Source organism: Daucus carota, chromosome 2 (assembly GCF_001625215.2).
Source record: "Daucus carota subsp. sativus chromosome 2, DH1 v3.0, whole genome shotgun sequence".
Classification (NCBI taxonomy): Eukaryota; Viridiplantae; Streptophyta; class Magnoliopsida; order Apiales; family Apiaceae; genus Daucus; species Daucus carota.
In genome coordinates, this window is record NC_030382.2 from 57,633,418 (window position 1) to 57,913,480 (window position 280,063).

General features: G+C 33.7%; 41 protein-coding genes and 2 long non-coding RNA genes across 81 annotated transcripts; 20 read left to right on the forward strand and 23 right to left on the reverse strand.

The window, feature by feature from the left end:
• Nucleotides 1-1,224: 1,224 nt before the first annotated feature.
• Nucleotides 1,225-1,814, reverse strand: LOC108206889 (14 kDa proline-rich protein DC2.15). Its single transcript, XM_017377317.2, has one exon. The coding sequence runs from the start codon at nt 1,735-1,737 to the stop codon at nt 1,321-1,323; it is 417 nt and encodes a 138-aa protein (XP_017232806.1). The 5' UTR covers nt 1,738-1,814; the 3' UTR covers nt 1,225-1,320.
• An 807-nt stretch (nt 1,815-2,621) lies between these two features.
• On the reverse strand, nt 2,622-3,394 carry LOC108208003 (lipid transfer protein EARLI 1-like). The gene has a single exon (XM_017378467.2). The coding sequence runs from the start codon at nt 3,337-3,339 to the stop codon at nt 2,785-2,787; it is 555 nt and encodes a 184-aa protein (XP_017233956.1). The 5' UTR covers nt 3,340-3,394; the 3' UTR covers nt 2,622-2,784.
• A 1,985-nt stretch (nt 3,395-5,379) lies between these two features.
• Nucleotides 5,380-7,636, reverse strand: LOC108207877 (uncharacterized). The gene is made up of 2 exons (XM_017378306.2): nt 6,837-7,636; nt 5,380-6,721 (listed from the first exon to the last, which is right to left on the reverse strand). The coding sequence occupies exons 1-2, from the start codon at nt 7,613-7,615 to the stop codon at nt 5,992-5,994; spliced, it is 1,509 nt and encodes a 502-aa protein (XP_017233795.2). The 5' UTR covers nt 7,616-7,636; the 3' UTR covers nt 5,380-5,991.
• Nucleotides 7,637-9,806: 2,170 nt separating this feature from the next.
• On the reverse strand, nt 9,807-13,886 carry LOC108205891 (uncharacterized). 2 transcript variants are annotated; one of them, XM_017376012.2, is made up of 3 exons: nt 13,499-13,886; nt 11,397-11,755; nt 9,807-11,084 (listed from the first exon to the last, which is right to left on the reverse strand). In XM_017376012.2, exons 1-3 carry the CDS (start codon nt 13,514-13,516, stop codon nt 9,977-9,979), a joined length of 1,485 nt encoding a protein of 494 aa, XP_017231501.1. In that variant the 5' UTR covers nt 13,517-13,886; the 3' UTR covers nt 9,807-9,976. The 2 variants fall into 2 exon arrangements, with proteins under 2 accessions (XP_017231501.1, XP_017231500.1); XM_017376011.2 differs by lacking the exon at nt 13,499-13,886 and having other exon boundaries at nt 9,808-11,084; nt 11,397-12,454.
• Nucleotides 13,887-14,026: 140 nt separating this feature from the next.
• On the reverse strand, nt 14,027-17,131 carry LOC108205893 (autophagy-related protein 8f). Of its 2 annotated transcripts, none has more exons than XM_017376013.2 (6): nt 16,984-17,131; nt 16,691-16,768; nt 16,533-16,588; nt 15,406-15,458; nt 14,356-14,474; nt 14,027-14,243 (listed from the first exon to the last, which is right to left on the reverse strand). In XM_017376013.2, exons 2-6 carry the CDS (start codon nt 16,725-16,727, stop codon nt 14,134-14,136), a joined length of 375 nt encoding a protein of 124 aa, XP_017231502.1. In that variant the 5' UTR covers nt 16,728-16,768; nt 16,984-17,131; the 3' UTR covers nt 14,027-14,133. The 2 variants fall into 2 exon arrangements, with proteins under 2 accessions (XP_017231502.1, XP_063944500.1); XM_064088430.1 differs by lacking the exon at nt 16,984-17,131 and adding an exon at nt 16,911-16,934.
• A 4,781-nt stretch (nt 17,132-21,912) lies between these two features.
• LOC108208072 (uncharacterized) lies at nt 21,913-22,422 on the reverse strand. Its single transcript, XM_017378550.2, has one exon. The coding sequence runs from the start codon at nt 22,284-22,286 to the stop codon at nt 22,110-22,112; it is 177 nt and encodes a 58-aa protein (XP_017234039.1). The 5' UTR covers nt 22,287-22,422; the 3' UTR covers nt 21,913-22,109.
• Nucleotides 22,423-25,195: 2,773 nt separating this feature from the next.
• On the forward strand, nt 25,196-29,526 carry LOC108209916 (scarecrow-like protein 6). 3 transcript variants are annotated; one of them, XM_064088431.1, is made up of 3 exons: nt 25,196-25,601; nt 25,737-25,812; nt 25,894-29,526. In XM_064088431.1, exon 3 carries the CDS (start codon nt 26,014-26,016, stop codon nt 27,733-27,735), a length of 1,722 nt encoding a protein of 573 aa, XP_063944501.1. In that variant the 5' UTR covers nt 25,196-25,601; nt 25,737-25,812; nt 25,894-26,013; the 3' UTR covers nt 27,736-29,526. The 3 variants fall into 3 exon arrangements, with proteins under 3 accessions (XP_063944501.1, XP_017236616.1, XP_017236617.1); XM_017381127.2 differs by having other exon boundaries at nt 25,916-29,526; XM_017381128.2 differs by having other exon boundaries at nt 25,196-25,812.
• Nucleotides 29,527-32,871: 3,345 nt separating this feature from the next.
• LOC108207912 (uncharacterized) lies at nt 32,872-38,505 on the reverse strand. 3 transcript variants are annotated; one of them, XR_010289322.1, is made up of 10 exons: nt 38,186-38,505; nt 38,089-38,111; nt 37,880-38,000; nt 37,692-37,761; nt 37,273-37,374; nt 36,338-36,503; nt 34,846-35,266; nt 33,815-33,891; nt 33,424-33,708; nt 32,872-33,075 (listed from the first exon to the last, which is right to left on the reverse strand). It is a non-coding gene; the product is annotated as an uncharacterized LOC108207912 (long non-coding RNA). The 3 variants fall into 3 exon arrangements; XR_001804239.2 differs by having other exon boundaries at nt 34,846-34,916; nt 35,153-36,503; XR_001804233.2 differs by having other exon boundaries at nt 34,846-36,503.
• Nucleotides 38,506-38,819: 314 nt separating this feature from the next.
• LOC108205978 (uncharacterized) lies at nt 38,820-44,920 on the forward strand. Of its 6 annotated transcripts, none has more exons than XM_017376119.2 (14): nt 38,822-39,183; nt 39,289-39,340; nt 39,417-39,492; nt 40,110-40,208; nt 41,906-42,003; nt 42,109-42,174; nt 42,279-42,421; nt 42,513-42,612; nt 42,731-42,792; nt 43,583-43,687; nt 43,949-44,024; nt 44,142-44,254; nt 44,432-44,491; nt 44,578-44,920. In XM_017376119.2, the coding sequence occupies exons 1-14, from the start codon at nt 38,906-38,908 to the stop codon at nt 44,681-44,683; spliced, it is 1,434 nt and encodes a 477-aa protein (XP_017231608.1). In that variant the 5' UTR covers nt 38,822-38,905; the 3' UTR covers nt 44,684-44,920. The 6 variants fall into 6 exon arrangements, 5 of the variants coding, with proteins under 5 accessions (XP_063944502.1, XP_063944504.1, XP_017231608.1 ...); XM_017376120.2 differs by having other exon boundaries at nt 39,453-39,492; XM_064088432.1 differs by lacking the exon at nt 40,110-40,208 and having other exon boundaries at nt 38,821-39,183.
• Nucleotides 44,921-45,616: 696 nt separating this feature from the next.
• Nucleotides 45,617-47,755, forward strand: LOC108206183 (uncharacterized). Its single transcript, XM_017376401.2, has 2 exons — nt 45,617-46,447; nt 47,415-47,755. Exons 1-2 carry the CDS (start codon nt 45,750-45,752, stop codon nt 47,419-47,421), a joined length of 705 nt encoding a protein of 234 aa, XP_017231890.1. The 5' UTR covers nt 45,617-45,749; the 3' UTR covers nt 47,422-47,755.
• Nucleotides 47,756-47,898: 143 nt separating this feature from the next.
• Nucleotides 47,899-48,984, forward strand: LOC108206184 (uncharacterized). Its single transcript, XM_017376402.2, has 3 exons — nt 47,899-48,285; nt 48,369-48,450; nt 48,699-48,984. The coding sequence occupies exons 1-3, from the start codon at nt 48,229-48,231 to the stop codon at nt 48,872-48,874; spliced, it is 315 nt and encodes a 104-aa protein (XP_017231891.1). The 5' UTR covers nt 47,899-48,228; the 3' UTR covers nt 48,875-48,984.
• Nucleotides 48,985-49,652: 668 nt separating this feature from the next.
• Nucleotides 49,653-54,910, forward strand: LOC108206226 (protein arginine N-methyltransferase 7). Its single transcript, XM_017376454.2, has 14 exons — nt 49,653-49,995; nt 50,449-50,683; nt 51,424-51,549; nt 51,667-51,831; nt 51,912-52,030; nt 52,127-52,224; nt 52,612-52,889; nt 53,027-53,260; nt 53,363-53,436; nt 53,519-53,612; nt 53,692-53,841; nt 53,961-54,035; nt 54,133-54,229; nt 54,564-54,910. Exons 1-14 carry the CDS (start codon nt 49,682-49,684, stop codon nt 54,716-54,718), a joined length of 2,214 nt encoding a protein of 737 aa, XP_017231943.1. The 5' UTR covers nt 49,653-49,681; the 3' UTR covers nt 54,719-54,910.
• A 6,804-nt stretch (nt 54,911-61,714) lies between these two features.
• On the reverse strand, nt 61,715-64,631 carry LOC108209594 (peroxisome biogenesis protein 19-1). The gene is made up of 5 exons (XM_017380581.2): nt 64,424-64,631; nt 64,261-64,309; nt 63,829-64,114; nt 62,350-62,666; nt 61,715-61,877 (listed from the first exon to the last, which is right to left on the reverse strand). Exons 1-5 carry the CDS (start codon nt 64,461-64,463, stop codon nt 61,832-61,834), a joined length of 738 nt encoding a protein of 245 aa, XP_017236070.1. The 5' UTR covers nt 64,464-64,631; the 3' UTR covers nt 61,715-61,831.
• Nucleotides 64,632-64,909: 278 nt separating this feature from the next.
• LOC108209596 (CDPK-related protein kinase) lies at nt 64,910-70,758 on the forward strand. Of its 7 annotated transcripts, none has more exons than XM_064088436.1 (10): nt 64,910-65,310; nt 65,825-65,881; nt 66,169-66,248; nt 66,998-67,111; nt 67,259-67,337; nt 67,432-68,332; nt 68,445-68,846; nt 69,211-69,403; nt 69,952-70,048; nt 70,138-70,758. In XM_064088436.1, the coding sequence occupies exons 2-6, from the start codon at nt 65,860-65,862 to the stop codon at nt 67,473-67,475; spliced, it is 339 nt and encodes a 112-aa protein (XP_063944506.1). In that variant the 5' UTR covers nt 64,910-65,310; nt 65,825-65,859; the 3' UTR covers nt 67,476-68,332; nt 68,445-68,846; nt 69,211-69,403; nt 69,952-70,048; nt 70,138-70,758. The 7 variants fall into 7 exon arrangements, 2 of the variants coding, with proteins under 2 accessions (XP_063944506.1, XP_063944505.1); XM_064088435.1 differs by having other exon boundaries at nt 64,912-65,310; nt 67,432-67,603; XR_010289325.1 differs by lacking the exon at nt 66,169-66,248 and having other exon boundaries at nt 64,924-65,310; nt 67,432-67,603; nt 68,445-68,578; nt 68,704-68,846.
• A 905-nt stretch (nt 70,759-71,663) lies between these two features.
• Nucleotides 71,664-77,945, forward strand: LOC108209988 (asparagine--tRNA ligase, chloroplastic/mitochondrial). Its single transcript, XM_017381214.2, has 15 exons — nt 71,664-72,189; nt 72,292-72,360; nt 72,887-72,997; nt 73,308-73,412; nt 73,819-73,956; nt 74,145-74,225; nt 74,962-75,039; nt 75,146-75,214; nt 75,325-75,399; nt 75,503-75,586; nt 75,726-75,812; nt 76,043-76,138; nt 76,234-76,308; nt 76,784-76,910; nt 77,605-77,945. Exons 1-15 carry the CDS (start codon nt 71,773-71,775, stop codon nt 77,718-77,720), a joined length of 1,728 nt encoding a protein of 575 aa, XP_017236703.1. The 5' UTR covers nt 71,664-71,772; the 3' UTR covers nt 77,721-77,945.
• Nucleotides 77,946-79,551: 1,606 nt separating this feature from the next.
• On the reverse strand, nt 79,552-80,196 carry LOC108207878 (zinc finger protein ZAT9). Its single transcript, XM_017378307.1, has one exon. It carries the CDS (start codon nt 80,194-80,196, stop codon nt 79,552-79,554), a length of 645 nt encoding a protein of 214 aa, XP_017233796.1.
• Nucleotides 80,197-83,069: 2,873 nt separating this feature from the next.
• On the reverse strand, nt 83,070-84,993 carry LOC108205686 (zinc finger protein ZAT1). The gene has a single exon (XM_017375703.2). The coding sequence runs from the start codon at nt 84,457-84,459 to the stop codon at nt 83,179-83,181; it is 1,281 nt and encodes a 426-aa protein (XP_017231192.1). The 5' UTR covers nt 84,460-84,993; the 3' UTR covers nt 83,070-83,178.
• Nucleotides 84,994-85,134: 141 nt separating this feature from the next.
• On the reverse strand, nt 85,135-89,272 carry LOC108205687 (large ribosomal subunit protein uL16c-like). 2 transcript variants are annotated; one of them, XM_017375704.2, is made up of 4 exons: nt 89,107-89,272; nt 88,878-88,984; nt 87,748-88,223; nt 85,135-85,467 (listed from the first exon to the last, which is right to left on the reverse strand). In XM_017375704.2, exons 1-3 carry the CDS (start codon nt 89,208-89,210, stop codon nt 87,796-87,798), a joined length of 639 nt encoding a protein of 212 aa, XP_017231193.1. In that variant the 5' UTR covers nt 89,211-89,272; the 3' UTR covers nt 85,135-85,467; nt 87,748-87,795. The 2 variants fall into 2 exon arrangements, with proteins under 2 accessions (XP_017231193.1, XP_063944507.1); XM_064088437.1 differs by having other exon boundaries at nt 85,241-85,445; nt 89,107-89,271.
• A 1,797-nt stretch (nt 89,273-91,069) lies between these two features.
• Nucleotides 91,070-94,956, reverse strand: LOC108205764 (uncharacterized). Of its 3 annotated transcripts, none has more exons than XM_017375824.2 (8): nt 94,839-94,956; nt 94,067-94,300; nt 93,208-93,238; nt 92,961-92,979; nt 92,748-92,845; nt 91,916-92,014; nt 91,518-91,690; nt 91,070-91,358 (listed from the first exon to the last, which is right to left on the reverse strand). In XM_017375824.2, the coding sequence occupies exons 2-8, from the start codon at nt 94,229-94,231 to the stop codon at nt 91,272-91,274; spliced, it is 672 nt and encodes a 223-aa protein (XP_017231313.1). In that variant the 5' UTR covers nt 94,232-94,300; nt 94,839-94,956; the 3' UTR covers nt 91,070-91,271. The 3 variants fall into 3 exon arrangements, with proteins under 3 accessions (XP_017231313.1, XP_063944509.1, XP_063944508.1); XM_064088439.1 differs by having other exon boundaries at nt 94,067-94,291; nt 94,839-94,925; XM_064088438.1 differs by lacking the exon at nt 94,839-94,956 and having other exon boundaries at nt 94,067-94,799.
• A 5,788-nt stretch (nt 94,957-100,744) lies between these two features.
• On the reverse strand, nt 100,745-113,305 carry LOC108208756 (uncharacterized). 5 transcript variants are annotated; one of them, XM_017379279.2, is made up of 18 exons: nt 113,010-113,305; nt 110,373-112,144; nt 110,013-110,186; nt 109,757-109,939; nt 109,470-109,583; nt 108,770-109,026; nt 108,175-108,641; nt 107,561-107,613; nt 107,365-107,466; nt 104,831-106,408; nt 104,562-104,758; nt 104,289-104,397; nt 103,730-103,910; nt 102,558-102,625; nt 102,349-102,458; nt 101,421-102,254; nt 101,199-101,294; nt 100,745-101,080 (listed from the first exon to the last, which is right to left on the reverse strand). In XM_017379279.2, exons 2-17 carry the CDS (start codon nt 112,132-112,134, stop codon nt 101,202-101,204), a joined length of 6,282 nt encoding a protein of 2,093 aa, XP_017234768.1. In that variant the 5' UTR covers nt 112,135-112,144; nt 113,010-113,305; the 3' UTR covers nt 100,745-101,080; nt 101,199-101,201. The 5 variants fall into 5 exon arrangements, with proteins under 5 accessions (XP_017234768.1, XP_063944510.1, XP_017234770.1 ...); XM_064088440.1 differs by having other exon boundaries at nt 110,019-110,186; nt 112,983-113,305; XM_017379281.2 differs by having other exon boundaries at nt 109,470-109,562; nt 112,983-113,305.
• Nucleotides 113,306-115,129: 1,824 nt separating this feature from the next.
• On the reverse strand, nt 115,130-118,967 carry LOC108206429 (uncharacterized). 2 transcript variants are annotated; one of them, XM_017376734.2, is made up of 11 exons: nt 118,714-118,967; nt 118,019-118,088; nt 117,703-117,813; nt 117,508-117,624; nt 117,056-117,412; nt 116,588-116,910; nt 116,357-116,456; nt 116,212-116,271; nt 115,967-116,053; nt 115,687-115,827; nt 115,130-115,569 (listed from the first exon to the last, which is right to left on the reverse strand). In XM_017376734.2, exons 1-11 carry the CDS (start codon nt 118,818-118,820, stop codon nt 115,240-115,242), a joined length of 1,803 nt encoding a protein of 600 aa, XP_017232223.1. In that variant the 5' UTR covers nt 118,821-118,967; the 3' UTR covers nt 115,130-115,239. The 2 variants fall into 2 exon arrangements, with proteins under 2 accessions (XP_017232223.1, XP_017232222.1); XM_017376733.2 differs by having other exon boundaries at nt 118,013-118,088.
• A 5,934-nt stretch (nt 118,968-124,901) lies between these two features.
• LOC108206639 (probable aquaporin TIP2-2) lies at nt 124,902-126,160 on the forward strand. Its single transcript, XM_017377008.2, has 3 exons — nt 124,902-125,132; nt 125,285-125,535; nt 125,624-126,160. The coding sequence occupies exons 1-3, from the start codon at nt 125,006-125,008 to the stop codon at nt 125,996-125,998; spliced, it is 753 nt and encodes a 250-aa protein (XP_017232497.1). The 5' UTR covers nt 124,902-125,005; the 3' UTR covers nt 125,999-126,160.
• A 195-nt stretch (nt 126,161-126,355) lies between these two features.
• On the reverse strand, nt 126,356-130,232 carry LOC108205722 (formyltetrahydrofolate deformylase 1, mitochondrial). 2 transcript variants are annotated; one of them, XM_017375760.2, is made up of 8 exons: nt 129,912-130,232; nt 129,233-129,345; nt 128,703-128,853; nt 128,547-128,620; nt 128,316-128,475; nt 128,024-128,122; nt 127,851-127,937; nt 126,356-126,640 (listed from the first exon to the last, which is right to left on the reverse strand). In XM_017375760.2, exons 1-8 carry the CDS (start codon nt 130,089-130,091, stop codon nt 126,494-126,496), a joined length of 1,011 nt encoding a protein of 336 aa, XP_017231249.1. In that variant the 5' UTR covers nt 130,092-130,232; the 3' UTR covers nt 126,356-126,493. The 2 variants fall into 2 exon arrangements, with proteins under 2 accessions (XP_017231249.1, XP_017231251.1); XM_017375762.2 differs by lacking the exon at nt 129,233-129,345 and having other exon boundaries at nt 129,912-130,213.
• Nucleotides 130,233-134,309: 4,077 nt separating this feature from the next.
• On the forward strand, nt 134,310-135,414 carry LOC108208167 (uncharacterized). 2 transcript variants are annotated; one of them, XM_064088442.1, is made up of 3 exons: nt 134,310-134,462; nt 134,623-134,775; nt 134,887-135,414. In XM_064088442.1, exons 1-2 carry the CDS (start codon nt 134,457-134,459, stop codon nt 134,773-134,775), a joined length of 159 nt encoding a protein of 52 aa, XP_063944512.1. In that variant the 5' UTR covers nt 134,310-134,456; the 3' UTR covers nt 134,887-135,414. The 2 variants fall into 2 exon arrangements, with proteins under 2 accessions (XP_063944512.1, XP_063944511.1); XM_064088441.1 differs by having other exon boundaries at nt 134,623-134,771.
• A 1,089-nt stretch (nt 135,415-136,503) lies between these two features.
• LOC108208110 (uncharacterized) lies at nt 136,504-137,133 on the forward strand. Its single transcript, XM_017378595.2, has one exon. It carries the CDS (start codon nt 136,628-136,630, stop codon nt 136,997-136,999), a length of 372 nt encoding a protein of 123 aa, XP_017234084.1. The 5' UTR covers nt 136,504-136,627; the 3' UTR covers nt 137,000-137,133.
• Nucleotides 137,134-139,860: 2,727 nt separating this feature from the next.
• LOC108210282 (3-isopropylmalate dehydratase small subunit 1) lies at nt 139,861-142,381 on the reverse strand. Of its 2 annotated transcripts, none has more exons than XM_017381598.2 (2): nt 141,537-142,381; nt 139,861-140,113 (listed from the first exon to the last, which is right to left on the reverse strand). In XM_017381598.2, the coding sequence occupies exon 1, from the start codon at nt 142,302-142,304 to the stop codon at nt 141,540-141,542; it is 765 nt and encodes a 254-aa protein (XP_017237087.1). In that variant the 5' UTR covers nt 142,305-142,381; the 3' UTR covers nt 139,861-140,113; nt 141,537-141,539. The 2 variants fall into 2 exon arrangements, with proteins under 2 accessions (XP_017237087.1, XP_017237088.1); XM_017381599.2 differs by having other exon boundaries at nt 141,504-142,354.
• A 1,009-nt stretch (nt 142,382-143,390) lies between these two features.
• LOC108209296 (E3 ubiquitin ligase PQT3-like) lies at nt 143,391-150,305 on the reverse strand. Of its 3 annotated transcripts, none has more exons than XM_017380124.2 (15): nt 149,435-150,305; nt 148,767-148,887; nt 148,476-148,557; nt 148,207-148,364; nt 148,044-148,120; nt 147,501-147,569; nt 147,226-147,382; nt 146,982-147,130; nt 146,520-146,684; nt 146,134-146,445; nt 145,826-145,867; nt 145,421-145,667; nt 145,136-145,267; nt 144,859-144,937; nt 143,391-144,248 (listed from the first exon to the last, which is right to left on the reverse strand). In XM_017380124.2, exons 1-15 carry the CDS (start codon nt 149,598-149,600, stop codon nt 143,577-143,579), a joined length of 2,628 nt encoding a protein of 875 aa, XP_017235613.1. In that variant the 5' UTR covers nt 149,601-150,305; the 3' UTR covers nt 143,391-143,576. The 3 variants fall into 3 exon arrangements, with proteins under 3 accessions (XP_017235613.1, XP_017235614.1, XP_017235615.1); XM_017380125.2 differs by having other exon boundaries at nt 145,421-145,664; nt 149,435-150,301; XM_017380126.2 differs by having other exon boundaries at nt 144,859-144,934; nt 149,435-150,301.
• Nucleotides 150,306-150,870: 565 nt separating this feature from the next.
• On the reverse strand, nt 150,871-157,254 carry LOC108206156 (hypothetical protein). 2 transcript variants are annotated; one of them, XM_017376364.2, is made up of 13 exons: nt 156,539-157,254; nt 155,515-155,626; nt 155,240-155,321; nt 154,993-155,135; nt 154,822-154,898; nt 154,095-154,163; nt 153,868-153,952; nt 153,625-153,773; nt 153,116-153,280; nt 152,741-152,974; nt 152,252-152,513; nt 151,957-152,047; nt 150,871-151,605 (listed from the first exon to the last, which is right to left on the reverse strand). In XM_017376364.2, the coding sequence occupies exons 1-13, from the start codon at nt 156,711-156,713 to the stop codon at nt 150,991-150,993; spliced, it is 2,259 nt and encodes a 752-aa protein (XP_017231853.1). In that variant the 5' UTR covers nt 156,714-157,254; the 3' UTR covers nt 150,871-150,990. The 2 variants fall into 2 exon arrangements, with proteins under 2 accessions (XP_017231853.1, XP_017231852.1); XM_017376363.2 differs by having other exon boundaries at nt 152,741-153,046.
• Nucleotides 157,255-158,391: 1,137 nt separating this feature from the next.
• Nucleotides 158,392-163,257, reverse strand: LOC108206407 (uncharacterized). The gene is made up of 10 exons (XM_017376696.2): nt 163,068-163,257; nt 161,578-161,637; nt 161,429-161,468; nt 160,228-160,406; nt 160,073-160,111; nt 159,755-159,841; nt 159,609-159,669; nt 159,122-159,246; nt 158,773-158,864; nt 158,392-158,684 (listed from the first exon to the last, which is right to left on the reverse strand). The coding sequence occupies exons 1-10, from the start codon at nt 163,113-163,115 to the stop codon at nt 158,570-158,572; spliced, it is 846 nt and encodes a 281-aa protein (XP_017232185.1). The 5' UTR covers nt 163,116-163,257; the 3' UTR covers nt 158,392-158,569.
• Nucleotides 163,258-166,448: 3,191 nt separating this feature from the next.
• LOC108209141 (splicing factor-like protein 1) lies at nt 166,449-170,348 on the reverse strand. Its single transcript, XM_017379901.2, has 2 exons — nt 167,859-170,348; nt 166,449-166,875 (listed from the first exon to the last, which is right to left on the reverse strand). The coding sequence occupies exon 1, from the start codon at nt 170,286-170,288 to the stop codon at nt 167,889-167,891; it is 2,400 nt and encodes a 799-aa protein (XP_017235390.1). The 5' UTR covers nt 170,289-170,348; the 3' UTR covers nt 166,449-166,875; nt 167,859-167,888.
• A 1,358-nt stretch (nt 170,349-171,706) lies between these two features.
• On the reverse strand, nt 171,707-178,249 carry LOC108209920 (peroxisomal acyl-coenzyme A oxidase 1). The gene is made up of 14 exons (XM_017381135.2): nt 177,704-178,249; nt 176,800-176,908; nt 176,635-176,696; nt 176,307-176,516; nt 176,102-176,189; nt 175,854-176,016; nt 175,387-175,585; nt 174,891-175,088; nt 174,340-174,471; nt 173,473-173,593; nt 173,091-173,201; nt 172,676-172,745; nt 172,294-172,477; nt 171,707-172,211 (listed from the first exon to the last, which is right to left on the reverse strand). Exons 1-14 carry the CDS (start codon nt 177,839-177,841, stop codon nt 172,002-172,004), a joined length of 1,995 nt encoding a protein of 664 aa, XP_017236624.1. The 5' UTR covers nt 177,842-178,249; the 3' UTR covers nt 171,707-172,001.
• Nucleotides 178,250-181,506: 3,257 nt separating this feature from the next.
• On the reverse strand, nt 181,507-184,175 carry LOC108206346 (O-fucosyltransferase 30). The gene is made up of 2 exons (XM_017376609.2): nt 183,715-184,175; nt 181,507-182,957 (listed from the first exon to the last, which is right to left on the reverse strand). The coding sequence occupies exons 1-2, from the start codon at nt 184,143-184,145 to the stop codon at nt 181,910-181,912; spliced, it is 1,479 nt and encodes a 492-aa protein (XP_017232098.1). The 5' UTR covers nt 184,146-184,175; the 3' UTR covers nt 181,507-181,909.
• Nucleotides 184,176-190,265: 6,090 nt separating this feature from the next.
• On the forward strand, nt 190,266-193,353 carry LOC108208730 (uncharacterized). The gene is made up of 3 exons (XM_017379254.2): nt 190,266-190,474; nt 190,551-191,966; nt 192,081-193,353. Exons 2-3 carry the CDS (start codon nt 191,146-191,148, stop codon nt 193,189-193,191), a joined length of 1,932 nt encoding a protein of 643 aa, XP_017234743.1. The 5' UTR covers nt 190,266-190,474; nt 190,551-191,145; the 3' UTR covers nt 193,192-193,353.
• Nucleotides 193,354-197,032: 3,679 nt separating this feature from the next.
• Nucleotides 197,033-202,356, forward strand: LOC108210177 (uncharacterized). Of its 2 annotated transcripts, XM_017381455.2 has the most exons (3): nt 197,033-198,542; nt 200,122-200,962; nt 201,084-202,356. In XM_017381455.2, exons 2-3 carry the CDS (start codon nt 200,211-200,213, stop codon nt 202,297-202,299), a joined length of 1,968 nt encoding a protein of 655 aa, XP_017236944.1. In that variant the 5' UTR covers nt 197,033-198,542; nt 200,122-200,210; the 3' UTR covers nt 202,300-202,356. The 2 variants fall into 2 exon arrangements, with proteins under 2 accessions (XP_017236944.1, XP_063944514.1); XM_064088444.1 differs by having other exon boundaries at nt 197,033-200,962.
• Nucleotides 202,357-206,781: 4,425 nt separating this feature from the next.
• On the forward strand, nt 206,782-212,634 carry LOC108208678 (uncharacterized). Of its 3 annotated transcripts, none has more exons than XM_064086368.1 (8): nt 206,782-207,177; nt 209,299-209,418; nt 209,513-209,737; nt 209,833-209,915; nt 210,016-210,096; nt 210,415-210,562; nt 211,877-211,940; nt 212,312-212,634. In XM_064086368.1, the coding sequence occupies exons 1-5, from the start codon at nt 207,043-207,045 to the stop codon at nt 210,032-210,034; spliced, it is 582 nt and encodes a 193-aa protein (XP_063942438.1). In that variant the 5' UTR covers nt 206,782-207,042; the 3' UTR covers nt 210,035-210,096; nt 210,415-210,562; nt 211,877-211,940; nt 212,312-212,634. The 3 variants fall into 3 exon arrangements, with proteins under 3 accessions (XP_063942438.1, XP_063942437.1, XP_063942439.1); XM_064086367.1 differs by having other exon boundaries at nt 206,794-207,177; nt 209,996-210,096; XM_064086369.1 differs by having other exon boundaries at nt 206,795-207,177; nt 209,304-209,418; nt 209,996-210,096.
• A 681-nt stretch (nt 212,635-213,315) lies between these two features.
• On the forward strand, nt 213,316-217,452 carry LOC135150223 (uncharacterized). 2 transcript variants are annotated; one of them, XR_010288505.1, is made up of 4 exons: nt 213,316-213,401; nt 213,488-213,542; nt 216,639-217,108; nt 217,432-217,452. It is a non-coding gene; the product is annotated as an uncharacterized LOC135150223 (long non-coding RNA). The 2 variants fall into 2 exon arrangements; XR_010288504.1 differs by lacking the exon at nt 217,432-217,452 and having other exon boundaries at nt 216,639-217,425.
• Nucleotides 217,453-220,023: 2,571 nt separating this feature from the next.
• On the forward strand, nt 220,024-222,330 carry LOC108206716 (uncharacterized). The gene is made up of 2 exons (XM_017377105.2): nt 220,024-220,984; nt 221,100-222,330. The coding sequence occupies exons 1-2, from the start codon at nt 220,257-220,259 to the stop codon at nt 222,211-222,213; spliced, it is 1,842 nt and encodes a 613-aa protein (XP_017232594.1). The 5' UTR covers nt 220,024-220,256; the 3' UTR covers nt 222,214-222,330.
• Nucleotides 222,331-230,434: 8,104 nt separating this feature from the next.
• Nucleotides 230,435-239,000, forward strand: LOC108209918 (uncharacterized). 4 transcript variants are annotated; one of them, XM_064088446.1, is made up of 3 exons: nt 230,435-231,147; nt 231,313-233,350; nt 237,621-238,936. In XM_064088446.1, exons 2-3 carry the CDS (start codon nt 232,614-232,616, stop codon nt 238,741-238,743), a joined length of 1,860 nt encoding a protein of 619 aa, XP_063944516.1. In that variant the 5' UTR covers nt 230,435-231,147; nt 231,313-232,613; the 3' UTR covers nt 238,744-238,936. The 4 variants fall into 4 exon arrangements, with proteins under 4 accessions (XP_063944516.1, XP_063944515.1, XP_017236619.1 ...); XM_064088445.1 differs by having other exon boundaries at nt 230,437-231,147; nt 231,331-233,350; XM_017381130.2 differs by lacking the exon at nt 237,621-238,936 and adding an exon at nt 233,442-234,665 and having other exon boundaries at nt 230,728-231,147; nt 231,331-233,350.
• Nucleotides 239,001-243,683: 4,683 nt separating this feature from the next.
• On the forward strand, nt 243,684-246,211 carry LOC108207880 (uncharacterized). Its single transcript, XM_017378308.2, has 2 exons — nt 243,684-244,816; nt 244,923-246,211. The coding sequence occupies exons 1-2, from the start codon at nt 244,755-244,757 to the stop codon at nt 246,034-246,036; spliced, it is 1,176 nt and encodes a 391-aa protein (XP_017233797.2). The 5' UTR covers nt 243,684-244,754; the 3' UTR covers nt 246,037-246,211.
• Nucleotides 246,212-249,879: 3,668 nt separating this feature from the next.
• Nucleotides 249,880-252,149, forward strand: LOC108206816 (uncharacterized). The gene is made up of 2 exons (XM_017377233.2): nt 249,880-250,755; nt 250,870-252,149. Exons 1-2 carry the CDS (start codon nt 250,010-250,012, stop codon nt 251,981-251,983), a joined length of 1,860 nt encoding a protein of 619 aa, XP_017232722.1. The 5' UTR covers nt 249,880-250,009; the 3' UTR covers nt 251,984-252,149.
• A 5,149-nt stretch (nt 252,150-257,298) lies between these two features.
• Nucleotides 257,299-258,658, forward strand: LOC108208223 (protein VACUOLELESS GAMETOPHYTES-like). The gene is made up of 2 exons (XM_017378733.2): nt 257,299-258,260; nt 258,364-258,658. Exons 1-2 carry the CDS (start codon nt 257,521-257,523, stop codon nt 258,443-258,445), a joined length of 822 nt encoding a protein of 273 aa, XP_017234222.1. The 5' UTR covers nt 257,299-257,520; the 3' UTR covers nt 258,446-258,658.
• A 6,996-nt stretch (nt 258,659-265,654) lies between these two features.
• On the forward strand, nt 265,655-267,810 carry LOC108207946 (uncharacterized). The gene is made up of 2 exons (XM_017378396.2): nt 265,655-266,557; nt 266,672-267,810. Exons 1-2 carry the CDS (start codon nt 265,782-265,784, stop codon nt 267,777-267,779), a joined length of 1,884 nt encoding a protein of 627 aa, XP_017233885.1. The 5' UTR covers nt 265,655-265,781; the 3' UTR covers nt 267,780-267,810.
• Nucleotides 267,811-275,741: 7,931 nt separating this feature from the next.
• Nucleotides 275,742-276,285, reverse strand: LOC108207882 (uncharacterized). The gene is made up of 2 exons (XM_017378310.1): nt 275,899-276,285; nt 275,742-275,816 (listed from the first exon to the last, which is right to left on the reverse strand). Exons 1-2 carry the CDS (start codon nt 276,283-276,285, stop codon nt 275,742-275,744), a joined length of 462 nt encoding a protein of 153 aa, XP_017233799.1.
• Between the last annotated feature and the right edge of the window lie 3,778 nt (nt 276,286-280,063).

Genomic DNA, 280,063 nt, shown 5'->3' on the forward strand with positions numbered 1-280,063 from the left:
AGATAAATATTCGTATTCGCTATTCGCTTAATTATTCGGAAATTAAATTATATATATATATATATATATATATATATATATATTATTTTATATTATATAGAAAAATATTATATTTTTATTTAATAAGATTATGTACTGGTAAGGGGAGCTCTTCTAGTTATAGCCACAGACCGACAAATCAGAAACAAAATGTCACACCTTTTGGTTTATCCACGTTTGTTCAATCAGTAATTTGAATTTTATATTATTTGAGTTGGATGACTGTAGTCTGTATTATTAGTACTTTTTATAGTTTGCTTGAATTGGTGAAGTATGGGAGTTTATAACTTCTGTCACGTGTCAGCAGTTTAGTTATTTTTTTTATTTTTTTTAAATGAGTGCCTTAAACGAATATGAATAGTTCGTGAACTTAACCGAATACGAATACGAATACAAATAACTATTCGGATAATAAACGAATACAAATCCGAATATGTATATTTAAACCGAATACAAATACAAAAATTATAGTATTCGTTTCGAATTCGTTTCGTTAACACCCCTATACACGTACAATTGTATATTACTAAGTACAACACGCTACAAGGCAATGTGCAATTGCGACTGAAAATTAGCTAATTTCGATCACAAATTAGACAAATGTACCTCATCAGATGTTGCTTTTAGAGCCGTTAACTTCCAAACTTTTGTATGTTAACCAGATCGAAGTATATATACCTTTTGTAATATTTTAATTGGTGATAATATCATCTGCCGATCTGCGCTATAAGGTGGCAGCTCACTATACTAATTGGCCGTATCTAGCTAGGTTCGGGGATAGAGATCTTGAATGTCAGGAATTATGCATGCGCATATACTGTGATCATGACAACTATGAGCTCACTTGGACTTCAAATTTTTCACTGCCTTCATATTACGATATAACACTCTGAAGTTTTTGGATATTTAGATCAGATTGTATAAGATGTTAGGTGATGAATCATGAATGTTATAGAAATAAATGTGCATTAATCTTAATATCCGAGCAGTTTAGAACACTAATTATCACTTCTGGACCTAGGTTATCAATATAACATATTAAAACAAGGTACTCAATTATATTCGAAAACCAAGAGAAAGATCACATCATAGCAATTCATAAGGTTGATACACAATCATTTGGCACAGAATTAAGATCACTTAATTATCACTTCTGGACCTAGGTTTATCAATCTAACATATATATTAAAAAAAGGTACTTAAATAATTATATTTGAAAACCAAGAAAAAGATCACATTATAGCAATTCATAAGGTTGATACACAATCATTTGGCACAGAATTAAGGGCACTGGAAGCCAGTGGGAACTTTCTTGCCGCAATAGTTGAGGATCAAGCTCAGATCAACAGGAACGTTTAGGTTAATACCCAAGACATTAGCTTTGATCGCGGTGCAAAGACAAACAGCAGCCTGAAGATCAACAAGCCCTTCGAGGAGACTACAGCATGGCTTCTTCGGTGCAGCTCCTACCACGAGACCCACCAAGCCACCTAGAACATTAGCACAAGCACCCAACTTTAGGGTGTCTCTGGGACAAGTTGCCTCAGGCACGGACGGCGGGCATTTTGGTTTGGGTGCAGGTGGTGGTGGGCATTTTGGCTTCGGTGGTGGTGGGCAATAAGTAGAACTCACCAAACTGAACAAGAGAAGGTTTAGAGCCAAAACAAAAGCTGTTGATGCTAAAGTCTTGGAAGCCATCTTGATCAGCACAAAAGGCAGAGGGAGTGTTTTGGTATGGTTTTACATTCAAATATACGAAGCTATTTATAGAGAGTTGGACTGAAATTATCATATATTTTTTTGAGAATTAGGCGATAATTTTTGCCCGGTGATGTGATCCAAGATCAAGCTGGCGGATCGATCAACTTGTAAGATTATTAGAGATGAGGATTTGGAGTTTTGTGATGAGGACTTATTAGTTGTCATTTCTTTCATAACTAAAGCATACGATGACATGTTCTTTCATTATCCGAACTACAACTATTGCTTCGTACAGTTTCATCATAATTAAACAGCACTTTCTCTTAGATGAACATGGTAGGGATGTGTCATGTGTCTAAGATTTCCAGGTTCCAAAGAATATACGCATTCCCCTTTTAACGAGAACAGTAGTCATATATACAAATTTATCGAAGACTCAGTACGTAAATTGTATAGGGGAGATGATTGGCACGCATTTTAATTTTTTATAAATATAATATTATCATTTATCTTAAACATTTTTTTCTCTTGAATAAAAATATAATATTTAAATTTTTATTTAGAAACAAAAAATTTTAAGAATAAGTTGTAGACTATATTTCATAGAAATATTTTGAGGTAGTAAAATCCAAATATCCCATTCATGATGTCGTCTGAAAATAGCAATTTTTTATTATTATTTATTACCTTCACTCTAGTTTCGAACTTTTTAATTTTTCGCATCGTTTTTATCAATATTATTAAAAGTATCTTATTTCTTATTCGAAAAGTCTCGCTGGTCAGTATGAAAAGTCAGTACATATAGATCGGAGATGGCATGGACATTAATAATTCGATATTTCGATGCATAAGAACGTATAAATGTCTCGTGCATGCATGGGAAGACTAATAACTCTTTATTCGTGTATATATTTAAACTGAATGGAAAAGAAGGCGAGGTGCCTATTATATGACACTACAAATATAGGTGCATGCACGTACTACAAAATAAGACAAGAAGAGAGAGACACGTCAATGACATTCGAATGCGTATGACAGTGAAAACTACTCGCATTTGAAGCCAGTGGGAACCTTCTTGTCACAGTAGTTGAGGAGCAAGCTCAAATCAACGGGAACGTTGAGGTTAAGACCCAGCACATTTGCTTTAATGGCTGTGCAGAGACAGACAGCAGCGTCGATATCTGCGAGACCATTGAGGAGGCTGCAGCATGGCTCCTTTGATGGGGTTCCGACAACGAGGCCAGTCAAGCCTCCGAGCACATTTGCGCAAGCACCCAATTTTAGAGCATCTCTGGGGCAAGTTGCTGATGAAGGAGGTGTTGACACCGTAGGTGGCGTTGCGACTACAGGAGGTGTTACCGGGGTAGGCGGTGTTGGTGGAGATTTTGGCTTGGGTGAAGGGGGAGTTTTTGGCTTAGGTGTCGTGGGAGTTTTGGGTGTTGGTGAAGAATGAGGTGGGGATTTAGGGTTGTGATGAACAGGTGGTAGTTTTGGTTTTGGTGAAGGTGGAGGAGGGCAATAAGTGGAAGTGACCAGGGAGAATAGGAGATTCAGGGATAAAAGAAGAATGGTACTTGATGCTATAACCTTAGAGGCCATCTTAACTAGAAGAAATTAGAACTTAAGGTTTAGCTGGTTTGTAATGAAAATTATGGGTAACAGTGGTTGCTATTTATAGCTGTGAAATTTCGGTTTGAAATCGATTCAGACAAGTATAATGTGAATAGATTGAGTTTAGAGCGAGAATTATCGTATATTTGGGCGTTCCAACTTGGAGGATGAGACAATAAGAATTGAACTTTGAGCAAGAAACTAAAATAGATGTGTGCCTTGGAACTTTACGGAAATGTCTTTGCACGATTGGGAATATGAGAGAAGAGATGGACTCGTTTTCGGCCCGTTTGTATTCGTAAGTATAATATTTTAGAGAATTTTATATATATCCACATTTTTAATTATTTTTTTTCAAAAAAATTGAAGTCGTACATGATATCGTAAAGTTTTTCATGTGTTAAGAGTTGTAATTAAATTTTAACAGCTGCAATTAGATTGTATATGATATTACAATTTATATCCAATTTTTTAAGGGAAAAAATTATAATATGAATACTTTAAAAATATGCTATCTTCAAATACAACAGAAATATATAATAGTACTCCCTCCGTTTCAATTTACATGTCTTCTTTCAAGAAATTTTTTTGTTTTAAATTACTTATCCGTTTTAAATTACTTATCCGCTTCAATTTTCAATGCAAAATCATATTTCCAAGGTCGATTCTACTCCACATATCCCTTATTTATATTTCCTAGATCAATCTTACTCCACGTATTTTGATTATTTAATGTAATTAATTTGTGAACAACCACATTTCTTAAACTATATGATTTTTTTAAAGTGAACATCTAATTTGAAACGGAGGAAGTAATATTTTAACTCGACGAAAAATCTCCCTAAAAGTGCGCTGTTTGTCAAACGTTTGTTTTTGCATTCAAACTTTAGTAAAGCGACAGGACCACGCAAACTGGCACAAACTGATTGGTACGAACTACGAAGACGAGTACAACCTCCGCTTAAACGAAGGCTTCAGTACTTGAAAGTTGCAACTTACAAGAGCCCCGTTCTACTGGGCATTGACTCTTGATAATAAGATTAACATAAATCGCTATGTCGACCAATTAGATATTTCATTAAAATTATACAGATTTTCAAATTTGTGGAAAAAAAAAATTAATTATCATGTAACATGATACAATAATATTAGTTAAGTCATACATCACTATACTACAGCTGCTGAACTCCAGCGGACTTTTTTCATATATCCAAAATGTTTTCTTCTGGTTGGCAAGTTAGACCTGGCTTCCCCAAGATCTTCATCCCAAGATTATATGTAGTTACGTATATCAGTTATAAACTATTTACAATATTACTAGCTCTTAATTATAAGCCACAATATTTCACTAGTAAAATTTATGAATCAGGAAGAATGAAGAAGATGAAGTTAGAAGCAATCTGATTTAGCAACAGCGCATATCAGGTTATAAAAATGAACTAAAACGAATTAAGACATATTAATTTAAATTAATCAACTTGTGAAGTACACATAGTTATATAAAACAACAATTACAAAACATAGATTAAGAAATGTAACATGTCACAGCTCAGTCAATGTATCTTCTTTTCTGCAATGCTGAGTTGAATAACTCCCAGTAAGTTGAGGAGAGCAATCATGCTGATCCTGTGATCCTATACTGCAGCTCGGGGACGCAGTCGCAGCAGAGAAGAAGCCCGCAACCACTACATTCTAGAAAGCAAGTAAAGTCGGAGCTAGTCTCACATATGGCACACATGTACATGGGAGGAAACCTAGTCATTGGAGACCCCTTAAAAATTAATACAAGAGTGTGTGGTTGATCCCTTATAGTAACTTCAATGCTTCCTCCAAACTTGATGTTTTCGTACCAATGTATGCACTCACTATGAAAAGAGTGATCACATTCCCCACAATGATACAACCACCGCTGATTGTTAACTTGGTCTTCACAGATTTCACAGTACAATACCCCCTCGTAGAAGAATAGAGGGTGCCTCAAGCTTAAGGGGTGGAGATCATATCTGTGTTTCATCATAGTAGGATAAAATAAAGGGAAAATTAATTCTAAAGTCCCTGAACTATAAACACTTTTTTTTCTAGGTCCCTGAACTATAAATGTCAATTCATAAGTAATTCAACTCTTGATTTTTTCTTATCTGGGTCCTTCTGTTAGATCTGATTTGACGCCGTTAGTTCTTCTCAAGTTCATAAGAATCAAAGGTAAATTTGAAGGTGATTCCGGTATCCAAATTTGAAGCTTGAGTAATCAAATTGCTCGTTTTTCAATCCCCTATCCATCTATACCATCAAAATTTAGTTTGGTAATGTTCGAATTTTGAGTTGAATATTAGTTTTCATTTTAATAGCTTTTTTCGAATTATAATGATGTAGATTGATAGATCGTGTGATTATGAGCATGTTCATATAATTTTCGTGATTTTTAGTGTTCAAATTAGCTTCGTCGGAAAATTCAAGCTCACCGGATTTGAGCTTTTCCGACCAAGTTCGCCGGAAAAACTAACGGCGTCAAATCAGATCTAACGGAAGGACCCAGGTAGGAAAAAATCAAGAGTTGAATTACTTATGAATTGACATTTATAGTTCAGGGACCTAGAAAAAAAAGTGCTTATAGTTCAGGGACTTTAGAATTAATTTTCCCTAAAATAAACAAAGTATATGTATCTGGAAGCTACTGCAAATCTCGCATTCATACACCACTCCGCCATAGATAGTATACTTGGTTAAACTACAAATAGGTGTGGTCCAACTGGGGATCGGACGTTGAACAAGGGAGTGGTGCTTGTGAGATTTATGTTTGATCCTGGCAGGCAAGAATGCACATCGGATATCAATGTTGATATCACAAGGCTCACAGTGATAGTAGAATCCATTGGTTCTGAACCAACAAACTTCACATTTGACGAGATTATAGAAACATTCTGTTTTCTTAAGTAAGAGGAAATGTTGCGGGTGAAATGAGGATGTGCCTGCAGGCAGCTCTAGTGGCATCTGGGTGGCGCAGAAGGAGTGAAGAAAGAAACCACATTGGATGCAAGCATAATAAGACGGATAGGTTGCAGTTATGGGTTGGATGCACCCATCGCATATCAACACTCTTTCATCATCACCGTTGTCGCTGTTAGCATTCTCACGAATACTAAAGTACTGGAGCTTTTCTAACGGATGGTTTTTGTGGCTCCAGTGTTCTTCAATTATATCCGGCTCATAAGGCAATGTTGATGGAGCGCAGATAGTGTTGTCACCTTCTCCTGCAACCACTTGGAACCTGCTTCCACACTGGGATAGAATCAGATCAAAGAGTGATTCCTTGTTAGGTAGAGGAAATTCTACCAAATCAGATTCATTATAAGGGTCTTGAATATTATCCCTGAAAACAACAAACAGAGATTAAATTAGTTAAGAGATGACAATGGCTAAGACATTAGCCCGGGAAAGATTAGAAAACAAATGATAACAAACGGCAATTGATTTAGAATACTCACGACGTTGATCCTGAATCTGAGCGTGTAACACATTTCATATGAACCAAAAATGTGCATTTGTGGCAATAATAGAGCCAGCTGTTTTTCTGAACCACTCCTTCACAGATGGCACAGAATCGCTTAAAATAGCGATGCATGTCAGGAATGGAATAGATAAGATGCAGAGAGTGGTGGTGATTAGGAGAAGTTTGAATAATTAATGGTGCCAATGCACATTCCTTGTGAATCCAAAATTCACAGGTGGTGCATACATACGAAGAGTCTTTAGCCTCTTCGTAACAAGCATCACAGGAAAACAAGACTTTCCTGTGCATCAATTGTAGAGTGTCCTCGTGCCCTTCATGACAAAGCACTCTCTCTTCAAAAGCACAATCTACACATAAAACAAACTCACAAAGCTCACAATAATAAACAAAATTCCCCTGACCTAAACAAACATCGCACAGCCATCTAGAGAGTGGTGGTCGGAGAGTAAGAGGGTGTTGGTTGTGATTTTCGTGATTGATCCGTTGGGGGAATTCTGCACAACTCTTGTGTAGGTATAAACCTTGACACTCGATATCGTGACTAGTACATGTATATGTAGGAGAGCCTATTACTGTTTTGTTACAGACATAGCATTTAGCATCCACCCCAAGAAGATCATCTTTTTTGAGTAGTAGTGGATGCTTGGGATGGCTAAAGCGCTGTAGTGAATTCATCTTTATCTCAGACGAAGGAAGTAGAGAATTAGAAATGGGAGATAAGATTTGAGATTTGAGAAGTGGATGGGACTTCATTTATTCAGCAGGGGAGGGGGTCATCCCCATTCCCCTGTTTGTTTGAAGATTACCATTACCGGATTATTATCTTATTTATTATTAATGAAAATTGTTATCATCTTATTTATTATATATATATAAATTATATAATTTTGTTTTTTGTTTTTTTGAAACTAATGATATAATTTTGTTAATTCATATCTCAAATATTGTTTTAGTTCATTTCTCGTGATTATATCTTGGATTAGAATTTCTTAAATTTAATTATATAAAGTGACTTAATCATCATGCACTTTTTAAATCATAATCTCTCTTGTGGCCTATTGACTATAAAAAGAATAAATTAAAGAGTGTTTGTTGTATGTATTTTTCTCCAAATTTTAGAAAAGTATCTAGCTAGATTAATACAATCACAAATGATTAATAATATTTTATTTTCATTTGTTATAAATGTGGCTCATATTGATTTTCTAAGATGGAAATTAGATCTTGTCAATATTATAGAAAAAGGATAATAGAAATTAACAAATATCATCATTATTTGATAAAAAAACAAATATCATCATTATACAATATAAAAATAAATAAAATTAGATATCTAAATTCAAAATAAATTTGACCATTTTTTGAAATTCGACCAAAAATTCAGCCACTGTTTATTAATTTACTACTTATTAATTTACGAATATTCTAGGTATAAAAATATTGCCTCAACTTTATTAGCTTTACTCTGATGTATTCTTCGTTAACTAGGTTAAGCATATGCTCTATATTTTAACGTGTTTCTTCCCTTTATTTCACTAATCTTATTATAGATTTATAGTAGCTTTGTTCCCTTATCTTTTTCTCTCTTTATTCGCTCTTTAGTACAGCAATTCAGTGATTGGTATTTGCTTTAGCTCTTAATTCTCAATTAGTACTTCTCATTTAAGACCCCGTTTTGACCAGCTTTAACAAAAATGATTCAATTCAATGATGAGGATAGAAGAGAATAATAATTATCTTATTATTAATCTCAGATCTCAGCTTACTTTCTTATAAAATATTTATATTATTTTCTATATCAAATATTTATTTCTCTCAAATTTTAATAATATTTAATTTTATAATATTTAAAAATAATATATGTAAAAAGTAATTATATTCGTCATTAATTCCTTTAAAAGAATGAGAAGATGTATAATAATTTATGTGTAGAAGGATATGTCTCCATTAACTAAAATATAACCATCAATCTATTTCCTTTATACAATATCAAATATGAAATAAAGTATAACTAGTAATAGGAATGATGTCAAACAATTTCTTCAATACCAAACAGAACAAGAACAGGGCTCTTGCAACAAATTGTGGCAATTTTCATTTGCTCAAATAATTAATTACAGTGATCAATTTTATTAGATCTCAAACTTAATAATGAACGTGTTCTATAAAACCTGGATATTGATAACAATAATTAATTGCTATAGCACGTTGGTGAGTAATGTTTTTATTTTTGTATCTGAAGTCCAGTACATGTTAGTTGAAGATAAGGTTAAAATATATTTTATTATTGAGAATTGTGTATTTCTGTAAAATTATATATTTATATTTTATCAGTAAAGAAGTGACTTGATTTTATAAATAAGAATTATGCAACTACTAAATATCGAAAAATATTAAAACAATATGAAATTTTTTCGGAGGACTAATAAGAGGTGTCGCCAAAGTTTTGGTCCCTTATTTTTTAGCACTTATTTTGAGAATTTTTTCCAAATTTACATACTAATTTATATAATTACTTATATTGAGAGTGTTTAACAAAACTTACTAAAAAAAATTAAAAAGTAGACATATTTACATTTTTTTATAAACAAGTAACTTGTTTTTGAAAAAATAAGATAAGAAATATAAAGCAAAAGAATTTTTGGACTAATTAGTAATTACTAAATATTTTAATAAATTTTACTGGTACGAATGTGCCAGGTTAAAACACCTTATCTATGTAAGACCTCAAAATTTGTCTTCAAATTTTTTTTCCTATATGACGCGAGAGACTGTGACGGATTTTAGTTGGGTGGTTTATGTGCATACAGAATCCCATTATTTATTAGTGTGAGGCACATTGTCACATGAATTTGAGAACAAATTTTGGATATATAGCATTTTCCTTCTTTAATCAGGCCTATTTTTTAAAAAATTTAACGTACTTGCATTAAGAAGAATCATAGGTAAGGTAAGATCAATAAGAAAATGCCCTTGCTAACATTTAGGGCTGATTTAAGTAACCTTGATGAGTGCAACTGAATAAAATAAGTTTTAACAAAACGAACTATGAGTAGAGATTAAAACAGGAACAGCAATGCTGAGCTGAATTTCGGCAAATAATTCCATGATACTTTACTGCAGCTTGCTGATACACTTACGGCAGACGAGGAGTCCACAGCCCTCACATTCGAGAAAAAAACTAGACTCGTAGCTAGTCCGACAAATGCCACAGATGTACATGGGAGACTCGTTTCTTTCCGACATCTTTACAACATATACAAGTGTATGTGGTTGGTTGTTAAGAGTGAGTTTCATTGTCCTTCCAAGTTTGACATTGTCGGCCAAGCGGAGGCATTTATAATGAAAAGACTGATCACAATTACCACAATGATAGAGCAACCCCTGATTGTGAACTTGTTCTTCACAGACATCACAACGGATTACCCCTTCGTAGAAGAATGGAGGGTATCTCAAGGTTATTGGATGATCATCATATCTGTGTTTTATCGTACTTGCATAAAATAGACAAAGTATATGAATTTGGAAGTTGGTGCAAGTTTCGCATGCATATCCCACTCCGCCATCGATACGAATTCTACTTGAACTGCATGAAGCATGGTCGCGGTGATTCTGAACAAGGGAGTGGCACGGACGCTGAACAAGGGAGTGGTGCTTGTGAGATTTATGCTTGATCCTGGCAGGCAAGAATGCACAACGGATATCAATTTTGATATCACAAGGTTCACAGTGATAATAGAATCCATTCGTTTTGTACCAACAAACGCCACATTTAACATGATTATAGAATTTATCTGTTTTTCGAAGTTGAAGAGAATGTTGGGGGTGGAATGAGGATCCTCCTACAGGCAACTCCAGCGGTATCTTGGTGGCGCAGAAAGAGTGGAGAAAGAAATCACACTGGATACAAGCGTAATAAGTTGGATGGGATTCGGTTATTGGTTGTATGCACCCATCGCATATCAACACTTCATCATAATTTTTGTTGCTATTTTCATTCTCACTAGTACTGAACTGCAGTTTTTCTAAGGGATGATCTTTGTGGCTCCAGTGTTCCTCAATTATCTGTGGATCATTTGTTGATTTTGATATCTCGATAGCGTTGTCAACTTGGAACTTTCCACACTGGGTAAGAATAAGATCAAGTACCGATTCCTCACTAGGTAAAGGAAATTCTACCAAATCACATTCATGACCGTCGCCTTGCTCTTCAAAATCAGATCTGTAAACATGCAACAATTTGAAATTATTTAGGGAATAAATTATTTGAGTTATGAGTTATGACTTATGACATTAGTTCAGCCCTGAGGACCAGCGTTACAAAAATCGGAAATCATACGTAATCGGTTGAGATACTGACTTAGGATTAATCGGAAATCAATGATTAATCTGAATGATAAATCAGAGTGATAATCGGGGACTAATCAGTTAAATTGGGAATTTTTAGAACACTGTTCACAAGTGAGAAGACATGATAACTTACTTCACAGAAAAAAAGTGATGACAACCGAAAATATTAAGTCAGAGCACTTACGACGTAGATACCGAGTCCGTGGAAGCAGAACATGTCATATGCACAAAAAATGTGCATTTGTGGCAATAATAGAGCCAGCTGTTCTTCCGAACAAGTTCCCCGCATATGTAGCAGAAATGCTGGAAATAACGATGCATGTCAGGAATGGAGTAGATAAGATTCAGAGAGTGGTGATGATAAGAAGGATCTGGAATCATCGAGGCCGCAAAAGCACATCGCTTGTGGATCCAGAATTCACAGGTGGTGCAGACATAGGAAGAGTCTTTCGCATCCCCAAAACAAGCGTCACAATTAAACGAAGCTTCCTTGTGCATCAATTGCAGTGTGTGCGCAGGGTGGCCTTCATGATTAAGCACTCTCTGTTCAAAAGGACAGAAAACACACACGCCATATTCACAATGCTTACAGCCATAAGCGTAATTCATATAACGAGAACAAAGCTCACAATAGTTACGTCCAGGGGCTGGCAGGAGAGCAAGAGGGTGTTTGTTGTGCTTATTAAAATTAATTTGTTGTGGTAAATTAGCACAACTTGCGCACAAATCAAAATCACAAGTAGCACATGTATAGGTACAATTTCGATATTGCCAACAAACATCACAAATGTTACTATCAAGGTGTAATAAGAGAAACAGGGGGTGTTTGTTGTGTGTGTGGTGGTGATGAATTTCTGTGGGTAATTTTGCACAACTCTCGTGTAGATAGAAACTTCGACAGTCGATATCATTACTATTACAAGTATATAAAAGAGAGCCTATGACTGATTTTTCACAGACATAGCATTTAGCATCCACCTGAAGAAGATCATCCTCCTTCACTACTAGTGGATGCTGGGGGTGGCTGAAGTGGTTTGCAAGTGTTGAACTCATTGTATTAGGCACTAGAGAGAAATAGAAAATGAGAGTGTACTGATTCAGGTGTGAAAAGTAGTGAATGAGAGTTCATTTACACCTGGCTGGTATTTCCCTCCTTATATAGCTGGCTGGCGAATAATATAATTTTTTCTAAAATATTTTATAGCAAACAAATTAGAGGTCTGCAATAAGAACTCTAAGGTCTGCAATAAGATAAGATCTTTATACAGTATTCTTCCCATGTATGCAGCCTGTTTGGCTGAGTTTATATCTAAATATCTGTTTAAATAATTTTGACTTATTAATAATTTGTGAGTTATTGAAAATATATTAATGAAAATAAAAGTATATATGTAATTTATTTTTTATGAGTAATTTTATCAAAAAAAAAGTTTTAAAAAATTAGTTCACTAAAAAATATCTCAAACTAGCTTCCGATTTTAAGTCCGTTTTTGATTTATTCCAAACTTTAAACCGACTTCTGACTTATTACATAGATAGACATTTTTCAAATTAAAATCGAAAATGACTCGAAATCCAGATTTTAAGCTCACACAAACACGCTAGCTTTAGCTATACTCCTTTTCCTTTTTGCTTTATTTGCTTTAACTAAACTACCTAAAAATTTATTATATATAAGTGGACCGTATGGTAAAATTTTAATATGTGAACTTTAATTAAAAGGGAATTTAAAAATAATTAGTTTAATTGTTTTTATTTAATATATGATGTGGGTCAGATTTCTTAACTTGAGTATTAAGTTTTCTGCTTAATTCTCTCGTGACTTCCTCGACACCCCGTTTTAAGTTAAAGAAAGATTAATCAATCAGATAAAGAAAAGAACCAAACTTTACTAAATTACAGAATACTAAATTTTCTGCCATTCTATATTAGAAATGTCTTTTTCCCGAGTAGTTCTTAATGAAAGTTAAGTGCTTTAACACTTTGTTTTGTGTTCAAGTCTCGTACTAGTATTATTTTCTGATAAAAAATATCAATAGGAGTATAAAAGACTTAAAAAACTTCAAGAAATGGGTCCCTACCTATGAGCACATAGGTACATGATTAAATGATTTATGAACTTGCGAAAATTCTTTATAAAGAGTGTACAAACTTTTAGTTGTATAAATTATAGTAACGAACTCCACATTGGCTGAAATAATAGATCTCATTTCTTTTCAAAGCGAACTTCATATCACAGAGAATAAAGATATCACAAGCAATCATGTGCAGCATTTTAATTTTTACCTTTGTTTTTGTTTCCATTCAGAGGGTTTCCCCAGAGACCTTCATCTCAGAAATTGCACAGGCTGAAGCCTCTAGGATTTTTTCCTTGAAACCGTGTGGGATTTCTACTGCTGATTGTTAAATCAGTGTTCTTTGCATCTATCAACTTGCTTGAATTTAATTCACTTGCCTTGCCAATGACACATGTTCAGTAAATAGTCATTATAAGTCTAAATATTTCAAAAAAAAAGGAAGAAATTTTGATCTTGCAACTTAACTTCCATAGTCACTAAAAACCAGATCTGCTACGATTACATGCTATGTCACAATATACAGCTAAATCCAAATTTGATCCCAACCAGCTTATACTTTTGGCAGAGATAAGTGATATTCGAATTTCTACAGCTGGTAATTATAAATTTCTAGAGCTGGTAATTATAAAATATGTGTCCGCTCTAATTGCTAGTTATAAAGCATATTCTTCAGCAAGAAAGATCTGGTTAAAAATTTGTGCCAATTGTAAATTTCTCCAACTGTGGCACAAAAATCTGATAGGAACATAAAAAATAAAAAAGCGTAAAATATAAGTTCGAGTTCAGGAAATATTTATGTTAATGAAATTATATACAATTGAAAGCAATGAAACTGCAGGACAGTCAAGGGGTAATATTAGTTATGGAACCAAATGTGTTCTCTCCACTATATGTGACATAGAGGAAACCATCTTCATCCTTCTTCTCGTCATATATAGCCGACAGAATAGCCCCTGCAAACACAAAAATATAGCAAGACTGTATTAGAAACAAGATGCATACAATCTTAACGGTAAAAATGCATATGACGGTCATTTTAAGAAATGAGGGGAATCCAGCAATTGCCTGTTGGTGGCAGCACATTATCCACAAAAATGAAGATTGCTTTTTCCGCACTTAGTTTGATCCTTTTGCGAATAACATAAACAAATTGTCCCACGGTCAAGTCCGATGGGACAAGATACCTATAATTTATTACCAAAATAAAAGATTGAGCATCAGCAAAAATATGGACTAAAGTTATCAATGACTAGCAGAGAAAATGTTAAAGCATATTTGTACAAATGAACAATCAGTTATGACAGAAACATAATTTACAGCTGTAATCCCTGTTAATCTTATTGACTTATTGTATGAAATTGATAGTCAACCAGATAATATGCAAAGCCCTTAAAAGGACTGCCGGTAAAATGAATAACAATTGGTACTCATTTGACATATGGCAAGCCACAAAGAAGGGGGCAGCCTCAGCCAATCATCATTTAACCGCACACTCCCTAATTTTGTACAATGTCAAAAGTAAATAGATCACTTCTTTTTAAATGGTGTAGTGCTGTCATGCCAACTCTTGATTGAGTTTAATAGCATCAGTCTTACGATATACTAGAAAAAATTGACTAATATTTTTTTTTTAGTGCCAAAACCTGAGTTCTGTATGTCTGCGATTACTACCACGAATAGTATGTTTCTCTTGATAGTAACCTGAGTTAAGTCTTCACTAAACCTGAACTACTTCCCCTTTAATAATAAATAATATACCTCCAATCAGGGAAAGACTCTTTTAACTATTCCAACTCCCCTTCTACAAAAACAATGGTTGACTCTTCATCTTAACCATAATTATAATATGAGGACCTATTATGGAAGTAAAAACATATGATACACATATCTTGCAAAATTAAATTGTTTAAAAAATAAAATGAATTATACAAGTACACTAAAAGCTTAGGAAAAAATCAAAGAGAGCAAGATTGGTAAAACATGTCAACAAGAAATTATAATAAAGACTGAATTGCTGATATGTTATGTCTCGAACCTATAACAAAAGTGGTACCTGTCATAGAAAAATTAACTACCAGGAAGTCTGAGCTAGTCAATGGGTTAAGAAAAACTTACTTCTTCTTATCAATGTTGGGAATATCACTTTTCTCCCCCTTCTCCACAATGACCTTCAATACACAAGATCAGGATATAATGGAAGTTAGATTCAGTTCTATATCCAGCAGTTGTAGACAGAACAAAAGTTTCAAGGAATTAATAATCCTGTGATGGAATTATACAATACAAGCCACAGGAATCTCTGTCTAGATTAGAAGGTTCGCAGAAGTAACAAAAAATATGTTAAAAAAAGGTCTCCTCTTTTTTTATCCGAAAATGACAAATTAAGTACAGCTAATTTTATTGTATTCCAAATGAACATCAACAAAGCACGAGGTTTAAATTAGAAACTATAGTTTTGCAGTCCTAAACATGTAACTGGACTTAACTAAGTGCCTTCAATTATTAAATAGATAAGAGTAACATTTCCTTTGAATGTGCTACTGAAAACACTACAGGTCTCGAGCCACTTTAAACTCAAATGTTTTCCGTATTTATGACCACCCCCACAAAAAGGATGAGCCTCTAGAATGAATGGTCCCACATTCTACCTTCCTCTTTATACAAAACCAAACCAGACCTAGTGTGTCCCACTCATAAAGAAGAAGATGAGATGTACACAAGCCTTACCACTTCCAAAGAGTAGTGACGCTATTTTCAAAGAGAAATACTACCTTCTTCTCTGCTATATGTTATTCAATGTTTACAGTGCTCATTCTTGTGGATAACTAGTCCAATAACAATTTACTCATAGTTTTCATTCTTGTGGATAACTAATTCTAATAAGAGCTATGGTTTATAAAAGAGGGATAGGACAACAAAACGAAATACAGACAATGCCAGTTACGACAAAATACATACTATGTAAGTCAAGACAAGGAAAACGATATCACTGGAACAAATTGCAATAAGAGGCCAAAAAAAACAATTCATTATCATCACTTCCGACCGTGTTAAGTTAGGTGGTACAAGTATTATCATTCCTTTTTCCCTTCATGTTTCTGACATAAAAAACTAAAAAACACATGAAACTAAACCACTTAGTCAAACAGTCCTTTCATAATCTATACCAATCACATTCATACACTTTGCTAACCAATTCACGCAACTACACAATGTCAAGGGTTCAAGAATTCGACTCTCACCGGAATCCTATCTGGGTATTTCTCCCTGATCCTTGCAGCCTCTGCGCTCCGCTTCTCTGAAACGCGATAAAATGTTTATAACATCATACCATCACATATAATAACAATCCAATTACCCATCATAAAACAAACAAAATTGATTGAAATCAAGATCATACCAAGACTATGTTCTTGCTTAAACGAACTCTTAGCCATTGAATCACTAATTATGATCCCAAATCACTGATCTTTGACTCCTACAAATCAATCACCAAAAACTATCAACAAACACAAAAAAAACACTTTCAAACAAGATTTTCAAAGTTACGACTAAAAAAACGATCGTTTTTCAATCAATCAAAAACCCATATCAAATTCACAATTCTGCAGAAGACCCACCAAGAATCTTGAATTAAAGAAAACTTGATCAAAAAGATTGCTTTAATCGAGAGATAGAAAAGAAAGAACTAACCTTTTGAGATGAAGTAGATAGATGGCTTTTGATTATGCTTACAATCTTCAACTTTATATATGAGCAGTGCATAACAAGTCTAAAGAGTCTTGCATAACCTAATCATTATCTTTCTTTTATTTTATTTTAATATTATATTCACCTAAAATAATAAATTATTGACCGTTTGAGTGTTTTTCTACGCCGCTTGGATGCCGTATACAAAAATTACAAGGAACATGGTTTCCTTTCGTTTTCCTACTCACGTATTTTATTCGATACTTAGTTGAGAGCTGCCTATAAAAATTATATTAATAATTTAATATTAATATTTGTAGAATGTAATAATTTAATGGCTGTCTACAAAAAATATATTAATGATTTAAAATTAATATTTTTAGGATAAAATAAATTTTATATTATAAAAATCTTGATGTGATACCAATACTAATATATAAAATTGTAAAATTGGACTATAATTCATGGTGAAAAAATGAAAATAAATTTCTACACGTAATTAACAATTTAAAGCACAACGAAACTTAATTTTATTTGTGTTTTGTTTTTTTTTAATCATGTTCTTACATTGTCACCTTCCTTCAATTTTTTTTGGATTGATTGTACACAAAAACATTTAACTTAAATCCGTGAGATAGCGGTCTACAACTTCCCTTGCTTATAACAACCTTTAGTTTTTAATAATGTATAAACAGCCTTCGCTTAAAAATTGCTTGAACGGAGCAAACAGATAATGCACTAACAATATTTTCCTCTATACAAAGTAAATAATATAAAAATTAAGAACAACAAACATATCCGATTAAAATATTATAAAAGAATAACTAACAAACATACATCACTAATAGTTACTCCCTCTGTCCCTCTCATTTCTTTACAGTTACTATTTTGGGATGTCCCTCTCATTTCTTTACGTTACCATAAATAGTAAGTTTTTTCAATCATTACACCCACTATCTTCCTCCACTATCTCATATTTAACAATAAAAACTACTATTACACCCACTACTTTCCTCCACTATCTCAAATCTACTATTAAATATTGATGGGTCCCACCACTTTACCCACTTTTCATCTAACTTTACTCATTTTTCATACATTGTCTTGGTCTTCGTGTCCCCCTCCAATGTAAACAATTGAGGGGGACGGAGGGAGTAATTTATTGATATCACCCATCAATATCATGTCAAGACTATATTCTTCTCCCGTGTTACATAGTGGTCTATAACTAACTTTGTTTGCAACAACCTTTATTTTTTTAATACTGTATAAACAGCCTTCACTTATCATTGTAGAAAAACGACACCACCAAATTAGAAATTTAGCAAGAGAACTATCACAAGAAAGAGGTAGGGCTGTGATATTGAGAGAGAGGAGGTTGTGTTTAGATGATCCAAAATCTCACAACCTATAAGGGTATTTATAGATGCAGAGAGACTTGTGTGCTACTCTTTCTCATTATTAAATAATCCGAAACAAAATCAGATTAAAACTTTCAAATTACTACATTCCATAAATAATTTGAAACAAAATCAGATTCTGAAACTTGCTTCTAATATATCCGAAACTAAAAAAGGTAGTTCTAATTTATGATATTTTTCATCCAAAAATTCCAGAAAATTAGCAAAATAGAACGGAGCGATGTGAGAGGCGCCACCTACCAGAGAGAGGTAGGGCTGTTTATTGAGAGAGAGGAGGTTGTGTTTAGATGATCCAAAATCCCACAACCTATAAGGGTATTTATAGGTGCATAGAGACTTGTGTGCTACTCTTTCCCATAATTAAATAATCTGAAACAAAATCAGATTAAAACTTCAAGTTACTATATTTCATAAATAATTTGAAACAAAATCAGATTCTGAAACTTGCTTCTAATATATCCGAAACTAAAAAAGGTAGTTCTAATTTTTGATATTAAAACTTTCAAGTTACTATATTTCATAAATAATTTGAAACAAAATCAGATTCTGAAACTTGCTTTTAATATATCCAAAACTAAAAAAGGTAGTTCTAATTTTTGATATTTTTCATCCAAAAATTCCAGAAAATTAGCAAGATAGAACGGAGCAATATGAGAGGCGCCACCTATACGCCCCTCGCTTTTCCTTTATATAAGTATACATCCAAAAATTCCAGAAAATTAGCAAGATAGAACAGAGCGATATGAGAGGCGCCACCTATACGCCCCTCGCTTCTCCTTTATATAAGTATATTGATTGTTAAGTTAATTATAGTTTATTAGCTATATTTTGTGGCATTGTTTTTTTAATAATTTATCATTCGTATTTAATATATGAAACTTTAGTTTAATTTTATATTTATGCTAAATTTAGATACTTATGAATATTCTCATTGAAATAAATAATTAAAATAACCATGTCTGTAAATTTATATTTCCAAATAAATAGAACATAAAATTCTTATTATTAGTCAAACACTGTATGACATTGATCAACTGTTAAATTGATTTTAACAGCATACCTATGGATACATAACTTATCTAATTAGGTTTCAGATAATAACTAAAAAATTAGCTTGTCTTAAATTGAATCTAAAATTCAATTTTTATTTTTAAATATATAATTTAGTATGAATCAAATAAATAAGGCCACATCATACTACACAGTGGTACTACGCTAACAAAGTATTATTGATGTATTTTGATGATGACACCATTCGATTGATAATATCCTAATTTTTTGGTAAAAATTTATCAGGTCAAATTTAATAATTCCATTTTTTGGTTGAGGTTTCAAGGAATATGAACATAGAAAATTTACGAAAATATTCATGTTTTTAACATATTGATTTATGAGGTTGCATATTTGATTTGATCATAATTTATCATTCGTATTTAATATATGAAACTTTAGTTTAATTTTATATTTATGCTAAATTTAGATACTTATGAATATTCTCATTGAAATAAATAATTAAAATAACCATGTCTGTAAATTTATATTTCCAAATAAATAGAACATAAAATTCTTATTATTAGTCAAACACTGTATGACATTGATCAACTGTTAAATTGATTTTAACAGCATACCTATGGATACGTAACTTATCTAATTAGGTTTCAGATAATAACTAAAAAATTAGCTTGTCTTAAATTGAATCTAAAATTCAATTTTTATTTTTAAATATATAATTTAGTATGAATCAAATAAATAAGGCCACATCATACACAGTGGTACTACGCTAACAAAGTATTATTGATGTATTTTGATGATTACACCATTCGATTGATAATTTCCTAATTCTTTGGTAAAAATTTATCAGGTCAAATTTAATAATTCCATTTTTTGGTTGAGGTTTCAAGGAATATGAACATAGAAAATTTACGAAAATATTCATGTTTTTAACATATTGATTTATGAGGTTGCATATTTGATTTGATCATGTTCCAGAAATCGACTTAAACATATTTTTGAAAAAGAGTCTATAAACATAAAATAAACAAGCATTCAAGTTCTATTATGTTGATATCTTATTCGAATAAAAGTCATAATTTATATTCCTCTGTACCATTTTAACCTCTGTGCCATTTTAAACCTGACTTTTTAAAATTATAACACGTATATAAAATTATAAAAAAATAATATCTATATTCAATAAAAAAAATTCAATTCTTATATCAAATAAAAGTTTAGATTCTAAATTTTTATTTGATATAAATTTTATAAAGAATAATTATACTTTTTAACACCTTTACGTGTAAAAAGTCAAAAGCAGTTAAAATAATATTCTATATATTTTTAAATTAGATCTTAATTTCTTTAAAGAACTGCGTGTCCCCAATTCCAAAGACAATTTGAAATTCCCAAAACTTGAGAAAAAGTTGGGTGCCACCCCAATTGGAAAATTGGGTTATGCGGTAATTTTTGACAACCTCGTTATAAATTTATAATTCTGCGATTATATCCTGTTTAAATTATATCCTATTCAAACAAAGCAAAGAAATAATGTAATTCAGGAAATACATGTGATGTAAAAGAGTAGTATTTCAACTTTCGAGAGGGGAAAACAAAACCCAGATCCTAAAGCTATTAAGCACGCACGTGTAATGTTTGCAAAGTACTTGGAACCCAGATCAGTAGATCACTCCAGAATGATCTAAAATCCAGGGTCTTGTACTCTCCAGAATATATCATGATTCATCAATACATCATCCCTTGTCCATGATACATGCATCTAACGTATGAGGTTTACACTAGTACTCGGAAGACCAAACCAAAAATTCTGTGTAACCCACTTTGGAAGAATGATGGCAGATGCTAAATACATGATCAGATTCTGCATATACTTGTACACTTTACTCAAAAATTAGGTTTAATACACATATATGCTATATGCCTATATGTATGAACTACAAAAGTACAAATCTTACATACAGAACAATAGTTCTTTCGTGATTTCAACACTGTAGTTACTAACCAAAACCCTCCTCAAAGCAACTCCATAAACAACATTCTGTCTCAAGTATTAAGATTTAATTTCACAGACTGGTGGACACATTGACAAAGCCACCATGAACTTCAGGAATAAATTAATGCAATCTTCACATCTAAACGCAGAATGACTATCAAAAACTGAAATTTAAACCACATACCTGTTTTATTGAGACAAAAGATTAGTACATGAACGTTTGGCTAATTAACTTTCAAATTTGCAAGTCAAGATTCATTCCAAAATCAGCTTATTTATCCATAAAATAGCAGTAAACAGAACATCCAACAACCCAGAGGCTCCTTGGACATATATTGAATCCACAGCGCCACACCCATATTAAGGTTTTAAATCTAGTGCATTGCAAAGCCGACAAATAAATCACAGTCAACCACGTATCCGCAAAATAAATCAACAATTAGTACCAAACACTGAACTTAATCCACCCTACTAAACTTTAAACAAAAGTATCACTACAAAGAATTAGCCAGAAATCGAAAAGTGATCAAATATCAAATCATTCAATTCTTCAACAATCAAGATTCAACTAAAACTAACCCATATCTCATCATCAACCTCTTTCATCATATATCATATAATATATAAAATTTCACAAAAAGATCTAAACTTTATAAAAACTACCCCATAAAATTTGAAACCCACCGAGACCCATTACCACACTACAAATCCTCATCCTCTTTCTTCTTCGGTTTTCGATAATTCTCCTCATAGTGCTTCGCGATCACGAGCCCTGTTTTGTAAAGCTTATGAATGTTCGGCACGTCGTAGTTTTGGGCCACGTAGACTCCGCAAACTGTGCCTAGCATGAAGTGGAAGGTGCTTCTGATTATACCCATTTGACGAATTGAAGAGACTTGTGATGAATAGATACAAAATCACGAATTTTGTGTGTGTAATTTTAGGGTTTTGGAGATGTTGATTTGGGATTGTATTTGTAATTGAAGTTTCCCCTTCCCCAAGACGCGTATCAGAGGAGGGAATGTAAGTTTATTTGTTTGGGCCATAAGGTTGGTCTTTGTGGGATGGGCCTTAGTTGGGCTTGGCTCTGTCTGGTTGTTTAAAATCCGTTTTATAATCTATCTGTCCAGTTTTGGGCTTAGTAAAATCCAAAGGAGATGAAAATGTCTGAGCTGTGATTAGCAGAATTTTCTTTTACACATTGGTTATGCGTAATGAGTATATATGTTATTTCAAAATGATAGTATATGATCTGATTCTTAAATTATTTTTGCCGAAATATCCATGATGGTCATTACTATAAATTTTACATAATTATAGGGGTATTCTCAAAAAATTCAAAAATATATACAATTTTAATTGATTTAGGGGTTTTATAAAAAAACACCATCCTAAATCCCCTCAGATGCATAGTTGTAAAAATTGAAAATTGGGATTGATCGGTAGAGATGCTGATGATCAATCAAACATAAAATCAAATAGATTGTATTATTATATTAATATTTAATATATTAGTTTAATTTATTATATAGCATATATTAAAATAATTTATAATGATTTTTTTTAGAATAATAATTTATAATGATTAATCATATTATAAAAGTAGAATTAAAAAATATCTTATTAAAAAATAATCAGAGATTATCGATCGGGAACGTTTAGAAACATCAATATGCGTTTTTTCCTGACCAAAAGATTGAACATAAAAAAATCCCGCTAAAATCATTGTCAACCAATCACTAGTGAACCGACTCTATGAACCACTTTTTCACTTTACTTGCATTTGCATAAGAAACACCCGTTTTTAAGTGCGGGAATTGACGTTTGATAGAAAATTTTCACCTTGATGTTAAGCTTTCTCTGTAGTAGATAGGCTTGTCAAATTTCCTATACAAGTTTGGACACCACCACCATCTATGGTGCCTAAAATTACATGGGTGACCCCTGTATCTGGTATTGTCCCTATAGCTACTACTTTCCAGGTACACTTTTTATTGATAATAAGGATTTATTATGAAAAAAGAAATATATCCAGATATATCTTAATTAAGTATATATTTTCATTATTCAGAAAATTACCACGCACCTCCTTGTTCATCAAAAAATGTGTTTTTCCATGTTTTCTACTTTACCCATTGAAAAAGAAATCTTGATTCTTAAACCCTAGGAAACCAGTAATACATACATGATACATCGGGCCGTTTGGGTTAGCTTAGAATAAGTGACTTATTGCTTAAATTAAAAAAGTGGAGTAGAAGTGAGAAGTAAATAAGTTAATAAAATGTTTGGAAAAAAAATAGAAACTGTGAGAGAGAAGATAACATTCTCAACTTATTAAAAATGCTTATACTTAATTACACAAACGGGTCAAGAGAAGTAGAAGCCATAAGCAGCTTCTACTTCTGTCAACCAAACAGCGCCAGTATTCTCAGTTTTTTAAAAATGTTTCTACCTTTTTACACAAACGGGTCAAAAAAGAAACTAGAAGAAGCTTATTCTTGCCAAAAAAAATCAAAAAGATAAAATAAAACAATTTAAAAATGATATTATATCAATTTCTAAAATTAATTTATTTTAAATTCGAGAATGACTTTAAACCTCGCAGTAGAACTAGAGCCCGTTTGTCTGAACTTAGAATTTATGGCTTAACGTGAATTATTTGATAAGTTGGCAGTTTAAAATGTTGCTTTGGTTAATTTTGACTTATTAACGGCTTATGAGTTAATAAGAATATAATAATAAAAATAAAAGTGTTTTATGAGTAACTTATGACTTGGATAATTTTTATAAAAAAATACTCGAAAAAATTAAGTCATTAAAAAAAGTATTTCAAACTAGTTTCTGGTTTTAAGTCAGTTTAAAGCTTATTTCTCACTTTTAAGTCGGATTCTGACTTGTTTCAGGTTGGAAACGATTCAAGTGTCGGCTTCGAGCTGGGACAAACAGGATCCTAGTTACTGTATGTTAAAGGTTAAAGGGACCTGAGTCCTCAACGAAATCCTCTTGATTAAGTTATGTTAATCATGTGTTAAAACACTTTTAATCAAAAACATTGAGTACTACCTTATCTCTAAACGGATCTTGTATGATAAAGAAGCAAAAAAGTTGAGAAAAACACAAACTTGTTAATTGTTACTTCCCATACCATAAAGGGGGAGACAACATCCAACCACATAGTGACCGCTGCTGCATTACTTTAACCTCTACTTAGTTATCACCAGTGAAAAGTGAAGCACAAGTTTGAACCAGAGAAATATTGACAATTTGTCAAGGCAGCTCTTTGCGTATTTTTGACCATTTTTTTTTTCATAAGCTTAGAAATATTTATAAGTCATGTAATCCGTGAACTTGTAAAAACAAATTAAGACAAAAAATTCCAATAAAAAGTTTATTTGGAAATAACTATATCAACTTGTTAAGGATCAAATCCTACAAAATATATAATACCCATGATTATTTTAATGTTTTTTTTCGATATATTGAAGTTATGAATTATTTTATCAAAAATATGATATAATTATATGTCCAATTTCATTTGTTTTCAACCAACTCATATACTCTATTTTTGAAAATAAATATAGAAACAATATTTTTATAAAATCCCCTGTCCCTGTATTAGATGATACTACTGTACAACTATTTTTTTATACAAGATCAAGAAAGTAGAAACCCTAAAGATTTGTGGCATGTGGGGTACCCACCACCTTTTGTATTGCCAAAGAAATTAAATTAAAAATCATTTCAATTGGTACAGAAATGAATTATAAAAAAAGATTAAAGTTATAAAGTATGTTTGTGTGTTAGAAAGAGAGAAGAGGGCCAGCTTTGTTTTTCTTCTACATGAAACACAGAAGCCTACAACAGTACTAGGTTTTCAAAGCAGACAAGGGTAAGAAAAACAAGTCAAGAAGTTTAATTAGAAGAATCTGTAGTTGGTTCTGTACAAGAGAGGAAGAAAAGAGAAGGGCTTTTTGGTCACTTTCTTGAGGGCATAGAGGAGCTTTCATGGTGAAAAATGGAAGTTGAAAGAGGTAGAAAAGATTGGAAAGAAGGGCAGCAGATTCATTATTCACACTACATGGGGTTCTTGAGAGATTCATATTCTTGGGCCTAATTTTTTTCCTTAAATCCATTTTTTTTTAGCCTTTTAAGCAATCCATACCCTTCAAATCTCGAATAGCATTTTTTAGCAGGCAAGTTGGTAGATTTTGTATGTATATGTGTATGTTATTTCTTGTGTTTTCTTGATATTTTTGTTTGTGGGTTTTTGTTTATTTGTTGTAGAGATGAGATTTTTACTGTTTGTTTGTGATTTATTGCTGATTTAGATGAGAGGAATAGGATATAATTGTCAAGTAGTTGATAATGAAGGTCTAAGCTTTGAAGCAAAGTTCAAGAAAGAGGGTAATTTTATTCACATTCAAGAATTTATCTTTGGTTTACTCAGCCAGCTTGGTGTTAATGTCTTAGAATACTATGAATCAGAAATGGCCAATTTCTGTACCAGAAAATGAGCAAGGAGGTGGCAAGAAAGACGAGTGGGCGGCAGAGCTGCAGCCCATTTCCGGAGCTGCAAGTCCTCAAAGATTTGGACTGGGAATTGGAATGGAAGATTGGGAAAGTTGGCTTTCGGATTCGGCATCACAAGACCAGCTCAGGTGGATTTCTGGTGATGTTGAGGAGACTCCTTTGAGCTTGAAGCAGCTTTTGCAATCTGGGAACAATAACGGGAACGAAGATTCATCTGGCATGGAGCCTTGGGGCAATGGTGTTACTAGTTTCAATTCCAATTCGGGTATTTCTAATTCTAGTTTTGCTTCAGCACTGGCTCCGAATTCTAGGGTTTTGAATAGCAACCGTAATCCCCCAAACCCAAATTTGTCCTTGCCTCAGAATCATCAGTTTGTAAACCAGAGTGTAACTAATCTGGACATGTCCTCTACATTATTACTAGCTAATAGCAATTTTAGTCAGAAAGAACAACATCAATTTGAGCCTCAACTGAAAAGGCACAATCTTGGCCTGACAAGCTGCAGCACTGGTGTCACTAAAATTCCATTTGTTGATGAGGTTTTATCCACGAAACAACAAACCCAGATAGGTTTTGCCAACCAGCTGAATTTACTACCTACTCACCAGCTTTTGCAGAAGCCATTTGTTCCTCCAAATCAAGATTTGACAGGTGGCGTTCGCGAGCAAATTTCAGCTGCAAGCCACCTCCATCAGCAGCAGCAACAGGTAATATATGACCAGCTCTATAAGGCTACAGAGTTAATATTGTCTGGGACTTTCTCACACGCGCAAGCGATATTGGCGCGGCTCAATCACCAGCTTTCACTCAACATAAAGCCTTTTCAGAGGGCTGCTTTCTATTTTAAGGAGGCATTGCAAATGTCCCTCCTTATGATTTCAAATCCGGTATCCCCTATTCCATCAAGGACTCCAACACCAGTTGATGGTATGTTTAAGATAGGTGCCTATAAAGTGCTTTCAGAAGTTTCACCATTGATTCAGTTCATGAATTTCACATCAAATCAGGCCCTCCTTGAAGCAGTGGGGAATGCAGATAGCATTCATATTATAGATTTTGATATTGGGTTTGGTGCACAATGGTCTTCTTTCTTGCAGGAGCTTCCTAGGAGGGACAGTGGTCCTCCGTCATTAAAAATTACTGCTTTTGCCTCTCCCACAACCCACCATCCCATTGAGCTTGGGCTAATGCACGAAAATCTGACGCAGTTTGCTACTAAAATTGGTGTTTCGTTTGAACTTGAGGTGGTGAATTTTGACTCATTTGACCCAAATTCTTATTCAGTTTCATCCGACAATGAAGCAGTAGCTGTGAATTTCCCTATCTGGTCCTCTTCAAGCCACCTACCTGCCCTTCCCTCTCTCGTGTCCTTTATAAAGCAGCTATCTCCAAAAATCATGGTCTCAATGGACCGTGGATGCGAAAGAATTGATCTGCCTTGCCCACAGCACCTCCTCCATACCTTCCAATACTATGAGATTCTCTTTGACTCGTTGGATGCTGCGAATGTAACTACTGATACAGTTACCAAAATTGAAAAGTTTCTTTTTCAGCCCAAAATTGAAAGTATGGTGTTGGGTCGTCTTCATTTTCCTGAACATACGCTCCCATGGAAATCTCTTTTTGCTTCCATGGGTTTTTCACCAGTGGCATTTAGTAACTTTGCTGAAACCCAGGCCGAGTACTTGGTGAAGAGAACCCAAGTTCGGGGATTTCATGTAGAGAAGCGCCAGGCATCACTTGTCTTATGCTGGCAGCACCGTGAACTCATGTCAGCTTCAGCTTGGAGGTGCTGAAGAACCACAAACTGTTACCACAGCGAACCCAAGTTCTTGTTGTTGCCTTTCCGCAGAGCAGAGGTTATAACTGACTCCACTCATTGGTACTACCTTAATAAATTTTAAACCTTGATTGTGGTATCTCATTTCAACTTAAGTTTGTATATTTACTTCCTTCCGGGTCTAATCTGGCTTATTGTGTAGTTAGTCCTGACTTGGGCAGACTATATTATTGTAGAGCAGAAACTAATATTGCAGCATTTAGTAGTCAGTATTTCATTTGGACAAATGGTGCTTTGTATGAGATATATGTCTCTGGTAAGAATATTTTCAGTTGTTCGATTATAAATTTTAACTGAAATGTAGGTGAGAATTGTATTGCGGATAAAAACTAGCACGATTTATCACTTCTCTCCCTTCTCTTTGATATTCTGCTTAGTTCTTTTAAGTGCAAGTTTTGTTTATCACATTGATTTTGCTTGTCTGTGTTATTATGATTGTATCTGCTAAATTTTAGGGTATTTTCTGACTGTAAGAGAATAAAGAAACTAAACATAGCCTTCTACCAGTCACCAAATTATCTTGTGAACGACTCTCACACTGTTGCATACTCTGTCTCTTAGAATTTGGCTACATATATGATCAGATTGTTCTTAAAAGTAAAGTGTTTATTTAATTAAGAGTTTCTAGTTGCCAATAGCGAAACCAACTTTACCGTGGCAAAGATCTTACAGAAGAGAATAGTGTTGGATTCTTGAATGCATAAGAGATTGTCCTGTGTCTTTTCAGATCAGGGATGCAACATTATATTGGAGATACTTTTTGCTGTCTTTTTCGAAGTAATTACATATCTTAGTAATCTTTTTGATCCAGTCAATTCATCCAAGTAAAGACTCTGATCAGTCAAGGATTCTTTTACCTTCTGACATGCTAGTATTTAGAATTAGCCTTGCAGATACTTAACTATTGGTTTAATATATTACAGGCTTACAGCTACTTCTGACATATAGATTACAACTTCTTGCTAGTTCTAAGTCTGATGATTGTCGACAACATAGTTTTGTTGAGTTTAAGTTGTGTCGGTTGGTTGATAACTTCTCCACCGGCATTTACATGATTACATTAATCATGTCAAATCCACATTGTTATTACTTTGTTATAAACATAGTTTATTTCTTCAATCAGGGAGAGTTCTATAATTTATATGTGATATATATAGATGCATTGAATTCGTAACATTCATTCCATATAGAGTTTCTTACTTTCTTGTACATCTACTAATCAGACCACATGGGGTTTATATTTAATTGAGTATTTTACATCTTCAATACTAGTAAATTACTCTATGGAAAGTCTTGCTTATTTGTTTCTCCCCCGGCTTCTTTATTGGTTATTATATTGAAATGTGCAGTGGAGCTTTCCTTGTCGACAACCTTGATAATGTTTGAGAATGATAGGCCACTTGCATCTCATTTTTAAGTTAGATTAGGGTGTACAATTATTGTGATTGCTAACGTAGATCCCTGTCAATTTTAAGGTATTCAATTTAGTAAGGCTCAAGACATGTTGATTTATAATTTGGTATTGAGCCTCTTTCCGTACTATGTTCCATACCATGTGTCATGTGACGAGCGGCCATGAGATTTGTGAGCCTTGGTGAAGAGCAGTTTTCGGGCCCTAAGTTGTATGTATTTAAAGAATTCGTTGTTGACAATTTTAGGATCGTTAAATGACAATATGGTAAGCGCAAGTCTTGTTCGTCTGTAATCAGGGTCACTCTTGCAATTTGACAGTCTCTTCTTAGTCGTATTTCTACCTATTTTCGAGATGGCAACACCTAAGGGCTAAGAGACGTGAACGTTCGACAACCTGACATGAAATCGATGCAGGATAACTTGCTAGGCGAATAAATCTTTTTTTGTTTTTCAAGGTCGATGGGAGACCATTATAGATTCGTATTTTCGTCCCTACCTTTATACTTTCTAGCACTATTTCGTGCATGAACGTTATTGGGATGAAATATGATCGCTGTACTTGGGGAATTCGAAATTGATGGTTCAATGGTGATCTTTAGAGAAAGAGAGAAAGAAAAGGGGCCTCTTTTAACACTACTACTAAAAGCTAAAAGGTGTATTCACTTTATAAATCTGGCTCTTTCTTTCCATGTTCAGAAAACCAATTCCCGGTACTTGTTAATGTTATGATATTAAATCCAAAAGTCACTTTGATATGTCCTATAAAGCTAGCAACCCATGAAGTACTAGTATAAAGTTTTCGGCTTTTGCCAAAAAGAATTCTCGTTCAACTAACTTGGGTTCTTTAAATTTTAATGCTAGTAAACTTCTTTAGTGTTAAGAGTAGATTTGCTGGGCAATAGTAAGATGTAACAATGAGTTCAGAGCAGACTAGTGAGTTTTGAGTTGGGATCCGTTCTTAACTGCGGGGATTTATGATTTATATTGATTTAATATAATAAGAATTTGACTTAAGTTATCTGTTTGGATAATTTTATATTATAGATGAGTTATGAGTTATTAAAATGATAAAAATTTAATGAATTATTTATTTTAGTGTTGAAATTGATTTTTATTTAAAAATTATAAAACAAAATAAGTTGATCAGAAATTTATTTTTTTGAGTCAGTTTCTGACATATTTCAATATTTCAATCAATTTTTAATTTATTACATACATAAAAAAATATACATTAAAATTAAAAATATAAATTTGATTGATGGTGCTTGGGCCGGCCCCCCACCCGTCACTTGTTCAAGAAATGATTTGCATCTCTCCACACAAAAGACACGCACACAAACATTTATGGATATAGATACTTGTTCCACTACCTTCTCCACCATCCACTCTTCTCGCTAGTCCCGTCCATTATTTTTTGCACTTTCTTATCATCCCCTAGTGAGCGTAGAAACAACGCTTTCCCCTATTATTTCATCACAAATATACAAAAGTTATCAAAATTTCCATGTGCACCATCCTTGCATCTTTTAGCTTTTAGGGGTATTTGAACTAAAGTTGAGAATGAAAATACCAAATAACTAATTCAAAGTTCAAACATTTGTTATGAGATTAATATTTCGATCCCCGTTAATCGGGTTCATTAACCATAAACTAAACATCCTCTTATATTGTTTACAACTGGAAATATAAGTTCAAGTCGATTACACAACTGCAATGACATGTTAAGATTGGATTTTTAAAAATTCCAAAAATTTTCAATTTCAATTCGGTTACATGGTCATACTTAGGCAGTCAGGCTGGATTTTATTTGAAATTATGTAAAAAATTCGAATTTTGCTTAAAATGTGTTCTGTTACACTTCGGGCCATATTATTTGTGCGGATATCTTTGTCAATAAGAGGGGAAACTTGGCTCCACAAAACCAGCAATTGGACGACTTTCCAAATCAAGGTCTTCCTTGCTTTTTTCGAAACTTTATCTCCAACATCGATAGAACTTAGAAGTTTCATGTAGCACTCGCATAGAGTAGGCCAACCAAGCAATGCTGCTTTTTGTCAAACTTGTCTCTTTCTCTGTTGATCACGATGATTAACAAAAGGAGTCGTCGATTTTTAGCAGCCTGATTAAAATCATTTCCAATTTTAAGCGGAAGTCAGAAATTTATTTAAAATTAAAAATAAATTAAAAACTGATTTAAATTTCATAATCAATTTTCTTAATTTTAAGATTTTTTTAATAAAAAATTATAACACTCAAATAAATAATTTATCAATTTTTTTTATAATTTAAATTTTAATAAATCATAAATTAATAATAATATAAAATTATTTACATCGATGATTTAACATGCACACTTGTCATATTAAAAATAATTATAAGTTAAACAAAAGTAAAAAGATTAATATAATATTTCAATGATGAATATATTGAGACTTACTAGCTTTATGCCCGTGCTTCGCACACAGATACTAAAACTTTGGTCAATAGAACTCAGAGGCTACTATCATCCTTGCAAATTAATCTCGAAGTCTTGGCATGCTCATTTCAGCTGGCTCGTGTTATGAATATACCTACTTTCCTTCTTATTGGACCAAGTGATCAAATCCCATAAAAGCTATGAAGAAGATTTGAAGGTACTCTGAATCTCATGTGTAATAACCTGACAAAGAATGACTAAACCATAGATATAAAATATGATGAGAAAATCGAGTTTTTTATAAGATTTTATATTAACATAACTTATACATAAACTTACCTGACCAAAAAAAAGTTATACATAAATTTCATCCAAATCATGATAAGTTCTTATAAACTTACAGCCCGAAATGAGATTCACTCAAAGTTAAGAGACAAATTTTCCTAGCATGATAAGTTCTTACAAATTTTCCTCTTATGATAATTTTTTAATTTTTTATTTTGTCAGGAACACTGTTATGATAATTGGAACATCCAATAATAGTTAAGTCATGGTTTTAAAAGATAACACAATATCAATGGCCGTAAATTGACATTCCCCATTGAAGTTTCCCTCACTAAATATGACATTGATTAAACTCACAGCGTGGGGACAAAATAATTCATTGGCTGACGGAGAGATGGTAGCTTGCCAAAGTGTATAAGTTTTTATTCCTCTTAAATTTTACAAAAATATAAGTCAAACAGCTATTTGCTTCTTTTAGCCAAGGTGTCAACAGTTTTAACAGAGGACAATCTGAATGATGTGTCCCGTTGCCGCAATCCCTGGAATGATTCTTTGCAGAATTGTCTATCGTATGTATAGCATCAAGTCTCCAGACAAAATTTAACGACAATATAAAACATTAAAAAAAGAACTATAAGTGCTGATACCTTTCTGGAAAATGTTTAGAACATTTATCCTTGACCATATACACAGTAAGTATGTGGAATCCTTTTCACACGGGCCATGCCTTGACCATATACACAGTAAGTATGTGGAATCCTTTTCACACGGGCCATGCATCATATAGCTGCACACAGCTGAATAGGCAACAGGATCCGCATTGCTATCAGGAATTTCTGCAAAAACTAATTTATCTATACTTTCCATGCTTTTTCAATATTAAAAATGATGCACAATTCTTTGTCATTCTAAACATCTTATTTCTTAAAGCAATAAAAAGTAAAAGTATTATATAACTTTGAACTTTGTAAGCCCCGCTACTAACATTTATATTAAATTGTTATACTCTGAAAATTGATTTCATACAACCATGCAACAAAATTTGTACAAAAATTTAAATAAAAAACCAGTGTATATTCCTAATTAGAGGCCTGACATATTTTCCATCCAACTTTATTGTATATCAGCAACACTCTTTGGTTCACATTAGTCGGTCGCACGCTTGCAAGAGGTGTAGCATCCCTAGAATCCACAAAGCCAACAATTTAGGCAATTTTATTAGCCAAATATATCACAACAGAAACATAATATGCCTCTAAAACATCTAATAGATCCTCAACTTGGACTCTTAGAAAGAAGGCAGAATAAATGAATTGAGAGATGGAATAAAAGTTGGTCAATCTCCTTAGCAAAATTTGATTACATTGAGCCAAATCTATTAAAAATGTGCATAATCAAGTGACATGGAAGCACATAAACACGAAATCAATATATAAGTCAAGCAACTTCCTCATCTAACAATATATGATCTTACAATATGAATTCCTTGCATGATTAAAACATAGAACATGATCAAGTCAGCTTCCTCACCTTCATTGACATGCCGTCCTGATTGTCAGCTTCCTCACCTTCATTGACATGCCGTCCTGATTCTGATTTTCTCTGGTCATAGGAGTGTACTTAGATTGAGTTATATGTTGGTAATCATGATCACTTAGGTAGGATTCATTAAGTCTCTCGAACACTGTTAGACCAAGAAAGCACGGATTTGAGTCCTTGGTGTCCAGATGATCAATTTAGGTGGAATCCTTAGCCCCATACAGATATATCAATGGACTATCTGAACTGCTGCATACATTACCCTCCTCATCAAGTCTACACATTAATTTTGACAGATGACAACATTTAAAAATATATGTATGTGATCTATAAAATCTAAATCTAAGAAAGGAAGACAGATTTAGAAATTTACAGGCATTACCTCTGTGTTATTATAGCAAACAAATTCAATGAAGCCAATTCCTTACAACCTTGCTTGAGTTGGGCAATACTTCATGTCTGAAATGTGGAAAGAAAAGCTTTAATTTCTCATTCCAGAAAACCGATTTTTACATGGTTCCAAAATCATCCCGGTCTATCCCGGGAAGAACATGGTCAGCTCTGAACTGAAAACAGAAGAGTAAAAAATTTACAGAATATTATTGGCAGACTTCAGAATTAAATACAAAATTATATACAAAATCAAACTGTTTTGAGGCATTTATCTAGGTTCTATAATAAGTAGAATGCAAGATATTGAATCTTAGTACAACTTTTGAAACTTTAAGTAGCTAGTCAGAAATTTAGCTTTCCTGCTGCAACTAATTCTTTACTTAAATTAGTTATGTTAGCTTTTCTATTAATTATGATAGACTAATTCAGGGCAACTCAACACTTCACCAGTGCAGCTTTATTTGTGTTATCAACTCAGGTCTGTTTCTGGTTCTTATTGAGCATCTACATAGCAAGTTAGAAACATCATACTTTTTATTAAAAAAAATTGTGATAAATGCTTTGTAGTTGTACCACTATTTGTCGGTGAGCAACATTCTTCTATGGGATTCATAAACTTTTTATTCTGGATTCCAATTTATATTGTGCATTTAGAATCGATTTTTAAGTGCATCTCTTAGTTATAACTGGCATCGTGATAATGACAATTTAAATTGTTATATCTTCATCTCCTTATTCGCCATCTCTTCCGTATGTTGCAGGCTTACGATCTATCCCAGCACAGGCAACAACTGTTAGTTGGGTAAGATAATAATTGCTTAATGACTACAGGATAAACTTTTCAAGCACTATTATGTAGCAACTTCTCCGACTTGCTAATAAACAGATCTTGAAACAATATATTGCCATGCTTTATATATTCTGTCTTGTTGCAAAATATCAACTGGTATGCTAAATTGCTAGAAATTGAAGCTGTGAAAATATTATGTATATAAATTAAGATGTGGAAAATGGCATTACCTGATGCACGGCCAACACTTCCAGGCTTATTGTACTGAAGATCAGATGGTGTACTAACCGGGAGCTTTGTCCTGGCAGTAAGTATATAACATAATTTGATCCTATAATAACTAACAGCTGTTATAGACAGATGATTAAAGTCATCAACTGTTTTGGCAGAAAAAAGTGTCCATGGTTCACAATTTTGTTTGCTTATAACTGTCATTAATATATGGGAGATGTTCACATGCTAAATTAATAAATCTGGAAAGGATCATTGTTATAAACTAAGCATGGATATAAACTAAGCATTAGAAAATGGCATTACCTGATGCATGATGTTGACTCACAACTTTACAGTGAATAACCTGCTTCATGGTTGTTGAAGTTCCTGAAAAAATTAAATCTTTGCCACCTAGCACAGTTCCCCTGCAGCAACTTCCTGTCTCAAACAACAACCGGTTCAATTAGATTGAATCATAGTTCTAAGCCTAAAAATGAAGTTCATAACCTGATCCTTCCATTTCTGATCTTCCAAAATCCTGAAACTGTTTTCTATGCAACATTCAAACATATTTGATTTCGATAAAATAAGACTTGGATAAGATGTATTAAAGTTGCCATATTTTGATCTAAATGGAGCATTTAACGAATATTCTACAGATGGTCATGACACAAAATTAAATAACAGATTAATATGGTTCATCCATTGTGCTTGCTTCACTAATACCAAAATACTTTAACATAAATACTCATGAGCATGAGAAAGTTTAAAACCATGGACTTACTTAGTTGTGTCAAATAACTACTAACAAAATACAACAATTATTATACCCATATTAATTTGTCCAACCAATAATCAAAGATTTTAAGCTAAAAAATATATCCATAAGCACCATACATAAGGTGAATTTTTGTTATTCATATTGCTTATCAAGCCGCATGGCCTCCGACTTCTCCCGTTAAAGTTTTTTAAATGACATATTAGCAATAATTTTTCTCATCCAATAGAATTCGCACCTGTGTCCACAACCTGCTCCCAACCTGTCCACATATAAGGAGTACCAAATTTTACCAATATGTATTATAACTGTGTGAGAATCCTCCTGTATTTCTTTCTTTTGCTCGAATATAGCCAAGACTGCATTTTAACACTAAATTTAACAATGCCTTCTATCCATTTAACAACTCTTTACCAATCATAATCATAATTCCAAGACCAAGCCCTCCAAATCTAGTATATATACTTGTGTTTCTACAAATTTAAAAGGTTTTTACTATACCCAACACACAACAAAACTACTTCTTAATACTCCCAAGTCCCAAACCCATTTAGCAATATAGAAGTATATATAAGCAGTTGGATTAGTTCAGTCTTTTAAGCAAAAAGGAGCACTACTATCAGTGTCATATTAAATCATGCTTATATTGTAAAATGTACATGTTGCTTTGTCTCTGAAATGTCATAATCAATCTCTGAAATTTCATACATAAATAAGCATATGCGGATTACCTGATCCTCAGCATCCACAAACTTCTGTCACTATACGAAGCAGGTCTTTAGTGTATATAGTCCTCATATGTATCATTGATCCTTTCTTCTACACATACAACACTGGATAACAACAAATGCTCTGACCACGATGAGAAAGTATGTGAATAGATCTTGAAAACCCTTCCTACAAATTGAACAATGTATATCATTCAAACAAAGACAAACTACATTATTTTTCTGAAATAAATTTCAAAACAGAGGAATAATGCCTTGAATTTGGAGCTATTATTTTTTTACTATGGTTACATATAGTTAAAAACTATTTGTAACTTTCTATAATAAAGGTTTATTATGTTTTGTGTGTATTGATTATGAGGCTCTTAATTTGTTTGATTAACTATCTCATCTCTATTTTATTGTTAATTTCGTATTTTCTTATTGCATGCATACTCTCCTTTATTAGCATTGTACAATTCTAGTCGAATAAGGTAGTCCTGGCACACTTTGATCATAATTTTGTTCACTTGGATACATGCTGTTATTCTAGGTCATAGACTTGTGATTTAAAATAAGCCTATGTAACATGTTTTTGTATGTAGTTCTGAATGGTATTGTACATATGTGTTCATCTTGATTTCTTGTAATTGGTTTTTATATAGATTTATATATACTCAGCTTTTTCTTGTATTTTAGTGATCAGAGAGTGTCAAAAGATTTTTATACCAAAGCATTAAGCTAAAAATATAAGTCTAATTTGCAAAGAAACACATACTGTACAAAAGAGGAAAACTCTAAGATACCAGTCACATGAAAATTATTCAAAAGTCAAAGACCCCAGATTCTAAAAATACATAAAATTTTCAAAAAAAAAAACAGGGATAATAAAGAATAGGGACAATGAACATAAATTTTAGGAGCATAAAATTATAGCTACATATGTTGTAGCTATATACCTTAGTGAGCTCATACAGGTTCATAGCTTTCAGCTCAAAATCCTCGACTGATGTGATATTTTCAGGTTGCCCATAAACAATTGCGGACAAAGTGAAAACCAGCTGCAAAACCAGAGAAGTAGTTTCTCATGTTAATAACACAGAAAGATAACTAAAAGCTGATTTGTGCTGACAATAAAGTTACTACTTGTTACCATTTCACTTATACATTCTCCAGCATTGATTACACTTATATAGTAGACTGCTAATGGTTTATAATTTTTAATCATGAGGTATAACATTCTACAATGAAGCCATTGCTGCAATCCAGCAAAACAAAATGCCTGGTATTTGTTCTATCAAAAAAAAGGGATGCAAACAAACAGGGTCAGATTGATTTTTGTATACCACATAAGCAAGTATTACACATAAAGGCTAACCTGAACCAGTGGTTGGTGTACGACGGACTGCATTACCCCGGTTCGCGGAAGGCAGAAGATTTAGGATAGTCTGAGCATCACAGAAATCAGATGACATGTGAAAAATATGAATATCATCTAAAGCAAAACAACAAACACCTGATCTCCTAAAAGAGGATTTTGGGTTTTGAATAAGAAACAGAACGTACCTCTGCCAGTGGAAGGAGTAGAGATGATATTGGGGTTTGAATTTTCGTTGTTGCTTATTCCAGAGTCATGAATGGTAGACACGGAATGCACAGGGAACACTCTTTCAACAGGTGCAAGTTTCTGCATAAATCAAAATGTTTAGTGACAAATGGTAAATAAGGACAACATCATAACAGCACCTGATTCGTGGAAGACGGCGAGTGAGGACCTTGGGCGGTATCCGCGCAGACGCTGCAAATAATGTACGCATCAGTACATGAAACAAAAGAGACTGGGAAAAGCGACAGTGGAGCCATGATATTCACCTGATGCATCCATCTCTCGGGCCAGTCGAGAACGCAGTTTGGAGAAGAACGAATGGATTGTGGTGGGCAACGCAAATCACGGTTCTTACAGTTTCAGAAGAGGCAAGATAAATTTGAATTTTCATTAACCGCTGACAATAAGATGATAACCGGTCCATAACTGAAGCGCAAGAAGCCACTGTATCTAACGGGTAATATCCATGCTAAATGGATCAACCCAAATAAGTGGAAAAAGACAATATTAGACATGAATAATGGGTAGTTATGTTAGCAGGAATTTAGATTATATTGATAATGAATTATCCGAGAAAAAGGTACTATTATCTGATATTTTGCAAAAAGAATTACATCGAACATTTCGCTCCCCTCACTAAAAGAATATAAATTATCTCAGAAAAAGATACTATTATCTGACATTTTGCAAAAAGAATTACATCGAACATTTCGCTACCGTCATTAAAAGAATATAAATAAACATAGACATATATATGATTCAGTTTCCTGTTTACAACATTAACGTTGGCCCAAATTTATATGGGCTTCACGAATCTTTGTCCAAAACGCAAATTATTAGGGCCAATTATCATGGAGACACATATTTTAAGGCCCAGACATATAAAACCCCCTCTCGCTGTTCTTTCTTTTTCTTCACCAAAGGTCCAAAACACTCAAAAAAATAAAAAAATAACCCAGAGCTCAAAGCTCAAGAAAATCAAGAAAATGGGTACAAGATCAAATTTTTACAAGAACCCATCTTATGCATACAACAAAGATCTTAATCTCAACTCTGCCCTTCAAAATCTGCAAGCTTATAATCTTGCTACTGGTAATCTTCCTCCTCCAACCACTCAAGAATTTGCCGAAATTCCCGGCGAAAATTTCGTCGCCGGCCGGAGAAAACGCCGCCGTGAACATTGGAAGCCGCCGGAGCAAAATACCCATTTGCAGGATTATGATGATCAGCCCATGTCTCACCAGGATTACATTAAAAAGAGAAGGTTAATTTCTAATAAATACATTTGCCCCAAATTTTTATTTTTATAAGAAAAACAAAAATTGATTTATTTGTTTAAGTGAACTTGATTTGTGTTCGTAATGTGCAGGAGGGAACTTAAATTTTGTCAAGTACTTGAGGAATTACCAGCAAGTGTGTTGGTAATTGTGATAATGATTGATTAGTATCATTCGATTTGGTGTCTTATTTACTGTTATTAATTTATGTCTGTTTTAGTGTTGTGGTGATGATGATGGCTTGATTGTGATACAGGGAACTTCGAATACGGGTGTGCCTTTAGTTGAGTATGAAAGTAAGTTCTTATATGACTTGTCATTAGTTAAGTTAAACAATACTAGGATGACATTTGAAATATTTAGTATGTTTTCCATAATATGAAATTCTAGCGGTACAGTTGGTTTAAATTCTGTGCATAATTATATTTATACTGAAATATTGTGTTTATTTGTTAATTTTGTATTTTTGAGATTACCAGAGTAGTATCGTCAATGTATGACCACTTACCACGAAGCTAATTATTAGTGAACTTATTTTAGCATTTCCCTTTTCATAATGCTAACCTCAGTGATAATCAGATTGAGTTTTAAGTGTAGCTAACAAATTCTCCTGTTGTTTTTATTGCTTGAACATTAGAATTTTATGTTAACTGAGAATGATCATTGATTGTTTCTATGATTTTATAAGTACTATGAAATAGAAACCGTGAAGGCAGAAATGACTTTAAAAGTTCCTTCTGACGGTTACTAGTTAGTAGCTTCTGTGCATCTCCCTCCCCCTTTCAAATCCATTGAGTTACTATGAATTAATGCTGCATTATTTCATATATTGAAGTGGGGGGCATATTGCAGTTTTGTACATAAATATAAAAAGAATATTTCAGAACCTATGATTGTGTCTACGAAATTTCAGGTGATGGAACTACTTCCTCAGGACATGAGGATAATGAAATTAGCGCTTCAAGTTTGGTCAAAAATCCTTGCGAGGAAAAGCAGAACCAACCTGACTCTGGTTCGTTTGCCATACTGGTATCTTTTGTTGTCATGTTTCACTATGTGTCCAATGGAATGTGGTCATTTAAGCCAATGCAGAGTTATGCAGTTTGAAAGTGTAGTTAAAGTTATAGTGGGTGTTTGGGTGGGGCTTTTAAGCTCCGCTTCTGGTGTTTTAAGTTAGAAGCACTTATTTAGTTATAGCATACCTGGAGAAAATACTATGCGGTCTAAGTAATTACTCATTAGAGATAAACTTTATTGCACTGAAATATGAAGATATAAAGAACAGAACATAATTAAGATAAGAGTAAATTGCAGTTTGTTGGCCTGATTTTTTTTTTTTTTTGCAGTTTAATGACTTTAATTTTGGTATTAATGGCTGAATTATTAAATTATTAAATTATTAAACAATTAAAGGACTTCCATCAAATTTGGCTAAGTCCGTTATTTATGATAAGGGTATATATTTCTTTGCAAATATAAATAAAACGAAAAATATAGCAATAAAAGATTTAATATAGAAATCACCATTATTTTGAAGTAGCTGTACAGCAGCATATGCAACTCTTCGTTATTAATTGAATACTATCATTATTCTGTAAAAAAATGAACTCATAATCTCAGGAGTCTGGCAATCTCTCATATAGGAGGAAGAAGAAACAACTTACAACATCCATCAATTTAGTGTCTTTGATCTTCTTCTAAGTGCTTGTAATGCAACACCCAATTAACAGCACATTTAAAGCCACATATAACGTTAGAATTATGGCATCATCAAAGATGAGGGGTGACTCTGATTGATCTTGAAGAGGTGTGTGGTCTGGACACCGGAGTAGGTTTGATAAGAATTAAATAACTTAAAGAGGAGGATAATGTAGGATGAAGAGTATGGTAGAACGTCTCAGATGAGCGAGGGGTAGTTCACGATACCGCTGTTTGGTAAAACATTGCCGACTTTTTGTTTATGTGACCTGCAGAGATTTACAAAAAGAACTTGTATATACAATGTGTAAACATATAGTAAAAGGCACTTGTAGGCTTATCATAATTAGCGGAGTTTTGTGATTTCAACAGTCCTCTAATGTTAAAAAAATTGAAAGAACTCAACCATTCAAATATCAGAATGAGCCATTAACTGCAAATATAGTAGTACATGCCAACAAACTGCAACTACTCTTTAAGATAAAGTCATGCTATTGCTTTGTACTCTAATAATGGATTAAGGTCCGTCTATCTACCACTCAACCAAAATTAAATTTTGTAACTAGGATATCTACATATTAATTCTAAAGATCTCATATGTAACAAGATTGTTAGGTCTAGTCATTTTATTAACCATGCCAAAGCATACGAGGGATGCGACTTTTGTCTTATTCACTTATGCCCTCTGTTTAGTCAAAGAACTAAATTGATAAATCTTAATCTTGGAAAGACTTGTGTAGCTACAGTATTACTAGTTATAGAGACTTGTGACCATTTTCTAAATGCTGTCCGCATTCTATAGCACTTTCACATTTTGCTCTTTTATACATAACTGTTACATCGGAAGACTGACCCAAGCATGGACACAAGTCATGAAACCATACTTATGGATAGACTTTTAGGATGGGAATATAAATGATGTTATGCATATCTTTGTTCTTCAATATAGTGGCAAAATGAACCTGTATATTAGTATCGATATAATACTAATACTTAATGACATCGATGCAGCTGATAGAGTGAAAAATAGAAGTGAGCAGCGTTTTCCTGTTCCAGGAGAGCCTGCTTGTATTCTATGTGGAAAGTATGGAGAATATATCTGCGACGAGGTAGGATTGAGTTTTAAAATTTTGTGTATTAACCCCTCCCCCCCTGTTTCGGTTAGTTTTCTTGCAGAAGGATTTTTGCATTATCACAATGTATTTTTTTAACAGACCAATGATGACGTCTGCAGCATAGATTGCAAGGCTGAGCTTTTAGAGAACATAAAACGTGAAAAGGTGTAACCTTGCTACTGATGTTTGTTGCTTTAATCAATATAGCGACATTTCATATTTTATTTGTTGACCAGATAAAATTAGCATCCTGCGAAATTTGTTTGCAGGTGCTCTCAAGAAACCTTACTGCAGAAAAATCTTCACCTGGGCTTAACTGTCCAACCAAATTATATGAATTTGGAGGGGATACCTGGAATCATAAAAACCACAGATGGTCTGCAAAGAAATCAAGCCTATGCACTTATAGATGGTATACCATAGTGCAAGCTTTCTCATTCATCATCCTTCCTATACTTGGAAAGGTTATGATTGCATAATAATTGCTTTCCTTTTATATTTAGTTGGAAATGTCAGCGGCCTGGACATCTAGCTGATGACTGTTTGGCTGTCGCGTCTATTTTCCAAGCAGCTTCTTCAGGTGAAACATGTTCGCAGCCACAGGTACTGCTGCTTCTTTTTCTTTTTAATTATGTCTTGTAGTGAGATGGCACTGACTACTAATATACCCTTGGCTCTTGATAAAATTCTCTGAGGTTCTTGATTATATTCATTCTTCCAGGTGACATTGTTTCAGAAGAAGTCAGGTTTCATACCCAGAGATCTGTCCGAATTGTACAAAAGGTTCTCAAAGTCTAACTTGTCGCTTCTTTAAGTGCCATGTTATGCATTTTATTTCACTTGTTTCTGTGAATGAATTTGCAGCATATTTAATCGCCCATTCTTGTTCCCGAAACCTGTAGTTGCAATTGCAATTTGACAAACTAGTTTTTTGTAATAGTTGTATGATGGCATTTAGGCTTTCCTTTTAATTCGTTATTCTGAGTATGGTGAATGAATATGTGACGCAAATAGACGAAATGGTCTACCCAACACATTACTCCCTCCGTCCCAAAATAGTTGTCACATTTCTATTTTTGTTGGTCAAATTGACTAAGTTTTGACCAATTATTATAAGTCAATCACTCATTATTTTAAAAAACTGAAAATTACATCTTAAAGTAGATTAAAAGTTATTTCCGGTGACATTTTTTTTTATTTTATCAATTGATAAAATATTAATAAATTTCAGTCAAACTTTAGTCAATTTGACCGGCACAAAACCAAATGTAACAACTATTTTGGGACGGAGGGAGTACTATTTAACAAATGTTTATGTTCTGCCAAAGTGAACTTTTCATACTCCTAGTGTTTTGTCCTAGGAATCTGTTGATATTGTAATCTGTGTGTAGTAATGAGTAACATTCTCAATGAATGCTGCCGTTGTGAGTCTAATAGTTAAAACAACTATAGCCTTGTTTATAGAGCAGAATTGTGTGATGCATTTGTCAGAGATCAATTTACTTGTCGTGATGAATGTTATCTTCCATATGAAGTCGTAGTCCTTATCTTTAAAAAACTCTTTTAACGACAGATGTCACCAGTACAGCAGAAATGAGGATGCTGCAAGGTGCAATTCATGCAATAATTCGTCAGATTTGGCTACATGTCTCGAGTGTAATATTACCTGTTGCGATAGGTAAGAATGGAAGACTACATTTAACTTTTGATAGCTTAAATGCATCTTTACAATAGGAATCTTATTGTATATATGTAGTGTCCTTTTCTTGATCCGGCTCTTTTTGTTGATCATTCTTCTGGGCTTGGCTTATTCAACATGTATAGGTCTTACTTCGTCGGAAGCTGCTTACTGTTTTTAATAGCACAGGCCTGTCAAACTGGGAATGTTAGATATCTCAGAATTGAGCTAGGACTGAATCTGAATCTATGGTTTTTCCAGTGTAGGTCATTTGAGTGAGCACATCAAGATGCATCCCTCCCATAAACAATATTACTCCCATAAGCTGAAACATCTGGTGAGATTTTAAAGTGTAATGTTGATGAATGTCTCCTGTGTGTGCGTGTGTCTCTGCGCACACCCATATAATAATCTTGTATTTACTGCTTTGTATTCCTTTTTGTATGTGGCCCAGGTGAAGTGCTGTAAATCAAATTGTAAGGTTACTGATATCAAAGATCTTCTAGCTTGTCATTACTGCTTTAATAAAGCATTTGACAAGTTCTACGATATGTATACTGCAACCTGGTAAGTGGTCTATATTGAATGTTTTGAGTTCAATTTCTGACTTTACCTCTTCAATTAGAAAGATGCATCATAACTTAAACTTTCAGTTGCATTATGCTCTTCCATTAATTTCTTTTTATATCTGAGGCTCTCGTGCCTTTTCTTGTTTGATGCACTGAATACAGTATCTTGATGTAGGAAAGCTGCTGGTCTTTCTATAATACGTGGGTCAATATGTTGCGAGGATCACTTTGAGTGGTAAGTATTCATCCTTTACCCCCGATCAATTATGTTTTCAGGTAATATTACAAAATAACAAAAGTTTCCCTTTGTTGATGCTGCAGGCACAGAATCAATTGTCTGAATGCAGATGTAGAGGGCAGTGCATACATTTACAAAAAGGATGTCCATAGCAGCAAACGGAGTCCACTGAGTGACTTCATCTTCTAAACAACTCAAACAGTCAAGACGATAGTTTGCAGAAATCATACATTAATCTTTTTTTACAGATTATACATTACTGTATAAAAAGATATTTGATTTTATCAAATTTGAATTGTAAATTACAAATCTAGTGATTTTATGTAATTTTCTCAGACAGATTATAATGTAGGTCATTGGCATGTTAAATATGTAGATATCTCTTTTTTCCCTTCTTAATAATAGAAAATGGAACTTATACATGAACTTTTTTTTTATATAAATTAGCAGAGTCTAAAATCTTGAAATTTACTAATTTTTTTTCGGTCATGCAAGTAAAACAGTGTATTATATGATTTTCAAATTAATAATTTATATAAATCTATATATGATTTTTTAATTCGAGTCCTGTGAAAATCTGGGACCGGAATAATCGATTTTACTTATCGGGTGAAGATTGAAAATTTATTGGAGATATTTTTGTGAACCAGAAATTTTTAGCTAAATTCAAATAAATAAAATAATTTTTAAGAAATAGCGGAGATGTATATGAGGACCAGTGTTACAGAAATCGGGAATCGGATCTAATCGGTTGAGCTACCGATTCAAGGATTAATCGGAAATCGGAGATTAATCAGAAGGATTAATCGGAGTTAAAATCGGATTTATTTTAATATTAAAATATTATTTAATATTTAGTTATTATTATATTAGCTATTTAGTAACTCATATATTTACTATATTTATAAACTCTATAATAATTCATATTTAAGGTAATATAGTATTTTAATTTTAATAATTTATCACATATGCTTCGATTATGAAATATATATAAGGATTAATCGGATTTCAGATTAATCGAGGATTTATCGATTAAATCGGGGATTTTTAGAACGACCGAGATGTTTGAATAATAAATAGTAGTACTAGTATAACACACTGATCTGACAATAAATAATCGCGTTTTAAATTTCTGGAACAAAACGAAGACGCGCTTTGAATTTACAGCGTAACCTCGTTACCTCAATTCACAAAATCTATCTGGCTTTTGTGCCCTAACCCTAGAAATTGGGGTAAATCTTAAATCAACACAGCCATGGGAGGGCACGGTGGATTAAACATCCTCCCACAGAAACGATGGAACGTTTACAACTTCGATAACCGAGAAAAGGTTCGTAAAGACGAAGAAGCCGCCGCGAAAGAAGAGCAGCTCAAACGCGAACAATCTCGCAAGCGCGATACCGAGTTGCGCCTCGAGCAGCTGCGTCAAGCTCGCGGTGTCGCCTCGTCGTCGAAAACCGAGTCGAAGAACGAGTTAAATATCGAGTCTCCGGAAAAATCGGAGACGGAGAAACCGAAGAATGAGCATATTAATTTGTTTGAAGGTATTAAGATATTTGATCCGATTGATGCGGGGATCAAGAGTTTTGATGATGATAAGAGAGGGAGGTTTAAGCAATTGAAGCGCGAGGCGAAGAAGATGAGGAAAGAGGCGGAGGAGAGAGTGGTGGACCCGGAGGATGCCAAGTATAAGTTAGGGTATGGACTTGTGGGGAAAGGGGTGGAATTGCCGTGGTATATGTCGAAAAAGGCGAGAATCGAGAGGAGTGATGAGGAGGGGAAGGAGAAGGGGGAGGGGAGTAAGAAGAGTGGCGGTGGGAAGAAGACGATTGAGGAGCTGAGGGAGGAGAGGTTGGAGAGGGAGAGGAGAGAGAGGGAGAGAGTTAAGGCGCTTTTGTCGGGGAAAGGACCGAGAGATGGACCAGATTATAAGGATCGGTATTATACCAAGAGGTAATGCGGTTGAATTGGCTATTCTTTTCGTCGTGGTCTAGTGTTTGATTATATCAACTAGTGTAGTTGTGATGTTTTAGCTATTTTGTATATTGTAGTAGTAGTTGATTGATCTCCTATGTCTTCGCGAGAAAAGTTGTGATGATGTTATATATTATGGATATGTACAAGCGTTTCTGATAGATCTATTGATTAGTTGTGTTGGCATATTACTATACTATGTCTAGCAATGCGATGAATAGACATGGGCTTCTGGCATGTGATAGAATGTAGTATAAAATCAGTTGTAGATTTACATAATCAGAATATAGTGATATTAAGCTGTAGCTTCACATAATTTTTGTTATAGTTATAACTCTCTGAAATTTTGTGAAATTAGTTTGGTACAAACTTTAGGAATTAGACGCTTGCTGGATTGATGGATGGATTTTTTAGTTGGCATTAAACTTTTAGTTGACATTTAATGAAAAGATCAACAGAGATGCTCTATAGAACACTGCAACATTCTGTTAGGCGAGTGGGGGAATATAGTTTAAGTTTGATATTAGACCTCTAGCAATATGAAGTTCAGATATTAGTATGATATAGCAGGGGGGAGGGCCGGAAGGGGGAGAAAAGACAAGACAGGGTAGGCACATTCTCACCCTGGAACTTCATTCTCTCTATTTCCTATTTACGTTTTCAAAAAAAAAATAAAAATTGGAAACATTCTCAAAGATATAGAAAGGCTATCTCATTTTGGTTGGGATAATATAGTATATTAGTATGTAACTACAGTATTTTTCTTTCATATGTTTAGTTGCATCACGACTTACATAAATTGTTTGAACTTTGAAGTGTGTTGATGCAAATATCTGTGCCTATTCTGGTAATAAATATAACTACTAGCTTAGCCATTTGTTTACTTTACCCTCTGTCTCATGTCTTTCTATTCATAATACTTTGCTTTTTTACTTTGTTTCTACAGGCGGTAAATGGTGCAAGCAACTGAAACCTGGTTCTGCATCAAGGCATGCTCGGCGTCTCACATCGTATATACAGGGTCTGGACTATTGTCATGGTTTTCATTCTGTTTCTGTTGTTAATGATGTACGTGGGACACCGGCTACTCAGTCCTCAGATGAAGGAAATAAACTATCAAGTCTCAGAGCTTTGCTAGTAAGGTGAATGATGAGATTAGCAAAAGGGTACGACGCTTTTAGTGATAATTAGAAGAACTGTTGAAAAACCTTTCTTTTAGAGGTTAATTTGTTGAAGTGTGTAATATGTTAATATCACAATTTAATGTCATTTGCCTAAATTTTTGTACATTTTTTTAATAAATTCAGAACTGGAGTCCCACTGGGAGACGCATTGACATTTTTATATAAATAAATAAAATAACTTATCTACGGTGCTAGTCTATAAGCCCAGAATAGGGTGAACTTAGTAAACAATTCTTGAGAACATGAAGCCCACAAGTCTATCAAGATGTAAAAAAGTGAAAAGGTACTAGTAATGGAACAGAGCGGCTGTAACATGCCAAAAATCTGCCAAGCCATACGGCCTCAATTCATCTCCAGTATACACAAATGATGATGCTACTAATAATTAGTTAGAAATAATGAGCTAAAGTTCAATTTTGGATATTATTTTATGGAATTCTAGGTCTATGATCTGTGTTCAACTACTGGATGGTCTATACTTGTGTGCATAAAGCCATTTCATTAACAATAAGAGCCAGACAAAGAAACAAGCTAACCTCTTTCCAGTTTGTCTTCATCTAAGAACACAAAGCCATCATGGAGAAAATCAGCAAGCAATCTCTGCTGCATGTTGCGAGTCTTTCGCTTCCTTCAGTAAGTTTCTGTAATAAGTTCTTTTCATTTGTAGTAAGCTAATAGTGTGTACCTGCTGCTGTTTCATGTGGATGCAATTGCAGTTTCAGGTGATTGTCATAACTGGAAGCTTCGGGTGTGGTTACTGTCGACAGAGAGTTTCTCAGATCATTTCGAAGATTAATGGTAATAGTATCTTCGATTCACATTTTCATTCTTTGTTCACTGGTCAGCCTCCCAAAGGCCAAATCACTTGTTTAAAACAGTATAGAGGCTGCTTCTGATTTGTGATTCATCTTGCATTTTTCCGGATCATCTTAATAATTATGAAAAATTTGAACTCTTAAAAAAATTGATCTCAAACCGTATGCAGTCTCAACTGTTTAAACAATAATTTTGGTTTTTTTTTTCATGAATCTCTAATATGTTTCCAGGACTGAAAGAGTACACCGTTGATGTCCAGAATAAACAAGTGATTGCGAGAGGAGATGTCAAACTCTACACTGCAAATCATCGTTATCTTATGATGAAGAAGAAGAAAATTAAATTTAAGATGAAGAAGAAGCATTTGATCATTAACTTTTTCAGAACTGCTTGGATATGTAATTAGTTTACATTTTAATAGTTTGGTTAACATCAGTAGTTACAGCATAAAATTTCTTCAACAAATATAAATATCGCCGTCCATTCCACGTCGTAGATACATCGATAGATGCGTGACTGAGCATGTGTTTAATTATAAAAAATAAAAAATATTTAACTGAAAAGCTTTTAAGATTCGAATTAAAAAAATATATACTAGATTTACGGTGTATTTAACTAGAATTTTAGTTAATTATTTATTATTTATTAATTTATGAATTTAATAAATTACATATGATTTTGATTTTATAGATAAAATGTCGCAGCATTGATATATATTTTTTAAAATTTAACGCACACTCTTTCAAAATCTCATGAATTTTGGTGGAATTTCAAATTTTTTTTGCATAATTATATTATTAGAAGAATGAAATAGCTTTTTTATAATTATCCAAAAAATTAAAGGGCTGATTTTTTTTTTAAAATACAAGTATATTAGATTTTGGATATATTTAAATAATATTTAGCATTATCTTAAAAACTCAGGTGGTATTAAATTAAAATTTTAAATTATAATACTAAGTAAAAAATTAGTTTTATAAAATAATGTTGTTCAATATATCTTATATTTCTAGAAATTCGTTCATAATTTCCTATATTTTATATCAAATTCGCTAGATTTCATCATTAATATTAATTATAACTATGTAAATTTCATAAATTATTATAAATACATCTAAAAGAGGATTATTTGTTTTTTTTGAAGCAAAAAGAGGATTATTTGTTAAAAGTAATTAAGGTCCATTTTTTTCTAAAAGACAAGCTTGATGAACCAATGAGCCGTTACTTCCTCCGCAACATTCTCGTCTTCTCGAACACAACTACTTCGAACACCCACTTCGTAACTCGAACCATGAGCTCAATTCCAACACCCTCCCATCGCCAATTTCAACTCCGAGTTGACCCACTCACTGGCAACTCGGAATGGGTTGTAATTGAAGAACAAGAATCACAAGTAGACATGTTTACTGAACCCCTTTTGGCCACAACCTCGTACCTGGATATGCTTAATGATTCTCCGAGGAACAGGGCTTATTGTGATGCCATTAACAAGACTGTTACTAAGCCTTGTCATGTTCTTGATATTGGGTACTTTTTCTTTTTAATATTTAGACACACCCGCACACCCGTCTTTGTGTTCGACAAGGTTCGAACCGACATTCTGTAAAGACAGCTGTACCATTAGATCAAAAGACTGTTGGTTTTAATTTTTTTTCTTTATCGTAATTATTGTGATTCTTTGATATTAAGTTGCAGATTTTTTTTTTTTTTGAAGTTCTGGTTGTCTAAAATGTTTGTTTATATGTGCAAGTGAAGTTAGATGTGTGTGACTTGCATTACGTATCGAATCAAATCATAAGTTGTTGTTAAGTTTATGTAATGTACATGAATGCTGTTGTTTTTTTGAAGTACAGAACTTCAGATAGGCATCCTGCATTTAGTAAGTTAATGCGAATCAAATTGAATTTGTGGACCTTTAGTATGTGATTATATTTGTTTTCAATTTTTTTGATTTCTTAATATGTATTCTTGGAAATGTAGAGCTGGGACTGGATTACTGTCTATGATGGCTGCACGAGCAATGTCTTCCAGCAATGACGCTACATGCTCTACTTCAAAGGGCATGGTGACGGCATGTGAATCTTACCTTCCTATGGTGAAATTGATGAGGAAGGTTTTGCGTGCAAATGGTATGGAGAGAAAAGTTCGTATTATTAACAAGAGGTCAGATGAAGTAGAAGTTGGTGTTGATATTGCTTCGCGGGCAGATGTTCTTGTGAGTTTTCTAATACATAATATGATAAGAATTACATGGCGATGCATATCGGAGAAACTTAAAATGTAGATTGGTTGTACTAGATTTATCAATAAAGTGAAGTTGGATGACTCTGAGAGAGAGTAACAAAGGTTTGGGTATCTTGGTAAATTTCATATTCTTGGAATTAAAGTTGCATTTCTATCTGTCTTTACTGAATAAGGGGATTATTCATAAGTACAGCGCTTCCTGATCTTCATGAAAAAAAAGGTTATGTTTTTGTTTTCCTTTATTATAGTAGCAGATGAACTCTTCATATTCTTGTGTATTTCTTTCCCCTTTCTACTGACATAGTTTATAAGGAGAATTCATGTGGAGTTCTGCTACAAACCGGAGGAATAATAATACAGATTTCTTCACTGTGATTTCTTTAAACCCCAAAAATTAATACCATAGGCATATTATTACAAGTTATATGCTTATATCATGGATCATTCTGAGCTTGTGCATTCAAAGGTTATTTTATATTATTTGAATACATCGCTCTTCTCATTGGCTTGGTGATTTGTAGCTAGAGACTTTTGTGATTAAACCTCAGAGGATGTAGTTGATGCCTTGATGAGTGTTCACGTCTTACCATTTACCTTAAAAAGAACCCTGCACCTCATAATGTTTGATCCCATATAGTGTCTTGGTTTGTGTCAAGTCAACTTGCTTCGAGTTTCTTTCTTGTTGTAATTAAAACATCATTTTAAGTTCAGGTTAGTGAAATACTGGACTCGGAGTTTCTAGGTGAAGGACTAATTCCAACTTTGCAACATGCCCATGACAAGCTATTGGTGGATAATCCAGAGACAGTGCCTTACCATGCAACTACCTATGGTCAGGTGTTTGTTATTACCTAATCTACTTTTAGTTCTTTCTGAAATATCTTTCGAAACATCTTTGTCTCAAATAATTTTTCACATTTTCAGTTTTGCATTTTATTGTATTTTTCCTCTCAGCTTGTTGAGTGTAAACATTTTTGGAGGCTACATGATCTAGTCAACACCGAAGCAAATGTGTCAGATGGCATACATCTTGTCCCAACAGGGTTTGAGAAAAGTTTATACGTCAAACCGCACCAGTTAGCCATGCATTGTGATGCCCTGAAGGAAGAAATGGAATTGGTATTACAATTTTTTGTTTTTGAAAATAGTATTTTAAAAAGTTTCTTTAGTTTTCTTCTAAGATATGTGTACTCTTTCAGCTGTCAGAACCCTTCAAAATATTTGAATTTGACTTTTCAAAAAGGCCAGACAGTTATGGGGAGGCTGAGCTACATGTAAAGGCAACTAAGGATGGTACAATTCACGCTGTTGTCTCATGGTAACAATATTTAGACAAGAATGTTGATTATGACTTTTCTATCGTTATCACTTTCTTGTGGGATTTTTATGCCTGTTTCTTTTATCACCTATACAGGTGGGTTCTTCAGCTTGATCGTGAAGGATCCATATTCTATTCTACTGCTCCAAAATGGATAAGTTGTCCGTCCGACATGAATGGGTCATTAGTCCCTGGTATGTAGAGGCATCTCAAAGATTAGTTCCTGTATTACCATCTTTTTAGAGTGTTTTGGCAGGATTTCAAAAGATAATTATTTGGAAGGCCTGGCAACCCTCAGTTTAATACAATTCAATATGATGCTATAATTATGTAGTAGCATGAAAATTTATGATTTTAAATTTCCCTGTTCGTCACTGGATAGGAAATTTTTTAAAACTGTAAATATCAGCTACTATATGCGTAAAAACTTGGTCTAGTTGCAACTTGTAGTTGCAAGTGCTCTTGGCCTCTTGCTGGATCATAACTTCACCAGCAACTAAAAAAGACAGATATTTGTTATTTTTATCATTATATGTCGATGTTACTATCAGAGTTGAAATATATGTTTATATGTTTTGTAGGTGCCAGGGAATGGTGTGACCACTGGAAACAATGTGTGTGGTTCACTCCAGAAAAAGGTTTGCGTGTATGCACGGATGAAGCAGTTCAGTTGCGTGCAATTCATACAGATACTAGCATCTCATATGATTTTGGGACTCAAAGCTGTCTGAAAGAGGTTGGGTATCAACAGTGTGCTGCTAGAATTCAAAAAAGTCAGATCGCTTTACCACCAGAAAGGATGGCTATCTATGGAGACAACAGCTGGAGATGTTCCTTTATAAAAGTCTTAAGTAATGCTGTAAGTTCTCTCACCTCCCAAAAAAATAAAAAAAAAGTCCTCAATTGGCGTACATATTCAGGGGTTCAAATGAACAATATGGTGAACAGAGTTTTTAATGTTCTGTTGATTTCTAATTTACATTTTCTTTTGTGCAGTTGCGAAAAAAGATTTCTTCTATATGTGTTGTTGCAGACGATAGCATTTTCTTAACTGTTGCCATCGCCCATCTCTCGGATACATCAAACGTGCTCTCATTCCTTCCTGGGTTACGGGAGCAGGGTGCTCGATACTTGGAAGATGTTTCAGTTGCAAATGGTTACTCGATGGATCGAGTAGCTGTCTTGAACAAACAATCGCAACTAACTCTGCATGATACTCATGAAAGATTGGTACAACACTGTTTTTCATGCTTTTGATCATGTAGGTGTTTCAAGTAGTAGTTATTTTCATCTATCTTACAGAAGTTATTTGTTACTGGTTTTAAACTGCAGGTTGACTTGTTTATAGGAGAACCATTTTACTACGGAGGTGATAACATGCTTCCATGGCATAATTTACGATTTTGGTATGTACTATATGTAAATGTAGGTTACTAACTTGCAATAAATCATGTTGTTTATAAATTTAATATATTCATATGCATTTAGGAGTGAACGAACCAAGTTTAATTCCATCCTCTCTGAAGATGTGCTAATAATGCCTTGTAAAGGAATTTTAAGAGCTTGTGCTATGTCACTACCGGTTAGTTCATATTATCTACTTTATTTGCATGTTGTTTTTGATTCTTTAATACTTATGATGGTAATAGTTAGTGATTTAGGATCTTTGGAGAAGTCGTCGGAGCCTGAAAGAGATAGTAGGTTTTGATCATTCAGTTGTAAATGCAACATTAGGTGCATGTGGTGATTTACCTGCTTCAGAAGAAAGTCCCTTTCTGCCCTTTACTATTTGGCAGTGTGGAGATGTTAAGGTATATTTTAAGTTACTGACAAAGGGGCAATTTAATTTTATGGGTAAGAAATAAAGTATTACCTTCTTGAAGTAAATCTTGTTTCTGTACTGAGGCATTTCTACGGAATCCTTTTTTAGAGGCTTAGTGAAGTTTTTACTGTCATGGAGTTCGACTTTATGAAGCCGATACATCCATGCTCTGGGACAGTCGAGGTAATGATTTCATCAGGTGTATTTTGGCAACTTAAAGATGCTTGTCACATTTAATAACAAGTTGGAATTTGTCTATACCTGTGGAACTACGCAACAGGCGAAATTCACAGTTTCAGGAATTTGCCATGGATTTGTACTTTGGATTGATTGGGTTCTGGATGCAGAAAATTCTGTTGTGATACCAACAGGACCAGGTACTTTTCATAAAGTTTGCATAGGTCTTGTTTTGTGTTTTGTTACTACGGTCAATTGCAGAAATTTAAATACTAACCCAACATGCCTACGAGTCCATGACTTATAATTAACAAGAGAGGGTTATGTGCTAGGCTAAATCCACATTATTATAGGAACAGTATTGAAAATCTGCTATGCTAAAGCACAAGATTTAGATATTCTTTTTATGTTCTCTCTTTTCATAATTAAAGCGTATTTCGTATTTTGTGCTCTTCCATTAGACATAATCTTTCCTTTTCCAACTTGCAATTTTCGAATGGATTGCTAGTAACGATTCAATTAAATTCTTCTTAGATCAAAGATATTGGAAGCAGGGAGTGAAACTCTTGAGCGTACCAGTTGAGGTTGAAAAACAGGGATCTGGCGCGGATAAATGCTGCTTGACAATAATTAGCACATCGTTTGACCCTATAAGTGGCGAAATGGAGCTTAAACACATCTTCTCATGAACAAATTTTAGTTCATGTTTTGTAGGGGGCACCCAGTGATTGCTCAGTGACCTAAAACGAAACAGGAGGAATATGTTATAGAATCTTTTTTCCGGTATATTTTTGTTTGTTGTTTCGGAAAGAGCATTTCCGAGAATATCTGGGTTGGCTAGATATATGCTCTCTCCTTCCAACTAATTTTGTTATCATTCATATTTTATTCATTTATATCAGTAAAACTATAATTAAAAAAAAAAGCTGTATTATTTATAAATATTTAACATAATTAATACTTAATTTATGATATTCACTAAATATGGACAATAATTTTGGAACAAACAGAAAAGGAAATACATACATAACGAGTGGGACGGAGGAAAATAATTTAAAAAATAATTAAATTCAAGTTCTATAGATAAGGAAATAATATAAAAATTGTGGAAAAGAGTAAGAAAAACGTCGAAAGCAAATTTTTAATTGTTACATATAAAATGAGGAATGTTCCATCATTACCTGTAAATGTTAAAAAAAATAAAGAGAATTCTAGCTTTTTGAAAATGACTACTAATATGTTGGTGTGACAATTCTATCATATTTATTACATTTAAAAACGCATATAATTAATTTCTTGGAGATATCTTATAGAAGGAAAATGTTGTTAATTTGTATGTTGTTCTACTGATTATGTAATGATCTACCCCTGTGAACAACACAGCTCAGTTTGTCACCATTTTTAACTCTGAAAGTGAAATAACGCTTGCCATAAGCTGAGTTCATGTTGTGAATCACGAGTTCCGAATGACGCACTTAGGTTGTGTTCACTTGGAGTGAATGAAATGGAGGAAGAATGGAATACTCTAAAATGAAGTTGATTAAAGAAAATGTAAATAATTTTTATTCTTTCAATCATTCTAATTCTATTATTTTAACTATAACTTTAACCCACATGTTTTGGAAGGAATGTTCATTCTTTTTCTACATCATTTTTCTTCACAATCTTTCTCACAAGAACTTTAACTACATTCATATTTTATCACTATTATTTCATACTTTCTTCTTTTTCTTTCTCATTCCATTCATGAAGTGAACACATTCTACAGTTAAAAGATGAAGTAAGGTGGGCGCATTTCGTGATAAAAATGTTTTATATTACAATATCGTTCATCACGGTTTAGTAATCACCTAAGCACCTCTTTTTAAATCTGATTAGTTGACTACCGGTATAATAACTTCTTATTATTGAGATGATGAAATTTAAATATTTTTGTTGAAGTGGATCTTCTCTAAGAGCAAAAGTCTTAGGGGTCATTTGTTAAATTTGGATCAAATTTCTGGATGAGTGAAAAATCTGAAGGAGTAAAATTTCTAGATGAATAATTTTTTTTTATCATTTGTTAAATCTGGATCAAATTTCTGGATGAGTAGTATATCTAAATAAATTTCTTTATAAATAAATGATATAACTAAATATATTTTGCAAATTTCCAAATAAAGACAATAAACTATGTTTTACATAAAATATATTATAAATAATAAAATTTAAAATACATACAAACCATGAACACATAGCAAAAAGAACCGCAGAAAAGTCAAGTATCAGTGCTTTCCTAACCATTCAGATACGTTTTAAAGCCCAAGTCGTCCAGCAAAAAACTAGTCTCGTCCAGAGACTTATAAAATATAAACAAATGATCTGAACCATAAATCGCTCGTGGTTCAGCTATTTCAGTCTCGTCCAGGGGTTAACAAATGACCCCTTAATCTCAAAATATTTATCCAGTTTAACTTAAACTCACATATCAAGATATTATTGACTGTATAGTTTGTTTTATAAGTGAAATTTTAAATTTTATTGGTTATAGATAACATTTTGATATTCAAAGTTTTATAAAAAAATTCAAATTTAATTTATATAATGTATTTTAACAATCATGTAAAAGTTTTTACAATTATGAACGGAGAAAATATTTACGAAGCGGGGTCCAAAACAATCTCAATTCATGATCATGAAAAATAGATAGTCAACATCGCTATTATTCTTTACCACTAAATTAGCTTAACACATCCTGTTAAAGTACATTTCTCATTTTTCCTTCCGGGTGAAAGAATACCAAAACAAACTCCCTGTCTGCAACACTTTTTCTGGCATTTTATATTCACCAAAGGCAGGTTTCATAGTATTATTTGTCCTACCGTTTCATATTAATATTTCGCACATAACACAGTTTTCTTAAGAAAAACTGACAAAAATTGTTAGCCGGTTAAATTTAAAAACAAGAACTATAATTTAATAGTTGCTTTTGTAGAAAAGAGGTCCTCCATTTATTTAAATAAAAATTATTTTTCAGTTTTTCCGTGAAACTGACACATATTTTAAAACAAATAAATATCAAAAATATTACGAAACATTTCTGGTAACAATTTTTAAATATAACAACAGTTTTGAACATGTAGCTCCCTCCCATGGTCAATATCCAACAACTAACACCATTATATAATTGTATTCCAACATAAAATCCTGCTCAAATGTGCTTGCTACATGCAGCCATGGTGCTACATTTGCTAGCTCTGGTAAAACTGAAACTCTTAGCCACAGCATCTCAAAGTGCTTTCAATCCATTGTTCCCTTGCTTGGCATACCCCTTTGTGCTTAAACTTTGCATGTGCTTGAGATGCGATCTTCGTGGATTCCATGCAAGTACTGCACAATCGTTGAGGTTCTTCTTGTATCGTTTAGGTTGTATAATTTTTCGCCCAAGACAAGTGGGAGAAGATGGTAGGCTGAGGAGAGTTCTCCGACTAGTCGAGGAAATGATCGATCGTGCAACAACAGTAGTGGATTCGCACTTGTCGTCAGATTATGAAGATAGCTTGCGTGCTCTTGCGATACTAGTAGTTTGATGTTTCAGCGATCATTTAAATTTTATATCATCTGGACCCCGATCGCATAACATGTACCGTCAAATATTTAAAAAGGAAAAAGAAGTTAAGCGTATGGGATAAAATTATAAAAATGTAATTCAGTTTATTTTAGTCAAAATGTTCCTTTTTGATTAATTTTACGCTCGATCACATTTCATTCAACTATTTTTATTTCGTGGAACTGCTCACATCTTCAAAATCATTGTAACGGTCTATTATGTGTGTTCCAGTGATTCTGCAATAATCTATCCATGTGAACACAGTTTGTCACCATTTAAATTAACGCTTGCCATAGGCTGGGTCCGTGGTGTGACTCACGACTCTAGCCAATATCCGATGAGCACCCCTGTTTGCTTGATCTGTAACATGATTTAGAGATAGATCAGCTCGATTTGCCAACATCTTCTTACACTCATCAATAATGTGCCCAACTTCTACTTGATAATCGTCCTCAGATTTTAAAGCCTGGACCACCGACTGTGCATCACTTTCAATCACTATATTGTGTAATCATTATTTTTTTTCCTACGAACCAGCAGTGCTATCTTTCATGTGTGCACTGTCTAAACTCACGAGCTCACTTAATAGCCTGCACAGCTATTATCTCATAACCTGTAGACTACATGTCAAATATGTAATCAATAGGATATAAATCACCTCTTTTAACCGGCTCAACCAAACCGTGCGGGCGTACCAATGTTGTTCTTGTGATTTTGCAATAATCTATCTCTGTGAACAACATAGTTTGTCTCGTTTAAATCAACGCTTCGTGTCGTGAGTCTTACACATAGTTTAAATGAATGAAAGTCTTCTTCCTTCGGTAAAAAAAAAAAAAAAACAACCAAACGGGTGTGCGCATTTTGTGATAAAATGATTTTATATTTACATAATCGGTGCTCACGTTTTATTTATGACCAAAGCACCTCCTTTTTTATATCTAAATTAGTTGACTACCAGATTATCACTACTCTGTAATAACTTTTTCTCATTAAAATGATGTGCTTTTAATATTTGGTTTGAGTGAATTTTTATTTCATAAATTAAAAAGGCAGAATCAATTTAAATAAAGTAGAAACAATTACAAATATAAACTGACTATAGACGCAGAAATATTAATAGTTCATAGACCTTTAAATTAATTTTAATATTCACGTGTTAACAATTTTACCACGCCATCTAAATTTTGACATCTGTTAGAATATCAGTTAACGAAAAGATTCAAATAAAGTAAAAACGTGTGTAACCAGGATATAAAAATTTTTATCTTTAAGTATCCAGATAATTACAAAATACCAACAATTTAGCGACATTTAAATTATTTTTTCTTATATTAATAGTCCTAAACCCAAATCATCCGTACAGTTTTAACTTTAACTCAGATATTAAGATGTCGGTGATCAAGTAGTTTTGTAAGTTCCTTTAAAAAAAGTAGTTTTGTAAATAATTTTTAAAAATATTTTGATTATAAACAAATTTTTGATACTAAAAGTTTCATGTAAAATCATTTATAAATTATATTTTAACAATAAAGTGAAAGTCCTTACAATTATGGTTCATGAATCATGATCATCAAAAATATCAACATCGCTATTATGCTTTCTCAATAAATTAGCTTAACATATCCTGTCAGGTACATTTCTCATCTTTCAGCAGAGGTAGGTTTCATAATATTAATCGTGTACTGTTTGATATTAATGTTTTTGTCACTTTTCGGTAGATGTATGTTTCATAATATTATTTGTTTACGGTTTGATACTAATGTTTCAACAGGAACATAAGCGGATTTAGGATTTAAACTGTATGGATATCAAACAAATTTTCGAAAAATTTATAGAAAAGGTCCTCCATTTTTCTAAAACAGCTTTTACGTGTTATCAAATCTTAATGCAAAAATATGAGTTTATTTATGTTATATCTTAATATATGTATTAAATATATTATTACTTTGTGCAGCAATAATTTTAAACAGCACTCTAAAATAACCCACTTCTCTATTTGTGCTCCCTCCCATTGTTAATTTCGGAACAGTACCAAGAGTATTTCTATCGCTGTCGACTATAATGATAGGATAAATTGGACCACATTATGCGGGTATTTGATCGGGTTTTTAAGTCCGGCTTGTGAATTTATAAGTTAGAAATACTTATTGTACTATTTGTATAAAAACTCAAGAAGCATTTATAATAAGTTGAGAATGCTAGCTTTTGTTTCATGATTCCACTTTTGTCCTAAACATTTTAATTACTCATAAGTCTTAACTCGTTTTTAACTTCTATTTCACTTTTTTACTTTAAGTAAGAAGTACTTAATTTAAGCTCAGCCCAACGGCACTATGTAAAAATATGATGAATATTTGAGATATTGTACTTCGATACTATATCAGTTGGCTATAATTTAAAACAGTATGTTTTTAGTATTTTAGATTGTTATAAATAAAATATATCATTTTAATAAAATAATAAATGATGTGTAATTTTCCTATAAATTCTTTACACTCTGTAGAGATTCAACAAATATAGACATCTATGGAAACTTGGCTATAATTGAAAATAAGGAGAGAGGTTGGAGTGTGATATTTTCAACATATTATCTACATTTTTTATTTTTGATAATGTCCAACTCATTTTTTAATTAAGAATTTTTAATGGTTGAAATTGCTCTAACACCGGTATTATATAATTGCATTCCAACATAAAATCCTGCTCAAATTTGCTTGCTAAATGTAGCCATGGTGTTCCATTTGCTAGCTCTGGTAAAACTGAAACTCTTAGCCACTGCATCTCAAAGTGCTTTCAATCCATTGTTCCCTTGCTTGGCAGTCCCCTTTGTGCTTAAACTTTGCATGTGCTTGAGATGCGATCTTCGTGGATTTCATGCAAGTACTGCGCAATCGTTGAGGTTCTTCTTGTATCGTTTAAGTTGTATAATTTTTCGCCCAAGGCAAGAGGAAGAAGATCTTGGAAATGCAGGCAGGTGGAGGAGAGTGCAACAACAGTAGTGGATTCGCGGGTGCCGTCAGATTATGAAGATATCTTGGTTGTCGTCAGATTATGAAGATAGTTTGCGTGTTATTGCCATACTAGCAGTTTGATGTTGCAGCGTTCGTTTAAACTTTATACCGATCATCTTTTGATCTGATGGTATGATGGTACTGGACTCGCTGAATATGTGTTTAAATATTTTTAAAATAAATATTAGTAAATATGTGCCTTTTTATTGATGTATGCTTGTTCGTATTTTATTCCATAAAATTTTCTTTTGTAGAACTGCTCACACTTTATTTGGATTTAGCAAACAGTTTGCCATTGTAATATCGTATCTTCGATAATCAATCTTATTTTGTGAGAGCTTTGATCGACCGGTAATCACCAAGAAAAATGTACGAGAAAAGAGACGGTTGTCACTTTTCCATCCCGACGAAAGAAAGTTTCCATTTTTTCTTGCTTTAATCCTCAAAAGATAAGGTTCAATAATATTGTATTGTACATCAATTGTCTCTTTGCTATTGTGCATACCTAATAATTACAACCTTCAATAATTCCATTTCATCATAAAATCCTCCTCATTTATGCCTGCTAAACCGAGGTAGCTATGGTGTTACATTTGCTAGCCCTAGTGAAACTCAAGCTTTTAGCCACCGCATCTCATTCTGCTTTTACTCCACTGGTTCCTTGCCTGGCATATCCATTTGTGCTTAAACTTTGCAATAGTTTGAGATTTGGTTTACCTCAGTCTCGTGCAAGTGTTGCGCAGTTTTCAGGTTTGTTCTTGTTTCGTTTAGGTCGTATAATTTTTCATGGAAGACGCGAGGAAGCTTTGGGGAATGCAGGTAGATGGAGGAGAGCTCTCCGGCTAATCGATGAAATGATCAGCCGTGCAACACTGCAAGCCGGTTCGCAGGGCTCATCGGGTTATGGACATAGCTTGAATGGCATTGCAGTGATGGCAGTATGATGTTTAAGTAACAATCAAATATCAAACACATGAGTAAGGATCTCATCTCCGGTATTTAGCAAAACACACAATTTATATTAGCCATTGTAATTTTAATTATTCTGCTCTTAGAGGTCATTCGGATCTTTTTCACTCCTAAAGTTAAAACTTAAAAGGGTAATATATAAATTTAGCATTTGATCCCATAACATTCCAAATGAACAACCCTTATTTCTTATGTGTTGCTAACAACTCTTTAAAATACAAGAGATAATCTTCTTACATTACAGAACAATTTTGTTGGGAGTTGAGCATCTCTGGAGATCTGCAAGAAAATAAGATAAATTATGATGGTTATTACAGAGGATTGACTATTAATCAGACAAAAAAAAGGAGATGGTGTCATTGATTTACAACAATTAACAGAAAAACTAGAACGGCAATTGGCGTTTTTAATTTCCATGAAACCCAACATGTCAAAAGATGGATGATATTCTTATCCCAGAGGCACTGAATAGTTCTTTCGGAAGTTCGAATTCATGCTGACAGTATCCCACTTAATGATACTGGGAACTACACGTCCCTGGGTACACTCAATATTGAGTACATTTACGTCCACTTTTCTAGTATATCGTAGAGGCCTTCCATTACCACTTAAGATTAGGGACTTGCAATTATCTATGATTAGTAAAATTTTCCTAATGGTGGGAGTGTGACAATATGAATTTCTACTATAAGCAAGCCAGTTTATTCAATCAAATAATTGTAATAGTGTAAGAAACATGACAAGTACTTACAATTGGCCAATAGTAGATATATCAAAATCAGGAGCAAGCTCTCGCATAATATCATCGGGAGGTTGGCCGCACTCTTGCATTTTCTGCATGAGCTCAACAATCTTGTTGAAGTTGCCCGGCTCAGTTTCATAAACTCCATTAATTTCTTTTATGAGTTCATGCTGATGGGAGTATCTTTCATATTCTTCGGTGCTTAATGTAGCTTTATGGTCTTCCAACCATTTTGGATACCTTCCACCAATCTCTCTCATAGGATCCTGAAGCACATCTTTAGACAGTAGCTGCTGCATCATAGTCTCCATGATAGAGTTCATGTCCTAATCAATGTCCACGTTCTTAAAGTTATTCCTTTGCATCAGATATACCAAAGAAGTATACACACAAGAAGTACACAACTCATCAGGTAAATAGGGGGCCATTCCCTAGTTTATTGTGTTTTTGTTGGCTACATGCAAAACTATGCAATTATTATTAGCAAAGCCATTTCACTCTACCTACATGTTTAACTTTAACATCCAAAAAGGCAAAGACGTATCCATACTGAACATTAACTTGATAAATACATATTTACAAGTTCCCAAACAACAATTAGATTGAAAGTGCCTATAGTTTCTCCTCAACATCTTTTGTTTGCTTTCAGCTTCTAAGTTAAATTGTTTATTGAGACTTCAGACATGTTGGCGACCCCAGAATACATTCATTCCCTTGTAGTTGTTCTTATGCACATGCAAAAAACAAGAACACTGGCTAAAAGATACAATTAATAAGCACAGCGATTTTTTAAATAAGCACAGGTAAACTAAAAGCTTCAATATTTTTTCACAAGGTTGCATTCTATTTTTAGTGTTCAAATGAGCAACCCCCCCCCCCCCCCCCCCCCCCCCCCCCGCTTCATTCCTATAGCCACGACAGCGCAGCTGTATATGCAAATTCTCCCATCCAAGTTGCTAATCAACAAATCAAATCGTGATTTAAAATGCCTATAATTTCTCATTAACATCTTTTGTTTGCTTTCAGCTTCTAGATTAAATTGTCAATTGAGACTTCAGACGACAGATATGTAACGTAAGCCACCCAGGATACCTTCAGTTCCTAATAATTGTTCTTATGCACATATGCAAAAACGAGTACGCCTGCTGAAAGATGCAGCCAATACTATCTCTATGGGTAAGGACAGCGATTCTACAGATAAGCACCATTATTAAAGTATATAACTAGAAGCTAAGGATGTAGCCCAAAACAAAAATTAGGGCAGGCAAAGCAAATGCTTCAAAAATTTTTCACGATTTTTACTGTTCAAATTTCCCCTCCCCACAAAAAAACTTTATTTCTATAACCATAAGGGCACAGCGGTATATGAAACTTTTACAATCCAAGATTGCGAAACCAACAAATCATTTGATGCAGTAAACATAAACAAAGAAAAACAATCATGAACCATCATCCAAAAAATTCCCAAATTTAGTCCCAACAAAGTACCTGAGAACCAGCAAGCTCCTCAAACTGCTTGACGAAATCTTGCATCATGGCATCATTACCAAAATCGGGTACTGGAGCAGTAATCGTCTCCAATCCCTTGACCGTCTCCCTGGTTTGCTCCCTCAGCTTGTCAAGCGCCTCAGAAACATGATGAGACTCCTTCGAAACCTTTTGCTTCCCCATTTTCTTGGCTTTCAAATCAGGCAAACCCATTCCCAGCCCTTTTACTCCACTACCAGACACAACAGACCCATTCTTTTCTTTGTTTCCTCCCTTATCTCCACTTCTGTATTAAAAAAAAGTACCAAACCTTACTTCAATCATTCAAATTTGATGCTTTAAATCAAATCAGAACCACCCCAAAAGTCCAAAACACACAATTACACACAAAACATATAAATATAGAGAACAAGAAATATGTTAAGCAAGGACCTTTGAGCAGCAGAAGCGAAATTAAGATTCTGAAAGTCATCCAAAGCACCTGAATTGAACTTGAGGGTGAGTTGCAAGATTAATTTATTTATCAAAATTTTAATCTATGACATAAAAATGATGCACATATATACAATAAGGAGAGGGTAAAATGAGTTCTTACTGTCAAGAAGCTGGTCTAATTCATCAGATTGGTCTGTCATGATTGCTCAAGAAATCTCTCTCCCTCTCTCTCTCTCTCTCGTTCACCTTGTTTCTCTCTCCCTGTTTATATATGTATGTATCTATACTTGTACGATGACTGCACAAAGTTGCTCCCCTGGTTGTGTATTAAAACTTCAAAGAGGGAGGGGAACTTTTATTACCGATGGTCGGTAAAAATAGGTGGATGGGTTAGTGTCAGAAAATAAAAACCCTGAAATCAAAATCAAATTCGAAATTGGAAAATGGAATCAAAATTGAAATTGGAAAATGGAAATTCCTTGCTTGTTTGATTGGATTGGATGTAAATTATTCAATTGATTTGAAAATAACAGAGCTAACAAAGCAATAAATTAAAAAGATATATATATTTATTTGTTCACAATCCTATCTCTAATATTATTATTGTATCTATTTCTATATATTAAAAGAGAACTACGGGCGAATTATTATTGCATCTACTTCTATATATTAAAAAAGAACTACGGGCGAAAAGAGCAAAAAAATTGCCTGCGCACAATTTCAACAATACCCTGGCTCTTCGTTTTCTTGGCGATCTCTACCGGTTTCTCATTGTGTATATTGTCTGCCAGCTCTTTGATTGATTTAGCTCAACTGTTATCTTCTTGCATGAGATTTGTGTTCTGTGTTAGGTTGTCTCTCCTCCCTTGAGTTTTTCTCATGGTTTGGGATTCAGTTTTTGTGTGTAAAACAATTTAGATTTCGCGGCACACCTTCTTCATAACGGCGGTTCTAGAGAGAACGTGGCAGGCCGAAGCTGTGCCTAACCAAAAAGAGGTTGCAGAGGAGTGCAGGGCGGTGAAGTGATTGCGGAGTGCTGCTCGTAGGGTATGGTTTCTCAGATTTTGGTTCAGTGCATACGTGTTAGTTGATATTATTCCTGACTGGGCCATTTTTCCTCAAATTGTGTTACTTAAGAGTTGTCCATTATGTCTCAGATTACTAAAGCTCCTTCCCCGTTTTAACAAGCTAACCTTATAGTTCTATCATGGCCTTTGTAGTGTCCAGCATTTTTTTATATAAGCTTACTTTGATCAGTGTATAGTAAAGTCAGATTAGTAGCAGAATAAGAAATTAAACATAATAAAGACATATTTTATTGGTAAAACATATTTTATTTTATTAAACATGTCACTGTTTTCCTCAATAGAAAAGGAGGCTTTATCTGTCAAGCATATTGTGGATAATGCGCAACAGGTTCTCCGTGAAAAAAAGGAATTAGGCATGTGTTTTGGTTGGTGTGTATGTTCACTCAGCAATTCATGGATAATTGGATATGCAGTGAACCATTTCCTGTAAAGGGCACCATCTTTTATTTTATAACTTTGTTTGCTGTTTTCAGTTGCTGGTTTGAAGATCAAAGCAGAGAAGGCTACTATGCTGGGAACTGAATTTATCGGTAACATCAAATGCTTATTTGCCATTTTCATCAGCTTGATTCATTGTTGATTGCAGTTTCATAGTTTATTTTGTCATAAGTGTTAAGTGTTCCACACAGACAAGATCAGTACACTAAATGCTAACCTGAGAAGTAATGAGAATGAACTTAAAAGAAAGAACAAGATAATGCTGGAGTGACAAAGGTCCAGCAGCAGAGGAAGAGATATCCATATTTATGAAAATTAATTAAATATAACTCGCTCTAACTAATACACATATATTCAACTAGAAATCATTGTGTTACAGTTTGGCTTAACCAGCCTCACCTTGAGAAATCTCTATTGGCCAATGAAGACATTATACAAAGGCTTATCTCGGAGAAAAAGGTGAGGCTTTGGGACCGATGGTCTTTCCTATTGATTAAAACTTGTTTCTATCTATGTCCTTCATAACGTGCTACTTTTCTACAATCCATTGTCAGGCATTGCATTTAGGTCTGAGAGACTTGCAAAATGCAATTAAAAATTATTAACCATCGTTTTGTAAATCATTACCTTTTAGTAAATTAAATGAAACAGGAGGAGATTCTTTAATGAATAGAATGTGATCCAGGGCTGAACTTACAGTCACCTAAAGCAACCCATAGGCTGGCAATAGACTTGTGTTTAGCAGCTGAGTCTCCTAGGTGTAAATGTATATACTTTTTATATGTATGTTTAATTGAATTTATGTTGCTAAACTTAATATGATATTGAGACAAACAAAACCATTACTTGGATGATTAGCAGTTCTGTTTTGAATATAGTCTTTGTTTTTGCAACCTGAAGATATTTTTGGAGTTAAAAAATATAGGAGAGAAGGCTTGACATGAGATGCAGTTTATAAACAATAAGAATTGATTGGATATAACAAAATTGAGGATAAAAGGTTGTAAAACTTCTCAATGTTAAATTTATATATTGTTGAAGTAACTTGACAGAATACTTGCAAGGTGTTTCTTTTATTAGTATGTCGCAATTGTTTGCTTTGTCCACAGCCTATGGTCATCATTTATCATTTTAATATTTTTCTTTATAATAATATATGATATGATGTGTGTTGAGTCTTTTATTAATTTTCTGAATTACTCTACTAGATTTGGGTGGAAATTATTCAGAAAGATGATGCGAAGGCTATTATGGGGCAATTTTTAAAAGTCGTTACATTTTGCCATTTACAGGGTGTAGTGCACCGGGATCTTATACCGGAGGTAAAGCTCATTTTCTCACCAATCTTTTCCCTAACTACATTATATAGTGCAAACAGGAGTTGCCACCTTAAAGTTGATCTATCAAGAAATTTATTTACCTTAGTAACTTGTCATGTGAATGTTAAAGTTTAGTTTTTACTGGAGCAGAATTTTCTTTTTAGCACAACGGATGAAAACTCTCAGTTAGTAGCAAAATACTTTGAGCTGTCCGATTTTATCAGGCCAGGTAAGGATCATTCTGAATGGATCTTGCAAGAATGTGTTCTTATTGTAACTCTAGGACATCATTTACTAACTGTATATAAAATGTGTTGATTCAGAACTGCATGACATCGTCGGAAGTGGCACCCGAAGTTTTACATAGATCTTATAGCACGGAGGCTGATGTATGGAGTAGAGGTCTTATATCATATATACTTCTGTGTGGAAGTTGCTCATTTTATGCCCGAAATGAGTCTGGCATATTTCGAGAAGTTGTTAAGGCTGTTCCAGGTTTTGACTAAGAACCTTGGCCTTCAGTATCCTTAGAGGCAAAGGATTAGCGTCTTTTGAATAAATACCCTATAAATGAATGACTGTTACACGGGCTCTTAGTAAATCTCCCTCTCTCGAAATATATTTTATGCCCCCCCCCCCCCCTCCCTCCCACTCCCTCACCGTCACAAGACATTATTTCAAATTCACAGAGTTGTTTTTTCCTTACCTCTTCATTGTCTTATTCTTAGGTCATTCTTGTATAAGGAGTTATAAAGACATAGAAGACCTACTTGACATTAGTATATTCATACTAATGAAGGTTTAAGTGCGATCAACACCATCGCGCAAGACTGTCCTAAAGGCGTGTGTTTAGTTTTAAATAGAAATGCATTACTTCTAATCACATTCCTTTCAAATTAAACAGTGCACTGCGCAATCCAGATTTTTTCCTCTTTGTAAACTAATATGGTCAATATATTAAGAGAAAAGTAACCGGAAAAGATTTCTATTGTCACTTGTTTTTTACCCGACTCAGGTATAAAAGAAATAAATAATATAGTTTTTGGTTCTTTTTCCTTTAATGAAAGATGTATTTGGAGGTTAAAAAATCTTAGAAGTAGCTTTGTAGAAGCTGGGAGTAATAGATCTTCTGAAACTCGATTTGGCTTTTTCAGAGTTTGCAATTGTTTCACACTCCTAAGCTACGAGACAGTAAAGATAAATTTCAAATCACATGAATGTCACGTATGCGTGTTACGTTTTTGGTATTTTGCATTATTTGTTATAAACCTGTAGTTTTATTTGCATTATCATGTGGATAACCCATAATGTTAACTTTCTGTTTTGTCTTGTACAGTTGTACATTTTTTTTCAGAACACAACACCAAAAGGGGAAATAGCTGCTACTCTGGAGATCATGATCTCTATGTCGTTGGTGGCTTGTACCATGATGTTCTCACTCCGGCCATGACTGTTGGTCCCCGCCGCAGGGTAAGTACTCCAAGAAGAGTGAATCATGGATCTTCTTGATAAATGCCTCTTTTTTTTGTTTTCAAAATTTTGGTTGAACCTATCTTGACACAATGTTAAAAAATAATATGGGGAACATGCAAAAGGAGGTTACCCACTTGTGAAAGAAGGCAAAACGGAAGGGTGGGTGGTTTGTGAGTGTCAGTATGAATATGAGCATGATGTGAAAGAGCCACCAAGCCCTGTCTACAAAATCTCTCCTGACCTTCTCTATGCCAATTCCAAAAGGGTATGTTTCTCATCTGCTCTTTGCTTTGTTTTAAAGATCAAATCTTTAAAATATTTATTTTAGTTATTTAGAAAAGTGTGAATCTTTAGAAATAATTATATATAGTTGGTCACTGTTATCAACCTATTATTTCTTTTGTTTATGTAAATTGAGTGTTTTGTGGTCATAACTAAACAAAATTCAGACTATTAAGGCTCACATTTTACTGATTTCTTCAAGTTTTTCCTTGGAGCATAGTGTAGCAAAATACAGAAAAACTGTTTTTCGAATAGAGCAAAGTAGACTTTTTGTCACTTGTGTAATAAATAATAAAAAAACATGTTAGTAATTCACAAATTATTAAATTATAATTGTCTGTTTGCAGAAGAGGGGATTTGGGTTGTTTTCATGCTGCTTGAGGCCATCTTGTGACTTGTGAGAAACCAGTGACAACTCAAAAGGCTTGCTGAGATGCATCATATGCCTACATGCAAAAAAATGATGGCAGACAGCATAGTTGTCACTAAAACCATTCTAAGCCTTTATATTTTGATGCAGCGATGGATCAAAGAGCAGAGGTAATTTTTCCTATCTAATCTGATGTTCTCGGCTTCAGGCACGGGTATATGGAAATGCGAACCAGAGGTTTTACACGAATGCGAGCTATTAGTCTACAAAGACATCTTCGAGGATATTTTGGAAACAAAAGCATTTGATAAAATTATATAAAAGCTCTGATTGGCCATATAACTTTTGGGTCTACTTAAATCATGTATTTACCTGTTCATTTTGATGGCCTGTCTCATGCTAGAGTAAAAAAGCATTCTCATCAACTTAATTTTTGTCTGGTTATTACTGTGAAGATACAATGGATATGATTAGCAGTGTTTTGTTTTTCGTTGAAATTAGAGTGTTAGGCACATATTGATTATTGCTGAGGATTGCACTTAATTTAAAAAAAAAATCCTGGATAGCTTTAAACTTAAGATTTGGATGACATGATATCATGAGTTCTGTGAATTATGAACTGAAGTTTCGCGGGTAAAAAAATTGAAAAACGTTGAATGTGTATGTAAAACTTGCAAGTTCAATTATAAATATGCACTGTATTTTCACATCTGTGAAGTTACCTGAGCAATAATGGTTATGTCAAGAGCGGATGCTCCGAAAGTCCTGGCAGTACTATTGATGATCGAGAGTTGGAACTTCTCTATTTCAGCAAGGTTTTTTTTTCTAAGACTCCTTTTCGTTTGTCACAGTTAATTTTTATTAGGATATCTCTATCTGAGATTCTTACTTCAATTTCCGGCAGGGGCTCTTCAACAGGAATGCCAGCTGCGTGGTTATCTGAGGATGAATTGTTGGCAAAAGCAACCGATTCTGTGGACTTCTCCAAGTTTTCTCCTCAAGGGCCTTCACTCTTTTTTGAAGTTGTTTCAAGTACTTGATAACATCTCCTGGAGCAGAAGCCTTGTCTATCTGTTGCAGGGTACGAACAGTATCAGTATCTTGTAGCGAAATTTACCAACAAAAAGGATTGAATATATCACAATACAGACTATACCTTCTTCAAGCCAGGGACTAGAGCAGAGAGAGCAATGAACCTTTGAGTAAGTTTTTCTCATCTCTTTCTCTCAGCCAATGATGTGATCGATCCCGAGCTTGAGAAAGCCGATCATTTGTGCTAATCCGTTTAGCACCCTGAGAGGATTTCAGCACATAATTTTGGTTCTCAAATGAACCCTGGGAGGTGATAACATCAGTACCTAAAGTAGCAGTGGTACTTCTAGAAGACAAATCCTCTTCTTCCAGTTTTACAATGCCAATTTAATTATTGTAATTAGCATAACTTTTCAACACCTTTTCCTTTTTGAGATTGTAAAAATTCTCATGCTTAGTTAAATATCAGAGGAGACTTAGTCATTTTCTATTACTTCTATATTGTTTTTTTAATCTATTTATTTCATAAACATATCAACTTTCATGATTTTCCATAGCTCCTCTTCACATGCTTGGCCTTCTTTGTACAATAGAAGCAATTTGTGTGTCATTACACCTGTTATGTTTAGGTTCAACCACATTGTTTACATTGTTACATTGTTTAAGTTCTGTCCTTGAGGGACTGAAAATTTAGAAAAGATTCAGAGATAGGAGAGAGATTGTGCATCGGTCTGTATTAGTTCTGCAACAGGGCCCGTGCCTTGCACGGGCTTCTAGCGTTCTACGCTAGTTGTTATTTATGTTTCGTACAGTTTCAAGTTTGAGTAAATTATATTATTACTTTTGATAATTATGAATTTGAGAATATAAAAATTTGAAATTAATAGCATCTTATTAAAATTATAGAAATTAAGTTATTTTGACTAAATAAACTAAAATTTACTCATCAAATATTTACTAATATATAAAAGGTTATTTACAATTTACTCATTAGTTTTTTATTTTTAAAATTAAATATAGCTTCTTCATCACAATTTTCTAACATTATTCGAAAAAAAATCAAAAGAAAACTACAACAGACACAAAGAAAAAGGAGGAATATATATTAACTTCGATGTTAATAAATAATACTCCCTCTGTCCCATTTTAACTGATGTTTGACTTTCTAGCACGTATATTGAGATGTAAAAAAATAATATCTACACTTAATAAAATAATTCAATTCTTATATCAAATAAAAGTTTAGGTTCTAAACTTTTATTTGATATAAATTTTATAAAAAATTATTATGTTTAGATGTGATTTTTTTAACATCTTAAAATACGTGTAAAAAAGTTAAAAGCAGTTAAAATGGGACGGAGGGAGTATATATCAAGAAAATTGCAAATTCGATGGATTATTTTTCTAAGAAAAAGAAATATTGCCGGATATATTACAGCACAAGATGAGTCGCCAGAGCATAGTGGCCTACAAATCATCACCGTAGTAAGCAAAGCCTTTCAATTTCATGGCCGCCGCCGTTCTATCTCCGGCCACCACCCTCCGGCTAAACCCCTTTTACGCCACAGCCAGATTCCTCTCCTTCCGCCGCAAAACCCTCCCAACAACCCTTCTCCCCTCCCTCCTAAAACCCATCATTCCAACCCCGCAAAATTACACGCACTACTATGTGAACCCATCTTTTTCCGGAGGCCGGAAGTTCAGTAGTGTGATTTTCGCGAAAATTTCGCCGGAAAATGCGGTGGAGAGGCAGAAAGATGAAGTGTTGGGGAGTGATATGAAGGTTGGGAAGTTTCGAAAAAGGCTGAGAGTTGTGGATATTAAAGGAGGGGTTGATGAGGGTTTGGATAGGTTAGGGCAGAATTTAGTTGTTAAGGGTTGGGTTCGGACTCTTCGGGTGCAGAGTAGTGTTACATTCATTGAGGTACTTTTTTTTTTTTTGATTTTTGATTTTTGATATTGAATGTTTTGAACTCCAATGATGAAATTTGGGGATTTTGATGGAAATGTGAACTCGTGTTGTTAGGTGAATGATGGATCATGCTTATCGAATATGCAATGTGTGGTTGGCTCGGATGCTGAAGGTTATGATCAGGTGAAAATGTACAAGGATTGTGCAATTTTTTGTAGCATGTATGAAGGAAATTTCAGTATACTGTGATAATTTATAAGCCTGCGGAAAATATATGATTGACTTGTAGGATTGTTATTTAGTCAAGTGGGGTCGAACATTGTGTCCTCGATCTTAGCTTGACAAATAACCAAAAATCGAACATGTTAGTCCTCCAAATCTTGAATTAATCATATGAAAAAATTCAAGACGAATTGAGATAAAATCCAATATGCTCAACTAGATTAAGCATGTAAATTACAACTTTATTTTATATTCTTATACTGTATAGAAGGGTAAATTTTTCATTTTATATTCGAGCTTTACTCAATTAGTTACAAGCTCGAGCGTGCGTGATCATTGTGGAGGCAGAATCAAGTACATTATTGGTCAACGTTGAGCATGAGTCATAGTAGCCCGATTTGTTTGCACCTCTAAATTGTGTTGAGCAAGTATTGATCTATGTATAGACCTCCCCTCACTTGTGTAATGATGAGGCCAATTATTGTAGGTAGAGAATGGCTTGACGACAACAGGTGCATCAGTATGTGTAGAAGGGATTCTGGTAGCCAGTCAAGGCTCTAAGCAGAAAGTAGAATTGAAGGTCGAGAAGCTCACAACGGTATACTCTGAACTATGATACATTTTTCTGTTCAGCTTTTACAGTAACTATCTGTTGCGAATCCAATGGCCCTTCCCCTTCTTCAAACTGGGGACTGGCCCTTCCCCTTCTTCAAATTTGTGTGAAGTCTGAACAAGGTATTGTTACACTATATAGAGATCATACTGTTCTTGTAGAGGGAAGAAATAGAGAGTGCTGTTTAAGTTGGACCTGCATACTGAATGGGGATTCCCCCTAAACTATAGTCTATTCATTTGAACTTCTGGTAATTACTGTATGCTTGTATCATGTTAATATTTTTTCTCCATAGGTCGGTAAAAGTGATCCTTCATTCCCCATCCAGAAGAAAAGAGTCAGCAGAGAATTTTTGAGAACAAAATCTCATCTTCGTCCAAGAACAAACACCTTTGGTGCGGTATGGTACAGTATTTTGTTTAGCACTCTATCTTCTGTGTATATGTTTTATTTAGTCATCAATCCAAAGGTTATTTGACAGTTTGTTCAGTCCTAGATTATTATGATGCATCTTTGCTCATGTAGACCTTATGCCAGCATATAATGAACGATATTACCTAACATGGCTATTAGTTTTTATTGTTGAGCAAATTTTATTTATCCTAAATTCTAATTAGCTGTTCAGGTCATGTCAACTTCTTGAGGTCATGTGAAGTTAAAAATCAATGTGTTAAATTATGTCTCTCAGCTAAAATTGTTTTCACCATAACAGAAGGTCGAGGCCCGAGAGTGTTTCGTATGGAACTATGGATATTATTAGTTGCAATATTATTTGTTATGACTTTTAATCTTGTGACATGCATCAGGTTGCACGTGTGAGAAATGCTCTGGCTTATGCTACACACAAGTTTTTTAATGAAAATGGATTTGTGTGGATCTCAAGTCCTATTATTACTGCTTCAGATTGTGAAGGAGCTGGTGAGCAGTTTTGTGTGACTACTTTGGTACGCTTCTTCATATACATGTTCCTCTGCACATTGCTGATGCTTTTTAAAATGTTTGTTTATAATTTTTACAACATTTGACTTGCAGGGGCATCTATATACAATTAAGATCATGCATTCTTGTTTCACATCTTTTCCTATTATTTTTTCTTGATAACTGCTTCCTTAAGATAATTTTACTATAACAGATTCCAAGCTCCAGAGAGGCTAATGAATCTTTAGCTGATGCCATTCCTAAAACTAAAGATGGTCTTATTGATTGGTCACAAGTAAGTAAAAGCAGATTCTGCAATAAGTTCTGAAGTTTTCATATTTCTGTACCTGCATTGTTAATTAAGCATTTTTCATATCAATAACTATGAAACTAAGGTGGTTTCCACCTTCTATTGTCATTGGCAAGTCAGTCGGGCTTTTTTTATTTTATATTTCATTGTATCTTTCACTTTTCATTTACAAGAAAGTTTTATTCGAATTCTATTGCTCAAACCCTATCCCTGGCCATTTCTACCAATTCTTTTTAATATTAGTGCACATAGCGTGAGGCAGTAAATGGGTACTAAAGATAATAGGCAGAAACACTAGAGGGTTCTCTGGACTGTTTATTGTGATAAAGTTTGGATTCTTGATCTTATGAGCATTATGTGTAGTTGACACTTAAGTTGAGGCTCTTGTTTGAAAAAGTTGCAGACACGAAACTCCTTAATTTATGGGCTTTGTTCAAAACAGTAGACCTTACATAAAGGAACAATATTTAGCGTTGTGAAGAATCTCATTAGGATTAGTCATTACTCATTAGCCATAGTTAGGTAGGAATTTTCATAAATGTTAAGGGACCCAGATTTATAGTAATTGAATTGCCAAAGTATTACTTTATACCTCATCCAGGAAAATGTATACTTTTTTAGTTGTCATTTACTGCAGCACTTGATATATTTAAAACAATGGTAACTGTTTTCTTGCACGACTGCTTTGGGCATGATTAATATTTGCTTATTTATGTTACAGGACTTCTTTGGGAAGCCAGCATTCTTAACCGTCTCAGGCCAACTAAATGCCGAAACATATGCTACTGCCCTTTCAGATGTATGTCTCTATTTGTTTTTCAAATTCAGAAATATATAGCTATAGGACAAGTTTCACTACTTGTTCCTTTTTATATGTAGTTATAACTTCTTATATACTTTGACAGGTGTATACATTTGGCCCCACATTTCGAGCAGAAAATTCAAATACATCTAGGCACTTGGCAGAATTTTGGGTGTCTATTCTTTGCTTGATATAAAAAAAAATTATATACTTTTTGCAGACATTAATCTTTTTATTATAAGGAAAATCGCTTAGAACTAACAAGTTACCCTGTAATGTAAGATGATTGAACCAGAGCTTGCATTTGCCAACTTAGATGACGACATGGCTTGTGCAACTGCCTATCTCCAGTATGTAGTATGTTTCTTTATCACATCTTCATCAATAACAACTCGTTATGGTTTGTATTTTTGCATTTACTAGACGAGCTTTTGCATGTACCAACCTTACTATCTGTCAGGTGAAATTTGTGCTGGAAAATTGCAAGGAAGATATGGATTTTTTTAATACTTGGATTGAGAAAGGAATTGTCGGTCGACTGAGTGTATGAATTCAGCGTACCTATCTTTCAACACTTCCGTTATGTTCCATTAAAGTTTTCTTTATGATTTGGAAACTAGGCTACTCTTTCTTTTATGCCTCCAGTATTTATATTGCTTATTAAAACATGTATCGTTGAACAGGATGTGGTCGAGAAAGACTTTGTACAATTAACTTATACAGATGCAGTTGAACTTCTTCTACGAGCCAAAAAGAAGTTTGAATTTCCGGTATATGTCTGACTTTTTTGCATTTTACTCAAAAAATAAGAATGAATCTATGATACGCCACACTATTCAACAAACCTCAAATGCTGTGAAGAATTGTTACAGTTCTAAATAATATATATAGGATAAGTATTAGAGCAACATTTCTTTGTTGTGTGCAAGCACTTTTAGCTAAAAAATTGCAATGTTGAATAGAAAATGTTTTACTTTAACATATTTTAGTTAATTTATAGGTGAAATGGGGATGTGATTTACAAAGTGAGCATGAACGTTATATCACTGAGCAAGCATTTGATGGTTGTCCTGTAATCATAAGAGATTATCCAAAGGTAAGTTCCTAAAGAAACAATCCACACACCTCTTTTGCCTAGATAAAAAGTAGTTCAGAGGTCTGATGACTTTAGTTCGTCTTCAAAATTCTCAGGAGATCAAGGCATTTTATATGAGGCAAAATGATGATGGAAAGACTGTAGCAGCTATGGATTTGTTAGTTCCTCGGGTACTATACGCATTTTTACTTCTTTTAAATGCTTTCTGAAGACAAGTGTATTTTATATATCTGCAATTTAATTGAGAGGAATCAGGCGGCACCGCAAACATGATGAGATTAAAGAGTCCCTTAAAATTAAATGCATTTCGTAGTCTATACAAAGGAACACCCCTGGAGCTCCAGAGCACCACATCTAATCTCACTTAATAGACTTGTTACAGTAGCTCCGGAAGAACCTCATTTTGCCAGAACAGGAAATAAACAATATAGTGAAATCCTTGACATATGGCAAAGTTAACTTGTGATTTCAGCTGCATATATTTTTGTTACTTTCAGAGTTGCAGATAACAAATAACAAATGGAAATGCTCCAGATGTTTTCTATTTCTATGTCATACTTGTTATATTAGTACTGCTTACATCTGTCAAATGCTTCACCCTTTAACTGTTTATGTATGTCTATTTGTGCACCTTTTGTTTGTTAGGTTGGTGAACTTATTGGTGGAAGCCAAAGAGAGGAACGTCTTGATCTTTTGGAGGATCGACTAGATGACTTGCAGCTTAATAAAGAAAGCTATTGGTGGTACCTTGACCTGCGGCGTTACGGTTCAGGTAAAGCATCTTCCTGTTGTTTTCCATTATCCTGGCCTGTGTGGTAATTGTTCCACTTTTTCTGATTCTGCTCCTGCTTTTAGTTCTATGTTTTTGCTTGCCTTTACTAGTGAACTCAAATTAGAGAACATTATGTGTTAACCATGTTCTCACCATATCCATATTACAAGCTATGCTGAGTAAAATTTTATTGGGTTTGGAGATTTGATCAGTTAACTTCAACCACTGTGATGGTTCTGGATGTTTCCAAATTTTACTTTTATGCTCTAGAGCGGATTTGCTTTCCAAGTATTTTGGAACAAGAGATTATTATTGTTTTCATGTCCAAGATAAAACTGTACCAGTGTCAGAATGCGAGAGCTAATACATTTACCCAAGACTCTAGCTTCTTAATACTTATACTGTATTTAATATTAAGGAGCATTTTCAAGAATCGTGATGCTAGAAGAATTAATTCTTGATACTGAGAATTTGAGTTCTCATTTTACATTTTTTGCTTTGGTTTTCTTTGGCTAGCCTTGCCCTAATATTTACTTCTAAATACTGTGTTTTGTTTCTTTGTTCCACTTAAAAGAAGCTGGAGACAACTGAATCCGAGAACTCCTTGTTCACTAGCCTATATATAAACTTTTATACTATCCTCAGCAAATAATAATAAGTGGGCAAGGTGGTTCTCACATTGTCTGTCTTCCAGTTCCGCATGCAGGTTTTGGATTAGGGTTTGAGAGGCTTGTCCAATTTGCCACTGGGATAGAGAACATAAGAGATGCAATACCTTTCCCTCGGACACCTGGCTCGGCTGAGTTTTGATGTGTAATGCATTCTTGTACCTTATATATGTCTCCATTCTCTTAGTCCAAGTGCATTTGTTGTTAGTTATACTAGTTCAAATTCTTCGAAACACAGATTCAATACAAGGAATTTCTGATATGAAGATTACAAATGATACGATAATGTCTTGATAATGTCAACACGTTTATGTATCTGAAGTGGCTAGCTACTGAATGTTGAATAAGATTTAAACGTTCAGACAAATATTTGTCAACATTGGATAAAAAATTTAATCTAGAAAAATCTAGACTCCAGAAGATGTCATGATAACAGAAGATTAGCTATAATTCAACTCTAGATTAGTCAATTTTAGGTGATAGTTTTTGATGCATTTGATCATCTTCGTAAGCTTATAATGTCATATACATGTGATACGAACCGGGAAAAACCAAATATCGAAGATCATGAACTCCACACGGCATAAAATATGCATTCCAAGACTTACGAATTTGATAATTTTAAGTTGAAAATTTTACATGATAAGATTGTGAGTTTAGTAATTCGAGTTGAGTAGTACGATTAAAACTCGAAACGGTAAACAGGTCAAATTTGAACAGGACAAAATATTATTTTTCGAGTTTCCTTTACTTAAAGAGCTATATCTGTGGCATATAATATATTTTAATATCAAATGTTAAAAAAAGCTCTAGATAGGGTCGTCGAAATCCGGAATCCAAATAAATCAATTGACTTGCCGATTCAGAATTTATCAGGAATTTTTAACTAAAATCACTAAAATATTTTTTTTTAATTAATAAAAAAATCAATAAATAAATAGTTTTTAGAACACTAACTCTATGAATAAAGACGAGTTCCGGAAATAATATTTCCGAAACTAAAATTTTCTTGATAAAATGAGTACTTGGCAAACAACTCTAAAGCTATGGCAGCACATATAAAATGGCAGGGATAAGGAACCTTTAGTGGAAACTAGTAAGCCAGACAGTACGAGAAACCTGCTAGTACTAGGAAAGCGAGACAGAACAAGTGCTGCTTCTACCAATCCCCTCAAGGCCTCAACTCTCCACAATCACAAAAGCTAAAGCAATCATGAATGGGAAAGATACAGTTTTGCATGACTTGCCACTTGCTTCCCTCTTTTGAGTAAACGAAATGAATACCAGTAAATCACAATCTCCTACCCAAACACATGAATATTAGTCTACAAGCTTTCAAGGACTTGTCTGGCCCTTCCGGGTAGAAATTCTCCGGGTTGAGATAAAATCTAATAATCTCCAACATTTTATCCGAGATTAAAAATGGTATCGTTACACAACGAAACCGGTCTAGTCGAGTTCTATCACACCAATAAATATGACTTATTTCGGAAACTTAGTGTCTGATCATGGGGTTGATTCTGGTCACTTCGGAAAATAAAGGACAAGGGAGCCTAGAGCATCTTGTAGCTACTGCAAAAGGTCTAAAATGCTGCTACTCTGCTCCACCAGTACTACTACATTTACTTGAGAAAGACTCCAAGCAATGTGCTACAAACATGCAACTTACTGAAAACAAAATTTTTCACAAATTCTACAACTCATTGCTTCACAATTATACTAAGTTGTTAGGAAGTGTCTATAACTAGCTAAGAAAACCAAACAAACAACACAAGAAACACTCAACTGAATGACCCAAATTGCCAAAAACTCCCAATTATATAAATATTCAAAATGATCGACATTTGTATATTAAAAGGTTGGAATACTAATACCAAATTTCGATATCTTTTAAGCTAAATAAATGTACCTATATTCTTGTTTCCCGAAAATATCAATATTTTATAGACCGTCCGAACTTGCTATCCGTCGGGTCACGGGTCGATCGGAAGGGGCAAGTTAAGATCGATGAAACTAAAACCAACTTCATGTGTTTGTTTAGGACTAGTAGATGAACTAGTTGAAACACTAGTTGATGAAGAACCTAAAAAGTGTGACCTCTTGTGCCCACCAAGTGCTTGACCCGACCCGAAGACCCGAAAACAAACCGGACACTCATGCAACTTTCTCCCCACATTTTCTTTGTTTTTTCTTGGTTTCTCCTCCATTGACTCATCGTGGTCTAGCCGCTTCTTGACTTTTTTATGACTCGTTCCGTGTCCACCCAGTGCTTGAAACGTTCCGAATTCTTTATTGCATGTCTCGCACTTGTACGATCTCTTCCGAGTCTGACTCGGTGCCTTGACTCTCCACTTGTCTCTCGACAGCGTCATTAAACATGCAGCAACGTCTTCGTCTGCAAGCAACTCGGTCACTGACTCGGTGTCACTGTCTTGAGGAAGTAGACCCGACCCGAGTTCGAGAAAGTGGGGATCGACGAGCTTGATGCTCTTTTTGGGGTTCTCTCTCAGCTCGTAGATGAAGTCTTTTTGGGGCTGGGGAGAAGGTGGTGACTCGGGTGACTCGTTAGTGAGTTGGTGCTTTGGAGGAAGTGGGAGAGGAAACATATGAGACCTCATGTGACCTCCCAGAGCTTTCCTACTGTTGAAACTTCTAGTACAAAGCTTGCACTGCTGTCTAGAGATGCACAAAAGATCTGTTCGGGCCAGATCCAGACCGGGCCAAAAAAATCCGGATTTTTTTCAAACCAGATTGGGCCGGGCTTTTTTAAAAATCGGGCCGGGCCGGGCCGGGCTTTTCCAAAAATACTAGGCCCGGTTTAGTTATAAAAAGCCCGGATTTTTCAAAAATCCGGATTTTATCCGGGTTTTTTTGAAAATATTAGGCCTGTTTTAGGCCCTCGGGCCGGGCCGGGCCAGACCGGGTTTTTTTCGGATCGGATTTTTCAGATTTTTTTCCAGATCGGATCAGATCGGATTTCAGATTTCGGATTTTTTGAACATCTCTACTGCTGTCTCTCCATTACTACAATCTCTCTCTCCCTCTCTCTCCCCTTCTCTCTCAGTCTCTCCCTCTCTCTCTCCCCTTCTCTCTCTTTCTCTCCCACTCTCTCCCCTTCTCTCTGTTTCTCTCCCTCTCTCTCCCCTTCTCTCTCTTTCTCTCCCTCTCTCTCCCACTCTCTCTCTCTAGTGTGTTTCTCTCACTAGAAGCAGAAGTAGAAGTAGGTAACAAGCATTCCTCCACCGAAAAGATGCACACAACTCAAAACTACCTTATTTATACACTAACCGGGGCCCAAAAGGTACTACAGATTTAAAATAATAAAAAAATAAAATATTAACAACTGGTTTAATTATAATTTTTTTTATGTATAACTACAGTTAGGTCATAGGTGGTTATAAAAAGCATTTATTAATCCATTTATTTCAGAGAAACGGCAATAGTAAAGAGTCTGGCCAATAAACTTGTGCTTATTCAATCTACTATTTTACCAATCATAGTTTCACCATCAAAATTTTGAAACCGCAATATTTAATCAAACTGTGCTCTGAATAATAAATCTAAGTTAATACTCCCTCTGTCCCATTTAATTGTATACGTTTCTTTTCAACTGTTCGACACGCATTTCAATGCTCTTATAAAATATAGTTCCGTAACTTATTTTTGAGATTTTCTTTTTCTGAATAAAAATATAATATCCAAACTTTAATTTAGAAAAAGAAAATTTTAAAAATAAATTGCACAACTATACTTTACAGGAGTATTAAAGTCCGTGCCGCGTCCCCGTCCCCAATATATACTACTCAGGGGACGGAGGGAGTATTTATTTTCGGGATGATTAAGAAATTGTACTTAAATAAATGAGTCAAGTTGTATTCAATTGTGAGTGAGAGAGAAGATACGATACGATGTGTCTTGTCTATAAATCTACTCCGTATGTTTGGTACCTAGCCTCGCCAGGCCTGGTTACCATTAAGGGGCAAAGTACACTTGAACATGCATCTGTAGAAACAAAGAATTGGGGAGATTTTTGACAAATCCAAAATTCAGTTCAGTTGGAGATTAATTAATAAAATACTTTTTAAAAGATTAATCAGAGATTTTTAATAAATAGAAGAATTTTAAAACGCTATTTACATAATATATGTTATGTATTTTCTATTTTTCTTTGGTAATAAATATTTATCTTTAAATAAGAAACAATTAAAAAATATTTTATAAATATAAAATTTGTATTCAAAATAAGTTGTTATTTTTTTAAAACAGCGGAGTGAAACACTCTCTCAAGTCACCATTGATTTACACATATTTGAGCTTGAATTTTTTTTTTCAAAATATATGTCCTATTATAATTAATCTTGTAAATAATAACTATATTAGATCTCATACTCACAATATTAATTATATCAATTATATTTTTCTGTGACCTCACATTTATAATGTTGATTATGCTTGTATCTTGTATCAATATTATAAAAAACTAGTATTGAACTTAATCAGTGAAGACCGTATAAGAATTAATTGAATTGATCAAAGATTAATCATATAATTAATTATATAATTATAAATTTTATCAATATCGAGGATAACACTGCTCCCTCTTTTTACTATTCCCGACTGATTATTAAAGAGTATAACTCTATGCAATTCATAGTCATGACAGAATTTGGAAAAGAAAATTACCGGTGTAATTTAATTTAGGAAACTTATTTAAGCAAATGTATTTGTTGTGACAAGAAAATAATTAATTAATAGTTACATAATATAAATTATGAAGTGTAAATTCATGTATTAATACTAAAAATATGTATATTTCATATAAGTTACGTGACCACAGCTCCTTAATTCATTACAAAAAGTAGAGTGGCACACTTAAGACATAGGCCTATGAAACAAGCATTATAAGCGATCACAGATAGATATACATGCATTTAAACGCATGTGCATACATGCCTCTTCCATGCTTCGTTTGCCTATGCTCTCCTGTCACTGAACATTTCACCCCAGTTCAACTTTACTTTTTCCAACACATTATTATTGCTTCCTATCTGGTTGCTTTTTATTATAGAGAGCCCTCTAAATTGTTTTCTTTTTCCTTATTTTGAAGTCTTAAGAAGATAAATACTTCCTCCGTCCCCCCAGTATATATTGGGGACGGAGACGCGGCACGGACTTTAATGCTCCTGTAAAATATAGTTATGTAATTTATTTTTAAAATTTTCTTTTTTTGAATTAAAGTTTAGATGTTATATTTTTATTTAGAAAAAGAAAATCTCAAAAATAGGTTATAAAACTATGTTTTATAAGAGCATTGAAATGCGTGTCGAACAGTTGAAAAAAAACGTATACAATTAAATGGGACATAGGGAGTATATATTATCATATAATACATTATTGTATTTGATAAAAATGTACGAACTTCATATACACCTTTGTTTCAAGAAATATATCAAATCAAGTTCTGCATAGATGCATATACAATTGACCCACAAGTTCAGAAACCAAGTTAAAATTTATAATTGAAATTGCTGATTAGAAGGAGAACATCAGTATGAAACTACTAACACTTTCCTTTTGACAAACTCAACTAGCAAGAATTACTACTTGTTTGAAGCAATCCCGACCTGCAACCATGGAGAAGACATTCCTTCCAGCTTCAAATCTCTCACATTACAGTGTTTTGCCAACTTACACGGCCTTCCCTCTTCTCCGTTATAATTATGATCAGATTCATGCAATTTATTTACTCCTATATTATTTCTGCCACAATTTTCGATTTTATTATAGTTTTCGGAACCTTTGTTCTCCTCGTCACTATTTAATTTAATAATACTGTTCATTCCTGGTGATAAATAAGTTGGTGTAGATTTCTCATCAACTGTTTGATCTGGAGGGAGGTTGAGATCAAGCAATTCTGAGTCTTTGCTACAGCTTGTAGTTGATTTCTGAGAGTTTTCTGCGCCATAATAATGGAATTGAAATTGATCATGAAAAGGTGTTATGAAGGTGCTATCGGTTTGCAGCCAATGGAACCTCTTGTGTCCTCCCAAAGCTTGCCCGGATGAAAAAACCCGATGGCATATCGAGCACTCGTGCACTTTCTCAGCCCTCGTTGAGTCGTGATCATGGTGGGAAGTGTTTTGGGAAGTCGGATTGCAGGGAGGATCGGGAGGAGGCTCTTGAGACATTGGGGTCTCGTCGTGGCCAATGTAGTCGTCTTCCTGTATTTCATCATCGGTTAGATCATCGAGTTTTGCAGCATAACAACCCTTAACTTTCTTGTGACTAGCTCTGTGTCCTCCCAGTGCTTGATGGGAATTGAACACTTTCTTACAAGCTTTACATTGGAAAAGGCCTTTAGCTAACGGCGCCATACACGCCTCTTTAGTTTTGTTCTTGCAGATACTGCTATCTGTAGAGTTGTTCGATAATGTGACCAGAACATTGGCCAGATCTTCTTCTTCTCTCGAAAAACACCCCTTCTCGTTACCTTTCACTCCAACAAACTTCCAAATGTATCCCTTCCTTGCCCCTCCATCTTCAACTTCCATGACAGACGACGATATAGGTGACAGCAGTCTGTCATCGTCTAAACGTGCACGTTTACAAGAATACTCACCTCGGACAGGTGACTGGAGATTGGAAAACCGGTTTGAGGTGGTCCGGAGAAAGTAGGAATGCTTGTTGCCTTCCGCCTTATCGCCACTAACCAATCCTTCCTGCTGCTGATGCTGTTGTTCTTGAATGCGGTTGATCACTTCCGCAATGTTATGGGCTCGCATATGCCCCCCTAAAGCTCCACCGCAACTGAACCCCCTGTGGCAGATTCTACAGTAGTGCAATATCGCAGCTGGTTGTTTGTTGTCGCCAGTTGTCCCCATCGTCCACCAGGACCACCATAGATAAACAGTGATCCAGCTAGCTTGTGAGTGTGTGTAGCCTTTAAACTCATATAAAACGCATATAATAGGTGGATGAAAAATATAGTAAGATGGACACCAGGAACAATAGAGTGCATTTGAAGGCTACATATATATACCTAACACATATGATTATACTTGTACAAAGGTCCGGATTAATGGGAAGTCCTAGTTTTGAGGTTAGTTGTGGAGTAGAGGAAGAAGAGTGAGAATATGACTTGGTATAACACAATATTATTGATGGTCAAGAGACCATTTCTGAAAATTAGTGGTGCTAAACTCAGCAAAAATTAAAAAAATAAAATAAAAACTAGTGATGCTAAATGCTAATGGTCTCAAGAAAAATGTAAACGTCCGTAAGAATACATATACAAGCATAAATTCTGTTTATTAATACATATACAAGCATAAATTCCGTTTTATTATATTTTTCCTATAATTAAACACACGCACCTTCTTTAAAAAGGTACAAAGTCCAAACCTAGACATTGCAACTAAAAATGAAAATACATATATAAGCACCTGGAAATCGATATACATGAACTGGAGTTTGTCGTGGTCAAGGTACAGACAAGAATGAGAGACCAAACTTCTATTTAAAGTATTGACAAATATAAGAATAATAGAGATATTGAGTTCATTTAATAGAGAAATTTATACTCGTCAACCTGTATCTGGAAGATAAATATAAATATATTATGTTTTCCTTGGTGGATGATACATAGAGCAACAATCAAAGAAATTTCCACAAGGGTGTGAAGCAATAAAGACTATGAAAATATGAAAACAAGGAAACACTTTTACAGTAAAGTTATTACATTCGCAGAAGGCACTGAAGCTGTTTGTCATTAATTTAAGTACTTAGCTCATTGTCAAGGTCACAAATAAAAAATTGCCTCTCTTAGTCTTCAATTGAGGTCCCTGGAATTGTCTGCGCGTACATTCACCTTGGAACAGAAAGACCCAGCTCTAATCAACAAACAGAAAAAGTCATGCATCAGAAACTACTAAAAGAACATCTCAGTCCCAATTGTGAAAGATCAAAACAGGCTCCCTAGTTCAAAAGGTAACAGGATGGCTAAATATGTCTATTTAGCAGTATATCTAGTGACTGTTCTAAATCAAACATAAATTCTACACAATTAAGTTCTTCTAAATATATATAATGATGCCCTAATCTTAGGCCTGGCAATTTGACACGTAACACGCTAACACGAAACGAAACGACACGAAAAAAATGGATACGGGTTTTGATTTTCGATACACGAAACACGAAAGTACACGAACACGAAATTACACGGTAGATTTCGTGTCGGATATGGGTTTTCATTTGGGGTACACGAAATACACGAAAGTACACGAAATATTTGTAGAATATATTTATTATATATATGTAATGATATATTAAATATATAATTGAGTATAAAGTATATAGTTATATGTATGTGTGGATATATATTGTAGATACATTAACAAATTTATAAAGAATTGTATACAAGTATAATATATATCATTCACATTTAATAAATTTATAAAGGAAAATATATATTAAATCCATTTTTTCATTAAAAAATATATTAATATTTTTATAGATAATATACACAAAAAGTACACGAAATATACACGAAACGATTCGAAACGGATACGGGTTTCAAATTAGGTACACGAAATTAATAACGGGCGGATACGGGTTTCACCTTCGAGTACACGAAACACGAAAATACACGAAACGAAAGTATACGAAACGAAACGATTGCCACCCCTACCTAATCTATAAAATTCACACGTATCACGTTTTATTGATTTCATCTCAGGAAACAAGAAGTCTTGAATGAGACAGTATTCTGAGAGTTCAAACATAAGCACGAGGACTAAAGTTCTCTTCAACCAATGTACTGTCTAAACAGCTTGGGTTTATAATTTCATGAGTTCATAGAACACAAACAAATGATATATGATATATGCTTTAATTTGCTTATTGGAAGGAACATTCACAAGTGATAAGATATTTTGAAGGGACTGTGATACATATTACATTGTTCGCTACACTGGCATTAAATCATTAGATTCCCCTAAACAGACACTGCAGGCTGGCAGCACAGATTGCTCTCACGTTTACTATAAAGGATGATAAACTTCAAATATACCTTGCTCATATTTATTTAGTTGATCAAGATTTCGTGGTTCCAAAGCATTAGTAGACTAATACTTTTTAGTTTTTAAAAGTAATATGCAAAAAGCCTTGGGTATCTATAAACACACTGTAAAATTGCAATTCAGGTAAAGATACAGTCAAATACGAATTCCAATGAAGTCCTCCCCAAAATTCTAAGGAATACTGAAATCGTCATATTAAGGCTGTGCTTGTAAGCTTCTATAAATTTCAAATAATTTTTTATATATTTCTAAACTTAGACTGCTACAAAGGATTGAACTTTTAATTATAAGCTTATCACTTATTGGCAGCTCATGCAAAAATCTTTTATGTTGTATTTGGTTGAGGTGAATGAATTCAGAAGAATGGAACAAAATTTGAAATATGTTTTGAACAATTGTTCTAAAATTCCATTCCTTCCCTCATTCCATTCCTTACACCTTATACTAAAAGTCACACCCCCAATTTTGGGAAGGAATTCTTCATTCTCTCATCTACCCATTTTGCTCAAATCTCATCAAAACAATTCCGCACTCACTCGTTTTCTTTCCAAACTTCCCTCATATTTCTAATAATTGCTTTTATGTTTACTCATTCCGTTCCATTCTCCCCAACCAAACACAACATTATAGTATTACTCATGCTTAAGAAAAATTAGGCGCAAGGTAACAAAATTCCTATCAGAAATCTGATTGGTACACTTCACTAGTGTTTTTATGCGCATCAAAGATATAATTAATCTATGGTTCAAAATTTATAGTATAAAAATTTGAATCAAATCAGAATAGGATCAAGGGTTGTCTTCTACATAAAGTTCCTGGGAAGTTCATAAACATGTTTGGTTGTGATGTGGAAAGTGCAAATCACCAAGAGGATCGTGGGTAAGAAACTTCCTACATTATGGGGGAATATTCACTTCCTATAAAAATGTCAACCAAACAACTTAAAAAAGTTGCTAATTCCTAGAAAGCTCAAGCTCCTGGACATTTCCTAGGAAATTTAAATCATGTCAATTCTTATGATCTTTAATTTCAATGTAAAGCAAAGAGGAAGGAAACAATATATATAGATGGTCAAATGAAAGAAACCAGCACCTGTGATGATTGTTTTTATTTCCCTGGACCTTTTCTCTCTGATTCCTTCTATTTCAAACTAATGAATTTAGTTCGTACAGGCATTTTTGAAGATGCTATTGTAATTGCCTCTTTGGCCATTTGTTCTGTTACTCCACTTATTTCATAAATTATTCGACCTGGTTGAACAACAGCAACCCAAAATGCAACGGCTCCTTTCCCACGACCCATACGTGTTTCTGTGGGTCTTATCGTGACCGGCTTGGATGGAAATATACGTACCCATATTTTCCCAGTGCGACGAGCATTCTGTACCAATACTTTTCGACCTGCTTCAATTTGTCTGGACGTGATCCAAGAATGATCGAGGGCCTGAAGAGCATAGGTACCGAAAGCAATATGATTGCCTTGATGAGCTATTCCCGTCATTGTTCCTTTAAATTGTTTGGCAAACTTGGAGCGTAGTGGAGCTGCACGGGTCCTTCCTGACCGAGCACCTACAAACAAGAACTATCCTATAACAAAATGACAAAAAGCTAAAAATATAGATCACTGAATGCATTGATCTTGGCTGCTACACCACCTGTAGAGTTCAGAGAACTTGAAGGGGACCATTTGCTGAGGTTATATATCTTGTTTCAGCGTACTCAAGTCCATCTCATTTTAAACCCTTATGTTCTAACAAAAGCCTACTCCCCTTTCTAGACCATCTATATTTTGTATGGGTCAGCTATGCACAAAAAACTACTAACATCCAATACTTGTTAAAACATAAATAAGAACCACGTGTTCAATGTATTATATAGGCAAAACACAAAAATGTAACTAAGTTCACATTAAATTCAGGTTCATCACAAGCCCTTATTATTGTCTCATACCAGGAATGAAGTAGATGTGAGTCTCACCACGGTAAAAACAACTAGAACAAAAACATTTTTGCATCATTTTTGCATCTTACAAGTATAACAAAAGTGTTGATCGTTTGCATACACTCATTAGTATCTGAATTCTACTTGTATCTACCAGTTTTACAAAATTCTATTACATTAGCCCTTCCTAAATAACAATAATTTCTATAATACACAAGCTTAAACTTAATACGGACCCATGAAGAAGCTCGATATAAAATATAATATAAAGTAGTATTAGACCTGAAGAAGCTTTCCCCCCCTTTGAGGCAGTGCTCATACATGCCGACATCCTGGCGGCACTCAACTGCGGCATCATCGATTGCAACGATCCAAGACCCGGTGGAGACCTATCATCATTACCCACATTTTTCATCAAATTAACAGCAACACAATAATAAGAGTGTATATAACTACGGACAATATAGAGGGAGAGGGAGGGGGAGAGGGGGGGGGAGGGAGAGAGAGAGACCTGGGTGGGAATTGACTAAGCAGAGAAGTGGAGTTGCATCTAATAGCATAATTAAGAGAAGGAAGAGAAGTTAGATTCATCAATTTGGTGAATATTGACGCCATTGTTTATGTTGCAGCAAAATGCTTGCAAGGGTTTAGAAGGGGATCTTCCTCTAGCCGAGGCTCGTATACAGGGGTTTTGGGTCCGGGTGACTGGATCACAAATTTAACCCGACCCGATCTTAATCATATTTAAATGACTTCGAATATTTAATCCAAACTCCCTCCAAAATAATAATAATTTATTATTAATAGTCATTAAAATAATAATAAGAATTTGAACGTATTCATGTTTGAGTTCACCGGGGATCAAATTTTTGAGGTTACTAATTTATTAGGAACATATAGTATGTCAACTCTTAAACTAAAGAAATATTATTTATTGAAAAAATGTAAAAAGTCTGTGACCAAAAATATAATTAGTTAAATTAAAATATCTGCCCGGATAAATATAAATATAATCTTTATAATGAGTTAAATTAAAATATCTGCTCGGATAAATATAAATATACAGTAATCTTTAGGATTTAATTATGTACAAATGATATTAAACTTGTGTGAAGCTATGTTATTTTTCAAAAATAAAAATAAAAATACCATGAAGGTTTTTTATTTTTTATATATACTTTTCAACATTATAAATGATTTGTATCATATTTTTTTTACTAGATTCAATAATATAAATAAATTGTATCATAAATTTTTTATTTTTAATATATTTAAAATGATGAATTTTTCAATAATAAATTATATAATTAAATACTAATAAAATATAAAATATAAAATATATTTAAATAAGATATGAAATCAAAACTATTAAAAACATTATTTATATTAAACTTTTTTCGTCTTTTGGTCACATCTTATTTTCACTCTTTGACTGTGCAAACTGCAAAGTAGCAAACCAGAAGTGGAAAAGACAGGATGAAAGAGATGGGTCGACAGTGATGAGAGGAGATAATGGGAACATTGGAGCAGGCAATGGTGGAGGACCGTTGGGACTGTGAGTTGACCGTTGCTCCTCAGTCGAAGTAGACGACCGTGCTTGCTGAACGTTGCTGGGAATGGGCACCGTGACGAGTTGGACAAAGATATAATATTTACAATTCCCGTTTGACTTGGATTTGACGCAATCAAAATATATGTTTAAATATTTTCGAGTTGCAAAACTTAATTTAAATAATTAACTTACTTTTACATTATTTGTTCAATGATTTAAATGAAATTTATTTTTTTGTTATAATATTTTTCAATATTTTAATTATTTCGGTCTTGATATTTGTGGAAATTTATTGAAAAAAATTTATTGAGCAAAGTTATTTTATTATTAAATATATCTATCCAAGTAGAGTGTAGTTAAAAAATATTGAGTCAATAAAATAATAAAATGATTAGTATCTTGGCCAGATAAATATAAATATAAATCCTTTTGGATTTACTTTGAAATAGTTGATAAAAATAGGTCCGATTGAACTTTTGTAAAAATGTTCTATAAAAAAAAAGCTTTTGTAAAAATGTTCTTAAACTTGGTGGTTAAAGAATATCTTAAACAATATGTATTTGTGTAAAGCTATGTTATTTTTTTATTTAAAAAGTTTGGTAGCTATATTTCAATATTTTCAAATGATTTTTATCATATTTCTTTACTTTTAATTTTTTTCGTGACAAGATTATACTATATTTTTTAAAGTAGCTCTTTCTGAAGTGTTAATGAATCTTTAGAATGAAAACCATATGGTGCAAAGAACAGTACTCGGCGTTCAGCTGCTGCATCGATTGCTCACCACTTTCCGGACAATGTGCACCAATTTCGCTCACCGCTTCTCTGTTAAAGTCATGAAAGTTGAGGAGTGATTGATACATAAAAGCAATACATGTGACAGAAGTACACAAGGTTGTGCATGCAAAAATAAAAATAGAAATTGAAAGGAAAATTGCTGCATTCAGGTAAAAGAACATACAAGTGATCCGGAAAAATACAAGTGATCATGGAAAATACGATGAACATCCAGATATCTTGATGCTTAATAACTGAACAAAGTTAAATATCCAAGTAACTGAAAATTGAAAGGGAAAGAGGATATGCTTCTTTCTTCCCTCTTGTACTGTCTCTGATCTTGATGCTTATGCCTTACCATCCCATTCCTTATAAAATTCTTCGAGGAACTCCTCCATGAACTTGTGCCGTTGCAAAGCTCTTCTCTTCCCAGCCTGGCATTGTTACATTCAATGGTTAGACTTTTTCATATCCAAGTCAAGTCAGGTGTAAGCCTATATTGTATAAAGAACGTTGTAAACATCTATAAGAAATGCTAAACATTTTCAAAGAACAAGGGCCGGAAATAGAGCCCCCTCAATTATTGAATAAACCTCTGTCTTCATCAAGTCCTTAAGTTTAAGAAGCTTCTCATGAAAATGGTTCACAGTGGTTTGTTCGTCCTTCTTCACATATTGCTCCTTAGACAAATCAGATCGAGCCTGTATGCTGGGGTCATGCAGCACTCTGTTCCTACTACCACCAAACGTAAAGCAACGAGCAATTCCTAAATAAAAATTACAAAAGAAAATCTTTACAGAGTCAGGACATTAAACACAATATCTCATATGGATCACTATATCCACAAATGAGCACTACCAAAGTCCTGTATCATATTAATGAGTTTAATAACCAGCTTGTGCTTCATATACCATATCAACATGTTGATGTAAATCAAATCTCAACTAAGATGAAACAAATATAAGAACGAACACAGAAGCATAAGAATTACCGATAGCGCCAATTGCATCAAGACGATCAGCATCTTGAACAACCCCAAATTCTGGTGAATAACATCCATCTTTAGGCCCTTGAAGTTCGTCTTTAAATCCTGAAGGCAGATGATTATTAGTAAAAATGTTATTCGTAATATTGATGAATTTATCTGAATTATATAGTAGAAGCGAGCAAGACAAAAAGGTGGAACATAGCAAGTAGGATTACTGGTTATGCTCACAATTTAAAACTTTTGTAATGAAACCTCCGACCTTCCAACCCCACTTCACACTAAAATTTGAAGCACAGGGATACAACATGGTGTGAAATGCATACAGGCCTTTACAGGAAAAAAGGATGATGGCTAACATATAAAATATAAGCTGCTAACAGGGGAGCTCAAAAAACAAGTAGAATCATTAATTAACTATTGCCAGAATATAAGCATTGAAAGAAAAATATTGAAGATCTACATTACAGACATTGGTCAAGCTCTTTTCTTTTTCCTTGGACATTGTTATTTGAAGGTCTTAACTGTAAACACGCAATATTAATGCCTCCACGGAGCCTTTACCTGACCCCCCACCCCCCCCTTTTTACTAAATACCCGACCCCTTCCTAGTCAAGGTCGGATATAAGAGATTTGGTGGATCTAAAGTTTTTCAGAGCATTGCAAGAGCCGAAAGAAGACTTTGGATAAAATGAATCGTATCAAAGGCCTGTATGATCCCTCACTCAAGCCTTCTCAAGGACGAGGTGCATGTGCGAGAGTGCAATCGTCAACGTGAATTAAATTTGAATCAAATGGTCAGCAACTAGTAATACATGATCCACCTGAAGATAATTACCCATTCGTTTAATAATATCTAAGATCTTCAACTTTTTCTCCTCCTCTATGCCCTCCTCTACCAGAAATGTCTCCACAATCTTCTCCTCTAATGGATCTCTATGTTACAAAAACATATCGCAACATCAAACTTAGAACATTGACAGGATTATCAGTTCTTTCAATTCAGAGGATAAGTCAAATTATTGTCTATAATATTAATCAAATGACCAACCTCGCATACTTGTAGTCTCCTGCAATTTAAATTCAACAAATAGTACTGTTAATATTGGCCAATTGAGATCAACCGGAAAATGTGTTTGCAATTTTGTTTGGAAAAAAAAATTGTCGGACTCTTATTTAGTTATATAAATATAGGTATACACATGGTGAGATGTATTAGGCCAATGAGACGGCATGAATTGCCAAAAGTGTTCATTTAGTAGATTTATAACAGGCAAGTAAAGGACGGTACAGGTCACCTAAATCATGGAGAAGTGCAGATAGCTCTACCTGCAGTACAAAAGATAAAACTGTAGGTTTATAGTCGCTGATATTAGAAAACATGTACAAGGAACATCACAAGACCAAAATCATCTCAAATTCACTTCATGACAATGTCTTTTAGATCAAATGATTTGAATTATTGTTTGTCAATATGTAATTGTCGTAAATTAACTAATAGGGTCTAGTATCAAAAAGTATCATATGCTATTGCTCAGAACAAAGACAACGAATTCTGTAATGCATAATACTTCACAAAAAAAAGGACTTCTGTAAGAGCAATGTATAGTAATATTTGGTTATATACTGTATTATAGAACAAAAATATTAAAAACACTACGCCAATGCATATCTGTAATTTAATGGAAAAACCATAACTGGATAATTGTTCTATAAATATGGAACAAAGATGGTTGTAGCAATCTTTGCCACGTCATCGATAAACTAATAACATAGTATAAGTTGCTCCACTTCAGATGAAATTTAGAAGAGTTTAATAAGATGTTAGTAAAACTTGGAATTTGTTTGTTGTAATTTGCAACTATCATAGATGTGCAAGTTCTATTCTAAGAGTAAAAAAAATCTAGTGCCAACTAGTCAATTTGCATTTAAAAAATTGATTTGCTCTAATGCATATAAACATCAGTTCAATTCAATATATTTGAAGTACTAGTTTCATAGTTATGACTTATGTCCCACATGTAATAGTCAAATTGACCAAATTTGAGTAACTAGAACATCGACAGTTGATAATAAACTGACAACATTTTCAGAAACGGGTTAAAGTAACAGAGTACTGTACAGTACATTTACACAAAGAGAGTGAGAGGAGCATACAATATCCATAGAATGAGGAGAAGAAGAGAGGCCTTCTTCACGAGCAAGAGAAAGAGCTAGGTCTCGAACCCTGTAAACGTGAGCTGCATCATGAGATGCATCGTTACCCTTCATGCTCGTTTCCATCAACTCCTCTGCCTTTTTTATTATCTTTCTCCGATCCATCTTCACCGAGTCAAACCACAAGACTGACACTCGTCAAACCTTGTCTATCAAGGAGTACTTCTGTCGTTACTGAAAGAGTTACACACATAATTATACAGTTCTATTTATCTCATTTATGAATAAAATTATGAAAGGAAAACAATTACTAACAATACTACACAAGGAGACAACACGACAATACTACACAAACACAGCTACGGAGGAGAATGTACATACACACACATAATTATACAGTTCTATTTATCTCATTTATGACTAAAATTATGAAAGGAAAACAATTACTAACAATAGTACACAAGGAGAGTTTATCTACATAATAAGCAACACGACAATACTACACAAACACAGCTACTGATGAGAATGTACACACACACATAATGAAGTTGATTAGAAGATGTGAAAACGCAATCAAGATCATGAATTAATTGGTAAATTAAAGTATATATCGAAAACGCAAGAGCGAGAATTCAACAAACAAATTGCCTTGACCTAAATTGAGTGACCTAATTGATCATCACATGTATGAGTTTTCAAACAACAAAGCAAATATAAACCTCGTTAATTAGGGAAATACATAAAGAAAAACGTAGATTAAAGAAGAATATACCTGAGATTTAAGACAACGTGTTAGCTTGCCAGTTGACACAGTGCGTAGGGGCGAAAGATAGAGCAAAGTAGCAAACCCGGTTTGACTTGATTTGACGCAATCAAAGTATAAGTTCAAATATTCTAGACTAGTAAAGTTCATTTTAAACTATTACTTTTACATTATTTGTTCGATAATTAAAATGAACTAGCTTCTTAACCCGTGCTTTGCACGGGTTGCTCTAAATCACTTTCTTCAATATATGTTATATCTCGTTATTTATCTTTTTTTTATATTTATTTGTATTTTAAATTATAGTATGTTGATGTCTGTATATACACATATCCTCACTTTTATGATATTTATTAAAAATATAAATACAAAAAATATATAAAAATTCGGTTAAATCGATGACTAATTGGTCGAAAATTGGATTAATAGGGTCGAAAATCAGGTAGAATATTAAAAATTTACAAAAATTTTGGGGAAAATTTAAAATTTTAAAAATGATTATATATATATATATATATTATTTTTACATATATAATATTAAATTAATTCTGAATAATGATCCTATTAATCATTCTGATTAATCGTTGATTTTCTGATTCCCGCTTTTTACAACACTAAATATTTATTTATTTATTATTAAATCATAATTATATATGATATATCCAAAAAATTATAAAATATACATTTTTATAAAAACAAATAAACATAAAGGCTTAACTTTCGTAGCCAAACATAGCCCCATAGATACTTAATTCCTACATTATACATCAAGCCAGTCCATTGACTGCAATATCAAAATACATATATTTATATATAGAGAGGTCATTATTGCCTTTTAAAACTAACGTATAGGGAAGGCAATCGGATCGGATCGGGTCGGGTTTCATGAAATCCATATCCAATCCGTTATATTTCGGATCGGGTTCGGGTTTGGATATTAAAATGTAAAATCCAAATCCAATCCGTCGGGTTTTTTCGGGTTTCAGATCGGATTCGGGTTTCAACCGGATATCTTAAAAAAAAATTAAAAATTATAAACATGTCTGAACTATGATAATTAAGTTTTTTTTTTCAAAATTAAGATTATTGGATTGGATTCTATTGGTTTAAATTAGAATAATATAAACCTAAACCATATTAATTTTCATTATTACCAATATACAATATATTTTATACAATATATTATTAATGAAGTATTTGTCTTAAATAGATACCCTTATTCCTTTAACCTAGTCCATTGATATTGAGAGTATTAAATTACATTCATCCAAATAATTAAATATAAATATGTTATATATATAGACACACACATTCATATTAAATTATTTATAATATATATATATATATATATATATATATATATAATATTCGGGTTTTTTTCGGGTTTCGGGTTCGGATCGGGTTCGGATAGGATTTCGGGTTTCGGATCCGGTTTCGGATCCGGTTTCGGATCGGTAGAGGTCATATCCATATCCAAATCCAAAAAATTTCGGGTACAAAAATCAAATCCAAATCCAAAAATTCGGGTTCGGTATATCCAAAAATTCGGATTTCGGATCGGGTATCCGTCGGATCGGATTATTATACGTATTTTATTAGACATTAATGTCCAATCATTAATATACATTAATTATAACATGATTTTGGAATTAATTTAATATTATACATATAAATAATATATATCTAATCATTTTTAAAAATTTTTATTTTCCCAATCTTTTCTTTTTTATATAGACGTACGTTCAAATTTTGTGAATGAAAAATATCTTCTTCTTTTTTTTGAAACAAAGGTGTTAATCTAATAATAGAAAGCCATACGACATCTACACCAATGATCGAGTCGAACAAACTAAATGCATTTTGAGTAAAGGATAGTTTAGTCATTTTGGATTAAATTGATCAAGATTCGATTTTACTGCTACAAGTATGTGTCAGATACTTAGATATATAAAATAAAAAAAAAATAGTTACTGGCTAATCACTGTTTCAGGCTTCTGGTCATTAGCCCCTGTACCGGGATGCTTGGCCAAACTGCTTCTTTTATCATCAACTACGGTATATATTACATGATGTTTAAACACAATTGGAAATATAACATCTCATTATGTCAGCAGCCAAACTGCTTCTTTTATCATTAACTACAGTATATATTACATGATGTTTAAACACAATTGGAAATATAACATCTCATTATGTCACCAGCCAAACTGCTTCTTTTATCATCAACTACAGTATATATTACATGATGTTTAAACACAATTGGAAATATAACATCTCATTATGTCAGCAGCCGCGCAGCAATCGTCAGCTTAGAGTTTTGACTATGACAAAAGAGTATACATTCATCTACGATCGAACATTAAACTACTCAGAAAGAATACCATCATTTTGACTCTGTTTTACATGATTTAAGGGTCTATTTTATGTAACTTTTCGAAAGGATTTCAAATATACAATTTGTTTTAAGTTTGTAATCAATAGAGAGTAAATAAAAAGTACACGAGTGTACCATAGAGAGTAAATTAAAAGTACGAACGTACCATCGGTAGAAGTCAAAAATGCGATGATACCATTGAAAAAAACCACTTCTACGAGGGTACCATCAAGAATTTCCCTATATATAATTTAAATTTACATTTACTTGTATTTTAATTCTTATTATCTTGATGTCTAAATGTACATATATCCTTACTATGATGATATTTATTAAAATGTAAATATTAAAAATATACACTATTTAAAATTTTATTCTATAATTAAATTATCATTCACCTAAAATTATTGAAAATTTGATAAAAACAAATAAGATTCTTGTCGAATCAGAGTCTTTGTCGTATAGTTAAAAAATCATATATATGATTTTATTAAATCATATATATAATTTTATTAAATCACAATAATTAAATATTCTAAAAATCGGCCGATTAACCGAATAATCGATAACAGACGAATTTTTAATACGATTTGGTAAAATTCGATTAAATCGATGATTAATTGGTCAAAATTGGATTAATCAGTCAAAAATCAGGTAGAATATTAAAATTTACAAAATTTGTGGAGAAAATTTAAAATTTTAAAAATGATTGGATATATATTATTTATATGTATAATATTAAAATAATTTCAAATAATGATCATGTTATAATTAATGTGTATAATAAATACATTGCTTAGACATTAATGTATAATAAATGCGTTAGTGTTAAAAGTCAATAATAACTTTTATATATATTAAAATATGTGTATTAAGAGAAGGGTATATTAGTCATATCGAATTAATTTACAATGATTAGACATTAATGTCTAATAAATACATTAGTGTTAAAAGTCAATAATAACCTTTATATATATATAGATATTGTATAATGAGCAAAGGGTAAATTGGTCGTTTTGAATTAAATTAATGTATCTCATATTTTTTTTGTTCATCTTTTTTAAATTGAGATTATTTGTAAATTTAATTTCAATTTAATATTTATTTGTATTTTAAGTCATATTATGTGTATATCTGTCCTTGCTTCTGGCTTTTTTTTCTAATATAGTCGCATATGTTTTTTTGTACCTATTTGTTTAAAAAGTCACAAGCACGCATAGGAACTTGAAATTCTAACTTTTTTGAGGACTTCAATTTTTTTTCAAACACTTTAATCATTTATAAGTATTGACCCACTTCTCACAAATAGTCCACTTTTTTTATTTTAAGAAGGAAGTCACTTTTCATAAGATTTACCCAAATACACTCTATATTGATGTATATATGTACACATATCCTCACTATTATGATATTTATTAAAATGTAAATACAAAAAATATAGTACACTATATAAAATTATATAATTAAATTACCACTCACCTAAAATTATTGAAAATTTAATACGATAAAATGAGATTCTTGCCGAATTAGAGTTTTGTCATATAGTTATATATATTATTTATAGTTATTCTAATACATATGTATATAATTTTATTAAATAATAACAATTAAACATTCTAAAAATTGGCCGAGTTAACCTATTAATCAATAGTCGGACGGATTTTGATCCGATTTGGTAAAATCCGTTTAATCGATGTCTAATTGGTCAGAAATTTGAATAATGTGTCGAAAATCATGCAAAATATAAAAATTTACAAAATTTGTGAAGAGAAATTAAAATTTTAAAAATGATTATATATATTATTTTTACATATATAATATTAAATTAATCAAATAATGACCATGTTAACCATTTCGATTAATCATCGATATTTTTATTCTCGCTTTTTATAATACTGGATATTTATTTATTTATTAAATCATAACTATAAATGTTATATACTTAAATGTATTAGAGTTTTAATTATAAAGTAATTAATGCATATTAATGAAGAGACATTAATGTCTAATAAATAGGTTGGTATTAAAAGTAAATATTAATAGTGAGTAAGGGTAGTCTGGTCTTTTTGAATTAAATTAGGTATAATGAGCAAGGGTAGTTTAGTCATTTTGATTTAAATTACTCATAGTTGTTCTATTAGATATTTTATTTATTAAATCATAACTATAAATGTTATATACTTAAATGTATTAGAGTTTTAATTATAAAGTAATTAATGCATATTAATGAAGAGACATTAATGTCTAATAAATAGGTTGGTATTAAAAGTAAATATTAATAGTGAGTAAGGGTAGTCTGGTCTTTTTGAATTAAATTAGGTATAATGAGCAAGGGTAGTTTAGTCATTTTGATTTAAATTACTCATAGTTGTTCTATTAGATATATAATAGATTTATTTTTCTATTATAATATTTTTAACTTATTTATATATTTTAATTTTAATTAAATTTCAGTCGTGATATTTGTGGAAAAGTATAAAAAAATATCTGTTTTTAAATTTTTCGTGATTATTATTTACTGAGATTATTTGCAGAAATATGTTTTGTAATCAATCTAATTTATTAATATAAATTTCCTGTCCAATAGCTGAAAGTGTTTATAATTATATTTAACATTGCTTTTGAATTATTAACTATGATAGCTTATTAAACAGCAATTTCAATTACTTATATTTAAATTTGTTTTTGTTTTTGGTTGGGATTATAATTGCAAAACAAAAAAAATCGGTATTTTCGAAAAAATTAGAAATTTATATTTTTTTCTCATGTTTTTAAGAATATATTCACCAAAAGGTTTTCGTTTTCAAGTATTTCTGAAGAAACCCAGCTTCCATTCACATTTAATTTTGTACCGGTCAAATTGACTAAAATTTAACTAAAATTTATTAATATTTTATTAAGGGTCCTGTTCCTTGACAACCGCGTGTTAAATAAGAGTTATCTGACACACTGTACGGGGGCCGTTGGATCTATATTTCAAAGGCCCAGATCCAATCTGAGATTTTAATGTATCCGCTATAAAAAACCGCGGATAGGGAAAACTCCCTTCCGCGGTAAATAACCGCGGATAGGGAGTTTTCCCTTCCGCGGTAAATAACCGCGGATACATTAAAAACCCAAAATTGGATCTGAGCCCTTGAAATATAAATCCAACGGCCCCCGTACAGTGTGTTAGATAACTCTTATTTAACACGCGGTTGTCAAGGAACAGGACCCTTTTATTAATTGGTAAAATTAAAAAATATATCATCAGAAATAACTTTTAATATACTTTAATATGTAATTTTCAGTTTTTTAAAATAATGAAAAAGTGATTCATAATCTTTGATCAAAATTTAATTAATTTGACCAACAAAAATAAAAATGTAACAACCGGAGTATTATATATGCATTCACGTCGGTCTACATTTTTGGCTAACGTCCGTCGCAGTACTTGACATGCATCCGGTCATTTTCCTCTGAGGACACCATACATTATACAACCTATTGCCCAAGGATTTCCCAAACAGAAAGATGATTAAAATTTGATAAGTAAAGAAAATGCAAAAAGAACAAATTAGAAATATATGCATATTTAACTTCACATGGTGATAACTAACAACCATATGCAACCTATCGTACAAGGGCATAATCCCAAATATCACAACATAAAATGCTCAGTAACTAAACATATATAAACATCTACAACCTAGCCTACTTTCTACAGCTTGATCACCAGGAAGCACATTGAACATTTTCTACATCTTAAGCACAGCAAAGCATATATCTCCTACTTTTACTCTCAGCTACAAATATAAATATCACACACAGGTCAACCAGTTATCAGTTGCTGGAGCAGATCATCGTTCTACCGGAAATCTCCTCTTCTTAGTAAATCCTGTCAAAGTGTCCAGCAGATAATCAGTACCACTTCTACTTCTACAAGCCATGTGCAGATGTACTACAACTAGTCAGCCATGTAACCTTGCATTGTTAAAATACAGTAAACCACTTACCAATCAAAATTTACTCCTGCTTTGGCTTCTGTGACTTTTGCTGGATGAAAAAGGTATCTTTGTAATGGACAGCGAGCTTTGCAATCCCTCGAGTAGCTGCAGAGAGAAACACTTGGTAAGTTATAAAGTATAACATAAAAGAGTTGAGTTAACAATGGTCTTCCAATATCTTTATTTTCAAGATGACGTTAAATAAGAATAAGCAGTTATTTACAAACTTACCCTTGAAGTTGGTTGTATTGTACGATTCGATCTACGTGGTTCACCGAACTCAGAAACTAATTTTTCCTGCAGTTCATTTTTTTTACCCATTCTTCCACCAGAAGATACACTATTTCCTTTATTGTGCCTTTCAATTCTAGCATTAGATGAGGATCCTTTTTTAGGAGCAACTAAAGTTTGACCTTCTGATGTATCCTGAGAATCGGAAACAGATCCAAATTCCATTAGGTTGTCATGACTAGTATCGTTCTCTTCACTGCTTATAGCTTCATCTGATGTTTTATCTGTTACCATAGCAGCGCGTGAAGATTTAGTGGAGGCCAAGTAATTATCTTTTCGACGCTGAGTTCTACCAGAGGCAATTGGTGGTTTCCCAGATTTAAGAACTTTTGCTTTGTCTCCAGCAACTTGCTTTTCTTTCAGGTCAATTTTGGCAGAATTTTTCCATCCACGGGATCCCCTCACTTGAGGTGCCATATATCTTGCCAATTTAACCGAATCATCTGTCGTCATATTCTTCCTGCTCTGATCAGAATCAAAATGTTTGCTTACGTCCATAAATTTTCGTTTCTTTCCTGGTTTAGGAACACCAAAAACCACCCTTGGACCTTCTTTCTGCAAACCAGTTCTCAGTGTCCTTCGTGACCCTTGTCTATTCTCATGCACTGTATTCTTACCAATATCAAATTCTTTCTCGTTTTCGGATATAGGCAGTAGTCTTGACTCTTCATGTATCCTTGATTCAACAAAATCAACACCTTTTGAAATTTTTTCCTTCCCTTTGGCCTCTATTGGACTACCCAGCCTCACTCTTTTTTCCTGCGGCAAATTTTCCTGAAAGAAGTACTTTTATCAATAAAAATTAAGCAGGTATTCAATCAAGCAATATGACATGATTCCATAAACTGAAAATTTCAGAATTTAGAACCTGGGATGGGGAGTGCTGCCTTGGACTGGACCACTCAGTCCACTTCCCGTCCAGCCAAGTGAGGGTCCGCCGGAGATGCCAAGCCCTTGCAATGGACGTGTCCCCAAGCGCTGAAAATTAATTCACCAAAATTTAATGTACCACTTAAAATTGAGTTTGAAACAGCAACTGATATGCAGTAGACTTCCACTCTATGAGATCATGCATACCTGGAATATCAATTGTTAATGTAGTCTCATCATTTTGGCTTTTCTCCTTTACAACTCCCTCACGCCAGCTTAACAAAATTAACAAAATGAATATATGAGTAACAACACTTGTTAAATATTGTACCATTAACGATGATGAAACATGTTCTTTCAGGTCTTAGACAAGATGCATTGCACTAAAGAAAGATCTTCGTCATTAAAAGTAAGAGCTTATAGATTCTAGGATAAATGAATTTTCCCAAGGCAAATGGATTCATATTAAATATACATCTTGATCAGTAAAGAAAAAGGACATGAACTGCAAATATAGTCAGGACTGCATGTCAAATTTACAGGGTAACAGACACACACACACACACACTAATAAAAAAATAATAGAACAGACAATTTAGTTGAAATAAAATACTTACAAAGCAAATACCACCACTTGAAATATCACAAATAAGATTCTAACTGAGGTACATGACATTGAATAATTTACTTCATAAAATGGCCATTACAGAATGGCGGGGACAAAAATCCACATCAAAGACAAAAAAGTAACCATTACAGCAAATCGACTGCAGTATCATACCACTTTTCTGCATGTAGCACAATGTCAACTGTGTGGACAGCTTAAATAGTTCAACTGTGTAGATAGTATATCTTGATTCTAACCCAACAGAAAAACAGATCTAACAACATAATGATATTATGATTTTCCTTGCCTATCAGAATATGTACAATGATAGCTGATGAACTTTACAGCAATTGCATTAGTGTGCATTCAAGTATGGGCAGGAATCAGGATACTACTTTCTCTGGTCTCAATTAAGTGACATTTTAGATTCTGTGCAATATTTAAGTGCACAATTTTGATCAGGTATGAAACTGCACTGTGGTAATTTTCCAGTTTTAACACTCGAAAATGTATCGAAGTCAGATACCCACATAATTTACTGGAGTTCCAGGTGATGAGCTTGATTCAAAAAACAAATGCTGCTAAAGATTACAAAGCAAGAATATACAAAGCTAGATGCTCACGGTAGCAAACATCGTTAATTTTGGTGATAAAAATACTAAGGAATTTAATTTTGGAAACAGAAAGTCGGCGCTGTTTGTGTAGCTAATTCCAGCTTTAAGCAACAGGGAAGTCGTAAAATCATATATATATTTCACATATACATACTTACCAGTCATGCATCCACACGTCCACTCTGTCTCCAACTAACCAGGAACAATCCATCACTGATGCTTTTCGTTTCCTACTGGTTCCATCAGATTTTATAGCGGTTGTAGGATGGGCAATACGAACTGTTGGCATGCTAGTATAATCACCTTGAAGGGGCACCCATTCTTTCAACTGCCCAGTCCCTAAAAGTAACAAGTATATTAACTAGTTAATAAGGTCCAAGAATATAGATTTTCATAATATAACATATATGCCTCACAGGTATGTGCATATTCAGGCCTAGGAATACCATATCAGCATGTATGTCTTACCATCTTAAGTTCTTTATGTTGGCTATTAGGATTTATACAGGTGACTTTGAACTTGTGCTTTTAGCACAAGGCATGACTACTATACAAAATTGAACTAACTACTTATATCGAATATCTCTCTACAGCAATAAACGTCCATGGCCTCTCCGCAAAAATAATTAAAGGAACTTTACTCCAATGTTGTGTTTAACATGTTAGTGGAAAGCATCAAATCAATTATGCTACACGGTTAATTCCGTGACATCTTACCATCTTCTGCTTGAAGATCAGTGTAACACAACAAAGCTTTTCCATCCTTCAACTCCAATATAGTGGCCGAATACCATGCTGATTTAAATACGCCACCGTCTTTGAATACCTGCAATTGATCAGAACATAAAGTAGGCATACATATATATATGAGTAACACAACATTACGCAATTGAAGTGAACCTTGTTATAATATGCAAGGAGTTCTAAAATTGCCTATATGGTGATGTATGTCAAAAGACAAATGTACCATAGAAATTTCTGTTTACAAACCTCAACGAGGCAGCCCTCCTTCATCCCATTTTCAATTGATGGTCCAACTGCATTAGCGCACGCATCATCAGAAGTAGCTAAATTAGATCTTAGTACAGCCTCTGCTTCAGGGACGACACCCGTTGTTTTGGCCAACTCAGAGGCCCTGCAACCTCTTTGAGCCTTGGGCAGTTCCTTTTTCTGGCTAGGCACTTTACCTGAAAAGCCATAACAAACGGAGTTACAGCCATTGCGAGCTTTACTAATCTCCTGTACAGATGACAACATACCAGTTTTCTTGGACTCCGCACTAGATGGTCCACCTTTGGGTTCTTCAGTTGAAAAATTAAAAAGCTCAATACTAAAAGCTTTTGGTTGATCGCAGTCAACAATGTGTACATCTGCACTCCTTTCAGAACCCACTGGAGCTAATTTTTTCAACTCACTTAAAGGCAAAGGACCGCCAACAGAAAGTATCTTTCCGGCTTGAGATACTGCTTCTGCTGCCAGCTCAGCTGCTTTCACAATGGCGTCTAGATTTTCAGCATGTTTTGAGGCAGCTGAAGCAACTTCAACCCTCCTCTTAGCTGCTTCCCTTGCAACTGCAATAATTGAGCTTGGACCCACACTTCCATCCCCTCTCTTTAAAACGGCTGAAGAAGTTGCATCACTTAAACTAGTGTTGCCAGTTGTATCCACCACTGCACTTGAGAGAGCTACCTCATCGGCCATTAGTTTCGCTTGGACAGCAACATTTGATGCAATCATAGCTGCCGCAGCTGCTGCCCTGGCAACAGAAGTAGCCGCTGTTATTGCCACAGCTGAAGAAGCAAGCTTAGCTTCAACATCATCTATCACACCCGGATCCTTCTGTTTGGCCAACTGGCTCCAAATATCATGATAGTGACTAACAGCATTGGCAGCATGTGCTGCAGCAGTCTCTGCGTATCGCTTAGCCTCCTCAACTGTACTTGATGCCTCTTTTGGGATAATACTTTTCTCCAGATTCTGATCCATTCTATTAGGTTGATCGCCCCTATATACGGAAGACACAGCTGCAGGAAAATTGCTAGGACTGCTTGCAGGTTTGGAACGATCAGCAGTAACAGCAACTGATGTAGAGAAGAGGCTACTAACAGCAGCAGTTTGAACTGATTCTGTACGACATTGAGGAAGCAACAACTTCTGGCTAACAATCTCAGGAGCAGGAGAGAACTGACTATTAACACCAGGAGGCCAGACTGACACTCCCTGGTTGAAAACAAGCGGTGGGATATGGCCAGAGCCTTCAGAAGTAAGAACTTTCTTACTCTTTTTAGGCATCGAATCAGCAGTCCGAGGAATGGCTGCCACTTTACTCATATCAGGCAAGGAAGTACGAGGCAAAACAGCAGTACCGCTGCTATCCTGGGGAACAGGCTGAAGTAATGCAATGTTCATGCCAGGAAAACTTGGCACAGATAAATCTTTGGAAGGGGTTTGCTTCACAGGTTCTGTACTGGGAAGTAAAGAGATGCAGGCATTTGCATCAGAGGTAGATGTTTGTGGAGAATTGATCCATGTACTTGATACAGGGCTCTGAGAGGGCCACAAGGGAGTATTTCCAACGAAATTCCTTGTACCAGGAACCTGATAGGACTCCAATGGAGTAAGTGGATAATGATAATCGACAGGCCCCCCTCTTGGCATGCCACTAGACTGCAAACCATCATAAGGGGTAGACACATTCCATAAGGGCGAGGATAAAGGTATAATAGGAGTGGCAGATGGTGCTGGCATACTCTTGCTGCTAGCTCGACCAGAAGGTGAAGGGAGAACTTTATTTCGAAGAGTACTGTGTTTATCCAGTTGACCAGAAGCCTTCAAACCTGCATTTTTAATTCCAGATATACAATGAGCCAATGGCCAAACCAGTTATAGGCCAAACCATTTATACAGGATCACACTTAAGCAGTGTTGTGAAAAGCGCGCCTAGGCGCTCGCCTAGGCGCAAAGCGAAGCAAAGCGCACCCTTAGCGCCTCATATATGTCGAGGCGAAGCAACTTCAATGAAGCGCACGCTTTTAGCCTTGAAGCAAAAAGCGCGCTTAAGCACGAAGCGGTAGAAAAGCGCGCTTTAGCGAAGCTAAGCGCATAATAAGTTATTTAATGTTATTGGGCCACTTTTAAGGCCCAAAAGTACTAACCCATAACAAAAAAAATAAAAATTGGGACACTTTTAAAGCCTAAAAGTACTAACCCATAACACAAAAAAAGAATTTTAGACCCAAATAAAAAGGCTATATCAGGCTCTCAGCTTTCATCTTCTCCGATGATGATGGACTAAATTGGTCAATAGTTGAAAAAGCTTCAGGTGCTAGAGAGCGAGCCTGCATATAACTCCAGGTCGCAATCAAAATCAGCCTCTAAGTCTAATAGGGTTCAAAATAACCCCAATCCTTCAAGTTCAAATTAGAGCAAAGGTAAGAGGCCTCGACGTTTATTAGAGGAGGAGGAGGGGACCTGCTTTTCTTAGGATTGAATTTTAATATTTAATTTTAGGATTGTTTTTCCCTCTAAAAGTATCATTTAATATATTATAAAGGATAAATTAAGTTATTTTTGGCTTAAAGTGTGATTTAATATATTATCAAGTATAAATAATGTTATAAACCTATATACATATATCCTAAATAATAAATAAAAAAATTTGTAAAACATGCGCCTAGCTTCAAAGAAGCGCGCGCCTCGCTTTTGCGCTTTGCGCCTAGGCTCCAGAGAGTTTTTCGCCTTGGTGCGCTTAATGCTTTCGATAACACTGCACTTAAGATGCAAGGACGTAAACCTGACTGTATAGGGGTTTCCATATTGCTGGCATGAGATTTATGAGATATAACCCTTTCAACACAGGCGCGCCACGTCGGTCCCCAAACATTCCCACCATCTTCTAAGAAAGAGATATAACATACATTAATTACAAGCTTGTTACAAGCTTGCATAATAATATAAAGATTAAAGGAGCAATAGCAATATATACTAACCAGATTGACCAAAAGCGGAGATCATGCATGCTTCATCAGGTGCAGACTCTTGTCTGCAGAGAACCGTAATTTAGGGGGCCAATAATATACATAAGAACTTCAAACTCTAGGCAATTAATAAACAAGAAAAATAATCTGGGAGCTAATACTTCATTTTGTTTGACACATGTTGTCAGATATTCAAAATACTGTCTATAGTGACAGTATATTCACTATGCATATTTGTGTTAATTAGGCCCACACTGCCTACTGCCTTTCTCAATAATACTTTAAACAAACATCCCTGTGTCATTGAGTCTATTAGGTCAAAGTGTCAACCATTCTTTTCAAATATACGACAGTAAATAAGTGATGTACCCAAGTGTATGGCCCATGTCAGAGTATCACAGGAGACTAGCCTGTTCTAGACAAAGCATTATATCCTGCTTTGATGCATGTATATTATTAAGTCAAATAATTATTATTTTCTAATGCGAGTATCTAAATCCTACCAAAAACTTCAGAAGCAATCCCGCTCAAAATTGCACCTCAATCGTATCATTGATATATTCAATTTATATGTGGAAAATCATGTATTGTACTAATACATCTAGTTAATAAAGAGAATAACTCACATTAGAGACCCATAAACAAATATCTGTGCTCGTAATTGCACTTGCTGAAGATCTGTAAAAGGCTGCTGGAAATATGCAGCTGAAGGAACCGATGTATTTAAATCCAGAAGATTGGATGTGGGTATAGGAAGAAAGGCCAATGGTTTTGTTCCACTTCTTGCAACATCACTACAGGGCTTTAAGTCTTTAAACTGTACAGACTGCCCTGTCCTGGGAGTATGAATGGACACTGGCGATTTATCCACTTTATCTAATTGACTTCCAGATGTAACTTCCTTCACACTGTTTCCTTTCTTGGCACTTCTTACCGTTGCCTTGCTAGAAGCTCGCCTAGTTTTACGCTCAGGAGTTACTTTAACACCTGCATGTGCCTTCCCTTCTGTGACCAGAGGTGCCTGAGGAGTCTTATGAGAAACCTCCGGCACCATCTGGGTGCTCTTAGGTGTCACAGGAGATTCCTTCAAATCCTGCAATAGTTGTTCATTATATAGGACATATTATCAAAATATAACAGAAACGCATTTGACGAAATGCAACTCCTCAGCAACGAGCTTTAAGTTCAAACTGGGAAAGGAGCAATATGTGTTTTATCTACCTGGATGCTGGGAAATGATAGGAAAGACCCACTTTCTTTCCCTTCATATGGAGCACTGGATGGACAGACATCGAAGGTAAAGCTACTCGGTTCTCTGGTGGCTTCAATTTCTAGATGCAAGGGAACAGACATAGTTGTTCCATCAGCATTGGCAGACTCAATATGCTGAGAACTGTCATTTGTTGTCTCTTTGATATCTATACTGTCACAAGCATGTGTGGTAGGACAGGCAAGAGCAACAGAAGCTTGAAGGCCATCTAATGAATCAGTTGTGCACACATTAATCAGATGGCAATGACAATAAATTAATAACAAAGACAATATTAACAACAATAACAATAATAATAACTGTAACAACATTAATTATAAGTAAATAATAATTATTATTATTATAACAATAACAACAATAACACTAATATTAATAATAACAATAACAAATAACAACAACAACAACAACAACAACAATAATAATAATAACAACAACAATAATAATAATAACATACAACCATAAAATATGACCACTAAAAACTAAGTAGTAGGGACAGCAGTGTCTCAGCCAAACCAATATACGATTAGTAAGATTTTCCTCCAAGAAAACTCATATTTACACCAAGTCATGAAGTGATATTAAAAGACCCACAAAAGACAATTGTAACCTAATATTTAAATTTTAGAAAAACAAATACAGTCGCAGACATGCCTTTGGTGCTAGGTGCAATCGGTTCAGTAATCTGAGTCTCAGATGCCACAATAACTTCATGATCATTTCTTCTCTGATACAAACAGGGTTCCGCTACAGAAACCAGCACAGCTTCTGTGAGATGAGCAATTATGTTTGTTTAATTTTGTACTGCATACTAAACTATTTATCATGCTAAGTGTACTGCACAATAACATAAAATTGATATTTTAGGCTCAAGTATAACAAGGAAATGTAGAAAAAGACAACCGGCTGGTAAAACAAACTGCAACAAGTAAGCAAGTCACCTGGGGATTCTACCAATGCCACTTTAGCATTTATCTCCTTTGGTATATCATTATTGTTATCGCTTTCTGCTGCTGCAGTGGCATCAGTAGGTTTCGTAGTCGAAGCGACTGAAACAGAACACAGTTCCAGCTTCTCAGAGCATTCTTTACCAGCTTCAGTTGCTTCTTGGTCACTCTGGCTAGCTGCATCACATTTATTAACACAGCTGAGCAGCCTTCTCATGCTGTAATTATAGTGTGAATTAGAGAAAGGTACCTTTACTATATTCATTCACTGGCTTTAGTCCAGTCGCCGATTCTAAAGATTTGTTCAGACACGAAAAGTCTTTGTCTCCACGGGCTTCAGTATCTGCCGCAGAGGTTCTATCATCGTCCACAGAATTTACCCCAACTTCAGATGAAGCCTGCTCAATGAAATTAACTTCTTCAGCTGCAAAAAAACAACTCTAATAAGCGTGTTGCGATAGCATAAATTTGGAGTATTCGCATCGTACTAAACAACATGAATAAATTAGGCAACTGAAGTAACCAATTTTAGTAGCTGATGTTAAGCTATTAGTGTTCAGTTCTCGAGAATTCTAAGTAAAGACCAATTTCATGATACAAAGTTACAAACCTTGTTCTTTGGTGCCAATAAATTCTAACACGGGAGGTTTAATAACATTTACTTCGCTACATTCATCAGAATGCAATAAACCAACAACTTTGGATTCAACAACCTCCGCAGAGTTAATTTCTTTATCTTTCAGCTTTACTGATTCGCCAGGTGCAAGAGGTGATTTACAACCTTCACCTATATAACTTTTATTCGAAGGCTGTTCCATAAGCAATGAAGATGAAGAGCATGTACTCGTCAAACTAGAAAGACCTCCAATAGGAGCTTCACCACTTCTAACATCCTGTTTACCAGCCTCATGACCTACAGACGCCACTGATAAAACATTTGTATCGCTTTGATGGTTATTTTCAATAAACTTATCCTTCACCTTGGAATCCATCTCCATCTCTGGACGAGATAAAGTTTCAACCTTATTATTGCAGATGTCAATGTTCTGGCTCTCCGAGCAAGCCACTTGATTGCCAAGACACTTACTATGTTCAACAGAACCTGTCTCAAGCTCTGGAGTAGCAGAAAGAACAGGTTCCGCATCTTTAGCCTCAACCACCTTATCATTGGAACTCCTATCACCTTGAGAGACTGAAGGACAGTACTCACGCAGAGGTTCAGGATTTTCAGAACAAACCACAGCTTTTAAATGCTTAGAAATATCTATGGAGGCAATATCATTACTAGATTCTTTACACACATAAATGTGACTGTCCACCTTGCTAGGTGATTCTGAAGGCTCCTCTGAAGTGGTGATGTAAAACTCCTCTTTCTTCTCTATCAGAGGCTCCACCCTTGTATCAACACAGTGAGGATATTTTACCCTGTCGGCAGAAGTTTCTCCTGTGTTTCCACTTACTGTTTCATCAACCACAGCGGACTCTTTGCTCTGAACTTTATGCTCCACCACTCCTTCCGAGTTGTCTACAAGCATGGCATCTACAGATTCAGTAAAAACAACAGTAGCTTGATCACTTTTCTCTTGATTGTTCATTTCTCCAGACTTCAGAATAACAGTTTGTGAAACAGAGCTCGCATTCTCTATGTTTACCATCTCTAAATGTAACCTCGAGACAGAAGGAGATTCCTTGGGATTGTCAGCTGGTGATTGATTGATTGAATTTTCAACTTCCATATTATCAGCATCATCACATTTACTATCAGGTTCAATGTTCTCCTCATTTACAACCACACCAACAGGATCATCTCTTTGAGCTTCTGAAGTACTTACAACACTAGAATGATCAGCCACAGCACTATCTACCTGCCCATCCGTAACAATGTCTAGTGGTAATGCAGGTTGTAGGAGGACATTCTCCTCCACTTTATCATTTTGATTTAATATAGGCTCCATTTCCTTTGTTAACTTACCCAGTTCATTGACAGCATATGATTCCTCTATAACAGCTTCTTCAAGGACACCTTCTTCCTGTCCGACTGCTTTTAATAACATTTCAACGGATTCAGAAGATGTTGCCTCAAACCAAACATTACGCCTTGAAATGGAACAGGATTCTGTTGCACTAGAAGTAAATTCAATTCCACTACTAACCCGAGAAATATCCTCAATCCACTGATTTTCTTCCTGAGTTGAAATTCCAAGGAAAACTTCGTTCTCAACCAAACTATCAAATCCTAGATGAGTTTGGAGGTTATCATCAAAATCAAATTTCGGAAGATCATAAGGACGCAAAACTGGATGCGGAGTGGAGCTCTTTTCACCACTTAACCTATGATAATGGTCTTGAAAGGCATCATTGTCATAATCCATCGGTGAATGCCTAAAAAATATTAATGTCAGCCAAAAACTAAAAAACTTGTTTCCACACGATTAAGTCAACGCAATTGCTAAACTTGCTCCCACCAAAAGATAGAAAATATGAAAATTCCTTCTCTTTAACGGGAAGGGAAAATGGTTCTTACAGTGTAGACTCATGAATCGGCCCTTATATACATCATCATCATATATATTCAGAATTAATACGTATTTCACATACGGTTTTTCTAGTGTGTGCCCATGGGCACATGTTAAGCGCGGAATTTTATAAGTTTGAGAGATTTTGATTGTCTCTTACATCTTAATAATGGTGAACCCCCCCTGCAAATACAACGACCACACCAATCAAAATCTCCCAAACATATCAAATTCCACGGTTAGCATGTGCCCATGGGCACACACTAGACAAACCCTTTTACATATCCAAATAAGTCAAATTCCTCCTACTTCAGATTTAGACAACGTTTAGTTAAGTCAGTCTCAGCTGAGTTGAGTGCCTTTAATATCATAATTTATTACAAACTAACATCTTACGTCTCATAACAAATCTACAAGAATCGATAAATATATAACAAGTATCGACACGTAAATTAAAAGCAGCATTTAATATTCAAATAAACTCTCAGAACAGTCAAACAAACTTGAATCCACTTCCACTCACTCGCAACATAAATCAATAACCCTCCGCAAATATGTCCTCATCGATAGTGAAACACACTCAATTAGCTAACCACAAACAGTTTCTATACAAAGTAATAGCAAATAAATACCTAACAATTGGGCACAAGTCGAAACTAATTAACGAGTTTTTCGACGAATCGAAAAGAGAAAACGGATAGTACCATAACAAGTAAGTGTAGAGACGCTACCTCCCTCCATATAGATACACAATCAAAACCTGTGCGCTGATCAATCGCCTCGCTGCTTCATAGCCCTAGGGTTTCAGCTCCGTTACTAATTGTACACTAACTCAGCGATAAAAACGACGTCGGTTAACAGATGAGATTAATAATACTCGGCGAGATGTGTGTAGAGAGAGATTTGTGTGTGAGTTGTTGCAGAGAGAGGAAGAATATGTAAGTGATGAGAGTGACAAGAAGTTATCGACGATTAGGGATTTGTTTGAATTTTGATGCAATTGATGAATTGACCTGGTTGGGTCAATGCCTCAATGGTATATAACCGTGATATTTCAGTTTTTGGTGATGGGGAAAATTGATGAAATTAATTTAGTTTTAAGTAGATCGTCTTTTTGTGTTGATGAACGATTTTTTTTCCCCAAAATGATAAACTTTATTTTTTATACACTTTTTGATATTATAAAAAAATTATTGGAGCATTCTTTTTACGATTCTTTTTATATTTTAAATTATATATTTATTTCTATACTTGTTTTTTTCTTTTTCAAAAAACATATATTCGAGTTCTATAATAAATTAATCAAAACATAAAAAATTAAAAGGAATTACAAAAAATTATTCATTCACCAAAAACGTACCATTTAATTTAAAAACATCTTTAATCAGCGGTCATAATTCAGACCACAGCTAATATAAACAAATTTCACACTGAAAACTTTCATATTGGAAAATAAATAAAATTTTATTATAATATAAATTATAAAAAAAGTGCTGAGGTATATAAATATTCAAATATTGCTTTATTTATTTCTCAAAAGTAAATGGCAAAGATTTGTGTGAGTTTGCGGGTTTACCCGATACGCATAGCAGATGCGGATTACTAAGTCAAAAAAAAAAATGTCTAGTAAGAGCATCTCCAACCATCTAAAGCCCTTGGCTAAAAAGTGAGTTGGCATACTTAAAATAAAAAGATTTAGCCAACAGCTTCAAAAACTCAACTCCAACTACGATCAGCTGTTGTCTATAAATTTAGCCAACCTCCTGTGGATGGCTAAATTTGTCGAACCTCTACAGGTCTGTAAGAAAATCTGTAGGAAGATTGTACATCATTTATTACCATATTGAACTGATATATTCTATTTTAACAATTTAAAATATTAATAACATACTATTTTTAAATTATAGCCAATCAATATAGCCAGTACCACTGAAGCAAAATGTCTTACAGGTTCAACAAATTTTACATAATGTCTTGCAGGTCTAATTTAGCCAACGATTATAGCCAACGCCGTTGGAGATGCTCTAATGTAACCACGCCAAGAATATAAAAATCAACAACCAAAACAAGAAATGGATTATACATGAATATAAATAAAAAAATAAAAGATTGAACCATGAATAAAAAGAGCAATAAGAGGGCGTATTGGATTATGATTTTAAATAATTTTTTTCATTTTGTGAAATTCGAAGATATTCAATTGTATTATTTGAAATTCATTAAAATTTTGAGATATTTAATTGGGATTTTAAAATGCTGCAAAATATGGTGGTATTCATAATTCAATTGAGATTGTTTAAAATCCATTAAAATCTGATGATATTCAAATGCTGATGATTTTTTTTGAATTTCATAAAATGATAATTTTTGTGATTTTTTTAAATATATTTTAAATTTTTTAGAAATTCCATCAATATCGATAAGATTTTGAAGTATTATGCTGAAATACTAAATAATCTATATCCAACATTCTATCAATAATCCGCACAAAATCAAAATCGCATGCAATTCATTAAAATGCATAGATTAAAAACAACCCATCAAATCTAAATCGAATACATCCCTAAATCTCTCAAGGTTGTCTACCGCCAAAACCTCTAAATTAATAGTGTATTTTAAGTCTCGAGAAGTATTTAAAAATTTTCGATTCCAAGTGTATTTATCAGCCAGACTATCTGAGACTGTAAGCAACACCTGTTTCGCGTTCAGTCATTTAATCCTGTAAGCCAACTAAAATTCTGATATTTTCAAGCATGAGAAAAAAAATGGCATTCACCATTTTATTACTGAGGAAAGTATATTACTTTAGCCGCACCATCAAACTCACAAGGTTTTCATACTGAAGCAGAACTAATATAAGCAAACAGTTTGATCTCTAAATATTTACTTGCTGTATTTCACCATTTCAATAAGTTAGGACTACAAATTCCAGAATATGTTAAGTTCGCTGCAATATTTATTTTACACCCACCATGGCTTCTCAGTTAAATTTCTAGAGAACATGTATCGGAACTTTGAACTATAAGGTAGCCAGTTGGTACACTGAGATGCTTTCTTATTGTCTGAATGCACGATGCATTTGTGTATGGAATCATGGAGCTTCTTGTCTACACTGTTAGCCACAGATTGGAGAAGATCTTCTGGGGAGATAGAAGCTTCCTTGGCATATCTTTCGAGTACCTTAGGCAAGAACACTTTCTTAGACTTTTTGACAATTATGTTGGCTTGAAGAAATTCCTTTTTGGCCATATCCAGTTCTTCTTTAATATTTGATGCTGTGTAGACTTTGAGCTATATGAAAATAAAATGATGTTAGAACAAATAATGTATCTTGTGCAGTGGATACGGCCTTTTATGTTTATAATCAGGTGAAGTTGTGACCGAAAGTAAGAGGAATGGCAGAGTTACCACAGGATCGGAAATAGATCCAGTGCACAGAGCAAAGCAAACAAGTGGCTGTGGAATTTGTAGTCCATATTTTGATTTAATACGCTGTCTTTCGTCCCCAGATCTTTTCCTGAATGCTGTTGACAGTATAGTCTCGATCCACTGTAATGTAAGAAATTGTTGGCAAATTAATAATTGCTTTTTATGTTTAACAATCGGCTTGACAACAATCTAACAGGCATACAACTGCTATTCAGAGAGACTCTAAATGTACTGTGATTTGATAATAATGAGGCAGTACCCGTCCAACTCGGGGTGTATTAAAGCAAAAAATTGATTGTTCTATGGCAGTTGCACTAATGATGTGTCCACCAATGTTGTAAGCAGCCTGCACTATACAGAGAAAAACCGGCCATTTATTGTCAGATGAATATAAAATCAGGAAAATTTTATGACAGATTGGAAAGCATGCCCTCCAGTATAAGTTGAATCAGGTATAATATTTTAAGAGTACTTTTGTATAATTTGAATAAAGAATCATGCTACCTTGTAAAACAAGGCTAACCGCCTGATAGAGCTGCGAGGTATTCCATAAGCTAGATATGCCTAGACGAACATATATAGACACGTCAATGCTGGTCACAGAAGTAGAGACATGGAAATAATTTTTGTTGCAGATTCATAAACTTACGTGCATAATCAAAGAATTATAGATGTTGATCCAGAATGCAGTCTTAGCATTTATATCCATCGAACCTAAATTAAGCTTTTCAAGTTGTTCTACTAGTACTCTGTAAGGGAATGAGTAAAGTACGTGTATTAGCACAATGATCAGGTATAAAGCTAATACGTGATTACATTGGCAACTATAACCTGTTATCATTTTCTTCCATTTCATGATTTGTCTTAATGTGGAACACACCTGTAACTATTGAGGGCATGTGAGGCTCGAGAGAAATTGTTTTTGTCAGTGGATATCCAAGAAATTTCAACCATGGATGTGCTGAACCGCTCCTTCTCCTGACCAATTCCATTTTTGGGATTTATGACATTAGCTGGTGACCTTGATGAAACAGGTGACTGATATTTTTCAGGATTTGTAGATTCTGAGCTACGGAGCCAGCAGTATACTGCAGCCATACACTTGACCATTTCTTCTGATAATTTGCTTGGACACTGATGGAGATGTTCCTTAAGAGTTCGGAGCATAGAAGTTTTTTCTGAACCTGATAGCTGGTCTGAGGCCTATATTTTGGAAAGCAATATCAGGCATAATTAAACAACTTGTTAGGACTTAAAAGGGTGAGGTTCCATGATAAAATGAATGTTTTTCAGGCATTTATATCAAAAAGATTTCAATATGTGGAAATTTACAAAAAATTATGCCTACTCTGCCATGTCTTGGACTTCCGTGCTGAAAGTGGGTGTTTGATCTACCAGCATATAGTGAATCTTGTCTTGTCGTAGAATGCATGGAATTTCTTTTTGCTGAGCCATTTATATTAGCTAGAGCCTGGAAAGGCCGGAAGGGGAAACTTTTTGATGAACAAAAAGCACTTGAAATTATACTTGGATGCTTTTTGGACTCATTCTTTGAATGAGCAGGAGAAGCTATGCATGAACTTTGCTCCGAAGTTGACCTGCTGACACATTGTTCAAATATGGTCCTGTATAGAGAAAGAACATGCTGTTCGCGGTTTGCAACCTCTTCTTCCAGTGATTCGATTTCACTTATCAACTCCTTTGTCTGAAATGAATCATAACAGGGTAGTAATAAATACCAAACCAACAAATAAGTGCATGCCTGCACACAAATACATTTTAATTCTAAATATGGACTACCTGAGCAGCAACGTGCCTATGTCCAGGTGATAAGGTACTGGAAGCTCGACCCATTGCCCTCTCAAGCACCATCCTCATAGATCTCTCTTGTTGCAACCGGGACTGTAGTTGCTCAATCTGTAGATTTTGATGCCATTTGTGTGAAATGCATACATGTAACACGGAATGGGATCAATAGATAACTCCTAGACTTACATCTTTTTCCAAAGAGTCCCTATGTTTTGATGCTGCGCTGATGCTGCTACTATTGGGGCTTTCATGAAGAGGACTCCGAGGACTGACATTATTTTTAGAGGGCCTCAGATCCTGTCAGGTACGTAAATACTAAATAAGAAATTCATTTGGCTTTACATCTTTATTCAGCATCTTGTTGAAAGGTTACTTCTCCCTCAGGGATTAGATTATATCAGTCATAATTGAAATATGTTAAAATGAGATATTTTACTTTAGTCTCCACTTAAAACTGTCAAGAACATATATTAAGCAATTAAACGTATGGACTTACTCTTACATGAAACTCATTATGGTTCCTTATTGTATTTGTACCTCCACCTCTTGAAAGATCATTCTTGCTAGAAGCACTAGAAACCAGAAAAAAAAGAAGGTGTTAGCTTTATGTCAGGATGTTGCCCAGAATCTTATAATGCGATGCATAAGCTTCAACTGAAGAGCCATAATCTTAGGTTAATAGTTTAGTCACAGTTAAAAGAAGTCCTTCACAACATCAGAAAGAATACAAGGAACTTGAAGTTTTTATGTTATTAATCAGAACATGAACAAAGCAGATATGATATCAATTGTGCGCTGAAATGGGCTTTTACTTCAGCGTAGTCCATAAATCTTTATTTTTGTGCACTCCCTAATAAAAGATATAAAAAATTCTCTGGATCAAGGCTCGTTTTCTTTGCAGACACTTGAAGGATTCATTATATCTTCAACAAATTACACCACTCTATCGCAACTTTTTGCTTAGACAGTTAGACCTAATTTCATTCGGGGAAATATGATCTTCATGATAAACAATTTTACAATAGGCGATGTCTAAAGATACAAGTATATAATTCCTTCTCATCATGAGGATCTCCTGCAATCTATGTGATTCTGGAGAGTAATTATCTGATAATTGAAACATCTACTTATCATATACAACAAAAAACACGATGTTACAAGTTAGCAATGAAAGAAGAATAAAGGGAATGGAAACACCTTTTCGATCTCTTATGTTGGGGATGACCATGTGTAGAAGTCTCAGAAACTCCAGATTCTCTCCTGCAAGCTCTTTCCCCACCCTGAGCTACACTTAAAGCATCCATACTAAACAATCCTGTCTAATTAAGTTCCGAAAACTAATAACCATCTACATTCTCTCTTCTTCTACTAATGCATCATGGAGTAAATCATCAATCAAACATCCATATAGGAAGATATAAATATGGTTCATTAATGTACAAGGCAACAAATGTCGAAAAGTGACAGCCCACAAAAAGTGAAGTGAATACTAGAAGATCTGGGAAAGAATCAAGAATTTTGCAGAAAATAAAGATAATTAAGCAGGTTCTTGATGGGATTTTTTTATAAATATAAATTAGCATTAAAAAAATAGGAAAATGTGAAGTTTGAATAACATCTGGCCTAATAGTTACCTCAAAATGGATGGGACCAAAGTAGCTGAAGCAGCTCTGCAGATAATTGAATTTTATCACTTTTGCGTTGTTGTGAGCATTCAATGAGATGCATGATTTATTAATTTCATCTGCCAGACACACCACACACACTTAAAATTAGTATACGAGTATGTTTACACATGCATGTAGGCTGTAGCTGCATGCAATTTTTTCCCTTTATCTAGAAAGGGAAGGAAAAAGAGGAGCAAAAGGTTACTCTTCTTGAAAAGATGAATCTCTGTTGACAGTTGGGACTTTAAAGAGGAAGGAGAGCTATGGATTCAATTTTTGTCAGGTCTGGTAAGTGGTCATATCACTTCTGAAATTGCTCGGTCAATGGAAAATTATATCTTATTCTCTGCGGACTCGACTCTCGCTATCATTTTTCCGAAGAAAAGACCCCAAATACCACTGTGTGAGAAGATGTCCCACCCTACTATTTTGCAATCTAAAACGTTAGATCGTGCAGCGTTATCCATCTTTTGCTTCAAAACACTAGCTCGTCTAGCATTTTATAATCTTAAACGTTATTTCATGCCGTGTTTCGATCCTAAAACGGCAGATCACATGTTCAAAGTTCAAAATCCGAGATTGCTCTCGTACGGTAATGTTTCATTTTATGGCCATATTCAGACCCTGGTGGCCTGGACAGAGTGCCATTATAGTGACATTACACAATCTGATGCAGACAATTTTCTAATTAGAAATACAAATAATTTACTTGTAAGTGTCTAGCCACCAAATAAATCATAAACTCTGATCATACTTCAGGGAGTTGGTTCACAAAAACTTCCCTTCCTGTACAATATCAAACCAGTGACGGAATTACACATGGGCTAGCGGGACCAGAATCGAAAAAAATATTTATTACAAAATTTATTCTGTAAACTTTTATTCTATTTAGCCTCCATTATAATTTTCTGGTTCGTATGTATTTATGAATGTGTTAATGGAAGCATCTATATGTGCTTACACAGCTCCGCATGATAATTAATGAACAGTACATAATTATGTGTCCGTGTGTGTAAGAATAAGAACACAAGTATATTCAAGATCACAATAGAAACGTTGCAGAGAAATAGATTATCTTCTTTACAAAAAAGTCTTCTTAGCATTGATAAGTACACTTTCGTGTGCGCGGCCATATATACTTTGTAAGATTGTATAGCGAAATTTCCGACTTTTAACGGTCGAATTTTCACTTTTTTGGTTTCAAATTGCAAAATTTGTTGAAAGCAACTCTAACGTTTCGTATATCTCTAAGATTTTTTTTTTCAGAATGCAGAATATAAATTCTCTCTTTTAAAAGTCAATTTTATCAAATTCCGCAAACAAATAAATTTCATTGATTTAGAGATCTATAAAGTCGAAAATTAAATCAATTGACAACATAGCTAAAATCTATTATAATAATAATATTTTAACTGATTATTCAAATTAGCCCGATCAAAAGTTCCTTGGCATAGTCGACGTCAAATCTCTGTTACATAATGTTCATAAATCAGTTTGGATATATGTTTTTCTAACTTCTTGAGACGAACTTAAAACTATTTTGACCGCACAATTCAAAAATATTTTGACCGTTGAAGGTTCAAAAAAATACCGCATATCTTTATTTGGAGAGCATGGATGCAGTGAAAGCTATAGATACAGGTAGAAGCTCAACAGAAGATGAAGATCCATCTTCTATGGTGGATAGTGCCGTCCATGGTTGATGAGGATAACGGGGCAATGGTTTGATGTGTTTAAAATCTACTTATCTACTTATATATATAGTAGCCCAACAGGTTCGTGTCAAGCCTCCCTCCTGAGCAAATAAATTACCTAGATGTTATTCATGAGGCTCGAACTCAAGATCTCTCCAATACAAATACATCACTCAAACCACTTGAGCTACACAAACAATTAGTTTATTACTCAAAAGCATTAATCACATACTTTAAAACTTTTGTATTTATATTCGTCTTAATATCTTATTTATTTGAGATGAGTTATTATTTCAGTTAAGTCTCATATATTGTTTACATGATAGATTAATATCTATAAATTAATTATTTACATAAATAAATTTAAAATTAAAAAAAAATATGAATAATCGGGTTCGTGCCATGATTCGGATTTCAAAAAATAGATATAATTCGTATTCGAATTCAAATCTAACTTAATAGTTTAAACGAGCACCGATACAATATTATAGAAATTTTAAGTCATGAATGTGAGAAATAAGTACAAAAACTGAGGTTTAAGCGAGCATCTTTGAAAGGAAAAATTGATGGGCTTTCAACATGGGCTATGTCATATTAATTTCTTTTATTATAAAAGGCAATTTACAAAGAGATTACAATATTTTGGAGAACACGAAATAAGGTGACTGAAAGAATATTCCTATGTAGAATATTTTTTTATTTTAAACTTATGAATTCAGAATTTGATGTGTAACTAAATCTTTTTTTAAAAAAATTATAGATATAAGGATAGTGACAATACATCAAATTTGGTGTCGGAAAATATATCTAAATGATATAATTTTGATGATATATGTATTTGAAATACTATAACTTGTGATATGAAGGTGAATTTAAGGAAATTTTATATTGTTAATCAAAAGTCAACCACATAATAATAAAACGCGTTTACGAGAACTACTAAAAAGATTTGAGTTATAAATTTTACTTTGTTAAATAAAATAACACAGAGAAATAAGTTATATATATTAAAGTCTTAAAACTATAATTTTTAATATGCCATCATCCAATATATAACATACCAGTTAAATAAAATGATTCAAACTACAGTTAAATTAATCATTTACAAATTAAACTAATAAAATATAATTAATTCTGAACCGGATAATCTGATGCGATACGGTGAAACTAATATCTGGTTAAACGGGACTAGAACAAGAATAGTTTTTTTATGATTCAAAATATCGAATATATAACTTGATCTTTAACAATTGAACATGATATGCCACATTGATCACTTCTAATAAATACGAGTATCAAAATATTAAAAATGTGAGTTTGCACAAAGCTAAAAAAGTAACTACACGACTAATTGAACTAAATATTTTATGGTTTTATGAACTTCATGATGCCTAACTCATATCTACTCTCTTTTTGCTATTTGAAATTCCATAAAATCATTTGTTTGAGATCTGTTTTATAACGATTACATGAAAAATCATTAAAAGTCTTAATAGACAAGCTCAAAAAACTAATTATAGAAAATTAAAATTTTATAACGAGATAATGTTATAACATACTGTATCAAAGTAATATTCATCAAATATTTTTAAATTAACAATAAAAATATAATACATTGAAGTACTATATAATTGATATGAAAAATAAAAGGATAAGACACATCAAAGGTGTCAGAAATTTTTGGGGTGCAATTATATGGTTAGTAGTTCAATTGATACTTTTATAATAAAATAAGGTACGTGTCTTTTTACGTACAACACATGTTTCAATTTTTATTTATACAAAATGTGTGCAACATATGCTAAAAAGAATGTGTTGATGATCTGCTCCATCATGTATCACTTTAATAATTATGCAAACGTACGCTCAAAAAAGAAGAAATAAATGTAGGGCAACGCGGACCACACATCTTCATTTAATCATGATTTTGGATATCGTAATTCACATATCAAAAACAGGTTTTTATCAAAATCATGGTATATTAGTTGAAATAATTTAATAATTTCAACAATAAATTACAGATTCTTTTAATGAGGTATAATATATTTAAAATTTAAAATTTCAGTATTAATTTCGAATATAATTTTGAACATTGATAATATGATGATGGTCTCTATATCCTAACGAATTTGAATATAGAAATATCAGTTCAAATGTAGTTTTTGATCTATAATTTTTTTTAAAAATATACTCCCTTCGTCCTATTTTAGGTGACCTTATTTGACTTTCACGGAGATTAAGAAAAAAGTAGTAAAAAAGAGGAAATTTAGTTGGAAAGTGGGTAAAGTGGTGGAATATATCAAAATTTAATAATAGATTTGAGATAGTGATGGTAAGTAGTGAGTGTAATAGTGTTTATTTAATATAAAAGAGTATAAAATAGAGAAGTAGTGTGTGTAATAGTGATAAGTAGTGTTTAAAAATAGTAAGTATAGTAAGTTCATTATTTTAGAGATGTCTCAAAAAAGAATAAGGGTCATATAAAATGGAATGGAGGGAATAGTACTTATTATTACTATTAATGCTATTAGCTTGCATATATTACATTTTTCATGTTTACATATTTTGTCAAAAAGTAAAACGTAATAGTTACGCTCGAAACAATATGATGACACACAGATATTATTTAAAACATAATACAAACTCAAGGTCCGTACAAGAACAATATAATGACATATGAATATTATTTAAAATACAGCAAAAACTAGAGCCCCGTGCCTCGCACGGGCTTTTATGCTAGTTATGACTTATGATTAAACTTTGAATTGATGTAATAAGTTGAGAATTTAAAATATTTGTTGGAAATTTTTTAATATTTTAATAGTTTATAAATTATTAAAAATATAATAATAAATAAAAATATTATAAGTAAATAAAAATATAAATTAAATTTTAATTTATTACACAAATATATATTTTTCAGTTTAAAGTTATAAACAGGTTTAGGTCTTTAAACCTGTACAAATATATAGTAAATTTGAGAAAAAATTAGTAGTTAAGACTTAAGATGGTTAGGTTTATTTAATTTTTATTAATGATAATTTAATTTAATTGACTTTGTCATTTTTATACTAACCTACTTTCATATTGAAATTAGGTAGAGCATAACATCTATTAAAATCAGAATCGTAAAATCATGAGAAGTCGCAATATGAGCTGTTGGGATAAATAATGATAAGAGACTAAGAGGCCGTTTGGGTGGATTTAAAATAAGTGCTTCTTGCTTAAAACAAATAAGTGAAGTAGAAGTTAGAAGTAAGATAAGATTTATAAGTGATTAAAATGTTTGGGAAATAAGTAGAAGCCCTGAAATAAAAGCTAGCATTTCTAGCTTTTCATAAGTGCTTCTTGACTTATTACACAAACGGTAGGAATAAGTGCTCATAACTTATAATCCAGAAGCTGGACTTATAAATCTGAAACAAACACCCACTAAGAGTTATCCCATGAATTCGATTTATGATGGATTTATTTTGCGGAAATTTATTTCATAAACAGATAAGAGGTTGACGATGATATAAATAAAAATCGAGAACGATATACACCAATTTTACACATCAGTCTATCATCACATGTACATTAAAAAGCTTATCTACTCATAACCTACTCAATTATTGAAAAATTTGTAGGGGTGTACTAATATAAAAGTGTTTAGGGTGGTTAGATTACTTAATTCGTTTCGTGACATAAGAATCTAGAACTTTACATATTGTTTACCTGATGATTAATCATCTCATCATCGAGCTTATCTCCCACTAAGCACTTTCTAAACTCTTCTTTACTTATCTGCTAATTAATTAATTTCAAACAAAACAAAACTTGGTTTTCACATTCAATCGATTATCAAATTATGGTCGGTCGGGTCGGCACCAATGGTTAGGCACAAAAAAAATCCAAAAATTGTTATATAATTTAGTGGGTAGCATATATGACTGTAAAATAATGGAATGAATTATGAAATGATTAAATTATCACTTTGTTTATTAATTAATTTCTAAAGTTTCGAGTATATAAACAATGCTAATCTGTAGAACTTGATGTGCACAAAAAATACAAAAAGGTCTTTGATCAGTAGTTCAAAATTTTCAAAGGCTTCTTAATTTTTGTTCAATTTGTTAGCTTTTGAAAATGGTGAAGATAACTATTGGTAGCCTTGGTGATTCTTTCAGTCATGGATCACTTAAGTGTTATTTAGCTGAGTTTATTGCCACCCTTCTTTTTGTTTTTGCTGGAGTTGGATCAGCAATTGCCTTCAGTAAGTAACATGTTTTTTTTTCAAATTTCGAAATTTTAAAATTTTCCATGTAAGAAAAGCGGTTGAAAATATTTCTGACAGCGGATTCTGACTTATGAGTCGATAAAATTATCGAGTGGGTCCTAATTTTTGTGTTCATCTGTGGTGTGCAGATAATTTGACAGCTGATGCAGGATTGGATCCTGCTGGATTAGTAGCAATAGCAGTGGCTCATGCATTTGCCTTGTTTGTTGGAGTGTCCATAGCAGCCAACATCTCAGGTGGCCATTTGAATCCAGCTGTCACTTTTGGATTGGCTGTGGGAGGCAACATAACTCTCATAACTGGATTTTTCTACTGGATTGCACAGTTGCTTGGTGCTACTGTTGCTTCCTTTCTGCTCATATTTGTTACTGGTGGCAAGGTATGCCTATGCAGAGTTTACAATAAGTTGCGTAAATTTGTTTTTTTAATGCGGGTTTCTGACAAGTGATTGTTGCTAATATTTGCAGGCAGTTCCGACTCACGGAGTTGGTGCAGGACTAGGTGCAGCTGAAGGCGTGGTGTTTGAGATCATCATCACCTTTGCTCTGGTCTACACTGTCTACGCCACTGCTGCAGACCCCAAGAAGGGCTCACTCGGAACCATTGCACCCATTGCAATTGGCTTCATTGTGGGTGCCAACATCTTGGCCGCTGGTCCCTTCAGCGGTGGCTCCATGAACCCCGCTCGTTCATTCGGACCAGCTGTTGCTAGCGGAGATTTTTCAGGTCACTGGATCTACTGGGTCGGTCCACTCATCGGAGGAGGCTTAGCTGGGTTCATATATGGTGATGTTTTCATTGGATCATATGCCGCGGTTCCAGCCTCTGAAGACTATGCTTAAGATCACCTTTTTCTCGGAACTTAGTTATTTTGCTCTTGTTCTTCTTTCAAGTTCTGGTGATGCTTTGATCCGTTTGGAGATGTATTCTGTTGCTTTGTGATGTAGCTTGTACCTTTCAACTTGTGAATAATGGATGTTGATAATCGATTTGTTTTCTTTTCAGTTACTCCAGATCCCTTTCTTCTATCTTATTCTCTCTCTTCAGCAAACATACTAGCACAAAACAGTCAGCACTGATCACTGACAAGTAACAAGCCGATTTTTGAAGACGATACAGAACATAAAAATGCTATTCATGACAGAAAATAGTAACTAAAAATAATTAATTTGTACAAGCTAGAACTCCACACGACAAGATGCAGTAAGCATTGAACTTTTTATTGATATCGCGACTTGCAGTAAATAATGGAGTTTGCAGTACATAAATAATTAGGTACAGATGAATTAGATAAATGCTCCAAAATCTTTCTAAATTTTACTTATCTCCTCGTAATCTTAAAACACAACAGTCCTGTTTTGCTCGTAGGGTAAGACTCGCAGTTGACAGTAGGATTCTATGGCTTTTGCAAGGCACTGTTTCTCAAGATTCTGTGATTTTTGAACAAAGCTTGGCAAATTGTCTCTATGTGAAACTGTATCAACCTGCAAAATCAAGTTCAAATAATATCTGCGGGCTCAAACATGTTTTCAAACAAAACTATGCAAGGTTGAATAAGAAACGCATAGAAGACTACATCACAGCATTAACTAGTTATGCAAGCTAAATTATTGTCATCCACATGAAGTTTCTAGGTAAAATTTCCAAGAAATTATGAGATTTCTAAGAGTGAGCTGGGAGGTGTTCCACCCTAAATAATAATGCCAACAGTGACCTCTTGGAATGCCCTGTCACTATTGTCATCTGTTTGCCACATGGTGCAGTGTGCTGTATCAAAAAATCAGGGCGGGTTGTCTACAATACAAACTGCAAATCATAAAATAAATTTTGGACCGTGAAATCATTTCCAGATCTTCGACTGTACAAGGCCAATTCCATTTCCAACTATAGGTATTATTAAACAGATCTTAAAGAGTAAGATAAAAAAATATATTAAGTAATAAGAATCAGGAACTGCAGATCCTCTGATTCAACTTTTATTGAGGGTTTTTCACAGAGAGGTTATAGTTTGAAGAAATTATGCATTTATTGAACCAAATTCTGCTCCACCTTGTCTTGTAGTCTGATGCATACTCTTAGGATGATGTTAACTAATTTATTAAGTTTTTTGTTGGACAGAGGAGCAAGTTCATTGATTATAGATTTATAATAATAGCTAGCAAATATGTGATGCGAATACCAAATATTAATGAATATGCTTTTGTTTATTTAATAGCAAAAGTGCTTATGGTAATTCACTCAGTTGAATGAATAAACAGAAACCCAAACAGTCTTAAACAAAACCGAAAGCGAAACTCACTCATTGGTTTGGTTATGATTTCTAATTTAAAAAATAAGAATTTAATGGTTATGGTTGTGATTCTACCCTAAAACTGAGCTCAAATCGGGCTTTGCTCTCCCCAGAAACGGTTGAAGTTGCATGGAGGTCTATGCATATTGTTTCTTGAGCAGGAAATAAGAGGCTGATAGCAATTTCAACATATTGACTGGATTGGAATGCTATGCCAGGCTTATTATTCATTTAAAAGCCCTTGAACAGAGAAAAGTGTAAATCTATAGCAAGAATAGAAAAATCATGCTAGTCATAATTCTTATATTGGACTGAGCTCTTTTATTAGCATAACAAGGTATGTTATATGTATTAACTGAAGTGGATGTTCAATGTTGAAAAATAATCAACAAGAAAACATTTACCATCTGTTCAATGATAGGACCTTCATCAAGTTCTTTAGTGACAAAGTGAGCTGTTGCACCAATCAATTTCACGCCAGCTTCAAAAGCCTGAAAACAGAGTATGGCGGGCTTTAGTAATACGGCAATAGGAATATCTTGAGCAAATTTATTTCATAACATCCATAACTCTGAACCTGTTTGCTAGGGTTCCCACCCTTGAATGATGGCAAAAGGCCATGATGTATGTTAATCACATCCTTTCCGTAGGCTTCTAAGAAATTACCAGACAATACCTGTATATACAAAAAAGCCAAAAAAAGGCTTAACTCCGAGTAGATTGCAAGTACTTGAATAGTATCAGCCTATCAGGTAGTCTTGGGAGGAAAGGGGAGCACTGATACATGTCACGTGCATACACATACACACATCCATAAGACATAATCCTACTTGTTGACAGTGAAGGGAAATTTTCTGTGTTTGGCTTACCTGCATGTATCGCGCAAGTACCAGAAAATCAGTATCCTGAACCAAATCCAATATTCCTTCTTCACTTTTGTCTTCTTTAGTTGTGTCTACATGATGGTACGGTATTCCATGTCTTTCGAGAAATCGCCTGACATGGGTGTTTGGACCTCTCTCATGGTTGCTGCTTGAAATAACATCTTAGGTCTTAACGAGCATCTTGAAACCAGATAATAAAAATCGACCTACTTTTACCTTATGACACATTTTATATCAACAGGAAGTCTTCCATCCTGCCATCCAAGCAACATATCAACAAGACAGTGGTCCTGCACCAGCACAATGTCAGCAACAGTTTAGTGCATAGCTATAGTCAATCTCTGATTGTTGCGAATCAAATTGAATGAAAACCTGCTTCGAAGCAAGAATGGCAATCTTATGTTTTGGATCTAGGTCAGGCACCCGAACAATGGATCTAACTGCTTTAAACCTTGTGGACAAGTTGAGGAAGTCCTCGTCTATTTGTGCCCGTGTCCATTTTGCAGGGTCAAAGACAAACTCACTGCAAGTAATCATTGATGTGTTATATCTTACGACGATTACACCCACAGAGCACGGAAGATTTATACAGATGATATAGATGTATTCATATAAAACCCACATTGATGAAATACAAATACCCATAGTTAAAGTTTCTCACATCAGCTTCCTCAAAAGGTACCATGCAACATCACTCATTAACAAGAATGCAACAGTATTTTAACGGGATTTTGAATTACCAATATAATCGAAAGGCCTCATAAGCAAAGAAAAAAAATGCTCATAACAAGTGAAGACCACACCAAATTGAACTCTCAAAAAACAGTCCCAATTATTTAAAACCAAACTACACAACACGCGCTCACAATAATTATGTGCTCTTACAATATCCATACACATACCTTCTTGAATAGAAGGTGTGTTTCTTATGGGGCACAAAAATTTCGGCCGCAAGTATATTCCCACCTCTAGATGCAATACAATCAGATAATTTAGCAACAATCCCCACATCATCCTGTCCAAACAAAAGCACACAGACATAAACTAATCATCCTACTACCACTACCATGACCCCAAAATTTGTAAAAGAAAGCATGAAACTTATTATTTCAAACCAAGAACTTTGCCTGTACAATTCTTCACATAAATGAATGTACAGACATGCCATAAATGGGCAAAAATATGAAACTTTAACATGCTAAACAAGAAAAAATTGCTGGAAAATGTCTTTTTCACATAAATGAATGTACACACACACACACACACACCATGCTAGGGATCCGAAAAGGTTCCCGAATTTGTTCCAAATGACAAGTGGCGCGGTTTAATATTTTAAGATACGCATCCAATCAACTTTTGTCAACTAAACATCCAACCAATTTGGGGTTCCTAGCATTTAACATAAAACTCTATCATCCTAATACTATCAGAGGGACTTCAAAATCGAAAAAAGCACGAAACTTATCAATTAAAACCTGGAAATTTGTTGGCACTATAAACTTTCCACACAAATGAAATCAAAAATACAGACACACATATGGACTGATTAAAAGAAAATATAAAGGGGGGAAAGATACAAACTGGGCACTTAAAAACGTGAATGCCATGACTCTGGGAAGATGGGTCAAGAACAGGGACTTCATTTACAGAAGAATCAGATAAATTGAATGGTACAAAACATCTTTTTGTGACGAATCTTGATGTTCTTGATCCTAGAGTTTCTTGAACAAGGTTTGAGCTGAGTCTTTTGAAAACCCTCATAGCAGCCTCCCCTCTAGCTCTTTGAAACCCTCAAATCATCAATTATCAAACGCCACTAGTGCTTGCTCTTCCTTCTCTCATTTGCCATTCTTCAGATGCGCTGAGCAATCAGGTTTGAGATGGCTGTGCACAGTGCGGAGTGATGCAGTTAATATTTTAATTTATTTAATTAATATTTTTTTCCATTTTGAAAAAAATTTACACAAAACTCAATCTCAATCCTATATTATTTTAATACTATAATACCTGAGTCTACCCAGGTATGCAGTTAACCAATGGAATTATTTTAGGACCAATCAGAAGTCATTACTAAATTTTAGACCAATCTTCTACCACTATATACAGTTAACCAATCAAGGAATTATTAAGTCATTCCTAAATTTTAGACCAATCATATTCATTCTTCAACTTTCTTTCAACCACCTTATGCAGTTAATCAATCAGAAAAAACGAATTATTTTAGCACTAATATTATTTATTATACAATATAATTAATCAACTCCTTTTAATTATCTGATTATAACTCAACTAATTAGACTCCTTTTCATTATCTAATTAAAAATAATCTAATTAGATAATAATAGAATTTGAGATTTACTTTAAGTAATTTAATTTAATTCAATTCAATTTATGAAAAAATAAATTATTTTAGGATGTTAACCAATAAAAAAGAGGAATTAATTTAGTACCAATATATCATTCCTTATTTTAGGCCAATAATATTTATCCGTTAACTTTAGATAATTTTAAAACAAATCAGAGTCCATCCTCAAATGCAGTTAACCAATCAAAAAAGAAGAATTATTTTAGGACTGATCAGATACCATTCCTAAATTTTAGACCAATCATATTAATTTTTCAACTTTCTTTCAACCACAGTTAACCAATCAGAAAAAAAAATTATTTTAGCAGTAATATTATTCATCATCCAACTTTTCTTCTATTAAATTTTATCCAAAATATTAACCACATACAAGTTAATCATGAGTTAATCAATACAATTTTTTATTATACAATACAATTAATCAGCTCCTTTTCATTATCTGATTATAACTAAACTAATTAGACTCCTTTTCATTATCTAATTAAAAATAATATAATTAGATAATAATAGAATTTGAGATTTACTTTAAGTAATTTAATTCAATTCAATTTATGAAAAAATAAATTATTTAGGATGTTAACCAATAAAAAAAAGAGGAATTAATTTAGTACCAATATATCATTCCTTATTTTAGGCCAATGATATTCATTCGTTAACTTTAGATAATTTTAGAACAAATCAGAGTCCATCCTTAATTTTTTTTTATATGAATAATCAATAATTATATGTTTAGATCAATTTGATAAATCTTTTTTAAAATTATACGAGTCTCCACACCCTACAGATTAGAACGGGCTTTTTATTTACTTGATGGCAAAGAAAAACAGTTTCCTTCTGTTGCGGTGGATAAAATATTAACATGTTACATGACGTGCATGGTCTTTCGAGTATTATATGATATATAAAATTAGATATTTACTATTTTAGAAAATTAAATTCACACTTAGCCAATATAAACATCATTTTTATAATTATAAATATATAATTATAATGTGATTGGTTAATTGCATACCTGGGTAGACTCATGTATTATAATATAGAATAAATACAAGTTAGCATCCAGAATGACCAGTTTTCATAAACCTCACAGTGATTTTATAATTTACTAAGACAAATATTTTATTAAATCCAGAAAATTTATTGACATAAGTGAATTTTTGCAAGATATACACTTTTACGGCATACTCGATTGAATTTAATAATTTTTATTATTTCATAAATAAGTTAAGTGCATACAAATTATCAGAAATATGGCTATAATGACAATTATGCAAATTAAATGAATATGCGGATAAATCAATTAAATTATATAATATAATAATAACGACTGATATTAGGCATGTATCCACCCGATCCGATCGACCTTAACCCAACATTATTTTATTCAATAGGGGAAATTAAAAAACATCATGACCTTGAAATTACTCGCCCGCTCGCGTCCCCATTCACTAACTGGCTCCCCAGTTCTCATATATATATTATAAAAAATTTATACATAAATATTACAATATTGTTAAAATTAAAATAATTTTATACAAGTCCACCCATAAATTTTCATATGACTAAACAATATTTCTAATTTGTTGCGGTGGTTAAAATATTAACATGTATTATGTGACATACATGGTTTTTTTGAGTATTATATAATATAAAATTAATATAAAATATTTCTAATTTGTTGCGGTGGTTAAAATAATTTTATACGAGTCCACCCATAAATTTTTATATGACTAAACAATATTTCTAATTTATTGCGGTGGTTAAAATATTAACATGTATTACGTGACATACATGGTCTTTTGAGTATTATATGATATAAAATTAAATATTTTGTATTTTATAAAATTAAATTCATACTCATCTAATATAGTGAAAATGCTCTAAATAACTAATATTTATGTAATGCATGCCCAAAATAACAAACGTCGAGTTTGATGCCTTTTTTATGCCTCTTTTAACCAATCAGTGGCGCATTCAAAGGATGCGTGCATATGAATCAAGTGATTTAACCACTACGGAGTACTTCTGATCCAAATAAAGACAACCCATGCATATTTTTTCATATCCAAAATAGCTTTGGACTCCGTGATGCTGTATGTATGATCATATATGTGTTTTCAAAAGGGATCAAAAAAAATGACACGCTTTCTGATTATGCGTGTTTGTTGGTCACGCATACTATATATGCGTAACTTGCAAGCAGATTTAAAATTTAGTTTAATCCTCACACACGATTGATGCTCATGCACAAAGTCAGCCAAAGCATGCGCATTAACTAAATCCGCACTCACTATTCGCATTCAGAGAATGCGACTCTTTGTGGTTATTTTGGTCCATTTTAGTGTGGTTTAGTGTGGGTGATCATTATGGACAATATGCGCAGAAAATGAGTTATATTGGATATTCACCCTCTAATATAAACATCATTTTTATAAGTGTAAATTTATAATTATAATGAGAAAAATAATATAAAATAAACACAAGTTAACATACAGAACGACCAATATAGAAATCTCACATTGACTTTACAATTTACTAGGACAAAATTTTCATTATGTTCGCGATTAAAATAGATATAAAAATAAAATATATTTATCTTTTTAAATTCACAAAATCTTATTTACATGAGTGATTTTGTTACAAATTTATACTTTTAAGGCATGCTCCATTGAATTTAATAATTTATATTACTTCGTAAATAAGTTAAGTGCATACAAATTTTCTAAACTATGGCAACGAAGACTAATCATGCGGATATAAATGAATTTTTGCGTACAAATTAATTAAATTATATATTATAATAATAATGACTGATATCAGGGGATGCATCCACCCGACCCGATCGACCTTAATCTGATATTACTTTATTTAATACGGAAAATTGAAAAAATTTATGGTCCTGAAATTACTCGCCCCGCTCCCTTCCCTGTTTACTAACTGTCTCCCCCATCCTCATATATACTATAAAAAAATTCATATATAATTTTATATGTACATTTTTTATTATTTTATTAATTTTCAATATCTCATATTATAAAAACAAATTAGTTTAGATCAACATCGGTGCAAATTCAGGATTCAATATGAAATTGAGATAATTCAGATTTTGGATCCGAAACCGGGAGCAGGGATTGCATTCGCATTCCATGATCTCTAAACGATAGTCGATCCTTATATAATATTTGATTGAAAAGAAAATATGATTATTTCATTTCATATAATATGAGGGTGTTGAGCAGAGTATTTAAGAAATAATATTATTTTTTTTAAAAATTTATACCTATATTATGTAATAAAATTATATAAATGATAAAACAATATGTACTTGAATTTGTAAGTATACAAACTTATTTTTATTTTATAAAAATAACCATTCGGTGCGTAGCACGGGTAAAATGCTAGTTAATGTTAACAATGAAAATATACTCCCATTAAATATATTGAATTTTCTTTTGCTAAATTAAATATATTGAATTATAGGGAATATATAAATAAAATTAAGTATAACACATTATGGAATTACAGTATTATATAAAAATTAAAATATTTAAGGGATGAAATGTGAATAAACGATATTTATAAGTCAAACGGTCAAACCTCATATATCATAAAATAAAATGAAAAAGAAATATAAAAACAAAGAGGCCATAAATCAAATCTTGATAGCAACTTACATCTTGGAACAAATTCGCTTGATCAACACATTAACTGCTTGACCATCACTCTGTTCATCTATCAAGCTCTCCACTCTCGTTGCCAAAATGCCTGTAAGTCTCTCTACATTGTTCCCATTTTAAATCTTTGATGTAATTTTGAATAAGCTCTTTTATACATCTATGTATAATTGTATGATTGTAATTTGTAAATTATGTGTTGAATCCCCAAATATTATGATCTGGGTAATGATTAAAATTGATGAATGTGTAGTTAAGGAGGCTAGTTGAGATTGAGCCACCAAGCCCACTTAGGTATTTGATGGGAGCTGCTATTATGATGATTGGTGTTGTTTTGCCTGTTGGTTTTATGATGTTTCGAAACAAACGTGTCCCCTCTTCCTCTTCTTTTGCCAAACAAACGTAGGTCTGCTATGTCTCTTTTCGCTTTTTCCGCTTATTTATGTGATTTGAGATGTTATTGGGAGGTTCTTGATTTGTGGGGTGTGTTAAAGTTTCGATTTTTATGGTGTTACAGGAACAAGGTTTTGATTTGAATGGGATTGATTGGTAATGACGGTGGTAGATTTAGCTCATAAAGCTTCTTGAGTGCGTTGTTAATGTCGGAATGAATTAGCGGATATGTGGAAAGTGCCAGTGTACATGCTTCGATTATTGATTACTCTGTTGAGAGATTCGAATTTTTGTTCTGGAAAAAGTTTATGTTTGAATTATCGATGTGTTTGAGAGATCATACTTCTTAACATGACATATAAACTCTTCATTAACTGTTTCGAGTGGTAATCTATATGTAATCTGCTGTTAATTGAGCATTGTTACAGCTGATGGTTGAATTTCAAGCTAGATTATAATTTTGTGATTCTCTGATTGTGGAATGTTTCATAGAATTTTATGTCGATCGAAGCTGCACTTGGTGACTTTCTGTGGTATCAGGTTACATGTTAGGAAGAAACATTGCCATACTGGTAACTACCATCTTTGTAGCTCCAGAATGTTACAGTTTATGACGGTTTTTGCAAGGAGGCCTATGTTTATGTTTTTCACATTTGATGGTTCGGGTCTTACTCACGTGTTTAACTTGTTAAAGTTCACATCAAGATTTGGATGATTTGTAACCCTGCAACACGGTTCTTGTATAGGGAAAAATAGTCGAGGTTTTTATCAAGCTATTTTTCCCCCTTAACCAGAAATCTTAAAACTTGTTTCTGAACTTTTACTATGGTAGAGGGCCTAGAGGCGTAAAGTACCGTCTTCAAGGGATATGAGTATTTCAGAGAAAAACCGTCTACTATTTTCTTTACTAGAGAAGTTTTTCTTATTGAATGAAAGTGAGAATCAGAGTAAATTCACAGATTGGCATTATGCAAGTAATTCCTGATAAATTAGTCTGCAGATTTCAGGGTGATTCGAACAACGTTCAAAAGTTTCATGAAAACACATTGACTATACTACGGTCTTATTCACTCCTCAATTCATTTCAGCTTTTCACTGATCAATCATTTGAAGCAAGGGTACCAACAGAAAGTGACTACTATGTTTCTCTATGCTTTCTTTCCAAGGAGGAAAGGTTTACTAGAAAACCATATCTGTGGTGTGCGTTTTGCTTAAATTGATGGAAAGTGTGGAAATTTTACAGTTTCTCCTTAAATATTTAGACTTGATTTTTTTCTAATTGAAACATAATTGTTAAATCATTACTATTTCTTATATTTTTGATAAAATAAAAATATTGGTTTTTATCATGTATAAATCAGCGTATAAGATATAAGTAAAATAGTTCATAAAATAAATGAAATAATAGTATATTATATCATACATATTCATACAAATATATTTTTCTAATAAATATGTACATTATACGAATTATTGTAATAGATAGATAAATTTTCAAATACTGTAATACATGATGCGGATCATATATCATACTATTAGATTTTTCGGTATTTGGGCATATTTTTGATTCACCATTTAATTATTTAATCAAAAAACCAGTAACAAATGAGTGAATTGAAATTAATTAATTAATAAATTTGGATGACCTAATTGTTAACAAAATAAATAAATTTCTAATATCATATAAAAACTTATTGTTCATTGTTTTAAATTGATAACATGACGTTGTAAAATAAAATGAATACAGGCTCATAGCATAACATTTTCCACCCAAACGAAGCACTGAAAGAATATCATTGTATTTTCTAATTTTTTTTATATCTTTTATAGAAATGAAAATCGAAAATTGATGAGCCGGCGAAGCGATGGGAGGCATACAAAATCACCTTCTCCGACTAATTCTATCTTGCCGGAAAATAACAGCTCAGGTGACGAACCCTAGCAGCGAATCAATCGTGGCCATGGCTTGTTCTTCGGAGCTTCAATTCGCGCAACACTATCGCTGTCAACTTAATCGGCACCCTAGACGTCATCACTACTGGGACGCCAAAGTCGCGGCGCGTATCGGCGACAATCTAGCCGCCCGGCTTAAACTTATCGGCGTCTCCGACGTGTGTATCGACGTTGATGAAGAGCTTCGTCGCCCATTGCATCAGCGCAAGATGGTGGTTCCCTTTTTTCAGTCTGTTGAGCGGGCCGGAGTTCACGTTGACGGCGCTCGCCTATTAGGCTCTTGAGCATTCAGGTCTTGTCTTTCGGGTTCAAATTAGGGTCCGGATTCCTGACAATCGATATTTAGTCGCTCGTTTTGGGTCTTTTGTTTGTCGAACAATCTCCCTTTAAATTATACTATCATTTTGTTTTAAAGCAAGTAGAGTATTATTATTCAGTTGGTTTAATTCTCGTGTTGTATGATTAATGATCATATTTTATCAAACTACAATTTCACAAAAATAATTATTTAACTTGCTGAACTTTCGGTCACTACCTAATTTAACCGTTTCGAATAGTAGTATGTGCAAGATCAACTAATATTGCATCAAAGTACTTGCAAGTTGAATCTTAAAATTAAAAAAAAAAAAAAAAAAAAAAAGTAAAAACAATATGATAGTTTAGAACAAGGGAATAACAGTGCTCAAAGAAATTTTCTACATTGATCCCGTATGAGTTGATAACTCTCAGACCACCGAGCTTTCGTCCAGTACGCTCTTCAGCAACAGTTTGCTCTGAAATTTCAATTGAGTCAATTGAGCAACATCCTGGTTTGTAGGTTTGGGTTAGGTGATTGACCATTTGACCTGAAGGAAAATCTTATGTAGAAACCACATCAAATACCAAATCAAATAAGCACAGAAGACTTAGAATAATATAATTTCGACAATTCTAACTTAAAAAGCGGACACATACAGATGAGCTTTTATGTTTCCAGTACAAACACGTGACATTGACATGGAATCATTACACTTTTGCAACTGCACATTCATACACATCGAGTCCCTCTTTTTCATTCAAAAAATGGTACGCACAAATATACACAACAATTCAAGTGAAAATGGACGGCAGAATACTAATTCACGTCAAGTTGATGGAAGATCTAAGAAGGAGGAATGTTATTCGAATATCGTCCGAATCAACAGTCGCTGAATTCAAGTACATGATTGTTGTAGTTCTTGACATTTCCGTCGATCAGCAAGTTTTGGTTCACATTAATCAGCGCCTTTATGATGATCAACCAATTACTAGTTCTGATATTTTTTTAATATTAAATCATATTATCGTGCGTTTCATGCTTCTCGATTTGTTGACTTATGTTATGATTTTTCAATAAGCAACACAAGTCATTGTGTAAAATTAACAAATCACAACACAGTACAACAAATCGAAAAGTAGTATGATCATGACAATGTAATTTATAATAAAAGAAAATATCATAACTCGCAATTGGTTGAACATCAGAAAAGCGTCGATTAATGCTAAAATTTACTGATCGACGGAAATATTAAGAACTACAACAATTATGTACTTAAATTCATCGATTGTTGATTCAGGCGATACTCGAATAACATACCTTCATCTTAAATCTTCCATCAAATTGACGTGAATTAATATTCTGCCATCCATTTTCACTTGAATTGTCACATCTATTTGTGCGTACCCCTTTTGACATATTCGTGTGTATCCCTTTTGAATGAAAAAGAAAGATGTACACTGAGGCGAAAGCCGGAACGCATGATGGTTTATATAGTGTCAGTGTGTATAAATGCACAGTTATGAAAATGTAACGGTTGCATATGCAACTCCCACGTGTTTGTATGAAAAATGTAACGGTTGCATATCAATTTCCACGTGTTTTGTATGAGGAGCATAAAAATTCATTTGTATGTGTCATCTGCTTAGGTTAGGATTATCGAAATTTTATTTTTCTAAGTCCCTCGTATTTATCTGATTGGGCTTTAAACTTTCGGGACTTTAAATCGAAATATGTGAAAAAAATAATTTCAGAATCACAGCTTGTTGTATAATATTTGTGTATTCATATCTATTTTACATTTATTATTAAAATCAAAAATTTTATATTATGTGTGATCGGTATTTAGTAATGAGTTTGGATTTTTTTTTGGATGGTATTAGATACACATAAACCGTTACAGAAAATTCACATAATTATTTATTTTCTCAGATGTATCAGTATTAAATAGATAGCCGGGCCGACCATTACAAAATTTATTTATATTTTTTGCAACTTTTTTTCACGGTTAAATCAAATTCTACGAGTCTAGATATATTTGGAGTTTCGATATCCATAATCTTTCCCATCCATTTATTCTTAATAATTCATATTTATTCAAGTTCTTTTATTTATCTTAATTTATAAACTTACGCACATGATACATCTATATAGTAGTATACCGCGGTTACAAACAGTGTAGATCCTTATCACCCTATCCTGCATATTTTTTACTCTTTTCTTTCCGTTTTTCTTTGCAGAATTCTGCATAACATGATCCTGCAATAATTATGCGAGAAATCCCGAATTTCTATTTATTACATAAATTCCATGAAGGGGTATGTTAGATTGGAATTTTAATGAATTAATTTTCATTTATGAGTTTTAATGGATTGCATGTGATTTTTGTTTTGCACGAATTCTTGACAAAATATCATGGAGTTGATATTGATTCTTTAGAATTTAAGTACAATGTTTCATAATCTCATTGATTTTGGTGGAAAAAATCAAAAAATTTCTTAGGAATCCTACTGGATTCCAAAGAATTTAAAATACATTGAGAAATCTCACAAAATTTATAATTTATAAAACCAAAAAAAAAAAAAATCCATATCCCACAAAATCCTATCACTTTCTAAAATCCATAAAAATCCACCACATTAGAATACCATTAGATTTTAATGAATTTTAAACCATCCCAATTCAATACCATCATAATTTTTAAATATAATTTAAAATCTTAATTGAATACCACCAGATTTTACCTCAAGATTTTGATGAATTTTAAACAATATCAATCGATACCCTCAGATTTCCTGAATGGAAAAAAATGCTTTAATATCCCAATGCATACACCCCTAAGATTTCAGCTTCAAAAACAAACATGTCTTCATAAGTTTGACATTACAATAGCTTAATATAGTATTGACCCGCACAGTGCCACAATAGTTCTAAGTTTTAATGTATCATTTAAGGAAATTACATATTTCAATTGCTAAACTAGCGATCACAAGAATCAGCATTTCAATGAGATAATTGTAGTCGATGAGATAATTGTATCCGGGACAGCGTGATAGTGCTAAGAAGCTGAACCCCTTTCTAAACATGCAGGAGATGGCGAAACCTACACAAAACCGCCCAAAAGCACAAATAAGTTATCTGCAGAGTATAATAGTAAAAACAGATTGGTAATTGCTGAACATTTACATTTCAATTTGTGATACTACAGAAATTGTTGGTGCTTCTTACAGGGATACTGGGAAATAAATAAGGAATTCATTTATATCATTGGTTATATTTTCAACCATGTCAATGTCTGGGAATTTCAAGTCTCTTCGACCCTTCAAGTTTCAAGTCTCCTCAACCATTCTTGCAAAGATTTCATGCACATTATTTTTATCGTTGAAACAGAAACTGACAGATCTACAAGTGCCAGGAATTCTGGGACAAGATCAAGATTTGAAATAACATTGCCAAGATTTTTGGGAAGTAAAACTGCAGTATTGATGCTGTTATGAGGCTTTGTGGTCTACAGATAATTATATCATAACTATAGGACCCTATTTGATAAGTTACATGTATTTGTATAACAGGAGCTAGAGTGAGCATATAATTGCTTGACCTTCATTACATTGAAAGGATTACAGTTACAACTAGGCAAACATCTGATATACCTAATGACATGGACACAGATAGAGTCATAGACAGACTTGACACCATACTTTCGGATTCCATATGACCTGTCCTGTCTCACATTCTCGCCAATCTGTTTTGCGAAAGATAGAAGGAATATGCCTAATAATCTACTCATCCATATAATTGGAATTTCATATTGAATAGGAGTAACAATTAGCATTAATCAAAAATAATAAACACAGAATTAGCAAAAAATAACACTCTCATTTCTTGCTCCACTTCACAGTAGGAGGTCTTTGGGAGTCTGGGACCGGAGGAACATTAACAGGTCATATAGATTGCAACACTATCACAAACACATTCAAGATCCTTTTATCCATGGTCATTCAGAGAGCAATTACTAGATCCTTTTCGTCTTTAAGGGGATTCGAACGTCTCAGAAAGATCTCTAGAGTCAAGTGAAACCTATGTTAGTGGAACAATTCTTAAACACTTGGTCTTAAAACCCCCGTAATATAAGTTGATTCTACAAACTTATCTACATAAATGATAGAAACTAAAAAAATACCAATAAAACACACAAGGCAAACTGGTGCAACATTGTTCATTCCAGAAATTGCATAACTGAAATAAAACATATGTTGTAATAAGTTGTCATGCGTATCTTAAACAGGATGTGATTTGCTTGGGTGTTTAAAAGCCAATTCATTTAGTATGTAATAAACAACGCCAATATTAATAATTTTGGTTGCTACTTTGCACACAATTACACATCTTATATTGTTTCATCCTCAAACTAAAATGTACCTAGTGTCTGAGATAACCAATAATTATTAACAATAAATCAACAGCTAATCACATACTATAAAAATTCATACCAATTAAAGAAACTACGAATTACGGATACCAACATTTTAAACAGCCCGGGAAGGAATCATTCCAGCTTTTCGTGCATAAGCAAAGATCCCACCGGCTTCAATTACCGGTCCAACATCCCCAACTGGTTTCAGCTTATACTCTTTCCCACTCGTATGATTAATCAACAAGCTGTCACCGAGTTCAATCGTGATCACATCCCCCGTCTTACACTCCTCACATAACCTTTTCTCCGATTCCAACGGATAAACCTCTCCGGTCGACACCGAGTTCCTAAAAAATATCCTCGCATACGACTCCGCCACCACCGCCTTCACTCCCGCAGCTCCCAACGCCACCGGCGCGTGCTCACGCGACGATCCGCACCCGAAATTATCGCCAGCAATTAAAATCGAGTATTTCGAGGTGAACTCGCCCCCGGTCATGAACCGGGTCGGGTATTCCGCCGCAGGGAGTCCGATTAGCGCGAAAGATCCGAGCTTTTTGTATTCCTCGGGGTTTGAGGGGACTAGGGTTAGGTATTCGGCGGGGATGATTTGGTCGGTGTCGATGTTGTCGCCGACGACGTAACAGACGCCGTGAAAAGCTGTGGCTGGCGCGGCAACGTCATCAGCAGCGGCGCGTGGGCGCGTGGAGAGAGGCGAGAGTGTTGGTTTGGGAGAAATGGAGTTGAAAGATGAGGGCCTTGGGGTTTTTGAGGGGAGTTTGATGAGATTTGGAGAGGATTGAGGGTGAAAAGCTTTGTTTATAGAGTTAGATACAGAGATTTTGTGGTGGAGAGATGAAAATGTTGCCGCCGCCATTGATGAATACAGAGCTAAGCAGCTGAATAGAGAGAAAAGAGAAGAGTGGGTTGTATATATGTGCTCTCATTCTCATTTTTGTATTTTAAAATATTTTGGTGTCCTTTGAAGAAAAATACATTTTGTAATTTTAATAATTTTTTGATAAGTTAATATTAGTAAGTTATTATTAATTTGATAAAATAATTCATTAATAGGAAATTCTTTTGTCGAAATTGTATAACCTTAAACACTCATAACTAACTTTTCAAGTTAAATATTAAATAACTTAAACAAGATTTTTTGAAAAAAAAAAACTTAAAATAAAAAGAGTACCGTCAAGTTCTTCAATGTATCGAAAATAGTATTGTATGACCACTTTTCTTATGCTGTTTTTTCTAGAAAAAATTATTTATATAAATAAAAAATACTTTCTCCGTTTCATAAAATGATTTTAAGAAAATTGGTTATATAAGAGAATCACATGACTCATATTTATAAAAATCTGACTGTTAAACAATTATATATAGAAAAATTCAAAGAAGTTAAATTAATTATTAACTAAAATTGGAAATAGACAAGTATTCTCGTACAATATAAATTCTTTAAAAATGATTGTATTACGGGGAAAAACGTGATGAAAAGTGAAAACATCTATCGAATACATGATTCCAAAGAATATTGTGAAACCACTTTCTTTTTTCTGGGAAAGAATTCTTGCCTTCGTCAAAAAATTCCGCGAAAACAATACCTCGTAATATCTCTGTCCAAATGTAAATTGCAATTCAAATATACTCCCTCCTTCCCATATTAATAGTCCACTTTGTCAAGAAAAAATTTCCCATATTATTTGTCCATTTTCTTTGTCCAATACAAATTATAACAAGTTTCAATGTTAACATTTACTAGTTCACACAATTTTCATTATTTACAATGCAAACTATGTTGACTTTTAACCAAAATGAATGAAAACTTAGTAGTATATTTGTATAACCAATGCATGGCAATGATAACAACATATCACATTTAATACTTCTTAATTTGTGTGATTTGTGCAAAGTGGACAATTAAAATGGGAAGGAGGGAGTAAATATTTGGCACCAAATATAAAGTAACTTCATCAAATATAAAATAGTAATAATAAGATAACAGAGTGCAAGTTGTAAATTTATTCCACAATTTAAAAAGCATTACAGAATAAGTTTTCCACTTCCAAATTCTCAGTAAACGATCATCTCAATTCTCAAATACAGATTTCTCTGAAATAGATAGATGTGTCTGCCCACAAGTAATCTACCTATGCTTGCTGCTATGACCCCTTTCTCTCTCCCTCGATGCCCTGCTAGAATGCCTACTTTCCTCCACTGCAGGAGCAGGTGATGCCTCGTATCTGGAAGGCCTCCTCTTGAAGTGCCTATCATCATCACTCGATTCATAGTCATGCTCGTCTACATAGTTATAACTACTCTTTGACACAGCAGTTGCAGTTTTGCGATGATCCTCATGATAGCCATTTGATGCCGCACGGTGACTGTGACTACTGTGATGACTCGATCCGTTAACAGCAGAGGGAGGACTACCAAGCTTTCTCTTCTTGGAGGCTGCTGACTCCCCTTCCGGGAAAGTTATGCGAGCAAAGACACTGGCTTTGTGTTTCCTGTCAGCTATTGTTTTGTCAGTAGATAATTTGGATGGCAGTGGTGGTAGGTCTCCTGTCTCTGGCGGGATTGGTGATCTGGCAGATGAGGCTATTTCCGATTCTGAGTGGTGGTGGTGGTGCCGGCGCTCTTTTTCCCGGTGTTGATGAGGATGTTCTTCATAATAGTCATCCTCGTATTTCATCTTCCTCTTGGATGATGTGCGTAAAGGTTCTGGATCATGGGTACTGCGGTCTGGTGACAGTCTTTCAGGCCGTTCGGATCGGGGACGGGAATGGTGGTGATCTTGTGGTGGTGGGTTAGACTTCTGTAGCAAATAAACAAAGATGACATCTTCAAAATTCTGGCTAACTAACATTTGATAGATAACAATTCACCAAATTATTAAAAAAAAAAAAAAGGGATCAGGATAATACATGTAGAGAAAGTTCTTGTACACATAGATTATACTGTTATTTCTATCCCTGCTATTAATGTCTGTGAATTTCTCCACAAAAGAAAAGTGATAGCGAACACCTTTGGGATAAAATTCAACATTTACATTCAAAGGTTAATTTCCAAAGTTAAAGCGCAGGATCTGATATGGGCCATATGGCAAAATTATGTAAAGAAGTTAACTTCACTTGTCTACATGGCAAACCATTTATTTACAAGACCTGGAATCAGATTAAACTTCCGTTGCTAAGATTCATATTACGGCCTAGATTATTATAGCATAACAAGTTATAAATCATGCAACTGTAATAAAGGGGTGCACATTCACATTACATTCATTTCTTGTCAACTTCTGGTTACTCGAACATAAAACAGAAACCTAAATTGTTTAAAATCTGTCAGTGGTGGCATTATGCTAACTGCTTTTGTTTTTAGTTAACAAAGAACTAAATATAAGCAAACACAGGAATAGATGTACATACAGATTTAGATTTCCCAGGGGGAACATCCCCATGGCTGATCATGTCCCTGCTGAATTCCCTGTCCCTTGACACCTCCCTGCTGCAACGTAAAGATATCATGAAGTAAAAGAAAATTTATAGTCACCGACTTCACCAATCAAAGTACACAAGTTTAAATAACAGCGGGTAGACCAACCAAAAAAATATGCAATAGAGTATAATATCTATACCAGTCATCTACAAAGTTCATCACCCCGCACGGGATGTATAATATTTTTTCCAGAAAAAGAGTTAATACCTTCCTCCGCCTCTCTCAAGATCTCGTTTATGCCTTATATTGGCTTTGCGAGCTTCGAATTCTTCTCTGCTCATGATTGGGGGGCCACCGCCACCGCCACCATTAAAGCCCATCCCAAATTCAGCAAGGTCCCTGATACAGGTCAAATAAATGAATGATGTGCAAGCTGCAACATATATACTAAATAACACCTAGAAGGGTAAAACAAACAATATAAACTTCCTACAGGAAGGGCGGCAAGGGAATCAGGTATGATCCAGTTTAGAAGATAATTATTGCGTATACCTCTGAGGTGGGAAAGGCATCATATAACCTTGTCCTCCAAATGGATCAGGAGGAAAGGGACCCCCAAACGGCATGGGCCCTGGTCCAAGACCATAGCCCATAAAGGGCATTGGACCACCATAAGGCCCACCAAACCCATCAAATCCAGGTTGCATTCCGTTCCAGTAAGGATTAAAACCAGAGGGTTCCATTGGCATCATGTAATTTTCAGCAGCAAAGTCTTGAGGGGGTCTCCACTGCATATCTGCTGTTATAAAGCAAAAAGAATTACAGGAGAATATCAGCAAATTTCTACTAAAAGCCTCTTCTGATTTGAAGCATTATTATATATATCCAAGCAAAAGTTTGCCAACCAGATCCGCATATCTAGATGTAGATCGAGAAAAAAAAGTAAATACTACATACCTCCTACAGGCAATCGAGTCTTTTTTTTCTTCTTTTTCTTTCCTGGAAACCAAAAATAATGCATCAAAGCTGAGTAACATTAACTGTTGTCAATTATTCCACCAGTTCTTTTTTGCGTAATAATGGTTTGAGTAATCAATCATGCAGGTCTAGTTTTTTTATTATGTGCTATAGATTGTATCTTATAGCCATTAATAGGAATTCATATGGTTTGATTCAAGTAACTAAGTACCAGTGAAAAATACAAAGAACTCAAAAAATCAGTTCCATCCATGCATTGTCTATATGCTATAATGCTATGTACTTACCTACTTCCCCAGAAACTGGCTTCTGCTGCATTTCTTCATCTGTTACTGGAGGGCCCATCTGTGATCCTGGTTCCCTTGCACTCTGTGACCCGTGTGTAGCCTCAAAAAATTCTGCACCCTTTTCAACAGTTACCTTGTCCAAGTTATTTTGTGTATTATTAACAACTTTTATCGGTTCTGTCATCTCCTTATTATTTGCATTGTCTTCATTTTTGGATGCAACTACACCTCCCTTTGAAGCTGCAGACAACGTAGGGGATGGAACCTTTGGAGACGGAATTTTACGTTGTGGACTCCTAGCAGACTCCATGTCTGTTAAGAGGGAAGTTAGAGGCATACAAGTAAAGCTGAATATTGGAATAAAAGAATTGTGATAGAACACGAACCTTGTGGTTGAAAAGCGCTGCCACCATTGTCACCACTGCTATTATTAGCCTCTAATATCCGAACGATGGTATCCCTCACTGTCTTATTGGGTAAAAGATCGTCCGCAAGTACATGTGTGGCCCCGCAAATACACATAGACTTGGATATGATATAATCTCTTATGCCTGAGAAGACATCAATACTCAAAATTATTATAACAGTACAAAAGCCTCACATATATACAGCAAACTGCAGAGAATCTATCATACCCTGGTTACAGTTTACAGTACTTAAATGTTTAATAAAAACACCAAGGCATACTATGTAACATCTTTTTAAGATGCTGTGCATCTTCTGAAAGTATAAGTATGATACAGAGTAAGAAATCTTAAGCTAACCATTATAATAACTTAAAATTCACAATGTACTCCAAAAAAATCGTAACAGTACAAAAAATATTGTACAGTAGAAAAATATCTTACACTTGTCACAATAACTATTGAAGCAGCACTTGCTAGTTAAAACTGCATCTTTCATAACTGCCCTGCAAAGAGGGCAGTAAAGTTCTGGAGGTAAGTCAGCAACAGAACGAGTAGAGGGCATCCCTTCAATCTCCTTCTCGAAAGCAGCTCTGTAATACAGAAGAAATTATGGAGTTCAATCCAAGACTTTCTTTCATAACTATAGGAACGAGACCACAAGGAGAACAGAAAAGTCATAACTTACTCATTCGGTTTTAAAACAGCAACAGCACCACTTGGCAATGCATACGATCCATCCGGGGTAGCCATTAACATAGACTTAGGAATCCCAGTAGGAGGTTTGGTCCTTTTAATATCAAAATTTGGATCACCATTTGTGGGACAATGCTGAATAAAATGTCCTAAATAAGAGATATCTATTAGTTAGTATTTACAGAACAACACAAAACAAAATAATTACACTCCTGCAGTATAGGAAAAAAGCAAACTGTCTTTACATGTCTAAAGATTTGAACTTACCAGGCACTTTGCACCTATGGCAAATATAGCCCGGTGGGGGCGTTGTCCGTTCCAACAATCCTCCTCGACCTGAAAATTATAAAGTATATTTTTAATCATTTCCTACGGATTATTCAGCTGCACATTTGCACAAAAGTGGTATGACTCTGTTCTAACCCAAATAAGTACTTTCCAATATTTACCAAGCAAATTATAATGCAAGTGCATCTTTACAGAGAAAATATAGCACTTAATACTAAGCTACAGAATAGGATTTGCTTACTTTCTGCACGGATATTAATGATAAATGCAACACATATAGTGGTTGATTTTATAACCTGGAGACTCCTTTAAAAAAAATTATAATAATAACAAAAAAAACCAACATGCATTATGGTAATGCTCATGATTTGTTTTATATTACAATTAAATCTGCAGACTTTTAAAATCTTAGCCTTGCCTAGGCTTAATAGCAAGTTAAACAGAACTGCCAAAACTAATTTTGGCTCCTCACACACTACAAATTATCATAGTATATATTTAAAGAAGTATGCAGGAACATACCAAAACCACGCCCACCATTTCTACCACCCATACCACGACCAAATCCTCTACCACCGCCAAAACTATCAGGATTTTGACTGCAGTTTCATATGAAAAAACAGCTGATAAGAATTTCATTTCATGCACAACCAAAACGCTCATGGAAATAAGAATCGCATCTCACCTCTGCCAATCCAAGGCAGGAGTATCAATTAATGCCCTAATCTTGCTGTCCTCATCGGCTTTACTAGGAGGGGGAGCAGTTGGAGCATCCTGAACTGGTGCAACTTCAGGCATTGTATACAGATCATTTCCAAATTCATCCCATTCAAATTCTTCAGGCTACAAATGAAAAGAACATATAAGCCATCCCGACTAACTCCGAGTCTAAGACTGAGGAAAACAAGAATCCAGATTAATGGTATCAACCCAAAATATCAGATACATGCTTACATATTTTGAAACAGATGGATCTACTCCTGAAAAGCTACTTTTGCTTGCTTGAGCATCCTCGAACTTATTCTCGGCTACTGGTCTGGATTACACAACACATATATGTGACTTTACAAATGTGCTCCATCAATACAAAGGTATAAAGACACCAATGTAAAAACCTATTTCTCGCAGAACCATACTGGTTTACATGTAAAAGTTTACCACCACTTGTTACAAAGAACAGGTTAAATAAGAGCTCTAAAAGACATTCATTACTGGTTGGAAGTTATTATAGGTTTGAGGCAGTACTTGTCTTGCTCCGTGATGATTGGAGTGGTTATGATGGGCATGCGAGCGCGCCCTCGCCCTGGTACTCGACGTATCAAAACTGATGTGTTTTTGGGAATCAACATTGCTTCATCAAGGTACTCTGAAATTGTAAAACAGATATATCAACTATAAAACAGCTGCAGCAAATTTATCGACGTGTAAACAGTATAATCTTGTGTGCCTCCTCTAGTAGCTTCGCAGTGTCAGTTGTCAAAACATAATATCCCTATTCCTATCTGGTTGTCTTCGTCTCATGCCCTAATATAGCCAAACTTATTAACGAGTTGTTAAGACTTGTAATTGTTTCAGTGAAGCACCCCTACAGCGTATAAAGAAGTGACCCAAATCCGTGTGTGCAACTAAAAGCACTACCACCTGTTATTACTGTTATGCAAATTACAGCTCTTGCTCTTCTCGTCTATCAATATAAAAGAGTTTTCTGTAACACCGTCTTAATTGTTTCAAACATTTGATGACCAATTTGAAGCAAACATACTGGTGTATTTAACCATGAAATCAAACATGTGTATGAATAAACACAAACATAAGATAAGTAAATGTATATACTATCTACATATCTACGTAAGTATATATACGAAAGACACAGAAAACAATCAAAGCGACTAATTCTAGAGAATCAGACCAACCTTCATTAGTCTGAGCATTGGTGACAACCAGGTCAAAATCGGTACCCTTTCCCAAATGCTTGTTTTCAAATATTTTTTCTTTCAAACTTGCAACTGTTATAAAATGGCCGTCTATCGATATAGAATCATAATCTTTAGCACTTTTAAACTTATAATAAACAGCCATGAATCTTTAATTTTTTTCACTAAAAAAATCACAAAAAATAATAACACAGAACCCTAGCGTTTCAATTGAAAGGCCCTCGGATAAAATATTGTAGGCCTATTTTCAACTAAAACCGAAAAAAAGAAAAAGAAATCACAATACAAAAAGCTAGAGGTCCTCTCTTTTTTATCGCTCTTCAATAGTAAAGATCAAACCACTCTTCGCAACACCGCAAGGCTTCTCCGCAGCTTCACAATCGAAACTCCACACAATCCGTCCGTACACGTATCCAGAACGACGCCGTTGGCCTCACAATCCAATCAGATCTGAACAAACCGCGTCAAAGGCGATGAAACTGATCAACGAACGAAAAATCCTCGTTTATATAGATAATTAATTGATTCACGATCAATCAATTGAAGTTCTTCGAAGGGCGACGATCTCCGCGACAGGATCTCCGCCGTTGGCTTGAATCTCGAACAAATCGGACGCGAATTGATCTCCGTCACGGTTTTGACTCACCTCTTGTCATCGAATTTCATCGATTATAGGGATTAATTGATGAAAAAATCGATCTTCGCTTGAAACTCTATTGATTTTGAGGAAGCTAGGGTTTGGAATTGTATCGTTGGTCTCGATGAGAAAGGATATAAAGAGGAGCAAAGCGTATAAAAGCCTTTTTAGGTTATTAAAAAAAAAAGCAGATAATTAAAAATATATATATATAGAAAAAAGCCTTCTTCTATGTGTGTATTTATAAACCCGCGTGGAGGCGGTAACACGTCTTTTCCTGTTGGCGGTAATATTCTAGGGTCATTTTCTCTTTTAGGGTTGTGCATGTATTAAGAAATTTATTTATTTTTAATTTTTTTAAAATATATGAAATTTATTTTTAAAATTTTTTTGGAAGAGAATTGAATATTGAAATATCGTTTTAGAAATATGAAAATCGTTTGCTCAAAAAAAAATAAAATGAAAATCTCAAAATATATATATCTACTCGAATAGCATGTTTGAATAGTTGTATTTGTTTGATTTTTTAATAGTTAAATTGACTAATTTTTACTGTAAATAATTATTTACTTTTTATGATATTTAAAATATTAAACAGTATATTTAATATTTGTAAGTGTTGGTCAAATTTTTGATCAATCTAACTAAATCAAATCGTTAAATTTTGATATGGAGGGAGCAATTATTAAACCAAAGATTAGAGAGACCGCACTGTCCATCTCCAGATTCGCTGGGACAAAATATTTAGCATAAACTTTCAAGTAATTTCATCACAACATAAGAAAAAAAGTGGAAATGTATTTAAATCACCAAAAAACTTCATTACAGATAAAATTTCCCCCTTCTAAATACTCAATACAAGCTCAGCTGACATATATATATCTCTCAACTAGGTATGTCAGTAGACAGATAATCTACTTGCTGCAGTGACCCCTGTCTCCTTCAACCCTCGACTAGAGTGTCTACCCTCCTTCACTGGAGGGGAAGGTGATGACTCATATCTAGAACGCCTCCTTTTAAAGTGTCTATCCTCATCACTGGATTCATAGTCATTCCCAGCAGATGCAATTTCGCAATGATCCTTGTGGTCTCCATTGGATGTCATCCTGTGGCTTCTGCGATGACTCGACCCAATCACAGCAGAAGGAGAAGTATCAAGCTTTCTTTTCTTGGAGTCTGCTGACTCCTCTTTCGGGGATGTGATGCGAGAAGAGACACTGGCCTTGTATTTACAGTCGGATCTTGCTTTGTTTGTCAGAAATTTGGATGACAGTGATGGTTCGTCTGAATTGTCTGCCAAGACTGGAGGTCTGCTGGCCGACCCGGATCGTGACTGGTGGCGGTAACCACATTCTTTCTCCCTGCGGTGATGTGAACGTTCGGTATAATAGTCATCATCATATTTCTTCTTCCAGGAGGAAGATGAGCGTAAAAGTTTTGGATCATGGGTAATGTGGTCTGGTGAACGTCTTTCTGATTGGGGCTGGTGCCGGCCTGGTGGAGTGAGGGACTTCTGTAGCCACAAGAACAAAGACAGAACAATAATTATTGCTAATAATATTTGATGGATAATTGACTAGGCATATGAAAATTTCAAGTACTAATTTGAAAGTTCAATGTAAGAGACTGATTCGGAAGACAAATTTGTCAAAAAGGTCGGTGGAAAAGAGATAAAGAGCATGATGAGCTACGAATCAAGCAACTGTATCTAGAGTTGGTTAACATTGATAAGTTTCATTCTTCGTCCCTGTCAATTTCTAGCAATTCATGAAACCTAACAAATTGATAATCTAACAATGGTGAGACAGAAAACATTTCTTATTACAAAGAAAGGTCATAAGCAGACACAAATATAAGCACATACAAATTTTGATTTCGCAGAGTGATCATTGTCATGGCTTATCGTGTCTCTATCACCATCGTCATTGAATTCCGTTTCAATTTTAGCATGGTCCCTGATACAAGTCAAAACAATTAATGATGTACGAGTCACGACATTGAAAGATATTTAACAAAGCCATAAAGCAGAGAAACAATTAATATAGACAACCCTGAAAAAAACATGAAACCTTTGCCCCCCTGTATTTCTTCTAACTGGAAAAGCAGAAATGCGGGAGAGAATGATCCAATTAGAAGATAATATTGTTCATATATCATACCTCTGAGTCAGGGAAGGCATATACACTTGAGCGCTAAATGGATTGTGATGAAAGGCACCCCCAAACGAAATAGATGCTGGCCCATAACCTATAAAGGGCATTTGACCACCATAAGGATGGACAAAGCCATGGAATTCAGGTAGCGTGCTATTCCAGTAAGAATTATAACCAACAGGTTCCACTGGCGTCGAATAATTTTCAGCTGCAAAGTCTTGATGGGGTCTCGACTGCAAATCGGCACATCTCTTCTTATTTTTCTTTCCTGAGAAATAAATAATAGGCATGTATAAAAAATCATTACAGCTGTTAATTGTTCTGCTAGATCCTCGAGATGACTGAGTATAATTTATATCATGCAGTTCCAGTTCCTAAAATCTCAATCATTGGCTGTATCTTATATACCCCATAAAAAATAGGTGATCATAAATGTTGCTCTAAGATATGCAAAGACCTCGTAGAGCATGTGTTAGCAATATGCTATGTACTTACCTACTTCCCCCGAAACTTGCTTCTGCTTCATTTCTTCATCAGTCACTGGAGGACACATCTTTGACGCTGGTTCACTCACACACTGCTGCACAGCTTCAAAACCTTCTGCATCAATTTCAACAGTCACTTCACCCAATATTTTTTGTATATGGTTGTCAGTAATAACTGGTTCTGCCATCCCCTCAACTTCAGTATTCCCTTTATTTTTTAGTGCAAGAACATCCTCCTTTAAAGCTGCAGATGACGTAAGTGACGGGACATTAGCACATGAAATCTTAGGTTGCGGACATCGAGCAGAATCCATATCTGTGGAAGGAGTAGTTAGAGGCAACTAAAAGTGACAGAGGTATAAGAAAATTTTTAAATAACACAAACCTTGAGGTTGAAAAACACTGCCACTGTTAGTCACACTGCTGCTATTAGACTCTAAAATCCGAGCAATGGTAGCCCTCAGGGTGTTATTAGGTAAAAGATGATCAGCAAGTACATTTGTGGCCCCACAAACACAAATTGATTTGGATATGATATAATCTCGTATGCCTGAGAAAACATTTAAAACCGGAATTATTAATTCACCACTAAAGGCTCAAAAATAGAATCATGCTACACAAGCATGAGATCTACTTTATCCTTGATACAGTCTATACTACATATGCGTCAAATAAACAAGCTAAGGCACACTGTAGCACAATTTAAACCATAACACATAATATATATATATGCTAAATAAATGAAGACGGATAAATGATCTTTGCAAGATGTTGCAAACCATCCTAAAGAATAAGTAGACATTTGAAGGCAACTCAAATGCAGCAAACTATTAGTCATTTAAATTCACAAATTCTGCTCTCTACATATAAGACAGCATCATAAAAGTATCTTACACTCGTCACAAAAACTCTTGAAGCAGCACTTGCCAGCTAAAACTGCATCCTTCATAACTGCCCTGCACAGAGGGCAGTAAAGCTCTGCAGGGAGGTCAGCAACAGGACGAATCGAGGGCATCCCTCCAATCTCCTTTTCAAATGCATCCCTGTAATATAAATCAAATTATGAGGTTCAAAACAAGAAATTCTGCCACGGCCATGGAATGAAACCAATAGGAGAATAGAAGAGTTATAGCTTACTCATTTGGAATGCCAGTTGGAGGTTTGGTCCTTTTGAGATCAAAAGTAGGGTCCCCATTTGTGGGACAATGCTGAATAAAATGCCCTAAATAAAATATTCTATATATTAGTACATGTACAAGAACACATCAAACTAATTTAAAACGTTTAATATGAGGCACAAAGCAAACTATATATAAACGGGTGCAAAAAGAAGTTATTATCAATGACTAAGAATGTAAACTTACCAGGCACCTTGCACCTATGGCAAACATAGCCTGGTGGAGGTGTTACTCGCTCCAATAATACTCCTCGACCTATAGTTAGTGAAAAAATGTGTTATTCATTTGTTGTTGCCTCTGGTGATACTTAAACAGAACCGACTACTTATTAAGGTAGGACAGAAATTCAACTGCATATTCGTACAAAGACTTATAACTTTATTATAACCAAATATTTATATTCCGCCAACTTGCAAACAAACTATAATGCGGGTGATTTGTATTGTGAAAATATCTATGTCGTCCGAAATATTGAGCTACAATATATGGTTTGCTGCTTATATACCACATAAAGACAAATTATAGATGCACATGTGGTATAATTATAAATTAAGTGGTTAATTTTAGGATCCAAAACCTTTTTTCATGTATTCTTTAAGACAATTGTTCAGTTCATATGTTAGCATGCGTTCCAGTATGCATTTTCAGTTTTATGTTAAAAATCAAACTTTTGACTTTTCAAATCTTAGAAATGCACCTTTCTTTTTGGAACCCCTTGAATAGGAGTACAAAAATTGTAATTTTATACTTCACTTTATTAAAAATTTTATCATTACAGAAATAAAGAGAAGGAATAATGAAGAGTGGTTCTACGCACCCTCTTTTCTTATCGATGTACTGGTTAAGGATTTGAATTTCTAATAAAATTTCACCTTTGAATTCAAAAAAAAAAGAGAAGGAATAATGAAAATACCAAAACCACGCCCAATGCTTCTACCACCCATACCACGCTCAAAGCTTCTACTAGCGCCAAAACTATCAGAATTTTGACTGCAATATAAAGAAAATATACAACTGATAAGAATTCCATGCTATGCATAAACAAAAACCAATTTTACAACGCTAAACTCATAAGACATCTCACCACTGTGCGTCCGAAGAAGGAGGATCAATTAAAGCCTTAATCTTGCTGTCCTCGTCAGCTTTATTAGGAGGAACACGCTGAACTGGTACAACTTCAGGCATTGACATATCAGTCCAAAATTCTTCCCATTCAGATTCTTCAGGCTACACGCACAAACAAGCTATAAGCTAATATGCCTAATTATCTGGGAAAAAACAGACAAAAATGAGAATCTAGATTATTAGAATCAAAAACAAAACATTCTTACATAAATTGAAACAGATAAATCTCCTCCTGATAAACTATTTTTGGAAGCTTCAACATCCTGCAACTTTTTCTCAGCTAGTGGCCTGATTTTCATTACACAAAAACATGTTAGTACAAATGTCTGCCTCCACTTTTAAGACCATACCATAAAAGTCTAACCTATTTTTTGTGCCACCAAATGGTTTACCACCACTTGTCCAAACATATTCAAATGATAACTTTAAAAATAAATAAATTAACTACTGCTTAAAAGTTTTATAGGTCTTAGGGCAATACTTGTCTTGATCAGAAACCGGAGTGATCACAATAGGCATGCATCGCGGCAATGGAACACGACGTATTATAACAGATGTATTTTTTGGAATCAATGTTTCTCCGTCAAGGTACTCTGAAATTGCAAACAAAATTGAGACAACATTATAGTAACAGAAGTAAGATTAATGATTGTCAAGGTGCCCTTGTGTTCATTGCACATATATGTAAATTATTACTTACAATTCTATATATATCATAATTCCTAACATACATTAGGTAAGTACCAACTAGGAATGACTTAGTTCCTACGAAATAAGTACATCAATACACATTAAGTAGACTTCATGAGAATATGGCAAGTCATAAGTCAACACATCATAAAAATTCACAAGTTCTAAAACATATTAAGAAGTAAAATGTCACAACACTATAGCAAAAACAAACTAATTTCAAGTAGCACAGTCTAACATAATGGTCGAGCATAAAATCAACCCCAAATCACTTCCACCTCTCTTGTGGCTACCACTTCTGCATGAGATTGTGATCCACAATCACCAACCAGAGTAATTCTTCTTCCATTTCTACTGAGTCTGATCCAGATAAGTCCTTATCATTTATGTGACATTCTGCACCCCAGTGCTTGAACCTCAGGCATGCATACCATACAGTTCCAGTACACCACAATGTCATATAGAAAACACTGTGCTGCAGAATCCCATAACAACCATGACAAGATAATATGACACACTAAACAATTTAATCTTAGCGTGCTCCTCTGGGAGCCTCTCACTGTCAGTTGTCTAAACACGTAAACACCATGTTACTTGAAATAGAGTTAGTTATAACTTCCAATAGCTTTATCCAACTCCAACAAATTCAAGAGAATAATTGATTACAAACCATAACATCATCAAATCGATGAAAACCATAAAATCATCATCAAAAAACCATGTAGAACAATGACAATTTCGAGATCTTCCAATAAAAGTAAATACAAATGAAACAGTAAAAAACCCGAATGATATCAAGAAACAACAAAACGAACCTTCATGAGTCTGAGCATTGGTGATAATAAGGTCATCTTTATAATGAGTTCTACGCTTGCTCGCACACTTGTTATAATATATATTACGTTTCAAATCACCAACAGTTGTATAATGCCAATCAATAGACAAAGATTCAAATTCCTTCGCACTTTTGAACTTATAATAAACTTCCATTATTTTCTCCTCTTTTTTTTTTTTCACAATACAATCAAAATTACAAACCCTAAAATTTCAATAGCCCTTCAAAACTACAATTTCAGGCCTAATATCCAACTACGTTACTACAATATACAATCTCAATACAAAAAATATTCAATATATCTTTTTCACTCTATACAACAATAAGAATCAAACCGATCTTCCCGATATCGAAACAACGATCAGAGAGGGAATCTTCTTCGCGGCCTCAATTGATTAATGATCATACAATTTCTCCGTGTGTGCAGCTCGTACGGCGCCGTTCTTGTGAGTTTTTGCAGCGATTGAAGTTGTTCGAAGCGCGACGATCTCTGCAGCGCGATCTTCAAATCAGGTCGGATCTCGAACAAACCGGACGCCGATTCACCTTCTTCGTGTCGAATTTCACCGATTGATACGAGTGATCAAAGCAAAAATTAATCTCTGTTTAAAATTTTGAAGAGAAGAGAAGCTAGGGTTTGTGTAATTGTTTGTTCCTGCGCGAGAGAGGATTTAAGTATACGCGTGCTTGTGTATGGATATATATAGGAGTGACAGAGCTGTTTACGCGTTATTTACTCTTTCCGCGTTGGATTTCGAGGGACACGTTTTGGTGGTTCTGGGTCGGGTTATTTTAAAATTTTGAAAATAACGATATCGATGTATACATGAGTAAAATAATACTCCCTCCGTCCCAGTCATTTGTATACAAATGGCTGGGACACGGAGACCAATAAATTGTGTAAGAAATGAGTAAAATTAGATGAAAAGTGGGTATAATGGTGGGACCCATTAATATTTAATAATAGATTTGAGATAGTGGAGGAAAGTAGTGGGTGTAATAGTGTTTATATTATTATAGAATAGAGATAGTGGAGGAAAGTAGTTGGTGTAATGATATTTTATATTATAAAAGTTTACTACTTTTGGAATGTATACAATTGATGGGACGTCCCAAAAAGGAAACTGTATACAATTCACTGGGACGGAGGGAGTAGTAATTTTTATTTCGTGGAGAAAATTTGTTAGTATAAATGTTTCGCTTATACAAAATTATATACTTTACTTAAAGTAACTACTTTCTCCAAAGAAAAATATTAAATGCTAGTTTATGATTCGTATAATTCACATATTATGACTTATAATATTTGTTATTGTATTATTTATATTTTAATATTTAATTTTATTATAAAAATAAAACTATATTAAAATAATATATAATTTTTTAAGTAAAATATTTTCTTAAAATACATAATAGGTTAATATATATTTATTAAATGTGTTACTCTACATGTTGAATAAATATTTAATAATTAAACTTCTTAAAAATCTTATTAAAAACTAATCCGAGTTCCTATGACGTTTTTATAGTATTTTGGGTTTAGTAGCATAACATAGTATAGATGAGTTTCTCGAGTCAACTCACTGAAATTTTATATTCGCTGACCGCTGTAGAGTTCACTCTTCACTCACGTCCAAATTATATTTTTAATGTGCTTTCTGAAGTTAAAATTGAATTTCTTTAATGTGCTATTCTCCCTCCACAAATTTATTCAAGCCGATTCCCAAACACTTTTCCGTTTGAGCTCTGCATTCGCAAACCTCATATGCAGCTAGAGTTAGCAGTTCTACTATTATGTCTAAATTTGGAATGCGATTCTGTATGAAACCGATGGTCTCTGAACCTGTATGTATAAATATCAACCAATATACAAAAATTACAAACTTCTCGCCATTGTACTACAAAGCTTTAAAGAAAAAACTGCCCGGAAAGAAACTAGAAGTTACAGTAAGGCTTTCCGAGATATCATAAACTCTATAAGATATTCCAAGTAAAGCACACCATAGAATGTTCATATGTCAGTCAATATCAAGGATGATACAATCACCACATACGCTAAGAAGAAGAACACAGCTATCTGGAAGAAGAACTTAGGGTTGTCTCTCATGTTTGGGGACGCCACCGCCCTACATTAAAAGAGTCCATCCACGGTCAAATAAGGCAAGGAAGAAAAACATGGACACAGAGAAACTGTTGGAAATTACAAGACATCACCTAGCTATGCGTTGAGACAGTCTATGGAAAGGCATACTCTGTATGAAGACGATACCAGGCCCTGTTAGTACAGCTGTTACTCCATTCTCAACCTGCCAGTATAACAAGATCACTAATGGCACCAAAGTTCGTATAAAACTATTAAGAATTTTAAAGAGCAAAGGGATGTGCATTCCTAAACCATGTACTTGACATCAATGGCATTAAGCCACATTAATAATATTCAACTGCTACAGCCAGAACGTGTCAACAGAATAATATTTCTACAGTAAATTTTAAGTAGATATGCAGGAGAGATGGAAGAAAATAAAATTCCACTAAAAGCGAACAAGATATGTAAGAAATTTACCCCAAACACCACCCTTCTCATGGGACCAGTATATTTGACTTGTACATTTACCGTTCCTGACAGTGCAATGATGCTAGAGACATCAACAGAAAGAACTTCACCCACCTCAAGACTTTTCTGCACAACTAACATTAGACAAACAGGAAAATAAGACTTCATTCAAATTACATGCTCTAGAGAGCTATCAGAACATAATTTTTTTTTATCCTCACAGAAGCGGTACAAGGAAGCAATATGGCTGACGAAAGATTTGGGGTTTGTGGGATGTGAGAGTTTTCATCATTACCATGTTTCCTTAAAAAAACATTTCAAATGTTCAAGTTCACAAAGATCCCCAGTACAACTTTTTGTAACCTAAACCCAAACTAGGTTATGTAAAACATAGGTGAATAAGGATAACTCAAACTTATACTATTTTTTAGGATGCCCCAAAAGAAAACCTTCATGGACTTAAATCCATAAATTACTGGTGAAGTTAAAACCATACCAGTTCCACCACCAACAATGAATGCAAGTCCTTGGCCAGAAAGTTTTTGTCTCAAAAATCCCTGCAATTATCAGATAAAATTTGTCAGATCAAGAGTTTTGCGAACAACTGCAAGGATATTTATGTCAAGAAGATAACCATCTTACCTCTACACCAGGTACAACATTGCGTGCCCTAGGATCAACTGCATTGTTGACTTTCACATCATTGATAGAACACAGGAATGCATCTGGCTACAAAACATATTACCAAATCACATACATGTCGAGTTATATTATATTTTGTACACTTGCTTTCAAACAAAATAATCATTTAATTGGAATTGCTGCGGTTGCGGACCTCTATTAACAATATACACCGATATAATAGTAGTTGCCACTTGCCAGTAATAACAAGGAGATACTACAATACAATTTTAAATTAAAAAAAAAAGGCGGGAAGAGATATAATAAAATCAAATTTACCTGGCATAACAGCTCACCGCCAAACAATGCTAAATCAATCTGCAGAGTCAATAAAATAAAAATGGGTTATCTTTTTGTGTCTTAAACTTTGATAGTGCTTTAAATGGACAATATATTTATAAATAATTATATATAAAAAAAATCAAAAAAGATACCGGGAGAATTCTTGCAAGTGAAGGTGCAGCAATACCAACAAACTCATCACTTGTACCAGAATTGAGGAAGACTATGTTACTCAAACTCTTGCCAAAAAGCCACTGCCACACACCAGCTTCATTTTCAGGGACGAAAACATTCTCCATTACAATCTGCCCGGACATGTAACACATGGAACCTGTTATACAATTAAAAAGTACTATGAAAAACCATTTCCAGTTAAACAAAAAGATGCAGTGTCAAGCTCACATCCAATGGTGGTTTGGGAATATGCTTCAAAACATAAAGTGCCTATACACTTAGCTAGTTTACTGCCACAAGAGACCTGTACTCCACTAAGAAGATTAAAGAAGTATATGCAAATGGTCAATACTTACAGTATATTTAAGCAAAGTCATTAATTTAAACTGGAGTAGAAGATAGTATGGCGTTAATCTCACACAGCACTCATTAACTTAGGGCAATATTTCTTCTTTTCTACATTGACACACCAATTTACACTAATACTAAATAGTTCCATGTTCATAACAAATTTTCTATATTTTACCACTGAACCTGCATCAAAGATTTCCAGGACTCGGTTATGTATTTTTTAAGGCGCGCGCGCGCACGCGCGCACACACATATAAATCACAGGACAAAAAAACTCCAGTTAAATTATGAAGATATGAGTTTTTAGAAAATAAGATATAGTGTATAATGTATTTTATTTGGTCTTTTGAGCCTGGCTTAATAGAAATATTATAATTCTTCCTAAGGTAATATATAAAAAAAATTGTGTAAAATATATAATCAAATTGAAGAAAAACATGAATCTTACTAATGTATAATTAAATCAAACACGTACCCCTTATTGATTAATTTTAAATCAAATAAAATTGTGTATTCATTATTATGCTTACAAATAAATTTCTAAAGTTTTATTTAATATGCAGGCCTGAGATTGGCACATACTCTGGGATACTTGTATATTATAAATATATTCTACAGATAGAATTCCAAGTTAACATTATGTAATAAGTGAAGCATTGCCTTAGTATAATATACTTAGATATAGATACCAACAATAGCATTACTTCAGACCTACTAGTAAGAAGTCTAGTTTAATCAGGAAAGTCCTGTGATGCGCTCAATTCGACAACACATAATTAACGAAAAACGAGTAGAATGTAAAAAGTTCATCACGCATATGCATATTACCTGCCTTGGCTATAATCTTCTCTTGTGGTTTCAACATGATCTGACAGTACAGAACCCCGTACCATAAGAAAGATTAGAAAACCAATATATTCAATGAAGGATTATATAAATCAATACCAACATAGTAATACATTTTTTTCTCTATATACCTGAACTATTTGAGCCTCTCCACCCAATATCTGGAAAGGTGTTACAGCTTCTTGTGGACTCTACATTTGATGGTACCAACAAGTTCAGAATCGAGAAATCCAAAGAATAATAAAACGGAAAAGGCTGACACTAATAGAATGCATAATATTGCTTTTAGATCTCACTATCTTAAGGCTAATAGAATGCAGCGAATTTGATTCTAATATCCTTTGTAGTTGAGTAATTAGGTTGTAATAGTCAGAAATCATATTGTAAGAAGCTTTGAAAACGGACGTATATACTAGAAAAGTTGCTCAGCTGCACAAAGGTTGGAAAAGGATATTACTGACAGATGATGGCGAAGTTGTTAAAAAAGTAAGAGTAACTAAGAAATGCAACAGTGCACAAGCATGACTAAAGTCAACATCTCATACTTGATAATTGTTGAACAGCACTATGTGTACCAGCCAAAAAAGTAATGAAATAGGTGGTAATGACCTAAAATTTAGGGCATCAAATTCAAAACAGACGATGAGGAGTCTGACTGGTGTAATCATTACAACAATGAACATTTTATAGATAAGAATAAAAAGGAATAAATGTACATATTTACTACAGCAAAAAAGATTCTATAGATATGAATGCATGATTCGACTGTCAAAAGCGTAACACTCTCCACCCTTAAATTTTAAATAACTGCTTTCGGAATCTAGACCAAATGAAAGCAAAAGCTCAAGTGATTGACACCTTCAAGGTCCTTGAGATTACATGAAAGAAAGTCCTCAATCCTCATATATATAAACATAACCAGAGAAACAAATTAAGTTTAAAAGAAATCATAGAATTGTATTGAGCTGTACTATGAAATATGGAAAGAGTCATGGAAACCCTGATTGCAACTTTATAAGGTACTCCTAAACTCTATGTGAGAACTTTTAAAATGCAATTGAAAAAAAAATGCTAATTTTCAAAATCATCCAACATGATATTGATGAATGTACTATAAGTCGCAATAAAGAAAATAAAGGGTTGTTTGAATACATTATTCTTTTAAGAGAATGTTTGCCATATTGCTAATGTTTATCAATGTTCATAGCTTCTACACTTCAATTAACACCTCATCTTACATAATCAAACCAATTATCTCAAAGTAATCAGAATTCATCCTCAGTCACCTACTCTCCAAGCAATAAGTAAACAAAATTGAGCTCAATTCCACCAGTTCATCACATTCGCACAATAAAGAAACATATATAAAATTCCTCTCCTCCCTCCCTACCTCCCCCCCACCTCTCCCCCCCCCCCCCCCCCCCCCCTCTCTCTCCCTCTCTCTCCCTCCCTCCCTCCCTCTCCCAAAAATAACTTCATTGAGGTAATCAAGATTACAACTTTAAGAACTAGAAAATTGCTGTAGACTCTCGACTCACTAAGCAAAAAAGTGAAATAAACACAGCAACAATTCATCAAAATACACAAATCAATAAATTCACAGAGCACATATATGAAGTACCTCATACACGAAAGGCTGAAAAGGCGTGGAGAAGAAGGGAGCAGCCATAGGAATATAGATACAGATAGATATACAAGCCTCGCCTCGATTGTAACGAAGAATCCAACGCAGCTGATTTCAAAACACCATTGAAAGAGGGATCTTGAGAGAGAGAGTCAGAGATTTTTTTTTATATATTTTATAGAGTAATATTTTTGATGGGGTTTTGTTATTGTAATTTTTTGTTTACAGGTGTAAGTCCACGTCGGTTGATTTTAAGTGACGTGGCTTAGGTTTATTGGCTAGAATCTCCTGCTCGACGTATAAACCAGTAAAATTAATTAGCATTAAACACTTCTTCCTTTTTCTTTGTTACAGATAGGATTTTTAAGGTTTTGTAGACACATTCACAAGTAAATTTTATTAATTTTTATTAAGTTCAAACATTTTTATTGGCAAAGATTTTTCTGCAGGGAATGGGGAGTAACATCAATAGAATAGCTAATTCATAACTGAGCTGGTTAAAAACTTGCAGTTTGGTTATGTTGTTGAAAAAACTTTCAAACACATCACTTTGCTTCATATAATTTTCAGTCAAACTATCATGCTGACAGGAACTTGCACAAACATTAAATATCATTGACTTTTAATGTTTTCCGTTAGTTTACCCATTTACCCGACCCGACCCAATCCTTTTTACATCTAATTTCAAAATAAAACATAAAATCAAGCTTATTATCTCTTACATCAGTATCTCTTGCATTGAGCGGAAGCGAGTGACTCAACGGTGATTGAACACAGCGGCAGTTTCTTGATTCTTAGCATATTGGGATAAGTTTCCTCTTAAATTCTCTTGTTGATTCGGAAAACCCTCTTTACTTGTATGCATGCATCTATAAACCCTAAATGCGTATGTATTTTATGTGTCTTTACGTTAGAGTTGTGTTGTCTTATAATGATGGGTTTGTTACTTTTAACTTAAATGGTGTTAGATATTATGCGAGTAATGATAAAATGAAAAGGATCAGGGTTGATGTTGAGAAATTGAGTGTAAGATATGTTAGAAATATGTTTGATTGTGTTGTTGTTGGAGAATTTGATAAGTTATATTATTTTTGTAATGGTGTTAGTCCAAATGACGAGTATAAATTGCTCGTGAGTGATGATCAGATTTCAAAAATAGTTCATTTAGCAACAGAGCTCAGAGCTTATATACAGAGCTTATTCCTTTTATTATTGTAACTGTCGAGGGTGATGCTTATTATGTTTGGGGTGATGTTTTTTAATTATTGTTCTTATTCCGGTGATCTTTTTGAAAAATTGCTTATTTCTGTTAATGTTTTTAACGGAGTTCATCGGAATTATTGATATGAAAATTTTTAAATACTTCATTAGTGGACTGTGAGCTTTTTCAACAACATGACTAACCAGCAAGTTTTTATCCAGCTTAGTTATGAATTAGCTATTTAACCCAATAGAAATCTATTATCTAAATAAAAATGGTTGATACGTGTGTGTTGTGGATACATATTTAAAACCTCCTTCTCACAAATTTTTTTGATGCTTATTAATAGAAACTTGATAATAAATTTTAAATATTAATGATTAATTAATTGTTAAAGCATGTGTTGGATCGCTAAAATAACATAGGTTAATAATATCTAATTGTTATTAAATAATTAAATAGTTTAATTTAAGTTGAAGCTTCCATTCGTAATGAAAAAATTAAAAGGTAAAACGTTGCGATGAATATAATTTGATAAAATTATACTATTGTCAAACTGTATTTAAAATCATACATGAATAATCAAACAAAAATATAAAGATTTACTTTGTATCATTCTTGATTAATGCATTTTATATTTGAAATATAAATTTATGTAAAAATTGGTATTCGTATTTAAAATTATTAATTTTTATATAAACAATTAATTATATGGATAATGAGGTTATTAAATTTTAATATTCTTTTTCAATTTTAAACCAATTATCAACTTTATTGTTAAATACAGAACACCGCACCACAATTATACCCCTGATATATATTTTTCTCTAGAAAAATAAGGATTTTATTTCAGAATCTTCAATTTTGAAAACAAAATTATATATTTATTTCGAAGTGAATATTTAAATTTCAAAATTTTCATTTTAACAAAAAAATCTAGGTAAGCTTTTAGTGATGCGTATTAAGAGCTTCACGAATAATTTTAAATATATTAAAATAAATTATTAATTACGTAAATTTTGTATAAGCTATAAATATTATAGAGTAGTCAATTATAATAATTAATAATATTTAAAAATAATAAACTACTGATAAAGTAAATTGTTATAAATAAAATATATAATATCAATATCATAACAAGCAAATTTAATTATAGAACAAGTTTGACAAAAGTGCATTTCCACACATTTTAATTTTGGGTCCCAAACTAAGAATTCATTTAAAAAATAAGTACTTAAAACGAAATCAATTCATTTTTTTCATTCTGAAAATAAGCTAAACAAAATAGATACTCTGTTTTTCTAAAAAATAAAATAATAAACAAAAACAGATACTTTATTCCCTTCTACACAAAAAATAAAAAGTAGGCCGCGAGGCCAGAGCAACATTTTACATCCTTTATTCTGCAACTTATTTTGGTGAACATTTTGTTTGTTTTGCTATTAGAATTGAAGTTATCACCTAAAACATCTACAAAAGAAAATGAATATATTTTTCATAACAATATTTTTTTATAAATATATACTTAAAATCCTAAATCAAAATGAAATTCATTAGCTTTAAAAACTTCATGAAAAGCTCAAAAGCATTAGAAAACCCCTCAATTTCTATAGAGATTAAGAGGTTCTATAAAAGCTCTCCTGTATCATACATACAATGAAGGCAAATGCAATGATAGTACGGTGAACCTTCTCCAAAACTTCTACCATCAAGTTCACCCACATTTAGTTAACTATTAATCCTAGGGATCCAGTGATCTTGATTTTCTGAGGTTGAACTAAACTTCAAATCAAAAGATTAAATTTGTTATCTTTACCCGAATCTCTTAGGACCTAACACTCATCCTAAAGCTTGCATCTTTAACTGAATCTGCAACATTAAGAAAAACCAAAGGTTTCTCCAAAAAATACAAGTCAGGGTAAGAAAGCTTATATACCAAAAATATTAAGCAAATGCAAAGCCAACAGGAATCATGGGGAAGGCTATGAACTTGCAATCCACCCAATTCCTATGTCAAGTCAGAAAACCTACTCACACAAAAGATCAGTGAAATAGCTCACAAAATATATTAGCAATAAATTCTAACCCCACGACTGAAGGCCGGTATACCTGAATCACACATATGTAGGTCAGCAAATAATAACCATATATACTAATCACACAAGGAAAGACAATAATTCACTGAACCGATGCATGTATACCTTTCAGCCCCGCACTAAATTCATCAACCATCAACCATGTGACAGAAGCTGATCACTGAGGTGCAACAAAACAATTTCTAGTACTAACATTAAGTTTTATGACTCAAAAACAGCCAAAACAGTAATTAACAATAAGTTTGCCAGAAATATTTAAACAAAACCAAGAACTTATTAGCAGCATTATCCCTGAAAAGTAAATAAAAATAGGTAATGAATCACATCCATGTGGTTGATTATAGCTGAAATTGAATAACACCCTCCCGCTTGATTTAGGTCGCAAGATCTCTGCAATTGTAACATTAGCACAGCAAGAGAAAAGATGTGAGTCTGAAACTTCCAACAAGTTGAAGTTATAAGCAACACGAAAGAAATTATGCTGACAAGAGCTCCAAGAAACCTCATCCTGCCAAAGAGCAAGATCATGAAAACAAGAAAACAACTTAGATGAAGCAAGAATACTGCAGTTTTTTTTTATAGTATAAACAGCGGAAATGCAAAATTCTAGAAAAGGGATTCCGCAAGCTTTTGTTCGTTTCAAGCTATATAAATAACACTGTTAAGTATCAAAATTGGTTTTATTTTAGGTAGATAGTAATTCCAAGATTATGTAACTCCTCCAGATAGAAAATACTTGGTAATTATCATTGATGGCTTAGTTTTATGTATGCATACATACACACAATCACATATATATGCATGGGTACAGAGACATAATAAATGTGCTTGTCTAACAAAACATACAATAAAGCCAGCAAGCCTTTCTTTAACGCATCACGCCTACATAACGTATATGTTAGTGTATTTAATGCAATGTAACATAATAAAATCAAGCCACCCTCAGCTGTTGCCACTTCCCATCTGGACATACATATGTGAAGTAGTGGGCAAAAAAACAAATGTTAGTTAAAAAGGTGAACAAATGGCAAGAAAAGACATGGATGGCTAGAATCTAAATCCGTGATTCTGGGTTGACAAACCAACTGTCACACGTGTCAAGAAATCTATTTGGAGTTCACATGTACTAAAAGAATAAGAATACCTGTTTTGACCATATTAGGACCCACAAATTTTAATCATATTTCTCAGAATCAAATTTAATCAGATTTTACTAATCCCATTGTTGATGCCTATAATTCTATCTGCAAGTTTATAATACCAAAAAATAACGCATGAGCCTTCTTAAATGCACAATGAATATTTAGGGGACAAAAAGATTAGTTGCATTGTTTGTGAATTTCCCTTTACAACAAGAAAAGATACCTAGATCTAAAAACTGTAACAAAACAAACAATTTGTCATCACACTACAGGGGAAAGATAAACCAGTGCCCACAACCTTCTAAAAAAATGAGGGTGGGACAGGATTTTAAGCAAGTTATATACTTACATTAGAATTTTCAGACGTTGATCAACCTTCTCATTTCATCTCAGCCATAAACTTCTCATATTCAGAGTCTGGTGGAGTTGGTTCAGTAGATGGCATGGCAGGTGGAGGTGGAGGCGGTGGTGGGTTTGCAGCCCATGGAGCACTTGCAAGACTTTGCTGTTCCACCAAAGATTGGGTCGCATCCGGAGGTGGAGGAATTCCTGTATAATAGGAGGGGTAACCCACAGAAGATGCAGGGTAAGGTGGTTGCGAATTAGGTGGCATGCCAACTGGTGAATTTCCATATATAACATTAGATGCAGGTGCGCTGCTCGGATATTGCATTCCAGCAGAATAGCTTTGCTGGGATTCTGCAGGACTGAAGGTTTGGGCTGGAGCCCCAGAGACGGCAACTTGAGTCACTGGAGGATATTGCATCCCATAGGGAGGCATCGGTGGAGGTGGGTATGAGGAGTACACATTTGATCCAGGAGGGGGAGGAGGGTAAGCAGCATAAGCAGGAGGTGGAGGAGGACCCCAAGGAACTGGAGCAACAATGTAAGTTCCAGGTGGTCCAGTACCAGGTGGAGCACCTGATTGCATTTGTGGAGGTGGATATCCATTATATCCCTGGTTTTGACCAGGGTAAGCAGAAACAGGTGGAGCAGGAGGTCCAGGGGGTACAACGGGTGGAGGTGGTTTTCCTGCCACTCTAACAGCAATTACTCTTCCATCTACGCGTTGACCATTCATGCTAGCAGTTGCCTGATTGGCCTGAGCAACATCAGAATACTTAACAAAACCATAACCTTTACTTAATCCACTCACTCTATCTTTGATAACCTTGGCCATTACAATATCTCCATAAGGTTGGAACAGTCTTATCAATTCATCATCATCCATAGTCGGTGGCAAGTAACCAATATACAAATTCGTGTCGTCAATCTCTTTTCCAATCTTAGCTACAGTGCTTCCTAATCCAGGATGTAGTGAGGCCCCAACATTTCCAGAACCGTTGCTGCTAGCCCAAGGGGGATTGCTTCCGGTGTTACTTGAACCCATAATAGCCAAAGGTGTACTCTCTTTAGTAGTAGTAGAAGACTCTGGCATAGTCCCCCCCAGCTCCGCCAAGAAATTCTTATACTCATCATCCATTTTCTTCCCAGCCGCACCTTTCATAGGACAATCAATAGTCGGATGTCCACCATCACCACAATTCTTACACAACACCTCACTCTTAAAAGTCGTCAACCTCGATGGACAAGCATACTGCCTATGGCCCGCCTCACCACACAACCTACAAAACTCCTCATCCTTAATCGTCCCATTCAACGCCGCAAGTTCCCTAAGCTGCTGCCTCTTATGTTCATTCAACCCTTCATCAACTGGCCTCAACAACTTCTCAACCATCCCAGCAGCCTCCTCCAATGACTTCTCATTATCCGCTTCCACCAAAACATGCAAATCCTCATTCTCCGCCGGATCAAACTTCAAATCCCTCTTCTGCCCAAACCTCCCCTCCTTAATCGACCCCTTCCCCCTAATCACAATCTTCGCCCCCGTCTCCTTCTCCATCCTCTTCTGTGTATTCCCTCTCGGTCCAATAATCAACCCTATAAAATTATACCCCGGATACTCCTTCATCGGAATATACAACTTCTTATGTAACTTCGGTGGCCTATAATCCGCAGGAGGCTTAAATGCGGGATTCCTCTTAATAATCTGCGCAATTATCTCTTGCCTCTCCTTATTAAGCCTCTCCCTAGCTCGAAACTCTCTGGTATTAATCCTAATACCTAAATTATCATAAACAGGCTCGGGAGAAGGTGACCTAGCGCCCTCGGGACGATCGTCTAATTGCACACCAGCTTGCAAAATCTTACTAATTTCAAGTAGCCTAGCATTCAATAACTGAATTTCAGGGTCCGTATCGATACCTTGAGCGAAATCCTTCATGAAATCAGGCAATTGTATTATCGGCTTCGGCTCGTCGTCCGCCCATCTCGACTTCCTCTTCTTCGTCTCTCCGCTCCCATCCTCCGGCTGCGGGTCCCACCTGCTCCTCCTCCGCCGACGATTGCTGTTATTCTCGCCGCTACCGTTATTCTCAGAGACTCCTTGCTCTTGTTTGACCTCAATTGGCTTCTGTTCATGACTCGCTGGCAACTCGGACGAGTTTGACTCGGTTGTTTGTTCTTGTTTCACCTTGATAGGAATTTCTCCATGACTCGGTGGCAACTCGGACGAGTTCGACTCAGTTGCGTGTTCTTGTTTCACCTGAACCGGATATTGTCCGTGACTCGGTGGGAACTCGGACGAGTTCGACTCCGTTGGTTGGGGATTTTGCTCTTGTTTGAGCTGGTGGTCGTAAATCGGCGGCGACTCGGAGCGATTTGACTGAGTTGGGGGCGGATCGAGAGGGGATTGAGAAATTAGGGTTTGGGATTCCATGTGAAGATTATGATTTGAGTGACGGCGGGTTGGAGCGTTTTATAGTGGAGAAAACGGGCTTTTAGTTTATAACCGACTTGTATTTACATTCGGATCATCTTTTCTGTCTCTTTTTGTAAATTTTATGTCTTCCTTTTTCTTTCTTTTTTCTTTTTTAATTTTCAATTAAAGAACCAAAAGAAAATTATGAAAAAAAAACTGGATTTTCGGAAATACTCAAAAATTTCTTTAAAATTCTTAAAAGATGTATTTGAATTAACAATTTTTAGATTTCAATAATTTTTACCAGAATGGACTTATATTTCTTAACTTTTTTAAGTCCAGATTTGAGCGAATTATATTTCTGTTTTTTTAACCATAAATTATATTTGTATTTTAAAATCAATTGCATGCAAATTGAAATTTGAACTGAAATCAAAAGCCAAAATCAAATCCAATGGGAACCAAGCATAACTCTTGGTATAAATACATATCTCCGGGTTAAGTTATGATTGTTCTGTGTTTGTTGTTTTATTTCTTACAGTCATCTAGTAGTATTTGTAAAAGAAAATATGGGTAATTCTGTGAATCCTTTATTGAATACCGTTAAGGATTGCTCGGAGTGGAAGATGTTGAAGAAACGAGATGATCTTCGACGTAAGAAAAGCATGAAGAAATCTGTCAAAAAAGTCGAAGCAGGTTTATTTACCGAGCAGCTAAAATCAGTCGCAAACAATGATATAAAAATTGTTGATGGAAAAAAGGAGAGGATAAGATGTCACTATGTCAATGATTTGTTGAACCCTGTCGAAAATATATTTCAGTGGAATATGTTTAAGAAGAATCGTATAGAATTCGAGATGACAATCGATGAAAATATTTCTAATACGCTTGAGGGAGAAGATGGAGAATTCGAAGGGAGAAGTAATCGTTCGCCCTAATCAATAACAAATTATAGGAGGATTGCAAGCAATTCTTCCCACTATTTCTATGTCTTTTCTCTTTTTTGTTTATTTTTTTGTAATTTTATTTCCAGTCCTTCAATTATGTGACTGTTGTTTAATTTTTATGATTCTTTTTTATGCCAAATCTCAAATTAGATTATTCGAATTAGATAAATTAGTTAATTTTTTTATTTTTTTTTCAAAGATGTACATGTTGACTTGTTAAACATGTTTAAGTGCGCCGACCATAACACCGTAAATTATTTAAAAAAATAAAATATTTTAGACACATTTTAATTTTAAATCTTTATTTGTAAAGAAAGTTAAAAATACAATTCACGAAACTATGGTTTATGGTTTACTGTATGTATTTTGGAATGTCTATCAAAAATTAATAATTTGATTTAATTTTGAAAGAAGGGTACTAATTTTAATATTACGAATCTGTTCAGGCCAAGCCACAAGTTCCATTGTTATAATTCAAAAACCAACTGCTTCGGCATAGAAATGTAAACTTTAATAGCATGATATCGAAAACCCGACAGAATGCTAAATCACAAGGCAAATAGTTGGTCTAATAACGAAGAACTGGACATTTTGCATCCAGATTAGAGCAATTCTGCGTTTCTTTCTGCCTCTCGAGTTGAACAGAAAATCCGAAAAAAATGGTATAAACTAGAAAGTATTGGACTTCCATGACACAATAGTCAGGGATCAATTAGGGGCACCTTTTTTATTAGGTGAACTAATGTTCTTGTATAATGATGCAATCAGCATTGTAGTTCTCCTTTCAGAGCTTAGCCAGATGTAGCTGATTCTTGAGCAAAGGCCTGATATATTCCTTGTAACCATCAGGCACAACTGTATCGTTCAGCGGCTCCTTCCATGCTGCATCGTAGAGTTTTGGATATACATTCCCATCGTAACGTCCAAGAATTGAACCAAGATAGTGGTCTGTGTGGTTGAATGAATCGACAAGTGCAACAGCATTTGGTCGGACCTGATAGAAAAGTATGGGTTCATTAGGTAATAAGTTGCTTCTAGCAGAAACACGATGATAGATAAAGTTATAGGTAGCAAACCTGGGAATACAGATGTCTCAATTGAGTGAATGCAAGTGCTGCCTGCTTTGGGGTAATGCTGGCAGTTGCGAGAAAGTCGCCCTGGTGTTTGTGAAGTGTAGATAGCGCATAGACCTGGCAAAGAACCTCTAGTATTTGTTTAATTCCTTTTCCAGGAATTGGTTCTTTCAGTTTATCAATAAACCTGCTCAAGAACAAATCTTGATCAGATGAAGGAACGACCATGTACGTGTCTAACTAAATATATTTCAACATATGACATATTTTAAGAAATGTACTCCTATATACTTTATATCCACTCAACAACATTACAAGTCCCTCTCACAAATTCAATCGGATAATATACAGATGGAATCCACAAGGGAAAATGTGAGAATCTTACTTGGAAACGACAATCAATTGGCAGTGAGCAATTGCTGCCTCTGCTAAATCAGCTGATAGTTCCGCAAAGCCTATAGTAAATGGGGCAAAAACATATAAGAAACAGTTTTCTCAGTAAAGCAAGAATCTCCTGGTATCTCATATGTATATGCATAGTCATTCTCTCATGGTTTTTACTATTAAAAAATAAAAAAGAAATAAAGAGATACAAGCAAGGAGAGGAGAGCACCAGAATTCATATCAAGTAAATGAAAGCAGTGTTATATAGCATTTAATTAAGTACGAAATATTATGTCTTGTTGCTACTCTATAAGCACAATTTTAGAATAAAAAACGGCTTCATTAGGTTTGCCCATACTTGCTAAAAATGGAAAATAGAGACAAGTAAGACACAATGTTCGTCCTGCCTTATTTACCTTCTTCAGAATTTGCAAACTGACTCAAGCTCTGAGAACAGGCAACGGCCATTCTAAATGCCCTCGTCTCAAATGCTTCCAGTATTGAACTAGGTTTTAGCCAATCTTCAGCTGCATATAATATATGGAATGAATATTAATATCTACTTACAATGCTAAATAAGTAAAGATACTTCATTACTTCTTACTTCCCCTTTGAAAATCATTTATTAGGCTGAACCCCATTTGTTGGCAGTGTTACGATATCATTTTTCAGTAGATTAATACACAAATAACTGTGTGCGCCCAAGATTGACGCTTCAATATATATTACGAGATATAATAACAAAAAGTATAAAGTCTGAAACATGAAGTATAGCACATTTGGGAAGGGAGAACCTACCTCTTTCAACACTAGACCGACATTTCATCAGGTGTTCAGCTCGCCCCATGTAAGCTACTGTTCCTGCTGGCTTATTTCCACTACTCAGCTGAGACACAGTCTTCACTAGGAACCTTGCAACCTTCAATAGGAGTGTGTTTATTAGACTACCAAACTAGTGCAGAGGAATATAAATAGTGTGAATACATCAAGGGTGAAAACAAAAGAATAATTTATGTGTCCAATTTTATCTACAAGTGTTGCCATATAGAACAAAAGAAATCAGAAAGCTAGAATTCCTTTCTCATGCCCATTTTCACTTGTAGTCTTGCAGATACAATGAAATATATACTCTGAATTGGAAGAAAGTTCTCCGCATAAATAGATAATAACATAATAGTAAATTAGCAAAAAAAATAAAAAAATAACATAATTGTAGCAATAAAATTAAAAATAAAATCTGTAACATTTGTCTAACCTATCTAGGTGAAAGTTCAATATACTATAGTTGTAGAATTCTTATATGCAACAGTAAGCTTTTTTTTAATTAGAATTTTAAAGATGTTAATATTTGCAGACTTGAGTGCCAATAATAATAATCCCCGAACCACTTCACCAATTTAAAAAGCAAAAAAAAAAATAGTATGATCTATGTAATATTGATACAAGTACTTTTCAAGCTTTCTACAAAAAAAATGTGCGACTTGTTAGCAGAGAATATATAAGCTAGAGGAAAATATCTTTGACTATGAATGAAGCCTGGAAATTTTACAGATATTGCAGAAAGCTTCATTGAAGAAGAGTGAAACAATAAAGTAGCACATAGTATATTGATTTTAAGTGAATGATGCTCTATACTGAATGTGATGCAGTAATTAATCCACATACCTGCAGAAGTAGCACAACATTATCTCCTTCATATGTACAAGCAGGTACATAAACTGCAAATAGTTCAGGAAGGCCACTGGTACATAGATAGCCATGACCTCCACATAATTTTCGACATTCTTCGATTGCATCCTGAATTAAGAATAGGTAATTTAGAGGGCAAGGTACATTGATTAAATCCGAAATTTTTTATGGATTTAAAACAATTACACTAGTTACTTTTTAACAGAAACCAACTGCACTTTCACTGCTTTAAACCTTTTCCACATGTAAAATATGATATACCTTGTGGTCTTTCCTTTACACGAAAGTAATATATACCTTATGGCCATCTGCACTAAAATGTCTAAACTTCATTTAGCTTCTAAGATATAATAATTTCAAGATGGGGTTGGTTTGGTATTGAAAAAAAAAAGACTTGTCCACTGCTTGCTTTTTGTAAGTCTTACCAGATCATGAAAGACTAATGCTTTTGCACATGCAAATGAAAGAACAAATTGCTTACTAATATCTAAGTAAGCTTGGAACAGAAGTTAGAAATATTCACTTACTGCTGTGGCACTTGTGGTCAAAGACTTGAGCCCTGCGGTGCATGCATGAGCTTCTGGGAGTGTTGAGAAGTCATTGGCTTGCAATTTGTCTGTCACATCCTTGTACAACCAACTTAACCACTGACCAGCAAATCTAAAGGCATAGGCAGAAGCCAGCAAAGGGAAGAGCCTATTCTGCTGTGTTTTATAATCAATCACCTAAAGAAAAAAAAAAAAGTAATGATTACATATCTTCAGGGATAATAAGTGTCAATTTATAGTTTTGGACCAAACTTTAATAAGAACCAAGCTTATATTTTGGTTCTTCATCAATGCAAGTCTCAGAATGATTACAAAAGCAGAAATGCCACCTCATGACATCATCATTAGTATAAGATGGATAGGATCATTAAGTAATCAGAAAAGTCATAAAGCAAACCATATAGGCGGATAGTTATATATTACTTTGACCAAGCAAGAAACAGTATGAGGCGTCGCAAAAAGGTGCTCCTAATACCTGAGTCTCTGGCCCCCCATTCTGTGATCCAAATTGTCTACGCACACAACTATACCTTGTGGCAATAGTAACCGCCCTAGATAAAGCCACAGAGGCATCGGATACAATTGTCTGCCGGACATAAACCATAGTTCCATAAATTAGCTGCCGAGGAACATCAGACTGTGTACATTTCCCTTCCCTTGAAACCTGCAAAACTCTGTCAAATTTAAAGATTGCATCAGATTGCTGATGTTGTACTTCATACTATAATATAACAGGTTTTAACTTTAACGCTGGTATTTTTTCTTTTGTTTGAGAAGCAATGCTAATAATTAATAGAGCTTAAAACAAACATTGATATTTATATCTATCAAAAATTTACAAATGAAGTCAAATTATGATGCAAAAGTATCTCAAAATTAGAAGATACTCGTATTGCTAGAAAGGAATGCAGTTGTTATGGGAAGATTTAGGTACCAACATACCGCATTAACATCTGGTCTCGCGGTATTCGTACGTGATCAAAACTTAACACACCATTGTCCATTGAGTTGTAAGCTCCATTTCCAAATTTCATTCCAATATCACCAATAGTTACACCTGGAAGAGGTGTGTGGTCTTCTAAGCTCCGCAGTTGGACAATGAAACCTAGTGATAGATATTCAGATCCATATTAGTTGTGTCAGGACTTATTGAAAAAATTATAAAATAAAGGCAGAAATTTGATAATTACCATGTACACCATGGTCTTGGCCATCAGTCAAAAGACGGGCATAAACGACACCATGCGTGGATACTTTCCCCAAACCACCAGGCCACCACTGTACATATAATATTACAAATATATATGTGAGGATTTTTTTTTACGCATCTTAGTCAAACAAACTTGAAAATCCAGCCAAGTAATGAAGTTAGCAGCACTCTATCATTATACTCACTTTGCTAGAGGTCAGAGTAGGACTATGGATTACAAATTCATCAGTTTTGGGATCGAACGTGGCAGTGGTCTCAAGACCTTGTACATTAGATCCATGACCAAGTTCAGTTTGTGCATAACACCCAATGATTTGCATCTTCTGTGCAAGCGGCAACCATTTCTTATGTTGTTCATCAGTGCCTTGTCCTCTTATAGCAGGTATGAACATTCCCTAAGAACCAATATGATAATACCATTACAAATATTACAAATACTTGTTTTTACTTAAGCCTTGAACTAGTTAAAAAAACAGTATATTTCTAAGCTAAAAATACAAAATTAAAATTTACCCAATGAAGATCAGTAAACGCCGGTTGATCGATATATGTCCTGAACTTAGTTGCCTCTTCAACTGCAATAATTTAAGCAGTTTCATAAGGTTGTAATAGAAGTATAATGCTACTGGTAAATTAAATCTACAATCTACTGCATAAGAACCCAGATTAAAGACATACAAGTTAGATTGAGTTCTCTTATCCGCTTCCATCCATAAGCCGCCTTTTTAAGGGTGTTCTTAAACAAGTCCTTTCTAGGAAGCATAGTCCTGTTTTCCTTGCTAAAAACCTAGTTCCAAATAAACACAGATTAGAATATCTGTCTCAGACAAGAAACTATGAATCAAAAAAGCAAAAAAAATAAAATTAAAAAGTCAAGTCTTTTAGCTATTTTAGCATAAACTTTATCTGTGCTAAAATTGGTGAAACAAACCCAAATTCCCCAGCCAACTTAAATTTGCAAAACTTCGAAAATGCTGATTTCAAATATTTAAATTTATCATCGTAAAAAACGAAAAAAGAAATTAAACAATGATCTGGGCTTATCATGTCTACCAACTGTTTCATTGACCTTTATATGAGCTATAACACAAAAAGCAAAAATTCCTATGAACCCATATTTAATCAAGACACACACAGTCACACACACACACAAATTCTTATGAACCCAAATTTCACCTGGAAAAGCACATAGACACACATAAACCCAAATCCCAAAAAAGAACATGTATATCAATAAATATTAAACCTTTCTTCCCCAATTTCGACATTAAAACAAAGAAACACCAGAACCAATTCTATGATCCCAAAATTCATCAAGAAATCGCAGTCAAGATTCAAACCAACTAGAAGAAAAACCCATCAAAACACACACACAACACAGAAAAACACACACAAAAGCAGCATAAAGAAAGGAACTCTACAGTTTAGACAGCACAGAAAAAACCCATCCAAACACACACAAAAAAAGCATAAAGATAGAACCGTCAGATATAATCACAAAACCCCATCTAAAAACACACACAAACACACACAGAAACAGCATAACGATACCAACTTTAAACAGAATAAAAGAGTGACATACAGGATCAGAAGCAACAAGCTTAGCCATGCGATCATTGATATCAAAATCACGCTGAGAGCCATACCAAACGATCTTCATAGAATCCACATCAAACCCAGCTTTATTCCTCTCCTGAGCTAAATAATCAACACCCTCCATCTCTTAATTCAAATCAAACAATACCCAGATGCCCAATTTCAATACAACACTCTCTGTTTCTTTCTCTGTGTGTTATATGTATATAAAGAAAGCTGCTGAATTGTATTTAATGTAAATATACAAAAAAGGGTATTAAAAAATATGGTGTGATCACGATAAGATATTAAGATATAAAGATACTCATATGATTGTTGGATAAGAATGAGTATCAAATATGCAACTTTTTTGAAAAAAATAACAGAATTATATGAATTATATCGGAATATAAATACGAGGACGTTTAGAAGTATACAGAAGCTAGAGGTGAATTGTGTATAATATGTGTGTGTATAATGTGAAGATGTGGGTGTCGGAACTGAATAACCAAACACTCGGACAAAACGGTGTTTCATACGAAAGCTGCGCCATGTTCAACACGTGAATTATCTAATTCTTCTCATTTTCTTCGTTTTCTGTTTTTTAATTATTTTTGTTTAAGGTTTTCTTTCGGATAGCTCATAAGAGCATCTCCAATGGCGTAATCGTTGGCTAAATTGAACCTGTAAGACATTATGTAAAATTTAATGAACGTAAAATATTTTCTTCAATGGTATTGACTATATTGGTTGGGTATAATTTAAAAAGGTATATTATTAATGTTTTAGATTGTTAAAATAAAATATATCAGTTCAATATGAAATAAATGATGTGCAATCTTCCTACAGATTTCTTACAGATATGTAGAGATTCGACAAATTTAGCCATCCATAGGAGGTTGGCTAAAATTATAGACAAGAGCTGAGGCCTGAGCATGGTTGGAGTTGAGTTTTTCGAGCTGTTGGCTAAATTTTTTTATGTTTAAGTATGCCAACTCACCTTTTAGCGAAGGGTTTTCAATGGTCAGCGATGCTCTTAGAGTATCTCTCACCATCTAAAGCCCTTGGCTAAAATGTGAGTTGGCATACTTAAAATAAAAAAATTTAGCCAACAGCTCGAAAAACTCAACTTCAACCATGCTCACCTGTTGTCTATAAATTTAGCCAACCTCCTATGGATGGCTAAATTTGTCGAATCTCTACATATCTGTAAGAAATCTGTAGGAAGATTGCACATCATTTATTCCATACTGAACTGATATATTTTATTTTAACAATCTAAAACATTAATAATATATTTTTTTAAATTATACCCAACCAATATAGTCAATACCATTGAAGAAAATGTCTTACAGGTTCATTAAATTTTACATAATGTCTTACAGGTCCCATTTAACCAACGATTATAATCAACACCGTTGGAGATACGCTAAGTAATATTATTGTTGGGTTGTTGGAGTGTATTAAATTCAATAGTTTGATTAATTTGTTAGAGTTGTTTTTTTGATAAAATTCGATTGAGTGTCGGATGATTAAAATTTGTAATTGAAAAATGAATTTTTTAATGTGTGTTTATAATACACGCCAACAACCTTTAATTAGATAATAAATTTCTGCTGATTTTATTTCATTAATAATAATATTTTCTATATTTAAAAAATTACTATCAATCAAAAAATTTCTTCTAAATAAAAATTAATCAACACATGCTAGAAAGACTCGTTGAGAAACTAGAGGTAGGTTCGGACACCGACCAATGGGAGCATTAGTATATTATGTTAAGAACACGGTTTCGTTAAAGTTGAAAGCTGCCGCATGTATCCTACCTGTAGGCAATAAGAATATTTGAATATTGTATCAATATTTCAGTTGACTTTTAAAATCATTTTCCTCGTTTTCATTGTTTACTGTATTATTATAGCATACTTTTACATTTGATCGGCTGCGCCTTTCGTTAGTGGTCAATCATCGCAAAGGTCCCACAAATCCTATAATTTTCTTTTGTTTGTTTGTTTTTAATATCTTAAGGAGAGTTTTATCATATATTTTCTCGTGATTTATAAAATAATATTTGAACTTGAAATTTGTATACAAAACAAAAAAGTATTATATATAAATAGCTGGACTTAATTACCAAAAAAACTATATAACTATCGTGTTTTTTTCAATTTAATCATAATAGTATTTTTGTTGCAGGATAATGCAAGTAATTTTAAAAAACTTTATTTTAAAAACCAAATCTCACTAGTTCATTACCATGGTTATCTTAAAATTAAGATGGTACCACACATATTATCAAGTTATTAATTAAATTATTTGATACATGGGTTTTATTAATACTATTACAATCTCATTGATGGTTAAAATCCTAATTCACAATCTACACAAACACAGAGCGTACTAAAACTTATGTTCGAAGGCGACGATGTTAGTGTGATTTTTTGAAACCACCATCTATCATGTACTGTATATCGATTATTTTTCATGCAATTTATATTGATTTATATCGAATTGATAATTTTATTTTAAAAAAAATAGATTTTTTCGCTACCAAACTTATTGTGTACTTAGAAACTTAGCACTAAACTATGATTTTTTTTTCACTGATGTTAGGTTCGGTTTTTTTTTTGTCACTGATGTTAGATTCGGATTTGATTATTAACACTATATTATTTTTTTTAGCATTATTAAAATATTGTGGTAGTTTGCAATATTTTGGTGATCTGATAACGAGCGTTTGACACATATTTTAATACTTCTAAAAAATTTAGTTTCATAAATTATTTTATTATTTTTTCTAAATAAAAAATTATCATTTGAATTTTTATACACAAATATAGCTGATTTTTTATGTATGTATAATAAATTACGTAAAATTTTAAAATTAATTAAAAAATTAATGTCTTATGCTGCATGTGACATTCATGTCGGCTATAAATTAACCATGGTTAGAGATTTATTAAAATTGGATTATGTCAAATTGATTTTGTATTACTTGGTTGTATTATTCTGCAACAAAAACAGTTTTTTGGTTAAAATAAAAAAATTACATTAGTTTAATAATTTTTTCGATAATTAAGCCAAATAGCTGCAACAAACTCAATGAAGTCTGCAGTATTTGGTCCACATAAAATGAAGCCTAGGTAGTGAAAGGACAAGAGAACGTGTAAAAAGTTTAGAATTTTTTTTTTTCTCAATGTTAATATGAATCCTAAATTATACAGAGGGAAAAAAATATTTTTTTAGAATAATATTCGGAATGAGCGAGAATCAAAATCGAAAATTTAAACTCTAGAATCTCAAATCTGAGTCGAATAAGGATTATCTTTTCCGATTTGTTCTTTGACCAAAACGATTAGACGAACTTTAGGTGCTGGGTGCGTAGAGTCAAAACAATAAAGGATTAATGAATGCACGAATAGTATGATTTTTAATCTAATCCTTGAATTGTTAATCAATGGGATAAAGACACAAGAGAAATTTGTTAAACTCACACGGCAAGATTAAACTACGGTTTTTCTATGGTGTGCCCATGGGCACATGCTAAGCGCGGAAAATTTTGTGCTTGGATCATTTTGATTGGCTCCTATCTCATGATAATGGTGGACCCCCCTGCAAATACACCAACCACACCAATTAAAATCTCCCAAATCCAAAAATTTCCGCGCTTAGCATGTGCCCATGGGCACACACTAGCCAAACCGATTAAACTAAACTCTCTTACGTATGGTACACAGATATGCTAGTCCCGAGTACATGTCATTTTGGTCACTTCTCTTGAAGGACCAAGAAAGAAAGAGGAAAGAAAAAGGCAGAAAGAGACTTGCTTCTGTTCCAACAAGAAGCTAACAACCATCACACAAGAGGGCAGAAATAGACCTTAAGTAGTGCTGTAGTGCGCAGTTCCATTTTGTTGTCTGACGGTGTTGAGATGAGTTGATTACGAAATACCAACTAGAACTTAAGCAAGAATCTCCAAGATTACATACACACAAACGAATGAATGAAGAGTGCCTGCCCACTTCTTTTCTAACTTCGAGACTTTAAAAATGGAGAGAAGTGGAAAAAGATTGACCAATTCCTGGTGTATAACCTCCCTCGCCAAATGATAATGTGAGGCCGACACAGGTCTGATGTTCTGTATGCAGAAGCACAATTCACAAGCTTGTCATAGGCCACTGTTTGCTTCTGTTCACGCTTTGCAGAAATTTCTTCACAAGCATACCCTATGTTTTCTTATCAGTGTTATGCTTTCTGCAATGGTGGAACCTGCAGTGCCAACAAAACCAAGAGAAGCACAACCACAAATAGATTCTTCTATGTAAAGACGCAAGTCAGGCAATGTTTGAGAATCACAAGGCTTTAATTCGTCTAAATTTTTGGAAGCCGATTGAGATTTCGTTCTCTGTCTAGCAGTAACGAGTCTTGTTGCACTTTTTCTCACCAACTCATCTTCCTCGTTCAAAGTAAACAGCTTGAAATTTCTTGAATCTCTTGCTAAATCTCCTAGGTAAGTTTCCGTCCAATTTCCTGATGGAAGATCAGTCATCACAAATATATGAACAGGAAGGGGACCCTTTTGTTTTAAAGACTCTAACTTCTCTCTTAAACCTGTAAAAGTAGACTTCCAATGGTTCTTGAACTGCCCATCTAATAGTCTAAGTTGTGCACAGAGAAAAGGAGCCTTGATAGTCTGAAGAGAAAATTCCTTTCCGGCACTTGTTATTTCAGGGTTAAACGGGAGAAATTCGATTTTCTCAATCAATGATTGCACTCTATTATCTCTCGGAGCATTATGGATATCAATGTTTGATTCTGAGCCCTTGTATGGTGCTGTAAATAAGCTTCCAAATGCCAATACAGTCGCTGATCCAGCTTCTGAATCTGGACCAAGTGCCCTGTATACATCTCTCCGTCTCCTAATAAACGAAATATTCTTCTTCTTCTTGAGTTGTTCATCAGGTTGGAATAAGTCCAGCATTCCATCTTCGCCATCGTTCTGATACGTCCAAACTGTCGTTCTACAATCTTCTTCTACAGCATATATACAATCACGAACGTTACCATCGTTCCCAGATAAAGCAGACCCACATTGTGTTGAGATCTTAGATAAAGAGGACTGCAATTCCGAATATCTAGAGCATGCAAAATCCATGTTCACGCCACACCATTTGGATACAAAATCTCTAAAGTCTATGATTCGAACTGATGAATCAGATATCACTTTTGAAAGATCGAGTATATCACTCATGGATACATACCTGTTACCGCATAGATCACAACAACCAACTTTACACTTCCAGATTAAAAATAAAGAAAAAGTATATAATCTTAATCCCTGTATAATATAGATATTGCTCACTAATTTAACGTTAATCAATGATCATTTCAAGAATTATGGCGTTAATTGTAAATTTGTACTAGACAGTAATACAACTAAATCGAGATCCAAGCATTGTACAGTATTGGTAACAACAAGCCAAGGGTTTATGCTACGTTCGAGGCGTGAATGTGTGATTATTTGAAGTTCTGTATTGACCATTACAAAAAAGAAAAAATTACTACATAAATAGCCAAGAATGCAATTAAAGTAGAGATGTGAAGAATAATCTTATATACGACCATCAATGAAAGGAAATCTCAGTAAATAAGCAAACACAATCATACCAAGTACCTACTAGGCTAAGGCTACTACATACATAACCACATACACACAATATCTCAGTAGACAACCATTATATAATCATGATTTTCAATCCCTTTCTACTAAATTAACGCTTTAAAAATGCCATATTTCCGTATTAAGGCATCTTCGGCCAAAATCAATATTCATCATAACTTCGTACCATTCTGGACATTTTCCGATTCTCAAAGTACCAAATAACCACAAATCTCATTCCCAAATTCCCCAATTACTTGACTTGTGACTTGTTTCATCATATACATATATATATGCATGAATCATGTAGAGAGAAAAAAAAAACCTAATCAATAAACAAAGATCAAATAAAAAATTACCTGAGATTCCTAATAAGCTCAAAGACATGATTCCAAACAGACAACCTAAGCTGATTTGGACTCAAAACCCTGAATTTGGGACAGCTTCCAAGAGCAACAGCATGATGATCAAGAACAGGAGGAACAACCAAAGTCCTATTCAACACAGCAGCCATCAAGACAGCATTCTTAAACTCAGACAACTGATTACTAAACCCACTATGTGGGGCATACATTAGGAACTTCTGGCCTAGGGTTTCTTGGGGGCAGAGGGCAGATTGGGAATTTCTTGAAACGGGGAGGGTAGAAGTGGAAATTGGGTTGTGGGTAATGTAGAAGAAGAAGATCAAGATTAGGGAAGTGATGAAGAGGGCTGCAGGGTAAAATGGGTATTTGGAAGAAGGTCTCTTCTTCCATCTGGTGGGTTTGGGGAAGAAGGGGAAAGATTCCATGTTTACAGTTTCTGGAAGCTCTGGTTTGGTTTTGTGGGTTTGTAGTTAGTTTTAATTAAGGTCTTTTTTTTAAAAATAAAAAAAAATCAGTTTTTTTTTAAACAAAGATAAAATCAGTTAGATCTTGCTTCCGGTGAAAAGTTAGAGAAAGTTTTAATAAATTAATGTAATTAGGAATTTGTAAATATTTTATAATATTTAATCAGATAAATAAAATTCTTAAAATGATGATAAAAACAAATAAAATTTGTCATATAAATATCGATGAAATTGGAATATATAGTTACAAAAGTATATATACAATTTTGAATTCATATTATTTTAGTACTCTTTTTATTTTTTGATTACAATTTACTTATAAGAGTTTGTGTTAATCAGTTCTCTAAAATTTAAAATTTATCACAATTTAAGATTTTATTTATAAAATTCTCATAGTTTGATGAATTAAATTTTAAAATAAAATTTTTTTTATATTATATTTTATTGCTTTAATTCCAACATAATTATATTTTATAATAAACTAAAATCATGTTAATTATTAATATAAATTACATTTTATATTTTATATTAACTCACTTAAATCATGAATAATTATTATTTAATTATCAAAATTATGAGATAATTATAGTTTATATTTACTCACTTAAATTATGAATAATTATTATTTAATTATCAAAATATTAAACTGAATTATTAATATAAATTTTTTACATTACTAAAGAAAAGGATAAATACAAAATATATTAAATTATGTTAAAATTAATATTAATATTTTTATAATAACTTACCGAAACAGTAATGGGAAATACTATATACAAAACAAAATTTTTTTATATCGAGAGCAAACAAGTATGAAAAAACAAAACTGACCCGTGTATACACAATAACAACAAAAGTAAAAAAACAATGTGAGGATAATTTCGTCTTTTCATGCTTATTTGCTCTAGATATTAAAATTTCTCTCCATATAACATTTCCCTAATTAGAATTATATATAAAAATATTGTGTTTATGTATTATATTTTAAAATTATTATGGAACACAAAAACATCTATTTAGATTTTAAATCTTGAAAATCTATCTAAAATTTCGATTTATTGATTATATTTTAAAATTATTATTTAACACGATTTTAGATCTAAAATTTCGGGTTCTGCGTATAAACTGTACTATACATGGGGCTTGATTTTAAACAGGATACTAGTTCATACCCTGGGATTTTTTAAAGTAGTCAAAATTTAACAGCATATCTCAGTTTTGAATAAAATGAGATCAGAATCAGATCGTTGCTTACAAATTGCGTGAGTTAACCGGACTAGCAGTCGAAGAACCGGATATGAATGAGTAAGGAATGCTGTTACATGGGTTTCAACCAATCTAAATAAAATTGGAGAAAAAAAATTGTGAATAATTATTGATTACCTAGCATTTTTCGCATTTGAATACCAGCATTCCAGCAATTGTATCCTTTATCCTATAACAATGTGACGCATTCATTCATAAAACAGATATGACGTTCATCATAGTACAGTGACACATTCCATTCTTTTCTGAGGATAATTTGTTCTGAACAAATTTTATGATGAATGTGATCAGCACTGGTATAAAGGAGGCCTAGAAGAAGGCAGTAACAAATTCTAAAGAGACTTGTTTTTTACTAGAGAGAAATTGTAACATGGCGCTACAAAGAAGATAAAACAAACGATATCAAATCCTCCCATCTTGTTTTGACAATTTCACAAAAACAAGTAAAAAATGACAAGCATAGGATGTTTAGTTTTGGATTGGGATTCACAATCACAATGCATCCCAAGTACAGTAGCCTCGGCATAACTAAGATTGATAATCTTAGATGAGGTTTTGTTATAACCATTGTTAACTCAGAAATGCATCAGCACAACCTTATGCCATTCAAAATTGGGATTCACACGCATCTTTAGTACATTAGCCACTGTGTAGTTAAAATTGATAGTTTCATATATAGTTTCTTCATATAATCATTGGTAACTCAGAAATGCAACATCAGAACCTAATGCTGCTGCTCTACTTTCAGCACCTTAATCCGAAACAAATAAGTTTTTGCTGGCAGCAACAAGTCGGGACATAGTAATAAACTATTCATTGCTTGTCTTTTTTTTGGCAATAGACAACATAGAGGATACGCCCCGAATTTGTCAGAGGTATCTATGTCCTTTGAGCAATAAGCAACGCGTGATCACCAGAAATACCTATATAAACAATGAACTCCACTTGTAAAAGCAGATATACCTCTATGATAACTTAATTTCTTGCTGATCAATTGTTATGGCTATTCCTTCAGCTCACTTCACATTCAACAATTATCCGCAAAATTTTGTGTTCATAGTAATAAATAACAAATACAACTACTACTCGATAGTAAAGTATAATACAACAGAGGCTATAATAGGCTTAGCCATATCTTCCCTCCTCAATGTCCTTCAGCTCAAGTATCAATCGTCTGCTGTGTCTCCATTCAAGACACACCCCATATTAATGGCCATAGCCATTGGTTCTCTTCTCGTTTATTGCTTTGGATGTGACTTAGAGCATCATATCAACTCGCAGAGAACTCTAGTTCAAAATGCCCTGAGATTTTTTGCATTTATTTCAGTAGCATCTTTTTTGACAATTATTCTGTCAACATGTGCGTCAAGCTCCACTCAGCCTGTCAGTGTTTATCTAGTTTTCGGCTTGTTTTACTCAGCAAGGCTGATAATACAGTGCATTCAAAAGAGGAGTTCTCTTCAGGACAGAGAGGGTTACAATCATTATAATTCATCACAGAGACACGTTAATTTCCCATTTCGCAATGCCTTCACTAACCAAATGGATACTCTTCCAGTATATTGCACGCCTTCCGTTATGGCACTGATTGATTGAAACCACTTATCCAGTACATATGGTTTTAATTATGGGGACAGGAAGGGACGGATCAAAAGTTCAACATGGCACGAGAGTTGATATAACAAACTACAACCCGCAACATTGTCATCAGAACACTGAACTTTGTCTGCAATGTGATCCAGTCAATAAACCTCCTAAACATATTTATTGTCTATGTACTAACAAAGCTCACCAGAACCGAGCTAAACCTACCTTATCTTTCATTTTGTTTAGAAGAAAGGAAATGTGAATTCTTTTTCTTTGTAACTTTGACTGTGCTTTATCTTTAGCTTGATTTATCATGGAAGCCACAATAAAAACAAGAACTTGAAGGATAAAACCCACAAATCAGTTATAGGCTCTCCAACTTATAATTGCCCTTGTCTTGATGATATTGCTTGTCAAAATTTCTACCTGCTCAAGACTTGTGCAGAACTACGCACCCAAATTCATCATGATGCACACAACCAACACCTCTTACTGCAATCGTGACGAATCTGACCATTCTTATCACTGCAATTGCCTCCACTGGTACGAAGGAATCAAGTTACAAGGAAGCATTGTACTTGATATCAACAATCAGGAACACACATTGGCTTTCATTAGGAAAATGAATACAAGACCAAACTCTCCCTTGTATTTATGTGCCAGTTACAGGTACGGATTCATTTCTTGTCTCTTTTTCTGGTGTGATGCCTGTAGATTTTTCTTCTGCTTAAACTGTGTCAGCAAGATACATAGTGGATAACAAGTCTACATTGTCCATTGGTTCTATTTTCATCTGAGAGGGGTGTATTGGATTGAGATTTTAAAGCATTTTTTTGCATTCATGAAATCCGAGGGTATTCGATTGGGATTGTTTGAAATCCATTAAAATCTTGAGGTATTCAATTGGGATTTTAAATTATGCTACAAAATCTGGTGGTATTCAATTGGGATTTTAAATTATGCTTTAAAATCCGATGGTATTCAATTGGGATTGTTTAAAATCCATTAAAATCTGATGGTATTCAAATGCTGATGGATTTTTTTTCATTTCATAAAATGATGGATTTTGTGGCATTCTTCAGTGTATTTTAAGTTTTTTGAAATCCCACCAAATTCAATGGGATTTTGAAGCATTGTACCTAAATCCTATCAACTCTGCGACATTTCATCAAGAATCCGCACAAAATCAAAATCTCATACAATCCATTAAAATCCATAGACTAAAAACAATGCATTAAAATCCCAATCGAATACACCCCCGTGAATGTCGGGACATCTTTGCATCTCCGGTTAAATGATAAACCTTCTTCGATGAAAGAACTCTATTTCTTTATTTTTGTATGTCCCTCCAATTAGGAGCGAGCATGAAAAACCGAAACCGCAAAAAAAACCTAAAAAAACCGAAAAACCACACCGAAAAAAACCAAAGCGCAAATAAAACCGAAAATAACCGAGATAAAAAACCGAAATTAGTGGTGCGGATATATATATATATATATATATATATATATATATATATATATATAGGCTCATGATCAAATAGAAACCAATTTTAAAATAAAAACTAGAAACCAGTTTCCCTACCACTATTTATAACTACGGATATCACTAATTTATACTGCACTAATCACTGTTTTTATACAATTTGTAAACTGCGATTTTTATTATCAAAATTGAGAAAATCTACTTATCTAAATTATTGATAATCGATTATAGATGATTTATTTCATCCGTAGGAAGGTTCTTGGTGGTAGGAAGCCGCAAGAAAAGTTATATGATGATGGTAAGTAGTCGTTAGTTTTGTAAGTTATGATGGAAAGTGTATTTGACTATTGGTGATGATAGACAATGGTGGCAAGTGATAGAAACGTTTGGTAATGATGGTAAGATGTCCATTATTACGATTTGGGTGAAGATGATGATCATATACGTTGCATATATGTGTATATATATATTTATATTCGCGAGATATGCTATATATAAATTAGTGATATGTTATGTACAAATTAGTGATTTCTGTAGTTAAAAATAGTGATAAAAAACTGTCCAGAAATTAGTTTTTAGTTTTTAGGCTAATTTGGTTTTTATTGGAGTAGGACTCTATATATATATATAAAATAGTAATAAAGCACCTTAGTCATTTTTAAACTTCACATCTAATTTTATATGGAGGTTCTTCTTCCATACTTGCATACTTGCTGAGTCACTTAAATAACCGGGCACCCAAATATTTGGAGGAGCGCTTGATCGAAAACTAAGGCTATTGTGATTTGCCACAAAGCAAAAATATTTCTGTTGTTAATCTGCTGATCAAATTTTATTATGAAACCTATTTTACTTTTTTTATTTATGTACTTTTTGAAAAAAATTTATTTGAATTTCATGATTAGTTGATTTTGGGTAATTTTTATTGACTTGACATCATCTAATTTCTTGTCAAAATATGTATGTTTTAGTTTTTATTGTGTATTAAGGTTTTTTAGATGAAAGTATGTAATGTTTCCTATATCCTCATATAGAAATAATAGTAAATAGTAACCGAACATATTGTACATGCTCATGAAAATTTTATATATTTTTTAAAAAATCATTATGCACAAGAGTAAATAATAGTGGAAAAACCGAAAAAAAAACGCAACCGACTAATGGTTAACCGCAACCGAAAAACCGTTTTAGTTGGTGCGGTTACGGTTAATGATGATTAACCGAACCGAACCGCATTCATTAGTTTGGTAACGGTTAATGTCCGGAACCGCACCAAACCGCACCATGCACACCCCTACCTCCAATATTTTATATTAAGAAATTTATTAAATATAATAAAATTTTATAATATTAAAATTTTCATAAAAAAATCAACTACCCACAAATTTTCTTCGGTTTACACATTTTATATATTATATATGAATCAATTTCACTATTACCTTTACTTTTTTTTTTGGAGGAATTAATTGTATTCTTTGTACTCCCTCCGTTTCAAAATACATGTCCATTTTAAAAAGAAAAGTTTGTTTCAAAATATTTGTCCACTTCAACTTTCAATGTAAATTTATATTTTCAAAATCAAATCTCCTTCACATATTTCAAATTTATATTTCCAAAATTTACCATATACCACATATTAGGTTCAATTAATGATTTAATAATCTCATTTCCCTCAAAATCCACATTTCTTAAACTATGTGATTTTTTAGAAGTGGACATGTAATTTGAACTGAGGGAGTATTTGATATGAAACTAAAGGAGAATCCAAATCTCTGATTCCCTGCATCTAATTCCCCCAAGTCTTCGTCTCCTCGAGAGTTGAAGTCGCCGCCGAATGTCCTAGGGCAGAATCCAGTCAGCCACCGGCCCACCACTCTATTTGATAAACCCGAACCCGAAATCTATGGAACCGGGTCTAGAGTTTGATTTTGAAATCCAAGGGTTTAGATCGGGTAAAATATTGGAATTTGTATTTGCATATCTACGAGATCCAACCTGTTGCATCCCTAATTTACAAATTTATTTCAGCAATTTATTTCACCGGAGGAGAAGGATTCAGATCAATGGAGTCTCATCTTCTTGAGTAATAACGGAAAAGAAATCAGGGCTGACTAGAGTCCACAGCCCACACTACACATTTTCAAGAAAGATATATCATGATATTCTTGAATATACACTACATGTAGCTAACCCATGTCTTATAACTGCGCACCTTGCTCGGGTAATTTGTTACACCGGAAGCGTAGAAGTTTGTACTAGTTATTTTCAACGTAGGAGGACAGAACAAGAGGGGACAAGATTGGATAGAAAACTCTGTGATCCAAGCATCCCGGCAATCTTTTTTTTCAAGCGAGTTCAGTTAAATCATCCAAGTGCTATATTCGTTGACTTGGAGTTAAATTAGATGTCACCAGTTGGTTTAACAACCCACGTTGAACTCAGCCAGCCAAAACAAGTTGGATCCAAACACCAAACTCATTTCAAGATCTATCCCTCACCCAAGATGAGTTCAGCACTGAAGAGGGGACAAGATTTAATATATAGATTTGTGATCCAAGTATCCCGGCAAAAACTGAGTTAGTTTAGTTGCAAGTGGTAATTATTTGAAGGGGATACTAATCTAATGTACTTAAACCTGCTATTGGGAAAAAGGTTGGACCAAAACACCAAAGCCATTGCTAGATCTATCCAGAAATCAACAGAAATGAGTTCAATACTTAAGCATTTTAGCCATCCGGGGCACAAACTCATCTTGAAGGAGAATGATGTTCTTGAATACACTGCTACTTGCTATGTCTGTAACAGGACAGTCATCGGCTGTCCTACGTATACCTGTACTAGTCGTCATGCTGCTGCTGCTGCTGATGATGATGATATTGGCTGTAAAGAGTTTTACCTGCACCAGACTTGTGCAGAATTACCCCCACATCTTTTCCAACACGATATGCACAACCAACACCCCATTACTCTTGACCTATGCTCTGCTGAATACTATTGTCATGGTTGTCAGCTTCAAGTAAAGTTCGCTTATGGGTGTTATCCTTGTGACTTTGCTTTATGCGTTGCTTGTGCTTTTCCTTGTCCTCCTGATGATGAACAGAGAGAGCTTCATCATGAAGGTCACCAGGAGCACACACTAGTATTGCAGAGGCAAGCTTTGTTTAAATGTGATGCTTGTTGGGTGAAAGCAGAAGACTTTTCTTATGTTTGCAAAACGTGTGATTTTTGGATCCACAAGAAGTGTGCTCTCTCTCCCCCCATTATTACAGAGCCTGTTAATCACCATCACCCTCTCCATCTTATCTTCTCTATTCCAGATGAACATCGCTATTTCATCCGAGGGTGCAACATCTGCGGTGACTATGTTCCTGTATGTTCCTGGATGTATTACTGTCACAAATGCACATATTTCGTGCATATGAAATGTGCTACAGCCCCTGCATTGTAAGTACCCCTACTCACATGTTGATTTGTTTGCTATTCAGGTCATTCGTGTTCAAGTTTGTCCTGTCTTTCAACATCATCATGTCTTGACTAATTACAATTTATTGTTTACAGAAATGAGACTGAAGCCGCTGGCTGTGATAACGACCCAGATCTGATAGAATTTCCTCTGCATAGTGTGGAAGCACTAAGTGATTTCATGACAACCCGGTTTTCAATATTCCAAGTTGACTTTGAAGGTGAGGATAAAGATACTACCATGACATCAACAAGACCTAATGACCCACATATAATTGAAAAGCATTGGAGTCACCCGGATCATCCATTAGAACTGCTTCAGTTTATTATTAATGAGCATGATAATGACGAAGATTACAACAACACCACAAGAGGATTGATATGTGATGGGTGCATTCAACCCATCACTGTTACCCATCCATCGTACTACAGTTGTACCCAGTGTAATTTCTTTCTCCACTCCGTGTGTGCCACTCAATTGCCAGGTGAGTTGTTTATAGGAGAATCCTCACTTCACCCAGAGCATTCGCTCACCCTTTCTAGGAATACAAGATTCTACGAAACAGTAGTCTGCGGAGTTTGTGGCTGCTCGACAAATGGATTCTACTTTAATTGTGAGGCTTGTGATATGAAAATTGATATTTGCTGTACATTTTTGCCCTCCAGGATAAAATATAAGTCTCACAAGGACCACCCTTTTATTCTGCGTCAAGTATCGGATGACGCTTGCTGTGTTAGTAGGACCAAAATTACTGGTGGTGTGGAATATGGATGTGAAATTTGTAGCAACTTCCGGATCGAGATATCTACTGTATTTTACCCAAATACGATGAAACACAAATATGATGATCATCCCATAACCTTGAGATACCCTCCTTTCTTCTACGAAGGTGCATTCTACTGTGAGCTATGTGAAGAACAAGTAAACAATCAGTGGTGGCTCTATCATTGTGATGAATCTGATCATTCTTTTCACTCTAGTTGCCTCCATTTGCTGCATAGGATGAAGTTAGGAGGGACCATCAGAATTTATATTAACGATGAAATGCACACACTTGCATTTGTTTTCAAAATGAATGTAAGAACAAACTCTCCCTTATTCATTTGTGGCAATTGCGGTGATGCATACACTGCTGGTCTCTTCTTCGAATGTGATGGCTGTGGAATTCTTATCTGCGATGAATGTGTCAGGAAGATAGATGGGTGATTAACAAGTGAATGCAGTTCAGAGATATTTCAACACTCTCTTCGGCAATTGTTTTATGTCAGCTATAAACATTTTACACAATAATGTTATTTCAGCACATCAGTGTTTCATTTGTGTTCTTTTATATTTCTTATTGGATTCGCTACTTATATCTATTTATAACCTACTGACATGATATCCAAAATGCATTAAAATCGATATGCAAAGATTAAATTCTCTACATGAGATTGAATAAATTTCCTTTCAAACATAGGAAATTAGTGTTAAAGGAATGATATATAATATATTTGCTAAAGTTATCCGCATTGTTTTTTTAGATGTTATCGATGCCAAACTATTTCCCTCCCTGACATATCTACTCTTTTAAACTGCACTATTCTATGATTGTCATGAATATATAAGAGTCATGATGCTATATTGGATCAGAACAGAAAATCTGTTTTAATAAGTAAATGCATTGAAAGAAAATGAAAAACATTGGAAAGAAAAATGGAAACAAGTGTCTCAGTACAAATGCAATAAAATCACACAGGAGTTCATATTACAAGTACAGGTTACAGAGGACAAGTGTCTTAGAGAATCCATTGATTCACATTCTTTTTGCGCACGAGGAGCAATATGGATCGTTTTGAGATGCCAACACTCATTAACTTCAAATGATATTGTCCGTTTTAGTCGTGGCCAAATACCTCCAGGTCTCCTCCTGGTGTCCTCATTTGAATTGTTGGTTTGGTGAGCATCTACACTTAGGTTAACTAAATTGGTTGACTTATAATTTCAATATACATGAGAGAAAGATTCATGATGTCCAACACTAGGCTTATTCAAGATCTTATTCAATCAATATACTTTTTGAGATTAATATGATCTTGGTAAATCTTTGGTTTTTGGAGACTGATAACTTAACACGATTTCTCTATGGTGTGCCCAAAGCACACAATAGTCACTAAAATCCATGAGAATACTAGCTTTTGATTGGTGGATGGATAATAAATGTAAATGGCCCCCTTGCATTCACATCAATTCCACCAATCAAAACAACTCATTTTCATGAAAGTTGATGCTTATTGTGTGCCCTTGGCACATATTAGAAAGACCGAACTTAACAATACCCTCAAGCTCTAAACATAATAATTTTCGTTGTATTTGACATGAATCTAAAGTGCAAGGAGAGAGAAGTGGGTCCATCATGGCCTATAGATGTGCCTGAGCTGAGTTTGACATCCAACCAGCTCCTCAACGTTGTTTAATGTAATGCCGCATCTGATCCAATATTGAATCTTACCCTGAACCCGATACATCCTCGGTCAACCCTCGTTATTTTTTTACACGTTTTTTCACCCTAGTTTAAAGTATATAATTCTATAATATATTTTTAAATTTTCTTTTTCTGATTTTAACACGTTTTTTCACACACATTTAAAGTATAGATTCATAATATATTTTTAAAACTTTTTTCTAATGAATAAAATTTGATGTTTAAACTTTTATTAAAAAAAAAATATTAAAAAAAAATATGAAAATATACTTTATAGGAGTCTTGAAATGCCTGCGTGTAATCCGAGTCAAATCCCGAGTCTTTTTCTGAAAATCGAGTCAAGTCCCGAAATCCGAATCCGAAAATAAGCCCAAATAAACTGGCCCAACTGCAACAACTTGGGTAATCCACAAGCCCACCACAGGCCCCCACCACAGGCCCCCAAAAGATCATGATTTGTTGGTGCAATTAGTAGTAGTACTTATGTTTATAAACTGAAGTAAAGTCCACACACTCCTCGATGTGGGACTGGGGTGTTACAAACTCCCCCACTTAAATTCCTGACGTCCTCGTCAGGCCGAAACGGATAGTCCATAGGCCCAGATCGAACCTCTCTAGCCATTGTGGGATAATACTGGCTGGCTTCGTGTCCCCGCCTCCGGATCTCTGTCCATTGCGGGATAATACCACCAGCCTTCGTGTCCCCACCTCCGGCAACTTGACGAATCAAGCTTTCGAGAACCTCGCTCTGATACCATATGAAACAATCCGAGTCAAATCCCGAGTCTTTTTCTGAAAATCGAGTCAAGTCCCGAAATCCGAATCCGAAAATAAGCCCAAATAAACTGGCCCAACTGCAACAACTTGGGTAATCCACAAGCCCACCACAGGCCCCCAAAAGATCATGATTTGTTGGTGCAATTAGTAGTAGTACTTATGCTTATAAACTGAACTAAAGTCTACACACTCCTCGATGTGGGACTAGGGAGACGGAGTGAGTAATATTTTGAATTGAGTATTAAATATTTGTGATATCTTAATAAATTTAAAAAAATCTAATAATATGTGTTGTATATATGTTGTGCGGAGGGTTCTGGTAAAAATTTACAAACTTACACATTTTTCTTTTTTCTTTTTTTTTTATTTTTGTATGTGTAATTATTAGTAATATAAGGTATTCATGTCGAAAATAATTGAAAATACATCACTATTTCATTAAAAAAAACATACAAATAAATACGCATTCAACACATATGTAATTTGGATTCAACATTTTTTAACATATTTTGTTGAACATCAGTTAAAATTGTGTTGGATATGTACATAAACTAATTTTGTTAAAAGTACCAATATTTATATTTCTAAATCCTAATCAAATCCAAAGATATATTTTAAATAACTTTATAAATATATTCAACACAATGATAATTAGTGTTATACACCCGATATTAAACTTAGTTACAAATGTATTGAATGCATGATTTATTTGTGCATTATTTTTTGTAATTCTGATATATTTTTAATAATTTTCAAAATAAATACGTTCGACAAGGATTAACACGATAAAAAATTTCAAAAAACGTTTGTAATAAATTAATTAAACCGATAATCTCACAAGAGTTTGTTTCATTAAAACTGCTGTTCTCCTTCACACCAGCTATTCACATTCTCCTTCCTATTTTTTCCATTTATAATTTATTTATGAAATTATTAAAAAAGGAAATAATATGTTAAATATTTTAAAATATAACAAAATTAATTTAGTTGTTATGATTAAATTATTTTATAATTTATATATTTATTTAACAAAATTAATAAAATATCTATATAAAAAATATATTAAAAATAAACTAGATTATTATAAATATAACAAATTTTCTTTTTTTAAAATTATATAATATCATTGAAATTAGATATAAAATTTATAGTGTAATATGCACAGAGTATTTCATCAGAATCCTCTCTTAACCCTAATTCTCTGTAGCCCCTCTCTTGTCGTAGCCTCCTGGGGATTCCATCGGTTCACCGGTGGAAAGCCCCGAATCAGTAATTGGTTTGTTTTTTCTTAGTTTTTGGATAATACTTCTTCTCACGAAACTCAGATCTAAAACTATCAGAGATTTCGATGTCTCTCTTCCAAGCGGGTGGGTTTCAGTCCGATTTCTCTTGTTTTTGTGGTTCTGCTCCGGATTTATTCGCCGGAGAATTCTTAGATCTAAACCATCGGAGATTTCGTTGTCTTTCTTATCTGTTTTAAGCGGGTGGATTTTCAATCCGATTTCTCTTATTTTTGTGGTTCCTTGTTTTCTCTCCCTGGTGAGAGCTTTGTTTTTCGCTTCTTAATTGTAAGCGGATATTGATTTGGTGGTGAACGTTTGTAAAGAATCGCAGTTGTGGTCGATAGCTCAAACGATAGCTCTATCAGGGCATGATGAAGAGGGTACCAGTGATTCAACGAGTATGCATGAAGCGGGTTGCAATTTACAGTTTGGTCAACTCGATCATTCGTGTAGATGCCGTATGACTTTTTATTATTAGATTAACATCTTTGTTTCCAAAAAATTTATAGTGTAATCTCCTTCCGTTTTCAGATCAAGATCAAACGGTTAAATTAGTCTAGAATCATTCATTTTTTCTTGTACTTCTTATTTTTCTGTATTCCATTTTGTTTCCCCGAGACATCCAAACGGCCCCCAAGTCTTCGTCTCTTCGAGAGTGCAAGTCGTCGCCCAGTGTCGTGGAGCAGAATCCAGTCAACCACCACCCTATGTGCTGCTGTTATTAATTATTATCCGGGGATATGTATGAGATATTGGGGTTTTAGCTCTCAGGCTTATTCTATTCTGCAGGGCTACTGCTAAAGTGTATTCAAAACTGAACTCCAAGACAGAGATGGCTGCAATTACAACAAATCACAGATACGTGTTAATATCCCATTTCTTATTGCCTTCAATTGATACTCCATCACACTAGCTGAGTTTAACAGCTCTGTAATAAGTAGTTTAGTATTTTCAACATGGGAGGATATGAACAAGAGGGGACAAAATTGAATATATAAATTTGTAATCCAAATATCTTGGCAATCTAATGAATTAAATTACACTATCCAAGTGTTGACTTCGAATCAAATTTTATACTATCACCAAGTGGGTTCAACAACCCTTCTTGAACTAAGCCCGCCGGGTAGTACTAATACAGTAATACAGTTTCTAATTGTTTTAATTTATTTGCAAGTGCTATATTTTTTTATTCTTGTTTTGGTTGTTGGCATGTTATAGGGAAAATTAATTCCAAAGTCCTTGAATTATAAGCAATTTTTTTCTAGGTCTATGAACTATAAATTTCAATTCATAAGTAATTCAAAATCTTGATTTTTTCCTACCTGGATCCTTCTGTTAGATCTGATTCGACGTCGTTAGTTTTTCCGACGAACTTGGTCGAAAAAGCTCAAATCCGGTGAGCTTGAATTTTCCGACGAGGCTAATTTGAACATTAAAAATCACGAAAATTATATGAACATGCTCATAATCACACGATCTATCAATCTACATCATTATAATTCGATTAAAAGCTATTAAAATGAAAACTAATATTCAACTCAAAATTCGGAAATTACCAAAATAAATTTTGATGGTATAGATGGATAGGGGATTGAAAAACTAGCAATTTGATTATTCAAGCTTCAAATTTGGATACCAGAATCACCTTCAAAGTTATCTTTGATTCTCATGAACTTAAGAAGAACTAACGGCGTCAAAACAGAACTAACGGAAGGACCCAGATAGTAAAAAATCAAGAGTTGAATTACTTATGAATTGACATTTATAATTTAGGTACGTATAAAAAAAGTGTCTATAGTTCAGAGATTTTAGAATTAATTTTCCCTAACTATAATTGTTTGTTTTGTTTAGTTTTGGTTTAGGTTTGTTTTGAAATGCTGCTGCAGTGCGCAACTTGCTCGGGAATTTGTTACACCGGAAGCTTAGAAGTTTGTGATAGTAATTTTCAACGTAGGAGGATAGAACAAGAGGGGACAAGATCGGCTAGAAAATTCTGTGATCCAAGTATCCCGGCAATCTCCTTTTTTCAGCCAGTTAAGTTGAATTAAATTATCCAAGTGCTATATTCGTTGACTTGGAATTAAATAAGATGTCAGGCATCTCACAATGCATGGTGTCAGCTCATATGTAGAAAAAAATGTCCAACACAGAGACATGTTAGTAATATTTTTAGATACCGAGAAATCAACGCATACCTAATATGTAAAAAAAAATATACAACACACACAACATTTGATGAATGATGTTTGTCATCTATATCATATCCACGTCATTTTCTTTTAAATTTGACTCAAAGAAAATTTAACTTTACTTCAACCTACTTCAAAGAAAAAAAGAAATTTTACTTCAACCCAGGTGTCTATATTATATTATATTATATTATATATGTTTTATAATATTATAATCCTATTATATATATTTGTATAATTTTAAATTTTATAATTTAATTTTATGTATTGTTAAGTGTAAAAATATTTATAATAAATAAATAATATAATAAAAATAATATAATAACTTATATAATTATTTAACGTCAATTATAAAAATAATATAATAAAAATTGAATGGGACATCCTGAAAAGGAAAGTGTATAAAAATGAGAGGGACGGAAGGAATATCACTAATCATTATTTATTTAAGTTATTATTTTGTTTTCAATAATATAGAATAAAAACTAAATAAATTATTTTATTGTATATTTATAATCAACATTTCAAATAATATTGTGAACATAGCTAATGGTTTTAGTTAATACCCACCCCAACAAATATCATTACAAGGCACAATTTTTTTTTTTTAGCTAATGACAGTTTCATCTTTAGCGTTGGAGATGCTCTCACAGTTGGTTTAACAACCCTAGTTGAACGAAGAGCATCTCCAACTGCGTTAGGTTATAATCGTTGGCTAAATGGCACCTGCAAGACATTACGTAAAATTTGTTGAACTTGTAAGACATTTTGCTTCATTGCTATTGGCTATATTGGTTGGCTATAATTTAAAAATAGTATGTTATTAATATTTTAGATTGTTAAAATAGAATATATCAGTTCAATATGGTAATAAATGATGTGCAATCTTCCTACATATTTCTTACAGACTTGTATAGGTTCGACAAATTTAACCATCAATAAGAGGTTGATTAAATTTACAACAACAGCTGAGTATGGTTGGAGTTGAGTTTTTCGAGCTGTTGGCTAAATTTTTTTATTGTAAGTATGCCAACTCATCTTTTAGGGGGTTTCGAGGGTCGGAGATGCTCTAAGCCAACCAAAACCAGTTGGATCCAAACACCAAACTCATTTGAAGATCTATCCCTCACCCAAAATGAGTTCTAACACTGAAAAGGGGACAAGATTGAACATATGAATTTGTGACCCAAATATCCCGGCAATCGTTTTTGTTAGTGAGTTAAATTAAATTATTCAAGTGATAAATCTTCGACTCAAATTTTATATGACCAGTCGGTTTAACAACCCTCATTGAACTAAGCCAGGCAGGTAGTACTAATACAGGTTCTAATTGTTTTTTTTTTTAATTTGCAAGTGGTGTAACTTTTATTCTTGTTTTGGTTGTTGGCCATATATGATTATAACAAGTGGTAATTATTTGAAGTGGGGACTAATCTACTTAAGCCTGCTACTGGGAGACAAGTTGGATCAAAACACCAAACCCATTGCTAGATCTATCCCTCATCGCCAGAAATGAGTTCAACAATCAAGCATTTTAGCCATCCGGAGCATGAACTGATCTTGAAGGAGAATGATGTCATTGAAGAGACTGCTACTTGCTATCTCTGCAATAAAACAGTCATCGGCTGTCCTACGTATACCTGTACTAGTCGTCATGCTGATAATGACGATAATGATGATATTCGCTGTAAAGAGTTTTACCTGCACCAGACTTGTGCAGAATTACCCTCTCAAATTTATTATGATATGCACAACCAACACCCCCTTACTCTCGAACTACGCTCTAGTGAATGTGTTTGTGATGTTTGTGATATTTGTGAGCATAAAACAAAGTTCAATTATGTATGCCTGGCTTGTGACTTTGATGTGTGTGTTGCTTGTGCTTTTCCTGGTCCTTCTGTTGACGAACAGAGAGAGCTTCTTCATGAAGGTCACCAGGAGCACACACTAGTACTATTGCAGAGGAAAGCTTTGTTTAAATGCGATGCTTGTTGGGAGGAGGCTAAAGACTTTTCTTATGTATGCAAAACCTGTGATTTCTGGATCCACAAGAAGTGTGCTTTCTCTCCGCCCATTATTGCAGAGCCTGCTAATCACCATCACCCTCTCCATCTCATCTTCTCTGTTCCAGATGAACATCGCTATTTCCCCCGATACTGCAATATCTGCAATCACCATGTTCCTGTACACTCCTGGATGTATTATTGTCAGAAATGCACATATTTCGGGCATATGAAATGTGCTACAGCCCCTGTATCTGCATTGTAAGTACCCCTGCTGACATGTCTGATTTGTTTGCTATTCATGGTCATTACTCATTAGTGTACAAGTTTGTCCTGTCTTCATACCATCTTGTCTTTACTAATTACAATTTTTTGTTTACAGAAATGATACTGAAGCCCCTGACAACGACCCAGATTTGATAGAATTTCCTCTGCATAGCGTGGAAGCACTAAGTGATTTCTTCATAACCCGGTTTTCAAATTTCCAAGTTGACTTTGAAGGTGAGCATAAAGATACTGCCATTACATCAACTGGATCTAATGATCAACATAGAATTGAAGAGCATTGGAGTCACCCCGATCATCCACTAGAACTGTGTCAGTTTATTATTAATGAGCATGATAGCGACGACGAAGATGATGATGACAACACAACAGTATTGACATGTGATGGGTGCACTCAACCCATCACAGTTACCCATCCATCATACTACGGTTGTGCCCAGTGTAATTTCTTTCTCCACTCTGTATGTGCCACTAAATTTCCAAAAGTGTTGCCTATAGGATTATCCTCGTTTCACCCGCAGCATTCGCTCTCCCTTATGAGGAAACCTAGATTCTACACAATAGTGAATTGCGGAGTTTGTAACGGCTGGACAAATGGATTCTACTATGAATGTGAGGCTTGTGATATGAAAATTGATATCTGCTGTGCATTTTTGCCTCCCAGGATAAAACATAAGTCTCACAAGCACCACCCCTTTATTCTGTGTGATGACAGTCGCAGTGTTAGTAGGTACGGAATTCAGGGTGGCATGGAATATGGATGTGAAATTTGTAGCAACTTCCGGATCAATATACCTAGTGTATTTTACCCAAGTACGATGAAACACAAATATGAAGATCATCCAATAACCTTGAGATATCCTCCATTCTTCTACGAAGGTGTATTCTATTGTGAGGTATGTGAAGAACAAGTAAACAATCAGTGGTGGCTCTATCACTGTGACGAGTCTGATCATTCTTTTCACTTTTCTTGCCTCTGTATTATGCAGAGGATCAAGTTAGGAGGGACCATCATTTTTTGTGGTAATAACAGTAAAAAACACACTTTTGTATATGTTTACAAAGATAATGTAAGAAAGAACTCCCCCTTATACAAGTGTGATGTTTGCTGGTATACAAACGCTCGTGGTTTCTACTTGGAATGCGAGGGCTGTGGAGTTCTTGTCTGCCCTACGTGTATGATCAAGGTAGAGGCTTTTTTCAGGGCCCGTTTTGGGCATGTGCTGCAGTTGAACCAGCAAAGGGTCCAAGATTTTCGGCAAAAAATAGGGGCCTCCGAGTACACTTTGATATCAATTTTGTTCCTGTTCTAATTTTTTTTTGTCACCCTTGCATGTATGGAAATATGTAGTTAATTTTCAGTTTTATAATCTTTTGTTTAAACACTCATCAGATCCCATAACTTTCGAATTTTATTTCGAAGCTTGAATTAATAAAAATCTATTTTAATTGAATTTTAAAATAAAAAATGAGTTGTAAACATTATTTCGAAAATATTTCGAAATATAATATGAGAAAACAACGTGAACGAAAGTTATGGGCAATTGTGTTTTCCGAATCATCAGAATCATCAAAATCCGAAATTAATTAAATTTATTTCGAATTTTTACAAGATCTTCAAATTTTTTTCCTCAAAAAAAAAAGATCTTCAATTTTTATAATTTATTAAATAATTACAAAAAAGATTCCAATAATTTTGAATGTTATTGTTTTAAAAGAGTCTTTTCATTCTTTACAACTTTCGTTTTTTAAAAATTTTCAAAAAATATCATTTAGAGGGTTAAAAAAATTAAATAAAATCTGATTAAAATTATTTTTTTAAGATTTCCCAAACTACTTCTGAAATTAACAAAAAAGGTGTAAAGTGACGCGCCAAACGTATTAACCTCTGGATTACAGGGTGCCAAGTACAATTATATAAAGTATTAGTCATAAATACTTTTCTAGAGAGTTGCGTTTTGTAATAAACTCTCAACAATTTTCAACCTAAAGGTTAAGAAACTCTTTGTTTGTGGGGTTTGTCTAGTGTGTGCACATGGGCACATGTTAAGCGCGGAATTTGATATGCTTGGGAGGTTTTGATTGGTGTGGTTATTGTATTTACAAGGGGTCATCATTATTAAAATATGAGAGCCAATCAAAATCTCTTAAGATTCTAAAATTCCACGTTTCGCATATGTCCATGAGCACACACTAGAAAAACCGTTGTTTGTGAACATAAAGCAAATCACTTTTTTGCTCAAGCACGGTAAGAAACGGTTTGTTTGGGAACATTAGAGCAAGTCCAACAGTGTCCTAGTATGTGCCCTATAAATATAATAAAAAATAGTGTCCTAGTAATTTAAGATATTTTTTTCATACATGAACTCTAACAACATGCCTTATAATTGTGACTTATTATTAAACTAATAATTTATTTGAATTGTGACAAAAAAAATAATTTATTTGAATTAGAATTGGAGGGAAGTGAAAAAGTAGGAGAAGAGAGATACATTGAAATGGTGAGGAGTTAATATTTTAATGAAAAAATTAGTTTAAAACATGCTTAGAAATGCCTAAAAATGAGGCACTTGTTGAATGTCCTAGTGGTTTAAGGCACCACTAAGACATTGTTCGAGCACATATTTCATCCAATTATTTTATATTTTAATTTAGGATATCAATTTAGGGCATTGTTGGACTTGCTCTAAGGTAACCAACCTTTTATCCGTAACTCATATATAAAGTGCAAATACTCGGTCTTTTAATTCATACAATTTTCTGCTGATCATTTGTTATGGGCTTATGGCTCACTTTGCAATATTTATATAGGTGGTTTCTCTTCGGAAGGATCCCTAGTATCCCGTTTTTATCGAATAATTTATTGTTGTTTTGTTAGGATACATATACATGGATAGCAATTGTTAAGTTAACCCTCCACCTCACTCGAAAGCGACAAGTTCTCTACTAATCTGAGCATATGGTGTTCAGTAGCATTTGGTGTTCAGTAACACGTCATCCTCTATTTTAGCCGGCTCAGCAGAGCGACCAGACCAATATGGGTAGGAAATTTAGACCTGGCAAATCGTTCGTGTCGTGTATAAACGTGTCGTGTACTTTCGTGTTTCGTGTATCTGGTGGGTATACACGAACACGACACGAATTCAATTCGTGTACACGATTGTAAACACGAACACGACACGATTTAGAAACAGGTAAAAACGACACGAACTGTAGTACACGAATTTTTTCATGTACACGAAAACGACATGATACGAAATAGTACATGAAAACACGAAAACACGAAATATACACGAAAAAATACACGAAACTGGTAACGAATTAGTACACGAAATATTAATATTTTACAAATATTGTCCAAATTCAGGCTTAAACATAAGCAAAGTTACATAAAATAAAGGATAATTGGGAAACTTTGAATTTGTCCGCGACCAACTCTTAATCTGAAGGGTAAATATATATATATATATATATATATATATATATATATATATATATATATATATATATATATATTTATTTATTTCGTGTACCTCGTGTCGTGTCGTGTACCCGAAGGGTAAACACAAAACCGACACGACTTCTCAGTCGTGTATTTCGTGACGTGTACCTTTTCGTGTCGTGTACTCAAAATGCAAACACAAACACTAAATTTTCGTGTCGTTTTCGTGTCGTGTATTCGTGTCGTGTGAAAATTTGCCGGGTCTAGGTAGGATGATTAGATTGTAAGCTTAGTGTGATAGTTACTTCGATTGTAGGAGAACAAGAAGAAGGGGGAGAAGATAGTTAAAACCGAAAGTTCTGTTGATCCAAGAATCCCGCCCAGGAAATTATTTTGCACCGACTCTCACACTCAAAATAATCATTTCTCTGGTGCGTTAAATTAAATTTTCCAAGTGCTATATTCGTTGACTTGGAATACATTACATACTAGATCTTGTTGGAGCCAGCCAGCCTGAAGGAACCAGCCTCCGGATTATATACTTTCTGCTAATTAAAATTTAAACCTGCAGAGGCAAAAACCAGACTCACTTTTACATCTATCCCTTACCAAAAATGAGTTCAACACTCAAGCATTTTAGCCATCCTGATCACGAACTCATCTTAAAACAGAACGACGTTATTGAAGAGAATGCTTCATGCTATGTCTGCAACAAAACAGTCATCGGCTTCCTGCACCAGTCATGATAATGATGATGATATTCATTGTAAAACATTTTACCTGCACAGGATTTGTGCAGAATTACCCTCACAAATTTATCCTCACGGTAAGCACAACCGGCACCCCCTTACTCTACAACTACGCCCTGATAAATATGTTTGTAGTGTTTGTGAAAGTGGATTAAAGTCCGGTTATGCATGTGAGCCTTGTAATTTTAATTTGTGTGTTGCTTGTCCTTTTCCACGTCCTTCTGGAGACGAACAGAGGATGCTTCATCACGAAGGCGCACACATTAATATTGCAGAGGCGAGCTTTGATTAAGTGTGATGCTTGTTTTGAGAGATCTGAAGATTATTTGTATGATTTCTGGGTGCACAAAAGTGTGCTTTCTCTCCGCCCATTATTCCCGAGCCTTCTTATCACCATCACCCTCTCCATCTTATCTACTCCATTCCGGACATGCAGTTGGATACTCCATTGTCGGGTAAAAGTTGTAGGGTTAGTAAATTCACATATTCTGGTGGCATGGAATATGGATGTGAAATATGTTACAACTTCCGGATCGATATCTCAAGGTTATGGTATGTCATCAAACACAAATTTGATGATCATACCATAACCTTGAGATATCCTCCATTCTTCTACGAAGGTGTATTCTACGGTGAAGTATGTGAGGAAGCGGTAAACAATCAGCAGTGGCTCTATCATTGTGGTGAATCTGATCATTCTTTTCACTCCGTTTGCCTCCGATGGCAAGAAATTAAGGGTCAAGTTAGGAGGGACCATCCTACTTGATATTGACGGTGAAATACAATTAACCTCTGGACGGGCACTCAATCAACCCTTTTTAATCTTTTGACGGATAAAATACTCATTATAAAAATGACATAAAAGATAAATAATCATTTTACTCGTCCAGACTCAATTCTAAAAGCCGGTGATTAATCACCGATTAATTCTTGTTCTGTAGCTCACCGAACTGATTAAATCTATGATTAATCACTGATCAATCCGATTAATCCTCGATCAATTCAATTAATCACCGATTAATTTTTATTCCGTGACTATACTGATTAAATCCGATTCGCTTTTTACAAGACTAACTCAAACGATTAAAAAACATTAAACATATTATATATTATAATTTTATTATCGAACAATAAAAATCCATTTAAAAGATTTCCAACAATCACGCAGTGACATCCGGGAAACATACTCTGCTAGTAGTGCATCACAGTAGCAGAGTATTTTCAACGTGGGAGGATATGAACAAGGACAAGATTGAATATAAATACAGTAAAAACTCTATAAATTAATAATGTCGGGACCGGAGAAATTTATCAATTTAGAGAGTTATTAATTTGTGGATAAATTAATAATTATTAATTTAAAGAGTTTTCAACCGATTATACTGCACATACCCAACAAAAAAGCATATTGTATCTATACTATCTATACTATCTATACTATACTATAATAAGCCAACATGGGTATAATTTGTAGTCCTACTTTTCCTTTACGTTTTTTGGTTTCGTCGTTTCTTTTTTCGTTACTGGACTATTACACGGTCCTGTTAGAGTTCTATTTCCGAGTGGACACTGGTCCTCCAAACTAAAGCAAGTACTATAGAAAACAGATACTTGAACCACCGCCCTCTTTCTTCCTCTCCGTCAACCACATACGACCAAGCGACTCTTTCTCCCAGCAGAGATTAACTTTGCAGACAAGACCAAATACTACTCATAACACTTAACAGTCCGCTAATTAGCCCGCTGTAGATACAGAAAATATAACAAAAATCCATATACAAAAACTCTTTAAAAACCCCAAGATTTTTGAAGAATTGAAGAGATGGGAGCTGATATACCCTATTGTGGAACAGAGTTTGTGCTGTATGTGTTTGCAAGTTTGGGTTTGGTATTGCTTGCTGGGCTTATGGCTGGCCTTACTCCTGGCCTTATGTCTCTTGGTCTTGTGGACCTTAAGGTTCTTATCAAGTCTGGGCGGCCTCAAGATCGTAAGCATGCTGGTGAGTATCATCTGCTGTTAATTTCTTGAGAAATTTGTTTTTAGTTGCTTATAAGGTTTTGATCTTTGTTTTTAGTTGCTTATAAGGATTGATTAAACTAAGAATGAATCATGCACGTAATGTGTTTGATCTGAGAGTTGTTTGAAAAATTAACTCGTTTTTAAAATCATTAGAATTGTGCAAGTTGCTTTAGTTATCTTTTCAACCAAGTGTATGAAATCAGTGTGATATATAATTATTTATCTGTTTGAGATGCAGCATTTTTTATACAAGTTTATCATGCCCTGATTCAACTGCAATTTATTTGTAGCAGAACATTGTTAAAATGGTCTACATACCAACCACCTCTTTCTCTGGTGTATTTTTCGAATGAAAACCCCCAGTCCTATTTAGTGAAGTGAAGCAAAAATCATGCATTAACTTTTGAGCGATCTGTAATGTGCAACGCAGTTGCATTTGGAGTTGTTTTTGACAAACAAGTTCTCTATAACTCAGCAGCTTTATGTTTAAAAACATAGCAAGAAACAAGAACTATATGAATCTCTATATCGAACAAATCTTGGTGATTTAGAGCAAAAATATTGGATTTTTAAGTGAAAAAATGAGGGATTGAATAGGAGATGGGTGAAAAAATGGAGAAGAAGAGGGAGAAAAGTATGAAAAATGGAATATTAAGAGAGAGAAAGGGAGGGTCAAACAACGTTTGGCTTATTTGTTAAGACAATGTACAAGTTGTATCTACTGCAAATGTACATGTTAATTAAGTGTACATTATTAATGTGTGTTTGGTGTTTGCTTTGCTGTTAAATGGGGTAAGAACTCAAAACAAGAAAATTGGGTACTTCTAGTGCTAATTATGAGTAACTTTTTAATAAGATAGTATTAGTACTCGTTTTTAGTCGAAATTCTCGCTGTCAAGAACTCTTTGTTTTCTAGAAGATGGACAGAGTTTGCTATGAAATGCTTCTGGTATATAAGCTTGTGACATTAGTGCTGATGTGTTAATTTTTTTGATAATTTAGAAATTATTGAAATTATATTTTCGTTAACTTGGTATAAATAATTGTATATATTCTGAATGAAAGATGGTTAGGGTTGCAAGAAAGAATGAGTGTTGATAGGGGTAAGGTTTATAATAAATGGCATGAAATAACAGCTCATGACACCACTAAAATCAAACATGTTGTAACCGTCACAAGACTCGCCATTCACAAAGAGATCGCAATTTCAGTTATGAACAAATAGGAACTGCTGTTGCTCAGTTACAAACAAATAAGTCAAAAGCTGAAGAACATGCACGTATAGGCCGTTCTGGTGGTCTTTTTCTGTCAAAATAAGATTCATTTCAAATAAAAATATATTATCTTCGTTCTACACGTGTGTGCTTTGCATAACAACCAATTTTACATAACAACCACAAAGTAACAACCAAATATTCTACTATTTCACATAACGACTTGGACCATATATATACTATCTATACTATACTATAATAAGCCAACATGGGTATAATTTGTAGTCCCATTTTTTGTTCACTTTTTTTCGTTTCGTTTGGTCACTTTTTTAAAATCACCATCTCAGTGCTATACTAAGTACTAACTGTCTCCTATTCCCCCTATGTATAAATACATCCTGCTGTATTCTGTTACTTTGATATGTGACTTGTGTAATTTTTTAAGCAATATTGATTAATATCATAGATTCATAGTTCATCCGAGTTTAAGATGGTACTTTTTGTTGATTTAGGCGGAGAATGATGTGGTTACTATAGTATATACTAGCAATCTGGCATTTGGTAGGGAGGATTATTTTTTATTTTTATATTTTTATATTTTTAAATGCGAGGGACTAGGGAGGATGGTAATAGGAATGTATTTACTACTATTGATTAATACCAATAGTAGTATAACAGAACTTACTTTCATGGGTCATTGACTCATTGTCACAATCAGTCGATCACAATAATTAATGGCCATTTCAAGATCCTTCCATTTAGGGCTGTTAATTGAAGTACTGGATTTGAAGTCATATCCATCAGAAATTTGGAATTGAATACAATGCAGGAGGTTGACTTGTATATAGTATAATCCTACATTGTTATACTTTGTATTTTTTGATCAGGACAGAGGAAAGGTTAATGCAAAAATCCAATCTGAAAGATGTGAAGACGAATGTGATGAAGCTGTTCTGCTCAAGTGTGGATTTAGGATGTTGGGTGCAGACTTGCTCAATGATACTAAGGTAATTTTGGCATGAACAGTCTTGTACTTTGAAATTTGGGGTACTTGGCTTATTTTGGTATATGACTGCTGTTTGTATACTGTTCTTTGCATAGATGCTGGAGATTAATAATGGTGCCAAAGAGCTTAACATCCCCACCAGCGATGCCAACAGGAAACTGGTTGCTTCGGACAATGGGGGCTTGCAGAACCCATCTTATTTGATATTTAATCCTGTGTGGGATTCTAAAGGAGCACCAAGTCCTAACAAAAGATTCAACTATCCATCAGTTCCAGGTGTGCAGAAGCCAATTTCTGATGAAGACATTGCTTTTATGACTGTAAGAGCTTTTTATGATGATTACATGATCAGTAGTTGATAATTTTAAGTCCTATTGTTCTCTGACGTGTAATATGCATGACATTCTGGTTGTAGGTTCTTGAACTGGGGCAACTCATTAAGACCAAACAAATTTCATCTGAGGAGCTTACAAAGATTTTCCTGAAGAGGCTGAAGAGGTAATAGCAATATGCCAGAGTCTCCGGGCCATATTGCTACTCAAGATTGCTTTCTAATACGTATTAGGATATTAACACAGGTATAATCCTGTTCTTGAAGCTGTAATCACTTTCACTGAGGAACTGGCATACAAGCAAGCCAAGGAGGCTGATCATCTGCTGTCCCAAGGAGTGTATTTAGGTATGCAAAATTTGTGTCCTCAAATTCATGCAGCATGGTTTAAATCAGATAAGGTTTCAAGTTATCAAGCACTATCATCTAGTGTTTTATTTTATTCGTAGGATGTCAGCTGCTTAGTTTCCTTGACTGCCTCTATTAAAACAACCTATACTTCCAAGAGATTTTCTTGTCCGTATGTTTTTGGTTTTGTGTAACTTGAATTTGAGAAGCTTTAAAATTTTACTTATGAGATAAAGTATTTATCTTTACGTCTGCTTATCTGTTCTTAAGATGGCATGTTAGAAATTAAGTGTAAAATCAACAAGTCTATATTTGCAGACAACCAAATACACCACGTAACAGCAGCACCACCGTGCAAGATCCTATCACCACCATAGCCCGCTGTCTCTCTCTTCATCTAGGCAAGCTCCTGTGCTACTTTTCATTCCATCTATCAAGAACACTACTTAATTCATCTCCCCTGAAGGTATGTTCTGGATACATATAGATGAATATGAGTTCCTATGTTCTAAATAACTAGGTTTCTTTGTTATCTAATTTAATTGATTATAAGGATTGATAATTTCATCAAAGTTGTGTCAGAAATAGGTAGGCAGAATGGTAATTCGTCCAATAGTGTTGTTCCGGGGAAATTAACATACTTGAGTGAGCTTAGTTTGAATTTCGGGAGTTCAATTAGTTCTGGTGCGTTTGGATACTCTGGTTATGTTAGCTTAATATTCTACTTATAACAATGAGCCCCCTTGGATGCCTCCACACAAGAGAAATCTTTGCCAGAAACACTCCAAAATTCAACATGTTTTTGGTAATAGCAGAGAAACTTTGTAATTGTACCTGCTCCATTCGTTTTGTCTTGGAATGTATTTGCTTTAAAAGTTCAAGCAATTTTGCTTCATAAAGGCCCTGAACTGACTCAACCTCTTTCTTGGGTTGATGGACCATTTCCTCCCGATATTTATTCTCTAGACCAAATTCATCTGCTTCAGTAAGTGTTTATGTAGCTAGCTTATCATTCACATCTAAAGTGGATGAGATTTTCAAATAAATCCCCCTGAGTTCCTTTTGTAACCTTTCTATTGTATTTACATTCTGCTGCTGTGCTTTTCTCAGGTTTTCCCCTGGTTTTATGGCACATTCTCTTTCTAGTGTTTTATGTAGTATGACAATTTCAGTACTTGGGTAATATCACTATCCTTAAAATTCAGCATTCACATCAGATAATCAGAATTAGCATTGACACTTTTAATAAGCTTTGTGTTGTTGCCTTCTGCCTCTTAAAACCCATGTGCTCTTTGCGCCTGGCATCGTCAATGACTAAATATTTTATGCAATTGTAGATGCTCTATGAGAAAATTTGCTATATGGTATGGTCATATGTTCAAATTTAGGCAGCAGTATATTTCGACTGAATTGTAGTTTGTCTAATGATTAGAAATGAGTGAAAGTTTGTTTACGAAGATTAATGTGCAAGTAATTTGCGTTCTTTCTATTTTAATTTATAATTTAATCAAAGTATAAGGCAGATGTCATATTCACAAAGAACCCTCGTGAAGGTGCATTTGAGTCGTGTAAAAATTATTTATCTCGAACTGATCCAGACTTGTCAAGAAATATACTTGGGGGATTTTTGTTTTATTAATCTGTAGAGTATCTTGCAGACTTTAACTAGTGGTACCCTGTTTTAGCAAGTGAACAAGGTTGTTTTATTCCTTTGAATGCCTCCAGATCCAGTATATACATATCTACCAGTTTAATGTATTAATCTTTGTTGCCTTCGTAGATATCATTCCAGTCCTGAAGCATGCGCAGCAATTCTCTAGAAGACTGCCAAAGCATCTCCGAAGGTTGTAGAAACTTTATTTTTAACTTTGAGATCTTGGCTTGCTGGTTTAATTTGCTGAAGCTTTTTTTTTTTTTTTACTTCTTTTATTTGCAAGCGGCTGAGAAGCTTAAAATAACTGCTACTGAACTGACTAAGCTGCGAATTTCAGATGGCATTATCCCTGTATTGTTCTACTTAAAATGATATTCTATCTAGCAATTTATTATCCTCCCCTCCCTCATTAACACACCCATACACACAGGCAGAACCCCCATGTGCAGTACTGAAGTTAACTATCAGATGTCCATATTATGTTTTTTCTATCCCCTCTAGGAAAAATCATAATATATTTCATGTTTTAACTATTGCTTATAATAATCTATTATCTTACAGAACCTGAGATGCCGAGGGGAGCTGGAAGTGTGAGAAATGCAACAATATCAATTATCCTTTTAGGAGAAAGTGCAATAGACAAAATTGTGGGGCAGATAAGCCGTCCGACACCAAGAAGTCCCCTTCAGAACCTGTAGATGATAATGATCAGGTCTGTTTGATGATGTCTATATGTTCTATGTACACCCGTAACTATTCTTTATCAATCTTTGTATGTATTGGAAAATTGAGAACAGCTCAAGTGCGCAATTATTATGTAAAGTATTATCTCTTGCCAAATCTGTTCACTGTTTATTTTCGGGTTTCTTTCCTATTTAAACTCAAGTATGATCTTGCTAAGATTTTCTTTCTTTTCAGTTATATGATTCTAGATTCATTAATTGATTTAAAGTTGTCTACTGTTCCAGTGATTACTAGGCATGTCTTCTCAGTTTGTTCTGGTGAGTCCAGGGTTTCGTCATGTTATTGTAGGACTTTGTACTTTGGCAGCTAATCTAATGTAGTAGGTGCTAGAAATGCATTTCTCGAATGCCACCAGTGTCAAAAACAACTCTATGTGTCGTCCAAAACAATTTGAAATGCGTCGCCCAAAACAAATCTTCCATTTTGCTAATAGACCAGAGGTTCTCTTGTTTTGCAGTCTCAATAACTCTAATTTTCAAACTACTGAGTATATAAGTCTACTAATTTCCATTGCAACAGCAATGCCCTCCCCGGAAATGATGAAAGCAGGCGCGATATCTGATCACCTCCTCACGGTTATAAACCCCTGAAAATATTTCTGCAAGCTAATGGCAGTCTCTATTATAACTACTTATTTTTGTTTTATGGTTGTTTCATTTGAATCAGAACTATGTTTCATGTATCTCTTTCGTCGATTGGTATATAAGTTTTGGTTGTCTAGGACTTTTAATAGTGTAGTAAAATATTGTGTTGTATTTAAACTTGATTTGCATCATTTTCTTTTTATACAAATTGCTGGCAGTATTTTACTATTATGCCAACAGTGTTTTTTGTACAGATTGTATTCTGACAGGCTAGAGATTGACAGTCTGCTTCCATAATGGAGAGCTATTGGCACTTGGCACAGGTTAATATGCTTTTCATTTGTAAATTGTTTTAGATACTGTTTCCAGATTACATTTCTGTAGTTAATTGCTTGCTATATTGTCATAGGAGCTTGGTATTAATTGAATTGCAAGTCCCTGTAGTTCTCTTCTTTTCTGCCACTGTAAGTCCTCTTTAAAATTTATTTTTTTTCATAATTTTGTTTTATCAAATTTACATAATCTTCTGATTATCAAATATTTATAGATATTACATCTTTAAGTGCTTATATTACATGGTTATTTAATATTTGTTCACTTATTTTCTATTTTTTAATATTTACCTTTATATTTGTATTTATTTGCTTTAAAAAGATGTGTTTGTATTAAAAGATTATGTGTCTTTTAATTTAATTAGTTTTTCTTTAAGAATTATGTTCTTTAAAATGGTCTATATGAAGTAGGTCGATAGATGTGTTTAAACTTAATAAAGTTTTTATTAGGTTCATCGAAATAAGTTTTAAGAATTAGGTTGCTTATAAGGATTGATAATTTCATCTTTGTTGTGTTTGGTAATGCACGTAAAGTGTTTGATCCGAAAGTTGTTTGAAACATTAACTTATTCCGAAACCCGGCCATGATACTATTATATGAAGAGGCTTATAACCAAGTCCTTAAAATCCTAACAATAAACGCTTGGCAAATTTAGAAGTTAATTACCTTTGTCCCAAATGTATACTTCAACACCAGGAAGTAGTTTTTAGGAAGCAGAGCTTCTGGCCAGCTTTCTTGATATGAGTTTAGCACTAAAGCACAGAGAATAGCAGACTTCGTTTAGTATTAGCAAGATGAAGCTTATACATAAATGTTATGTTACCAATAGCAACGTTTGTAACTAAAAGTAACATGTCAAATTGAAAAGAAAAAGGTGTCAAGTGAAAGAGCCAGTGGTTCAAAATGTAAAATATCTCCCTTGTGCTACAGATTCAAAGCAAGCACCTTTTTCTTTGTTTAGTTATTAAATAATATTATTCACTTAAATAAGCATCATTTAATAGCAGCTTTGCTGATTAGTACCTCAACAAAGTTGCACCATTCATCGAGGAGTCGAAACCTTCTAGCTAGGACCAATCTCCAGGCTGTAACTGCCCTGCTTACAGCTGATATAATTAATGGGCAGAGCTTCTGACCAGCTTTCTTGATATGAGTTGAGCACTAGAGCACAGAGAATAGCAGACTTCGTTTAGTATTAGCAAGATGAAAGGGAACAAGGAGTGCCACTGCTGCAGGGATACACATGTGGTCACGTAATTAGACTACGGAGAGGACATTTAAAAAGAAACAGAACAATAAGTTTTATATTGGAAAGATTGTTGGCTGTTTGAGTATTCTGCAACAAGTACTAAAACATTATTGTTACTCTAAACTTAAATTACACTGATTTGCATTAATTTTTTTGTCTTAATGACAACAGAAAGTTCATTTGCTTAAAATATATAATATAATATATTATGCCAGATATATTGATAAGTGTATTGTCCCTTTTTAATTTATTTGTCATTAGTCAACATATCCACATATTCATTTCTCAATACTAATAATAATAACCTTTTATGTATCATCAGAGACAGGAATTATTAAATAAAATTATATTAATAAGGAATTTAAAGAAATTACGCGGTGATAGGGATCTTCATCTATCCGACTGTATTTCCACCGTCGCATAGGTATGTTATTCTTTTGAACCATTTATTCCCAGAATTTTAAAGAATGTGCTCATGAATAATGTTGTATGTCTTAAATCATTATGTATATTGATTTAATATTGTTTGTGCAGAGTAATTAAGCAAGATATAACACATGGAAGATAAGGATAAAATGTACGGTAGATAATTGTTTTGGAGTGTGAGTAGTAATGGGCCAATGGCCAATGTATACTCTAAGGACAAAGCATGAAAAACTTTATAACAGTTGAAAACATGATATAGCTTTTCTTAATTGATATTTGTTTAGGTTTTTATTGGATTATGCTTTAGATTTACAATTAAAAGGTAATATAGATTAGTCTAGGATCAGTGTAATATTGATATATAGATTAGTCTATAGACAGTGTAATATTGATTGACTATGTTCTGCTGTTTGTGCAAGCCTTTGAAAGAGTTTAAATTCCCCAACGATTTACTAAATGAAACCATTCCAAAATCATTTTCCAGGCTTGGTGAACCTCGCCTGAGTAGACTTTTAGTCAGGCACTTAATCAGAATTTTACATGGAAGAAAATAAATTTGCAAAATATATACAATAAAGAAGAACAAGCAGTATAGATACATAAAATATGAATAGCAAGTATAGATAAATGGTAGTTGGCCTAGCACGGCGAGATTTACAGTCCTAGGCAAATGTCTCTGTTCACCTGGACCATATATAGCAGCTTAATGAATTGCACAGGTGATAGTTGATTTGTATTTTTTATATGTAGGGATACACATGTGGTCACGTAATTAGACTACGGAGAGGACATTTAAAAAGAAATAGAACAATAAACATGCCTGTTACCACTATTGTTACCACTATTACTGTATATGACCAACCAAAATTATGTTTAAATAGCACAATCAACATATAGAGAAACAAAAACTCCGGAGCAAAAAGGCTCAGCAGCTCCACAGTAGTGTATATGGTGTTATTAGGAGTGCCAGTGTAATTAAATGGCATGAGGGGAGTATCGAGTATCTTAGTGCTCTCTGACATTATCTATACTGTAAATTCATTTCAGAATCTTAATAACTGCGCATATCGTCTCATATTTGTATGCGTGTTCAGTGATTCAACATTTGTAGCTGCTAAGGTATTTACAGAAATTATTACAAACTTTTTTTTGTGTGGAGAAATTATGACAACTTTAATCATCCACATTTCGTAAAATATATATCACTTGCTAACAATAAATCTCAATTGGTCTATTTAGGGCATCTTCAATGGGGTTAACTAAAATTGGACTTACAAAACTATGCAAAATCTGTTAATTTAGTAAGACATTGTGCTTCGATGATATTGATTGTATTATTTGGTTTGATTTTAAAAATAGTAAGTTATTAATATTTTAGGTTATTATAAATTCTTATAAATTCTTTTTTATGATTATGTAGAGGTTCGACAAATATAACTAATAATAAGAGGTTGGCTATATATATAAATAATGAAAATGTACTATTGGAATTGGATTCTTGCACATAATCTGTATATTTTATTTATTTATAATATATATTAATTATTTTCAGTAAAGGATTGCAGAAGATTGTTTTAAAGAACTACTATCCGAGCATTGATCACTACTCACCAGGTCGACTACTATCCACTCCCCGGTGCTCCATATATCTCTGAAGGGTCAAATTACGATAGGAATTTGGCCAAAAACAATCTCACTGGACTGATACAATTCTGTAATGGATCAGAGGTTTCAGATATTTTTACTGCTGTTATCCATTCAATTTTTCAGTATAGCATTGCAGGATGGTGAGTTCACTTGATCTTTATGTTCTTCGTAGTTTTTATGCCTTCTACTGTGGTTATGCATGTTTAATTTGTGTCTTTAGATTGCTAAGAAAGTTAAGCAAAATTTTGAATTGTATATACAGAAGGCTGACTATGCTTCTTTTTATGTGCTCCAGTTCCAAGCTTTACGTTCAATGGTGCATACAAATCCTGAACTGTCTCAGCCTGTTGTGAATTCCTCAACATTGTCTCAGCCGTATGTTCTCTGCTTATGAATATAATTCTAAGTGAAGTTGCCATTTCTAATCTTTCATAACAAGCTCCAGTACATCGAAATAAACCCTATTGTCCCCTGAATTCACATATATCCCCAGTTTACAGCTTATAGGATTTTAGTGGCTATCTTTGTCCTTTTGATATTTGCTTCTTTCCTTCCCCTCCGTGCCTTTCAATTCCCCTCTATGTTACCCAAGTTAATATATTTATAACTTGACACCAACTGCAAGTAAGAATCAAAATGCTTACATTTTTTCATGCTTCAACACTTTCCTGCAAAAATTTGTAATATTCCTCTTGCAGAGACTGTAGATGCTCCACGAGTTCGAAGGTACTGCAGCTAAAGAATGTATTCAACAACTCGAGTACTCAGGTTCGAGGACTGATGAGGGAAGATTTGAGGAACAAAAAATGGGTGAAGTTGAAATTTGTACAACTCAGATGAGGGTGAAAGAAAATGAGAATGCTGATTTGAAGAGTTTCAAAATTGCTGGAACTAAAGATAGTAATAAAAATTCATTTGATCAAATACCTCTACTATGACCCACCACCTTTTGAAGAAACATGGATTTTTGCTGAAAAATATAAATATTGATTGTTGGTACTTATATTTTATAATATAGAAAAATATTGTACAAGACAAAATTTCAAAAGTGGATATAACCAATCAGTTAATATAATTTAATACCATCATATTAAAGTAATAATAAAATACTAATAAAATGATATTAAGTTTAGAAATAATAAAATATAAATAATATGGTCGCCGTGCTTCGCACATGTTACTTTATAGTTTTAAATACTAAAAGCACTTATAATAATATATTATCATATAAAATTTTATATAAAAACTATAATGTTGTTAAAAAATAAAATTATAAATATCCAATCTTGAAGATATCTTTTTTCATACATATAAAGATATATAAAATATATGAAAAAATGTAAAAATATACGAAATATTTTTTTTCATACATATGAACATATACAAAACATGAAAAAACTGATTTGAAATTAATTGAATAATAAATTATCACATATTAATAATATAAAAATATTTATAATTAGATAATAAATTGTAAAAGCAAAATTTTTAAGAGTATAATCAGTTGGTTGATATAATTTAATTAAAAATCAACTCATTAATATTAAAATATTAATAAAATAATATTAAAATTTATATAATAAATTGTGAATTATATACCCGCCCGTGCTTCGCACGGGTTATAGGCTAGTATAAATTAATATACCAAACAAAAAGACAAATTAGTCTATATCTCTTAGAATTACGTTGTAGCGAACTTTGGGACTCAACGTAAATTAATAATTACCGTGTTTATATGTATTAAAAAATCAATAACGACTTTTAAAATACTGCACAACAAATGTAAACAAGAGGAATAATGTGTTCAATATATTCTTAAACAAGTTTGCCATATATAAATTGCATGAAATATGTTAGAGTATTCAAACCATATCCCACGGAATGGCTTCTCATCTAAAAGGTGTTGCGATATCTAAAAAGGAAAGCAGACAACTATTGAATCATATTTATATTTTTTTGAGTTTCTATGGATTATTAATTTATAATTATCTTGGGATCGAAAATTATAAAGGGATCTCCCAAAAAATTATTATCTTATTATTTTATCGAGCTTTTCTATTTTTTACATTGACCCAACTTGGGACCGTACAAATTTATTATTTTAGAGAGTTTATTAATTTAGTGAGTATTAATTTAAAAAGTTTTTACTGTATTTGCGGTCCAGGGGCAGGGATACTCTGCTCAGTGCTCATGCTCTAGTCGATGTCCTGGAATCAAATTTTATATCACCAGTTGGTTTAACAACCCTAGTTGAACTCAGCCAGCCAAGCAGTACCGGTAAGTGTCTTGAAAATCTCTATTCTCTCGTAACGCCAGCCAAGCAGTACCGGTGAGTGTCTTGAAAATCTCTTGTAACGCTATCTAATAATAATCAAAAAAATATTATATAATCACTTTTATCTAAATTAATAGTTAAAAAAAAATTAAAATTAATAGGTTATACTACCTCCATCCCAAATTAGATGATCCCGTTGACTTTGGGCACACAATTTTAGGTGTATTGAATGTCTACTTCCGAAATTTAATTTTTTATTTTTTTTTTAAATAAAAATTTCATATTTAAATATTTAATTGCAAAAGTAAAATTTTAAAAATAAATCAGTTATACGGTCAATGAACCTTAAACTGTATGCCCAAAGTCAACTGTGTCATCTAATTTGGGAGTGAGGGAGTATATTTTTTTTCCTTTACGCTGTATGCAACAGATCTTTCATAATGGGTACATCCCAAAAAAAAACTCTACTGGTGGCTAGTGCTCTACTCGATGTCTTGGAACTGAGCCAGCCAAGTATGACTAAGAGCATCTCCAAGAGCCTCCTTGTTGGCTCCTAAATATAATATAAAAAATGTGGCTCTTAGAAATTTAGGACAAAGTTAAGAGTGTAAACTCCAACAATACTCTCTACATTTCTTCTCTATTTCATATTTTATTCATATATTGGGCTCCACTATAACAAAAGAGAGGGAAAGATGGAGGTTGATTGGAGAGAAGGATTTTTTTATTGTGAAAAAATAAGTTAGGAGCCATGTGGTGGCTTTTAACTTTGAGGAGAGAGGAGAGAGAAACAAGAGACTCTTAAGATTTAAGAGCCACTTAAGAGTCTCTTGGAGCAACATTTTGGTTCTCCCTCCTCAAATCTCAAGTTAGGAGCCTAAATGAAGAGCCTCTTGGAGATGCTCTAAACTACTAGAGTAATACAGTTTCCAATTGGTGCTGCATTTTTTATTCTTGTTTTGGTTGTTGGCCATGGTAATTTTTTATACAGTTTCCTTGTTGAACTGAGCCAGCCAAGTATGACTAACCTACTAGAGTAATACAGTTTCCAATTGGTGCACTATCTTTTATTCTTGTTTTGGTTGTTGGCCATATAGTATAATTATAAAATTTTGTTTTAGTTTAGTTGCAACTTGCAAGTGGTAATTATTTGAAGTGGAGACCAATCATCTGCTTAAACCTGCTAGTGGGAAACGAGTTGGATCCAAACACCAAACCCATTGCCAGATCTATCCCTCATCACCAAAAATGTGTTCAAGAATTGAGCATTTTAGCCATCCGGAGCACGAACTGATCTTGAAGGAGAATGATGTTATTGAAGACACGGCTACTTGCTATGTCTGCAACAGAACAGTCATCGGCTTTCCTACGTATACCTGTACTAGCCATGGTGATGATGATATTGGCTGTAAAGAGTTTTACCTGCACCAGACTTGTGCAGAATTACCCCCACATCTTTTCCATCACGATATGCACAACCGACACCCCATTACTCTCGGAATACGCTCTGATACATACTATTGTGACGGTTGTTATCTTCAAGTAAAGTTCGTTTATGCGTGTGATCCTTGTAACTTTGGTTTATGTGTTGCTTGTGCTTTTCCGAGTCCTCCTGATGATGATGAACAGAGAGAGCTTCATCATGAAGGTCACCAGGAGCACACACTAGTACTATTGCAGAGGCAGGCTTTGTTTAAATGTGATGCTTGTTGGGAGGAGGCTAAAGACTTTTCTTATGTATGCATCACCTGTAATTTCTGGATCCACAAGAAGTGTGCTCTCTCTCCGCCCATCATTGCAGAGCCTGCTAATCACCATCACCCTCTCCATCTTATCTTCTCTATTCCAGATGAACATCGCTATTTCGGCCGATGGTGCAACATCTGCGGTGACTATGTTCCTGTAATCTCCTGGATGTATTATTGTCACAAATGCACATATTTTGTGCATATGAAATGTGCTACAGCCCCTGCATTGTAAGTACCCCTCCTCACATGTCTGATTTGGTTGCTATTCCGGTCATTCGTGTTCAAGTTTGTCCTGTCTTCAAATATCCTCATGTCTTGACTAATTACAATTTCTTGTTTACAGAAATGAGACCGAAGCCGCGGGCAGTGACAACGACCCAGATTTGATAGAATTTCCTCTGCGTAGCGAGGAAGCACTGAGTGATTTCATGATAACCCAGTTTTCAAAATTCCAAGTTGACTTTGAAGCTGAGCATATAGACACCGCCATTGCATTAACTAGACCTAATGATCAACATAAAATCGAAGAGCATTGGAGTCATCCGGATCATCCATTACAACTGTTTCAGTTTATTATTAATGTGCATGATAACGACGATGAAGATGATCAAGACACAACAGAATTGATATGTGATGGGTGCATTCAACCCATCACCGTTACCCATCCATCATACTACAGTTGTACCCAGTGTAATTTCTTTCTCCACTCCGTCTGTGCCACTAAATTGCCAAAACTGTTGCCTGTAGGAGTATCCTCGTCTCACCCGCAGCATCCGCTCGCCCTTTTGAGGGAAACTAGATTCTACAAAGAAGTGGAGTGCGGAGTTTGTGGCTGCTCGACAAATGGATTCTACTATGAATGTGAGGCTTGTGATATGAAAATTGATATTTGCTGTGCATTTATGCCCTCCAGGATAAAATATAAGTCTCACAAGCACCACCCCTTTATTTTGCGTTCATCATCGGATGACCTTTGCAGTGTTAGTCGGTACAAAATTACTGGTGGCGTGGAATATGGATGTGAAATTTGTAGCAACTTCCAGATCAGAGTAACTAGTGTATTTTACCCAAGTACGATGAAAAACAAATATGATGAACATTCCATAACCTTGAGATATCCTCCTCTCTTCTATGAAGGTGTATTCTATTGTGAGCTATGTGAAGAACAAGTAAACAATCAGTGGTGGCTCTATCACTGTGATGAGTCTGATCATTCTTTTCACTCTGCTTGCCTCCATAAGCCAAATAGGACCAAGTTAGGAGGGACCATCAGACTTGATATCAACGATAAAATGCACACACTTGCATTTGTTTTCAAAAGGAATGCAAGAAGAAACGCTCCCTTATACATTTGTTACATGTGCGATGATGGATACACTTATGGTACCTTCTTTGAATGTGATGGCTGTGGAATTCTTATCTGCCATCAATGTGTCAGGGGGATAGATGGTGATTAACAAGTCAACGCAGTTCTGAGATATTTCAACACTCTCTTTGGCAATTTTTTATGCAGCTATAAACTTTTACACAATAATGTTTTTTCAGCACATCAGTATTGCATTTGTGTTGTTTTATCTTTCTTATTGAATTTGCTACTTATATCTAATTATAACCTACTGATATGATATCCGAAATGCATTAAAATCGATATGTAAAGATTATATTTTCATCACCCCAACCAAAATAGATGCAAGTTATTCTATGTTCGCAATCATTTATAGGTTTCTTGGATAATAAATTCATCGTTTAAGCAAATCAAATAATCTCGATGCATCAGAAAAAACATGATGCAAAAAGCAGACACATTTCACCGAAATCCACAATCACAACATTGTCCTGCCAAGCGTGTTCTAAAGAACAGAATTTTGGGACAGAAAGCTCGATCAAGAAGCATACCTCTGCTTTACGAAGTTGAATCTATAGCATCTCTACTTCTCCAAGTTGAGAATTTATGATCTTTTTAAAATAAATATATATCATTGTTAACGGGGGAGTTCTCATAATACTCCCTCTATCCGTTTTTACATGTGCATTTTGATTTTTGACCGGTCAAATTGACTATATATTGATTGAAATTTACATGTATTATATAATTGAAAAAATAAAATAAAAAATCTATTTTAATATACAACTTTTAGGCTGTGTTCACTTGGATGGAATGGAATGAGGGGAGAATGTAATGAAAAATTATATAGAAATTTTATGGAGAAAGAAGAAAGTATGAGTTAATAGTGACTAAATATGAACGAGTTCAATTTTTTTGTGATAAAGATTGTAAAGAAATATGATGTATAGATGGAATGAGCATTCCTTCCAAAACATGTGGGATAGAATTCTAGTTAAAATAGTAGGAATGGAATGATTGAAGGAATAAAAATTGTATATATTTTCTTTGATCAACACCATTTTTGAGTACAAAATTCATTCCATTCCCCCTCCATTCCATTCACTCCAAGTGAACACAACCTAAGTGCGTTTGTGATATTTGTGAATATGAATTAGAGTTCGGTTATGCATGTGATGATTGTGACTTTGATGTGTGTGTTCTTTGTGCTTTTGCTCGTCCTTCGGATGAACAAAGCGTAAGAGTGCTTCATATGAGGGTCACGCGGAGCACACACTAATATTGCAGAGGGAAGCTTTGTTTGAGTGTGATGCTTGTTGGGGGGAATCTAAAGACTTTTCCTATGTATGCGTTGCCTGTGATTTTTGGATTCATAAGAGATGTGCCTTTTCCATTATTCCAAATCCTGCTTATCACCACCACCCTCTCCATCTTGTTTTCTCAATTCCTGAGATGCATCGTTATTTCTTTCGATCCTGTGGCATCTGTGATCAAGTAGTTCACACATTCTGCTGGCTCTACTATTGTCACAAGTGCACATACTTTGTGCATATCAATTGCGCTACATCCACCGGATCTACATTGTAAGTACCCTTAGTTGTTTAGTGTTCAGATGGACTTTTTTCTAATTTGTCATGAATAATATCTTCACTGTTCTTATGTCTTACTAATTCTAATTTGTTTACAGAAATGAGACTGAACCCGCTGGCTTTGATGATGAACCGGATTTAAAAGAATTACCTCTGCATAGTGGAAGCACTATTTGATCTCATTACAATCCAGTGTGCTAAGCTCCGAGCTGACTTTCAAGGTGTACGTGAAGATACAATCACTATATCAACAATGCCAAGTGATCCACGTATAATTAAAGAGCACTGGAGTCATCCAGACCATCCACTAGAACAGCTTCATATTATTATCAGTGAGAATCATAGTGACGACAATGATGATGATGATGGAGGAGTTTTGATATGCGATGGGTGTATTCAACCTATACCTGTTACCCGGCCATCTAATTATTATGCTTGTATCCAATGTGGTTTTTTTCTCCACTCATTTTGTGCCTTAAAGTTGCCACAAGAGTTGCCTATAGGAGCATTCCCATTTCACCCGCAACATTCTCTTTCCCTTTTGAAGAAAAATAGATTCTATGATTCAGTGCCTTATGGAGTTTGCAGCTATTCTACAAACGGATTTTACTATGAATGTGAGACTTGTGATATCAAAATAGATATTTGTTGTGCATTGTTGCCTGCCAGAATAAAACACGCGGCTCACAAGTACCACCCCCTTGTTCAGCGTCCATCCTCTGGTTCCAAGTGTAATGTATGTAATGGTAGAATTAATGTTGGCATGGAATATGCATGTGAAATTTGTAGCAACTTTCATGTTGGTATGGATTGTGTACTTTGTCCAAGTACGGTGAAACACAGGTATGATGATCACCCCATAACCTTGAGGTATCCTCCATTCTTCTTCGAGGGAGTATTCTACTGTGAGCTTTGTAAAGAACAAGTTGACAACCAGTGGCGGCTCTTTCATTGTGATGAATCTGACCATTCTTATCACTGCAATTGCCTCCGCTGGTAAGAAAGACTCAAGTTAGGAGGAACCCTTGTACTGGATATCAACAATCAAGAACACACACTGGGTTTTGTTAGGAAAAAGAATACAAGACCAAACTCTCCCTTGTACTCGTGTGCTCATTGCAGGAACGGATTCATTTCTTGTCTCTTTTTCGAATGTGATGGCTGTGGATTTCTCATCTGCTTGAACTGTGTCAGCAAGATACATGGTGGTTAACAAGTCATCATAGCTTTGAACTATTTCTACGATGTCTTTGGCAGTAGTTGTTTTAATTTGTTGTTAGGATTTTGTTTGTACGTTAAAATTATTTCAATATATAGCTTTTTATTTGCAGTCTTCTTGACACTATATTACAGATGAAATTACATGAGATTGAACAACTTTCCTTTTAAATCACGTAGGAATGACGAATGAGTGTTAAAGGAAAGATATATTTGCTTAACCTATCCACATTGTTTTTCAAGATGCTATCAAGTATCAATACCAAACTATTTTCCCTCCCTGACATATCTACTCTTTTGAACTGCACTACTATTCTATGGTTGTCATGAATATTGGATCAGAACAGAATATATTGTTTTAATAAGTAAATGCATTGAAAGAAAAACATTGGAAAGAAAAATGGAAACAAGTTTCTCAGTACAATTGCATTAAAATTACACAGTTCATATCACGTTGCTCTTTAAATATATTTAGGTATTTTTTATATTCACTGCGATATTTTATATTTCAAAATTTATAAAATATAATAAAATTTTATAATATTAAAATTTTCATAAAAATCAAACTGCCCACAAATTTTCCTCCGTTTACATATGTTATATATTAAACTAGCTTATAGCCCGTGCAAGGCACGGGAGCTTTTTAATTATTTATAAACTTTTAAAATATATTGTAAATGGTGTGAAAGAATTTAATTTATAAATAATAAATTAAAATTTTCAAATAAATAAAATTTGAAATTATTATTTGTTTTTAAGTCAGAATTATTGTAAAAATATATACGTTCTTGTAACAACCTCAAAATTCCAAGTACGTAATTATGCAATTATTTATTTAGTTATCTAATTTGTGCGAGTAAGTGATTTGATTTATCAAATATACGAGACAGAATATCTCAAGAGCGAGAAATATGGATCTGGATAAATAATGTAGTTCGAGAAATTATTAAGGTGTTACATGTTATAACTGGCTGTTTAAGCATTAGATTGATAAATGCCGAAAATAATTGATATTCAGCCTTATTACGTAGACATTAAATTGGTGCGTGTTTTAGATAAACAGTTAATTCGTGGAAATATCTATATATATATATATATATATATATATATATATATATACATAAAATTTTAGTCGGAATTTATTTAGTGGAAACCGGATTAGATCAAGAATTTGTTAATTAACAATTTAGTTATTTAAAATTTTGATAAATTATCAAATATTTAAAAAGACCCCAAAATGAAATATGGTGTAAATAAAAGATTAATTTTTGCTACTTGGTGCCCAAGTAACGTCACTTGGTGCCCAAGTCACGTTACTTGGTGCCCAAGTAAGATTAGGAGATAATCCAAGTTGTGAGTGGGTCTTTGTGTAAAAGAATGTCTATAATCAATATTTGTAATGATTAATAGAGATAATGTGATATAAAATCAAAAACTAGAGTAAAATCCTCATTATTGTCTTAAAGAGTAAGGGAGGAATTAAGATTAGAGTGTCTAAAGGAGTAAAAGAAGGAGGAGAAGAATTAGGACAGCAGCTAAAGTAGTCAAGAAAATCTGCCAAATCAAGGTAAACACTCTTTGACTTTACTCATTTATGGAGCTACATTTATGGTGGTAAATTGTAACAGTCAATGTTACTATATAATACTAATGGTCCCCACTGATTGAGTAACCCAGTACATATTTGATCAGTGGTATGAGCTGGGTGCTTGCTCCAATATTTAATACCATTGTGATCTACAGTCATTTTTATGTTTTAATATCTAGTTGTGTATCAAACAGTGGTTAATTGGTAGCTTAAAAGGTTTTCCCCAAAATTTATAAATTAGGGTTTATAAATTAGGGTTTTAAAATTTAGGGCTTTTCATGTTGTGGTGATTTTGTGTATTGGTTGGAGGGGTTTGATTGAGTTGCTGGAAGGAAGTAGGAGATCGGGGCCAATCTCGGCGTTGGGGCACCGGAACCGCCGCGTCGAGGTCGTCGGAGACGACTCGGCGGTGGTGGGTGGCCAGAACTGAGGCGAAAGGGGGGGGGATGGGCGGATGTTGGCTGGAGAACGACGGCAGGTGTACGAAGCAGCAACGGAGGGCGGAAGTCGCGGCGGATGGCCGTTGTAGCGAAGCCAGCGTCGACGAAACGACGGACGACGTCGCCGGAGACGTCGACACGCGGCGTTGATGGAGGCCTGGGGGTCGCGAGAAGAGTAGGTGAGCTGAGAGGGGTGCCGTCGCGCGTAAATCGAGCCACCGCAGCAGCGGTGGCGAGGTTGGTTCGATCAGAAAGAGAGAGAGAGAGAGAGAGAGAGAGAGAGAGAGAGAGAGAGAGAGAATGAGAGAGAGAGGGAGAGATGCTGAAAGTGAGACAGAATGGGGCGGCGTCGAGGCCACCGGAGTCGAACTCCGGCCGGCAGCCGCGGGTAATGGCAGGAGGAGGGAGAGAGAAGGTGGGTGGGGGGAAATGGAGAGTTGGGGGAGATGAGGGTATAATGGTAAAATCATAAATGAGTGGGAAATTGATTAATAAAATAGGGTTGGAATAATGGTGGATATAATTTGGGGAAATATTAAAATAAGATTTAAGGGTGGTTCACATGATTGAAGAATTTGAGGACTATTAAGGTTATAAAGTTGAGAATTATATATAATCGGATTTAAAATCGTAATAATGGACTTGGTCGGTTTTAGAAAATGGGGGAATAAATTTAGAAATATTATGGGGTTAGTGCTATGTGGCACTTAATTAAATCATAGGAGTATTATTATTATTATTTTAGTAATTGTCGACTTGATATTTATCGTTAACCAATTAGAGAATCTTTTGAATCATAAGAAAGGTAATTAAAGTAATAAGCGTATAGATTATTTGGAAGGGTATGTTTCGTTACCTTTCATTAATTTGAAAAATAGTAATTTAAAATATGGTTATAAAGGTGTAAAAGATGAAGAAGAGTAATAGTTATACAAATATTTAGTGGTAATTATTTAAAGAAAATTACAAATGATTAAATTTTAGTGTTAAGATCTAAAGGATATGCGTAATATTTTTAACTAATCCTAATAAAGGGAAAATATAGATATTCGTCCTTTGAGATTAATTCCTTCGAAGAAAGGTATACTAAATTCACTACTTTATGTGATTTAGAATATTTTTCTGTCCGGAAAGGCGGATCTTATCTGAGACGGAATATTATAGCAAAGGACGACAGGCAAGTTTATCTATTCCCTACCTTTGTCATGCCAATATGCATTATTTGTTTGTTGGATATAATACATGATATTTGAAATGCTGCTTGTAATCCCGATAATTTTATACTCAAGTATTACTGAAGATCGAGCAGAAGCAGCTACTTGAAGATCGGACGTTCACTTCGCGTGTTTATTATCTAATTTTGTTTCATGATTTGAGTTTATCCATTGTTCGGGTTACTCACCATCCAAAGAGATTATCAAATTTTCCGACTTTCGAACCCTTATATTTTGTAAGCTTGTAGAGATTATATTATTATTCCGGCACCTTCATTGCTACAAGCCCAAGTCGGTTTGCAAATCTTCACTTTGCTTCCGTCTCAAAAGCCTAAATCATTTCTTGGAATCGTTATCTTGAATCAATTAGTTATTTCAACTTCTGATTATTCACGTCATTCAAATATCTAGACCCTTAACTAGAATTCATTCATTCTAACAAAGATATAATATTCTTGTAAAATTTTCGGTTAACAACTATTCTATTCTTATTCCCGAAGCGGTACCATTGACTTCAATTCTTGTTGCATTCTCTATCTTATTTAAATCCTAGAGTCCTAATCTTAAAGAGATAAATGATCTGTAAAGGGTTTGATAACCAAGACGGATCGACCCTCTCGTTCATTGCTAAATTGGATTACATAGTTTTCGTAATCTAAAAGACTTTGATTTTAAATTAGAAAAGGTGCATTGTTCGCACCAGAAAGTGACTTGGAGTTTCGTTGATAAAAGAGGCATTTCTTGTACTCAGGGGAAGAATCTTACAAACTGGTCAACACGAATAATTCTAATTCGTGGAAGAGAAACGTTATTACTGTCTCTGTGTGGGACAACTTAAAGGGTTGAAAATGATAACCCTTATGCTAGCAATACAATGGGGGAAACTGTGTGGCGCCGTTCGAAGTCGCGATCAGACTGCGAAGGCGTTACGGGGTGGTATCTACTTAGTGGCGGTGATCGAGCCATGGGGTGGAACCATCAAGGATGGAGACCAGTGCTATTCTCATTCTTTGATTTATCGAGATCTTTATGTGATTATCGGCAGCTCTCATCTTGAACCTGCTTAATTGTTATATCTGTTTAAACTCCTCGATATACATATATCCGTGATGTTGCACTTGAAATGAGAACTTGCTGAGCAAATCATTTGCTCATACTTGCAATATTTATTTCTTTTAACAGTAAAGACAGAGTATGGCTCGAATAAGGAGGACAATCAGGAAGCGTACCACAGCAAGGGAAAGAGCAAGGCGTGAAGTCAATGCAAGAAGAAGGGTACGAAGACGGACTCTCATATCAAGGGTGTATTACTTTATAATAATATTAGTAGTTGGTACCTTTGGACTTATTATTGTAATCTTAATCTAAGACCATGTGTAAGTGTGTATCGATCCCTGGACTTGTGGGAAGTGTGAGTTGTAATATAAGATGTTTATGTTATGCTATGTTTATGTGGCGACCCAAATTCAGGGGATACGGGTTTGGGGGCGTTACAGTTCTACTTTTCAGACTTGTTTCTGTAAAAAAAACTGGTCACACATGTTGGATCATCCGACAGTGGCGATGCAGTATAAAATATACTGTCACAACCATTAATGGATTCAAATAAACTATTGTAATCAATCCTTTCGTTTTCTCCTATGTATCATGCCAAAGTATTAAATTTTTTCTATCAAATTTTAATATATATTGAGTAGAATATGTGACATCAATTTCTATTAGATTATATATATAAAAGTATTTTATATTAGAATTATTATAATTTGATTTAAATTTGGCTTACTAATTTTAAAATATATTAGATAAAAATAAATTTGTGACGGAGCGATTTATATGATTCTACAATTAAAACTGGTAGGAAATATTTATTTTGGATTAAAATATCCGACTTAATTAATTTTAAAATATATTAGATAAAAATAATTTTGTGACGTGCGATTTATATGATTATACAATTAAAACCGGTAGGAAATATTTATTTTGAATTAAAAAAATCATAAACATGTGAAAGACAGAATTTGTTTTGGATTCTGAAAAGAAATTATAAACATGCAGGTAGATATCAGTTGCCTTATAGAATTAGAAGTTAATATTGTTTAAATCTAACGGTGCTTATTTGTTCAATATACGATCCAACGGATGATAAAGTTTTGGACCATGTGACCATGCCACCAAATTATCTCCCTTACGCTTATTATATATAAGTATATAATATGAATCAATTTTAGTATTATCTTCAACTTTCTTTTTGTTGGAGGAATTACTCCCTCCGTCCCTTTTTATCTGTCCATTTTGGAAAAAAAAACACATACCAAAGAATAATTGATTGTATAAACTTTTTCATTAAATACCTCTAATTAATATCTTGAAAATGGTGAAATACCCCTACTTTATGTCTTGAAAACATGAATTCAACCAAGTTTTAAATAAGTCAAGCCTTGAAAATTGAAATTATGGAGATATATTTGAAAAACTATCATTAAATTAGTTTTGAAAGTATAAATGGACAGATAAATAGGGACAAATTTTTACTTCCAAAGTGGACAAATAAATAGGGACGGAGGTAGTAATTGTTTTCTTTGTATTTCACATGAATCTCAAAGAGAATCCAAATCTGTATTCGTCTCCTCGAGAGTTGAAGTCGCCGCCGAATGTCCTATAGCAGAATCCAAATACATATTCTTCAGGAATATGTATGAGATATTCGGGTTTTAATAAACCCGAACCCGAATTCTATGGAATCGGGTCTGGATTTTGATTTTGAAATCCAAGGGTTTGGATCGGGTAAAATATTCGAATTTGTATTTGGATATCTAAGAGATCCAACCCGTTGCATCCCTAATTTACAAATTTATTCCACCGGAGGAGAAGGATTCAGATCAACGGAGTCTCATCTTCTTGAGTAATAATGGAAAACAAATCAATCAAACTCGCGCATTATAAACCTTTTGGTAGCCAAGTTATGTCTCATAATTGGACTGACATCTGCAAGGCAAGGTAATAAATCGAGTATTAAACTCTTTGAATTCATGTTTCTTAATTTCATGATTATGTTACAATTTGATCGTGAAAGAGTTGGATTTGTGATAAGTAATGAATGTTGATTTGCAATAACCAACTATAAGTTTAGAATGTCTTAAAGATTTTTCCATTCATTCTCAGGCTTATTCTATTCTGCAGGGCTGCTACTAAATTGTATTCAAAACTGAACTTTGCTACAAGACAGAGATGGGTGCAATTACAATAAATCACAGATACGCGTTAATATTATATTTCTTATTGCCTTAAATAGATATCCTGCTAGTGCATCACGCCAGCAAAGTTTAGCAACTCTGTAAATTATAAGGGTGTTTATAGAAAATGTCTATAACTTTCATTGCTTCAATCATTCTTTGCATTCATTTTAATGGCATCTTTTGTGACGGTTATTTTATCAACATATTCCAAATCAAGCTTAACTCAACCTGTGAGTGTCTTTAGCTCACGGCTTATTGCCTTATTCTATTCTGCAGGGCTACTATTAAAGTGTATTTAAAACTGAAATTCGCTACAAGACAGAGATGCGTCCCATTTCTTATTGCCTTGAATAGATATTCCATCACACTAGCAGAGTTTAACAGCTGTGTAAACTACAGTTTAGTATGATGTCTTGGAATCAGATTTAATATCACCAGTTGGTTTAATAACCCTCGTTGAATTAAGCTAGCCAAACAATATTACTGGTTGGTGTCAAAACGGCCGGTTTCGTTCCTAAATCGAAGCAGACGTTTTTTTTTATAAAAATCCGTCAAATCTGTCCTAACCAGTCAACATCATGTCTATAAACTAATAATAATAATAATTTTATAAAAAAACTTAATAATTAGGGAATACTACATTGCCACTTTCAACTAAAGTTATAACTTTAAAAAAATTGAAATAACTAATATTATGTATTTTCTTTTTACACTGTGGATAAAAGATGTGTTGGTATATATTTTTTTAATCACTGTCCACTGATCTTATATTATATTTATCAAGTATTAATTTAATGTATGATATTATATTGTTTACTAGTCAAATATTCTCGTAGAAATGAATATATTATTAAATTATGTATAATTATGATAATTTGAAATTACTTTATATCGGATTAATGTTCCGATTAATTTTTTCGACTAATCTATAATTTTCTAATTAATCGCTAAAAGATACCCCATCCGTCCTAAAACGTCAAACGATTTTCAGAGCACTGATACGGATATTGTTTCTAGTTGTTTTAATTTATTTGCAAGTGCTGTATTTTTTGTTCTTGTTTGGTTGTTGGCCATATTTTCTTAATTATAATTTTTTGTTTTGTTCAGTTTTAGTTTAGTTGCAAGTGGTAATTATTTGCAGTGGAGACTTATCTACGTAAACCTCCTACTGGGAAACAAGTTGGATCAAAACACCAAACCCATTGCTAGATTTATCCCTCACACAAAATGAGTTCAACAATTGAGCACTTTAGCCATCCGGAGCACGAACTAACCTTGAAGGAGAATGATGTTTTTGAAGACACTGCTACATGCTATGTCTGCAACAGAACAGTCATCGGCTCTCCTACGTATACCTGTACTAATCGTCGTGCTGACGATGATGATAATGATATTCGCTGTAAAAAATTTTACCTGCACCAGACTTGTGCAGAATTACCCCCACATCTTTTCCAACACGATATGCACAACCAACACCTCCTTAGTCTGGAACTACGCTCTCATGGATACTATTGTGACCGTTGTGAGCTTCAAGTAAAGTTCGCTTATGTGTGTGATCCTTGTAATTATGGTTTATGTGTTGCTTGTACTTTTCCTTGTCCTCCTGATGATGAGCAGAGAGAGCTTCATCATGAGGGTCACCAGGAGCACACACTAGTACTATTGCAGAGGCAGGCTTTGTTTAAATGTGATGCTTGTTGGGTGGAGGCTAAAGACATTTCTTACATATGCAAAACTTGTGAGTTTTGGATCCATAAAAAGTGTGCTCTTTCTCCGTCCATTATTGCAGAGCCTGCCAATCACCATCACCCTCTCCATCTTATCTTCTCTATTCCAGATGAACATCGCTATTTCAGCCGATGGTGCAACATCTGCAGTGACTATGTTCCTGTGGATTCCTGGATGTATTATTGTCACCAATGCACATATTTCGTGCATATGAAATGTGCTACAGCCCCTGCATTGTAAGTACCCCTACTCACATGCTGATTTGCTTCCAGTTTGCCTTGTCTTCAATATATCATGTCTTGACTAATTACAATTTATTGTTTACAGGAATGAGACTGAAGCCGCTGGCAGTGACAACCACCCAGATTTGATAGAATTTCCTCTGCATAGCTTGGAAGCACTAAGCGATTTCATGACACCCCGGTTTTCAAAATTCCAAGTTGACTTTGAACGTGAGCATAAAGATGCTACAGCAACTGGACCTAATGATCAACATAGAATCGAAGAGCATTGGAGTCACCCGGATCATCCATTAGAACTGTTTCAGTTTACTACTAATGAGCATGATGACGACGACGAAGAAGATGATGACAACAACACAACAGGATTGATCTGTGATGGGTGCATTCAGCCCATCACGGTTACCCATCCATCTTACTACGGTTGTACCCAGTGTAAGTTCCTTCTCCACTCTGTGTGTGCCACTAAACTGCCAATAGTGTTGCCTATAGGATCATCCTCGTCTCATCCGCAGCATTCGCTCGCCCTTACGATGAAAACTAGATTCTACGCAGCATTGGACTGCGGAGTTTGTGGCTGCGCGACAAATGGATTTTACTATATTTGTCAGGCTTGTGATATGAAAATAGATATTTGCTGTGCATTTTTGCCCTCAAGGATAAAATATAAGTCTCACAACCACCACCCCCTTATTCTGCGTCCATTACTGGGTCGCGGTTGCAGTGTTAGTAGGACCTTAATTATTGGTGGCATGGAATATGGATGTGAAATTTGTAGCAACTTCCTGATCAGTGTATCATGTGTATTTTACCCGAGTACGATGAAACACAAATACGATGATCATTCCATAACCTTGAGATATCCTCCTTTCTTCTACCAAGGTGTATTCTACTGTGAGCTATGTGAAGGAGTAAACAATCAGTGGTGGCTCTATCATTGTGATGAATCTGATCATTCTTTTCACTCTCGTTGCCTCTGTAAGCCGCACAGGGTAAAGTTAGGAGGGACCATAATTCTTGATAATAACGAAGAAAAACACACCTTTGTATGTGTTTACAAACTGAACGTAAGAAAGAACTCCCCCTTATACATATGTGTTGTTTGCCGTCTTGGATACAGTGGTGGTTTATACTTGGAATGTGAGGGCTGTGGAGTTCTTATCTGCCCTGAATGTATGACCAAGATAGAGGGTTAGTAACAAGTCAATGCAGTTGTGTGCTATTTCTACATTTTCTGTCGATTGTTTTATTTGTCTGCTTTAAATTCTGTATCATTAATACTATTCAACAAATCAGTGTTTCATTCGTGTTCTTTGATTCGATCAGACGAAAACGCCGGAACAAAATCAAATCTCCAGGAGAATCATGACCAGTTATGAATTGAAACCATTATAATGGCTCAAACTACCCGTGCTAACGCTCTTTCTAAGTGATGATGGCCCATTAGTCAATCTTACACCAAACGACGTGAGTTGTGTCCGGTGTCAGAAATTAAGGGGACTGTGTCCGTTGTCAGAAATTAAGGGGACGGTTTCACTAATCTTATTTTTCAGAAATAAGGATTACCTCTGCAAAAAAGCATATGAAAATATATATTTTTTGAAATAAATCTTTGTTTTTTTGTCAGATAACAAATATAAAACACATCTCTCACATTTATATTTAAAAAAATTATAAAAATATATATTTGTTTTAAAAGTAAGGTAACCGTAGTCAAACAGACAATAAATCTTAGAGAGTAGTCATTGAAAAAAAAATTGGCCTGATCGTTTTAAATCTTACGCTTCACCGGACCACTATATTGACTGGAAGTCCGGTTGAATGATGTTTTAAATATTAAAGAGCTGTATTATCATTACATGTCATTTTTATATTTGGCTTTTAACGGTAGAAACTGATTGAAAATTTTAAATACTTTAGTAATTTAACTGCAAGATTTTCATGTTCGATAATCTTGTGAGTTAGACAGAGACTTAAGTTGAGTGATCATTTGGCCATTTAATCATGAAAGAGAAAGAGGGACAGGGAAGGAGAGAGATATAAAATTTAATCATGAAAGAGAAAGAGGGACAGGGAAGGAGAGAGATATAAAATATGATCAAGATTACTCACTTATGATTGTCCCACATTTCTCGACTCCTTGTGATTGTAATGTTTATACGATTATCATGAAGTTACATTGTACAGGCAGCGAGCGTGAGAAAAAAGATCAGCCGAGAAAGACCTTCATGCGTTTAATTTTCCTCATGCTCTGGGTCCTGATGACCCGAGAAGCCCTGCACTCCAGTCTCAAGTGACTGATCATTTTGCAAGTGAAAATTAGTAGATCCCTTCGAATCTGTTGTATTGAATCTAATAGATTAATCGGCATTGAACTAATTTCTCCCTTCTGAGCATGTCCATTGTGTAATCTTGCCCTAGCTTTTACCTCCATCCCAAATTAGATGTCCCTGTTGACTTTGGGCACGTAACTTTAGGTGCATTGACCGTCTACTTCCGAAATTTATTTTTTTATTTTTTCTTTTATAATTGAAAATTTCATATTTTAATTTTTATTTACAAAAATATAATTTTAAAAATAAGTCATGTATCTATGCGGTCAATGAACCTTAAATTGTGTGCCCAAAGTCAACAGGGCCATCTAATTTGGGATGGAAGGAGTATCTCTTATTGTGTGTTGTTTGAAATCGATCAAATTAATAGGAGATGGTAGATCTTTTGTGTGGATATGAGAACTTAAAATAAAAAAATTATTTAAATTTAAAATAAGTTTAGAAAAAACCTTATTTTTAGATATTTTATTATTTATTATGAATTTTATTTATAAAAAATATATAAATTATTAAACTTAAAACTCATTTAAATTTCATATTAATTTATCATAAAAACAATTATCACTTTTAGATCTACAAAAACTCAACCACATTACATACTTGTACTCTTTATTAATAAGAGTAAACCCATTCGTTGACTTGGAATCAAATTTTATATCACCAGTTGGTTTAACAACCCTCGTTGAACTAAGCCAGCCCTACTAATACAGGTTGTAATTGTTGTATTTAATTCGCAAGTGCTATATTTTTTATTCTTGTTTGGGTTGTTAGCCATATGGCTCATATCTAATTATAAAATTTTGTCTTGTTTAGTTTTTTTTTTTTGACAAATATGACTTATAGCCTTACAAATGAGTATCTGTTCTAAGATATTCTCGAGGTGAGTCAGGGTCGAACCCAGGACCTGGGACGACAGAGGATAAGCTCTTAACCACTGAGCTATCCAACCGTGCTCTGTCTTGTTTAGTTTTAGTTTAGTTGCAATTGGTAATTATTTGAAGTGGAGAGTAATCTACTTGAACCTGCTAGTGGGAAACAAGTTGGATCAAAACACCAAACCCATTGCTAGATCTATCCCTCATCACCTGAAATGAGTTCAACAATTGAGCATTTCAGCCATCCGGAGCACAAACTAATCTTAAAGGAGAATGATATTATTGAAGACACTGCTACATGCTACATCTGCAGCAGAACAGTCATCGGCTTTCCTACGTATACCTGTACTAGTCGTCATGCTGATGCTGATGATATTGGCTGTAAAGAGTTTTACCTGCACCAGACTTGTGCAGAATTACCCCCAGATATTTATCACGATAAGCACAACCAACACGCCCTTACCCTCAGACTAAGCCCTGCTGAATGTATTTGTGATGTTTGTGAGGATGAAGCAAAGTTCACTTATGTATGTCAAAATTGTCTCTTTGATCTGTGTGTTGCTTGTGCTTTTCCTGGTCCTTCTGTCGAAGAACAGAAAGAGCTTCTTCATCAAGGTCACGAGGAGCACACACTAGTATTGCAGAGGCAAGCTTTGTTTAAATGTGATGCTTGTTGGGTGGAGGCTAAAGACTATTCATATGTATGCAAAACATGTGATTTTTGGATCCACAAGAAGTGTGCTCTCTCTCCGCCCGTTATTGCGGAGCCTGCTTATCATCATCACCCTGTCACTCTTATCTTCTCTATTCCAGATGAACATCGCTATTTCCTCCGATACTGCAACATCTGCGGTCACTATGTTCCTGTCAACTCCTGGATCTATTATTGTCACAAATGCACATATTTCGTGCATATGAAATGTGCTACATCCACTGTATCTGCGTTGTAAGTACTCCTAGTGAAATATTAATTTGTTTGCTATTGAGGTCGTTCATGTTCAAGTTTGTCCTGTCTTCAATATCATCATGTCTTAACTAGGTACAATTTGTTGTTTTCAGAAATGAGACTGAAGCCGCTAGCAGTGACAATGATCCAGATTTGATAGAATTTCCTCTGCATAGCGAGGAAGCACTGTTTGATCTCATCACAACACAGTGTTCAAAGTTCCGAGTTGACTTTGAAGGCGAAGATAAAGATGCTACCATGATATCAACAGAGCCTAATGATCCACATATAATTGAACAGCACTGGAGTCACCCGTATCATCCATTACAACTTAAATCTATCATCAGCGAGAATGATAACAACAACAACAATGATGATGATGACGATGACGATGCAAGAGTGTTGATATGTGACGGGTGCATTCAGCCCATAACTGTTACGCATCCATCATACTATGCTTGCCTCCAATGTGGTTTCTTTCTCCACTCTGTATGTGCTACTAGATTGCCAAAAGAGTTGCCTACAGGAGTATCGTCATTTCATCCCCTGCATTCGCTTACCCTTGCTAAGAGACCTAAATTTTATGAAGGAGTGCAATGTGGATTTTGCGGCTGTGATACGAATGGATTCTTCTATGAATGTGAGGATTGTGATATCAAAATCGATTTATGTTGTGCATTTTTGCCCGCCAGGATAAAATATAAATCTCACAAGCACCACCCCCTGGTTCTGCGTCCATTGTCCAGTTACGTTTGTAGCGTTAGTAGATTCGTCATTTCTATGGGCATGGAATATGGGTGTGAAATTTGTAGCAACTTCCGGGTCGGCATATTTTCTGTTTCGTTTCCAAGTACGATGAAACACAAATATGATGATCATCCTGTAACGTTGAGATATCCTCCATTCTTCTATGAAGGTGTATTCTACTGTGAACTATGTGAAGAACAAGTAAACAATCAGGGCTGGCTCTATCATCGTGGTCACTCTGATCATTCTTTTCACTCTGATTGCCTCCTTTTCTGGCATAGGATGAAGTTAGGGGGGACCATCAGACTTGATATTAACGATGAAACACACACACTTGCATATGCTTTAAAAAGGAATGTAAGAAAAAACTCTCCCTTATACATTTGTGGCAATTGCGGTGATGGATACGCTTATGGTCTCTTCTTCGAATGTGATGGCTGTGGATTTCTTATCTGCATTGAATGTGTCAGGAAGATGGATGGTGATTAACAAGTCAAAGCAGTTCTGATATACTTCCACACTCTCTCTGGCAATTGTTTTATTTCAGCTATAAAATGTTTACACAATATTATTTCAACACATCAGTGTTTTATTTGTGTTGTTTTATATTTCTTAGTGAATTTGCTACTTATATCTAATTGTCACCTACTGGTAGAAGATCAGAAAGTGGGCAAGTTTATTGTTGTCTTCTTAGGCCATCTCCAACAGTGGAATTAGTTTTTGATCTAAATCTTGGTCCAAATTTAGACCGAATCATCTTTCCATTCCAACAGTTTGGACTAAATTTTGGTCCAAATTCATATATCAATATTTTATTCTTCTAACAGTTTTTATATTATTATTCTAATCTTTTTAACAATAATGTAAGATTTCATATTAATATTAAACTCAATAAATTCATTAAATTAGAAAAACACTACATTTAAACAAAGAAAATAAAGGAAAATTTAACATTTTATTAAATTAACTAAAATAAAATTTACAAAGATTGAATACTACTCCGAATTATTATATTGTTCCCACAAATACTAAATTAATGCATCTCGATCGTCCAAGAAATTATTGAAATCGAGCATTTTAATGTGTTGTTAGTTTGAATTATATTAAGATTATTTAATTTTATTATATTTCATAATTAATATATATGATTATTTAAGTAAAATATATTAAATATAATTTATAAATGTTTAATAATTATATTAACATAAAATCATTTAATTAACTAAATATACAAAAAACAAAAAGTTATTATTATATTATTAAAAAGATTTAGGCCGGTGAATAGTGCCGGCCTAAATTTAGGCCGGTACTGTTCACCGGCCTAAATTTGGACCATGATTTAGGCCACTGTTGGGTAGATATAGACCGAAACCCTTCCAAATTTGGATCTTTAGGCCACTATTGGATTTGCCCTTAAGATACATATACATGGATGATGGATCACAATTATTAAGTGAGTTTTTACTGGGATCATTCTATTTTAAGTCTTAACACCCAATCTCACTCGAATTCTAAGTTCTCTACTAATCCGAGCATAATGTGTTAAGTAATCTACTCCCTCCGTTTTGAGAGACATGTTGTTTGACTTTTTTGCACGTATTTCCAAGTCCATTGACCGCATGCTAAAAATCATTATTTTCAAAAAAAAAATTCTGAAATAAAAATATATGATTTATATTTTTATTTTAAAAAAAAATCAAAAATAATTATTTTTAGCATGCGGTCATTGAACTTAGAGATGTGTGTAAAAAAGTCAAACGACTTATATTTCGAAATGGAAAGAGTATTAACTATATTAAATTTAGGGGCCGTTCGGTTTGAGCCAGGGAAACGGAATGGATTACACAAAAGGAAACGAGGAGAAAGGAAAGGAATTATATTGAATTGTATTACCTGTTTGGTTTTGATACAGACGCGGAATGGAAAATTATATAATTATTCAATATCTGATTTTTAAATATTACATTATTTCAAAAAAAAAGTCAGTGATATATATATATGTGTGTGTGTGTGTGTGTATGTTTATAATAATATTTTTTTTATTTTTATAAATTAATATATATATATATATATTATTTAAGAATTATTATTTTTGTGAATAGCTTGACTTATAAATTATATCAAATTTATTTTTAATTTATAAAAACAAAATTATAAATTATTTTATTATTTTCATAAAGTATTTACCAATCACTTTTTTTTTGACGAAATTTACCAATCACTTTTGTTTTAATGATTTCTAAAATAGATTATAAATGAAAATGAAAAAAAAGACAAAGAAAGGGAAAGCAAATACCAGGAAGGGGGTGGGGAATGACTTATGAGGAAAGATGGATAAACCTAAAATTAAAAAGAAGGAAAGAGAATCACAATTTTTATCAAACAAACACCAACAAAAGAAATGGGTTAATAGGCAAAAAGATAACTGAACTCATGACAAACTTGCAGTTGGGTCATTGAACTCAAAAAGTTTGCAAACGGGTCACAGAACTAAATTTAATTTGCAGTCAACTCACTGAACTAATAAAAGCTTGCATTTAGGTCACTGCGCCGTTAAGTATTGGTTGACTTTAACGGAATCCGTTAAAAAATTGGAAAAAAAAACTCTTGAAAAATATAAAAAAATAAATTTTCTTAAAAATTTTGAAAACTTAAAAAAAATCTGAAAATTTTGAAAAAAACTTTAAAAATATGGAATTTTTTTTTAAAAATGTAAAAAGTTCGAAAATCTTGAAAATTTAGAAAAAATTCTGAATTTTTTTAATTTCAAAAGTTTAGGTGTATTTTTTGAATTTGCATATTTTTTTGATTTTAATTTTTTTTTTAAATTTTTAGGTATTTTTGGAAGATTTTACATTTTTTAAAAAAAATTCCAAATTAATTTTTTAAGAAAATTAATTTAGTTTATATTTTAAGAAAAGAAGATTTTTTTTAAGTTTTCAAAATTTTTAAGAAAATTAATTTTTTTATATTTTTCCAGAGTTTTTTTTTCAATTTTTTAACGGATTCCGTTAAAGTCAACCAATACTTAACGGCGCAGTGACCTAAATGCAAGTTTTTATTAGTTCAGTGAGTTGACTGCAAATTAAATTTAGTTCTGTGACCCGTTTGCAAACTTTTTGAGTTCAATGACCCAACTGCAAGTTGGCCATGAGTTCAGTTACCTTTTTGCCTATTAACCCCAAAAGAAATCATTAACATGGTTTCCTTTCCCTTTATTAATTAACATGCCAACCAGCTCCTCAACATTGATTGGGCTTAAGCACCACATCGCTCTCTATTTTAGACGGCTCAGCGGTGCGACCAGACCAATATGGGTAGGATGATTAGACTGGAAGCTTAGAATCAGTTTGTGATTGTTACTTCGATTTCTGGAGGACAAGAACAGGGGGGACAAGATCATTAAAACGGAAGGTTTTGTGATCCAACTATCCTGCCCGGGAAATCATTTTGCACCAACTCTCACACTCTAAATAATCATTTCTCTGGTGCGTTAAATTAAATTATCCAAGTGCTATATTCGTTGACTTCGAATGCATCACATACCAGATCTTGTTGGAGCCAGCCAGCCTGAAGGAACTAGCCTCTGGATTATATAGTGGGTGTTTGGCAAACCCAACTTCTGGCTTATCTATAAAAAAGTGGCTTCAGCTTTTTTCGTACTGTTTGATTAGCTGAAATAAGTACTTAAAATAGTGCTTAAGAAGCCAAGAAAAAAAACTAGGAAACCTAGCTTTTTTTTTTGATTTGGAGCTTCTTTGTAACTTATAAGTCACGAGTATCCAAACACTTATAATAACTTATAAGTTTAAGCCAACTTTTAACTTATAATTCACTTCTTTACTTTTAAGCAATAAGTCACTTCTTTCAAGTCCAGCCAAACGGTCTATTGTTCTGCTTAAACCTGCAAAGGCAAAAACCAGACTCATTTTTACATCCATCCCTTACCAGGTCTCATTCAAACGAAAATATGCTACAAGACACTAGACACTAGACAGACAGATGGATGCAATTACAGTAATTACTAATTACATGTACGCGTTAAATTCTAGGAGTAATTGATAGATGTGTCCACGTGATTCTTAGGAATTATTATTTCTTTTTTTTTTTTTGCTAAATTATTTTTTTATTGTTGAATAAATATTCAGCGTTCAGGATTATAACAATTTTTCTTAATGTGTTTAAAAAAATTTAATCATTAGATGGGTACTCAATCAATGCTTTTTAATCCTTTTGACGGATAAAATACTCATTTCAGTCATTTAGCTAAAAACTGATAGAAATGATAAATAATCATTTTATTCGTCCGGTCTTTGTTCTAAAAGTTGGTGATTAATCACCGATTAATTCTTATTCATTAAATCGTTGAACTGATTAAATCTCTCATCAATCATCGAGCAATCCGATTAACCCCATCAATTCAATTAATCTTCTATTAATCCTTGTTTCATGACTTCATCGATTAAGTCTGATTCAAAAGTTTTACAACACTACTCAAACGGTTAAAAAACATTAAACATATTAAATATTATAATTTTATTATCGAACAATAAAAAAACCATCTAAAAGATTTCCAACAATCACGCAGTGACATCCGGAAAACATACCCTGCTAGCGCATCAAAGTAGCAGAGAGTTTCAACATGGGAGGATATGAACAGGACAAGATTGAATATAAAAATTTGCGGTCGATGTCCTGGAATCAAATTTTATATCACCAGCTGGTTTAACAACCCTCGTTGAACTCAGCCAGCCAAGCAGTACCCATGAGTGTCTTAAAAATCTCTCGTAACGCTACTTGGTGTCAAAACATCCTGATTCTGATTCGGTCCTATATGATGAATTAATTTTTCTTTTCATAAAAATAGGTCAAAAAAGACCTTTTAGGTGAGCTGACAATTGACATACCAAAAATAAAAAATTTAGCCAATCACTTCAAAAGTTCACACTCCAACCATAGTGACCTGTTATCTATAAATATAGTAAACCTCCTATGACTAAATTTGTCGAACGTCTACTGTAAAAAATCTGTAGGGTGATTACACATCATTTATTACCATATTAAACTGATATATTCTATTTATAATAATCTAAATATTAATAACATGCTATTTTCAAATTATAACCAACCAATATAGCCAATACCATCGAAGCACAATGTTTTACAAATTCAGCAAATTTTACATAATGCGCGTCCAATTTAGCCAACGATTATAGCCAACCCCATTGAAGATGCTCTAACCGTCAATATCACATCTAGGTGGCTAATAATAATTATAAAATATTAAACAATCACTTTTATCTAAATTAATAGTCATAATAAGATTATTTATTTTTTTGTAAGGATAGTCATAAAAAGATTAAAATTAATAGCTTTATATATTTTTTCTTTACGCTATGTGCAAGAGATCTTCACAACTCTAGATGAGCGAGAAGGAGGGAGTAATGGTTTAGTATTTTCGACATGGGAGGATATAAACAAGAGGGGACAAGATTGAATATTAAAATTTGTAGTCCAAGGATACTCTGCTAGTGCTCTATTCGATGTCTTGGAATCAAATTTTATATCACCAGTTGGTTTCACAATCCTCGTTCAACTGAGCCGGCCAAGTATGACTAAAGTACTAGAGTGATACAGTTTCCAATTGGTGCACCATTTTTTATTCTTGTTTTGCTTGTTGGCCATATAATTACAAACTTTTGCTTTAGTTTAGTTGCAAGTGGTAATTATTTGAAGTGGAGAGTAATCATCTGCTTAAACCTGCTAGTGGAAAACAAGTTGGATTCAAACACCAAACCCATTGCCAGATCTATCTAGAAATGAGTTCAAGAATTAAGCATTTTAGCCATGCTGAGCATGAATTAATCTTGAAGGAGAATGATGTTATTGAAGACACTGCTACTTGCTTTGCCTGCCACAAAACAGTCATCGGCTTTCCTACGTATACCTGTACCCAATCTGCTGATGATGATATTGGCTGTAAAGAGTTTTACCTGCACCAGACTTGTGCAGAATTACCCCTACGTATTTTCCCTCACGATATGCACAACCGACACCCCATTACTCTCGCAATATACACTGGTAAATACTATTGTGATGCTTGTCATCTTCAAATAAGGCTCGGTTATGGGTGTGATCCTTGTGACTTTGGTTTATGTGGAACCCTGAACCCTGAACCCTGAACTGCTCTTCCTGGTCCTCCTGATGATGATGAACAAAAAGAGCTTCATCATCAAGGTCACGAGGAGCACACACTAGTATTGCAGAGGCAAGCTTTGTTTAAATGTGATGCTTGTTGGGAGGAGGCTAAAGACTTTTCTTATGTATGCAAAACATGTGATTTTTGGATCCACAAGAAGTGTGCTCTCTCTCCCCCCATTATTGCAGAGCCTGCTTATCATCATCACCCTGTCACTCTTATCTTCTCTATTCCAGATGAACATCGCTATTTCGTCCGATTCTGCAACATCTGCGATGAATATGTTCCTGTGGATTCGTGGATGTATTATTGTCACCAATGCACATATTTCGTGCATATGAAATGTGCTACAGCCCCTGCTTTGTAAGTACCCCTACTCACATGTTTTGTTTGCTGTTCAGTTCATTCGTGTTCAAGTTGTCCTGTCTTCAATATCATGTCTTGACTAATTACAATTTATTGTTTACAGAAATGAGACTGAAGCCACTGGCAGTGACAACGACCCAGATTTGATAGAATTTCCTCTGCAGAGCTTGGAAGCACTAAGTGATTTCATGATAACCCAGTTTTCAAAATTCCAAGTTGAATTTGAAGGTGAGCATAAAGATACTGCCATGACATCAACCGGACCTAATGACCCACATATAATTGAAGAGCATTGGAGTCACCCGGATCATCCATTACAACTGTTTGAGTTTATTATTAATGAGCATGATAACGACGACGAAGAAGATGACAACAACACAACAGGATTGATATGTGATGGGTGCATTCAACCCATCACGGCTACCCATCCATGGTACTACAGTTGTAATCAGTGTAATTTCTTTCTCCACTCCGTGTGTGCCACTAAATTGCCAGGTGAGTTGTTTATAGGAGAATCCTCGTTTCACCCGGAGCATTCTCTCGCCCTTATGAGGAAACCTAGATTCCACACAACAGTGGACTGCGGAGTTTGTAGCAGCTCGACAAATGGATTCTACTATAAATGTGAGGCTTGTGATATAAAAGTCGATATTTGCTGTGCATTTTTGCCCTCCAGGATAAAATATAAGTCTCACAAGCACCACCCCTTTATTCTGCGTCCATCATCGTATGCCGTTTGTGGTGTTAGTAAGTGCGGAAGTCAGGGTGGCATGAGATATGAATGTGAAATTTGTAGCAACTTCCATATCAGAGTATCTAGTGTATTTTACCCAAGTACGATGAAACACAAATATGATGATCATTCCATAACCTTGAGATATCCTCCTTTCTTCTACCAAGGTGTATTCTATTGTGAGCTATGTGAAGAACAAGTAAACAATCAGTGGTGGCTCTATCACTGTGACGAGTCTGATCATTCTTTTCACTCTGATTGCCTCCATTTGCCGTATAGGATCAAGTTAGGAGTGACCATCAGAATTGATATTAACGATGAAATGCACACACTTGCATTTGTTCTCGAAAGGAATGTAAGAACAAACTCTCCCTTATTCATTTGTGGCAATTGCGGTGATAAATACGCTTCTGGTCTCTTCTTCAAATGTGATGGCTGTGGATTTCTTATCTGCCCTCGATGTGTCAGCAAGATAGATGGGTGATTAACAAGTGAATGTAGTTCTGAGATATTTCAACACTCTCATTGGCAATTGTTTTATGTCAGCTATTAACTTTTTACTCAATAATCATATTTCGACACATCAGTGTTTCATTTGTGTTCTTTTACATTTACTAGCGAATTTGCTACTTATATCTAGTTGTAACCTACTGATATGATATCCAATTTGCCTTAGAATCGATATGCAAAGATCAAATACTTATTTATTTCAATATTTTAAATTATTATAAAATAATTATATACAAAATAATTTATGATGAGATGATAATTAGTTATAGTTACATTTAACACAAAATTTATACATCATTTTATATATCATTCTTTTTATTTACCACTAGATTTATTTGTATATTAAATTAATATTTAAACTAATTTAAAAAATACTATAGCACAAAAGATAGAATTCAGTAATTCACATATTTGTAATAATGTAAAACTTACGAAAAATAAAAATAAAAATAATACATTAATAAATAATTGATACACATATTACTAAAAAATTTTAAATTATTTGATTCATCTAATTCTCATTTTTTAAGTTAATATTAATTATATTTATTAATATTTCATGTTATATGTATTATCTTTTTTAAGTATAATAATCTATTTTTTATATTGTATTTACAAATGAAAATTTAATTATTATTACTTAAATATATATAAAATATATATAGGTCTAAAAATTTTGGGGCCTTTTTAGAGTTACCGTGGAATGGTCTCCTTCCCCATACTGATGGCCGTAGCCATTAGATCTCTTCTCGTTTACTGCTTTGGATGCGACTTAGATCTTCGTATCAACTCCACTAACTTCTTCCACGCAGCCAACTCTAGTTCAAAGTGCCCTGAGATTTTTGGCATTTATTTCAGTAGCACCTTTTTTTTGACAAATATAAAGTCAACATATTCGTCAAGCTCCACTCAGGCTGTCAGTGTTTATCTGATTGAAAAATGTTTGGGGCACATAATTATGTAAAAAAAATATGTAAGTGTGTTTTAATTGAAATGGGCCCTTGCATTTACATCAACAACCCCAATTAAACACATCACTTACCACATTATTATGTACAAAAATTCTGTACACGCACCTAAGACTACTCGGACCAAGAGGGTTACAATTACTCCCTCCATTTTAACTGCTTTTGACTTTTTTACACGTATTTTAAGATGTTAAAAGAATTACATCTAAACATGATTATTTTTTATAAAATTTATATCAAATAAAAGTTTAGAATCTAAACTTTTATTTGATATAAGAATTGAAATTTTTTATTGAGTGTAGATATTGTTTTTTTACACCTCGTGTTAAAAAGTCAAACATCAGTTAAAATGGGATAGAGGGAGTATTATAAGAGAAATGCTACGTTCACAGAAAGCGGTACAGAAAATATTTACAGAATGACGTGGCAGTTTGAGCTGGACGCATTTAAGATGCTGTCGGCCACTTAGAGCATCTCCAAGGGGCTCTCTAAATGAGCTCTTAACTTCAAATTTAAAGAGCAATGTAAGAATTAGAGCTCCAATGGGCTCCTAGAAGCTCTTTAAAAAGTTAAGAGCTTAACATCTCTCCTCTCTTTTAAAGAGCATGTAAGAGCTCTTAACTTCTTTTTCATGAATATAATATTGGTTTCCCTCCAACTTTTCTCCCAACAATTCTCTCTTTTTACTTTTCTCTCTCTTTTATATGAATAAAATATGAATAAGGAGCAAGTATAAAGAAGAGCATTGGAGTTGAAATCTTTTTCAACGTCTTAACTCACTAGGAGCCAAATATTATATTATATTTTGAAGAGTGACTTAAGAGCACCATTGGAGATGCTCTTACCTAGTTATCCCTAATCAGTCCTTATTACAATATTTTATCCCTTTTTATTTTTCATATATCCTTTGTTTGTATAGTCTTCTAATATTTTTATATTTTGAATAATTGTTAATTCTAAAATATTTTCAATTTTCAAATTAATATATATTATTTTAAGTTTCTTATTTGAATAACCCATATTTACATAAACATAAGTATTTGTATATTATAATTAATGAAAATGAAGTGTTTTATCTTCTTATTTAAGTAGTTCACCTTTAAATTTTTATTATCTTTTCTTTTTTAATTGTTTGTCAGTTATTTTAACTGTATAATATTTTGAAGTATATTAATAACTTTACTAGATTAGAATCTTAATGTGTGTGTGTATATAAAATATGTGAGGGTTTTTCTAATTATTCGTCTACATTTTTATATGTAATCACATTTTTAGCTTTTATTACACTATTTTTGTATTTACGTCGGTTATTTATATAATATAATCAATGAAAATAATGAGTATAATTTAAATATTTTCCATGCGATTTTTTTCTTTTTAGTTATTCTTTTATTTTATTTTTTGAAATCACCTTTTTGGTTTTCATTACTTTTTTTCTCAATGTACATGTGGCGCTTATTTTTTTTAACTTTCTAGTTTCATCATATTTTTCAACTGATTTTTAAATTGGCCCATTTCATAATATTTTTTCAACTGATTTTAAAAATCTAATATATTTAAATTATTAATTTCAATCAAAATATAAATATTAAAAATAAATAGAAAAATATAACTGGCATAAACACATTGGTAAATAGAGTAATGAAACTAAAAAGGTGATGACATATAAAAAATTAAAAAAATAACTAAAAATTCCTCAGATATTATGTATCTAGTATATTACGAGTCTAATATAGTAAAATTAGTAATTTACATCAAAATATTATACAGTTAAAATAAGTGTCAAATAATTCAAAAAGAAAAGACAATAAAAATTAAAAGGTGAATTACTAAAAGAAGAAGATAAAACACTTTATTTTCATTAATTATAATATACAAATACATATGTTTACGTAAATAAGGGTTATTCAAATAAGAAATTTAAAATAATATATATCAATTTGAAAATTTGAAATATTTTAGAATTAACAATTATTCAAAGTATAAAAATTTTAGAAGACTGGACAAACAAAAGATAACATAAGCCTATGAAAATAAAAAGGGATAAATATGATAATGACCGATAATTAGAGATAACTAGGTAAGTGGCCGACAACATTTTAAATCCTCCGTCCAGCTCAAGCTGCCACGTCATTCTGTAACTATTTTCTGTAGCGCTTTCCGTGGACGTAGCATTTCTCTTATTATAATCCATCTCAGAGACGCGTTGATTTCCCATTTTACAATGCCTTTACTAACCAAACAGATACTCTTCAGTATATTTTAGACCTTCCGCTTTGGCACTGATTGAATCGAACCACTTAATCATCCAGTACAGATGGTTTTAATCTTGAACTCTTTTCGGACACTTCTTCCTCATTATGCTTTATTCAAGTATAGGTTTAGAGCATGAGTCTGAATTACTGCTCTTCAAACATGTTGTCCATCATGTAAATTAAATAAACGGAAAAAGAAAAAGAAAACTGGAAGAACTGTCGGAAACGAGTTCACCATGGCATGAGAGTTGATATAACAACCTACAAACCGCGACATTGGACTGTCATCAAGTTAATTATTTAGAACACTGGACCTTATTTACGACGTGATCCAATCAATAAACCTCTTAAACAGAATCATTGTCTATGGATTAACATTAAATATCTCAAAAGCTTACCAGAAGGCCCAGAACCAAGCCACACCTGCTTTATCTTCCATTTTGTTTAAAAGAAAGGAAATGTGAGTTCTTTTTCTTTATATATTGGACTCTGCTTTATCTTTAACTTGATGTATGATGTATCAAGGAGGCCACAATAAAAAAGATAAACTACAGGATGAAAATCCGACATACTTGGCTTTAGGTACTTACGATTTACTTTATTTTTTATTCTTGTTTTGGTTGGTCATATGAAGTGGAGACTAATCTACTTAAACCTGCTACTGGGAAACAAAGGTGGACCAAAACATCAAAACCATTGCTAGATTCATCCCTCATCACCAAAAATGAGTTCAACAATTAAGCATTTTACCCATCCGGAGCACGAGCTGATCTTGAAGGAGAATGATGTTATTGAAGACACGGCTACTTGCTATGTCTGCAACAGAACAGTCATTGGCAAACCTACGTATACCTGTACTAGTCGTCATGCTGCTGCTGATGCTGATGATGATATTGGCTGTAAAAAGTTTTACCTGCACCAGGCTTGTGCAGAATTACCCCCACATCTTTTCCAACACGATATGCACAACCAACACACCCTTACTCTTGAACTATGCTCTGATGGATGCTATTGTAACGGTTGTGATCTTCAAATAAAGTTTGCTTATAGGTGTGCTCCTTGTAACTGTGGTATATGTGTTGCTTGTGCTTTTCCTTGTCCTCCTGATGATGAGCAGAGAGAGCTTCATCATGAAGGTCACCAGCAGCACACACTCTTCTTATTGCAGAGGCAGGCTTTGTTTAAATGTGATGCTTGTTGGGTGGAGGCGAAAGACTTTTCTTATGTATGCAAAACGTGTGATTTTTGGATCCACAAGAAGTGTGCTCTCTCTCCCCCCATTATTGCAGAGCCTGTTAATCACCATCACCCTCTCCATCTTATCTTCTCTATTCCAGACGAACATCGCTATTTCACCCGATGGTGCAACATCTGCAATGACTATATTCCTGTACATTCCTGGATGTATTATTGTCAGAAATGCACATATTTTGTGCATATGAAATGTGTTACAGCCCCTGCATCTGCACTGTAAGTACCCCCTACTGACATGTTGATTTGTTTGCAATTCAGGTCATTCGTGTTCAAGTTTGTCCTGTCTTCAATATCATCATGTCTTGACTAATTACAATTTTTTGTTTACAGAAATGAGATTGAAGCCGCTGGCAGTGACAACGACCCAGATTTGATAAAATTTCCTCTGCTTAGCGTGGAAGCACTAAGTGATTTCATCATAACCCGGCTTTCAAAATTCCAAGTTGACTTTGAAGGTGAGCGTAAAGATACTGCCATGACATCAACCGGAACTGATGACCCACGTATAATTGAAGAGCATTGGAGTCACCCCGATCATCCATTAGAACTGTTTCAGTTTATTATTAATGAGCATGATGACGACGACGAAGATGATGACGACAACACAGCAATATTGATATGTGATGGGTGCACTCAACCCATCACGGTTACCCATTCATCGTACTACAGTTGTACCCGGTGTAATTTCTTTCTCCACTCCGTGTGTGCCACTAAATTGCCAGACGAGTTGCCTACAGGAGTATGCTCGTTTCACCCGCAGCATTCGCTCGCCCTTTCAAAGGAAACTAGATTCTACGCAACAGTGCACTGCAGAGTTTGTGGCTGCCTGACAAATGGATTCTACTATAACTGTGAGGCATGTGATATGAAAATTGATATTTGCTGTGCATTTATGCCCTCCAGGATAAAATATAAGTCTCACAAGCACCACCCCTTTATTCTGCGTCCATCATCGGGTGACGTTTGCAGTGTTAGTAAGAGCTTTATTTTTGGTGGCATGGAATATGGATGTGAAATTTGTAAAAATTTCCAGATCAATGTATCTAGTGTATTTTACCCAGGTACGATGAAACACAAATACGAAGATCATTCCATAACCTTAAGATATCCCCCTTTCTTCTATGAAGGTGTATTCTACTGTGAGTTATGTGAAGAACGAGTAAACAATCAATGGTGGCTCTATCATTGTGATGAATCTGATCATTCTTTTCATTCTGATTGCCTCCTTTTCTGGCATAGGATGAAGTTAGGAGGGACCATCAGAATTGATATTAACGATAAAATGCACACACTTGCATTTGTTTTCAAAACGAATGTAAGAAGAAACTCTCCCTTGCACATTTGTGGCAATTGCAATTATGGATACACTTCTGGTCTCTTCTTTGAATGTGATGGCTGTGGATATCTTATCTGCACTCGATGTGTCAGGAAGATATATGGGTGATTAACAAGTCAATGCAATTCTGAGATACTTCTACACTCTCTTTGGCAAGTGTTTTATGTCAGCTATAAACTTTTTACACAATAATGTTATTTCAGCACATCAGCGTTGCATTTGTGTTGTTTTATCTTTCTTAGTGGATTTGCTACTTATATCCAATTATATCACCTCAGCCAAAATAGATACAAGTTATTCTATGATTGCAATGTATATATAACTTATAAGGATCATGAAGCTACATTCGAAGAATAATTAGCTTAAGTCACTCATAATAAGCAAGTCAAGTGAATAAGAAAGAGGGCATATGTCAGAAAATAGCATAGAATCACAAATGCAAAAATCACTTTAAGTTTCTTGCTTAACCGATTGCAATCATTATTAGGTTTCTTGGATAATAAAATTATAAATTCACTGTTTAAGCCAATCAAATAATCTTGATGCATTAGAAAACACATGATGCAAAAAGCAGACACAATCTAAAGAACAGAATTTTGGGACAGAAAGCTCGATCAAAAAACATACCTCTTCCTTGCAAAATCAAAAGCTATAGCATCTTTACTTCTTCAAGCAGAGAAATTATCATCTTTTCCAATTCATATATCATTGTTCTTATCATAATAATATTAAGATTATGTGAGCGAGAAAATATTGAGATGGTGTATGGTGATTGTGTGAAGTTTGTGACCGGGATTTTGTGAGGTTTATGGCTGGGATTGTGTGCTGGTTGGGCTTTCAACAGCCTTATTTGTACAGTTTGCCTAAACAGATATATTATTTTGTTTTTTAAAATATGATTTTATAAACATATATGTGACAATCTTAAATATAATATATATTCAATTGTATTTTTATATTAGTAGATCTATATCTAATAAATTATATAATATATATAAATAAACCAAATTTTAAGTTATTTTCGACTTTAAACTGCAAAATGTTTATTAATCTAATAATTCAGAAGTCAACTTAGTGTTAAAAATAAGAGAACTGACTTAAAATCATATATTTTAAGGTACTTTTTCCGATAACTCAGATTTTTTTTAAAATTTTCTGATAAAATTTATTCATAAATCTTAAATATTATCTTTTAATTATAATATTTTTAATAACCCATAAATTATTCAAATAAATATTTTACACTCCCAATTCACAGTTTTAAAATCTCATTCAGACTTTCTATCTCTGTAAAAGTCATCAAACTCTTTGGTATGGCCTTCTGCTTACTTCCGGTGACCAGAAGTTTTTACCCACTATAATTTCAGTCGTTAAAGACAAGTCAGTGGGAAAAAATTGATCTCAATCAATTTTAACGTCGGAAAGTACGGTTTACCTCTTTGACTTAGAGCATATCCAAGAGCCTTCTTGTTGGCTCCTAAATATAATATAAAAAATGTGGATCTTAACAATTTAGAACAAAGTTAAGAGTGTACACTCCAACAATACTCTCTACATCTCTTCTCTATTTAATATTTTATTCATATATTGGGCTCCACTACAACAAAAGAGAGTGAAAGATGGAGATGAATTGGAGGGAAAGATTTTTTTATTGTAAAAAAATAAGTTAGGAGCCATGTGGTGGCTCTTAACTTTGAGGAGAGAGGAGAGAGAAACAAGAGACTCTTAAGATTTAAGAGCCACTTAAGAGTCTCTTGGAGCAACATTTTTCCTCTCTCTCCTCAAATCTCAAGTTAGGAGCCTAAATAAAGAGCCTCTTGGAGATGCTCATCTCCGAGAGACTTTGGCTCCTAAATATAATATAAACAATGTGAGCAATTTAGTACAAAGTTAAGAGTGTACACTCCAACAATATTCTCTATATCTCTTCTCTATTTCATATTTTATTCATATTGGACTCCACTCTATTGGGAAACAAAACAAAAAGAGACGGAAAGATAGAGGTGAATTGGAGGGAATGATTTTTTTATTGTGAAAATATAAGTTATAAGCCATGTGGTGGCTCTTAACTTTGAGGAGAGAGGAGAGAAAAACAAGAGGCTCTTAGTGATTTAAAAGCCACTTAAGAGTCTCTTGGAGCAACATTTTGCCTCTCCCTCCTTAAATCTCAAGTTAGGAGCCTAAATGAAGAGTCTCTAAAATCTCAAGTTAGGAGTCTAAATAAAGAGTCTCTTAGAGATGCTCTTATTCCATTATTCCATGATCAAGCGCATCCTTGAGTAATCCTGTGATTAAGTGTTACTAGCCCTAAAACCGGTGCGAGGCACGGGTATTTCAATTTATAAATAGATTAATTTTTTTTAAGAATTTGATGCGACCAGTTTAATATTATAAAATCTAAAATGATTGTTGATATATATTTTTTATGAATATTTAGTTAATTTATCGTCATGACTATCGCTCTATTTTTCTAACCATAAAATGCATGCTATTTTTACATTAATTTTAAGAATTTTACTCGTTTGAACAATTTTATTTGACTTGAATTTTCTATATTTCTCCATTCATGCTACAAAATGTTCAAGTTTTGAATCCCATCAACAGCATATCACAATAAATTATTAATTTAAACACATTTAAGAAAATTATTAACTGTTATAATACACACGTGTATAGCACGAATTATTGGCGAGTATATTATTAAAGCCAAACTATAATATGAAAAGATATAATATCAAATATTATTTTGTTCACACGACACATGCATATTATATGTATGATATTAAAATGCAAATGACAGGTTAGCATATTGGTATGAAAGAAGGGGATGTTAGTGGATGCACTCAAGTTTGATTCTACAAAACCACAAACTTTTTTACAAATATCAGACAAAAGGTAAATTTATTTTTTCACAAGAATAAAAAGTCTCATGAATTTACTTGCTCATATGCCCCAAGTTCGGTTATTATTTGATGCGACCAGTTTAATATTATAAAATTTAAAATGATTGTTGACATATATATTTTATAAATATTTAGTTAATTCATGACTATCGCTCTAACTTTCTAATATTATTGTGTTCTTAACATACCATGCATGCTATTTTTTACATCAGTTTTAAGAATTTTACTCGTTTGAACAATTTTATTTGGCTTGAATTTCTATGGTTCTCCATCCATGCTATAAATGGTTCAAGTTTTGAATCCCGACAACAACATATCACAATAAATTATTAATTCAAACACATTTAAGAAAATTATTAACTATTATAATACACACGTGCATGCTATAAATGGTTCGAGTTTTGAATCCCGACAACAACATATCACAATAAATTATTAAATTAAATTAAACACATTTAAGAAAATTATTAACTATTATATTACACACGTGCATCGCACATGTTATAGGCGAGTATATTATAAAGCTAAACATTAAAAATAAAAATATCAAATATTCTTTTGTTCGCACGACACACGCATATTATATGTATGATAATATAATGCAAATGACAAGTTAGCATAGTGGTACGAAAGAAGTGGATGATGCACCCAAGTTCGATTCCACAAAACTACAATTTTTTTAACAAATATTAGCCAAAAGGATAAATCTGTCTTTTTGTACGAATAAAAAGTCTCACAATTTACTTGCTCACATGCCCTATGTTGGGCTATTATTAATATAATAGATAATAGATGTTAGATGTTTTGCTAAAAAATAATTTAATCGTGGATCCGATAATATATGTTTAAATATTATTTTTTGAAACAAAATTTTCTCGAATTTTTATTCCGATTACTTTCCTGTTATTCAGCTACATAAAAATTAATGGAAAAAAATATTCAATTTATAAAGTTTTCCTCTTTTAAAAAAGGAAAGGCATGCTGGCAAAAAAAAAAAAAAAGGAAAGGCATTCTTAAGAAGTTCAAAATATATTTTAAAAGATATTTTTATGAACTAGAACGATATTTTTGTTTCCTATATAAAAGACAGAAAAAACAAATGTTAATTTTAATTTATTTTTTACTTCCGGGAAATGACGGCAAACTTGAAAGATTAGAAAAGCATTTTTCTCAAAATTTTTACCAACGGAGCTTAACGTAGCCGGTTAAATTTATACATTATTTTATATATCATTCTTTTATTTATTATTAGATTTATTTGTATATTAATTTAATATTTAAACTAATTTAAAAAGATATTATAGCACAAAAAAATAGAATTCACATATATTGTAATAATTTAAAATTTATGAAAAATTAAAAAAAAATTATTTACATTAATAAATAATTGATACACATATCACTAAAATATTTAAAGTCATTTGATCCATCTAATTTTCATTTTTTAAGTTAATATTATTTATATTTATTAATAGTTCATGTTATATGTAGTATTTTTTATTTTTTTTTGAAACTATATGTAGTATTTGTTTTAAGTATAATAATCCATTTCCGTCATAACCAGTTTGAGCTATGTATGCGTAAATATCATCTTCAACAAATCTAAGTGATTTTATTTCCAAGAAGAATGGATTGATCCGTGATTGTTTCTCCGTTTTTTTTTCCGACGCGACTGTTTATATAAATGCCGTATGGCTTTTTATTATTGAATTAACTCATTTAAAAAAAAAATACAATAATCTATTTTTATTTTATTTTATTTACAAATGAAAATTTTAATTATTAATATTTAAATATATATATCTTTAAAAAATTCGGGGCCTTTTTAGGGATTACCATGGAGCTTTTTATGGCTTTTGTTATATGGCTTTTTAGAGAATTTTTACATTTATTTCAGTAGCATCTTTTTTGACAATTATTTTGTCAACATATTGTCAAGCTCCACTCAGCCTGTCAGTGTTTATCTGGCCGGTTTTCAGCTTGTTCTACTCATCAAGGCTGATAATACAGTCACAGTGTATTCAAAAGAGGAGTTCTCTTCAGGACAGAGAGCCAGGGTTACAATTATTATAATCCATCACAGAGACGCGTTCATTTCCCATTTCACAATGCCTTTACTAACCAAATAGATACTCTAATTTAGACCTTCCCCTTTGGCACTGATTGAATCGAACCACTTAATCATCCAGTACAGATGGTTTTGATCCTGAACTCTTTTCGGACACTTCTTCCTGCATTATGCTTTATTCAAGTATAGGTTTAGAGCATATGTCCGAATTACTTCTCTTCAAACATGTTGTCCGTCATGTAAATTAAATAAACGGAAAAAGAAAAAGAAAACTGGAAGAACTACAACCAGAAGCTTACCAGAAGGACCAGAACCAAGCCACACCTGCTTTATCTTTCATTTTGTTTAAAAGAGAGGAAATGTGAGTTCTTTTTCTTTATATATTCGACTCTGCTTTATCTTTAACTTGATGTATTAAGGAAGCCACAATAAAACAAGAAACTAAAGGATGAAAATCCGACATACTTGGCTTTAGGTACTTACGATTTACTTTATTCTTTATTCTTGTTTTGGTTGGTCATATGTAATTATGACCTTTTGTTTTGTTTAGTTTTACTTTATTTGCAAGTGCTAATTATTTGTAGTGGAGACTAATCTACTTAAACCTGCAACTGGGAAACAAAGTTGGACCAAAACATCAAAACCATTGCTAGATTTATCCCTCATCACCAAAAATGAGTTCAACAATCAAGCATTTTAGCCATCCGGAGCACGAGCTGATCTTGAAGGAGAATGATGTTATTGAAGACACGGCTACTTGCTATGTCTGCAACAGAACAGTCATTGGCAAACCTACGTATACCTGTACTAGTCGTCATGCTGCTGCTGATGCTGATGATATTGGCTGTAAAAAGTTTTACCTGCACCAGACTTGTGCAGAATTACCCCCACATCTTTTCCAACACAGTATGCACAACCAACACACCCTTACTCTTGAACTATGCTTTGTTAGAACCTATTGTAACAGTTGTGATCTTCAAATAAAGTTCGCTTATAGGTGTCGTCCTTGTAACTCTGGTATATGTGTTGCTTGTGCTTTTCCTGGTCCTTCTGTTGAAGAACAAAGAGAGCTTCATCATCAAGGCCACCAGGAGCACACACTAGTATTGCAGAGGCAGGCTTTGTTTAAATGTGATGCTTGTTGGGTGAAAGCAGAAGACTATTCATATGTATGCAAAACATGTGATTTTTGGATCCACAAAAAGTGTGCTCTCTCTCCGCCCATCATTGCAGAGCCTGCTTATCATCATCACCCTGTCACTCTTATCTTCTCTATTCCAGATGAACATCTCTATTTCACCCGATGGTGCAACATCTGTGATGACTATATTCCTGTACATTCCTGGATGTATTATTGTCAGAAATGCACATATTTTGTGCATATGAAATGTGCTACAGCCCCTGCATCTGCATTGTAAGTAACCTGTAAATTTGCTTGCTATTCAGGTCATATCTGTTCAGTTTTTCCTGTCTTTAATATCATCATGTCTTGACTAATTACAATTTTTTGTTTACAGAAATGAGACGGAAGCCGATGGCAGTGACAACCCAGATTTGATAGAATTTCCTCTGCATAGCGTACGTGGAAGCACTAAGTGATTTCATGATAACCCAGTTTTCAAAATTCCAAGTTGACTTTAAAGGTGAGCATAAAGATACTGCCATGACATCAACCGGACCTAATGACCCACATATAATTGAAGAGCACTGGAGTCACCCGGATCATCCATTAGAACTGTTTCAGTTTATTATTAATGAGCATGACGATGACGACAACACAACAATATTGATATGTGATGGGTGCACTCAACCCATCACGGTTACCCATCCATCATACTACGGTTGTACCCAGTGTAAGTTCTTTCTCCACTCCGTGTGTGCCACTAAACTGCCAACAGTGTTGCCTATAGGATCATCCTCGTCTCATCCGCAGCATTCGCTCGCCCTTACGATGAAAACTAGATTCTATGCAGCAGTGTACTGCGAAGTTTGTGGCTGCCCGACAAATGGATTCTACTATAAGTGTGAGGCTTGTGATATGAAAATTGATATTTGCTGTGCATTTTTGCCCTCCAGGATAAAATATAAGTCTCACAAGCACCACCCTTTTATTCTGCGTCCATTATTGGGTCCCGGCTGCATGGTTAGTTTGAACGTAATTATTGGTGGCATGGAATATGGATGTGAAATTTGTAGCAACTTCCGGATCGATGTTTCTACTGTATTTTACCCCAAGTACGATGAAACACAAATATGATGATCATTTGATAACCTTGAGATATCCTCCATTCTTCTACGAAGGTGTATTCTACTGTGAGCTATGTGAAGAACGAGTAAACAATCAGTGGTGGCTCTATCATTGTGATGAATCTGATCATTCTTTTCACTCTGGTTGCCTCTGTATGCAGTGGCGTAGGATCAAGCTTGGAGGGACCATCATTCTATGGAAAAACGTAAAAAAACACACCTTTGTATATGTTTACAAACAGAATGTAAGAAAGAACTCCCCCTTATACAAATGTGATGTTTGCGGTCGTGGATACACTGATGGTTTATACTTGGAATGTGAGGGCTGTGGAGTTCTTATCTGCCATGAATGTATGAGCAAGATACGGGGTTATTAACAAGTCAATGCAGTTGTAAGCTATTTCCACATTCTCTTTGTCAATTGTTTTATTTGTCTGCTATAAATTTTAAATTCTATATCATTTAATATTATTCAGCATATCAGTGTTTCATTTTTTGTGTTCTTTGATTCGATTAGACGGAAACCATGGGAAAAAAAATCAAATCTTCATTTCGACATTTAACCAGGAGGGGAGAGGAGTAGGTAGAGACAGGGAAAAGAGGGGGAGAGAGAGGGAGGGAGAGAGGGAGAGGGAGAGAGGTATGATTGTCCCTCCATTGACAGATCTTGACTCCTTGTCACCTTGTGGTTGTAATGTGTACACGCAGCGAGCATGAGAAAAAAGATTAGCCGAAAAAGACCTTCATGCGTTAAATTCTCCTCATACAGTCATACTCCGGGTCCTGATGACCCGAGAAGCCCTGCACTCCAGTGACTGATCAATATTTTGTAAGTCAAAGTTAGCAGATCCCTTTGTGTCCGTTGTATAGAATCTTATAGATTAATCTGCATTGAACTTTTCTGATCCCCCTCTTGACCATGTCCATTTATTTGGTAATCTTGCTCTAGCTTTTGAGTTTTGACTGTTGCTCGGTAATTATCCTTGTGTATGTGAAATTAAAAGGTCTCTTAGAGCATCTCCAATGGGAGGTGCTAGGAGGGATGCCAATGCCATGTGGTATGACATGGACCAGCACTCTCGTTGGCACCCCCATTGGAGATGTTGGAGTGCTATTGGGGTGCCAAGTGAGTTGGCTTTGGGTGCCAAAAGTTGGCAACTCATAAAGTTGGGTGCCAACTTCATTTGTGGTCCCAATAATACATAAAATATAGATTTGTGGTCCTAATAATACATAAAATATTATTTCTCCATTAATAAAGTTGACATCTTGGAGTGCCAACCATTGAAGTGTATTTTGAAAGAAGAGTGCTAAAAATGATTTGAAAGAGTGTGAATATAAAAAATAATATTTTGAGTGATGTGTCAAAATTAGCATCCCTTGAAGGGTGTTGGAGATGCTCTTATTCTCTGTGTTGTTTGAAATCTAGAGGATTCAGAGACGCTGAGCTCATCTCCCCCCTTTGAAGTTCTACATGTGCCTGGATAGGATGGACCGGAAGAAAAGTTGACTGAGGAGTTCTCATAATAATATGCTGTAGGGGTTATGCGGCCAATAAATTTTTAATGGAAAATGTTTAGGGCACATAATTGTGTACCAAAATACTCCTTCCGTCTCAATTTATAGGTCCACTTTGGAAAAAAAAATTGTCCCAAAATACTTGTCCCTCTCTTCTTTCAATACAAATTTATCTACATATTAATTGTGATTTTTTTGAAACTCAACATCATTCTCATTTCTCAATGCACTATATCCCTATATTTATTGTGATTTTTTTGAAACTCAACCATATTCTCACTTATCAATGCAAAAATTAATGATACATGAGATAAGATTCTATCTAACCAACTTTTTTCTTAATATGCGTGTTTATTCCAAAATGGACCTATAAATTGAGACGGAGGGAGTATGTACATAATGATAATGATATGTGGTGGATTTTTATTGAATGCCCCCTGCATTTACACCAACCACCCCAATTAAAATTCACCACATCACTTGCAAGATCATTATGTACAAATTTTCTATACACAATTACTCTATGTTTTTTTTAAATGATGGAGTATGGCGACTGCGTGAAGTCTGTGGTTTGTGCGAGGTTTATGGTTGGGATTGTGTGCTGGTTCAGCTTTTCAACAGCAGGCTTATTTTCACTCTTTGGCTAAAAATCTGATACCATAAAAACTTGCCTTTACAAATATGATGTATCTGATAATTTAAATAAAAACTATATATTTTATTATTATTTTGATCATTTTTATATTCAATAAATTATTTATATGTATATATAATATAAACATATAACTCAAACTATTCTCATAATATTTCGTAATTCAAATCAATAAGTATTTCATATTACTCCCTCCATTCTAAATTATATGAGCCTTTCTCTCATTTCACACATATTAAAAAATATTAAATTATTGTTAATTTTTTCATCTCTGCCCATGTTGATTGTGTTGACTTTCTATAGAGTTAGATGATATATTGGAAATCATAAATAAGAGAGGATAAGGATGAAAATTGTTGATAAAAGTGTATTGAAAATAGAGAGTCTCAACTATTTTGAGATAGATTCTTTTCTCAAGAGGGTCATCTAATTACTTTGGGATGGAAGAAGTATATTATTAGTCAAATTCATATTAATACAAAATTCAATTCAATCCCGTACTTGACAAGACGATAAAGACAAGAAGATTTATCAGCAAAAGCAAACTCGACTGATAATATACTAGGGATATTGTCATAAATACCCATGCCTGAAAAGATTTTTACAAATATATGGTTGCATCCATATATCCTAATCCAACTACTAACCCTATATGCAAAACTCTGCAAAAAAATCGGTTAAAAACATATTTAATTACGTAATAAATTGCTGATCGTAAAAGTCTAAAAATGAGAATACTTATGAGAGAACAGTACTAATATCACAAAAATAATTTAAAAAATAACCACAAAATTAAGCAAAATCAAATCAACTAAAATCTTTCCATTTTCCCATTTCACAATGCCTTTGCTAAGAGTATCTCCAACCATCTAAAACCCTTAACTAAAAAGTGAGTTGACATAGTAAAAATAAAAAAAAATTAGCCTAACAGCTCGAAAAATTGATACTCCAACCATACCCGGCTGTTGTCTATAATTTTAGCCAACCTCCTATAGATAAATTTGTCGAACCTCTACAGGTCTATAAGAAATCTGTGGGAAAATTGCACATCATTTATTACCATATTGAACTTATATATTCTATTTTAACAATATAAAATATTAATGACATACTATTTTTAAATTATAGCCAACCAATATAATCAATACTATTGAAGCAAAATGTCTTACAGATTCAGCAAATTTTACATAATATCTTACATGTCCCATCTAGCCAACTACGTTAAAATGCTCTAACCAAATAATACCTTCCGCTTTGGCACCGATTGAATCAAATCACTTTAGCCAGGACAGATGGTTTTAATCCTGAACACTTTTCGGACAGTTCTTCCAGCATTATGCTGTATTCAAGTATAGGTTTAGAGCATAGGCCTGAATTACTGCTGCTCTTCAAACATGTTGTCCATCATGTAAATTAAATAAACGAAAAAAGAAGAAAAAAAAACCTGGAAGATCTGTCCAAAAAGCGGCGACACTGGACTATCATCAAGTTAACTAGCATAAAAGCCCGTGCGAGGCACGGGCCTCTAGTTTTTATTGTGCTTTTAAATAATATTCATGTGTCATTATATTATTCTCGTACGGGCTTTGAGTTTGTATTGTGTTTTAAATAATATCCATGTGTCATCATATTATTTTGAGCGTAATTATTATGTTTTATTTTTTTGACAAAATATGTAAATATGAAAAATGTAATATATGCAACCTGATGGCATTAATAGTAATAATGAGTCATATTCCCTACGTCCCATTTTATATGACCCTTATTCCTTCTTGAGATATCTCTAAAATAATGAACTTATTATACTTATTATATTTGAACACTACTTTTCACTATTACACTCACTACTTCTCTATTTTATACTTTTTTTATTAAATAAACCCTATTACACTCATTACTTACCTCCACTATCTCCAATCTATTATTAAATTTTGATATGTTCCACCACTTTACCTGCTTTCTAACTAAATTTACTTTTTTTTTACTATCTTTTTCTTAATCTCCGTGAAAGTCAAATAAGGTCACTTAAAAAGGGACGAAGGGAGTATATTTTAAAAAAAAATTATGGATCAAAAACTACATTTGAACTGATATATCTATATTCAAATTCGTTAGAATATAGAGACCATTAAATGAAGATGTGTGGTCCGCATTGTCTTACATTTATTTCTTCTTTTTTGAGCGTACGTCTGCATAATGGTTAAAGTGATACATGATGGAGCAGTTTTTTTAGCATATGTTTCACATATTTTGTATAAATAGAAATTGAAACATATGTTGTATGTAAAAAGACACATACCTTATTTTATTATAAAAACATCATGAACTACTAACCGTATAATTGCACCTGAAAAAATTCTGGCACTTTTGATGTGTCTTATCCTTTTACTTTTCATATCAATTATATAGTACTTCAACGTATTATATTTTTATTGTTAATTTAAAAATATTAGATGATTATTACTTTGATACAGTATGTTATAATATTATCCCGTTATAAAACTTTAATTTTTATAATTAGTTTTTTTAGCTTGTCGATTAAGACTTTTAATGATTTTCATGTATTCGTTATACACCAAATCCCAAACAAATAATTTTCTGGAATTTCAGATAGCAAAAGGAGAGTAGATATGAGTTAGGCATCATGAAGTTCATAAAATCATGAAATATTTAGTTCAATTAGACGTGTAGTTATTTTTTTAGCTTTGTGCAAACTCACATTTTTAAATATTTTGATACTCCGTATTTATTAGGAGCAGGAGTGATCAATGTAGCATATCATGTTGAATTGTTAAAGATCAAGTCATATATTCGATATTTTGAATTTTGAAAAAACTATTCTTGTTCTAGTCCCGTTTAATCAGATATTAGTTTTCACCGTATCGCGTCAGATTATGCAGTTCAGAATTAATTATATTTTATTAGTTTAATTTGTAAATGATTAATTTAATTGTAGTTTGAATTATTATATTTAACTGATATGTTATTTATTGAATGATGGCATATTAAAAATTATAGTTTGAAGACTTGAATATATATAACTTATTTCTCTGTGTTATTTTATTTAACCAAGTAAAATTTATAACTCAATTCTTTTTTAGTTCTCGTAGACGCGTTTTATTATTATATGGTTGACTTTTGATTAACAATATAGAATTTCCTTAAATTCACCTTCATATCACAAGTTATAGTATTTCAAATACATATATCATCAAAATAACATCATTTAGATATATTTTCTGACACCAAATTTGATGTATTGTCACTATTCTTATATCTATAATTTTATTAAAAAAAGATGTAGTTACACATCAAGTTCTGAATTCATAAGTTTGAAATAAAAAATATTCTAAATAGGAATATTCTTTCAGTTGACTTATTTCGTGTTCTCCAAAATATTGTAATCTATTTATGAATCGTCTTTTATACTAAAAGAAATTAATATGACATAGTCCATGTTGAAAACCTATCAATTTTTCCTTTCAAAGATGCTCGCTTAAACCTCAGTTTTTGTGCTTATTTCTCACATTCATGGCTTAAAATTTCTATATCCGTTCATTATTATTCGAATATGAATTATATCTATTTTTAGTTATATTCTTTTTCAATTTTAAATTTATTTGCGTAAATAATTAATTTATAAATATTAATCTATTATGTAAACCATATATGAGACTTAACTGAAATAATAACTTTTATTTTGATCGAACTGAAATAATAACTTATCTCAAATAAATAAGATATTGAAACGAATATAAATACAAAAGTTTTAAAGTATGTCATTAATGCTTTTGAACAACAAACCAATTGTTTGTGTAGTTCAAGTGGTCTGAGTAATGTATTTATATTTGTGAGGTTCTGAGTTCGATTCTTAGGAATAACATTTTTTTTATATATATGAGAAGAGGTTAGGTTCGGAGTTAGGCTCAGGTTCGGAGCTAGGTAATTTATTTGCTCAGGAGGGAGGCTTGACACGAACCTGTTGGGCTATTATATATATAAGTAGATTACTTGGACCTTCTTTACGATGTGATCCGGCCAATAAATCTCTTAAACAGAATCATTGTTCATAGATTAACATGAAATATCTCAAAAGCTTACCAGAGGCTCGAACCAAGCCACACCAGCTGCTTTATCTTTCATTTGTTTAAAAGAAAGGAAATGTGAGTTCTTTTTCTTTATATATTATTCGGCTGTGCTTTATTCTTTAGCTTGATGTATCACTGAAGCCAGAATAAAACAAGAAACTAAAGATGAAAATCCGACAAACGCGGCTTTAGGTACTTATGATTTAATTTATTTTTCAGGAATAAAGTTAATTACATTGCAAATAGAGCAAAAAAAGCATTGGATATAAAGCTAATAATGTCGACAAACATTTTACCGGCACGATTCCCTTCATATCGATGACCAATAATGTGACCACTTTCCATAATTTAATCTACTTAAACCTGCTACTGGGAACAAGTTGGATCAAAACACCAAACACATTGCTAGATCTATCCCTCATCACCAAAAATGAGTTCAAGCATTAAGCATTTTAGCCATCCGGAGCACGAACTTATCTTGAAGGAGAATGATGTTATTGAAGACACTGCTACTTGCTATGTCTGCAACAGAACAGTCATCGGCTTTCCCACGTATACCTGTACTAGTCATCATGCTGCTGCTGCTGATGATGATGATACCTTTAAAAAATTTTACCTGCACCAGACTTGTGCAGAATTACCCCCACGTCTTTTCCATCACGATATGTACAACCGACCCCATCTTTTCCATCGCGATATGCACAATCGACACCCCCTTACTCTTGAACAATGCTCTGGTAGAACCTATTGTAATGGTTGTCATCTTCAAATAAAGTTCGCTTATAGGTGTGCTCCTTGTAACTGTGGTATATGTGTTGCTTGTGCTTTTCCTTTTCCTCCTCCTGATGATGAGCAGAGAGAGCTTCATCATGAAGGTCACCGGGAGCACACACTAGTATTGCAGAGGCAAGCTTTGTTTAAATGTGATGCGTGTTGGGTAGAGGCCAAAGACTTTTCGTATGTATGCAAAACGTGTGATTTTTGGATCCACAAGAAGTGTGCTCTCTCTCCGTCCATTATTGCAGAGCCTGCTTATCATCACCACCCTGTCACTCTTATCTTCTCTATTCCAGATGAACATCGCTATTTCGGCCGGTGGTGCAATATCTGCAGTGACTATGTTCCTGTAATCTCCTGGATGTATTACTGTCACAAATGCACATATTTCGTCCATATAAAATGTGCAACAGCCCCTGTATCTGCATTGTAAGTACCCCTACTCACATGTTGATTTCTTTCCTATTCAGGTCATCAGTGTTCCAGTTTGTCCTGTCTTGAATATCATCATGTCTTGACTAATTTCAATTTTTTTGTTTTCAGAAAGGAGCCTGAAGCCGCTGGCAGTGACAACGACCCAGATTTGATAGAATTTCCTCCTCATAGCATGGAAGCGCTAAGTGATTTCTTTACCACCCAGTTCTCGAAATTCCAAGTTGACTTTAGAGGTGAGCATAAAGATACTGCCATTACATCAACCGGACCTAATGACCCACATATAATTGAAGAGCACTGGAGTCACCCAGATCATCCATTAGAACTGTTTCAGTTTATTATTAATGAGCATGATAGCGACGACGAAGATGACGACGACAACACAACAGTATTGATATGTGATGGGTGCACTCAACACATCACTGTTACCCATCCATCTTACTACGGTTGTACCCAGTGTAATTTCTTTCTCCACTCCGTATGTGCCATTAAATTGCCAAAAGTGTTGCCTATAGGAATATCCTCGTTTCACACGCAGCATCCGCTCGCTCTTACGAGGAAACCTAGATTCTACACGACAGTGGACTGCGCAATTTGTGGCTGGGAGACAAATGGATTCTACTATAATTGTGAGGCTTGTGATATGAAAATAGATATTTGCTGTGCATTTTTGCCCTCCAGGATAAAATATAAGTCTCACAAGCACCACCCCTTTATTCTGCGTCCATCATGGGGTGAAGCTTGCAGTGTTAGTAGGGAAGAAATTACTGGTGGCATGGAATATGGATGTGAAATTTGTAGCAATTTCCGGATGAATGTATCTAGTGTATTGGTTCCCAGTACGATGAAACACAAATATGATGCCTCCATAACTTTGAGATATCCTCCTTTCTTCTACGAAGGTGCATTCTACTGTGAGCTATGTGAAGACCGAGTAAACAATCAGCGGTGGCTCTATCATTGTGATAAGTCTGATCATTCTTTTCACTCTGATTGCCTCTTTTCGTGGCAAAAGATCAAGTTAGGAGGGACTGTCAGAATCGATATCAACGATAAAATGCACACACTTGCATTTGTATTCAAAATGAATGTAAGCGCTGCCTTATACATTTGTGGCAATTGCGGTGATGGGTACACCCATAGTCTCTTCTTCGAACGTGATGGCTGTGGATATCTTATCTGCGTTAATTGTGTCAGGGACAGATATGGTGATTAACAAGTCAATGCAGTACTGAGATATTTCAACACTCTCTTTAGCGAATTTGCTACTTATATCTAATTGTAACCTACTGATACAATATCCAATTTGCCTTAAAATCGATATGCAAAGATTATAGTAGTCAAGTGATTAAGAAAGAAGACATATGTCAGAAGATAGCACAGAATCACAAATGCAAAAATCATTTTTAGGTCTCTCGGACAACAAATTGATAGAAAACACATGATGCAAAGAGCAGACACGTTCTAGAGAACAGAGTTTTGGGACAGAAAGCTCGATCAAGAAGCATGCCTCTTCGTTGCAAAATTAAATCCATAGCATCTTTACTTCTTCAAGCAGAGAAAATTATGATCTTTTCAAATTCATGTATCATCATTGTTCACCGAGGAGTTCTCACGATAATACTCCCTTCGTCCCACTTTGACTTTTTTCATGGTGCAAATAAAACATACTTTTATATATTATTTTTCAAATTTTTTTTTTCTGAATAAAAATATGGGACAGAAGAAGTATTAAGGTTATGTGGGCCAGAAAATTTTGAGATGATGGAGTATGGTGATTGTGTGAAGGTTCTGACCGGGATTGTGCGAGGTTCATGGTTGGGTTTGTGTGCTGGTTGGGCTTTCAACAGCCTTATTTGTACAGTTTGCCTAAACAGAACGCTAATGTCTATTTTTATTTATAAAATTCGATTTTATAAACATGTATCTGACAATTTTAATATATAATTTATATATTAGTAATTTTATATCTAACAAATTATATAATATATATAAATAAATTATTTGTGACTTTAAACTGAAAAATGTTTGTTTGTCTAATAAATCACAAGCCGGCATAGTGTTAAAAATATGGAGGAGCCGACTTAAAGTCATATGTTAGTTTGAGTTTTTTTTGTCCGTAACTTAATTTTTAAGAAACTTTTTTGATAAAAATTATTCATAAATCATAAGTTATTATTTTTAATTATAATATTTTTAATAACTCATAAGTTATAATAAATTAAAATTATCTAAATAAATATTTTACATGCCCAATTTATCATATTTAAGTCATAATTCACAATTTTAAAATCTCGGGCTTCTTCTATCTCCCTAAAAGTCATCTAAACTTTTTTGTTGTGTTTGGTTGGGGTGAATGAAAATGGAGGGAATGAAATGAAATTTGAAGTGTAATTTAGTTGAATGTATAATAATTTCATTTTTTCCACCATTACTCATTTATTTTTCAACGTCCTTCTTCTTACACTCTATTATATTCTTTTATTTATACTCATTTCATTTCATTCCATTCCATTCACCTTAACCAAACACAACAAGGTGAAATGCTTCAGGGTAAAAAATTGATCGTAATTAATTTTAACGTCGGAAAAGTCGGTTCACCTATTTGACTTATTTTCCATTATTCCATGATCAAGCGCATCCTCGTGTAATCGTGTGATTTAAGTGTTATTTTTTGTTAAAAATAATTTAATTGGGGATCTGGAAAATTTTGTTCAAAATTATTTTTTGAAACAAAATTTTCTCAAATTTTTTATTTCTGATTACTTTCCTGTTATTCAACTACATGAAGAAATACAAAAATTGATGGAAAAAATATTCAATTTTAAAAAGTTTTCCTCTTTTAAGAAAGAAAAATCATTCTTAAAAAGTTAAAAATGTATTTTAATGAAATTTTTAAAAACTAGAAAAATATTTTTTTTTCGGGGATAAAGGAGGGGAAAAAACAAATGTTAATTTCTAGTTATGTTTTTGACTTCCGGGAAGTGAAGGCAAACTTGAAAAAATAGAAAAGCATTTTTCTCAAAAAATTTACAAACGACGTAGCGTCGTAGCCGGATGAAATATGAATGTCTGATGCCCCTGGCCTCACCATCTTATAACTAGTGGTGTCAACCCACTCAATATTACATTTTATTATATAACACATATTTTCTCAATATAGGCAAAACCTAACATTTGACCCTTTATAATAAAAATTACACATTATATCTCCTGGATTAACTTAAATTTATGCTTAATACAAAATATTACTAAATATTACTGACTAAGTTATTTATGCATAGACAGTTTGGTTACGAGTCTAAACAAAAAATTGTAGATATTGATAAATGTAATTTTATTCATACTTTTTATGTTTTTCAAAATTTAAAATAAAATCGAAGAAATTTATAAATATTTTTGATAAGGTATGTATAAAAAGCAAAAACATTTCAAATATTTAATTTTCAATATGTCGTTCTTATCATGAAGCATGATAACATATCCATGATCTCTTAAATGTATATATTATTTTAATATAACAAAAGATAACAGGTGAGGCTAAAATATGATCAATTATGAAGTGATCGGCATATATTGAAATCTAAATTTTTTTATATTATCTAATATTTTTATTGAGGACATACCAGGGTGCTTTTTCATTAGAATTTCCTACCTTCAAATTAATGAAAACCCTTATGCAAGAGTCCACTTTGCATGTGCAAGAGTCCACTTTGCATGTTTAACATATTTAGAGATGTTGTGTTTGATCTATTTGAAGATAGGGTGCTTCCATCTGTAATATGGAATTAATCTAGTTGGATCGGAAAAAGTATAACGCGGGCATAAACTATCGAGATACTCATATAAATACTAAAAATCAAGCAGATAATTTGACTAATATGAATCAGGGTCGGTTCTAGTCCTGTATACAACACTGGAGTTCATACTCATTACCATTTACTCTATGAGAGACACGTAACAAGCTAACAGCTTATAAAGAAATCTTCTCAATTCCAAGTTCTAAGTACATATAAGCTTTGATACTGTAAATCTAAAAACTCAAACAGATCAAGGCTTAGACACCTGCATCATACTCGTCGTATCGATAAAATTAAAATTAGTACCAGTAGCAGATGATGCTTAATTAGTTGCTTACACTTATTATAGTCCCCAACTAATTCATTACAAAAAATATATTAAACAAATTAGATGCAAGATTTAGGTCCCCCAAGTCGATCTAATTAACCTCTTCCAACTTTCCAACTACAACAACATACCTATTTCCGAATGGCTAAACTCAGATAACTTATCATATAAGTGATATACGGAGACCGAATTGTAATAAGCATGTGTTTATGTCAAACAGTAGCATAAAATCAAGTGTCTTGCATAATAACTTGATCGTTTAAGCAAACCAAATAATAAGCTATATGTACTACGAAACGCAAGCAACATAACGCATACATATTTTACCGAAATCTACCATCATGGAAGATTAGGGGAATTTGAAGTGACAACAATTGCTTTTCTAGAACAACAAAAACTTAGCTATTGGTTGCTCGGGAAACAAATACAGTCATGATCATAACGTTATCCTCGTAAACATGTTCAAAGAACAGAATTTTGAGAAAGAATAGCACATGAAGCATACATCTTCCTCACAAAATTAAATCAATACCATCTCTACATCTTAAAGCAGAGAAAACATATGCACACATCTCACCTTCTCGAGACCCCTATTTACGAGTGAGATATACTTAACAAGCATGGTTTATTAGTGTAATAGCACAAGAAGAGAATGCAAACATCTTAGATCAAAAATCTAAATCATCCATGCCATATAAGTTACTTTGTGTGTCTACGATTAAAGAAAAACATAAAATTAACAATCTCCATGATCACCAAAGTAGGGAGAGACTCCTCTCAAAACCTATCTTTCAAGTACTCTATTTCACTACTACATAACATTTTAATTTTACAATCCTCTTCGAGTACGATAAATATCGGCACTGATTCCCTCCAGTTCCGAGCCAGGAAACAACTTCTGCAAAACCAGCACATTCATCAAACAAACAATCAATCAAGATTAAATTCAACTTAAAAATTAAATAAATAATTTCAACTTTTTTACATCAATATCTTTCTGCACACTCTGGGGCCTTTTGTTGGTCTTCCGAGTTGCTATTCCACCCATCATAGAATACAAATCTTCCTCGATCTCCTCCTCGGTGAGAGAAACACGAAGCTTCTCTTTCTTTTCTCTCAGTCTTCTGACACTTCGGGAGGGCCCACCTACATCACCTCCGGGCATACAAGGCTTTTTGGGCCCTAGATTAATGGGTTGGGCCTTTAAATCAGCCGCTTCATCCTCTCCAACATTAACACCTTCAGCTTGTTGCGGGGTCGGTGGCTGTTTCGGCTCGTCGGACACGGGTGGGGAAGATGGCTTGACAGCAGAGTTGTGGAGACTCTTGGAACTAGACGACATCACGAGAGCGGATAGAATTAAATGAGACGGAAGATGTGTGTGTGTGTGTTTTTTGTGCTCCTTAGAGAGCAGATGCAATGAAATGAGACTGTATATAACTAAGAATACTAGGGACGGGCATGCATATATGTATTCGTGTTTAAATATTGTATATGAAATATTGATTAAAGTCCAATATCACATAGATATCAATTATAATCTTTTTTTGTCAATAAAAGAAATGAATGTTATGTGTGTTTAGTTACAACTGTGTTCGAGTTTTTCTATTTCTAGAATTATTGATTGGTTTGTTGATAAAAATTTAAGTATATATTTAACAAATTTTGGATGTTGTATTGATTATATTTTGTATCGCGAACATTCATCCAATAAAGATATGCACGTATTCTAATGTTTACGTGTAACTCTAAAGTAACGTATGCATCTAATGCATACACGATCAAATAAGTTAAAAAAATGTAGGTGTAGATTTGGATAGTATTGACATTTAAAATTGTGTTCACACTGACAAATAAATTCTATCATAAATAAAACGTATTTATTTTTATTTATAAATTATATACAAAATAATTATTATACATTTTTCTTATAATTTTTGAGTTTTCTCATGTGAACGACCAAGTACCAATATAAAAAATGTATGTTGTATGTTTTTTAGTTATTAGTGTGTCGAATTTTTGAAAAAATATGGCTTGATTTGTTTAATAAAAAATTAAGTATCATTCGTTTTGAAGATATTACATAAATAATATCTTGTATCGCGAATATACATCTAATAAAGAGGTGTATATATATTAACGGAAGCATGAAACTCTAAATAAATGATATCTTACATCGCGAACATAGGTCCAACAAGAGATGTAAATATTCTAACATGATGCAGATCTCTAACATACGCATGTATAATTAAATAAGTTTAAAAAATGTATATATAGATGTCGGATATTATTGATATATAATATTGTGTTCACATCGTAATATAATTTGTGTCATCGGCTATTAAATATAGTTTGTTAAAATAATGTATCGACTAATCATCAAAAAAATTAACATAATTCTTTACTCCCTCCGTCCTAACTATTTGTATACATTTGGTTGGGACACGGAGACCAAGGAAAAGTGTGGAAAATGTGTAAAGTTGGATGAAAAGTAGGTAAAGTGGTGGGACACATTTATTTTTAATAATAGATCTGAGATAGTGGAGGAAAATAGTGGGTGTAATAGTGTTTTTATTATAATTGAACAGAGATAGCAGAAGAAAATAGTGGATGTAATATTATTTATACTAGCTTTTAACCCGTGCAAAGCACGGGCGGGTATATAATTCGTAATTTATTAATTATAATTTAAATCTTAACACTATTTTTTAGTATTTTAGTATTAATGAATTGGATTTTAATTAAATTATATTAACCAACTGATTATATCTTCTAACGAAAATTTAACTTTCACAATTCTATCTATAAATATTGTTCTGATATTAATATGTGATAGTTTATTATTCAATTAATTTTAAATCAAAATTTTCATATTTCTTCCTATGTTGCATAATGATTTGTGTTTGTAATGAAATAAAACACGTTGGAGTTAAATTTATATGTATTTTAGACAAAAGATATTTAAAATTGTATATTTATAATTAGTTATACATTTATCTATAAGTATTTTTTTTAATATTAATATATGTTATTAACAGTAGTTTCATCTTTTTCCAACTAATTATAAATTATATCTAAAAAGATATTAATATACATAAGGAGTGTTTTTAGTATATAAAATTGCTTAATAGATATGTATATGTTGTAGACTTTTAGTTCTAGAGGAGTGTACCAAACCAAAATTTTGTACGACTACGAATTATACCCATGTTGGCTTATTATAGTATAGTATAGATTATATAAAAAGTTACTATTTTTAAAATGTATAGAAATGATAGGACATCCCAAAAAAAACTGTATATAAATGAGTGGGACGGAGTGAGTACATTATAACGAGTCATCGAAACCTTTATGCAAGATTCCACTTTGCATGTTTAACCTATTTGGGTATTTTGTGTTTAACCTATCTGGAGATAGGGAGCTTCTTTCTGAAATTCGGATTTATTTTGGTTGGAAGAAATATAATGCGGACATAAACTATTGAGATACTCTGAGTGATGAATCACAGTCTCTTCTAGTCATGTATATATCATTGAAGTTCATATACTATGTTGGAGATAGAAAACATGCTAGCAACTCATAGATAAATCTTTTTAATTTCAAGATTTGAGTATGACTTAATTATTAAAGTTAAGCATACATATAAGATTTGATCTAATCACAACAAATAGTCCCGATTAATTAATGCAATTCTAAAAACTCACACAGATCCTCAAGACATAGTCACCTGCATCATTCTCGTTTTATCGATAAAATTAGTACCAGTAGTAGATGATGCTTACACTCATTATAGTCCCCAGCTAATTCATTACGAAAGATATATTGAGCAAAGATGCAATCCTTAGGTTTTCTAAAATTAATTAAGGGTCGTTTGGTTGGAGGAGGGTATGGGGTTGGGTTGAGAAATCGAGTTGGGTATGAGTTTGAAGGAAAAAAAAAAATTTAACCAAACACCAGGTATGGGTTTGGAATGAACGAAACCCATACTTGATACATGAACCAAACAACCCCTTATACCTCTACTAACCTCTTCCAACTTTCCAACTGCAGCAACATATCCCTTATTTCTGAAAGGTGAAACTCAAATAACTTATCATCATATGTGTGGAGGCCGAATAACTAGTCAAATTTCAATTCCAAGATGGATTGACAGAAGTAGTAAAATCACGCATGATAATAAGCATGTGTTTAATAAAATCAAGTGTCTTGCATAATAACTTGACTGTTTAAGCAAACCAAATAATAATCTAGATGCACTACAAAACGCAGACATATTTCACCGAAATCTACCATCATGGAAGATTAGGGGAATTTGAAGTGACAGCAAGCTGTGCTTTTCTAGAACAACAAAAACTCAGCTATGGGTTACTCCATGAAGACAGAAGCAGTGTTTATATCAAACAGTAGCATATAGAATTAAGTAAAGATGCAATAATTAATTCAAGTGCATGTCTTGCAGAATAACTTGATCGTTTAGGCAAACCAGATAATAATCTAGATGCATTACAAAACGCAAGCAGCATAACGCAGGCAAATTTTTCCAAAATCTACCATCACAAATGATTTGGGGAATTTGAAGTAGTAAAAGCAAGTGCTCTAATCCAGAACAACAAAAACTCAACTATGGGTTGCTCCAATGGGTTGCTCCAGGAAACAAATACAGTCCTGATCACAACATTGTCCTCGTAAACATGTTCAAAGAAAAGAATTTTGGGACAGAATAGCACAGGAAGCATATATCTTACTCGCAAAATTAAATCAATAGCATCTCTAAAACTTCAAGCAAAGAAAACATATGCACACATCTCACTTTCATGAGACCCCTATGTACGAGTGATATATACTTAACAAGCATGGTTGATAAAAGTAATAGCACAAGAAGAGAATACAAAACATCCAAAATTAAAAATCTAAATCATCCATGCCAAATAAAAGTTACTTTGTATGTCGACGATTAAAAAAAGCATAAAACAATCCACATGATCACCAAATTTGGGAGAGACTCCTCTCAAAATCTATCTTTCAACTCTACATCACTAATACATAAAATTCAAATTTTAAAGCCTCTTTCAGCACAATAGTTATCGGCACCGATTCCATCCAGTTTCGATCCAGGAAACAGCTTCTGCAAACCAGCACATTCATTAAACAAACAATCAAACAAAATTAAATTCAATGTAAAAATTAAATAAATAATTTCAACATACATCAAGGTCTGCCTTCACACTCTGGGACCTTTTGTTGGGCTTTCGGGTTGGTATTCCACCTGTCATGGAATACAGATCTTCTTTGATCTCTTCCTCGGTTAGGGAGATACGAAGCTTCGGCAGCTTCGGCTCTTTAACATTTCTCAAGCTTCTGCGGGGCCCACCTGCATCACCTCCTTGCATACGAGGCTTTCTGGGCCTCAGATTTCTTGGCTGGGCCCTTAAATCAACTTCAGCTTGTTGTGGGGCTGTTTCCTCTTTGATCAGCTTATCGGACACGAGTGGAGAAGATGGCTTGACAGGATGATCGGAGGAGGAGGAGGAGGAGTGGGCCCATTGGAGAGCAGGGACAGCAGAGTTGTGGAGACTCTTGGAACCAGACGACATCGTCGAGAGCGGATACAATTGAATGAGACGGAGGATGGGTGTATGTGTGTTTTTTGTGCGCCGTGAGAGCAGATGCAATGAAATGAGACTGACAAATGTGTATTTAACTCAGAATGAGGGACGGGCATGCATATATCGTTTAGATATTGTATATGAAATATTGACCGAAATCTAATATCACATAGCTAGATATTAGTTATGATCTTTTCTCCGTCAATAAAAAAATGTATGGCGTATTTTTTTAATTATAATTGTGTTGAGTGTTTAATTCAGTTTTTCAATAAATAGTGACTAGTTTGTTGAATAAAATTAAATATATTTATTAATTTTCGAAAATGGTGCATTAATGATATTTTGTATCGCGAACATTCGTCCACTAAAGATATGTATGTATTCCATAACATAAGCGTGTAATTCTAACGTAACGTACGCATAGTATGAGTGCACGATCGAATAAGTTAAGAAAAATCTAAATTTAGATTGGGATAGTAGTAACATCTAAGATTGTGTTCACACCGTAAAATTATTTTAATCATAAATTAGATGTATTTTTTTATAAAATTTTGAAAATGTTGTATTAATGATATTTTGTATCGTGAACACTCATCCACTAAAGATATATACGTATTCTGACATACGCATGTCATTTTAACGTAACGTACGCATGTTACGCATAGACAATCGAATAAGTTGAAAAAATTTAGATTTAGATTGGGATAATGTTAATAACATTTAAGATTGTGTACACACCACAAAATAATTCTTGTCATAGATATAGTATTGCTTCATTAATTATTTTAACATTTTTTTCTAAATAAAAAAAATCAAAAATAAATTATAAAATTATATTTTATGTGATGTGTCAGAGTATATAAATCATTACCACATAGCACTGATAACAGCAACAACAAAGATCCGGACTTTTTTTAAGAATTACTTCTAATCAATTTGCATAGGCTGCGGACAGAGCCGATGGAACAGCGGAGAATCTGCTAGGGTTTCATTCCCTAATGATTTAGTTATAATTTTGCTCAGTTGCTTTAATTATATTTAAGTATGTTTTATCGGTTGTTAAGTTGTTTTGGTTTAGGGTCCTATGTTCACACCTCCATACTATGTCCTAATTTCTAATCAAGTGTAATCTTGATTTCTATATATGCTCTGGTTGATTGTAAAGGCCTTGGTTTTTTATGGATGAACGAAATATTTGGCCTTTCAAAAAAAATCAATTTGCATAGGCTACTGATTAAGATCGCAGTAGATTACTCCAAAAACCCAACTCAACAATTGAACATCCAACAACCAGCGCTGAAGCAATTCAGCAAGCGGGTAGTCTACTTCCATTGCCATTGATACAGCAAACGCAAGCAAATGGTAGTGATTCCTTGCATGGCACACCCGTTACAAATATTAAAATATTAAAATATATTAGTTAGTGTTTTGGGATTTATTATTACAAACTTAGTTTAACATGTTAAGTAAAAATTTAACTCATAATATATATTTATCTAAACACCTTTATTAAAATTTGTAATCTCTATTCATAACTACACATTAGTTTTTAATATAATTTCATATCCATAATAACATTAGTTATTAAAATATTAATCAGAATGAAATATCAGAGTATCAAACATTAAAAAATTGGTCTATGTTGGTATTAGGGGTTTCAAGTGTTCATGATTCATGTCATATCATGTTTTAATAGATATCTTTATTATAATTAATATGCACATTCATATTAAATAATTAAAAACTTTTTTGACAAACTTTTTTCCAGTTAATGGGCTTAAAATAATTTATTCACCATATTAAATAAAAAAATACCTAGAAAAATATATTAACTGAAAATATTTATTAATTATTTTTTTGAAAATTTAATTTAAATAAATCACATATTATTATAACATAATTTTATGTTTATAATAAATTTAGTTAATTATTAAAATATTTAAATTAAAAAATATTATAATTATTCATACATATTTATAAACTAGTACTATAAGTTAAACTATAATTCAATATTTGAAAAGAATGCGATCACATAACCTCACAAAAATATTATTATGTAGCATTACATTTATACTATTGGTATGGTAACACTTTTTTGTAATGGATTAACTTCAACAATAAAGATATGTTAATACATTTATATTATAAATCCATCTAACACAATTAAAAACAATATTTTAAAAGTATATGACATATCTTAATTAATAAAATAATTTTGAAAGTGACTAATGATAATATGACAAATATTTTTATAAAAATTTTGGATATCTATTTGCGGTTCTAGTATTTATAATATATATATATATATATATATATATATATATATATATATATATAATGAAAAAATTCTATTTAAATTATATCTTGAAATTCACATTTTAAATAGTTTTAATATAAATTTAAGCATGTAGAATTAAATAATTTTTCTGAATGTATATTAAATTAAATAAATTATGTGGTATATATTATAATTTAAATCATCTTTGAATATGAAATTTAAATCATCAAATAATTATTCTAAAATATATATAACATTTAAATAACTATTTCCTTAACTCGCAACTAGACTTATGTATGATTATTTTTATTTGTATGATTAAATATTTAAGAAATTTACTAAATTATAATTCTATGACTCTTAACTTTAAGACGCCTAGGTATAAAATATTTGAATAGTATGGACTATTTGCGTTGTTTGAAATGCTTTTAAGTTTTAACGATCAATGGCATATGAGTTTGTTTGCATATAAAGCCTGTCCAGTTAATATGAGTTATCTAAAGGCCTGATCCATTTAAATTACAAGAATTTTAAGATGGTTGTCGAGTTTGTCTTTAAAAATTGACAAAAATTGATAATTTTCTCATTTAGTTAAAATCAAATTTTATCAAAAATAATATTTGACCTTAAATGATAGTTGAAATAAGTATACAATATTTTGGTAGGGTACAACTTTTGTAATTGCCAACTGTTTATAAAAATATTAAGCAGCGTGTGTTCATGTTAAGAAAACGGAACTGATTTCATAAAAGAAAAACAAATAAAAATCCCAAATTATTTTATACGTTTGGTTTTAATTCAAATACTAAAAGAATGAAAAGGAAGATGTGGGAAAAAATTAGATGGATTTTTCTAGTGAGTTATTCTAATATTTTGTAAAATTAAAATGGAAATTTTGAGAAAAAGAACGAAGAACTAAAAAAGTACTTTGTGAGATTCCTTTCCGGTCAAACACTCTCAAATCATTTTACATGTTTGGTTCTGATCCGGATATAAGAGAAAGAGCGGGACTCCAAAATTTGTTCCCAAATTATTTTTCTAAATGACATGGCAAACACATGGCGGAATTTGGTTGGGTGGTTTATGTGTATAAGGGGATCCCATTATTTATTAGTATGAGTATAACCAATCACAACTTGCCACATAGATTTGGGAAAAAATTTTGGGAACAAAATTTGGGGTAGTGAGCATTTTCCTAAGAGAAAATGAAAAGAAAAGGAGAAGTGAAAACAAAAAGTAAAAAAATTTCTCCAGTGGGCTATCCTAACTTTTTGTAACTTAAAAAGAAAATTTTGAGAAAAGGATAAAGAAAGAATAAAAAGTTATGTGAGAGCTTCAACAGTCATTAAACAAACAGATCAAAAAATTACCGGGCCTGTTTATTATTGGGCTGATCCAACCCTCATTCCTATCCCAGTAGCATGAGTGTGGAGGCCCGTTAGTTTTGTTTATCCCGTCTATGCATATACCAGCCTAAAACAAGCAGGC

Excerpts from the sequence above, each read along its gene's own strand:
- LOC108209296 (XM_017380124.2), bottom strand. The coding sequence starts at position 149,600 with ATGGCTGTTTATTATAAGTTTAAAAGTGCTAAAGATTATGATTCTATA. Across the intron at positions 146,685-146,981 it reads CAATAGTTATTGTGACAAGT|GCATAAGAGATTATATCATA; the intron begins GTAAGATATTTT and ends ATGTCTTCTCAG. Across the intron at positions 144,938-145,135 it reads CTTGAGAGAGGCGGAGGAAG|CAGGGAGGTGTCAAGGGACA; the intron begins GTATTAACTCTT and ends TTTACGTTGCAG.
- LOC108208756 (XM_017379279.2), bottom strand. The coding sequence starts at position 112,134 with ATGGATTATGACAATGATGCCTTTCAAGACCATTATCATAGGTTAAGT. Across the intron at positions 108,642-108,769 it reads TATCATTTCCCAGCATCCAG|GATTTGAAGGAATCTCCTGT; the intron begins GTAGATAAAACA and ends CAACTATTGCAG. Across the intron at positions 107,614-108,174 it reads TTTGTTTATGGGTCTCTAAT|ACAAGAGTCTGCACCTGATG; the intron begins GTGAGTTATTCT and ends GGTTCTCTGCAG.
- LOC108209916 (XM_017381127.2), top strand. The coding sequence starts at position 25,737 with ATGAGAGGAATAGGATATAATTGTCAAGTAGTTGATAATGAAGGTCTA. Across the intron at positions 25,813-25,915 it reads AGCAAAGTTCAAGAAAGAGG|AAAATGAGCAAGGAGGTGGC; the intron begins GTAATTTTATTC and ends TTTCTGTACCAG.
- LOC108206156 (XM_017376363.2), bottom strand. The coding sequence starts at position 156,713 with ATGGAAGTTTATTATAAGTTCAAAAGTGCGAAGGAATTTGAATCTTTG. Across the intron at positions 153,953-154,094 it reads CCATAGGTGCAAGGTGCCTG|GGCATTTTATTCAGCATTGT; the intron begins GTAAGTTTACAT and ends TATTTTATTTAG. Across the intron at positions 151,606-151,956 it reads ACTCTGCGAAATCAAAATTT|AAGTCCCTCACTCCACCAGG; the intron begins GTATGTGCTTAT and ends TTGTGGCTACAG.
- LOC108207878 (XM_017378307.1), bottom strand. The coding sequence starts at position 80,196 with ATGAGGTCTCATATGTTTCCTCTCCCACTTCCTCCAAAGCACCAACTC.
- LOC108206407 (XM_017376696.2), bottom strand. The coding sequence starts at position 163,115 with ATGGCTGCTCCCTTCTTCTCCACGCCTTTTCAGCCTTTCGTGTATGAG. Across the intron at positions 160,407-161,428 it reads GAAGATTATAGCCAAGGCAG|GTTCCATGTGTTACATGTCC; the intron begins GTAATATGCATA and ends ATTGTATAACAG. Across the intron at positions 159,247-159,608 it reads CATTGTTGGTGGTGGAACTG|TTGTGCAGAAAAGTCTTGAG; the intron begins GTATGGTTTTAA and ends GTCTAATGTTAG.
- LOC108205722 (XM_017375760.2), bottom strand. The coding sequence starts at position 130,091 with ATGAGGGTTTTCAAAAGACTCAGCTCAAACCTTGTTCAAGAAACTCTA. Across the intron at positions 128,476-128,546 it reads GATATAAAATGTGTCATAAG|CAACCATGAGAGAGGTCCAA; the intron begins GTAAAAGTAGGT and ends TATTTCAAGCAG. Across the intron at positions 128,123-128,315 it reads TACTTGCGCGATACATGCAG|GTATTGTCTGGTAATTTCTT; the intron begins GTAAGCCAAACA and ends TTGTATATACAG.
- LOC108205978 (XM_017376119.2), top strand. The coding sequence starts at position 38,906 with ATGGGTACAAGATCAAATTTTTACAAGAACCCATCTTATGCATACAAC. Across the intron at positions 42,613-42,730 it reads AAACATGTTCGCAGCCACAG|GTGACATTGTTTCAGAAGAA; the intron begins GTACTGCTGCTT and ends TCATTCTTCCAG. Across the intron at positions 43,688-43,948 it reads AATATTACCTGTTGCGATAG|TGTAGGTCATTTGAGTGAGC; the intron begins GTAAGAATGGAA and ends TGGTTTTTCCAG.
- LOC108210282 (XM_017381598.2), bottom strand. The coding sequence starts at position 142,304 with ATGGCGGCGGCAACATTTTCATCTCTCCACCACAAAATCTCTGTATCT.
- LOC108208730 (XM_017379254.2), top strand. The coding sequence starts at position 191,146 with ATGTACTTAAACCTGCTATTGGGAAAAAGGTTGGACCAAAACACCAAA. Across the intron at positions 191,967-192,080 it reads TGTGCTACAGCCCCTGCATT|AAATGAGACTGAAGCCGCTG; the intron begins GTAAGTACCCCT and ends TATTGTTTACAG.
- LOC108206639 (XM_017377008.2), top strand. The coding sequence starts at position 125,006 with ATGGTGAAGATAACTATTGGTAGCCTTGGTGATTCTTTCAGTCATGGA. Across the intron at positions 125,133-125,284 it reads TGGATCAGCAATTGCCTTCA|ATAATTTGACAGCTGATGCA; the intron begins GTAAGTAACATG and ends TGTGGTGTGCAG. Across the intron at positions 125,536-125,623 it reads TATTTGTTACTGGTGGCAAG|GCAGTTCCGACTCACGGAGT; the intron begins GTATGCCTATGC and ends TAATATTTGCAG.
- LOC108207882 (XM_017378310.1), bottom strand. The coding sequence starts at position 276,285 with ATGTCGTCTGGTTCCAAGAGTCTCCACAACTCTGCTGTCCCTGCTCTC. Across the intron at positions 275,817-275,898 it reads GTGTGAAGGCAGACCTTGAT|AAGCTGTTTCCTGGATCGAA; the intron begins GTATGTTGAAAT and ends GCTGGTTTGCAG.
- LOC108205891 (XM_017376011.2), bottom strand. The coding sequence starts at position 12,265 with ATGAGTTCAACACTTGCAAACCACTTCAGCCACCCCCAGCATCCACTA. Across the intron at positions 11,085-11,396 it reads ACGGACTCGGTATCTACGTC|ATCTGATTTTGAAGAGCAAG; the intron begins GTAAGTGCTCTG and ends GCATGTTTACAG.
- LOC108205764 (XM_017375824.2), bottom strand. The coding sequence starts at position 94,231 with ATGGATCGGAGAAAGATAATAAAAAAGGCAGAGGAGTTGATGGAAACG. Across the intron at positions 92,015-92,747 it reads AGATATTATTAAACGAATGG|GATTTAAAGACGAACTTCAA; the intron begins GTAATTATCTTC and ends ATCTGCCTTCAG. Across the intron at positions 91,359-91,517 it reads AGGACTTGATGAAGACAGAG|GCTGGGAAGAGAAGAGCTTT; the intron begins GTTTATTCAATA and ends TAACAATGCCAG.
- LOC108208003 (XM_017378467.2), bottom strand. The coding sequence starts at position 3,339 with ATGGCCTCTAAGGTTATAGCATCAAGTACCATTCTTCTTTTATCCCTG.
- LOC108207877 (XM_017378306.2), bottom strand. The coding sequence starts at position 7,615 with ATGAAGTCCCATCCACTTCTCAAATCTCAAATCTTATCTCCCATTTCT. Across the intron at positions 6,722-6,836 it reads TCAGATTCAGGATCAACGTC|GGATAATATTCAAGACCCTT; the intron begins GTGAGTATTCTA and ends TGTTGTTTTCAG.
- LOC108206716 (XM_017377105.2), top strand. The coding sequence starts at position 220,257 with ATGTGTTCAAGAATTGAGCATTTTAGCCATCCGGAGCACGAACTGATC. Across the intron at positions 220,985-221,099 it reads TGTGCTACAGCCCCTGCATT|AAATGAGACCGAAGCCGCGG; the intron begins GTAAGTACCCCT and ends TCTTGTTTACAG.
- LOC108208223 (XM_017378733.2), top strand. The coding sequence starts at position 257,521 with ATGAGTTCAACAATCAAGCATTTTAGCCATCCGGAGCACGAGCTGATC. Across the intron at positions 258,261-258,363 it reads ACAGCCCCTGCATCTGCATT|AAATGAGACGGAAGCCGATG; the intron begins GTAAGTAACCTG and ends TTTTGTTTACAG.
- LOC108209596 (XM_064088436.1), top strand. The coding sequence starts at position 65,860 with ATGCTGGGAACTGAATTTATCG. Across the intron at positions 67,112-67,258 it reads ACCGGGATCTTATACCGGAG|AATTTTCTTTTTAGCACAAC; the intron begins GTAAAGCTCATT and ends TTACTGGAGCAG. Across the intron at positions 67,338-67,431 it reads GTCCGATTTTATCAGGCCAG|AACTGCATGACATCGTCGGA; the intron begins GTAAGGATCATT and ends GTGTTGATTCAG.
- LOC108206816 (XM_017377233.2), top strand. The coding sequence starts at position 250,010 with ATGAGTTCAACAATTAAGCATTTTACCCATCCGGAGCACGAGCTGATC. Across the intron at positions 250,756-250,869 it reads ACAGCCCCTGCATCTGCACT|AAATGAGATTGAAGCCGCTG; the intron begins GTAAGTACCCCC and ends TTTTGTTTACAG.
- LOC108208110 (XM_017378595.2), top strand. The coding sequence starts at position 136,628 with ATGGGAGGCATACAAAATCACCTTCTCCGACTAATTCTATCTTGCCGG.
- LOC108209918 (XM_064088446.1), top strand. The coding sequence starts at position 232,614 with ATGAGTTCAACAATTGAGCACTTTAGCCATCCGGAGCACGAACTAACC. Across the intron at positions 233,351-237,620 it reads TGTGCTACAGCCCCTGCATT|AAATGAGACTGAAGCCGCTA; the intron begins GTAAGTACCCCT and ends TGTTGTTTTCAG.
- LOC108205686 (XM_017375703.2), bottom strand. The coding sequence starts at position 84,459 with ATGGGGACAACTGGCGACAACAAACAACCAGCTGCGATATTGCACTAC.
- LOC108205687 (XM_017375704.2), bottom strand. The coding sequence starts at position 89,210 with ATGGCGTCAATATTCACCAAATTGATGAATCTAACTTCTCTTCCTTCT. Across the intron at positions 88,985-89,106 it reads CTTAGTCAATTCCCACCCAG|GTCTCCACCGGGTCTTGGAT; the intron begins GTCTCTCTCTCT and ends TAATGATGATAG. Across the intron at positions 88,224-88,877 it reads GGGGGGGAAAGCTTCTTCAG|GTGCTCGGTCAGGAAGGACC; the intron begins GTCTAATACTAC and ends TCTTGTTTGTAG.
- LOC108206184 (XM_017376402.2), top strand. The coding sequence starts at position 48,229 with ATGGAGAAAATCAGCAAGCAATCTCTGCTGCATGTTGCGAGTCTTTCG. Across the intron at positions 48,286-48,368 it reads CGAGTCTTTCGCTTCCTTCA|TTTCAGGTGATTGTCATAAC; the intron begins GTAAGTTTCTGT and ends ATGCAATTGCAG. Across the intron at positions 48,451-48,698 it reads GATCATTTCGAAGATTAATG|GACTGAAAGAGTACACCGTT; the intron begins GTAATAGTATCT and ends ATATGTTTCCAG.
- LOC108207880 (XM_017378308.2), top strand. The coding sequence starts at position 244,755 with ATGTATTATTGTCACCAATGCACATATTTCGTGCATATGAAATGTGCT. Across the intron at positions 244,817-244,922 it reads TGTGCTACAGCCCCTGCTTT|AAATGAGACTGAAGCCACTG; the intron begins GTAAGTACCCCT and ends TATTGTTTACAG.
- LOC108209920 (XM_017381135.2), bottom strand. The coding sequence starts at position 177,841 with ATGGAGGGTGTTGATTATTTAGCTCAGGAGAGGAATAAAGCTGGGTTT. Across the intron at positions 175,586-175,853 it reads CGAGACCAGATGTTAATGCG|AGTTTTGCAGGTTTCAAGGG; the intron begins GTATGTTGGTAC and ends TAAATTTGACAG. Across the intron at positions 172,746-173,090 it reads GTTTGCAAATTCTGAAGAAG|GCTTTGCGGAACTATCAGCT; the intron begins GTAAATAAGGCA and ends CATTTACTATAG.
- LOC108209988 (XM_017381214.2), top strand. The coding sequence starts at position 71,773 with ATGGCCGCCGCCGTTCTATCTCCGGCCACCACCCTCCGGCTAAACCCC. Across the intron at positions 73,957-74,144 it reads AGTTTTGTGTGACTACTTTG|ATTCCAAGCTCCAGAGAGGC; the intron begins GTACGCTTCTTC and ends TTACTATAACAG. Across the intron at positions 75,587-75,725 it reads GAATTGTCGGTCGACTGAGT|GATGTGGTCGAGAAAGACTT; the intron begins GTATGAATTCAG and ends ATCGTTGAACAG.
- LOC108208072 (XM_017378550.2), bottom strand. The coding sequence starts at position 22,286 with ATGGGTATAATCAGAAGCACCTTCCACTTCATGCTAGGCACAGTTTGC.
- LOC108209141 (XM_017379901.2), bottom strand. The coding sequence starts at position 170,288 with ATGGAATCCCAAACCCTAATTTCTCAATCCCCTCTCGATCCGCCCCCA.
- LOC108208678 (XM_064086367.1), top strand. The coding sequence starts at position 207,043 with ATGTGTTTGCAAGTTTGGGTTTGGTATTGCTTGCTGGGCTTATGGCTG. Across the intron at positions 209,738-209,832 it reads AAGACATTGCTTTTATGACT|GTTCTTGAACTGGGGCAACT; the intron begins GTAAGAGCTTTT and ends TTCTGGTTGTAG. Across the intron at positions 209,916-209,995 it reads TTCCTGAAGAGGCTGAAGAG|GTATAATCCTGTTCTTGAAG; the intron begins GTAATAGCAATA and ends ATATTAACACAG.
- LOC108209594 (XM_017380581.2), bottom strand. The coding sequence starts at position 64,463 with ATGACAGACCAATCTGATGAATTAGACCAGCTTCTTGACA. Across the intron at positions 64,310-64,423 it reads ATTAGACCAGCTTCTTGACA|GTGCTTTGGATGACTTTCAG; the intron begins GTAAGAACTCAT and ends AGTTCAATTCAG. Across the intron at positions 62,667-63,828 it reads AGGAGCTTGCTGGTTCTCAG|GACATGAACTCTATCATGGA; the intron begins GTACTTTGTTGG and ends GACATTGATTAG.
- LOC108206889 (XM_017377317.2), bottom strand. The coding sequence starts at position 1,737 with ATGGCTTCCAAGACTTTAGCATCAACAGCTTTTGTTTTGGCTCTAAAC.
- LOC108206226 (XM_017376454.2), top strand. The coding sequence starts at position 49,682 with ATGAGCCGTTACTTCCTCCGCAACATTCTCGTCTTCTCGAACACAACT. Across the intron at positions 53,437-53,518 it reads TGGCATAATTTACGATTTTG|GAGTGAACGAACCAAGTTTA; the intron begins GTATGTACTATA and ends ATATGCATTTAG. Across the intron at positions 53,613-53,691 it reads CTTGTGCTATGTCACTACCG|GATCTTTGGAGAAGTCGTCG; the intron begins GTTAGTTCATAT and ends TTAGTGATTTAG.
- LOC108206346 (XM_017376609.2), bottom strand. The coding sequence starts at position 184,145 with ATGGAATCTTTCCCCTTCTTCCCCAAACCCACCAGATGGAAGAAGAGA. Across the intron at positions 182,958-183,714 it reads GAGCTTATTAGGAATCTCAG|GTATGTATCCATGAGTGATA; the intron begins GTAATTTTTTAT and ends ATGCGGTAACAG.
- LOC108210177 (XM_064088444.1), top strand. The coding sequence starts at position 200,211 with ATGAGTTCAACAATCAAGCATTTTAGCCATCCGGAGCATGAACTGATC. Across the intron at positions 200,963-201,083 it reads ACAGCCCCTGTATCTGCATT|AAATGATACTGAAGCCCCTG; the intron begins GTAAGTACCCCT and ends TTTTGTTTACAG.
- LOC108206429 (XM_017376733.2), bottom strand. The coding sequence starts at position 118,820 with ATGGATGCTTTAAGTGTAGCTCAGGGTGGGGAAAGAGCTTGCAGGAGA. Across the intron at positions 117,413-117,507 it reads ATAGGCACGTTGCTGCTCAG|ACAAAGGAGTTGATAAGTGA; the intron begins GTAGTCCATATT and ends GATTCATTTCAG. Across the intron at positions 116,457-116,587 it reads CATGCCCTCAATAGTTACAG|AGTACTAGTAGAACAACTTG; the intron begins GTGTGTTCCACA and ends ATTCCCTTACAG.
- LOC108206183 (XM_017376401.2), top strand. The coding sequence starts at position 45,750 with ATGGGAGGGCACGGTGGATTAAACATCCTCCCACAGAAACGATGGAAC.
- LOC108207946 (XM_017378396.2), top strand. The coding sequence starts at position 265,782 with ATGAGTTCAAGCATTAAGCATTTTAGCCATCCGGAGCACGAACTTATC. Across the intron at positions 266,558-266,671 it reads ACAGCCCCTGTATCTGCATT|AAAGGAGCCTGAAGCCGCTG; the intron begins GTAAGTACCCCT and ends TTTTGTTTTCAG.
- LOC108205893 (XM_017376013.2), bottom strand. The coding sequence starts at position 16,727 with ATGGCTAAGAGTTCGTTTAAGCAAGAACATAGTCTTG. Across the intron at positions 16,589-16,690 it reads TAAGCAAGAACATAGTCTTG|AGAAGCGGAGCGCAGAGGCT; the intron begins GTATGATCTTGA and ends ATCGCGTTTCAG. Across the intron at positions 15,459-16,532 it reads AATACCCAGATAGGATTCCG|GTCATTGTGGAGAAGGGGGA; the intron begins GTGAGAGTCGAA and ends TGTGTATTGAAG.